Source organism: Miniopterus schreibersii (genome assembly GCF_964146895.1).
Source record: "Miniopterus schreibersii genome assembly, chromosome: 3".
NCBI lineage: Eukaryota > Metazoa > Chordata > Mammalia > Chiroptera > Miniopteridae > Miniopterus > Miniopterus schreibersii.
The window spans coordinates 86,538,064-86,826,421 of NC_138103.1; the positions used below are offsets into that span (position 1 = coordinate 86,538,064).

The 288,358-nt window shown below is 41.6% G+C and overlaps 1 protein-coding gene and 1 pseudogene across 3 annotated transcripts; one reads left to right on the top strand and one right to left on the bottom strand.

Annotated features, from left to right (window-relative positions):
* Positions 1 to 544: 544 nt before the first annotated feature.
* LOC308554327 (glyceraldehyde-3-phosphate dehydrogenase pseudogene) lies at positions 545 to 78,862 on the bottom strand (annotated as a pseudogene). 2 transcript variants are annotated; one of them, XR_014000601.1, is made up of 3 exons: positions 78,019 to 78,862; positions 4,758 to 4,986; positions 545 to 2,358 (listed from the first exon to the last, which is right to left on the bottom strand). The product of XR_014000601.1 is annotated as a glyceraldehyde-3-phosphate dehydrogenase pseudogene (transcript). The 2 variants fall into 2 exon arrangements; XR_014000602.1 differs by lacking the exons at positions 545 to 2,358; positions 78,019 to 78,862 and adding an exon at positions 5,164 to 5,270 and having other exon boundaries at positions 4,821 to 4,986.
* A 437-nt stretch (positions 78,863 to 79,299) lies between these two features.
* BASP1 (brain abundant membrane attached signal protein 1) lies at positions 79,300 to 124,615 on the top strand. Its single transcript, XM_081131809.1, has 2 exons — positions 79,300 to 79,472; positions 123,029 to 124,615. The coding sequence occupies exon 2, from the start codon at positions 123,038 to 123,040 to the stop codon at positions 123,725 to 123,727; it is 690 nt and encodes a 229-aa protein (XP_080987935.1). The 5' UTR covers positions 79,300 to 79,472; positions 123,029 to 123,037; the 3' UTR covers positions 123,728 to 124,615.
* Positions 124,616 to 288,358: the final 163,743 nt, after the last annotated feature.

Sequence of the window (288,358 nt, forward strand, 5' to 3'; positions counted from 1 at the left end):
GGGATTCATGATGAAATTGAGAGCTGGCAGACGTCTTAAGATTCTCTGAGATGCCAGTAGTTTAGTTTAATTCTATTAAAATACATTTGTAAAACACCTTTGTCAAGTAATGGGCTGACTGTGAAACATTTCAATTGCTTCCCTCAAAGAAATTATCAGAGTTCTTTTGTGGAGCAGAGAGGCATAAAAAAAAAAAAAAAAAAAAAAAAAATTTACAATCCAATGTGCTAAGTGCAACACCAGAGATGTGGATGGACAGATTCTTTGGAGTTTAGACTCTAGATTCTAGAGGATTAAGTCTACACTGATCACAGCCAGTGAATTAAGGGCTATATTTTGTTATTTCTAGAAGCTGATTTCATCTGGACTAGACATGGATTGATTCCACTGCAGATGAAATCAACATTCCAGGGCCCATCCTAAATTTAGTTTTAATCCAATGTTGACAATCTTTTTGTAAAGTCAGATAATAAATATTTTAAGCCTCATACGATGCACTTGGTTTTTGTCACATATTCTTTTTGCTTTTTTATTTTTTTATGACCCTTGAAAAATGTAAAAACCCATTCATGGCCCTTGGGTCATACAAAAGTGGGAGTGGGCTAGAATTGTCTGAGCAATAGAGTTGTTCTGTTCTTTTTTTTGGGGGGGGGGTACAGTGAACTTTATTGATGGTGCAGGGCAAGGTAGGGCTCCCTAAGCCCCCTCCCCTTCTTTAGGGGGTCTGGGATGGAAACTGTGGAGGTCAGGAGATTGTGTGTTGGGGGGTCGATTTGGGGCAAGTACTTCCCAGCAGCTGAGGGCCTCTCTTCCTCTCGCTGGGGCTGGTGGTCCAGGGGGCTCTCACTCCTTGGAGGCCATGTGGACCTTAAGGTCCACCACCCTGTTGCTGTAGCCAAATTCATTGTCATACCAGGAAACGAGCTTGACAAAGTGGTCATTGAGGGCAATGCCAGCCCCAGCATCAAAGGTGGAGGAGTGGGTGTCACTGTTAAAGTCGCAGGAGACAACCTGATCCTCAGTATAGCCCAGGATGCCCTTGAGGGGGCCCTCTGATGCCTGCTTCACTACCTTCTTGATGTCATCGTATTTGGCAGCTTTCTCCAGGCGGCATGTCAGATCCACAACTGACATGTTGGGGGTGGGGACATGGAAGGCCATGCCAGTGAGCTTCCCGTTCAGCTCAGGGATGACCTTGCCCACAGCCTTGGTAGCTCCAGTAGAAGCAAGGATAGTGTTCTGGGCAGCCCCTCAGCCATCATGCCACAGCTTCCCAGAGGGACCATCCACAGTCTTCTGGGTGGCAGTGATGGCATGGACTGTGGTCATGAGTCCCTCCACAATGCCGAAGTTGTCATGGATGACCTTGGCCAGAGGGGCCAAGCAGTTGGTGGTGCAGGAGGCATTGCTGACAATCTTGAGGTAGTTGTCATACTTGTCATGGTTCACACCCATCACAAACATAGGGGCATCCGCAGAAGGGGCAGAAATGATGACCCTCTTGGCTCCACCCTTCAAGTGAGCCCCAGCCTTCTCCATGGTAGTGAAGACGCTGGTGGACTCCACAACATACTCAGCACCAGCATCACCCCATTTGATGTTGGCGGGATCTCGCTCCTGGAAGATGGAGATGGACTTTCCATTGATGACAGGCTTCCCATTCTCAGCCTTGACTGTGCCTTTGAACTTGCCATGAGTAGAGTCATACTGGAACATGTAGACCATGTAGTTGAGGTCAATGAAGGGGTCATTGATGGCGACAATATCCACTTTGCCAGAGTTAAAAGCAGCCCTGGTGACCAGGTGCCCAATACGGCCAAATCTGTTCACTCCGACCTTCACCATCGTGTCACTGGGTTGCGGCTGGTACTGCGCGGGAAGACGCGGCTGTCTGATGAACAGGAGGAGCAGAGAGCCAAGTTGTTCTGTTCTTGAATGAATCTTAAATCCACTCCACACTGCTCTCTAAATCTTAGGGATGTCCTAGAACCATCAGAAGAGATCTCAGAGAGGAACATCATTCTTAGTTAACCAAAACTCATTGTGTTGCACTGTGTTACTGTTCTCATTGGCTGCCCTTTGTGGGAGGATGGTACGTGCCCACACCTGCCGTGTGGCTCACAGTGCTCCACCCTTGGGTGAGTGTACTTCACCACACCTGGATGGCGGGCTTGGCCACCTGGCCTGCTCCTATAAAGCATGAGTGGGAATATGATATGCCTCTTCCTGGTAGAAAATGAAGACCATCCTATGGATCGGACATTGGTTTCTCCTTTTTCCTCGAGATCAACACGACCTAGGTGGGCTTGATCCCAGAATGAAGACGCACAGAGCAGTTACAACCAACTCTCAATCGACCTGTAAAATAAGCAAGAATAAAACCTTTGTTCTTAGAAGCCCATGACATTTTTTCTTTGGTAAAAGTACATTATTGAAGAAAGCTGTCTAGTACACAAAGGCATCTGCGTCCCCACTGAAGCTATTTCCGTCTAGTCTGTCCTTCTGAGCTGAGCAGGCATGGATCAAAAGAATGGAGTATATTTTAATGCACAAATAAACTTTAAGTATATATAATTCTCACATTTCTTATTTGGCCTACAAAGTTAGTTCGTTTTAGAGAAGAAGTAAATCCTACCATAGATTGCTTAGAGTTCTAAACAAGAACATTTGTAAATGTAGAATGAGCAGGCATGTATATCAAGTTAATGTTGTCAGAAGAGCTGATTACCCAGGAAACCCAGAGAACAGTAAACTCAACAAAACAATCACTGTAAACATGATTTGTATTTATGAAGAATGCGTAGCTAAAAGTGAAATGGCAACACTGCAACTATTTCTATATAATGGTTGATAAATAATAAGCATAGTTTTAATCATTAGACCAAATGCTTAAACCCCTCTGCTGTGCTGAGCCTGTTGAATTTCAGAGCATCAGTTGCTCACAAATTACTAGCATAATTTAGTACAGATGCTATGATCTGCATCTTTGGATTCCACTGACAACTCAGGATTTTGTCCCTGCCAGTTTATGAAGAGACAAGATGAACTTTTAAGGCTGAATATTCTTTTGCAGACTGCTTTTATGTGGGCTAAACATATTTCTTAATAATAATAGCTCACATTTACTGCACAGTTTACATGTGCCTGGTATTAGGCTAAATCCTTCAGATGGCTTCTTCGTCACCCTCAACCTTGGAACAACTCTTTAAAGAAGGTACTATTACTATCCCAGGCTGAAAAATGAGAAAGCTGAGGCTCAGAGATGTGAAACAATCTACCCAAGGCAACATGGCTATTAAATGGCAGAGTCAGAATTTGAATCCAGGATGGTCTGGCCCCAGAGCTCACACTCTAGCCTGGAGGACACCTCCACTGATGTTCTGTGCTCTCTTTGTGGCTGTCAGACCATCAGAACCTTTAAGAGCCAAATGAGATCATGTCTGTGAGAGCCCTTTGAAAAATGTCTAGTGCTGTGCAGATGTAAGGTTTCCAGGTTAACATTTTTTGTAACCCCAAATTATTCAGGGGACATAACAAACAACCACATCGGAGGGTTCAAGTACGGGAGCTCTGTGGGGGTGCCTTGTGGGGTCTCTCCTTGGTACGATGAAATGAGGGGAAGGCCTGTCCAGAAGAAGCATAGAAGCTGGTGACTAAATCCTGACTGACTTTACAATGGAGACGTTGTCTTCTGCCCTCACATCTACTTCCAGAGCGAATTTGTTAACACAACATCTCCTATTTTCTAGGGTAAGCACGGTATGTGGCCTGAAAACCAACCTCTTGAGGCCAGTTCCTTGGACTCCTTACACCTGATTTATTGGATCAAATGTTTCAAGCTGATTTTAAAAATGGAAACGAATCAGGAGGCAGAGGGTTCCTCTGGGATCCGAAACTGGTTTTTGCCCTCTTTTCACAGAAGAGCAAAGTTAGGAGATTTGTGTTTAAATCCCTTCGGTGGACAGAGCTAAGATTTGTGAGTAGGAGGTGAAGGAATAAATGCATTTTCGGGGCTACGGCAGGCGGGGCTCACTGTGCCCTGTTCAGAAGAGCTTTCAGCTGGGCACCTTGGGGTGCAGGTGTAAGTTGACATGTGTCATGTACTAGTGGTCTTCCTAAGTGGGCCCTAAACCCTCGGGCTGGCCTGGAACATGGCTCTGATCTTTCATGGAGTTGGGCGTCTGTGACTTTCACAGGCCCTGGGCTGTACTAGGATGTTTAATTGTGAGAGTTGAGTCAGAAAGGGACAGGAGAGAGCAGGGAGAGGAGTGAAAGGCAGAGAAGGAACACGAAGCTTCACAGGGTTTAGAAGAATGATGAATGTGTTGCCCCAACCATCAGGGAGGAAAAAAATAAAAACCCAAAACCCAGAAACAAAGAAACACAGTGTTGAATCTTTTACCTAAGATTTTTGTCATTTAATTTTCACCTTCAAGGAATAGAATCATATAAATACAAGTCAACTGCAGCTCTTATAAAAATCACTAGGCCTCAGTCAGAAGAGAATCCGAAATTTCTCCATAACCATTTAATCATTTGAGACATAGAGAAATCCACGGGCAGTTCCTTATACCTTTTAAGAGGAGCTGTCACTAAATATATGCTGCCTCCTTATTTTGAAGAATAAACCTTAAAAAATTTAGGTCCTAGTCTATCTTTTAAAGTTTAGGGAGTCCATACTGGTACTCAATTTAGAAGTTAAATTTTTTTTTTTTAATTCTAAGGTTTTAGAATAGATTCTAATTCTGATTTAATACCTGCTTCGATACATTTCCAATTCTTTCACTTTTATTATTTGAAGACTTAACCTTGTTGAGATACTATGTATTCTGTGCCTCCTTTGGGGCAGGAGCATTTCAGTTCATTGTTTCTTCCTCCTGTTTTCCCAGGAAAGCCAGCGTGTTTTCAACACGGGCTTGTTTGAAACGCACGTCATCCACGGGGTTGTAATGAGGCAACGAACCAGCTCGCACAAGTTTGCCAGACCTGGGAGGAGACACAAACATCCTATTAAGTTCACGGAAAAGGCAGAACGAGAGCTGCGGACTTGACTTCATCGGTTTTACTTTTGTTGGGCCCCTGAGGCTGTTTCAGACGATAAGAGTTGGCTTCTAAGGTAAAAATTACAGTCACTGCCTCTATAAAAACACTGCCTCTACTTACTTGTATCACCCACGCTTTTGAAAACTGGCAGCGGGGGAGAAACTTCAGTCATTCTCTAGAATCATGCCCTAGATGGAGGGAGGTTTAGCCCAGCGGTGGGAGGGAAAGGCTTCATCAGCCCAACAGAAGGGCCGGTCTGCGCTCCGAGTGACTGTTAGGGGCTAAGAGAGAGCGAACATCAGAGACATATTTTTTCATCCATACGTATACCATACCTGAATCTAGGGGAACATGGTGATGAGACTGCTCTGTTCTGATCCCTGGCAGTTTGAGATAACAAAATGAAATGAATCTCCTGCGGTGTTCTGGCCGAGTCTAGAGAGCCACATCTAGGAACCTGGTAGGGATTCCTGTATCGGATGGGGTTTGGGCTAGATAACGCTTCTTGCCTTGAGATTTGATGAATTCCATCCAGGGCCTGCCTTCCGTCCCAGGCGTCTACAGAACTGTGTTCGTATATAGGAAGCACATTTCCTGATGTCCCTCATCCCCACCCGTGTGCTTCTGCAAACCATAATAAGCTCTAAATAAAATGTGGTTAATGAATCGGAGCTAATGTAAAAACCAATGGCCTGAAATCCAGGGCTTTCTTGCTTTTACTAGTAGAACATTTGTTGCCTTTCTGAAAACTGCATCCACCTTGGTGGTTTAAACCCAAACAAGTGACTCTGAAGAAGTGTTTCTTAAGTAGGAGAGGAGAACAAGCTAGGATAGAGGTAGCACATCTAACCCAACGCCCAAATTAGAAGCATTTGGGGGGATGCTTTGTGCAACGTTAGTGGCCATGAGCAGTGACATTTGCAAATACTCAGAGGGCTTCCAAAAGGCGTATGTTTATCATTTGAAAAAAATCTGTCACGCATAGAAAGATTTCTCTCTTTCTGCCTTTTTCTTTGTCTCCCTCTCAGTATGAAGCTACAGAGTTTGCATGTCAATGTGCATGGAGCACTGAGGATGTGGGCTACAGTGCCATCTGAACACCTCCCCTCCCCCATCAGCATGGAGGCCTCTTTCTTTCATCACAGAAGAGGGCCCTCTGCATGATTGGCAGGGCATCCGAGGGCCATAATAAGTCTCAGCAAGATCTTCCCACCTCTGCTAGACTCCAACTCCTCCCCTACTCCCTTTCTGGGAAATTCCTTTGGCACAGCTCTTCAAGGTGAGTAGCTGGGCTGGGACAGTGGAGGGGGAAGTCTGGGAGTGACCTCTGTTCCTCTTTCAGTTGGAAACTGCATCTGAAACTTGAGCCAGGAGGTGCTTGTCATAATACCTACTGCAGCTGGGGGTTACTGTTATAACCTAGAAGGCAGAAAAAAAAAAAAAAAAAAGCAATGGGAAAAGAAATCCTTGATATAAAGCCATGTAAATCATGGAGCAAGGAGCCTGAGTACCCAGCTGCATCTAACCATGTCCCTTTTCTGAGATCGCCATGGAGTTTGATCTGACAGTCATGCAGATGATCCCGAAGATCCAGGAAATGAGCTCACGGGCAGTGCTGTCCAGTGGAGCTTCCTGCGATGATGGAAATGTTCCATATCTGCGATGCGTTGATGGTAGGGACTGGTCATGTGGCTACTGAGCACTTGGAATGTGGCTAGTGTGACTGAGGAACAGAATTTCTAATTTTAATTAATTTAAATAGCCACAGGTGATTAATGGCTACAGTATTGAGACAGTACAGGTCTAGAGCTGTGTTGTGGGACAGAATTTTATGCAATGATGGCAATGCTGTATATTTCTTCTGGCCCATATGGTGGCCACTAGCCATACGCGACTATTAAGCCCTTGAAATGTGGCCAGTGTGACTGAGAAACTGAAATTTTAGTTTCATTTGCTTTTAATGAGTTTACATTTAAATTTGGAAGGCCACACGTGGTTGGTGGCTACAGTTGGTATTGGGCAGCTGAGTTTGAAGGCCTCTGTGTTCGGTGCGGTGCGGTCCGCGGCTCTCCCTGCCCCTCGGTGATGTGCACCGCTCCTCACGGGGTTGGAGAAAACTACTTGTTAGCAGCCCATCCCTTTCCCAGTTCTTCAGGATTCTCCAGGCTCCTGCTTCCGCTCACTGTTTGTGTTAACGGAAGTTTTATTCATCCCTTTTACCCTTCCTTTCACCTCCAAGTCTATAAATTTACTTGCGGTCAAACAACTGAAGGAGCGCTCTGCTTCCGTCGGATTCCTCCTGTGTCCATGACGCTGATTCATATCCCTACAAACACCACTGGGAAAGAGAAACTGAATCACCCTGAGACTACACATGGTTAATTCCTGGCTGACCTGTCCCCATCAGTGATACTGTTAGAAATCACGAGAAAAAGAAATCTGAAGGACACTCTTTTGGTCACCTTCTAGCCTCATTGCTTCATTTTATAGTTGAAAAAACTATGGCATCGGGGGTTAAAATAGCCTTCCCAAGGTCACATAGGCGCACAGGTGTTAGCAAAACCAGAACCAGGTGTTGGGACTCCCATCCAGTGCTTTTATTTATTTTTTCCATCATATCTCACTGCCTCCCCAGAGGTGCCAAACTCCGGCGGAATAAGCTGTATGTACACTAACATTATGCCCCTGCGTGACTGTAGTAATATCGCTGAAAGCACTATGTAATTTCAAGAGGCCAGGTTTCTAAAGGGTCCCCCCATTGTGTGCCATTCCCTCAGGGCTGCAGGAGGAGGCCCTATTCAGGGCTGCAGGAGGAGGCCCTGTTGCGTAACTGCCGCCAGCTCGGCCACGCTCATTGCCCCTTTGTATTGTCTGTGGCTGCTTACCTACTACAATAGCAGATTATATGGCCTCCTGGCCTACAAAACCTATAATATTTACCACCTAGCCCTTCAGAGAAAACATTTGCTGACTCCTGATGTAACTTGCAATGTGGTAATAAAGGATATTTGTTTTTTATTGCTGCTTTACAAATTATTGCAAATCCAGTGGTTCAGAACAACACAGTAGATGGTCTTACAGTTCTGGAAGTCAGAAGTCTGAAAACAGGTGTCCCTTGGCTCAGGTCAAGGCGTGAGAGGGCGGTGTCACTCCTGGCGGCTCTAAGGGAGGGTCCGGTCCTTTGCTTTGTCCGACTTCCAGAGGCCGCCTCCATTCCTGGCTTGTGGCTGCTTCCTCCGTCTCCAAAGACCGCAGGGAACATCCTCAAATCTCTCTCGCTCTCTGCTTCTCTCATCATTTATTCTTCTCTGACTCTGGCTCTCCTGCCTCCCTCTTTCATTTATAAAGACGATCATGAAGACAGGGGCCCACACAGCTAGTCCAGGATAATCCCCTCATCTCAAAGTCAGCTTATCACCACCGTAGTTTGATCTCCCTTATTTTGATTTACCTTTGTCACGTAATATAGCATATTCCCAGGTTATCCTGAGTAGGATGTGGTCCAGATTCTGCCCATCGCATGAAGACCGCTGTGGCACAGAGCCTCCCGGGGGCCTGGTGTTTGTCGTGGGTGCCGCTGTGATTTGAAGAACTTCAGTGCTGGTCTGTCAGGCCCTCACTTTATGTCCTGGGGCAGGTCGGTTAGGTTTCAGCTTAGAGTCCTCACTACCACAGTGGAGACAGTAATAGCTGATTCATACCGTTGTTTGCGGGTAACGTTCCTTGCATGTGCCCTGGCATGTAATAGCGCAGTACTCAGTAGAAGTCACTTCCCCGTCTTTCCTAGGCCGTGTGGCTGCTCCCCTCGCATGACTCTCTCTGTGACAATGTTGCCTGGCACTGGGAGCCTGCCTCCCTCTCCTACAGAGAAGGCATTTCATGGCTCCTTTGCATTCTTACCCCCAATAGCAACAAGAATCTAGTGGGACAGTGTTAGATTTTTATTATTATATAGCCTTTTATTATATTTATAATAGTATTATTACTTTTCTGTTCTTTTAACAATAACCTCTGGGTCATGATTTAACAAATTGTACAAACACATCACCTAACTTTATGCTGCGGCTTTGCGGATGTTCCCCATGGCGGTCCGTCCTGTGGCCGCTTTGACTTAATGGCATCAACATCTCCAGCTGCAGGGGTGCTCCCCTGTCCTGCTTTGCTGTCAGGAGCAAAGGCCCGAGCCCACTCATTCATCCCACTCAGGACACCTGGGGCAGGGAGAACACATCGTGGAGGAAGGGACTGAGCTCAGATCGTCCTCTAACAGGCTCTCCCAGGAAGTTGATGTATTTGCTTTATGGGCAAGGGTCTAGGCACAGAGACCCACCGCTATGAGGCCTTCAGGATGGAAACTCATGGTAGGTGAGAGGGAAAATGGAACAAGTAGGCGAACTGCAAGGAAACCGCCAAGTTCAATGGCTTTCACACTGTCTCACTCTCAGGGTTCTGAACAGAGTGCCGCCCAGCACCCACGCGATCTGGGGTGACACTCACGTCCCCTGACAAACTGGCTGCATGGAGGAGAAGCTCCCCTAGAGTGGAGCCGTCCCGGGCCCTGGAGTAGCTGGGCGGCTCTGCGCTGAGGGGGCCACGGAGCCGAAGCTAGGAGGAGAGAGTGCTGCTGTTGCTCTGTCAGTCGCACACCAAGTCCTTGACCTTATGAATGAGAGGGGAAGACATTCCAAGCTGCTGGGGACACTGGCTACCATTTACTTTCAGTCACTCTAAGTGCTTTGCATTCACTGACTCGTGTAACCCTCCCCATGCTCCTAGAAAGAAGGTACCATTGCTGATATTTCCATCGGGCAGAGAGAAGTTGAGTAACTTGCCCAGGACACGCTAGTAGGAGATAGATTTTGAAACCAGGCGAGGAGCCCCAGACGCTGTTCGAGGGAGCCCCTGAGCGGCTGGAGGTCCTGAGTGTCTTCTCCCTTCACCGTCTCTCCCCCAGGGTGGGAGGAGGTCCTAAAAGAGTAAGGCAGTCTTGCCAATGGAGGGAGCAGAAGAAGCGAGGGTGAGATCCAGAATTTTCTGGCATGCTATGAATTAAAACCATAAACCCAAGTTAGTGCTATTCTTTTCATTTCTTCCAGATTTCCCTCTTCTTTGTTATCATTCTTCCCTATCAGTTTCTTTCCATTCTTATTTGAAAGTTGTAGAGAGGGCAAGTTTGTCTTTCTCAGCATTCTTTGCCTTGACAATGGACCCCTGTCAGCCCTTTCATTCTGCTCCCTCCTTATCTTTCTCATAGAAATTTAAATTCCATATTAGCCCCTGACCTTATGCTGTGTCAATCCTTTTAAGAAGGAACAGGAAAGCAAGATACAACTCGATTCAAACACCCGGCTTCTTGGCTTTGTACCAGCAGGATCTGCCATATGTGTACAGAGAGTGCATCTTGCTGGAAGCATGTTTTACCTCTGAGCTCCAGAGCACCCACAAAATGCTGAGGCAAAATTTAAAGGGGCTGCCACCTACATGCACTGAGATTATCAAAAGTGCAAACTGGTATGCCCACTGTTATGAATGGGTGGGCCTGAGGCCTTGTGAGGTAAGGATAGTGTGTTAAGTTTGACTGAAATGCATTTTTTTAAGCTCAGCTCATGCACACATTTTGATTTACAGAGGCATTTATGAAACTAGATGATCGGTTTCCACAATTTGTGTTCTGTAGATTAATGCAGAGAGAGAGAAAAAGAGAATCAGGAAGTAGAGAGTGATACAATGTATCCCAGAATACTAGTGAAAAAGAAATGTGGAATCATGACATTGAAGAAAACAAAAAAATTTACAAAAACATTAAAAACAATAATTTGGTAGAAAGGTATTAGCAATGTGCCCCTTTGATGGGTAAATGTGCAGACTAGAAAGAGAGAACTAGTTGCTGCTGAATCCCTTAGGGAGTAGTTCTTTCAACGTTTAATAACTATTTATTGAGCATCTACTAAGTGCTTGCAGGCTCTAAGTGCCAGTGATAAAGTGGCAAACAAAGCAGGGTCTTCTTATAAATTTTGCATTTTAGTGCAAGAGCCAATACAATATGTGAGGTGTTGATATATACAGGCTAAAGAAACAAAGAGGGGTGAGAAGAAGAGTTCTATTTTATGAAGAATGGTAGAAGACGGCCTGCCTGATAAGTGACATTGAGTTGGGACCAGAAGGAAGCCAAATATCTGGCTGTGCAGATAGTTGGGGCAAAGTGCATTCCAGGTAGAGGCACAGCAGGAGCAAAGGCCCTGAGATACAAGAATACTCGGAGGTGTTCAAAAACAGGCAAGCGAGCAAAGAGGAGAGGAGAGGACCGTGAGGCAGGGGTGAGTGGAGGCTGCGTAGTGCCTGGTGAGCCATCTAAGGACTTTGGGTTTTACTCTGCGGTGAAGGCAGTGAGTGGTTTGGAACAAAGGAGTGGCACGATCTGGCTTAGATTTTAGAAGGATCACTTTTGCTCTATGTGGAGCCAGGACTTTGGGGAGGGAAAAACTGTGCAGCTATGAAAACTCCCTTCCAGATCTGCAAAATGTCAATGAGAGTAACTGTTTCAAATATTTTTATGGAAGACTTTATCCAGATAAAAGAAACAAGACGTTTGGCATGATCTTTAAATGACCCAAGGGGAGGGGGGAGTACTGGGCAAATATAAACAACATTGCATTCAAGAGGTGAAGTTGAGACATGCTTTCAGTCCAGTGTGTGCAATAGCCAAGTCATCACAGCACAATCAAAGCCAGCTGGGTCCACGGAAGATGACTCCATATCCTGTTGATGATCTGCTTGGCACAGTGTGGATGGGAGCCAATGAGGACGGGAGGCATGGAGGCCTTGTGACTGCTGCCAACCTTTGTTCAAAGCCAGCGAAAACTTCAGATTCAGTTCAACTCTTCTGCAGCTAGCAAGGGGGAAAGGACTTAAAGGGAAGGTGCTGAGGCTGCCATAATAAATGTTATGTGGGCATTCAGTGTCCCACTGGAACCATTTTTGAGCAGTTTCCATGAAAAACAAAACAAAACTGGTAGGTCTATGCTGGTAATGCTGGCTAGCTCTTAGTCAGCATTCACTCTATGCTGGGTACTGTGCTAAACTTATCATTTTCATGACCTTATTAATTTAAGTTTTCACTACAGCTCAATGTGGAAGGTGCTATTTTTATTTTAGCAGTGGGAACTCAAGTTTAGGGACTTTCGTAAGAGCTGGGATCCAAAGCCAGAGAATCAGAATCCTGTCTGTACATTGAACAATCACACACAGTCGCTGATTGTTACTTGCCAGTATCTCGCCTGAAGAATTGCCTAAATGGTGGCAGGGTTTATTCTTAATTGGCTTCTCTTTAATAGATGTTGGCATACATTTGGCATCAGTATATCTGCCCACTTCCAGTGCAGGAAAAAAAATAGTAACAAGGTATTAGACTAGTGTGAGAAAATGCATATAACCATACGCAAGCCCTATTTTTAGCAAACCTAGTTACATGAAACAATAGACTTACAAAATAGGCACTGGAAGGGCATGTTTTTAGCATAAAATTTTTGTTACTTTGCCATAGGAGTTCCCAAGAGTATTCCTTTAAGTAGTGCACTGAATGACACACCTAGTGTATGATTTATATTTATCCAAGGAAACAGTGGTTATGATAAATACGACTGATGACTACCAGTGTGGAGACAGTCACTGGTTGTTGGTGAAATGGTCTACCTGGGGTAAAGGCCAACGAGTCTGGTTGTTGACAATCAAGCATCGCAATTCCAAAGTGAAAGTTTCCTATTGAAACAGTCTTCCTGGTTGGTACCTTTTCGCTATGACTGAGAGCTACGCTTGCTACAGCCTGGCAGGGGAGCCTGTGCACTCACTGTCAGGGTTTAAGTCAATATTACTTCCATGAGGTGAGGCCTTTTCGTCTAGTCTGGCCGTTCATAAACATGTCTAGGGATTCGAGTAGTAAATATTTTATAGATGATATTTTATTAATAAGCTGGCTGGAGATAGAAAGAGGTGGGGATGGGAGGATGTCTCTTTGTTCTTTGATCCTGACTGTACAGTTGCATCCATCCGTATTTTGGGACCTAGGGACAGGCTAGCAGAGGAAAGGAGAGTACTTGAAGGCAGGGAGCTGCTTTGCCTCTCTCCAAAGTGGGGGAGTGGAGTAAACCCCAGCCAAGGCACCCGAGTGCTGTGTCAACCCATACTGGCTACACAAGCTAGGAAACAATTTTGGGGAATGTAAGCAAGAAAGGGGGAAACACGTTCAGAATTCACAGCCAAGCACCATGGAGAACTGCGGAATTAGCAAACGCAGCCCTCTGCCCCAAGGTGGGAGACAGTGGATGGAGAGGAGAATTCAGTGGATAGTTAGAACCCCATTTTTGGAAGACTATCAAATGTATCTCTGTCCACTTAATTCCAAACAGAGACTACCTATCTATTTTATAAATTTAAGTATAGTCGGATTCCAGTATTATATTAGTGATTCAATATTTATGTACCTTGTAATGTGCTCACCACACTGGGTCTAGTAATCATCTGTCACCGTGCAAACTTGTCACAATATTGTTGTTGTATTGCCCTTCCCCGGAGACCACCAGCCTAGGCTCAGATGAAGCAAGCACCATGTGTGATGTGGTTTCCATTCTAGCATGGCACATAAGTCTCCCTGCCCCTGGCCTGTGGTTCCTGAGGCCCTGATGATATTGGCTCCCGGACATTGATGATGAGCTCCGTTTTCACATTTTCTGCACTTCAACACGCCAGTCCCTCGCTCAGTATTTTTCCTTAATGGGAGTACATGTGCCGAGATGCTTTCCAGAGGGTTCTTCCCGCTAGGTAACTGCAAGTTCTTTTTCTTCCCTTTTTTTGGTTTATTTGTTTATTTTGTAGTTTTATTTGTTGATTTTTTTACAGTTTATAACCATTTCCTCAAATATTTTAAAGGAATGTTTAAAATAAAACCAGTATAACTCCCCCCGCCCCGGAAGTTCAAAAAAGAAGAATTGCACTTAGTTTATACTTTGCACAAAACTTTTTTCTTTTCACTTGGATTAGTAGAGAAATGATGACTATAAAGAATTATAAACATCTTAAAAATCTTCAGCAATCAAGTTAGTTCCAGTGTATCTTACTTATTTAGAGTCTATACTTTAATGGTACGTACACGTTGGTATGTTTTACATACTAATTTTAGAAAAACCCCCACTTCATTTTAAGTACTTTTCTTTGGAGAATCAATAATATTCTGTGCTAAATAACCAGGTAGTCGACTTATAACAAAGACACACTAATTTTATCAAAGGGAGCTATTTATGCTGATTGTCATCAGGGTGACAAAGCCTCTAGCCCCTCTGGGAAGTTTGTGTTTTGGCTACAAAAATCTCTCCTCGCTCTGTAAACTGACAGAGGGTTGTAATATTTTTTTACTTAAAGAAGAAGAGAAATGAAAGTAAGCAAGCGTTTCCCTAACAGTTAGCCCTGCCCGTGGAAGCAACTGCGGCCCGGCCCCTCGTGTTCACTCTTTCCCGTCGCTCAGGGCGCGTGTTGCTAAGAGATCAGCGGCTCACCCTGCGCTGTATTTCAGTTCTAGAAGCCCTGGCTCCTCTGATGAAGCTGCCTGCATATGCAAACAGCCACTCTGAGGCAGAAACAGCCACCCAGGCTAGTAGCTACCATGAATATATCATACGTCAGAGTTAATGCACCGTGAAGATGCCCCCAATAGCTTCTAATCATTTACATATGTTCCTTCCTGAACAGAGTCTGCATTATGATTACTCTAGTCATAAATCAGCCCGTCTGTTTAAAAGAGATTAGATGGAGGAAAAATTATTTCAAGCTTTGTTTGCCAGGGCTTTGACTTACTGCTTCCCAAATCCTGTGAATAAAAGGGGTTATTTTTCAAGGAAACAGCTTCACCAATCAGTGTGTGCAGTGTATCTTGTGCAGAAGTGAGATCCCTCCTGAAGGAAATTTCCAGAAATTTATTTCTATTTAAGAACAAAAGCTTAAGTTATAAAACACTCTAAAAGTGCATGTGTGTGTGTTACTATAAGAAACAGTATTGTAGTGAGGGTTCAAATATACAATAGTGCTGTCTGCAGACAGACCCTCTGCAGAGTTTCTGTGACAATAGGGATAGAGTCTAAATGCAGCACCAGCGACGCTGAACCAGCTCCCAGGAAGAGAGCTGCACATCGTTTAGGAGAAAACAGGCCTCTGCTTTCGGAAAGTTGAGCTAATCTGAAAATCTAAAATACAATGGTCACATCACTTCGTATTTTTCATTCACTGTTCCTGTCATAAGTTGTTAATGATGAATTACTGACCTGCTCTTTTAATTCCATCTTTAAACTCAGCCTGCAGAGTCTAAAGGGAACGTTTATCAGCTCTGTTTCTTGTAGCAAATCCATTCACGCCTGTGCATTGAGGGAGGAAGATGCGTTAACCACAGGTCTTGCCTGCAAAGGCTAACAGGAGTGATAACTACATATCATAATGTCAGCATGTGTAAAGGCCACTTGATCTATAAACATATTGAAGTGAGGAGGGAGATTCACTTTATTCCACAACTTTCAGCCTTTTCTTGTTGCAATGTAAGACGTTTATCTTATTTATGTAAATAAATGTATGATAAAATCATGTCCCACGTAAGGAAGCGGCAGCTCAGGGGTGGGAGCTGGGAGCTGGGAGCTGGGAGGGAAGGATGAAGGAGAGGGGCCCTGGCAGGCAGAAGGCCGGCAGTGGCCACCGCCTCTGGGAAACTCTGATTCTGCGTATTTCTCAAGCTTCGGGGCTGCCCTGAGGAAGTAGTTTGACCTTCGTGGGGCTGGTCAGTTTCCGAGATGGGATTCCAGCCTAGGGACTCCCCATGTGCAAAGGCTCTGAATGTTTCCTTTTTAGTTTTTGTGAAAAAGTGTCATCCGGGGCCCTTCAGAAATAAACCTCTTTACATTTTTTAAAAGTCTGTAAAATACCAGCAAATCAGAGCGATAGAGTGTCTTTGAAACTATGACCATTATTTTCTTTGCTAGTGACAAACATTTAATATCGATCCCAATATGCTGCAATGTCCTCAGTGCTCAGTGCCCTAAAAATCAATTTGCTATTTGTCTTAGAAATGATTTTCAAAAATTGTGTACATTATACTATGCTTGAATGTTTTACCAAATTTATTTGTATTTCCTGTCATTCATTGTTTTAAAAACAACAACACATAATCCCCAAATAATTCATGGAGTATAATAAAGTCAAGATTCTTGTGGTATTAAATACTGAAGCTTTATGTGAATTACCCAAATAAATATCTTTATATAATTGTAGTTTACAATACTCTTGAGTATAAACTGTGACTGACTTGTTTATCCCCAATTCTATCCACATTTTCAACCTAGACAGCTCTTAGCAAGTGTTCAATAAGTCATTGTTTAGGGAATTAATATGAGTCCAAGAGAAATAGCATTAACATGGACATGTTTGTTATAAACTGAAAGCTTATGTCCTTCCCCAATTCATATGTTGAAATCTTACCCCCAAGTGATGGTATTAAGAGATGGGGCTTTGGGGAAGTGATAAGATCCCGAGGATGGAGCCCTCATCAATGGAATTAGTGTCCTTAAAAAAGAGACCCCAGAGAGCTCCTTTGTCCCTTCCACCACCTAAGGACAAAGTGAGAAGTCTGCAGTCTATGAACCAAGAATTGGCTTCTCACTAGACACTGAATCTCTGGGTGCCTTGACCTTGGACTTCTAGCCTCCAGAACTGTGAGAAATAAGTTTCTGTTGTTTTATAAGCCACCCAGTCTACGATATTTCATATAGCAGCCTGAATGGACTAAACCATGTTTTTATACATTTAAATGCTATTTGCCTTGGATTTTCTTTTAATCTTTTTCTTGACTGTCTTAGAATTTATCCAATGGAGTTAAGAAAACATTTGAACATCTTACATGTGATATTAACAGTCTATGAAATGTTACAGTTATTAACAAATCTATGCCATGTCGGTCCTAATACACTTAATTTGCACATGGGTAGACAGAATGAACTCTATTTTATTTATATGAAGCACCTTACTTAGAATTGGAATTCAGCCTCTTATCACCACCATCCATTCCCAAGGTTCAGTGTGTGTGGACAACAGTTGGCTTTGGGGTTCGAGGCAGAGATAAACAAGAGTATATTAAGTCCCTCATTTGGCAATATGTGGCCTTGTAGAGATATATCTCTCTCTAGAAGTTTTCTTTCTTCAATGATAAGATTTAAAGAACACCAAGCCCCAGCTCATATGGTCTTGGAGAATCTTGGAAAAAATAAATTCACATTCTTTACTTTCAACTTGACCAACAACTGTGTAATTCTAAATTCCCATGAGGCCTTGGGTTTGACTTTCTGGGACTCAGCCCATGGTCTGGAACTAGGTGGTTTCTTTATTTGATAAGTTCCCTGGCTAAAGTTTCAAGGAGACTGGCAATTATTCTTGAGGAAATGCTATCTCTGTAGTTTGAGAAAAGCTTTTCATACCAAATTCTCAGTGTTCTGGTTGATCTAAAATGTTAGGGGCGGAAGTGTTTGCTGTCAGAGAGTCTGGTCCCTTTAATGGTGGAAAAGAAAAACAACCTATTTGACTCATGAGAGGGATCATAGAGATTTTCTATTCCAAAACCCCTTCATTTTTTCAGCTGAGGAAACGGAGGTCCAGAGAGGTTAACTGAAGTAATACCAAGTGCTTGCTCTGCACTTGGGGCAGGAACAGGATCCTTGGTTTAGGGAGTGAAACACGATTCCTAAACATCCTCGCCTGGTTATAAATTGCACTTAAAGTCCCTGATTATGTGCAGGGTCTGTGAGCTCGGCCGAGTGTTACTGTTCACAAGTGTATCTTTTTACTCAAGGATTAGAAAGTGTGTGCTGACTTAGCACAGGGGAGCTTTGATCTTGCCCAAGGTCACCCTCGAAAACTGCGTCTTTTATGAAAGAGCAACAGGAAAATCCAGTATGAGATTTCACATACATATTTATTCTCTTGATAAGCCTCCCGTTTCCTAATACTGTAGCTCTCACTCACCCGGTTACTGATTTGATTGTGTGGACCTCTGCAGCATGATTTGGGTTTCTCTGAAATGGTATAAGAGATGGCCTAAGTCTCAATCTGCCTCACGCAGTCTTTAGATATTTGACTAGACCCTGTGTTATCCATTTGCTGTTTAACATATAGGTCTTGGTTGCTTACTTTTTTCTCTGAGGGAGTTTCATACATGCCCTAACTGTGAGCTGCTTAAAGGCAACAGGCTTATCTTAGTGTCTTTCACATCATTAATTCTAAATAACATTCCGGAAGCGACTTGAAAACCCAAATTTCATAAGGTGAGCTACTTAAAAGTAATTATGGCAAGCATTAATTGTTTTGGCAAAGATGAATTTCCACATGTCGGAATTGCACAGAGCAAGGCATTCCTCCCGTCACACAGGTTCATCATGCCCAGGGGTTTCTGTGTGCAGGTGGAGCCTCCACAACATTCTGTCATCTCTTTCTTGGTTCCTTTTCTCCTAGAATCGGTTGTTTCGATGACCAGTTGCTTGACCATCTTCTAGTTTAGGTTAGGAAATTTCTAGCTATTCCCCTGCTCTTCATAATGGACAAGTGTGGAGATTCCAAGATAGTGGCGGATTGAGTGGAAGCCACACTGACACTCTCCCAGGACCAAACTGGAATTACAACTAAAATATAGAAAAACCATCGTGAATAATCAACGTAATGGACAAGTGCGATTTTAAAAGAAATGACCTTGAATTGGCCAGTCTTCCAAAACCCCTGTACTTTACTTGCAGATCGTGGACTGTAACTGGAGTGGGAAACACTGCCCTTGGCTTGATTTCATCCCATCTATATGGTGGTATTGCTTGGTCACTGATCCTGTGCCCAGAAAACATTTTCCCTTTGTGGGTAGGACTTTAAGACAGAAAAATAAAAGGCACAATACCACCAGGCTATTCCAGAAGGAGGGTAACTTCTTTGTTGTGCTTCTGTTGACACGTCTGTTGTCAAGGTTAATTACACATTTGGTTAATTGGTTTAATTAGTTAATTGGTTTGCTGAGTCTGCCTCCCTGGTGAGAATTGTAAGACCCAGTGAACTGCCAGTTCATGCATGGGTATCCCTTTCACTGCTTGGGGCCTATAACCAAGGCACACAGCGCTTACTTTGAAGAGTTTTTTTGGAGGGGGGGCAGAGGGGAACAGGGTAAAACCTGTTTCTTTCTCTTTAGAACACAAGTAGAGCAAATACCGGTTTACTGCCAATTCCAGAAGAAGTCTGCTTTTCTTAGGCAAGGGAGGAAGTGAGAATGGCAGTCCCCAGAAGGAGATGTGGTTGTGGGGAACAGTTGTTGGCCAGGAGATGGTGAGCATCAGCTGTGTGTCTTCTCCCCTCAGCTGAGAAAATCAGAAAAAGAAACAGGATTCACTGTGCCCATTCCGAACGTTAACATCTTCTCAATAACCGACGGAAATGAATTCTTTTCGAGATTGCTGGTGGAATAAAAGGAAACATAGTTTTTAACCACAGATGGATTTTACAGTTGCCGACAAACTCTCTGATCATTCCTAGTCCTTTGTAGTTTCAATTTGCCTAAAAGCACATTTTTCACAGGATGACTTTGTGGGTGTTGAGCATGTCTTGTTTGGCATCCTGGGACCCAGCTGCGGGGAAGGAAAGCTCCAGGATCCTTTACCTTGACGGTTGCACACAGAGAGGAGTGAGTGGAGGGCTGGTTTCGCCACGTAGCTTTGCTCACGTGGTTCTAAGATACCTGGAAAGGGCAAGGCTAAAGATTGAAAAACTGTTCGTGGATTCTTTGAACTAGAGAACGGAGCTATCCATTTTAGGGATGATGTTGTTTTGTCCTAAGCATCTCTAATTGTTGGGTTTCTTGTTTCAGTCTGAGGGATAACAAGTTTGTAGACTCCTTTGTCAGCCTCCCCGAAGAATCTTCTTTCCTTCCCTCATAATTAGAGAGCTTTTTGTAATCTTTAATCAAACTTTTCTTTGAACAAGCTTAATTGCGTCTCATTCCAGCTTTATTGACAAGTGTGGCTAATTGACACCCCCCTCCCCCGAATATTGCTCTATGCACTTTAAAGGCAATTATAGCTCTTCTCATTTTCATTCTCTGAATTGCCAAATCTTCCTTTTAAAAACTATAATTATTTTTAAAAATCACAGAAGTCATATAATAGTAGTAGTTCTATTTGGGCTTTGTTTTTCCTTCTGAATCAGCCTTTATGCTACTCCCTACAAATCATGCTTCGGATGCCATTTTTCCTTAGATTTGAGGTTTGAAAACCAAACATGAGACCAGCATCCCTTAGCCAGTGCGGAAGTCGTGGCAGAGGTTCTCATGCTTTGTGCCATGTGTGGAACCCTTGTTCATACGTCCCGATGTCAGAGGCCACTTCCTCTTTTTTTTTAGGGAGGTTTGGGGAAGAAAGGCGGGTGGCAACAGTGTCTCATTGATGACTCATGTTCCTGTGTCTGTGAGCAGCGGGTGCCCAGGGGCCAGAACGCTCCGGAACAGTGTCCTCAGGGTGGGCAGTTCTACTTAATGGACCCGACTGCTTCTTTTTTAGGCCTTTTTCCGCTGAATTCTGCCTAGGTGTTCAAATAACATCATGACCTTAGTGAGGAAACAGGAAATGAGATCAGGACGCAGGCAGATAGACCAGAGTGGGTTAAAAATAAATAAATAAATAAATAAATAAATAAATAAATAAATAAGGAAATAAATAAATAAAATGTGGAAAAGAGAGTGACTGGAGGCAAAGAGAAAAATGAGATGCAGAGAAACAACACTGAGAAAAATGTGAAGCCTACGGCATTGCATTGAACGGTGACTCTCCTGGTCATTGCTGCCGTTGCATGGATGGAAAGGAGATGGTTTGGTGCTCATCTCTAAAATGCTCTAGCTGTGAGTTTCTGGGCCCAGACATGTTTGGTGTGGAAAGCGTTTTAATCAGCTGCTGGCATCTTGGCAGAGAGTGTCTCAGAAAGCTGTGCAGGAGGGTGGGCTGCGCAGAGGAGCAAAGGAGGGGAGAGGAGCCCGCAGGAGGAGGATGTGGCTCGGCTGGCAGGTTGCCCTCCGGGGAGCCAGCGGCCTGGTGAGTCAGCAGAGGCCAGCCAGCCCTGGATCCGAGTGGATCAGATGTTGAAGAACAGTCATGGGCAGCTGGAGCAGGACGAGGTGAGGCCTGCGCTCCCTGGGGCCACAGGAAAGATGCAGTTCTGTGGCTCGGTTTCCTGCTGGCTGCACTTTATTTAACAAAACAGTTAGATGGGCAAGGATTTCATGAGAATTAGTAAATATCCCCATGCTGTGTTTTTACCCTGTGAAATGATTAACTTCAGGTATAACTCTCGTGGTTCAACCTAATCACCTCTTCCGATGAGAAGATTTTTGTTTTCTTGCCCTTATCTAATATTAAAGTAAGCTATTAGTGCCAACCATAAACTGACATTAGATATTTGCCTTGGAGGCCAGTGAAGTCAGAGATAAGACTGAAACTGGGATCACTCAGGCTCCTGGTTTCACCATCTGCGAAACTATTAGGAGAAATAATGAAGGTGATATTAATCGAAACTGGCTGCCAGACCACTTCTAGCACTGACAGTTGTTTTTATCTGATGTGCCCAGCACTCTGCTGGGCGCTAGAGATACCAATACTGCACTGAGACTACTATGTCTACTAGTAATAGAAATAATGACTGCCAGCCCTTACGTGTGCTGACTCTACACCAAACACTGTTCTAAGTACCACCTGCCACACACATGCTCAATCACTTCATCCTGTGAGCTATGGGGAATGCTGTGTTATATTATTCATAGTTTACAAAGAAGGAAACTGAGACACAGCAAGGTCATACACCATGAAGCAGCAGGGCAGGGATGCAAAGGTGGGGAATTAATGACTAAGGAGATAGACTCACACCTTGCCTTCAGAAAGCCCATCATGTAGTGAGGGAGAGATGGACCATTAAACACTCAATTGCAATTAAGTGTGTTTGGTGCCAGAGAGAAGGAACATGTAGTAGAGGCAACCAACTAAATGTGAAGGTCAGGCAAGGCTGCCCAGAAAGAATGTTATATGGGCTGCATCTGATTGGTGGGGGGCTGTAGGTGTCGCTGAGTGCAGGGTAACAGTCTGCAGAGAAAGGACATTGCTGCATATAGTTGGGATGTTAGGAACAGGGTGGGGTGGTGGTTTAAGGCGAGAGGAAGCAGCCATACTGGGGAAGGCCCCTTAAGTCACAGTCAGGGTTGACTGTCTCCACAGTGAAGGGAGACCGTCGCAGGGTGTTGAGTGGGGATGTGAACTGCTCAGATTTGGCTGCTGTGGGAGAACTGGATGGGGTTTAGATTAGAAGTGGCAAGATCTGAGAAGAAACTCTTCAGTAATTGGGATGAAGAAAAAATAGTTCCTTGGACTAGGGCAATGACCATGAAAATGGAGAGAAGGATTTGAAAGCTAATAAAGAGGTTGGGCTGATAGATTTAGTGGTTGCCTGGAAGTCAAGGATTCAGGCCTGGGCAACTGGTTTGATTGTGGTGCCATGTGCTGAGGGAAGGAATGGGTCAGACCCTCTTGTTCCCTTCCCGCTGCAGCCCTCGCAGGTCCTGTGTTGAACCTGGATGCGGGGGTTGGGTGGGCTAGAGGCTTTAACTACTGAAGACAGAAGACTGGTAAGTTTCTGTAATAAGCAGAGGACCCTGGAAGACCTGTGTCAAGGGTGATGTTGGTGCCTCGCCCAGGCCCTCCTTGTGTGGAGGTGACATCCCGAATCTGCCTAAGCATTGAGTGGCTAGAGGTTTGCAGGTGTGTGACTCTCTCTGGACTCACAGAAGCTGTCTTGCTTGGAGATGCCTGAGCAGATAATCAAACATCGCCTCCCCACCAGGCACACACTGGGGGCTGTCCAGTGAACTAACAGCTATGGTGATAGGAAGACCAGCCTCCTTACTTCAAGGTGAGGCCACTCTGTGGTGTGATTGATGGTGCCACAAGCCCCTCACCCCATGGACCAAGCTGAGACTAGGCTTTCCTGTAGACCACATCCTGTCTCCCCTCCTTCTGCTTTCTTGTCCCTCTTCTCTCACTGTTATGGACTGAATTGTGTCCCTCAAAGGTCACATATCAAAGACCTAACCCCCAGTACCTCAGAAAGGGACTGTATTTGGAGACAGGGCTTTATAGAGGTGATTAAATTAAAATGAGACAGTTAGAATGGGCCCTCATCCAATCTGACCATTGTCCTTATAAGAAGAGGAGCATCCAGGAGACTTGTGCAGAGAAGGACAACTTGTGAAGAGACAGCAAGAAGGCGGCCATCTGCAAGCCAAGAAGAGAGGCCTCAGAAGCCAACCCTGCCAACACCTTGATCTCTAGACTTCCAGCCTCCAGAATTGTGAGAAAAGAAATTTCCTTTGCTAAAGGCACCCAGTCTGTAGTCTTTTGTTACAGCAGCTTGAGCTGACATGCTTTTCCTGAAGAGGACTCCCCCAGTAAATCACAAGCCTGGATCTTGGTCTCAGGCTCCGCTTCTTGGGAACATGACCCAGGACTCCAAAGTGCTGACGGAAAAATGTTTGGATTGTATTTCAAAAGTATCAGTCATTTGTTGATTATTTTATTAACTTGTTAGTGGAGAGTTAATACCCAGGAAGCAGAAAGGTTGACCAAGGGCTCCCAAGGTCAGTCTGTTCTGGAGCTAGTCCAGGTTTTAGGGGAGGGAGTGGCTTCCTGAGTTTCATCTGGGACTAGAGCCTCTCTTTTTTTCCCTCAGTGGCTCAGTCTTTTAAAAGTTCATGACTATTTTAAGTCTAAGTTGAAATAAGCTCTAATGTACACATACATTAATTTGTTTCTGGTTAAAATCAGAAAGAAATTATTAAAACTAATTTCAGTTTATGAGAACATAACCATCATTTAAAATATCTAGTTGCCAAATGCTTTCCACCAGGTTGTGCCCTATGATTGTGTACTTGGGAGAGAAATGAAGGAACCAAGTGGCTTCAGAAACGACCCAGGGTCACGTTCTGATTCAACCAGGTGTGGGGTTTTAGGCCTTGGCTTCAGGGTTTTTTCTTTTCTTTTTCTTTACAAAACTAACCAAACAAAAGAAGTCCAAACCCTTTCTAAGTCTCCCTTCCCTCTAATTATTCTGACAATTAAATTCGGGATCTTTCTGACAAAGGTATTATTACAGATTCTCAGGCCGTCCCAATCAGAATGGTCTCACCTGCTTGCAGTGGCAGGTGTGGTCACAAGACACCCCCTGCACCAGTTTTCACCAATGAACTTCAACTCCATTTACCTTTCTGTCCTCAATTCCCCTGGCTGGCTCTGTGTGTCAAATAAACCTCTCCAAATGGACTTGGAGTCTGGCTGGCCCGCATTTATTGAAAACCCATTATGTCCTGTTTACTTATTTTGCAATCAGAGCCTGCGCATTCCTGATTCACACTAATGGGAAAGTTTTGGCCAAAGAGGGGCTGATTGTTCTTGCTCTGTCCTGTCCCGTGATATCCAACATTCATCTGTGGAACACAGCTGAACTCTTTTGTCCCCTGGTAGCTGCAGTGGTTAACCTTCAGAGAGAGAGAGAGAGAGAGGGAGAGAGAGTTGGGGGGGGGTTGATTTTATTAGCTTGGGACACGTTATGCTGTGTTTTCGAGGAACTGTTAAAATCCCAGAAGTAAGCCTTCTAGCGTGCAGTTTACTTTCTCAAGACCCGGCTGTCAGTGAACTGACCTAGAGACCAGCCAGGTCCTGAAACATTGCAGGGAAGCAGTCTGTTTGTCTTTGTCTAGCAGAGCGGGTTCCTTACACCTTTTTAAAAGCTGTCCAGTGACCCCCCCCCCATTCAAAGCGACTCATGAAAACTTATCAAAGTGTGGATTAGATGCACTAATTTTCCCCCCCATGCACGATGATATTGGAGAAAGCAATGTTGATGTGTTAAAAGCAAGGACTTGCCAGAGATCAGTAACTCCTAAAAGGTAAACTTGGTAAGAGCATCCATGCTTCGTTTATTTTTGTGTTGACTCAGTATTGAATCTACTATGCTTGGCACATAGTGGGCCTTGAATAAGTAAAGTGATGAGTAATAAAATGTGGCCACAAGATTCAAATTCTGGTTCATGCTCCAGCCAAAAGAGCGATGTTAATCCTGCATCTTGCAAATGGTAGTAGGTTAAGTGTGACACAAAACCACCTATTACCCAGGCACTGTGTGACGCTGGTGACTCTCTCCCCATTACCCTGGCTCTTCCTTCATAGCATCTACCACCCCTACAGATGATCCCTTACATTCCACTGTAGGGCATTTATTATTTGTCTTCCCAACTAGAATGTGAGCCCCAGAGGACACAACTCTGTACATCTTATTTGTGACTGGTCCTGTCCCCCAGACAGTCTCAGGCACATAGGGATGGACATTAACAAATTGCTGTTGAATGAATGAATATATAAATGAATGAACGAAAGTAGAAGATGTAAAAATATCACCTAATTAAATCAATATGGGTAGAAAAAATAATACGTGCACTGAGTTGGTAGGCCCTGTTGAAGAATCAGATCCTGTTTGCAGGGAATTTGTCATCTACTTCCTGGAGTCATAGATGTTCCTCTAGCGCTGAAAATGGATTCACGCATATGATTCCACATGTGTCAAATTCCAGAATAGGTAAAACTAAGCCATGGTGACAGAAATCAGAGCAGTGGTTTCTTCTTGGGTAAGGAGGGGGTGGGATTGACTACCAGGGCACGAGAAAACTTACTGGGGTGTTGAAAAGTTTTTTTGACTTGATTTGGGTGGTGGATTACATGTGTGTATGCGATTGTCAAACCCCATTGAGCCGTAAAGATGTGTGCATTTCACTGTGTTTAGATTACACCTCAGTTAATTAGCGAACAGTGCTTGAGCTGAGCATGATACAGCCCATTTCCATCCAAGCACACTCGCTCCTCACTGGGTCTCAATTTGTCCCCAACCAGATCCCAGTGCCCTGTTGGACTCCCCCCGCCAGAGCTGACATGGAGAGAAAACAGGTTTTGGAAACTGCTAAAACGTGCTAGGGCAGGATTGAAAGTAAATTGGAATTGGAAAAGAAAAATTAAAAAAACACACAAAAAACCATAGTAGGGCAGGAGAAATGTTATTTCTCAAAGAAAGTGGTGGACATGTATCTACCACTAAAGTTAAGGACCTTAATCTCTTAGAAAACTGAGGCCCAGATGAATCACACAATTTTTCCTAAGGCTGTACTAAGTCCATTCGGTCAACCAGTAACCGAACTGGGCTTCAGAGTCCAGCTCCCTCACGCCTCCCTTATCTGAGCCCAGCATTCTTCCCACTGTAGTATGTGGCGTAGGAGAGAGTCTTTCCTTGGACCTCGCAGGTCCCTGTCCCTGATCTATCACTTATTACCTGTATGAACTCAAAATACTTTACTTACTGTGTCCATGCCTCTGTTTCCACATCTATTAAAACGGAGGGACAATATTTACCTACAGCTGGGATTAAATGAAATAATATCTCTCAACACTGGGTGCTTAACCACTGTCAGCCCCTTCCCCTGCCCATCCTCTTCGTGACTAATTCCCCATACTTCCTCCCTAGACTAGGCCCTGGGTATATTTATTCACAAGGTTGTAATATAATGAATCAGCTTTTAAAATAAATATTTCTTTTCATGAGAATTAATAACCCTGTTTAAGTAGAGTTTTTAAAATTCCCTAAGCCTCTTTTTTCCCATCCCCAGCAGACTCTGATCCAATAAGAAAATAAATCTCATAAACATGACCAACTACAGTGTATTACTAAGAAAACAGATATCTTTTTTTTTTTTTAAAGAAAATATGTGAAAAGGTAAAAACACTTGCATTTCTAGCAGACTTTGTCATCTTTGTTTAAGAACACCTCAAAATAAAAATGGCTCTTTTTTTTTGCAAAGTTGAGAACCCCAGGAAGAAATAATTATTACTTTCTTTATGTAAATACCTTTTAGGGAAATTTTGAAGTCTTGCTTCAGACTGTCATGTGGTCCCTTGGATGACCTAGAGGACATTCCAATGCTGAGAGCCTGTTATTTGAAGGGCCAAATGGGACCCCTGCTGCTTGGACAATGATGTATTTATCTTGTGCCTGGTCCCATCAGCAGCCCCCTCTCTGTTGCTATGAGTCATTCTGTCCCTGCTTTTCTCCCCATCTATTCCAACCTGGGGACAGCTCCTCAGAGGTTGACCAGCCCACGGTGAGCACATATGACAAAAAGAAATAAAAAAAGTGGCGTTTTGGAGTTTTTTAAAAAGATGATGTAGACTTTATGGAAGGAAAACAAGCGGTCCAGAATCGAGTGACTGATGTACCAACTGCCCTCACTTCTCACCACACAAGGTCTAGGCCTCACCAAGAAGGGTTCTGTCGTCAGACCAGGCCAGGGAGGAGACAAGCCACATTCGTGGAGAAAGCCACACGAGACAGACTGTCCCCAGCATCCTCACGGCATTCTCTGCAGCCATAGAACTGGCCCACAGTGATTTAATCTTATGCATAAAGACGTGGCTCATACAGTGTTGAACATTCCTGCCACAGGCACTCAAATGGCTCCTGCTTTTTATTTCAAGATAGAGATAATAGATTCTAAGAAGGTACACACTGCACACGGGAGCACACAAACATACTTATTAATCCCCAAGAAAGTCAGGCCAAGCTGAGACACAAACTCTGACCTTTCTCACTTATGCGGGGCTGAACTTGACCAGGAAACTTGAATGTTCCCTTGGAAATATCAAATACCAACATTCAGTTCTTTCTGGGCCCATTTCTCAAGAAAGATAGGGCTGGTAGATTTATGCTAGTCATATGCTTATGCTTAAAAAAATCACATCCTGTAGATTCTAACAGAGGTTCTCAGATGAGTCTTTCACACAAACTATTCCTTTTAATCACATGGGAAGAGAATTTGGCTTAAGGGCGCTGTTTTTCCAGGAATGCCCTAATAATTGTTAGGCTATGAACATCACAAAGTGAGTCTTGGGCTGAAGTTAGTGCTGAGACAAGCTTTGGAAATTATCTGGCCACAGCAATTTTATATATTTGCCTTGTTTCACATAACAAGGAGCTGTTACATAGCAAGGAGGTCAGGTCACACAGCCACGCAATGGCCGACAAGGACCCCCAAACCTGCAGCTCAAGACTCCCTGACGAGTGTCCTTTGCACCTGCCACAGATTTTGTTTTTAGCAACTGTGCATTTTAATTGGACCATGCTTCCACCAAGCAAATCTTGGTCATGTTTCCTGACTGCCTTAATGAGCAGCCCATAGGATGGTGACACCTCCAGCCAACGCTCATCCTGGCCCAGTGTCCTCTCCTCTGGCCAACTCTCTCTTGGACTTGGGAGACAGAGCAAGGCCAGGGGCAGAGAAGGTGCCAGTTGATGCACCTTTATCACAGAGAAGGTGAATGTGGGGACAGGGACAGTTAATCCTAGACACTTGCTAAAAAAGACATAGTGCAGAATATTCTTTGATTTGGTTCTCAATTATAATTTCTAGTTAAAAAAAATAATAATTCAATGGAAACCTCTTTCAAATTTGAGGACCGATGCCTCGCAAAACAATAGGCATTCTTTGTTTCATTTGCATGCACTTTAATAGAATGCACAAACTGGGCAATGAGTCAATAAATAATGGCAACTTCTGGCTTGGCGGGGTATAGTGTTTTAGCTCTGGTAGCTGTCCCCAGTGGTCAAATGTTAGAGCAATGGGACCTTAATTTTAGGAGTGGCATGTGTGGATTTGGGGCAACCCTAATAGGGTCAAGGACAAACCAGGGAAATCTTGAAACAAGGGTATGCTGCCAAGTCTCCTGTGCCTGTGAAGAGCTCCCACTTGCAGCATTCCAGGAATCTGGCCTCTAAATCCCTTCCCCTAAGACTCTGGGTCACACCTCAGGGGGAAGATGAGTCTTTCCTCCCAAACATTTGCTTTGCAACCAAGCGGCCTGAAATCTGCAGGCAAGGGAGCAGGGGTCTACTTCGGGAACTTCTTCTTCTAGACTGACGGAATGATCTTAAATAATGAGTAAGGAGCCATGGACTGCAGCGCTCTTATTAAACCCCAGCATTATGCTGAGCTCTATATGTTACTAATAAAACTAACAAAAATAAGAACGGCACTTGGCCCTACTTCATTCGCCAACTGGGAAATGAAGTCATGAGCATGCTTTATAAGTGGCTGGCTAGTTTCCATCAGGTAGAATGCCAAATTTAAAAATAGGAAACCAACCTTTGAAGTATATATCACAGAGGTTCTGCGATGAATTCCACATTTTATAAAACTGTATGGTCAGTCCGGTGCTGGTACTTGGAGGGGGCACTCGGTTTCTAGTTCCTTTTCCCTTGTAAGATGTTTGTAAATTCCAGATTACACACTATTCCGCTGGTTTTTACAACTGGGAAAGAAAGAAGCCCTCTTGTGGTCAGAAAGTGAACAGATAAAAAAATGCAAACTTTGACTTGGGCCAAGCTTCAGGGTTTAGTTTTTAACTAGACTAATGCCTTGAGCCTCAACTCCGGTTTCCACCAACCTTTACCATTAGGAAACAGATAACATGAGTAAAAAGGCAATGTCTTGACATATAGTCAGAGAGAATAGGGTGCCTAAAAGGAAACAAATTCATTAGAAGTTGTAGCTTTAAGGAAAGCAGAAAACAACCGCATTGTATAGGCTTCATAACTGCCCCTCCCCGCCAAGACTTTGTTGTGGGTTGTAAAAATTAGATGTTGCATCATCATGTGATGAGCCCCATATAACTTGACTCACTGAGGCCATAAAACATACTTTGTGGATTTGGAAGACAGTAAACTCCTGGAGCTGGAGCTCAGGGGGCTGGGGTCAGAATCGGTTTGCTTTGCATCAAACCAATCATTTCTCTCCTGGCGTTGATTTCTGCATGTAAGAAATGGATGTTTGGGACACTGGGCTTCTGAAAAGCCAGTTCTTGGGTTGCTATCTGTTAGGGCCTGGCTTTGCCAAGCAGCTCTTGCTTTTCCTAAAGATCTTCTTTTCTATGTACTTTTTTTTTTTTTTAAAGGAACAATTGTGTTGTTTCCTGTTTTGAGATATTACACTCAATAATAATAGCCAATATATTTTGAGCACTTACCATGTTCAAGGAACTGTTCTGAGTACTTTGTGAATTAACTTGTTTATCTTTCATAGTAATCCCATGAGCAGGTACTGTTATTGTTCCTACTCTACAGAAAGAGAAATTAAGTCACTTTCCCTAAACAGGGCAGAGATAAGAGTTGAACCCAAGCAGTCTGAACACTTATTATGCTATTCTGCCCCAATGAGTCTGGTCTCTTCTAACTTCTAAATAGCTCTTACATCTGTTCACTTCTCTCCATCCCATTGCCATTGCCCAGTTCATCATTTTCTCTCTTCCAGGCCTTTCTCTTGGTCCTCTACAATTTTTCTTCCACAGTGCAATTAGGAAAATTTTATAGAATACAACATATTTATGATTTCTTAAAAAAAACTCAACAGTGAAATAATTACGAATTCATAGGCAGTTGCAAAAAAAATTTAAAAATGAGCAGGGAGATCCCATGTGCTCCTCTCCTAGCCTCCCACCATGGTTCATCTCACCTAGCCACAGTGCACTATCAAAGCCAGGAAACCGACTTTTGTACAATTTGTAGAGCTTAATTCAGCATTCTCCAGCTTTACAATCATTCATCTGTGTTCTGTGTGAAGATCTATGCAATTTTATCATGCGTATATTTGTGTAACCAACATCATAGTCAGGATAGAGAATTGTGCCATTACTGCAGGACTTTCTGATGCCGTCTCTTTGTGGCCCCACACAACTTCTTCATCAATCCCCACCCTGTGGTAATTACTAATCTGTTCTCCATCTCTGTCATTTTGTTATTTTGAATATGTTGTGTAAATGTAATCACACAATATATAATCTTTCAGGATGGGCTTTTTTTACTCAGTGTATTTCCCTTGAGACCTCTCCAGTTTTTTTGCATGTCTCAAGAGTTCCTGTTCAGTGCTGAGTTGTAGTCCATGGTGTGGCTATGCCACAGTTTGTGTAACCATTCGCCCACTGAAAAACATCTGAGTTATTTCTGGGTTTTGGCTATTCTGAATAGAGCTGCAGTGAACATTCTTGTACAGGTTTTTGCTAAATTACAAAATGCTTATGAAAGAAATAAAAGGAAAGCTAATAAGCCATTTTTAAGGAGAATCAACTCAATTTCTTCAGCTGAAAGTCACAATTGTTAATTTAATATTAGCATCCTTGAGGACTTTGTATGGGAGCCTCCTCTTAACAGAAATCTTCCTGGTCTCTGAGCTGAAATTCTTACTCTTTTATTATATGGCAATATAAAATATCATTTATTAGTGTGGTTTAAATCTTCATATATGGACCAACTGCATATAGCTTTCATCCTTACCATTGTCCTCAAACCTGAAGTTTAGTGTTAGGGTTCAGTGATTTTCTAAGAGCTACATGTGTCCTAGACCAACATGGTCCAGTAGGGTAGCTGCCAGGCACACGTGCCCATTGAGCCTGCAGCAGTCTTAATTGACATGTACTGTACGTGTAAAATATACACCAAGTTGAAGTCTTATTATGAAAAAAAGAATGTATATCATTACATTAATGTATATCATTAGTGTATTTTTATATTGATTACATGTTGAAATATTACTCTGGATATATTGGGTTAAGTAAAGTGTATTATTAAAATTAATTTTATTTCTTTTTCCTTTCTTTAATGTGACTAGTACAAAATTTAGAATTATGTACATAGCTCTTATGTTATGCCTGTTGGACAGTGAGGTCCCGTGAGGAAATGAAGGTCAAAGGCAGCTAAGTAACTTGCCTGAAGTCTCACTGTAAACACTTTGTATAACGTCAGCTGTTAATGCTTGTTTTCATTCCAATGAGTACTAAGTGGGCTGTGTGTCAAGTCATGATTTTGTGTTAAGCTTGTGAGGGCAAGAAGAGACCCTCGTGTTTCTTCTGATGGAACAGCCAGTCACTGCCTGAACACTTTAAATGATGGGCTCCATTTCAGGGTGCCACTGATGGTGGCTCTTTGTGGCTCCTGGATGCCACTGCCAAATGGCAACCTTTTCTTCATATGTTCTACTTGGTACAGATATGTTTAAGCTGCCTTCTAGCTTCCACTTTTCTCGCTTAGCTTTCATTGGTCCTGAAAACAGATACTAGATGCTGTGCTTTTAAACCCATTTCATAATTTGTATTGTGTCCTAAATATGTCTGCTTAATAATGGCTATTAATTACTCAATGTTATGCTAAATGATGTACCATGAATTGTATCTTTTAGTCCTCACAAGAACCCAGATGAGGTACATACTAGCATGGTTCCATTTCATAGATGAGAAAACAGAGGCTTAGAGAGATTACATAAACTGCCCAAGATGTGGAGGCGGAAGGGTGTATGCCAGAATTCTAGTCTTTGCTATCTGGCTCTTCAGTTCCTGCTCCTGACCACTATCATACGCTGCTCTTTCAGCAGGTGAGATGCTCTGAATAGAGGAATGAATCCACTATTTACAGGGGAAATTTTATTCAAAGACCAAGTGCTCATATTCTAAAACAACCATATAAAACTCACAGGGTTGTAACCATATATAAACTGTACAGTAATCACACAACACACACCACCTCGATGGTGTTAGAAAATTGTTCCTGGTGTCTGTGGACTTTCCTTTCCTTCAGTTCAGGAGGTATTCTCAGGGAAAGACGTCTGTGCCCATCATCTCCCAGAACAATGGTGAAGGGTTTTGCTTTGTGACTTCAAAGTCCTCAGGTTTCTTCAGTCTTATTGGTATACACGTGCTTACTGCTTAAGTGGTTTGTATTTATGGAAGACTGGTGTCCATGGTTTGCCTTTGGTGCAGTCTTGGAATATGCTGCTATATCCTGGGATGATCAAATATTAGAGCTGAAGGAGACTGATTTTCTAGTGTAGGGGTCAGCAAATGTTTTCCATAAAGCCCCAGATAGTAAATATTTTAGACTCTGCAGGCCATACAGTCTTTGTTACAACTGTTCAACTCTGCCAGTTCAACTCATTGTAGAGTGAAAGCCATCATACACAATATGTAAACAAATGGGCATGGGTGTGTCCCAGTAAAACATTATTTACAAAAACGGGGACATAATGACTTGCTCAATTTCAACTATGGGCTTTTTGCAGAATAAAATCTAGAAATCACACCTCCTGACCATCAACTTTTTTTCCTGCTGTATTATACTTATTCATATTTAATTTTCTTTCCCACTTTTTTTAAAAATTATGAAAATTTCAAAAATTCAAAATGAGATAAAATAATATAAAAATCAGCAGCATACCAAGCCTAAGAGAAAAATTACAAATATGATTGATGCTTCCTGTGTCCCCTTCCCAATCTCCACCTGTCAGGGAACCATTACTGATTTTGATGTATGTCATGCCCTTGTTAGTTACATGTATATATCCCCTGAAACAACAACAACAACAAAACCCCAATAATTTTAGAGAAACATTTCTTCCAAATAGCAAAAGGTTAGAAACCTAAATTACCATTAGCAGAAAAATGTATAATTACATTTGGTAAATGATCCAGTTTCCCTCCTAACATTCCTGTTTAGAAAGGGATTGTTTGTTTAAAAGAGATTTGGTGAGAAGACATGCATAGAATATTTTTTTGAATCTAAAGCTACCTGTAAAGATGTGGGGCTGAACTTCCAGCTGAGTGACCTTGGGCGAATTAATGACCCTCTCTGTGCCTCAGTCGGTAACATTGGAAGAAACGCTAGCACCCACCTCTTGGTGCTGTAGAGCGGTAAAGGAGTTAAGGTATGTAGCATGCCAACAGCAGTGCCTAGTGGTAGCTCTTATTGCTTTTAACATCCATAATTTAAAGTTTGAACTTTTAAGCTTCCATATTGGGAATGAAGATAGTGATAAAATATACTGACTGAAACTGCAGATGTTACTTAGGTAAATGCACTTGCTAATTCTCTAGACTGAGAGCCAGTATAAATTTGAAAATGACCTTGATAAATCAGGAGTGTTGTTGAGAGAAATATTTGCTGAGGAACAGAAGTTCAGCAAGTTGGTATAAAAAGAGATAACATGAACTACAATCCACAGATAGACACCGAGGGGTCATACAGTCTGGGCCGTACCTCAACAGTGGGGACCCGGAGCTCCAGCGGCTGGGTGACAATGCAGGCTTCACCACTCCGCCACAGGATCATCTCAGGCAAGTTCCCAAACCTCCCCAAGCCTGTGTCCTTTGCTGTATAATGTAGATAATGACAGACCTACCACTCGGGGTGGCTGTGAGCTGTTAACACAGGACAAAATTAGATGCCTCTATTACTGATGCTGTCGAGGAGATTATTGCAAGGTACAAGTTTAGTGGCAAAATGACCTGGGTGGAGCAGACTCCTCTTACTAAATGGACATTCCTCAGAAATGCAGTGGATCTGTGGGAAAAAGCCAGAATGACACTGAGATGCCAGAAGTAAGACAGGAATGGTTTAGGAAACCCCTCTCCTTTTTGTGTCACCTTCCTGTGTGTTCCTCCTTGGTCCAAACTTTGCTAGAAAACATGTTTTTTGGCTTGTCTGTTAAAAAGTGATGTGAAGAAACCAGAGGCACAAAAAGATGTTATAAAGGGTGACAATTAGTTTTATGAGAAAAGGTTCAAACATGTGGGGCTGTTTGGTCCAAAGAAGAGCAGGCTGAGGGAGGCTTAATGACAATCTTTAGATAAATGAAAGGTTTTAATGTAGGGAATGCGGGCCAGTTTTTTCATCAGTTTTGTGAAGGACCAAATTAGTGGACATGGACTTAAATTAAAGAGAAGGGACTGCACATCCATAACAAGTTCTCAGAAGTCACTGCGACCAACTGTTGCAGGGAGCTGCCAAGAGAGAATGGGAGTGGGCATCCAGAGGTCTGGAGAAAAGCAACACGAGTATGTCATTAAGATGCCCTTTCTAAAACTCTCTCTCAGGCCAATGGGTCTGTTTTTCTTTGGATCTCACTCTAGGCAAAGAATGCAAAAGTCATGCAATTTTCTTATTTTTAGCTCAAACAAACTGGTATTTTCTTCTCACTGATATCTAGGATGTCTATCAAGCTCTTCTGTTCCTGAAGCCACTTTCTTCTGGCCTCTGTTCTCTGGCTCAATTGTGAGGCTGGACTTCCTGTGAGAGCGGCCCGTGGATGTTCATACCTAGTAGACTCCTCTTTACCTCTGCCTTCCCAGGACTCATGCTCACATCTCCACTCAAAATTACTCGCCTCCTTTCTCCATTATCTAAATTCTCTAAGTTGCATGTGTTTGTCTCTATCATTTCTATTTCTAATATTTCTATTTCTAGGACTGGGAATCAGATGACTCAGTGATAGCATCAGTGGTCATCTATTGTCACATGCCTTTATGCTTCGTAATCCAGAGGCTTTATTTCCTGGGAAGCATTGTTTTCTATCTGTGAAAATGTACACATTCGATCTTTTCATAAAAATAAAATTTCCACCTGCCCTGGCTGGTGTGGCTCAGTTGGTTGGAGTGTCATTCCATACTCTGAGAGGTCTCAGGTTCAATTCCCGATCAGGGTACATACCCAGGTTGTGGGTTCGATTCTGGTTTGGGATGTGTATGGAAGGCAACCAATAAATATTCCTCTCTCTCTAAAATCAATAAAAAAATAAGATTAAAGTTCATGCTAACATTATAATACTTATAAGAATAGAGTACATGGTATGGTAAGGTATTCACAAGGGTTTGGCAAATTACTGCCCCTGGGTCAAATCTGGTCCTCCTCTTGTTTTTGTATCTTCAGTGAGCTCTCACTTTTCTTAAGTGTGAAAAAACCCTAAGTGGGAAGCAACACTTACTGTTGGTACCATGAGTTCTTTTGCTCCTTAAAGCCAGGAAACCACAAGATAAAAGTTGGACAAAAAGCATATTCAGAGGTCTAAGGAAGAAAGTCCTGCCTCATTTCTGACAAGAAATTAGCATGTCCAGAAGCAGAAATTCACATGCAGGAGCATTAGGCCATGCTCACAAGAGTGTTTATTGAATTTAATAAAGCACTTTCCCAGGATATACTTATTCTGTGTGTGTGTGTGTGTGTGTGTGTGCATTTGTGTGTGTGTCCATATTATAATGTAGGGTTTGTAAACATTTGATTTTTATAATATGGCTTAGAGAACTATACAATGGACTAGGAGCCAAGACATGAAAAGATGTTGTTACACTCTCTTCTCTCATGCTACACATTAGTATATCCCACAACATTCTATTTCCAGGACAACAGTTCTATTGAGTTCAACAAACATTTCTTGAGCACCCATTGGGTGCCAGGCATGGTGCTAGGTGCTGAGGATGCAAAGGAGAGTAAAGCCTGGTCCCTGGCTTTAGGAGCTTGTAGTCAAAAGAGCTCGTATCCTCTAAAACCTTGTATTCTGCTCTCAAGACTCTAGCCATGTGACCCAGCAATTCTACTCCCACGTGTATACTCCAAAGAATTGAAAACAGTACTGAAACAAATACCTGTACATTAGTGTTTATTGCAGTGTTATTCACAATACTGTAACAGTGAGGATTGTAACCCACCCTGCTGTTCTTTTGACACTGTTTCTGTAAATGCTGACTCTGACTAATATGTAGCTGGTAGATAAATAGCATGGTTGTATAAGAATCCTAAGAACTAACTTTAGAAGATACAGACTCCGACCTTCAGTCATCCCAGTTCTGGGAGATTTGCTGACCTTCAACCATAGAACTAGGATGACGTAGAATGAGGATGACGAAGACCAGGATGATGTAAACCAAACCATCACTTGACCAGTTTCTAGATCCTTACTGAAATGGACTGTGCTGGCCTGCATGTAGAGAACTTTTCAACCTCCTCCCCTTGATTTCTTTGTTCTGCTTTCCCTCCCTCCTTACAAAAACCTCTGCATGTACTGAGATATTGAGATGGGTTTTGGATAAGAGTTGCCCATCTTCTTGAGATGCTGGCATTTGAATAAACCTCTTTCCTTTTTAACCAGTACCTGTCTCATAAGTTTGGCTTTTGTGGTGGCAGGCAGTTGAACCTTGGTTCCAGTTTCCATACCAAAAGGTGGAAAAATTTTGCTCACCAACTATGAATAGTAAACAGAACATGGCATGTACATAGAATGCACTATTCTTCAACCATAGAAAGGAATGAAGTTCTGATACAAACTATAATATAGGTGAACCTCAAAATTATTATGCTAAGTGAAAGAAAAATGGCACAAGAGTTCATATATTACATGAAATACCCAGAAAGAGGTGGATTCATAGAGACAGAAAGCAGATTGGTGGTTGTCAGGGGCTGGGGGAGGAGAATGGAGGATGACTGCTTAATGGGTATAGTTTTCTTTGGGGCTGATGAAAATACTTTGGAACTAGATAGAGGTTATGGTTGCACAACATTGTGAATATGCAAAATGTCACTGACTTGTACACTTTAAAATGGTTAATTTTTTGTTGTATGCTGTCTTCCTGAATTTCTTCTTTTGACTTCTAGGGCATCGACTCTCTTCACATTCCTCCCTACTCGGCCCCCATTGCCAGCTTCATCTTTTTTTCTTTAACTTGTCAGATTGGAGGCACTTAGAGCCTCAACTTTGAACCTCTTTTCTTCTCTACTTGTCTCACTCTCTTGGTGAAGTCATTTAGTTTCATGACCTTCAGCCCCATCTTTAAACTGATGACTCCCAAATTTAAACTTTCTGCCTGTACTGCTCTTCTCTACCCCAGACTCACATATTCAAGGGCCTACTTGACATCTCCATGTGAATGTCTAATGGATATCTCAAACATAAGGAACTTAAACCTGAATTTCTAGCCTTCCTTAAAAGCTGCTTTGTCCACAGTCCTTCTCATCTCAGTTGATGACAGTGTCAGCCTTCCAGACACTCAGGCTAAAAACCTTAGGGTCATTCTGAACTCCTTCTTTCTCACTCTGTCCCCCAAATCTGTCAGGAAAGCCTTTGCTATGTCCAACCAAAGAAGGAATCATTTTCTGCACATACAGGCTCTGCCTGCTTAGCTACACAGGGTGGGGTCCTTTACAGGTTTGTCTGTGCAGAAGCCATGAGTGATAGCTAGCAGCAGGACTACTTCTACTTAGAGAAATTAAAGCAATAATGGGTTTCTTAACTTGCCTAAAGTCAGGTGAAACTTAATGGTTCTAACCATAGCTTCTAAGCATTCTAAGCCTTGCTGCTTCTTGTGTTCAAACAAGCAATTTGATACTGTGGTGGATTATAAAAATGGCCACTGATTCTGTGCCTTCCTGCATTTGTGCCCTTGTAATGTGATAGTGAAGATCCTCCCATCAAGAGATGGAGTCTATTTCTCCATCCTTTGAATTGAGCTGAAGTTGTGGCTTGCTTTGACTAATGGTATGCAGCAGAATCCCTCCCTCCCTCCCTCCCTCCCTCCCTCCCTCCCTCCCTCCCTCCCTCCCTCCCTCCCTCTCTCTCTCTCTCTCTCTCTCTCTCTCCCTCTCTCTCTCTCTCTTTCTCTCTCTCTCTCTCTCTCTCTCTCTCTCTCTCTAACTTGGGTTTTCAGACAACCAAGGTGCCCCAGTCGATAGCCAGCCAACTGCCAGACATGTACATGAGGCCAAGAGAAATGAGCCAGCCTCTGCAGCACTCACCAACTGACCTCAGAACCAGCAGCTGATCACAGCTAAATGAGTGACTGTAGCTGAGAACACAGAAGGATCAGAGTTGAGTTTAATCCAAGTCACTGACCTACACAATTAGGAGCTAAATAAAGAATTGGGTTTGGTATTTTAAATCACCAGAGGATATGTTTATTGATTTTAGAGAGAAGAAGAGAGAGAAACATTGATGTGAGAGAGAAAGATCAAACGGTCTCCTGTACATACTGTGACTGGGGATTGAACCTGTAACCTAGGTATGTGTCCTGACTGGGAATTGAACCCTCAACCTCTTGGGATGATGCTCCAACCAACTGAGCCATCTGGCCAGGGTTGTATGACTCTATGTTTTGAGATAATTTGCTATGCAGCAAAAATAAAAATTAAAGATAACCATCTTTAATTTATTTCTCTTTAATTTGCCTAATTAGATTTAAAAAATGTCAATGCAATGACGTGCATGTAGATTATCTTGTTTTCTAATTTGAACTTCAAGCTTTTTACCTTAATTATCTTATCTCCCAAAGCTCACAGATGGGGGCAGCTTTTGTTGTTATACTGCATTACTCTTAGGAACCACATCTAGTTACAAAAAGGCTTATATCTTCAAGAGCCTCAAACAAAGGAAACACAAAGGCAAACCCTTGAAATTCTGAAAGCCTTGAATTGACACTGTGACAGCTGGTTTTTTGAAGTCTTTTCATCTGTAGACTCTAAATGCAGGAAAAAACTCAAAGTCACCAAAAAGAAGAAATACATTTTAGCCCAGAGGGCCTCACCCACTACCTGTCCAATCATGTTACCTTAGAAATGGTTAAGTAGTTTAAAATTAAAGGTAATTCTCTCTCATTAATCTCAAAAGAAATTATTCTGCCCTGTTGGACAATAATAAAAAGGAGTATTTTAGGGTATTGTTCCTTATGTCAGGACATGAAAATTAGAACCGTCTTTCTACCAGGTACAGTAATAATGCACATGAGTGCCGCATTTATTTTATGAAATTTATAATAAATTGGGAAATCAGAAGTGCATTTCCCAAATGGTATGGGCAAAAACCATTATGAATGTCAGAAAATTTGGGGGGAAATAATATTCTTTTAGGAAAAAACCCAAAACAAAAAACAGCTGTTTTTAAACAGTAGACGTGCAGAAAACCGAATTCCACCCTAACCATTGTTTCAGAAAGTGCAAGAGCTCCCAAGGGGTTCTCTGCATTGTAAATGCTTTTGTCCCCGTTATGAAATCATAGGATCTGCTTATAAAATCTGCTTTTAATTTTCATCAAACCTGGAGGCAAAATGAGAAATATGTCACCCTTTTCTTTTGAACTTTAAAACGATTTAAGTTGGCCAGGGTAGAAAATGTTTCCACATAGGCAGTATTAATCTTCTCATCGTAAAACAACACGAAATATAATGTATTTTGAAGTGCCAACCCAAAAAATAGTTTCACAAGAAACACATGAGATACTCATGCTAACCTATTTTATGTTAATGGGGGAACAACAATAACCACGTGTGTTTGTGTGTGTGTGTATCACCTTTCAATAAATATCCCAGAGGCTTCCATTGAAAAACCATGCACCCATGCTGCCATTTAGCCAGGGAACTAAGCAAAATCTTGCAACGAATTAGGAATAGAGTCAGTCAAGCCATTAAGCATAAACTGCCGGATTAGCCTACTAATTTATGAGGTGCTTGTTTTTCTTTCGTTTTGTTCTTCTAATCCTTATTATAAGTTGGCTTATTCTTGTGAATGTATGAGTTATAACTAAGGACTTATTACTAAACCTGACATCCAGGGAATTCTATGGCTTTACAAGCACCTTGTGGGAGTAAGATTACTTTAACAAACAGCAATGGAAATCGTGGGTATTACACATCTGAGTGGAAATAAAATGAGAGCTATTCTCAGTCTATGGGAGTTTATGTCCTCCTGGCTAATGGCTGATTGCCAGCAGCCTATGGTCAGTGCATGTAAGATACAACTTATTCAAAGTCATGAGCACCCATTGTTCCCCTAAATTTGGATTTCTCACAGTTTAGACGAGTTAACCTAAGCAGATGACGGAATACTTGCAACAGATTCTGTGTCATGACTTAGTGGTCGTGTAACACACTTTCACCAATGTTCACTGTCCCCAGATACATCACTTGGAACGATGCCTCTCTCTCTTTGGGAGAAAGCCCCATGAGCACAGTGCCCAAGGCCTCCCTTACTATGACCAGTGCATGTTGCAAACCTGTGTAGGAATCTGCTCTGGCTGGTGGAATGTTCTATTTGGAGGCTTTGAGAAACAAATGAGGCTGCTGATATAATTACTCATTTGGGGAGACTTTTCACAAAGCACTTCCTCTGGGCTCCTGGGACTCCCCCTCAGCTACTGAAGAATTTCCGTTTTGGTGGGCAAACAGAACCCTGGATCCCCCAATCCAACATTCCTTTTTCATCTGTCTGCATTTCCCCCTGTTTGAATCTATTCTTGGTAGCTAGCCACAGATCATATAAACATCTATGAAGTTCATTATGACAAGCCCAAGAACAAAGTATGCAGCTATATTGATTGCAGAAAATACTTATTTGTTGCATGCCAGTGGCATGAAAGCTTTGTCCTGGGCCCTGAATGTAAAGTGAAGGTTTTGCATGTTGTGCATGGAGCCGAAGTTCTCTCTGAGTCAGTGCGTGCTTAAATGTTCACAAAGAGGCAGGCACCCAAGAGAAAGCCCTGCTGTCCTGAAAGTCACAAAATCTGCACACCAAGTTAAAAAGTCCCTACTTGGGAATGCAAGTTACAATTCAGGGACACCCTGGCTGCAGGTATTCCAACATGATAGTCCAGACATGCACCATGAAATGTACACGAGTGCTGGGGAATCGATCATCCCAGTTCATGGTGAGACACTTTCTAAAGCTAAGCAGGGGTGTAGAGGTCATCTGTGAATGAATTGAGATAGAGTTATTACCTACGTTGGTCTTTTGCTTTCTTCTAGATATTTCCATCATCATAGTAGAAATTAACTAGGGAAAGGAGGGACACTTCTGATTTAATTAACATTGATTTCTGACTCTAGCATTCTTCTTTCAGAACTTTGGGTAGGTCACAGATTTCTTGAGCTTCAGTTTCTCTGGCAGAAAAGCATGGATTTTCTTCTTATGTCAACTCATCAGTATTACACAACAGGGCAAGTATAGGCCCACCACAACCTAGTCTTACTTGTGGACTCTGGACTAAGGACCAGCCCATACAAAGAAATTGGCAGTGGGTATGGGGTAGCAGGGATGGGAGTAGCAGATTCCAGCTCTTCTCTCTCTTCAGGGGGTCAACAATCCTTGTTTCTCAATTCCAAGCACCCCCAAAGCTATTCACCTTGACCAACACCCTGGTTTGTCCAGACTGTCCCAGTTTTAGTCCTAAATGTCATGCTTCCCAGGACCACCCCCTTCCCAGACTTGCAAAAATCAGGATGGTTATCCTAGCCTTAGCTCTAAGAGTTCTGTAGTCAAAGAATTTTAGGAACTTCCCCTGAGAAAATATAAGGTGAGGATTCAATTTCAAGTTCATGTGATTTAGCATAAGCTCTTTCCCCTCTCCCATTTGATACCTGGCAAATAGCATTATATTTTGTATAAACCAATGTTGCACTATCAGATTCGATTTCTTGACGTTTTACCTTTCCAGAACTTTACAATGGAGAGTAAATAAAGGATGTTTATTAGGGAGTGTTTTTGAGATTGGCACCTATAAAAAAGAGAGGAAGGAAGTAAGATTAAGTAAGGAAAGTCTAGCTGTGACGCAGTCCTGGTAAAGGCCTCAGCGGACCCCAATAGGAGCTCTGAAACTGAGATGGCTCTTCAGAGTTGACTCATCTTGGGACAAGAGGGCTTGATCTTTATATACACTCCCCCACCCCTGTCAGATCAGTCACTGGTGCAGCATCCAGAGAACGGACGTGACCTTGAGTGGAGAAACTCCTTTGAGCCATGGCAATTTCCATGGGGGGAACACACTGAAAGTTTGGGGGCTGCAGCATTACCAGCAGCTGGGAGAAAGCCTTCATTCCTGAGGGGACTCTGAGCCACATGACTCAGCCCAGTTTTCCAGGAGTCTTGCTTTCTGCTGGGCAGGAGATTATTAGATTAGCTGGTCTGCACTAACATCTGTGGTGCATCAAAGAACACGGACTGAACCCAATTCAGAAGTTGCTATATAGCAGATTCCTTTTTGGAATGAACCCTGAACAGATAATAATAATTCTTTTAATGTCAGTCTTCTGGATGCTAATTCTGTTTACTTTGCTAGAGACTGGTGGTGAAAACAGAAGCCTGGATTTTAAAATAAGAAAGACAATGGTGCCAGAATACAGGCATGGTTATTATTAATTGTGTAATTATTTTGCGTATTTCCACACAATCATGTTTTGCACACCTTTTTTTTAAAAATTTTTTTTAAGTTTAAGCATTGCATGATATAAGTACAAATTCCTGCCCCTGCTTTTGAGGGAGGCCTTGGAGCCCTGACACCAAGGAGCAGTGCTGATGGTGGCTAGTGGTCTCGAGAGTCCCATTGCCTGGTACAGTTTCTCCAATTCTGCAACACATGGGCATGTGACTGTGGGCCTCAGGTTCCCGGATCCTGCCTCAGAAATGGGTTGGAGACCTTCATTCCAAGGCACTGATCAAAATGTACAACCTCTTGTCTTCCCCTTAACTCATACCTTCTGTATTTCATACTCTTTGATTTATCCCTTCCCTGTTGACCTCCATCCTAAACCATCTGGAACCTCCTGTAAAGACGTTCTCTGTATCTTCAACACATTCCAGATGAATCTGTTGTCCTCCCACAGGGATGCTGTTTTTCTTCAATTAGGCTCTCTGCAGTGGGGGCTGCTCTTTCTCTTTCAGTCTACATTGCCTTAATCTGAGAGAGGGGCTCAACACTGTGCTCAACCCCCTCTCCTGGGCCTAGCCATGACTCCACTTCCCTTGGTTAAAATCCTCTTTGTTTAGCATCATGCCATTCACCTAGTCCACTCTGCACCCCTGGGGATCTTTGTCATCTACGGGCTTTCTGATCTCTCTCCCACATTATGGAAAATTGGTACTTGGTTGATGGTCTTGTCACCATCTAAAACATCTGGGGTCAATTTGACATCCATGTAGATAACCCCAAACATCGTTATCTAAAGCTCCTTGATCTCAGAACTTCCACTGCATTTGAGCAGACTTCTTTCACTAGCACATCCTGCACCCTTTTTATCCCCAAACAACATCACCTCTAAAAACTTCAACAGCAATCACCTACTATTTTGGTTTGAGTCTCACAAGTAGCAGTCTCTGAAGAGAGATTCCAGTACAAGTAGTTTATTAGAAGCTGATCTCAGCAGGGGAGTGGGGAGTGGGGAGTGCGGCTGAAACAAGGCAGAGAAGGAAGCAGAACATCACTCGGAGTGCTCACCCTGGGGAGCTGGGGAGTTATCCACCGCTGTCCATCAGTCATCGTCTGAAGGGCCTCACCTAGGGGACATTAACTGTTCAGTATTTCTGGCCTGAAGAGGCAGTGAGCCAAAAGTAAGTAACAGTCTGGCCGGAGTAGGGGCATAGAAATAGGGGGCCTTCAGCAGCATCTGCTTCACCTACCATCTCGTCTTCCTTAACCCTTCATTTCTCCTAAATATGTCTTTCGTCTTTATTGAGGTCCCTAATCCCTCGACTCATTCATTTTCCGCTAAGTGATCAGGCTCCTGGGAACCACAATTCCTTCCATATGGAGCCTGGTTCCCATGGCCAATTTGAACTTGGTTCTCTGAAGCCTCTCAGCTTCATTGTCTCCTTGTTGGTTGTTTATTTCTCTCTTTTCTTTTTCCTTTTTAACCGCAATTTGGTATTTCCTAACTAAGTGCAGACTTTGATAGCTAGAAAGAATTGCCCACCCAGGCAAACTGGTGCCGCTACCAATTAATGGACGTCTGTCTTCCCAGTTCATTATCTTTTTTTGCGTGTTCTAGGCCAGTTCTCTCTTTAATAACTCGCAGCTGCCTATCTAAACTGCCCCCTCTCTCCTCAAGGCACCTTCTCAGTTTTTTCCCTTTTATTTGCAGTTGATGACTCAGGACAAATTTCTTGGTAGTATCATTTATAGTCACTATCTCCGTTTTCTCCTCCCACTCATTCCTCAACCTGCCCCAGTGTGATTTCTGACTTTATTACTCAATGAACAGAGTTTTCGCTCCATGCCAACTGAAAGGACATTTCTACTCTCATCTTTCTTCTTAGCAACACTGTTGGATATTTTCTCTTTCTGGAACTTTCTCATCTTTTATTTTCTGTGCCATGGAACTATCTTAGTTTTTTTCCCCCCTCTTATATTTCTGGCCATTTCTTGTTTTTCTTCAGTCTCACCATCTTCTATCTATCCATTGAATGTTTGAGTTCCTCAAGGGTGTGTTTTCGGCCCTGTCCTTTCCTCTATGTTCTTTTCATAAACAGTCTTACTCTAGCGATGCCTGCTCTTTGTGTCTAAAGTTCAGACTTCTCCTTTGAGATCCAGGCTCATGTGTCCAGCATTCTGCTGCATGTTCATTCTTGAATGTCTCAAACACACGTTAAGCTCATGATCCTTCCACAAACCCAGCCCACTTCCAGTGTACTTCATTTTAGCTACCTACCCGAATGTGTGCAGACTGGAAATCTAGGAGCCAACTTTAGTATTCTTTTCACCTTATCTTGTTGAATTTCACTTCATAAATAGCTTTTGAAATTATCTCTCAATTTTCACCACCACCACCTTTTCTGAGCTATCATCAGTCACTTCTTCCAGGATTACAGAAATGGGTCTATCTTGTCCTCTCCTGACTCCTCTAATCCCTTATCTGGGCTGCAGTTAAAAGCAACTTCATGAAATAGAAATGTGATCATGTGACCTCTACCCCCAGTCCTTCTTCAAATTCTTCAATGTGTTCCTAGTACTTTGAGGATTAAAGTGAGCCTTCCTGCCATGTCCTTCAAGGTCCTACCTGGTCTGGTCCCGCTGATGTCTCCAGCTTCATCTTTCACCACACTCTATCTCACTCCTTCTGCTCCATCCACATTGACTATTTTTCATCCTGGCTCGGATTTTTGCACATGCTGACCCTCCTCCTGTCTTCTCAAGTTGACTCCACATTGTAGCCTGGAGTCACATCTCTTCATCAAGTGACATGTCCTACTTGTGTTACCTCAGCAAGGAAGGCTTCAGTGATACCTTAGTAGGTCAATTCCCCTCACTGTAAACTCTTATTTTACCATGTAAATCTTCATAGCATCTATCACAGTTGCAATTTTACATTTATTTATATGATTTTTTGATTAATGCCTGCCACCCCACTGGATTTTAAGCTCCAAGAGGACAAGGATAATGCCTATTGTGATGCTAGGGTAATTGGTAGGTGCTCAGAAAATAGTTATTGAAAGAATGGCAATTAATGAATGACTACTTTCCTATTTCTTAGGGAATATAGAGTTCTTAGATGGGAAAGCCCTCATTTTCCAACCTAAATCTCAGTGAGCTTGGAGTCTCAGAAAGGTCTCTGTTCTAGATGACCCCTCAACTGTGTGCTCAATCAACACCCTCCTGATCTAGTTCCAGTTATTCTGTCTTTTCATGTTTCTTTTCTTTTTATTATTTTTTTAAAGTATGAGGTCCTATGGACAACTTTTGTGAGAACAGCAGCGTTTCTTGTTTTTTTTTTTTAATTTTTTATTTATTTATTTTTAATGTATCTTTATTGATTTCAGAGAGAGGAAGGGAGAGAGAGAGGGAGAGAGATAGGAACATCAATGATGAGAGAGAGTCATTGATCAGCTGCCTCCTGCATGCCCCCGACTAGGGATAGAGCCTGCAACCCAGGCATGTGCGCAGACCAGGAATCGATCTGCTATCTCCTGGATCCTAGGTCAATGCTCAGCTGCTGAGCCATGCCTGGCTGGGCTGTCTTCACATGTTTCAATTGCCCTCTTTTGTCTTATTCCTTTCTTGCATCCATTAATGTTTTCAAGCCCCATTAGAAAAAAATTACCCTCCTCAACCTTTCATTTATCTGTTTTTCTTTACAAAGTCCCCCAGATAATACCCCCCACTAGCAATCTCTACTCACTTTCATGTGCTGTCATCTTCTGTCGTGACTTTGAAATGAAATGCAAACCTTTCTCTTGAATTTCAGACCCAAATTACCAACTGGAGACTTGATATATTTACCTGCAGATCTCAAGGGCTCTTCTACTTGAACCTACATGAACCCTTTCAAGCCTGCTCTTCCCCTACTCCTTTAGCACTGGTCAAAAGTACTATTCTTCACTCAGTTACCAAAGCTAGGGTTCTGAAAGTTATTCTAGTCTTTTTCAACTTACTCTCCATCCCAATTAGTCAGTATGTCTTATCTAATATCTTTGTTAAGTGTTTTTGGAATCTCTGCATTAATCAGTATTGATGCTCATGTTTAGCTCTTAGATTGTAATGAAAGGCTCCAAGTGGTCTCCCAGGTTAGCTGGCCCCACAGCTATAGTAATCTTTCTAAAGCACAGATCTGACCATGTGTAACCCATACCCCTAGTTCCGAGACTGCCCCCACTTACACACACAGGCACCTTATACCCTTAGTGCATTGGCATAGCATGCAAGTCCCCATATGGTTGCATCTTCACCTTCCCCTCCAGCTGCTCCTCCCATTTCTCCTCCGCTCTAGATATTCCCCAGTCCTTGCTAATCTTGTAATGCCAGGATGTTGCACAGTTTTATGCATCTGTGTCTTTTCACATACTGCTTCTTCTCCCTACAGTACCCCCCGCGCCCCCGACTTTTGGAAGAATGGTCAATAACTACTTGTTTTTACAGCTTTCCCTGACCTTCCCAGAGAGAGCTGAGCACTCTATCTGCTGTGTTCCCAATGTGCCATGTGCACATTCTGTTAGAATGCGTGCTGGCAGAGCTGCTGCATTGGGTTGTTCTGCACAACTCTAGGGTCCTTGTTCACAAAATGGTGCACAATTAGCACAGTCATACATCGTGGCTCTGCTTGTGAGCTGTTTTTCCATCCTCTGTTCTTAAGGATCACAGGAATGGAGAAGGGATGAAAAGAAGGTTAAGAATGTAGTGTGTGGAATATACATCTGCTGGATGCTATGTTAACTCCAGAGGGATGAAGGCCGGGACATGGGTACATGCTGAGTCAGGATGCTTATGTATGTAATGCAGGGGCTTAAGAGATAAGTCCTGTTGTGCTTTGATGTATCATGCTTATGTGGCAAATTGTGCAAGAGGTATGACAAGAAGGGGCTGGCTCAGGGTGGTGAAGTTCGTGCACAACACCAGCACAGGAAGAGCTAGAAGAACATAAACACACTATTTTAAAATGACCGAAACACAATTGGCCACTAAAAGAGAAGTGAGAATGTCCGTATCTTCATGGCTCGTGTTAATAGTAGGGATCTCTCAAATAAATGCCCCCAGGTTTGAGTGCCCTGCGATGCACAGACTGAGGCAAAGCACTGAGGGAGCTTGGGTGGCTCATTTGTTGATATGTTTGCCCTCCCTCTCCCCCTTCCCTAAAAGATTGAGAATTTCATTAGCTGGGCATTGAATCTTTTGCTTTAAATCAGCAGTAACTTAGGTGGTACCTGAACCACAATGAGTATCTCCCACACCCATTCTAGCCAGAGGGAGAAAACAAAAGAAAGGCTATGGACTTTGACAAGAACATGAACAGTGGTAGGTAACAAACACTAATATAGTGTTTACTATGTGCCCAGCAGTTTCTTAAGTGCTTTATATATATTAACTCATTTTATCCTTGTATTTAGCTGCTATAATAACTTTCATTTTACAGATGAGGAAATGGAAGCTAAGAGACATTAAGTAACCTGGCCAAGGTCACATAGCTAATAAGTAGTAGAGGATCTTTAACCCCACATGTTGTGATGGCAGTTTTGATCTGAAGAGAAGTTGAAGATTTAAAATGAGGTTTCTGTGCAGTTTCATGCCATGGGCCCCCCAATCTCAGTGGTTTTATGTTATTTATTTTCTCTTTTGTCTTTCACCCTTGGAAACCCCTATTTGTGAATAGAGACAATCATCTCTGGGCCCTCATGACATTCTCTTTTCCCTGAATAGCCCTGGGGGGGGGAGGAGTCAGTGGGCAGAGAGGTGGAACATTCCACTCATGTCTCCTGGGCTTCCTATCTATGTCCTCAGGCTGGGAGAAATTAGCGGGATTTTCTCCCAACATTTTCCCCACTCATCTTTTTGGTTTTGAAACTGCTCCTGGGAATATGAGGTTCTGAGCTACCTTCCCATCTTTGGAAACACATAGGTTTTTGTGGGTAACGCTTTTCAATGATTCAATATGGGCTTTCCTTCCTCATTTGTTTAAAGAGCGTTGATACAATTCATTTTTCTCTAGCCCTGCTTTTCTTCATTGGCTTTTGTAAATTGAGCAATTTTACAATTTGGATGCATTTTGTCATCTGACCCCAGAAGTCAAACAATTGTATTTCTTCCAGAAATATTCATAATTTAATTTTCCTTTTTCCTTAGCTTATTTTTCTGACTTGTAGGAAGAATAGAAATGCAGACTTATGAGGCCTGTGAGTCTGAAAGGCAGGAAAAATTCACACCTGGCTGGCATTTGACGAGGATTCCATGTGCTTCATTATGTTCTTGGGGTCCCCAGTGGGTTTTTAAACATATAAGTTAACATTTTTGTGTAGCTCATATTAATAAATAAGAGCTTTGCCTTTTTATTCTTGCTCTAAGGGAGAAAGCAGACATTGTGTTTAATGTGCACTGTACCAACAGCTATGGCCAGATTCCAATTCATTCCTTCATTTAGATCTTAAAGAAGATTTAGTTTAAACAAAGTCCTTCCCACCCCCCAACCCCCCAACCCCCGGGTGTTTTCTAATTATGTAGTCGGTTGGCCTAAGAGTCTGCCAATGCTGGCTTGTGCTGTTCCTCTTATAGGATTTGTCCTCTTGAAGGCATTCAGGGTTCTTCGATTTCCTTTCTCCTAAAAATAGAATGGCGTGTGCTTATAGTAATTTAGCCTACACTTACATGTTAAGGAAAAAAAAAAGTCCATGGATTTCTGCCCTTAATTCTCTCTAAATTACATTTGGTTTGGTTTTTTAAATGGCGCCAAAATAATACATGGTAGTAAAACTTCAGTTTCAAAATTGGGATTTGGTACATTTCCAGTTGTGTAATAGAACCCCCTTACTAAGATTTTTTTTAAAAAAAGAATTCAATAAAAGTATTTTTCTAGGATTAAGTCAAGTCCTATTTAGAAATAAGACTATGGGCTAGGTATGGCTGGATTTCAAATATTAGGTATTTCAGTCAATTGCTCCTATAAATCACTTTTTAAGGTCATGTGTCTTAATTTTTAGTTTGGAAAATATGGTTCCGTGTGTTTTTTTTCTAGGACTGCCAAAACAAATTACCACAGGCTGGGTGGTTTGAACAACAGAAATTGATTTCCTCAGAGTTCTGGAAGCTGGAGCTCCAAGATCCAGGTGCTGGCAGGTGTGGTTTCTTCTGAAGTCTCTCTCCTTGGCTTGTAGATGGCCACCTTCTCATTGTGTCTTCACCTGGTCTTTCCTCCATGTGTGCACATATCTATGTCTTAATTTTCTTCTTTTACAAGGACACCAGTTGGATTGGATTATTAGGACCTAACCATACAACCTTATTTTACCTTAACTACCTCTTTAAAGATCCTATCTCCAAAACAGTCATAGTTTTAAATAGTCAACATACAAAATGGGGGAAGGGCACAATTCAGCCCATAACAGTCCCTATAGGACTGGTCACCTTCTGGTCCCTGGTAGGTACTTGGGACCTGAACTTCTTCAGGATATTCATTACTACACTGAAGAATGATGGTCACTTCAAGAGGCTGACACACTGCTCAATACCACCAAAAGGTACAGAATGTTGCAATGCCCCCCAAATATAATAATATGAATATAATGATATAATATATTATTCTTATGTAATAAATAGAAAAAAACCAAAGAGCCTTTAATTAAAAAATAGCTTAAGCTATCAATCACAGAATCTTAGACCACCAACTATGATAAATGACATCTCAGTACTTATCAATTAGTTAAAGTTTATAAAATGATGGACTAATCTTTCATCACCTATTACTGAAGCAGACACCTTGCTCTGCTAGGAGGAAATGAATGCCTTACCCTCCTGCCAAGGAAGAGTTCGTAGTTGAGGATCTCGAAGATGTCAGATACGACAGAGCCACATCCTGGAGTAAACTGGGTATCGGCTGGGCCACCCACCATGCCTTCTTAGACCTAGATCAGATCTGCCCAGGCCCCTCGTCCACCAGACAATAGGAAGTTCAGCGCTGTTGCCAAGACTCCTGTACATGCCTGTGTCACACCCCCAGTCACCTCTGCTTTGAGCTTCCAACTTCTACTGACTTTTTGCCCTTCGCTCTATGTCTTACAGCTGTTCCTTTTTCTTTTTCTTGGCGATAACTCAAACATAGGACATAAGCCTTGCACTTTCTAAAAATCCGCCCCATCCATCAAAATGCAGCGCACACGATGCAGCTGCATGTAGTAGATTTCCGCTGGCAATTTGATGACAAGGAAGGTTATGTCGCAGAGTCGTAGGGCGATGACTTTACAATTGAGTACTAGACCCCCTGTTCTTCTAATGTTATGGGCCTTTCCACCGATTCTAATTCCACTCCTCCGCTCTTTTGCTGAATCCCCTTCTGTTCTTTCTTCTTTCCTTCTCTCCCCTCCTGCCTCCCTGTTCTGCTCCGCATCAGCTAATGCTCTTTCATTAAACAAAGCAGAGCTGTTCAACTATCTTTCTGTAGTTGGCTTAAAAGTTACGCCCTCAGGGCCTCGCCTTCTACCCCGATGGGCATCACATATTTTCTCATGCAAGCATAGTTCCATCCCCAAAGTGAGCAGCAAGAGCTAAGTGGGAATTAGGAGTTTTCTTTTGATCTTCACTTGAGGATGTGGTTATTGACATGAGAGAGAGAGGAAGGGGGGGGAGAGAGAGAAAAAATAACATGATGGGAGAAACACTGATGGGCCTCCTCCCATGTGCCCAGACCAGGGATGGAACCCACAACCTAGGTATGCGCCATACTGGGAACCAAACCTGCAAACTTTTGGGGTATGGGATGACTCTCCAACCAACTGAGCCACTCGGCCAGGGCAGTAATGAGTTTTCTCAACCTGTTACTCATGCAAACAGATTAAATGTTAGCATCTAAGCAGCAGAGATTTGTACACATTCTGTGAAAATTTAGGAAAAAGTGTAACTAGCCTAGGCTACAAGTGTTTGAAACTTGTCACAGGAGCAGGTGACTCTTTAACGGGGGAGGGTGCCAGGGGATGAAAGGGAAGGAGGGAATTACCCCGGCCCCACCTCCACTCTACTTGGAGGGAGTAGCCTCAGGGTGAGGTGGAGACTGTTGTTGAGCAAAGGGAGCTAGAGGTAGAAGGCTGACCTACTCGAGGAAGAGGGAGGCTGGGCCCTAATTTCTAACAGCTTGTGGTAGGTCTGGAGGTCAAAGCTTTGATTAGGGTGCTATTTGTTTCCCCTAAGAACTGGCTTCTTCAAAAGTTTAAGCCCCTCCATTCCCAAACTGCAGCTCCTCCATTTACTCCTTTGCAGCCAAAAGTTCAGCAGGACTGGAGCAGGGAGCTGGATAGGAGGGCGATGAAGGTGAGGGTGAGGATGGGGGAGTGTGAGATCTGTTTATCTGAGTGGATACCTGTTTATCCTTATAGCCAGATCTGAGTCTATAATGGGCAAAAAAAAAGAGGAAATCCAGAAAGGCTTTTTGTTTATTAAAATAAGCCCAAGTAAAAGCTACAGACCATACATTGCAGAACTTTAGACAGGGTCTTAAGTATGATCCGATAGCATTTGAGAAAGATTGTTCTGGTGGCTGTTTTGAGTAATGGTCCCACAAGTTGCAGGGGAGGCTTGTACTCCAAAAAGTATGCAGGAAAGTATTAGAAGAAAATTGGATGCAGGTGTGGTCTTTAATCTGAGAGGAAAGAGACACTAAACTTTACTGATATTTAATACTCTACTTCAGAGTAGGACATGTGTATAATTTATAAATAAATGCACACACACTGGGAATGCCTGCTCAGAAATATTTTACTGATGGGGACACAATTATGATCTTTTGCTTTGACTTTAAAATAAACTCCAGGCCCTTTCAGATTTCCCTTTTTGTCCATGGTGGGTAGAGGAGAGGGGGAGATGAGGCAGCTGGAAAGAAAGAGGAAGGTGGTGAATGGCAATGGTATTTAGAATTTGGTGATGGATGGCTTGGGAGTGAACCTTTGATCAAACTCTTGCCCCTCAGTGGAGAAGGCATTGCCTTTCTAGTACTTTCACAGAACTGCCATCATTTCTCTCATGGCATTGGACTCTAACTCGTTCCTTACCAGTCATGTGCCTCTCAGTATTTGGAAGCTGTATTCCTAGCAATTTAGTGGATCCTAAATAAATGTTGCAATGGGAATATTACATTAAGTGTTTTAATAACTGTAGTTCAGAAATGAAAGAGATGCATATTTTTGAATAAGAGTGTTCCGTATAATGGTAGATGCTCTAAGCTTTTGCGTCAAGAATGAAATAAGAACCCTCCATGAATTGCTGTGGAATTAGGGTTGTTAAGACTGGCTTTATGATTCTGTATTACAGGTTGGAAATTACTGGGGTCAGTCATTTGTTGGTACCCGCTATTTGAAAAATATATGGTGATTAGGGACACTATTAAATATTCATGTTTTATAAACTACCAGAGCCCAAATGAATCATAAGACTTATTTTTTCCTTACAAACATATGAGTCAAAATCAGCCATAAAAGTTATTTTCAAAGCATTTCCTTTTGGATACCTAAGGAATGCTGACTATTCAACAAACATTAGTTGCATAAAGAAGATTTTTGGTCCCATGATCTGGCTGAAGCTTTGCACGAACAGCTGCTTATCTCATGAATGGAATTTCCTGTTAATATTCTTGCAGGCTAATTGTTCATCAGAAGTATAACAAATGTCAACAAATATCCCAAATGTGTTACATCCTAATATTTAAAGAGACAGCAGAAATAGTTCAGATGTTTAACTTGGTTGTGCTTAAAAGGCAACGGCACAACCTTTAGCTTTTGTCACAAACTACTCTTGACAGCATTAATGCTATTCAGAGAAGCCATTTGGTTTAAATGCCCTTTCCTTTAATCCACAGCAGCATATGGCTCAAGATAAGACAAGCTAAGGGAAGAAACACAATTGTAACTTCAAACATCGTTATAAAGCACCTTTTTTGGAATGGATATTATGTAGTTTTCATCCCAACTACATATGGAAATAAATTTTCTTAGAATAAAAATGCTTCAAATGGACTCAAATTTCTTGGCAGCAACCACAAAGACATTGGCTTTTTAATGTAAGTTGTTAGGGTGGAGGGCTCTGCAGTAGGAAGTAACCTCACCTGGACACCAGGGTTCAAAGCAGAAGTGGGAATTTGTGTCCTTAGAAACTTTTTGCAACCGAAGACAACAGATTTTTAGAAGGCATTTTCAGTTGTGGTTCCCGCCCCCCCCTTCTGATAAAATTAGCACTATGCGCTATGGTGCTAATTGAGGTGCAGGGTTTTTGTTTGTTTGTTTGTTTGTTTGTTTTCATTAGGAAGGTGCTGTGGGAGGGAGGAAGTTTGGCCACACCGCTCTGACCTCCTTCATGCTGTGAATCGTGACTGCTTTTCTTTCCTGAGCCCTAATAAACTCAGAGCGCCTGAGAGCTGGAAATGAACCACAGGTCTCCCCATGTTCTTCCAGATGGTATCAATCTTCATTCCTCTTTCAGATGTGGATGAGAATGGAATCAGGCTTCTAGAAACCAGGGCTCCCCTCTCATCTGGTTGGCATCTTTCCCTGGAGAGGAGGGTTGTACCTGCGCAGGCACTGGGAGCCCCTTTTGGGCTACAAGGAGGGAAGTTTAATTACTCCCACCTCTGGTATCTTGGCTGTTCCTGCACGCCTGTTAACTCTTTCTCCTGGACACTGGTGTTTAATCCCAGGAACCTCCACGTCCATGACCGCCAGCACCCACACATCGCCACCACCCTCCTCTCACCCTTGGAAGAAGGCTTGGTGAGTGACTGAACACACAGAGTGGTGTGATCTACAGGTGTAACCAATGTTCTATGTTTATACATAGTGTTTTTATAGTCTGTGTGTTTGTTTTTGCTAAAATTCTACCTAAACTTAATGAAGATATAGTTCCTGCTAGCTATTTAGAAATAAAGAGTAACTTCTAGATAAATCTAGGACAGGTCATCAAACTATAGCCCACAGCTGAACGGGGTCCAATGCCTGTTTTTGTAAACACAGTTTTACCGGGTCACAGCCACACTCATTCTGACATCCCCTGTGTGGCCGCTTTCAAACTACAATGGCAGAGTTGAGTAGCTGCAACAGCGCCTGTGTGCCCTGCAAAGCCTGAAGTGTTTACTTACTATTTTGTCCTGCAGAGGAAAAGTTCACTGACTCCTGATCCAGGTGAGTGACTTTCTCGTCAGCTGGTAGTGTGGTCCTGCACCTTCAGGATGTGGGAGGAAGGAAAGTGAGAGGAATGAAAACTTCATTTTTCTCCTAAGTCAGGAATGTCTAGTTGGGAGGAACAAATTCAAATTCCCTTTTCTGTGTATGTTCTTTGAAGGGTTTTTTGTTGTTGTTGTTGTTGTTGTTTTGAGGGAACTGTTACTAGATTTATATTTGGCAGAACTACAGTCAGGTTTCATCTGTGATTTGCTGCGTAGCGGTTAAACTCATGGGCTCTGGAGCCAGAATGCCCGTGTTCACGTCTCAGTGACACCACCTGCTCCCTGAACAACCTTGGACAAGGCATTTGACTGCTCCCTGCTTCTGTCTCAACTGTAATAAAACCTGCTGTCCAGAGCTGTTGGGAGGACGGAATGAGTTAAGGCATGGGGTGACTAGGACAGTAGCTGACGACAGGCAAGTCTGTAAACGTTAGCTCTTATTAGTATTGATTTGATATAGTCATCTACATGCGACATTCCTCGACGAGGCCACCAGCATTCTTCCTGCCAATGACGACCTATGTCCGGACAACAATCTGTCGTCCATTTCAGGGCTCTCTCTGAAAGTTTTTTCTGAGTGGTTCTCAAAGTGTGGGCCCTGGACCACCAGACTCAGCATCGCCTGGGAACTTACTAGAAATGTAAATTCTCAGGCCATATCTCAGATTTACTGAATTAGAGAATCTGAGGATGGAAACTAGTCAGAGGTGTGCTGCTGAAGGTTTAACAACCGACTCTCCAGAGTTTGCTGATTCCCGTGGTTTAAATCTCCCACTAGGACCAGTTTCAGGCTACCACTGTGAGGTCCTTGAGCAGGGAGTTGTGAAGGGACGCACACAGTCATCTCTCCCTAGCTGAGATGCAGACCCTGCTAAAGCACATTCTTGGCCCAGAGATCTGGGTTTTAACTGGCTCCCTGGATGATTCTGGTGCTGGCTGGAATTTGAGAACTATTGCTCTGACTGATCCCCAAAGAGCTTTGTCATCTAGAGTTCTGGGGAGAATGTATGGCAGAGCGCCTGGCTTTGGCAGTAAAACCTCTGGGCGTGAATCCCACTCTGCCATTTCCTGACCTTAGGCAAGTGCCTGGCATATAGTTCAGCATAAATGCACAATAGTTATTATTATGACCCCAGCTGTGTTCCTGCTGCAGTCAGTGACACCTTCTCAAACACTGAGAGGACTTTTACTGCTTTCCTAGACCCCTGGGTGAGCCAGGGATGATTCTGGTGCAGGGTTTGCAGGTAGGTTGCAGGACTTTCTTGAGGGCTCTGTTATGTTGTGTTATGCCTCATGGTGATTATGTGAAGTGGAACATGTTTTTTATTACCCCATTTTACGTGACAATCATAAAAACAGCCAACATTGTGTGGTGATTTGCAGAGCCTTGTAACATTAGGTTGGGGTCCAGGATGTCGGCAGGCTGGAGGTTCATTTTTGTGCTTTAGTAACTGAAGCTACTCACATGGGCGTCTAAAAATATCCTTCCTGATAATTCCAATTTCCACCCCAGTCAAATACCCGGGATGCTATGCATAAGGAAGCCTAGTGGGCAGAGGAGCCAGCATGGTAAACTTGAAGTCGGATGCGACTTCCTTAACTTCTCTGAGTCTCTCCCCGAGATCTCTGATCTCACCAACATCTAGGATGGTCCTCCTTCGTCTTCCTTCCTTGTTGACTACTGACCAACAGCCGCCCCCACTCTTCCTTGGGAACAGGGCCCTGATTTTGTTCAGGCACCTGGAGGAAATGTGCTCAGGGAAGGTGGGCCCCTCATGCGTGACCTCTGAGCGCTGGCTGCAGAACTTTCTGGGAGGACGGGACCAATCTACATCTGCCCTGTCTGTCATGGAGAACACAGCTCCACGTGGCTACTGAGCACGTGAAATGTGGCTCGTGTGGCTAAGCGACTGAATTTCTAATTTCAATTAATCTTTTTATTTATTATTTTTTATCCTCACTTGAGAATATGCTTGTTGACTTTAGAGAGAGAGAGAGAAAAAGAGAGAGAGAGAGAGAGAGACATTGATCAGTTGCCTCCTGTATGCTCCCTGAAGGGTTATTGAACCCAGAACCTAGGTATGTGCCCTTACCAGGAATAAAACCGGCAACATTTTGGTACACAGGACGACACTCCAACCAGCTGAGCCACCCAGCCAGGGCTCATTTTAATTAATTTTAATTATACTATAAATCACTTCATGGGGCTAGTGGCTACCATGTTAGCACGAAGACTCCAAACCATGGTGATTCTAGTCTTCTTTGCCGAGTCTTGCCAGACATTGCCTTTTGGCCCCACCCTGACCTATAGGCTCCAACATAAAGGGATGTGGCATCTGGGGAGATTTTTCTCCCGGCAAAAGGAGAGAGATGCACAAGAAGAGTCTGTGCCATTCTCACCCTCTGCCCTGGCCCCCTCCCACACTTTCCTGCCCGCCCAGCATTTTGTCATGTTCAGTGCGAAACTTGATGCCTTGGAAGCTCTCATGACAATGAGAGGCTGCTATTACTAAATAAAGATAAGAGCTAACCCTAATATAGTGCTGACTCCATGCCAGGCCCTGGCCAAGCAGTCTACACATACTAACTAATTTAATGCTCACAAGAACCCCGGGGGGAAGTGCTGTGGTTACCTCCATTTTCACAGAGGAGAGAACTGAGGCTCGGAGAGTTTAAGGAATGCCAGAGCCCCACAGCCGAGAAGCACCCAAGTGGGAGCTGAGGCCAGGGGAACTAGTGGCAGAGGCTGACTCCTCATCGCTCCACGTGCTGTCTTTCTAGAACAGAGAGAAGCGCATAGCCCTGGAACCATCTATCTTTAGATTTCTTCTTATGTGACAGGAGTACACATCCTTATGTTTAAGACCCTTTTAGGCTGAGTTCCTGTGACTTGAAACTTCAGGCATCTGAACTGCTGCGGTGTCTTTGAGCGGGCCTCTTTCATCCAGAGCCCTGACCGTGTTAGTCCACTGAGTCACTCCTCCACCAGGGGCTGATTCACAGCACTCATGGATTAGGAAACCATCCCATCATCAGAGGAAGAACAGTCTAAGGCCTGGGAATGCTGATGTTGAAATACCCAGATGGAGACACCCGCAGGGGGGGTCCACCCATGACCAGCCCGGAGCTGACAGCGAAGCCCAGCCTTCCAGCATCTGCCCGTTTTCTCTGATTCTGATAAAGTTTGTCCAGAGGTATTATGGGAATGAGAAGCTCAAAGAGATAGGGAGACTTGAAAAACATCTATGAAAGGCTGCAGTGCTTATTCTTAAGGTTTATTCATTACGGTGTCATCATGGAGCCAACGTCTGGGTTTCCCAAGTCTCCCAAGCTCTCTTTTATGACTAAGAATTCAGGCCCACATGAAGTTGTGTTTTACTGATAAGAAGGGTGTTTGTCTTTCCAGGTTTATGAATATTTGATGATACATGAATGCTGATCCCTTTGGTCAGAAGCAAACGTGGACTTAAGGGGACAATATTGCCAATTTCTTGTCCATGAAAGCATGCAACACACTGAGCTGGGACAGCACAGGCTCCCATTTGCAAGTGTTGCAGGATGTCCCCTCCCATCCCCAGAGCTGCCCTCCTTCCTTCCTTGCTGCTGGGTGGCCCTTTCTCTCTGTCCCTGACCTTCTCCATTGACCTTCCCTCACCCCCAACCCTGGTACTTCTTTTATACTACATCCTAAGTTTAAGAAGAGCCAAGGCTGCAATGGCAGAATAAATGGGGTGATCTGAGAGGTGGGGCTCATCCCTCACCACCCTCTTCATCTATCCCTTCACTCATTCGGCAAAGAATTATTGAACACCCACTACTAGAAGCACTAGAGACACAATGAAGGGAAAACTCTTCCTGGGGCGGGGGGGGGGGGGGGAATCTGCCAGAGGATCCTGCTGGGGTTTTATTTCTTTATTTTTTCTCAGTATTTGATGTAGCAAAGGCCCAATATTATCTATATGTCAAACCTGTGAGAGAAATAGGTGAGGTATTATGCTCCCATTTCACATGGGAGAACATGAAGACTGAGGTCAAGTAGGGAGCTCATGGGATGCGGGTAAGTGGTAGACCCAAGCCTCAAACCCACATCTTCTGACTCATTTCTAAGACACCTCACACCCGCTCTGGCCTGGGTAGGGCCAACCCCTGCAGGTGTTTACAGCTCGGAAGCAGACCCTTGCAAGTTCTTTCACCATGAGCCCCTCGTTGTAGGGTGAGGAGGAGCCCCTGGCAGCTGCCTGCATGGTCCTGCTGGCTAGTCTTTGAAGTAAAAAATCTTGAGATCAAAGGAAATATTTTGTTGAACTCAGTCATTTGTCCTTGATCTGCTAGAAACCTTAATTTAATTAGCAATATAAACTCTGCGAAGACTTCACTTTCCCAGCTTGGTTAACGCACACCATTTCTTTTATTTCTAAGTGACTTGGAACAACTAAGGAAAAAATATGCAAACTATCTCACATGAGACAGAGACTATGCAACACTTTGATCTCATAAGTGTTTTCCAGTAGTACTGACCTAGATTTGTATAATTTTCTTCTCCAATGAGTAATAAGTTAGATGGGAAATATTTTGGACTGAATTATCAAGTTGTGTTCCAGAAAGGCAAACTTCCCAGATTCCTTCTTGTTTGAAATCATAGCATTTTAGAAAGGAGGGGTCTAACATCATCACATATTCCATAAATCAAGAGCTTTATGTATACTTAAGGAATCCAATCCTAACCTGTGACACAGGTATTCCTCTCTTTAGTTTATAGAAAAGATGAAGTGGTGTTCCCCCAGTCACGCAGCTGAGAGGCCTGGGGCTCAGGTTTGACAGGGCAGATGCCGAGCCCTCCTGCATGCTCACAGTTTACCATAGATTTAGGGCTGCCTTTAGACCTCCAGAAATCAGAGTGCCACTAACTCTCCCAAGGGTGGTCCTGTCCCTTGTACTTGTGCAGATGGTCAAGAACAAGAAAAGTTGTCTCAGGTGGATGCAGGTCACCCCTGGGGTCCTTGAGGACAGTCTTTCATTCTAAGATGTTTGACTGGTGGCTAGGGGCTTGCCGGGGTGCTCATGCCCCAAGAAACTGGGTCTCATTTCTGTTTGTGTATGGGGTGTGTATGTGTGTGAAAGCTATGGCTCCCCCTTCTCCGTGGGGCTGCATTTCTTTTAGAAACAGATCTGCCTTGAGCATTTTGTTCCAGAGAGAAACACACGTGGAAGGGGAGATGCCTCCGCCAAGATTTCAGGCCCTGATCTATTTCATGTCAAACCTCTCATTTGCTGTGATGTACGTGGTCAGTGTTTTGGGGCAGTCCTTTGAGTTCACCAAATCCCACAATGGGAGGTTTCAAATGACTCTGGTAATAAATAATATGGCTAGATCTTGAGCTAGAACTGGTACCTACTGCTCATGTTTTTTCTTCTCACTTTTATCTGCTAACAGAAAACAGAAAATCTTGGTGAGTGACTGTATTACAGCTAATATTGATGATATAAATTCTCTTTTTCTCAATACGGCCATGCTCTCCAAAACAAAACAAACAAAACAAAACAAAACAAACAGATAAAGGAAGGAAATCACAAGCTACCTCTGAAAAACTCCCAACTGATAGGCCATCTCCTCCTGCCTGGAATGTAGTGGACTGTCTCAGTCCTTCTAGAACAGTCACCATTGACTCACTCTAAAATCACCTCCCATGGGTTATTTTTCTTTAAACAGTCTGAAACGTGCCTGATCCCCACCCCCAATCCTGCCACCACCAGTGTTTCTTTAGCTGGGAAATTTCTTAAGCTTCTTACTGGAATTTGCTCTATGTGGTTAAAATCCCCAACAAGTAAAATGTGAGCTTGGCATAAATAATCATGTTTTGTTTTAGAGTCACAGTCAGAAAAAGAACTTACGATGAGATAAATTTCTTTTTAAGGAGGCTCCTAATTCCTATAACCTGAAATTGAACTGAAATTCAGGATCCAGGAAGAGTTTGCAAAAACAAATTGTGTGTAATTTGCATTGAAAACTATTTCAATCTGGGTTCGAATGTAAGAGGAAATATGGAGGGAGGGGGGAACGTGCTCCAAATTTTGTGTAACATTTTAACATTTCTCTCTCTCTTTCTTTCTCTTTCTTTCTTTCTTTCTTTCTTTCTTTCTCTCTCTCTCTCTCTCTCTCTCTCTCTCTCTCTCTCTCTCTCTCTCTCTCTCTCTCTCTCCCTCTCCTCTCTCCTTCCTTCCTTCCTTCCTTCCTTCCTTCCTTCCTTCCTTCCTTCCTTCCTTCCTTCCTTCCTTCCTTCCTTCCTTCCTTCCTTCCTTCCTTCCTTCCTTCCTTCCTTCCTTCCTTCCTTCCTTCCCTGAGGATATTTTGTCCATTGCTTTTCAAAGAGAGTGGAAGGGGGAGAGAGCAAGAGACACATCGATTGGCTGCCCCCCATGCATTGATTGAGCCTGTAACGGAGGCACGTGCCCTTGGCTGGAATCGAACCCAGGACCCTTCAGTCCACAGGCCCATGCTCTAGCCACTGAGCCAAACCTGCTAGGGCTTTCTTTCTTTTTTTTAAGGAACATTGTCTATTGAACGTAGTGGCCAAAATGAGTTGATAATTATTGAAGCTGGGTGTGTATGTTTGAAACTTTCCATAATAAAAAACGGAAAAGGAAACAGAGGCCAAGACAAATGATCGTGGCTCTAGTATCGGACTGTTCTTTGCCTGCAAGAGCCGTTGAGCTAAACCGAAGCGGGAATGACATTTAGTCCAAACTCATTTTCCAAAAATACTTTTTTTTTTTTTTTAGTGTTTTCCTGGAACCTTAAAAACACACTCAAAAACTGTTTCAGCATGTTCCAGGCAGGCAGGGGTCAGAGATGGCAAGAGTACAAGACGGTAGAGAAAGCCTCTGACATACAGATAGTGGCTGGTTGAGATAGTTTCCAAATAGAAATCTGCCTGGAAGATTAGAAAAATAGGCTGAAACCAGTGACCTGAGATCAGTCAAGCATCCTGTCACTTATTTCAGCCTTACTTGGGGGCTGAAATATGGTGTTCAGTTTTAGGCTCTTAGTCATGATAATCACTACAAGTCTTGCTCTGTTGGGTAACTCCCTGCCCTGCCCCTTCCAGACAAGCAGAAGGTCCATGCTTAGAGCAAACCGTTCTCTGTTCCAGATTTTCCAGTGGAAAAAGGAATGTCTATTAGGCAGATTATTCACCTTCCCGCTGTCACGTCAGGGTAAGCCTCCTAGCCCAGCTAATTCTCCTGAGAGGACTGGCCGCTCTCAGCCATCAGCTGGGTGAAACCAAGCTCCTTCCTCCTTCACCATATCAGTGGCCCCAAGAGTCCCCTTCCACCTGGACAGCAACCAGCTGACCACAGGCCCCAGTGTCCCGAAGGTCAGAGGACAGGAAACAAGAGGACACTTGTGGGACTCCTGGAAGCTGGCGAGTCCCATCCTGCCTAACATTCTGTCATCTCCAGGAATCACTCAAGTTCTGGCCCCTCCGGTAATGTTTCCTTCTGACTCATGCACCTGCTGCTCCATGGGTCTTTTCTGAGGACTCCTGGGCCCTCTTCCACTGAGCTGTCTGGGGTCCTTGTTCCATGGTGGGCAATTCCTCTGTGTCCTCAGAGTCTTCCAAGGATCTAACCCTACTGAAATCTGGCTCTCTCTAGAGTATCCTGGTTTTCCACTTTTCCACATTTCATCAACTGGGTTCGGGATTCAACACTCTATCAGTGTTCCATGATCACTTGCAATCTATTACTCTTCTCCTCTTGGAAAATAGCCCCCGTCTGTTGAGTCCATGACATTTTGTGATTCCTCTCCCCATCTCTTCTTCCTTGCTGCCCCCCATGGGATCTGCTGGTGACTGCTCCCTCCCACCTCTCCAATGCAATTAAGATGTGAGTGTATGTGTGTAAATGTGTGTGTGTGTGTGTGTGTGTGTACGTGCATATATATTGTCAAGACCCTGGCTATAATATCTGATGGCTTGGATTCTAATTTCTGATTTGTACCCACTAGTTTGTGTGACTTTGGCCAAGTTATTGAATGTTTTTAATGTTGTTAGCTCTTCTATAAAATGCAAACAATAGTACTTCCTATAGCATAGGGCTGTTGTGAGGATGTTATGAGAAGACCCATATAAAGTGATTGGCACGTTTCTGTCACAACTCTATGGTTGTTAAGTACATCATGTTTGGCCTGCTTGCTTTCCTTCCCAAATCCCACCATCATTTGGGGAAACTTGAATGTTCTTTGGAACTTCATAACCTGGTCCCCACCAGAGATCCCTGCCTTCCTTAACTCAGGACATGTGTCTCCACTGCATGCCTATCCCGCTTTCTAATGACGACCTCCCGGTCTCCATGCCCCCACCCCCCCCTCCTCCCTGCAGTGTCCCTTTCTTCTTTCCCATCATATCCTTGTCTTTTTGTAGCTCTAGCCTGGGACAGCTCAACCTTGGTCAGATGGTTTATTTTTACTGCCATCTACATAAGCTATGATATGTATGTCATTTATCTTATACAAATGCCACGCTTATTCTGTGGTTATATTTTCATAATTATTCCATTATAAGGATCAATGGGAGGTTAGACAACCCCCTATTGCCCACCACAGTCCAGATCACATGTGAAGAATCTCATCATCGACCTCTCATCTGAAGACTGGGTCTCAGGCCAGTGACAAATTTGATCCAAGGGGGCAAATGGACTAGGAAACCGGCTTGGTATGGGTCTCAGAGGACACTTTTTACATGGCAATGACTGAGAGCTGGGACACCAGGAGGCCACAGGTGGTCTTTATCATCTGAATTTGGTGTATATGCTCTGATGGGGAATGATGGGGGACAAACCCCGTGAGCTGTGGGACAAACTCAGCTGTGTTTCTGTGTTTCCATGATTTTCCTTGAAAACCAATTTTTTGTTGTTGGTACTTTTGGAAATTCCAGTCTATCTCAATCCTGCTGAGTCACAGCAAGAGTAGGGATTTTGTCCTAGCATGGGCCAGACCTTGACGATGGCAGTCCTCTTTGGGAGGCAGGACGGTGATGGCAGAGGGCATCAGGCTCTCCGAGGCATTCTGAATGACCTTGGCGCTCAGAGTCAGCAAACTCATGATCTTCTTGTTGCAGGATGTCTGCAGCCAGGAAAGGTGGGGAGAAAGTTTAGCTTGGCTTGCGTCTAATCTTTCCTATCATCCCAAGAGGTGGAGTGACTCTTTCTCAGAATGGAATGGGAAGGAAGGGAGGAAAAGTTCTTGTGGTGACTGGGAAATTAGAAGATGACAATGTGTTTGTGCCATTTGGTTTGAGGTTTTATAAATTCCCAAAGTATCCAAAATATAGAAAAAGTACTCAGTTGGCAACTCTTGATTGACCATAATTTTGAAGGATTTATTCATTCTTCTCTTATAGGTGGATAATTAAGAACAAAATATAATTGTGTGATGTTTAAAAGACACATTATACGAGAAATTGGGAGATCTGTCTCTGAAATCCTGTTCTTGCACTGAAAGGCTGTGTGGCTTGGGCAATATGATTAACTAGGCTCTATATTTCCTGAGGTTTAAAATAAGTCTCCTATTTTTTTAAAAAATCTTTTCCTTTAAGATGTCATGAAGAATAAAGAACATTTAAGCCTAATATTTTGAGCACCTCAAGGGAGCGAAGTGCTTTAAAAATACCGATTGGACTGTAAAGTTTTTGGATTTTTGAGGAGACTTATAAATGATCACATTTCTAGAAATCACTAAGAGCTGTGCATTTAAAGATAAATAAAAATAGTATTTCCTTTTTAAAACATTGGAATATTGGTACTAGGTAGACGGGGGCGGGGGGGGGGAGAAGGAAAGGGGAAAAAAATCTTTAAAACCTCGTGCTTAGTCAGTTAAGTATTTCTTCATTGCCATTCCCAGAATTCCATCCTACTGTTTCTGAATTTGGTCATAATAATGAGTTTCCTAGGGATGCAGTAACAACGTACTACAAACTGGTGGCTGAAAACAGCAGAAATGGATTTTCTCACAACTTTGGATGCTGGAAGTCTGGAATCCAGGTGTGGGCAGGGCTGCTTTCTTCTGCAGGCTGAGGGAGCCTCCGATCCGCCTTGCTCCCCAAACAACGTTGACCGTTAGCAATCCTTGGCGTTCCTCGGCTGGTAGATGCCGGACCCCGATTTCTGCCTGTGTGGTCACAACGCATTCTCCGAATCTTGGTGTCAAGGCTTCCTCTTCTTATAAGGACAACGGTCATATTGGATTAGGGCCCACCCTAATGACCTCATCTTGATTACATCTGGGAAGACCTTTCCAAATAAGGTTACATTCACATGAAAGGGGGTTGGGACTTCAATATATTTTGTGGGGGATGCAATTCAACTCACAATACTGACCAAATAAAAAAAATCTTCACTTTCCCCGGGGGACCCAGGCTCTGGCAACTTCCCTGAGTGGGTAAGGCTACCTGGTGGTGGTCTTACAGGGCAGGCAGGACTTGTAGGGACCTGAACTGTGCTGTATGTGCCTTAGCTCCTTTCCTGGGTCGTCACCATAACCTCTCCTAACCCTCAGTGGTTCTTCAACTCTCAGCCCAAGAAATTTCTTTTTAGTGCTTTTAAGAAATGGACTTACTTTAATACAAAAGTCAAATGTTTTTTAAGAAAGGATCAGAACACGTGTTTCTAGCCACTCACCCTCTACCCCATTTTCCCCTCTGCATTTGCTGCTGTCGCAATGAAGACCCCTCTGGATCTTCTGGCACAGGGACCAGGCTCCTTGGAGATTAGGCCCTCACTAAGCCACAGTCAGCTGTTGACATCAGACGCATTATGAAATTCAAGGCCCTCCCCTTCTCAATCTTATTTTAAAGCTCCTGTGAGTCACCTAAATTTTCTTGTCTGTGACTACCAGCGGGGGTTGGGGGGAGGGTGGGGAAGGGTAAGGTGGGAGGGAGGACATTTTCGGCAGTGTGACATTTACAAGTCCCGGGTGTTATCTCTGACCTGCCCTGCTTGGTCCACAATCTCAAGTGGGTTCAGGTTTCCTGAACACATGTATATTGACCTTAGTACAGGGCCAGTTCTGGATGCCAAGAGTCAGCTACTTTTTAGCTTCTGCTGCCAGAAAATGGATTTTTTTCCCTTGAGCAAAAAGTGAAAATAGTGGTCTTTCATTTTGTGAAAACAATTAATTTTTGACAATATTAATGAAACAAATGACCTGAGTTTACCCGCAGTTGAGTAAAGGCTTTGAGTCCATTCTTTGTGCTTTGACTGCAGTGCCCCCTGGTGGATATTTTGATGTGTTGTACCAGTTTTCACAGACACCTAAGAAAGCATTTTAACAAACTCATTGTTTTCTAAAGTGGGTCCATATTTTGCTTCTTGTTTTTCATCCAACTAAAGTTCACGTCAACACATGACCAAATGGTGTGTATATATAATCCTCTGATTGTTCACATGAAATTTTCTACACTTCTCTTCCTCGTTTTAGAAAAGAGGGGAGAGAAGGCAGATACAATAAAATGGCACAGAAGAAAGTTACCCTAAGGGCTATCGAACTGTGGTAGGTAACGTGCCACGTGTATCTAGAAAACTAAAATGCTAAACACATGACTCTAGTGAAGTTTTCAAACTGAGATTAATATGATTCATAACATTTTAAAGCAGGATAGAGATATGAATTCATTCGGTGAGCGTCTGACATCTATTTGGTGCCAGAGGGCTTGTGACAAGTGGGTGGGGAGGAAACAACAGGTCCCCAGATAAAGGCCACTTTCTTATGGCTTTGCATAAGGATGTCCTGCCTGTAACTTTATCCCCAACTTACTCAGCGAAGACAAGGACCTCCCTGCCCCGCCTGCTCTCTCGCATTCTGGTCCACAGTGGGGGTGGAGGTGAAGGTCCTGGCCTCACTTCCTTGCTCTATAGCTTCCAGGAGACTGCAGGGCACCTGTCTGTGACTGGCTTTGGGGACAGTGTGAGAACTTTCCCTTTGAACTTTGATCTTCTCTGCATGACTTGGAGATCACCTCCTCTGTGTTTTTTCTTCCAAATCAGGACTCAGCCCCCCATCCATTGTTGTGTAAGGAGAGATGAACTCTGAGAGAGTGCTTGCCCTCCAGGGTTACAGAACTTGTTGCCTGCTGGCCTCTGCTTGCCCTGGAGGGTATGTGACAATGTCAGACCTTAGAGACACTTGGGAACACACAGGACCTAAATAAAGGGGTTGTCTGGCGAACCCTCCCACTTTAGTGCAGACCCGTGTGTGAATCACTGCTGGCAGAGGGGCCATTGCATTCCAGTGCCCAGGCATGCTACTCTCAGAAAGGAAATTCACAAAGCTTTAGAGCCTGAATGGGCCTAAAATCACATCTGTAGCTGAATTTCCCTATAATACAGTCACTAATTCACCTGAAGGAGGCAAAGGACAAGCAGAGATTCACTAAAATTGTCTCTGGAGAGTCTGACACTATCCCATACGCTCCACACAGCCCAACACTGTGGCCTGGAACAGGGACACATCTCTCAGACGGGGGCTGGCTGGCTGGGGGCCCCAGACTCATATCTCACACCTCCCCTCTACCTCTGAGCTGCTCCCTTAACCTACCAGCAACCCCGTGAGCTGAAGAAAAGCCAGTGTCAGAGTCCTTTCTTGAAAGCCTTCACCTGCTGGACTGGGATCTATTATTTTACCCTCTGAGCTTTCTCTTGGCCATGCTCAAACTGTTTATCCTTTCGTTGAAGGCCCTGTTTTACACACACAGGTTTGATTTTTTTCTTTTCTTTTCAGATTTACTTTCCTTTTCATAAGTGTTGTTCCAAATGGGCCACAATATCCTAATGTCCAATTGACACTGACATGTACTCAATTCAGTGCAGCCTCCCATTCTGTGTGTTTGAGTCTGCACACCGCATGCTCTTCCTCCTATTTTTACTTGCTGTGTATCTTTCAGTTCACCTTGGTTCGTCTCCCTAACCTTTGGATAATGGGCGGATCAGAGGCCTCCACAGAAGATATGCCCACATTCTGTTCCCCAGAACACGTGAATCTACCTTATTTGAAAATGGAGACTTCGCAGGCATATTAAGTTGCAGATCTTGAGATGGAGAGCTCGTCCTGGTTTATTCCAGTGGGCTCAACTCCAACGACAGGTGTCCTTATAAAAGACACACATGGGAGAGACACGCAGAGAAGACGAGATGACGGAGGCAGAGGCTGGAGTGTTGCAGCCAAAGGCTAGGGGATGCTGGCCGCCACCAGAAGCTGGAAGAGGCGAGGGAGGATTCTCGCCGAGAACCTCCAGGGAGAACAGCCCTGCCAACACCTTGGTTCTGAACTTCTGGCCTCCAGAACTGCGAGACAATAAATTTTTGTTGTTTTAAGCCACCAAATTTGTGGCAATTTGTTAAGGTGGCCACAGAAAAATAATACAGTCTCCAATGTCTTAAGATTATATTTAAAACATTTCCCATCAGGGGCTATTCAGTCATTATTCCCACATTTAATGTTATTTTGCGATCAACATTTTGCTGTACCTTTTAGGTCACTGATCTCAGTCATTTTGTATATTTCAATCATTGCAATTTATTTGTCAATCAATGGGCTGTGTCTAGACTCGAAACCTTCTGTTTCTCTACTAACCTACCAAAAATAAATTGGCTTCTTTCTAATTCACAAATGTGGGAGCAAAAGGCTGTGTGTGGGCAGAGCTGTGGACAAGTGGGCTTCACTATAATTGCCAAACAAAAATTTTGGCTAAGGGGACAACTGGCCTTTTCATTAGGGACCCATTTCTCCAGAGAAGCCTCCAACCTCTTGTTGGTGGGTATCTCCCTGGCTAAGGCCTTCTGGCATCAGGTTCTTGGAAATGGACTGAGTAGTCTACCATCATTAGGCCGACTTTCAGTTAATTCCCTTATTTTCAGGCCTGTGCCTCATCCTCTCTGTGCTCATCAGTAGCAATTAGACTGGCGCCCCCTGGAGTCACTTTCTCTAAGACACATTTCCAGCCAAGGGTGGGGCCAGAGAACATGGAGTTGGTGGCCTCTATTGAATGGCTGGAAGGAAATCTGGGGGCACATTCATTCTACGTAGAAACTTTCCATCAATCCCTTGCCCTCTGCCTTCAGGTATCCCCTACCTCTAAGTCCTGGGCATCTGAAAGTTCTGCAAGGAAAATTGGCTTTCAAACCCTCCTGGGAAAGAATGACAGTTTAAAACCATTTTCTTTTCCATGAAAGGAGCCAATCAAAGAGTATTGTTGTGACTTGTCTGGTGGGGTGGAATTCATGATGCTTGATCTGGGTTGAGAGGATCAGCAAGAACAACAGGTCAGAATCTCCTCCGCTCAGGAAATTGGCTGGTAGCTGGCAAATACTGAAAACTGTTAACACTGATTTGCCATCAGTTTGAAAGGAAATTTGTATTTTTTGGTACATTAGAATGCATTCTTGCAGAAACATCAAGAGGATGTAAAAATAATTCCATTTCGGTATCAAAGATGCTTGGCTTTGTTACTCTGACCTAGGACGGGAGGGGAGTGTGCACTCTCTTTCCCTTGATGCCAAGAACTCACTGTCATATTGGGAAACTATTTAATGGAATTGGAATGTAAAAATTAGAATATCTTAGGTTAAGTAATTTCTTTTTATTGGTTGTACTTAGCAGTTAAAGAAATGTATACCTTCTGTATAACAGAGGCTGCAAAAGCCAAGTAGTGGCGTCAGGGAAATTAACACTAATTGTTCAATGAATATACTTGAGTGTGTGTGTTCCAATGATGGCTCTTAATCACCCACACTTTCCGGAGCTTTCCATGCAGAAGATATCTTAGCCTCTTTATTGGACTCTAAATCTAATTTTAAACCTCTTAATAATGCCAACACCTTGTAAAGCAAATTAGATAAAGCCGAAATGTGTTTTGTCATGAATATGGCAGGTAAAATGAATGGCTGAATGACACCCAAGGACATTAACAACGCGTTGCTTAATATATACCACCCATAGGGCTAAGTATTTTATAAGTATTAGTTCACTTATTTTTACAACTACCATGTAAGATATTATATCAGTCAACCTAGACTAAGTTATGCTGCAATGAAAAAGTGGCCCCCAGGTCTCAGAGGCTGATGACAACACACACTTACTTCTCACCCCCACAGCACGTCTGTCACGGGCTGCACAACCGAGGGCCTAGAAGGTGGAGCCGCACCTGGATGGATATTCATAGTCTCACGTGAAGGGATAGGAGAGATGGTGAACCGTGAGCTGGTTCTTAAAACTTCTGTTTAGAAGGGATGCATGTCACGTCTCCATTCGATTCATGGGCAAAGCCAGTCACAAAGTCACTCCTGACCTCACTGAGCCAGAGGTTTTACTCTATTTCATCGAGGATCATCTCCAACGATGAGGCCAGCCTGGTATCCGTGGATGGGGGAGTACAATCCTCCACCAGGGAGGGCAGCACATATTTTGAATAATATGATCTACCATAAACAAAGCAAAACCAGCAAAACAAAACAAGAACATAGCATCAAGGGCTTAATTAATTCTAACATTTCTTAATTATGCAGAAATGTTAGAATCAAACTCTGTATGCCACTTTTTTAAGAGAATTAATTTTCACACGCGTGTTATCTTTCCAGGGTGTAGTTGAAAAATAAAAAGGAAACATAAAGGTATTATCCTATGAGGAATAACACAGAGAGATTGCCTTACAAAAGGGCCATTCCAATGTTATTTATACAAAGGAAATTCCAGTTCAGGTGGTCTCAAAGAGGATCCTGTTTCATTTTGGGGATTCTCTAGTGTTTTACATTCATCATGTGACTCAAACTTGACAAATGAAATAGCTTAGAGGCAGTAAGTGTGACTGTTTTAAGGTGAGATCATTTTGCCCGGCTGGGCGTGGCTCAGCGGTTGAGTGTCGACCTAGGATCCAGGCGATTGGGGTTCGATTCCCGGTCAGGGCACATGCCCGGGTTGTGGGCTCAATCAATGACTCTGTCATCATTGATGTTTCTGTCTCTCTCTCCCTCCCCTTTCCTCTCTCTGAAATCAATAAAGACATATTTTAAAAAAGAAAAAAAAAGGTGAGATAATTTTAAGAGAAAATAATTTCACATCATCAGAAGCATATCTTAAACTCATGGGTACCTAGCCAGTCTTTGCATTTTATTTTCTTTCTCATGGTTGCATAAAGTCCTTGTCTGTCACAAGACAAGTAAATACATACACATCCCAATGCTTTAGTTAATTTTTTCCCTAGTTTATTAGACTCTTCATTAAAAAGTCACTTCTCTGGGTTCAGCATTTATTGCACTACAGAAATTAGCCAGCCAGGTGTCACTGTTTTCTGGAACGAGCCTGCCACCTAGTGGTTATGTAGAAAATAAGACTTGGCAAAACCAGTTGCTCCGCAGTTTTTTCTTTGACAAATATTTTTTGAGCACCTAGTGTGTACCGAACTCTGTTCCAGCTCCAACAGTGAATGAAATGAACAAGAACCCCCAACCTTCTGGAGCTTATGTTTTATAACATAAGGACGCCTCTTGCCAATTCAAGGGCTCAAGGACTTTGCATCTGTACTGAGCCCCCCTCTTTCTCTTACATTCTCAAAGGCTTCCCCCTGCCCCTTGCCCATGCCCTTCAATATAAAGACTTGCACCAATGTCTTTCATTTAAAAACAAAAAACAAACAAAAAAACCCTTTCAAAACAACTTTCCTTAATCCCCGATTTTTTCTATCTAATGCTGCATTTTTTTTTTTTTTGCATCCCATCACAATAAAACTTCTCAAAAGTTTTTTTTTTTTTTCATCCCTTGTGCCACCAGAGCCTTATCTGCCTTGCTGGCTGCCGAATCCCCGGCCCTCAGAAGTAGCAGGTGCTCGATAAATGTGTTTAGTGTGTGTACGGATTCATATTGCAATAACGATGACACCCACCCCGGCCTGGTCTCCGGGTAATCTGGTATTTGGAAAATAGAGGTAGAAAGGGCATTAAGTGGGTGAGAATTGTGCTTAGCATTTGGGAAGATTCTTTAACCGGTGGGCTCCCGATCTGTGAATGGAGGGCTGAGCTGCTCTGGATGACAGTTACATAAGGATCTTGGGGTGAGGTCTAACTGGCAGTGGTATCTTGGGTATAATATTACAAAGAATTTTTTGGCCACAAATATGCTGTGATATTGATTGATTAGTGATGTCCACCCTGGATGAGGGAGGTGGTGTTGGCTGTGCATTCCTGGTCACATGGTCTCCTCCTGCTCTAAATGTCAGAGATTTAAAAAGACGGAGTCTCAAAATGTTGTTTCAGTTGCATTTTAGATATAAACTGGACTTAACCTCTGAACACTCCTCAACATTTAATAATAACAGAAGAGTTAAACTCAGATTCAAAGTTATGAACCGCAATCTCCAGGAATGAGCCTAAGATACATGGGAACAGATCTTCATCTATGTATTTACCCAGAGTTCATCTGATATCCTGTACCACGAAGGAAAAGTATTTTATTGTACAATATTTAAAACTGTTCCTTTCAGAAAAATGTCCTGTGCCAAGTCTGGTATCTATTGTGTTTAATGTTTCATTTTCCTCTGAGACGTGTCATCGCTCCTTCTCTTCTGATTGGCTGGCTTCACTTGCTCGCCCACCCCCCCACCTTGCCTCTCTGCCAGGGGTAATTCCAGACCAGACTGGCAGGTATTTCGAGCTAGATTTCAATTACTGGGATAACAAGTGTGAAATTATGAGGTTACAACAAAATAAACCGCAGAAGAAAGCGTACACTTCTTTAAAGGAAATCGGGATCAAGTGAAAATTTTCATCACCTTGTGTGTCAGACACTCATAAATGTTTTGAATGGATAAAAACATCTGAATGGATTTGAAGATTTGAAAGAGGGTATAGAGTTTACTTTAGTGAAAAGCGAAGATAGCAATTGGCGATTTTAGCAGGAGGAAATTCTTAATGATCTAGACTAGCGGTGGGCAAACGACAGCTCTGTGTTAAAGCTGACCTGCCACGGGTTTTTGTAAATGAAGTTATAATAGGATTGCTTCTGCAGTTTGCAGGCTGATAAAATAAATGGCCTCATGAGGAAATTTCTATATTTGCAGTAAAAAATTGTCCGTTCTGAAATTCGGTATCCTTTACACAAGAGAGTGTGGCAACACATTTCTCTTAAAGTTGATGGCTTGGAAGGTCTGTCCCTCCTGACACACTGAAAATGTTTGCTTTTATTAGAGAAATGAACAGTCCATGATATTCTAATCTTTTCTTTTGGCTGCCAGGAAGCTTACAGGTAAAAATTCCTTGTGCAAACGTAGCTATATTCTTCAGGTTTTCCATTAGAGTTACCCGAGCCCGCCTGTAATCCCCGATACCATACTTAACTCTTATTTTCTCTCTTCCTTAATGGTCCTGCTGGTGGTGCTCTACAATCAGGTTCTTTAGGACACATTTGCTGAATGAGTTTTATGAATCAACTAAGGGCTTTAAATACATTTTCTTACAGAATCCTCAGAACAACCCCGTGAGGTTGGACTTTTCTCATTTTCCAGGTGAAAAAGACTAAGGCTAAAGAACAGGAAGGACTGCGTTCAAAATCAGAAAGCTAGAAAGTGGAGGCCTGGTTAGGATTTGAAACCACTACTAGGTAAAAACCAAGCTTGTCGACTCCGCCACTAAGATGTACTATCTCCCCAGTCACAGTCCAATGGAGTTCAACAGCTGTCAGGAGAACTGATCTGTAAGAATGGAATCTGTTTTCCCAGACAAAACCCAAACAGTGAAGCAATCCTGGAAAAACAGTCAATTCTTGTCCGTGCATTAAGTATATGCAACTTAAAACCATATTGCACCTAAAAAATATTTGTGACACGTACTGGTATTGGAGCTGGGGAAACAGGCTCTCTTAAATTTTTCTGGTTACACAGAATTTTTAAATCTCAGTGGAAGACAAAACCCACACAAATCAGCACAGTGATGATTGATGGATCCCATTGCTAGAAACTTAAACTGAGGAAATATTTTAAAAGATGAGACTATGTGTTTAAAGCTGTCACAGCAGCATGATTAGAAGTAAAAAAACAGAAAGGAAGATAATTGGCCTTCAATAGAAGATAAAATGCTTAAGTGAACTGATTCAGCAGCAATGCTATGTATTAGATCATTCAGATAGACGGAGAAAGACATGAAAGCCAATGTTATATAGAAAACAGAACTTTGCGTTGATTATGGGTCCATCAGGGCAAAAAGTAAGTTAATATATGGATGATGTAGTAGGTGCTAACTACAGGCTAAAATCTCCCGGCTCCGGCCATCACCTCAAAAGCTTCTCTTGCCTTAGAAGTGGAAGAGAGTGGGACACCCCAGAGAACTGGACCAACAGCCAGAAGGGTGCCAGGGCTGGGGCCATATTCTTCGCCCAAATTGAGCGACTAATTTAAAGGTAAAGAAGCAGAAAAATGCAAGAAACAGAAGTTCAGGGTTCAAATTCAGAGTGCAGGGAAAGCTGATAAGTAGTGATTTCTCAGCCTGGAACAGGCCTCCTGAACAACACACAAAATTATATATCATTCCCAGAGTAATGAGTGGTCACTGGAAAAACACTCATTCTACACGGAATTGTATGACATGGTGTTGGAAAGCTGAGCAAGCTCCACCCCACCTCTGAAATGGCACCAGTTCTCAGCAGAGCAGCCTGGTACCAGTTTGGGCTAAAGTCCTCAAACATTTCCCCATGTACTGATGATACCATGACGGGACAAATGCCTCCTGGTCAGCAACTTGCTTTAGGCACCTAAGAAGTTGTTTTTTGACATCTTTCCTTGTGTTTGATTTTGAGCAAATAAATATTTTAATTACAATGAAAATGCTTTTATTTATTTTTTGTTCCAAGTCCTCCAGGAAGTGACAAGAACCATGATTTTTCTTGTGTCCAATACCATGGCCCGTCACTGTGACAGGCTACCTCATTTTCATAGGTCGCATTAGGTTCCCCGGAAAACTACTAATGCAATAGCTGTTTTGCTTGTTGTTGTTTTTTGTTTCTTTGTTTTTAGATACCCTCGACCATTTATGCCAGCCTTTTCCTTAACACACTTGAAGCCTGGCTCTCTCCTTTCTTACTATCTTCCTTTTTTGGTTTGGAGAGAAGTCATTCTTCCCGATATTGAGTTGAGCTTACTTGAGGAGACTCCCAGGCTGGGACACAACTGGGTTATGGCATCTGCGGTCTTTGGGAGTCTATGTATGGAGCAGAGGTAAGCAGATGTTGGCATCTGGGCAGCATTTGCACTTGGAGAAGTCAGGGAAACAGCACCCCTCATTAATTCCTAGCAAAAATGTGCATCCTTTGCATTCTGTTTGGCAACGTGCTTGTGCACTACCCAATTTATTTTGGGCACCATTCCCTGCATTGGAGTTAAATTTAAGACCTTCTGATTCTCAGTAGGGGCTGATCGAGAGAAGAATCAGGTGGTAACGAGGAAATGGGGCAAGACTGCACTATCTAGCACTGGAACCCCCACAACCACATTTATTCAGGAGGAGAGCCACATGGATAATTGTTCCACAACATTCCTTATGCCATAACTTGTTCTTTGCAGAGTTTAGTGGGTGATTATGGGGGAAGGACAGCCAAAGAATTAAGAACTGTCTTCCCAACACTGGTCCCTCTGCTCTAATCCCCGGCCCTGTGTCTGTGGGAGCAGGTAGGCCCTGCCTGGAAAGAGCCCTTGCTGCTCAGTGAGGCAAACCCCCTCCTACCATTGGTTCTGTATATTTTCTTAATAGGAAATGCTGGAGAGTAGAAAAAGTACTCTGGGACTGAAAGCCTAGTTGGGAAATTGTGGTCGATGACAGGGACCAGGGAGAACTATTTAGATAGAGGATGAGATGCTTTTTATTCACCTTTCATCTCGGGCAAAAATGTTCCTAGTGTTGGTGCCAAGGCCAGGTTGCTCCTTCCACTCCAAGTCCAGTGCTGCGTAGTAAACACACGCCTGCTCAGGTTTCCGGCTATCCTTTCACAGAACATAAAGAGCAACGTGGAACAGGGAACCGAAGTTAATCTGTTTTCTTCCAGTTGCTCAACGTGTAGTAACAGAAAGTGGAATTCAAAATCCCTGATGCTAATCTTTGGCACTGCTCTAGAAGTGACTGCCTGGATTTGTGCGACAGCCTGGGACAGTGGTCAGTGAAGGGCTCAGGGAGCATGGCAGGCCCCTGCTCAGAGGAGAGCTCTGCTCCATTTCTGTGCCTCCAAACCTGTGCCTGCCCAGGACACCTGAACCATAGCAAGAGGCGGATCCCTGTGGCACTTCACAAAAATCAGGTGTTTTCCCATTTCATGCACTTTGAAGCTAAGGTTTCTCAAACTCATTTTGACATTTTGGGCTGGATAATTTATTGACATTTTGAACTGGATGATTGTCTGTTGGGGAGTTGTTCTGTATGCATTGTAGGATGTTCAGCAGCAACCCCGATCTTTACCCATCAGATGCCAGAAATACTTGCCCTCCTTATGCTTTTCTCCGCACAAATTCCTCCAGATATTGCCAGTGCTCTCTGGGGTGCAAAAGAGCCCTTGCTTGGGAACTGCTGAGTGAAACTGAGGATGTCCTTTCTGTTGGCTATGTGATAGTGAGGTTGTAATAATGGGGGGTGGAGGGGAGGGTAGGAAGGGAGAAAGATAAAATAAAGACTATACAGATTTTGATATTTTACTTTGATTAAAAATCATAAATATATTTAGGGGAGGAAAGCTGTAGAGTTTCACATATAATACTGGCTGTCTGGCCTTGAGCTTGCAGTTTGTAGATGAGGTCTTGTGACTCAATTGAAGCAATTTGGTTCTCTAGCCTACACTTACCAGTGGGGCTCAATGTATCAAATTTTCTATGTGGGGTGATTTTTGCCTCCTGGGGAACATTTGGCAACGTCGGGAGACATTTTTGGTTGTCACAACTTTTGGAACGTATGTGGTGGTGGCGGTGTGTGTTTGTGTATGTGAGTGTATGTGTGTGTTACTCGTAACTAGTGGGTAGAGGCCAGCAATGATGCTAAACATCCCACAGTGCACAGGACAGGCCCCATCCCCCCAACAGAAAACTACCAGCTCAAAGCAGGAGGCTGAGAAACCCTGCATCTATCTAGCCTCATAGATGGTGTGCTGGAATGAGGGACACACATCCAACATATTAAATTACTGAATTAATATTTATGGTCAAAGAAATAGGATGGTTTGCAATTTGCTTTCCTGTTCTTGTACCATATTTATTTGCTATTCACTTACATGGAAAAAAGAGAAAAAACACACACGAAAAAAGCAAACCAACAAAACTACTTTTTTCTTCCCGCCCTTTGGTTAAATTGTGAACAGTTCCAGCTTGCACGCGTGAGTCGAGCCTGGCGCGGGCCCATGTAAACCGCAAGTACCTGTTGGGTTGGGTGCAAGTATGCCCCCCGCAGTGCTGGGGTGACATGGCCACCCCACTTGATTTAAATGCAGTTAAGTTCAGGAAGTCTTTTCCTGTAAGTAAAGAAACATTTGACTTACCTTTTCCCAATTGCGGATGCACTTGCCTTTGGCGTCTGTCCGCCTAAATATGGTTATGGTTTGTCGTCCGGATTTTGGAGGACGCCCCTGAGCCTGAATCAGGTCAGGAGGGCAGATCCACCCTCCCGCCTGGAGGAGACCGCAGCTCAGTGGTTCTCCGGCCGCGGCGCGGGCAGCCGAGCCGCCCGAACACCGCCAGAGGGCGCCCACACGCCGCGAAGGAAGCTCCCGAGGCGCGCTCGGCTGTTGCGGGGAAGGTGAAACTGGCTTTTGTCTAATGAAAGAGCTCCCGCCGTGAGCGAGGTCCTGTTACGCTATCCTTTGCGTTTGCTTCTTGCCAACAGATCGCGAGGCGAGCGTATCTCCCCACCCGGCGGTTATCCTGGGTCCGGGTTCCACGGGCGGCAGACCCCGGGGCTCCCCGCGCGCCGCGGTCGGCGCGGCTGCGACGCGGGCGCTTCGAGCGGTCGCCTCGGCTAACCCGGTCTTCCCGAGGGCTGGTGGCCTCCACTGAATCACAGGCACACCCACGGCGTCCCGCGGGTCCTCTCCTCGGGCTCTGGTCCTTCTCAGGTCCCGAGAGCGCTCCCGCCGGACAGGAGCTGCGCTGCCGGTGGGAACCGCCGCGCCCCGGCGCTACCCCGCGCGCCTCCCAGAAGGGCCAGCTGCTGGGGGCCCCCTCCACCCGCGGACAACCGTCCTTAGGGGTCGAGGGAATGCCACCAGGTCACTCCCAACCCCGCTGCCTGTCGGGGTTTTAGGATCTCAGCCGGCCTTGGGGTGCTGAGAAGGGTAGCAGGGGCAGGGGGCATCACTCATCACCTCGAGGCAGCCCCTTAAGTCTGAGCGAAAGTCGTAGCACTTCCAGCCAACGGTTCTGAGAGAGAGAGAGAGACCCACCCACGGACAGCCCCGCGCAGCGGGGGAGGGGGGCACCGGGGTGGGGGGCCCCCCAGAATGTGGGGTGGTGGGGAGGGGGTGGGAAACCCACACGGAGGGCCGATCAAGAGAAGCAGGGTGGGTACTGGGATGGAGGGGAGGGGGGAAAGGGGACCACCGGGATGGAGAGGGGCCGGGGGAGGGGAGGGGGCTTAGGGAGCGCGGGGGACGGAGGGGTAGAGGGGAGGCGGGCGGGGCGCCGCGCGGAGGGAGGGGGCGGGAGGCGGGCGGGTGGCGAGCGGGAGGCTGGGCCGCGGCTCGGCGGGGGAGGGCGCTGGGCAGGAAGGGGAGGGGGAGCGCGAGCGCAAGAAATGCGGAGGCTGCAGCGGCGGCGGCAGTAGCGGCGGCGGCGACGGCGACGGCGGCAGCGCTCCAGCTCGCTCCTCGCCCCGGACTCCGCCGTCGAGCGGGAGAGAGCCTCCTCGGCGGCCAGACCCCGGGCCGGGCGACGCCAGCAACCCGGGCCCTTCGGCGGCACCGCGTTCACCCAGGGGCGGCGCAGGCACCCAGAGCCGGTAAGGAGGCGCGTCCCGGTGGCCCCGTCGCCCAGGCAGACCCGCGGCGCCGGCCTCCCGGGGGCCCCGTTTCCCCCCGCGCGGTGCCCCACTCCCAGGCCCTCCGTCCCACCTCCGCGCTGCAGCTGGGGTGGCTGGGGGGGGGGCAGGGCCGCGCTAGACCGCGCCGGGCGTGGGGGCTCGCCGCGAGGGCTCCGTTGCACTTCGGGGATCTGGGGTGAAGGGGGCCCCGGAGCTGAGAGGCTGCAGCCACTCGCGTGGTGGCGAGGATTGGGGAGGGGGGTGGCGAGTCCGATAAATGGAGTTGGGGCGGGGGTGGGTAGCGGGAGAGAAGCTGCTAGGTGAAGAAATTGCCCAATGCGAAGCCCTTTAAGCGCCCCGGGTCCCGAAGCGCAGGCTTTGCGGGGCCGGAGGGAGCGCATCTGTCATCGGAACCTTCCCCGCGAGGAAGAAAGCCCTCGGTGCGAGGGGCGCAGCAGTAAAGATGGAGGTGGGGGTGGGGTGCGGCGGGAGGGAGGGGAGAGAAAATACGGGGAATCTGGTCGGATCAGAGGAAGGAGGCGGCTTTGGGCTTTATCGGGTGGGTTTCCTTGACCGGCGGGACTGCTGCCTCCTGGCGTGGAGTGGCCAAGGAGTGCGAGGCTTACGCGACAACGTGCCTCCAGGAGCACCTCCGAGTGGATCCAAGCCCCAGCCTCGGACGGGACTGAACCGCTTTCCCGCTAACCTGCGGGCCTCTCCGAGCATTTCATTTTTTGGAGTCTTCGGTTCAGAGCATTCACCGGGCGCTCCACTCGCGACCCCGGCCCGGAGGGTGTGCGCTTGAACCTGACGGCGCTCGGCCCCTACCGGCCCAGCCCCTCTGTGAGCCGAGGTTTGGGGTTTAGCAGGTTTTGCCTAAAGCACTAACTCTGAAACCTGACGCCCGGTTCCTGTCCCCCGCCCCCCCCCCCGCCCAACTCCCTTCCGAAAAATAGAAATTGCAGAATCCCGGGATCGGATCGCACACACAATGTGCGGCTAGAACACGCATTCTTTTCATGAATATTCATCGAACGCTGGGCTGAGCTCCTTATCTGCTTCCCCAGAGATATTTCCGCCCCGAGACAACTCCGTGGGCAGCCTTGGCTGGTGTAATGTTCACCCTGCTGACACCAGCACCGCGCACATGGGCGCGTTTTTAGTGCCTTGAACCGGCTGCCACACCTCGGTCTCCCGCGAGGCCAGTGGCACGTACGTGGCAGGTTAAAATCGGGCGCTGGCATCGAGGTGGTCTTCCTACCGACGGGGTGCGGACCAACACCCTCACCCCCCTTCCCCCCGGATTACAGCCCGGCTAACAGATCCCCAGGGCTGCGGGCAAAATGAATGAATCCCGGCTGTAATTACCTATTCCTTTGTCTTGGCCTCGCGCATGCGCGGGAGAGCAGGGTGTGGAGGGCCCGGCAGCCGGGTCTGAGCTCTCTCTCCATCACCCACCCACCCACCCACTCCCCGGCGAGGTGGAGGAACAAAGGCGTTTGCCTAAATGTTGCAGAAAACCCTAGGGTGAAAATGACACTCTCCCACCCCGCCCACACCCCCGTGTGTGTGTGTTTCTTGTTTATCAGGCTCTCTCTCATCTTTTGCTTTCTTAGTGATTTCAATTGACCAAAAATGAGATTAGCTTTTATAATGAGAGCAAATTGTGGATTAGGAATTTTTTAATGGAACACTGTTATCTTCCTTTCTAGTACCGTCCCTTGTTCATTTTCCTGTAGCATTGCACTGCAGTGCATGGTGACTCTCTTAATTTGCATCAATTAACTGCTTGACTTTTTTTTTTTTTTTGCTGCTGGTCATTTGATTAAGGGACATTGGTCTCACTACTTGGGAAAAATTGAGACATCATGGCTTTTATAGGAACAAGATGGCCTACAAAACCCAGAGCGGAGAAAATGGGTACCTCGTCAGGATCCTAAATCCTTTCATGTTTCTCCTGCTTCCTACCTCACTGTTCCAGTAGGGATCCCCAAAGGCAAACCCCACGGGGATGGAAACCCGCTCTTGGGGGAGGAAGAAGGCAGTCCAGCTGCTGGGGTAAATATGGTTAAGTCCATTGCGCTTCTTTCTCTTGTTTTTTTTTTTCCTTCAGTATTTAACAGGAGCCATAATATGTATACCTTTGGCTGATTTTCTCTCCAATAATGTATTGTCCAGGCTATAGCTTTTTAGATTTCTCTTTGGGCTATTTTTTTTTTACCATTCAAAAGGAGACATTGTATATATAAAATAGAGCTAACTATATTTTTGCTGTGGTACATACACTTATATGAATTTTACGCTTACATATGCTCGGTACACCCTGGTAGGACAACACGTGGCAGGAAAATGGAAATCACCTCTTTTGTTCCTTCTCATAAAAACTTGAATCTTATCTAAAAGGGCCTTTACTTGGTAGGATAACTGCCTGGTACCTGCTCTATTCCTTAGTATTGAGTGATTTATCATGATTTAGATGGCTATATGTACTTTTTATCTTTTTTCCTGTAGGTTGTGTTTTTGAGGGAAAGGGGAGTTGGAATAGAGACCAAATTTAATAGCAAATATATACCAATGTACCCCAAATTCAATGAGTTTTAGGTTTTTGAGCAAAATAATTTTAAAATAGAATTTTTAAAAAACAATTAGTTGCCTTACTCTTTTAGCTAGCTCGATTTTTGCCAAGCCTTAGCAGGCGGAGAAAGGGAGCTAGCTAATTGGGCCTTTTGGCAAAAATGCTCCAACAGTGACTATATGGACAGCGGCATTTTTGTCTTTAACTGGTGCTCATGCTTTCATTGTGGCCTGTTGAAGAGAACCCTTTCTCCCCCAAGATCACTGTACTGAAAATGTCCAATGGAAGAGCTCAGCTCAAAGGGCTTCAGCTCCCTGTTCTTGGAGGTGTCATTATGTGTGTGTGTGTGTAAATTACATTAAGAACAATTTAAAACCATTTTCATTCCATGGTCAAAATAAGTGGAGTGTGAAAAACTTACATTTGGATGAGTTTTGATTACTATAAAATAAATGTCTGTGTTTTTCATTGCAGTTTATAAAAAAAAAAATTGCAAAACCCAAAACCATTTTTAAAGCAATTAAAGGTGCCAGGTGTATATATTATATATGCACATGCTATAAAATAAATCTCTTTAGTGGTATGAAATTAAACCAGTTGGAATAGAATATCATTTTATAGTGTTTCATATTTGTCTTTGGAAAATAATTTTATCTCTAAATATGTATGTAAAAGGGAGGGAGCCCAGCTAGTCTATTAAGAAGCTCATTTCCAATTTCTACCAGTGTACCCCCAAAACAAATGGATTTCATTGAACATCTTAAATGAAGATGTTCATTTAGAGGCTTAAAAACTCACAATTAAGCCCTACTGAACTTTAAAAGCTGTAATAAACAATGCTTTCTAAATAAAGGATTTATAAAATTGTTGTCTTATTTTTGTGATCTCTTGTAAATTTTTGTTTTGAAAATGTCCAAAAAAGGCCTGTCAGTTATTACTTGTTAAAAGCACTTGCCTTTGGTGTCAGATACTTTTGAAAGACGTACTTCGGGTTGCTCAGGCTCCTGTTTCTCTACGGGTAGTTTTTACCTCCTCATTGTTGCACCTTTTTTATCAAAAGATTAACATTTCTTAATGACCGTCTCAGCTGGTAAACTGGAAACCAGGGAAAACCTTTCGTATATGGACAAGGGGAAATGATGTGGAATCTTCTTCATTTCATCAAGTTTTCTCAGCTTACTGAATCTTTTTCATTATTCTGTCTCTTAAGACTTGAGATAACCCAATGAAACATGAACTTTACTTTTTGGCTTAATTATGGTGGATAAATATACAAAAATGACTTTGAAGTTGTGAATTGTCAGAATTTTTTCAAAGAGTACACTCTTGTTGTGTTTTGGGGAGAGTTGTGTTTTTTTTACGGTTTCCTAGGGCATAGTGGATAGCAGCTGGGTTTGAAAAATCTTTAGGGACTGGCTGGGCCACTTTGGGCAAATTACTTTAAACCACTCTGGATTTTACTTTCTTCAGTTGTCAAGCTGGGATAATAATTCCTATTTTCAGGCTATACTAATGACTACACATATGTGTAAAAAGTGCATAAGTACAACAGCTAGCTCTTAGGGGTCTCTGGACCTTTCAGTCTGTGTTTTAGCACATTCAGTGTGATTGACATCACTAACTAATTTCTGTATATTGAGCTGTGTTTTTGTTTCGTGTTGATTAATCAAGATCTGAGGGCTTGGTATATTCAGTGAGAAATAGAATATCTCATTCTCAAAGATGCTGTGATATCATAGTCCCAAACTTCTGTCTTTAGGGATATACATATTTGAAATTCTGAGACTGCATAGGAGTTTGGCCAAAAGTGGATTGAATGAAGCCGGGATGGCCATTCCCATTGAATTCCCCATGCCAGCTTATGTAACTCAAGAGATGGCATTTGAGTTCTTTTGAAAAAATACAGGGGTAGTCTTAAAACCACAGAAGTTCCCAGCCTGCCAAAGGAAAGTTTTTGTTAAATGCCATACCTTCCACAGCTAATGAGACAGACATCTAGGTGTCACAACAGAAAACTTGTCCAGTGATCCTTATCAAGAGTAAAAGACAACCATAGAGCCAGATCTTACCAAGATGTAGTTAAGTTGTAATTTTGAGAAAACAAAAGCCCAAGATGCACTGTGATTAAACAGCATTCTCTCTTTCCTTCTGGAGGTCAGAAATGGGATGAAGTGGGCTGCAGAGAGTCTCATAGTGTGTTTTCTTTCTACACCTAAGGATTTAAATAACTTAAAAAAAATCAGGCTTTCCAAAGGTATTCGATTTTTTTTTTTTTTTAACAAACAGGGAAAGCAGAGATTTCTTGACTAGTCAAGGCCATCAATGAGGTTGAGACTGAGCAGGCTTCGAAGTCTAGGAATAAATTCCTGAAAACTTTAGAGATTGAGAAATAGAAACCATCTGCTAGCACCACAGGGGCACAGGGCATAAGGAAACATTTCAAGATAATATAGGAAAATGGTGTTCAGTGGGGAAGGCAAAGCATTTACACACTATTTCCCCCTTATCACTTATTTTTTGAACGTTGAACTGATTTTGTTGTGGTGGTTGTTTATTTTGGATGAGGGAGGAAGGGCTGGATTCTTGTTTTTTTTGGATTTCTCTCTGAAATGTATACTTCAGCTACTGCTCTACATTGTGAAGGGAGTCTAATATCTAGAAAGCATGGTTTGGAGGGCCAGGTGTGGTGGAGTTGGACTGGAGCCAGATTCACCGGGTTGAGAATCTTGCCTCAGCCATTTTCTATTTGGGTAAATTTTGGCCAATTGCTTAGCTTCTCTGTGCCTCAATCCCCATTTGAAAAATGGGGGTTACAATACAGAGTTATTATAAGGATTGAGTGAAATGACAGTGCCTCACACATATTATTCAGTGCATCTTAATTTAGCATATTCACCATAAAGTGGGGAGAAGCCCAGCTTTCTTTACTTGATCCCCTACGTCTGTAGCTGTTCATATGCTTGTTTCAGAGGTCATATTGCCAGACAGGCCATGGTGGTACCTTGAAGAGAGTAGTTGGTAGGGCATTAAAGTCTGTGCTTTAGAATAATCCTTTGACACCTTGAATATGTAGCCAGGACACTTGTCCCAGTTTCAAAAGTCTAAAGTGGGTAGGTTAATACAACCCCAGCCTCCACACTGAACTGGCATTAAAATGAAGAAAAAAAAGTGAAAATCCTTGGAACTTGAGAGACCTTCAGAGAAAGGCTCACTGTGTGATGCTGGGGGTAGACTTAATTCAATCAAGTTCCTGAAAGTGCTTGGCTTTGTTGTGCCTTGAATCAAGGTGCATTAATTGGCATTTGAAAGGAGTGTCTTAGTCGTTAGTACTAAGATTGACATAAACCAATTTATATATTTACAATCCCAAGGACACATGGTATCTGCTTCCACTTTCCCACATCCCCCATAACCCCCATTCCAGGAGGAAAACTGAAGCTTGTACTATGCAGAAATGTAAAGGTGTTGCACCTGTTAACAAAATTTGTGGAAGTAAGTATCTGCATGGAGACTTTGGTCACTGGGGCCTCTTCAAAACCCAAAAAAGTTTCTTTGGAATTTCAGATGTTTGGGATTGGTCAACCCTCTTCCAATCAGTTCCAGTCTTTCAGGCATATATTCCAGGGATATGCCCAAGTGGACTGTTTTTGGCTTTCCGGACACTGGCTTTTGCTGTTGAGTGAAGGTAAAGCCATTCTTTTTTTGGTTAAATCATTTAAAATAGTTTCTTTAAATATGTTTTGAATCTTATGGAATCAGGAGGGAAATTATATTTTACTTCTCTGTCAGGTGTCCACTGTAGAAAAGAGGTTTTGGGCACGGGGCTTATAGCTTTACAAAAATTTCCTCTATCAAAGGTTTTTTGTTGTTGTTGTTGTTTTTAAATCTGGAGAACTTAAGGTTTGAAACTGGACATTTGTTGGCTGTTTATTGTACATCATGTGCTCTCATTGAGTTTTATCTCTTGCAGGCCTCCCCTGAGTTTGTCAGGGTTAGTATGTGGCCCCTTTTTCGACCATAGGGGTTAAATAATGCACGTAAGATTCTAGAACTAATAAAATGTGACAGAATTCAATCCAAGTCTGATGGCCCTATTCCTCTCCACAATGCTACTCTGTACTTCATAAGCCTTGGACATTTTACCTTATGTAACATGGACAGCCTTCTAATGTATTCACATCGTCAATGTTATTTAGAGAAAGTCGTGCTAAGTTCTTCAAAGAATAATTATGTTATAGAAAAGAAGCAGTGTGGAATAAATATTTAATCAGTCAATACATTAAGTAGTGCTTCTTGCGATAGTGAACATGGGCTAATGTCCTCAAGCCATGCCTTTTCGAGTGTGATGCTGGTGCTGGCTGCTCTTAAGAAGCACTGTGGATAGATGTGCATTTGGTCTGCTCCCTTCCTGTGCCTCATTACACTTCACGGGTGGAGGTAATCGCTCAGACCCCTCTCCTGGAATCCTGACTTTGCCATACTAACCAGATACTAGCCAGCCCTCTTCCAGCTACGCAGTAGAGTTGCCTGATTAGAAATAAACCAGGTCCTAAGTGTGTTAACTAGTTTTCTTCATTCTGCCTCCATGCAGAATCCGTGCGTGCAGGATTCACTTGCAGAAACTTGGTGGCTGCTTTCAATATATCTGAACTACAACAGAAGGCCTTTGTAAAGATTCATGTCATGGTAACAAAAGGTGTGAAGGCTCATGACTAAAACACTTATTTTGGAACCGAAAAGAATCTTAGGAAAGTTAGTGGCTTTCTCAAGGTCCTGTCAGCTGGTTAGTGGCCGAGTGGAAACCCAGGTTATTTCCCAATAAAGCGTTACTCCCACCGTCCCTCCCTTCTGTCTAATTGAGTCAAACTCTTATTCATTGTCTGAAACTTAAAAGCCAGTATTCCTGCCACTTTTTTGAAAATCCCAACCTGACTCTGTGTGTCTCTACCTGCTGCTCTCTCCCATCTCCTACAGAAAGAACTTCTGCTCTTGGTACATGACTGTGCCCCTCATCTCCAGTCTCTACCTGCCACTGCTTTATCTACTCACCACCTTTCCCCTCAACTGACCTTTCTTTGCTTCTTACATCATAGGCACATGACTTCCTTCATATGCCAAAGAATTTATGGCATGTATTAAAATAACTGCTCATAAAACTAAATTTTAGTGCCATATCTTTTGTTTTCCTCCTAAAATTAACAGTGGTACAAGGTTGGGGAGCTGCGGATGGAGGGTGCATGTTTGAGAAGAAGCCAGTTGGTTGTAGACTAATTTGGGAGCTACAGAGCAAGCGGAATCGTCAAGCATCAGGTCTAGAAGCGCTCGGGAAGCTCTTGGGAAATCCAGCAAGCTGTGTTGTGGGAGGTGATGGGTGGACATGAGCTTTTACTCTGATTACTAGTGTTATCTGGCTCATTGGTTTGACAGCTGCATAATATATGAGGTTCACTCTTTTTTCTTTAGAATTATCATGTATAGTATTTGGGCTGATTTAGAGGGTTTAAAGGGCTCTAAGTTTCTGAGGCAGTCATTAAAATATGGAACTGAGGTACATGTTCAAACATTTTGCAAAGCTTAATATTTAGATGTTTGAAACTGATGTTAGCTATGTTAACTGTTTACATTTGTATTTGGTGAAACTGTAATCATTTTAGATAAGACACAATTTTAATTTCATATTTTAAAATGATCATCTGTAGATATTTCAATAAGTGGAGAATAAGCTTTGATATTTTTTTCCCAACCCCCAGGGAAACGAGCAAAAAATAACTTCACAATTTTTTATAATGCTTTAAATATTACAGTTTTTCAGGTTCAGAAAAGGATATGTCCTAAAATAAGCCCAAATTGAAACCTCTTTTTTTTTTTTAAGTCTCTGAAGAAATAGATGTTAGAGAGTTTTTCCCGGTTGCACTTTCTTCATGCCAAGTTTCCTGAATTGCTCGGCAAAATGATTTTGAAAAGACCCACATCATTTACCCGCTGACAGCCATTCAAAACACGATTACCACCTAGGTTAATGTAATAGGCAAGTTAAATAGTAACAAGATCTAATTGTGGAAAAAGTATATTAAAAGGGGAAACAATAGCAGCCGTCTAATAACTGTGAGAACATTCCTATTTCTTAAGGATGTATATAAGTTGGGTCTTCCCAGAACACTGTCTTAAGCTTCTCTGAGCTTGTCTTGGAAACAGTAAAGGCCGCCGTAGGAATATTTGCTCCCTTTGACCTTTACAAATGTTCTCAGCCGTTTCAATAGAGGATAAGCAGCTCCTATATTTGCCTTTGGCCTATTTAAGATGATGGGGGAAAAGGAAAATCTAGAGGAAATCGGTGATTTACAGGTGGGGAGATTTGAGGTGATTTTCTCCCTTTATCCTGCATTTCCCCAAGAAGGTAGGGTGAGTTATGTGACCACCGGGGTATTTACTAAATACGTTGTTATGGTTAAGCAAGGTGTTCTGGAATCTTCTATGAATGACTCGTTTTCCTAAGGAAAAAAAGAAAGACTCTCAATTAACAATTGGAGGTGACATAGTTCCTGGATCTTCTTGTGATGACCCATCCTTGGTGGATACCACCCTGTTGACAGGAGGTTTATTGTGGCAAGAGCATTTCCTCAGTAGCCCTGGTGACCTTTTGTTGAGACCTCAAGCTTTGAATTCCCAGTGCTCACTCAGCTGGACTTTAGAAACCTGCTTCCAGAAATTTCAGTGTTTGGTTTCCAGACAAATAGCAACAATTGTTTGTCCCAATGTTCTTGAAAAGGTTGTCAAGACAAGATTGATAATGGTTTCCCAGGTATAAATTTCTTCATGTAATTCACATCTGAATGTTACTCTTATCCCGAATCCGGTCCAATGGTTGACTAATGAAAAGTCTCCTTGAAGGTTTCATTGGTGTAAGGGACAAAAATTAATAGCTTGCTTTACTCACCTCTACCCTTTCCATTCAAACTGGTTTTGCTTCCACCATCCAGAGAGCTTAGCTTTCATTTCAGTTGTCCTAAAGGTTCCTGGGTGTGTGGTTGTCCCAGGGGACTGCAGCTGGCCACAGTGCAGAGAGAAGTCCCTACACAATGGAAGTATAACTCACGATGTTACTAAGGTAAGAGCTGTAGTTTTAAATATGACACACTCTCAATGAGAAAACATTCTAGGAATATTTCTAAGATATTATGTTTAATTTACTACTAACTCTGAATGTAGAGAAGTCATAAAAAAGTGAATTTAACAAAATGAACTTTCAACAGTCTTCACATCTCTTCCCCTCATCCAAACAACCATGTTAATTACTACTTTCTGCTTAAAAAATATCACTTTTTTTTGCATTTTAAATTTTAATGCTGTCGATAATCACACTTTTATTTTATTTACTTATTTTTTTGCTGTATCCTTGCTTCCAGCAACCAATATTCGACTGTTCAGGGGAGAAATGGTGGTTGGAGGGAGCAGTTGGCAAATCGGGACCAGAGCACTCGTCTAACCCCTTTCACTTGCCTTTAGACCGAGAGACACTGCTTTCGAGTCTCACTCTTGTATTGATCGCCATTGGCCAGGCAGACGACCAAAGGAGGATCCTTTGTCATTTCTGTAGTGAGAGCCAAGAACCTCAGATAAAGGGCAAAGAAGTCCAGGATGATGTCATATTGTAAGAAATGTTACTGCTGTTTCTCAGGGGAGTGAACAAACTCAGGCCAACTTTGAGTTGGGCATGATTCCTATTGGAAGCGGGGCTGAACTGGGGGGAGATATATCTAAAAAAACAAAACAACACCCAAACTCTTGGGGTATTGAACAGTTGTTAACACCTTGCTTACTGGCTAATTTCAAGCCAGAAATCGCCTGTGCAACTGGCTACTTTGGTCAGCAAGGTGCTTAAAATTATTTAAATTAATGTAAGTGCCGACACAAGTCATCTTGTGACCGGTCGGCAGTGTCCGGACATGGAAACTGGTGTATACTTGTGACCGGTCAGCAAGGTGTTGTGACATTCGCAGCAGTCAGCGTGGCAAACCAGCAGGCCCTGACACTTGGGCAATGGTGTGCACAGTTTACCTGGTAGAGAACGTATCTAACTGCTAGAACAAATGTCTTAGAGCACTAATGTGCACCGTGGTTAGTGTGAGATTTAATGGGCCAGGACGCATGTCCATTTAAATTGGATTCTGATAACACATTTAACTACCTCCCTACCTAATTAAACAGTTCAGTCTAGAGAGAGGGAGGGGCACCTGTGAGCAACAGAATTTCTTTATTAAATACTGAGGTTTTGAAAAACCCTCCTGAGGAGGAGGAAATGGCCATGCTTGAGGGAAGTTCAGCGCGGTGATTTTGCAGCCATGTGTCTGAATGGGGAGAGGGGAACATCATTCCTTTCTGTTCCCAGGAGTGTCCGTACTCCCCTTGTGTGGGCAGGGCTTCTGGTAAGTACAATATGGGAAGCAAAACTACAGTGTTCTAGGTCAGCAGTCAACATTACCTCTTATTTCTGGGCCCCATGGCTCCCTCCTCCTAGTGCTCGAAGGGGTGAAAAGAAAATACCCTGGGAGAGGAGGAAGTGAATGGATAGGAAGGGTGGAGCAGAACAGAGGTGGTGGAGGACACTGGAGCGTTGTTCCCCTTAGTCCCTTAGTGCTGCCATAACAAAGACCACAGCCTGCACAACAGAAGTTGATTTTCTCAGTTATGGAGGCTAGAAGTCCAGAATCAAGGTGTTGACAGGTGTGATTTCTTCAGGGTTCTCTCTCCTCGGCTTGCAGGTGGCTGACTGCTTGCTCTGTTCTCACAGCCTTGCATCTGTGTACTTGCATCCCTGGTGTCTCTTCCAGTGTATTCTAATCTCTTTTTTTATAAGGACACCGGTGCTATTGGATGAAAGGTTCATCCCAATAGCCTCATTTTAATTTAATCATTTCTTTCAAGGCCATATCTCCAAATAGTCACATGTTGAGGTACTGGAGGTTAGGGCTCCAACAAATGAATTTTGGGGGTTGTACCACTCAGCTCATTACAATTTATGTTTTATACCAAGGAAGGCATTTTACAGTGAAGGACAATTTCCAGCTTCTGTGCAAAATGCTGTTTCACGCGTTCCCACCCTCAAGAAGGGAGTGGGGAAAATCCGCAACACTTGAGCCCCTGGTTTGATGCTCAGAAATGCAGGTGGGGCAAAGATAGGTGTCCTTATCTTATGCTTTAGATGCAGAGAGGTTAATTTCGCTAAGATTCGCATTGCTAGAAAAACTAGAGCCTGGTGTGGGATTCAAAGCCATTTTTCTGTGGCTCCATTGTCCCCCGGGGGTAGCAAAGGTGTGTGCAGGTGCCACTCCCTCTGTTGTACTCCCGGTGGCCATGGGTGCATGGAAGAGGCCTCAGGATCCTTCTCAATACAGTGCTTTAGGCAGCCGCCACCAGTCAATGGGCATTAACACATAGTGAAGCCTGTTTTTCATTCTATCATATATTATCATGCTTTCTCTCTGCCTGAAAGCTTTTCCATTAGGTTTTTATATACCTGAATTTTACAAGACAGTGCAGAAAGAGACAAGGATGGACTTAGTGCGTCTAGTGTAAAAATAGTCTTGAGTAAATTGGAGTTATTCTGAGAAAGCCCACTTTAGAATCTCCCACCAGTAATGGCAGTGGGAAAGAGCCTTCTTACTCTAGATGAAAGGATTGACCAGATGTGTAGGCCTGTTTAAAATCCTGTTCTAGCATCCATGCTTATTGGTAGGGATTTGCCATACAGAATGTTACCAGGGGGCAAGCCTTACTGGATGGAGACTTGAACACATTAGAAGATAGATGCTGTAACAAAAGCATGTGTGGAAAGAATGGGTGAGGTTCTGCTGGGTTTCTGTACCATGGGACACTAAGTGCTGGGAAGGAAAGTATGTCAGGAATCATGTGGAATCTTTGATGACACAAAAGTCAACGCTAATGAATTTTGGGGCCTTTCCATACAATAAAACAAGTAGTGATACTTCATGGATTCTTTGAGGGGGGTTCTTTGATTTGGGTATGTCCACACTTAGCTCTTTTGAGAGGCTTTTTTAAAAAGAGCAATTTATAACCTTTGAGGGTACCCTCTCAAGTGATGCAATTATTGCTTTCTGTTTCAAATTTCAGATCATGTCACATTGTGTTAACTATGGCAATAAAAATATTACCTCATTGATCCAAGGTCTAACTGAATATAACAATTCAATTTTACTATACTAAATAAACCACTGGCCCTAAAAATAATCGAAAGTTGGTACTATTCAATATCTTTCATAAAAATTTTCACTGATAAATTACTTTCTGCATGAAACATGTGATGTGAGTTACCGTAGAATATTTTATTTTAACTCTTTAATTTATGTGTCTTTTATTTTCAAGCCAGTATCCACAGTCTTCTTTCAGTGCTCACTGTCTTGGTCAATAGCACCTTCTTCCATTCATTCCAGAGAGCAGGGCTCTTCCTGGTAACAAAGCTCTATCAATTCTACCTTGTAAGTGTCTCGCATGTATGTCCATTTCCCTTGTGGGGGAGGATAATTTTTTCTCTACCTTTCAAGGTTCTTCTGGCCCATCTAATAATCAAGTTGAGACAGAGTAAAATTAAAGTTTAATAACAAGATACCACTTTCAACTAAAGACAGAAGATATTGGGGATAGTCAGTTATGGGAGGTTACCAGGAAAAGCATCGGTAAGTAGGGCAAAATTGTTACTCAGATTTGAGTCCAGTCCATGCCTTCTCCATTGATAAGTTTATAGGGATTTAGATACCTTCCTGATACAGTGAGGGAAACACCCTTGCAAATGGAGATTTCCTCAAATGTCAAGGTCCTTTTACAAAGGATAACTTCTACTTGATTTTCAGAGCTTCTTCCATATCTGCTGTTTCTTAAAACTAACCAGCCTAAAATAATCAATATCCTGAAGAGGTACATTTTGGGATGGTGAACTTTGCTCCCCTTCACCCACTACCCAAAGCCATGAGTCTAGACAAAGCCTCCATCCCTGTCCTTGATTACTGCCCAATACTCTTCTAAATCTAAGCCTCACATTCCTGTGCCTAAGACTTTATATCATGATTTTCTGTTACCCCTAGAATAAAATATTAAAATCCTTCACTGCTCTGCAAGGTCTTGTATGTTTACCTCCTGTTTCTCTCTTCCACCCTTTCATTCTCACTCTCTCACCCATCCTCTGCTCTCCAGCCACACTGCCCGCCTTTCAGTTCTCCTAATGCTCCAAGCTCTAGTAGTAATACTATTCCTTATGCCTGGAATATTCTTTTTCCCACTGTCCAAGCACTCCTCAGCTTAAATGCCACTTTCTCAGAGATGCCTTTCCTGACTGTCCCCACACCTCTCATAACACTTGCCTTCTTTTGTCACTACATTTATCAAAACTGATGTGATTATTTAATGTCTCTAGATGAAAAGACCAGCTTGGATATGTCAGTTTTGTTGACCGTAACAGTGCTCTGTAACAGTTCTGATACATATCAAGCACTCCACATTTGTTCAGTATCACAGGCTGCCTACAGTACATCGCATTCATGGAGGGCACATGTCTTTTGAAAGTTACCTTTGGCAGTTGAGATGACTTCCATTTATGGACGGTAAATTTCACCTCATCAGTTGTGCTTACTATGAAGATGGATATCTGATGAACTCCAATTAGTGTAATTATTCTGTTTCCCGGCAGTAACCTTAGTAGTAATTGTTCTAAATCCCTGAGACATTATGAGTAATTAGTACTAATGGCTCATGCATCTAAGCTTCCTCCCAAGGTAGAGATTCAAAGGAAGAATGAAATTGTATATATTATTTGTGGGAAACAAATACTATTACACTGTGGAATCTTTTCAGAAGTAAACCACAAGGAATGAAAGCTGGGCTCATTGTCCTAACATTCCTCATCCCTTCTTCCAAGTCATTGAACACCCTGGGTCCGGGTTCATTCCAAACCAATGCATTTTTGTACCAGCCTTTGTGAAGTTGGGAGCATTCGGTCTCCAGATGACCATGTGGTTTAAAAATCTTAATTTACACATAAGTCAATTATAAACCTAACCAAATAAATGGTTAGGAATCTAGTCCTGGTTCTGTGCTGTGACCACATTGTGAGTTCCTCCAAGTCAGGATCTTGCTTCATTCATCTTTGGATGACAGTTTCCAACACAAAACCTGTGGTCCAGTACTGGGCTGAAGGTACGGAACGACATGTTCCATAGTGCCCCTTGGCATTGTGCTATACAAATAAGACATGTGTCAGGGTGTTGTCTTTTCTTTACTTTCACATCCAGGAACCAACTTGTAATAAACCTTTTGCAAACATCACAGTGTTTTTTGGGGGGAGGGAGGAACACAATTAAGACAACATTTGTGATTTACTCCCCTGCCCTCCCCCATACCTTGTCCTTATGTTCTTATATACTTCTTGATGTCAATATTCAACTTTCATTGTCTCACCCCTGAGTGTTACTGGCCTTCACAAGTCAATGTCTAGTTTTCTAAATCTAATACTTATTGATGATATTCTTATCACATTTTAAAAATGTAGTCTTTTACAATAATATAAAATTGATTTCTAAAATAACCTGTAGTTAAATAATAATTCAGCGTTCCAGTAAGCAAGTATAATTTGGCAATACAGTCGACTCATTCTAAAACATTTCTAGATATTGATACTTTATTTGTAAAATTCTTATTTTAGTAGGCTTCTTTTTTACATATTAAAACTAGTTACAGTTGAGGTGATTACAGGGTCCTTATTGTTTACATTTGTGAGCTGCGTTGGGGTATAAGACATCCCCATACCATTTGTACCATACACACTTGCTACTTTTATTGCTAAATCAATATTTGGTCTAAACATGGTCTCATTTGAAATAAAGTCAGACAAAGCCAGTGGCGTTGTCTTCAGCTGTGACTCCTTTAGCTTCTCCTTCTTCCCCTGATGCCTGTCCCCCCAACATACTGGATGACACTTCCATAAGGATCAAAAAGAGCTGGCCATCAGGACAGGGGAAGGTCATCTACTCCACAGGGTCAAGTCAGTTTGATTTAAGTTGAGTGGTAGACTAGAAAGGGCAGTGATAGCTCTTTGCAATTAGTTTTGTATTTTATGTACTATTTAGCCTCCCTAACTCGCCACACTGACTGTTGATCTCTCACATACCGAGCTTCATGTTTTGTTTTGAAGTCTTGGCCCAGGATGTAGATTGCGTCCTTGGAATATGTAATTAGCTGGAATGACATGGTATCGATGGTTGAGCAGCCATTTATGACACAAATGAATAACTGGATGACTGATGTCCTTTTTGATGTGTATTTCCAACAAGTTTACTAGAGGATATTTTCCTTTATTATTATTTTGAAACCCTCTTATGTGACTTACTAGGGCAAAGGTATCATTTTGGTTTCAAAAGTGGAGAATATAATCAGAAAAGTTGCCGTGGCAGCAGTAAGGAGCCCAGGGCATGCTTGGTGTGGATACTTAGATTCTGACATTATTTCTGCTCTATAAATTCATTATTGGGTTGGACGCTCATGATGTACACTTATTCATTTGAAGTCATAACTAAACAATTATTTTATATAGTTAAAAGGTACAAGTATTGCTTTTACGATGAGTTGGTTCTTTATTTAAACATCAGTGGCTTTTGTAAGCATATTTCTAAGACTAAGCTTTTTAAAAGCAGTTCGAATGAGCAGACAATGTAGGATTTTTTTCTATCCTGTTAAATTCAATGTGGGGAAATACAAACCACATTAAAATATTGCACAATTAATGTTTGTTTATTGAATGAGCTGGGAGCGGGATGCCAAGGCCTGTTTCCTTCCTTTTAAGGAGCTTATAGTCAGTGAAGGCAAACAAGCACACCAGTAATTACAGTGAGACAAGTGTTAGTCTGTAGATAACATGGGATAGAGGTATTAACCAGCAGATAGTCATTAAATTAACTACTTGGATCAGTCATTACCTGCCCTTTCTCTATTCTTCTGTCAGAGCCACCTCTTTGACTTGACTTTATTTAAACATCAAATGTGAGATACTCTGCGTTCAATCAGCTATTATTTAAAGAGTTTTATGTACATACCACTTTTGAGAATATAGAATTCTGGATTGATTTCATTTAATTCAAAGGTCTTAAAACTAGATAGAAAAGACATTTATATATCATAAATTTTCATCAAAAACAAAGTACTTTGGGTTTATGAATTGAAGGAAGAGCCTTCCAAGAATAGTTAGTTTTTAAAATACAGTAAGAATATGCTTTAGATTTTGAGCAGCATCCTTACAGTAACTGAGGGACCACTGGGGGAACCGTCCCCAGCAGGTGCTCCCTCCTGCCAGTCTGTTCATTCAGGCTAACTCAGCTTGAAGAACAGGGAAGAATCGTCGTTTCTCTTGTCTTCAAGATGCCAAGAAAAGCTCACAATGGTTTATAGGATCCTTCAGATCTTTATTTTAGGGAAGTTATTCTTTGATCCAAGGGATAAATGATGCTTGTCCTTTGTTCTAGAGAGATGTCTAGGGACACAAGTTGAGGATACATGGAAATGACGCTGAAATTGCACAGGACATATGACAAAGGAAGGTTTCTGTATACAAAGAAAACATTTAGTCTTCATAAAACTTGCTTTGGAAAACGTTAATTCTAGAGTTTCTTTGTAGATTGGGTAAGTTTGTAGCTAAAGTTGATAGTTCATGTTTCTGTTAATGTTTTGTGATAGGAACTGTATTTCTCTGCATATCTAGTCCTTTCTGCCATAAAATGGTGGTTTCTCTTGATTCCTGAATTGCAAATAGCTTCCAGAGGCAGCTGGGACTCTTGAACATGATTTATTTTTTGAAGTCTCTCGATAAACTTGTGGCAAGGTTGGTAACCAATCTCTTTATCATTCCTCTAGCCTTCACCTTCTAGTCTGGTTTGTGCTACCTGTCAATAGTAATGGCTGATTGACAATTGATTACTTCTCAACCCCCCTTGGACATAGGAACCCTTTCTGTTGGTTCTCCTAGAACTTCAGACAGTAGGTGGCCCAGAGTAATTGCTCAATGTGAATCAATGATTAATCTTAGAGCTTATTCTACCTTGGGGAAGAAAAGCAAAAATGATTTATTATTACAAGTATTTAAACCAGTGTATATATTTGTGGGGATCTTGGGCAAACCATTCAGAAAGCTAGTTTCCTGGTTGATCAATGAGAATTACAGTGTTCCTCCTCTATTGATGTTCTCTCCTAAGTAGTTAAATGGCTCCTGACTATATTCTGAGAGCATGTACTCAGAGTTTAGTTTTCATTTATTGTTTATAAACACAGAAATATTTTAATATTAGGAATTAAAGATTTCTATCAAGTCCTCATAGATCCCAATATCTAGAAGTTGAGTCGTTCAAGTGCGGTGGGTAATGCCCACTTTTAATTAGCTCTGTATCTTAAGAAAAGATTCTCAATAGGCAGTCTTGATGCGAAAACAGCACAACTCCGTGTATCAAAGAGCTGTTTGTGCTGCTGTGTAATTCCCCTGAAATTTTCACAAGCTGGAATTTTTCTGTATATCTTGAAAGCTTGTTAATGGAATCTCCAGCTCAGGCTGCAGTAAACAACCAAGAATTCTTCATTGAGGTGTTACAAGGATGTCAGGAAGGCTGTCTGACAGGGACACCAAGAACCCTCCTTGAGCTCATCTGGAATGCTGTTGGGATTAAAACACAGACTAAATGTCTGTTCTCATTTTTAGTGACTTGGATGGTTTTCATTTTAAAGAGGGAAGACTGCCTCAGGCCGTGGTTGAATGGACTTGCAGGCATTACAGGTGTGGACCTCTGGAAATGCACAGCATACATGAGTTTTCTGCCACCTGGCCCTTACGAGGTGTTCCCTGATGTTTTCTAAAGTTAGACTACTAATAGTGTCACCAAGGTAGTACGAACCACGATGTGTGTGTGGAGGCTGTTTAATTATGTAAATGCTTATTTGGAAGATTCTTGTCTTTTCCTGCTTGGATGGATCCAAGCAGTCTGACACTTCATGGATACTTTCTTTGGTTTGTGACTTGAAATGTTTTTTTGAATTATACCTGTCCTATTGCCCAGGTTCCTTGCTATTTCTTCTCTATTTAATTTGCTCTCTTTTTTCCAGAACAGCACTGGACTTTCTCCTCACAGTCATTCCAGGTTTGTTTGGATCTCCCCATGATCTTGGTCTTTCTTGTCCAGGAAAAGTGGTCACTATTTTCAACCCACTCAATTTCCGTAGCTGGCTAGCTGAGGTTTTATTGAAACCAAAATAAAACTTCAAAGAAACTGAAGAAGCTTGAGCCTCCCTGCTGTCCCTTTCAACTAACACCTACCGATGTTTATCTTGGAAATAATTTGATGTTTATTTGATGAAACATGTAGTTAAGTGTTAATGGAGACTAATGTGAGCCTTAGGGCCGTGTGCACAAACCTTTAATAGTCTGTGTGGAGCATTTGATACTCTGCGGTCACAGGTTTCTATAGAACCCATGGAAGCTTAGAGTAAAATGCTCGCCGGGCCCCCACATAGCCTCAGCTGAATGGACTGACGTGTAGCCACAAGCACTTTGCATCTGAACTTGACCCATCTTTTCTTCTTCGTCCCCTGCCACCTGTTCCTCTGGCATCACACTGTCTTCAGTTTGCCGCCCTACTGTCCAGCACCATGAACTGCTCCTATTCCCTGCTCCGTGTCTGGAGTGTGGAATGCTAGGACTATTTAAACATGAGTCATTATAGATTGTACTTAAATACTGATATGACAGTGCCTTTTCGAAGACTGTGGAAATTTATTTTTGAGTGTAAACTGTTAATCACCTGCTTTCTATTCAAATGTGATTATCTTCAGTAAACTTTTAAGTATCTTTCCACTCAAATGAGGACCGCCCAGCTCTCTGATAAGTGCCTGGAAAAGGAGTATTGATGTAGTGTTTGCTCCTTTTAGCCCTGTAACAAACCACTTTTGCTGGCTCATTCAATAAAATGTGTAAATGAGTTGGAGAGTAAAGCTACACGGCTCCTTACCCCTCCCTAATAATCAATCATACTTGAGTAAATAATGCACACTGCCTTTAGCGCTTTCTGAAAGAAGGTATGGTGTATATGAAAAGTCCCCCCATTCACTTTGTGTTTTCTTTGTAAACAATTTTGGAAGTCACCAAACTCAGCTTCCAAATAAAATAGGTCAGTGTTAGCACAGTAGTCATCCCGCCCCCTCCACTTCCCCATTTTCAGAGGATATGTTCAAAGACCTCCAGTAGATGCCTGAAACCTCAGAGAGTACCAAGCCCTGTTTATACAATGTTATATCCTACACAAATATACCTTTCCACATGAAGGAAGCACTTTATGACTTCTCTTTGGCATGTCCAAAGTGTACCAGCATCACTACTCTGCGCTTTGGGGCTATTAATAAGTAAAATAAGGGTTACTGGAACACAAGCACTGGATACCCAGATGGTTGACCTGATAACCTGGAGGGCTACTGACTAATGGGTGAGGGAGATGCTGGTCAAGGGGATGAATCACATCTTGGGTGGGGCTGAGCTGGACAGTGAGATTTCATTCTGCTTCTCAGAATGGCACACAATTTCAAACATGTGAATTGTTTATATCTGAAATTCTCCATTAAATACTTTTGGACGGCGATTGACTGTGGGTAAGTGAAACCCTGGATGAGTGGGGACTACCATGCTTGTAACAGAAGGCTGTATATTTGATGATGACCGTCAACCCTGCACTCCCCCTGGGATCTGGGCCTCAGTGTCCTGCAGGATGTGTTGAGATAGCCCAAGTTACCCATCTTAGTTACAGCTTCAAAATCTTCCCAGGGCTTTGCAAAGTCAGGTTGACCCTAGTTGGTGCCCACTTAGGAATTCAGATGTGTGGCATGTTTGTATCTGATGATGGCCTCTTACTGTTGAAAACTCAAGCTTCAATTAGTGAAGCAAAACTCTTCTAGTCTGGATTTCTCCCAAATCTGTGACTCTATACTATTCAAAGTCCTCTTTACTGGTGACCACCGAGGTAGTCGTCGGGTCTTTGGAAATGTCCCTCCCCACCCCCCAGTACTGTTGTGGTGTTCTTTCTTTTCCAGTGTCCAGTCCTGTAGTTGGAACTGTCAAGAGACATGCATTTCAAAGACTGCTAAGTAAAAAGCCTGCATGGTTGTGATTTTGATTCTAAGTTGAAAGCTTAAAACCATCATTACAGGGAAGGCAGAACTAGGCAAAGATTTATTTTTAAAATGACATTTCACAGCATTTTGTAATCTCTTTTAATTATAAATTGCAAAAAAACCCCACCTTGTAGTTTACTGAACACAGGCTTACCGTGTGCTAAGCAGGCAGTGTTCTGAGCTTTATAAAGATTAACATTTTCAGATGCAGCCACCTGATGAGGTAGGTGCTGCTGTTATCCCATTGTGCAAATGAGGAAGCTTTGGCACAGAAGTAAGTAACAGGTCACGTAACCTGCTGAGTGTGACTCAGCCCTTCTCGGTCCGCATTCCATTCTCTTAACTTGTTTGAATTTTCCCAGGCAATAAAAAAGAGTAATTTATTGCTTCCAATTTAGGTAACTTTTCCTCGACTGCTTTAAATGAGTGCCATGCATTAGCCACATTTGTTGGAAATGAATGAGATTCTGAAGCTTTCATAGGATCGGTCCCAGAACTGGAGCAAGCCAGGGTGCACAGCAGCCACCATTCCTGTGAGCCCCTGAGGGCCACTAGGGTCCCAGATGTCCCCTCTCTAGTCCCTTTGACTGCACTGGGTGGATGTCAGGTTTGTGGGTCAGTTCATCAAAACAAAACAAAAAAGTCTTCTGACCCCACTGACCAACCAGGAGCTGATGGATTTAAGGACAGACAAGGCTGCAAGACTAGTGCATGCAAAGCTGGGTTTTCTGAAACTCAAATTTAAGCTTTTTAAATAACGTTAAATCAGGGGACTCTTGACTGAGATATTGAATCATGCTGTATTTCCCCACACAATCGGAGGTGTGCTGCATTTTAATGCTGAGTGGTTACCTCGAAGAAAACACCTCCCTCATTCACTCACTCTCTGCTTTCTTGAGTGACGGAAAGGACGAACATCACAGTAAGGTGCTGTCTTACTGCTCTGCTCCCTGAGAGTAAGAAGGCAGCCTTTGAGGCACCGTCAATAGTTTCATCGATCACTATGAATCACAGTGTATTTGTGGTTTCTTTTTTTCTTTTAAATTTTCTTGATTACTCAGTAAAGCAGGGAGAGGGAGAAACTTGAGTGTACATCTATATCTGCAATGTATATATGAGGTGAAATGATTCTGTGGCGTTACCTCTTTCTTTTTTAATAGGCGTTTTAAAGTAGTTTTGGGTGCACAGCAAAACTGAGCAGAAGATGGAGAGATTTCCCACACACCTTCTGCCCCCACACATGCACAGTTTCCCCCACTATCAACATCCCCGGCCAGAGTGGGACATTTGTTGCAATCCACGAACCTATACTGACACATCATAATCACCCCAAGTCCATAGTTGACATTAGGGCTCACTCTTGGTATTCTACATTCTACAGGTTTGGGCAAATTTATAATGACATATTCACGATTTTAGTGTGATAACTGTGTCTCTTAATAAATGCTTAAGTCAGGGCTTCTCATTTAATTTAAAGGGGGTTAAGGGATTGTAAGTGTATTTATTATGTCTCTATGACTATCAATAAGATGTTTAAGAATCTTTAAACAGCAAAAAATGGTTAACATTATTTATAATAATACATATTTGCTCAGCTTGTTAATATCCTGTGGACTGGAACTTTAGGAAAAACAACTCAGTTAAAAAAAACAAAAGCAAGCATCTTTTTCCTTCTAAAAGAAATCTTGCTGGGGGCGGGGCATATCTTTAAATAAGTGAACATGTGCTTATAAAATGATGTTTTTATAGACCTTCCCATCCCCATAAATTTGTTCCTCTCTTAAAATTGGAGTATGAGACAGTGGATCATGGGTGTAAAGGGAGAGAGAACATTCTGGATCACCTGTAGCACACTGCTTCCACCCTTCCATGAGACAGGTGGTAAAGGATGTGGCTCCTGACTTCATATATACAGCTATGTTATGTTCCTGTGAGGTTTTCTTTTGATTTGGAGGGTAGAAAAACATAAACGTTACCATGTGTTCATTCAATATGGCAGAAATCAGCGTAATAACACACTGCCCAGTGGATGTATGTGCTGTACACTTTCAGGCTTTTGAAACTGATCTAAAGCTGTAATTCTTAACACAAATGCTGCTTCAAACAGTACCAGTGGTTGGGAATCTACTTTGATGTGGCCTATATAAAGTTCCTGGGCCAGCACCAAGCCTGCCTTTGATGGACTAACCCCTCAGTCAAACTCAAGAAACTGGATCTCTTTGAGTATAAGACAGTGGCAGGAATGACGTATGTGAGCTTGGCACCTCAGATGTCCCAGATTTAACTTAAAAGAATGGGTGGGCTTTGTGCTATGGGAATCAGGATAAATATACTGCAGAGTATTTGGAAAATAGCTGGCATTTGTATTCTCTTTAGCAGCACCCCACTGTTGCTTGGAAAAGGGGCATTAGTGAGCAGAGAAATCTCTGCACTGGGCCACCATGAAGCTGTCTTAGGCATTGATGGTCAGTAGCCCCGGGGTCTTGAGGCTTCCTCTGTCTTGCTCTTGGTTGCTTATGATGATTTCAGTTCAAACACTCAATATTTCAGATGTGGGGTGGATAGTGAACATGTGGTTTCATGCTAGTCAGTATGCTAGTAAATGTGTTTTACATGGTTGCTTGCAGTCATAGTCTCAGAATTCTCACTTCAGCTAGAAATGCAACCATCTCTCTGGCACACACTGAAGTTTAGCCACTGCTTGTAAACTATTGTAAGGAAAGGCCCAAGTTCATGTTCAGTGTCTATGACCTGGAGAAAGTGACCTATATGTGTGCCTACCAGGGCAGCCTCTCGTGTGACCTAAATCTATTGATTTGATGTGAAAATAATTATGTCATACCTTAAAATAAAAGATTGTTTTTTCATCATAAACTGTTGCTGTGTGTGATGGATAAGGATTTTGCAACTAAAAATTATTTCTGAACGTTGGTGCCTATGTGGCATTAATTCTGTAGTTGACTCTGAGGCGTAAATGGGAGGTCACTTCAGCAGAACCAATATAAAAATATCTGCTTCAGCTCGAGTTGGCATCACTCTGGGGTATGGCGGTGTCTGGTAATCATCACCATGAGGACAGTTTGATGTTTGTTCCACGATTGAACATTCTCATTGTATAAACTTGAGGATTAATAAAACCAAATTCAGCTACTGACCAAGTTCAGACCCAGAAGGAAGCAACGTGTCCACTGTGGGGTGTGACTGGTCTCTAGCCCATAGTATAGCACAACGTCCTAAACCAAGCATGTTTATGGGTGCTGGATGGCGCTTAACACCATGATACTGATAAAAATCATTAATAAAAATACATGCCACTTTATAATTGTGCTTTTTTTATAGGTTTTAAAGCATTTTTGCACACTGTTAGGTCTTTTTGTATTCTGGAGGCATTGTTTTATTTGTTCAAGATCCCAAACTTTTAGACTTTCCAGGGTCCTTCTGAGCTCAGACCCTTGCCCCAGATCTGTCAGGCCTGCGTCAGGAACCATTCCCGTTGCTGGCCTTGCATCCCTTCACCCCGGGATGGGGTCAGACCTGGGTGGAGTACAGTAAATGTCAGTCCTCCGCAAGCCAGAAAAACATTTGATCCAAGCCCAGAGGCCACCTGCTCCCCTCGTGCACACCTGTAGCAGCCAGTCCCTGTTATCTCCTGGTCAGGACCTTTCGAGTGGGACGTCCCTCCTGAGCTGTGGGGCCTGCAGGAGCCTCGAGGATGTGATTATCTGACTTAGAAGTTCAAAAGCCAGATTCAGGTACTGCTTCCATAAGACCTTTCCTCAGTCTATCAGTGTGGAGGAACTTTCGCATCGTGCATTTTTGTGACCCTACATGAAATCACCTGCTGCACACAGCCTCTTTCCCTTTCTAAAGCTCAGCGTAGACTCTGCCGTGTCCTCTGTGGACGGCTCCTTTTCCATATCCTAACAGGCCTGTATCTTTGCTCGCTTTGCGCTTCCTACTCCAGGACTTTTTCTTTAGCCCACAATTTGACCGAAGTCTTTTTTTCTTGACTATCCCTACGGCAGCTTCTCACTCAAATGTGTTTTTAGGGTTCCTTTTTGTTTTTAATTGCTAAGACTCTTGCTAGAGCTGTTTGTCCACCTATATACTAAAATACACCTCTTTTTTTAAATTGGGTTATTTGCTTTTTTATTATGGAGTTGTAAGAGTTCTTTATATAATCTAAATACAAGTCCTTTATCAGTTACATAATTTGAAAATATTTTCTCCCATTCCATAGATTGGCTTTTTCTTTATTTTATTTTAATTTTTTATTTAAAATATTACAAATGTCCCTTTATCTCCCCAATGACCCGTTCCACCCCGTCCCGCCCCCCTCCCCAGTCCCTCTCCACACCATTGTCCGCGTCCTTGGGTTGTTCATATATGCATATATATATATATATATTTTTCTATATATATATATTTTTTTAATTTTATTATTGTTTAAAATATTACAGATGTCCCTTTTTCTCCCCAATGACCCGTTCCACCCCGTTCCTTCCCCCTCCCCAGTCCCTCTCCCCACCATTGTCCATGTCCTTGGGTTGTGCATATGTGCATATAAATTCTTTGGTTACTCTCTCCCCCTCCACCCACCCGCCCTCCTCCATCCCTCTGACAATATACACCTCTTTTAATTGGACTATGTTCTATTTGACTATAAAAAGTCACTTTGTTCTTTATAAAAATGTTGCACTTTATAGAAGGTGTGTTCTTTGAACCTCTCTATTTTGTGAGATTAGCTGGATTGACCTTATAGTATTAAAAATCAACTTAATTCTTTGTTACTATTTATTTTTTACAGCATCAATAATATTTTATGTGAAAATTCACTGAGCAGACTTGGTATTTTCAAGTAGTATCACACCCCGAACACTAACAATTGAGACATGTATGTGTTTGAGAGATGGTCATGGGGCTGGGGGAATTCACAAGAATGGCTTATTGCCGGATGTGTTGAGATATTTTAACCTGAATTTTTGGTGCTTGAGGAGTGATTTTGAGAAATTTACTGTTAGAATTAGATGTTGCTGCATAGATAGAACAGAAAATCCAAAATTATAATGGCTTAAATGAGAGAGAAGTTTAATTCTGTTCTACATAAAATTCCAGAAATGGGCTCCAGGGCTGATGTGGCAGTTCCGTGGTGGTATCACGCTACCAGGCTCCTATCTTTCAGCTCTTCCATTCTCAGTGTTGATTTCTGTCCTTCTGTTTCAAAATGACTGCTGGAGCTCCAAGCCATCTTTCTTCAGAAACACACACATCACTTTACATCCTGTTTGCTTGCCAGCACCTAGCAGTGGCGTTATGAACAGATTTTAAGTGGAAGAAAGACATAAGCAATTGGATGCGCGTGGTAGTGGTGGTGGTCATGCAGGTTGGTCCACGAAAACCCCCATGTTTCTGCCCAGGCAGTGGGCCGGGTGGGATTCTGGTCTCTTGGATGGGAACACAGGAAGAAGAATGGGTTTAGGTAGATGGGAAAGGGAGCAGTGGGCGCACTTGGGAAAATGTTGAATTTGAAATGTCCAAGGGATGTCCATGTTGGGTCAGTGGTATTGTGCGCAGAAGTCTGAGGCTTAGGAAATGACTCAGAAGCTGTAGGCATTAGACAGAGGAATGATCAGCATCCCAAGAGGCTCTTAAAACTGTGCACGTGGGTACCTCTTCCAGGAAAAGCAAGATGACTGTGAAGATGTGGACCCGAGGGTGATGCCTCCATGAACTTTTGAAGGAAGTCATGGACAGAAGAATGGGCTTGGGTCGGGCCTGAAAATGAGAAAGACAGGTCTGGGGATAGTAAAAGGGAAGCAACAGCTGTGTTTTCTTTAGCTTCACTTTCACCATCAGACTCTTGTTGATATTCTGAAAATGTTGCAAAGATTTTAACTTCAGAGACGGTCAGGCAGGATATAATCTGAAGGGATCCACAAGACCACACCCTGGCTTGAGAGGAGCACTGATGTCTTTATTTTCCTATTCGATTGTTGTAAGTTTTCTCGTGTAAAGTTATCATCCCCATTTTCTGCCACCCTGGCTTGCAACCCAAGCAACTGTTTTTGGTTCTGGCCTGGATTTCATGGCATCATGTCTCCTGAGAGGTTAGGGTTTTTGATGGGGTGAGTGCTCTGTTGATCCTACAATCTAAGCCTCTTTGCTCTCAGGTAGTCAGAATACACAGAGAAGGTGATGACTGTTTAAAAAAAAAATAATGACTGTCTTGTCTCCAGCCTTGAAACATTCCTACGTGACATTCTCTTTTACTGCTACTATCGCAGACTAAAGAGCCTGATGAATCTTTGCTGCGTCATTTAGGCCTGAGTCACGTTCTCATGTGGCAGTAGGAACTGAGTCGCCGGTTGAGTACGTTCATCTAAGCTTCTAGACGGGGCCAGCAGACTTCTTGAAGGACCAGACAGAAACTATGTCAGGCTTTGCCAGCCAGACATTTCCTGTCACAAGACTCAACTCTTCAGCACGAAAGCAGCTGCATTATGTAAATGAAGGGGCCTGACTGTGTTCCAATTAAACTTTGTTTTCAAAAACTGGTGGCCCAGTTTGCTGACCCCCCTGCTCCAGAAGAAAGCGAAATTCTAAGAAACCATCTGACAAAATTGTGAAAATAGTCGATTTTTCTTTTTCATTTCCAGAACTAAAATCATCTAGCTAATTTTGTTTTTAACATTGACTTATTTGTATAATAATTTTTTATACGTGTAACGACACTTTTGGAGGACAGTTGCAAAGTATGATATTTGATTCCCCGTTTCTATTTTGTTTTCTCCCGTGTGGTCTTGATGGCATTCTGGACTGTCAAGATTCTCCCAAATGTCTCAGTCCCTATCTCTCAAATCAGCCCTGAAATTCTAGTGAGCCTTGATTTCCAAACTGAGCTGTGGGTTTGCTTTCATCACCGACAATGTGCACCCTGACGGCTGTGGGGTTCACAGACTAGAATCTGTGGCTGAGAGAAAGCTTAGATGCTCGCATCACTAGAGAGCTTTCATGCCTTTTACTCGCCAGCAGGTTCCATCTTCTTTTTAGCAGTTTTTTCTCATTTGTATTGAAAAGGCAAATTTTTGCCAAAATAATTGTAATTCCTCCTTTGTGTTCGTGTAGAAGCGGCCTTTGGGTCCCCGGGGCGCCGCAGGTGTTGCTGTAACGCATGATGCACCTTTAGCCAGTGGACGTCTCACTGCTGTCGAGTGGTATTTATCTGTTTGACCTTTTGCTCGCCTCATGACTTACAGGAAATTAAATACTTCTGCTCTCGCAAAAGGTCCTTTGAAGTTAGAGTGACTGGGGGAACTGAGAAGACCTGACTGGGTTTGGGGAATCCTGTGAATCCTATGTCGTCATCACCTACAAAAGTCAAATTTCAGGAGACTGTTTTGCCTGACTGAGAGGACGGTTCAGATTTTAGGATGGTCTACTTTCAAAGCTACGGTATAAACGGAATAAAACTATGTGTATAAGGAAGGCGAGGTCAGTTGATAAAATGTTTAATTTGCCACCGATCTTCAGGATGTAATGAAGAGCTCAGTGAGAGCTTTGAGTAACTATATTTATTTCTCGGATTTTAATTCAATATGAATTGCAGATCCCATGTTCAAGTTATCACAAACTGAATCATGTGATTTAGAATAAAGAATGTTTACTAAATACTGTGTTTGGTAGTGCTCCCTACCTCTCAGCTGATCAAAGGTATAACTTTAATTTTTCATGTTTAGGATTTGTTCTCACCAGCAACGTATCTATTTATTTGAACCCACTGTTGCAAACATGTAAATAGTTTGGGACATGCAAATTTTTTGTATTGGTATTTATTGCATTAGTATTTTAGACACATGGAATTTTCGAGATGAAATAGCTCAGTTCCTTTGTTTTATAGAAAACCCTTGTAGGTCCAGAGATGTTAGGGACAGGTGTACGGTCCTAAGAGCTAGGGGATGCTCTTCTAACAAAGGTGCTTCTGCCCTTTTGTTCAGCTTAATCTGTATTAGGACTCATGGCAGTGACACAGTAAAACAATTTACCCACTTGATACTACAATAAGTTCACTAGGATTTTCCCCGTTAAAAGAGACTCATGAGTCATAGCTTAGTATTGCCCTCCACGCTTTTATTCTGTTCTTTCCTTGCATCTCAGCGTCATATGGAATCTGTGGTCCCTTTGCCAGTCTGAGGCTGCTGTGTGTTTTGAAATCTCTTGCCCCACACTGATGCCTAGTGTCAGCCAGGAAATGTTGTAATTTGTAACAGAGTAGGAAGTGGTGGGAGTGCAAGGTGGCTGGCGGGAACGGGGAACGGAGCCCTCAGAATCTCTACTGAAGTTGAATTTTGCCAGCTTAGGTGAGTCAGATAAACTTGATCACATTAAACACACCTTTCACGTCCACCTTCTGTTTACATGGGCAATGCGTTTGCCTTCGCCTTTCTCGTTGAGACAGTGCACCTCTCCTCAGAGGCAGCTGTCACCACTCTGGGATTACTTCAGACTCACGCTGTCACTGCTGTATTCCATTTGGCAATGTCCTAGAGATCAGAGGACATTTACTGACGGTAAACTGCAGGCACCCGCGTGGTTGAGAGCACAGGGTAGGACCCTTGCTCTACTAAGCAGAGGGAATTTGCACCTGATCAAGCGAATCTTGGTGTCTGTTATTGACATCTGAGGTTCCACTTGTTCCTTATTTATCTGGCATCAGCATGACTTTCCACCCTTGCCATTCAGCACCCCATTTTTAGCAGCCCCACCTTTGGTCTTCATCTTAGAAAGTGCACAAAACATTTGCGGGACATCCAAGGAGAGCCCCAAAAGCCTCATTAGGAAACATTTGGGCCCCTGCCTATGTCTTTTGCAAAATAAAGGAACTTTCTGCTGTAGAGGACTTGTTAAAATTGTTTAAGCCACACTCAGGATCCAACCCACAGGCTAGCATTTGCTGTTACTTTTTTTTATTTTAATTTTATTTTTGTTTAAAATATTACAGATGTCCCTCTTTCTCCCCAATGACCCATTCCACCCCATCCCATCCCCCTCCCCAGTCCCTCTCCCCACCATTGTCCTGTCCTTGGGTTGTGCATATGTGCATATAAATTCTTTGGTTACTCTCTCCCCCTCCACCACCTGCCCTCCTCCATCCCTCTGACATTCGTCAGTCTCATCTATGCTTCCATGTCACTGAATCTGTTCTGTTCATCGGTTTATTAAGTTCTTTAGATTCCACGTGTAAGCGAGATCATGTGATATTTGTCTTTCGCTGCCTGGTGCTGTTACTTTTGACATGTTTAAGAGGTATTCCTGCACTCAGAGCCGGCCTTGTTTTACATTGGGTACCCTGGGTCTAACAGTGCCTGGACATTTGTGGCCCTTCTGAAATAGATGCATAAGTGAATTTGAGTGCCCAATTCAATCTACCTGAATATATACATTATTACTGCACATTTGTATGAAGACTAAAAACTATAGACCAAAGAAGTACAAGTCTAAACACTTATATAACAAGTGAAATAACCAAGCCTCGGGGAGTGAAGCCTGGCTTGTTTAACCTAAGCAGCTAACAGTGGCTATGGTGAGACTCAAGCCCAAGTTTAACAGATATTGTTTAAGATTTCAGTTCACAAAAGCAGGGACAGCAGATGGTGGTAGTTCCTTCTCCAAGGAGAGCGATTCAGTGATTGCACGGCTTGAGCACCCCGATAGAGGGATGCCGTTGGGGCATTAAATAGGTACCCTGTTTTAAGTTCCGCATGTTGGGATAGTATTTAGCACTTGGTCACCAGGCTGTGTTCCAAGGTGATATTGGTGTGGTTTAAAATGCAGTGCCACACTCCCCAGTCCTGGTTCCCTGATTCCAAGAAAAGAGCTCATGGATCTGGGCACTTGGGATTTCTTTACTTGCTTTTTTGAAGCCTATAGGAAAAAACAGGGAAGTGGCTGACTTCTCTCTAGAATTTTATGCTAAAGTTGAGGAAGGATATCTGGTAATTCTCTACTTTGTGTTTGAACATACTACTTAATAGCTGTAGGGGAAAAATAAAATATCCTCAGGGGAAAGGTCTATTGATATTTCCATTTTCAAACTGTTGAACTCCAAACAGGTGGAATGAACGGGCAAAACAGCATTGTGCCTGGTCCCTCGCCGCAACCTCTAAATTTTCCTAAAGCAAACAAGATGGAAATAGAGCCCGGCCGGGCGTGGCTCAGCGGTTGAGCGTCGACCTAGGATCCAGGCGATCAGGGTTCGATTCCCGGTCAGGGCACATGCCCGGGTTGTGGGCTCGATCAATGACTCTCTCATCATTGATGTTTCTGTCTCTCTCTCTCCCTCTCCTTTCCTCTCTCTGAGATCAATAAACATATATTTTAAAAAAAAAAAAGATGGAAATAGAGTTTGGAAAATACTCTCTTTTTCCCAAAAGGTTGCTTTCAACGTGTGTTCTCCCTTTTGATTTTTGGTGTAATGTTTTTTCATATATGCTGGGCTCACTTAGCATTTGGCGTTTCTGTTATCATTCATCGTTTCCCTAAATGAGCTCTTTGTTCACACCATTGTAAGAACTTGCCCATTTAGTAACATTTACTTCCCTTTAAAACCTACAGATTGTATAGTGGATATTACAATCTTTAATCTAATCTAGGATTTGGATACTTAGGGAAAGTGTTTTGATTATAATTGAATCAGTTTCCATTTGTTTGCCTGTTTTGAATATAGTAATTTGTTCCACCTATGTGTTTATTTAGTCTTGAAATTCAGATTTATTCTCTATTACATATTAATAGGACTGAGAAATGGTTTTAGGTAAAGAAAGGTCAATGAAAATTTACCGAAGACTGTGTCATGAGCTGGTATAGCCTTTCCTGCAAATACTCCATTTAAAGCTTCATTTAATGCTCCATTTAATGCTTCTTTTTTCTTTTATAGGTGAAATTGAGTTTGCTGGGCTAACCTCCCTGCCCAAGTTCACATAGCTGAACTTGGCCTACTGGCCCCATTGCCCATATGCTTTCTCCCACAGAGTATATTGGATCAGGGCTCAAGATTCATTGGCAAGCCATCAAAGTTCCATTTGAACTAAAAGAGAAAAACCTGTTTTCTGAAATGTGAACTCTAATTACATAAAATGGATGCTCCTGAAAACAGTATTATCTCGCAGGGCGGGCTGTAAACCTTGAATAACAATTGAAGCCTCACATTATACAAAAAGGGGGTTTACAGAGGCAAATAGCCACTGTACTGTGTTTCCCCCACCAGCAGCCCAAGTTGCCAGAGCAACAAGGTTACCTAAGGCCTGGTGTAGGCACGGGGGCTTCTCTGTAGCTGATGTAACTGCTCTTTGGTCAGGAGACTTGCTCCCCTGTTCAGCCTGCTGGTGTGGTGCCCCTTCCTTGGCTAAATAATGGCACTAGTGAGAGGGCTGGGTGGGGAAGTAGGGGGGAGGGTGGGAGAGAGGCAGTGGGGGCAGTTGGCTGCTGGAGACTGTCTGGGAGGAAGAATAAGCCCTGATAGTTCTAACATGTTTGTGATTCTGGTAGCAAAGAACTCAAAGACCAAATGGCTCAGTAGTTGATAAGATTTCACTGGGCTTCTGCCCACCTTTACCTCCAGGTCCCACACAGAAGGGTTTCTTCCATGCTTGTTTTCAGCTTTGTCACCACCAGTAACCACATGGGTTTTTAGGTGTTTTGTTTTTTTTATGCTGTTACAGATAATGCGAAAACATTAACTGACTCAATGTCCCTGCAAACTCCATGTGTTTGTATTTCTCAGAGTGGTTCCTGAGCCAATGGCCTCACCTTTACCTGGTGAACTTATTAAAAAATAGATTCTTAGGACCTGCTCTAGACTCAATAATTAATCTCTGAAAGGAAACCCCTGATCTGCAATATTAACAAGCTTTTCAGGTGATTCCTGTATACATGAATTTCACTGCTACTTTTTCACACATTATATCAAAATATTGACAAATAAGAAAGTATGACTGACTTTACTCTAGGTCGTATCATGAATAAGGGGCAGATTGGTATTACATTCCAGTTGCTTCTGTTAGAAGAGCCCCGGCCGGTGTGGCTCAGTTGGTTGGAGCATTGTCCTCTACACAGAAAGGTTTTGGGTTCAATTCCCAGACAGGGCACATACGTAGGTTGCAGGTTCGGTCCCTGGTTAGGGCACTTACGAGAGCAACCAATCGATGTTTCTCTTACATCCATGTTTCTCTCTCTCTCCCCCTCTCCCTCTATAAATCAATAGAAACATCCTTGGGTGAGAATTAAAAAATAAAAATAGTAAAGATATGTATTGAGTTTTTACCATACGGGGTCTGGAGATAAAAGACATAGTCTTTTTTCTCTAGGGAGTCCAAGGTTAGGAAGGAATACCTCTCAGTTGTGTTTTAAAATCTCATAGAGCTCTAGGATTCAAGCATTCAATGCTTCATCGTTGCTAAATGCCTCATTAATAAGCCAGATGCTTAAATTTTAAGAAACCAAAAATCTGGAGAGGAGTATGAACATGGACAGCTGGGAGTGAAGTGTTTGGTTAAGAAATTTTGAGAGATATATTTGGATTTGTAAGGAGGGGCTGACTTTCAAAGGACATTGAATGTTACACTGTGTTGCTGAAACTCAGCATTGCAGTTAAGTAATCCCCTGAAGACAGACACAGCACATACTACTCACCTGTGTATTTAATACATTCTTTCTTAATTCAGCAAATGTTTACTGAACCCCTATTTGTGTTAAGCATAACACCAAGAAAAATGCAATTTAAAAAAAAAAATCAAGGACATGTATCAAGACTTTTAGAATGGTTTTCCTTGAAAATTATTAAAATATGAAATAGCTTTAGGACTGGAAATACTATACTTGTTATTGGTGCCCCAAAAAGATACATTAAAATGTCAATATGTGACCATTTTAGGTGGTCATATAAAGTGTGAATTAGCCCTTTAGGACTGGAGATAGAAATTGCTTGAAATAAAATTGCAGTTATTTCCCGTATAGGTGGGCCCCCTCCCTTCTCCTTGGCCAATTTGTCTTTTGTCGGGTGGGCTACACTGTGCAAGTCTGTTATGGCTCCAAGGCCATGATGGTCTGTCTAGTCCATTAATGAGCAGAGAAAATATCTCAACTGCTAGAAGTTTTTCTCTGTGCTTTATTTTAATTCTGTCTTGAGACTTCTAAATTGCGGTGATAAGACACATTAGTTTCCTGGGTCTGTGGAAGAGAGAAAGGTTCAGAGGTGATCTCAGCAGCTTGCATTTCCTGAGCTGGTTGTGGTTCACTTACTAGCTTTATTGACTAAAAGACCAGATGATTCATATAAAGTCATATGTTAGACTGCTGCAGCCATGGCTTTTGAAAGGACTCCCTGTTAAGTACAAATAAATAATGATGTGAATGCACAGAAGACTCTAAAAGCATATTAGACTATTGATGAGAATGAATAATACATGTTTTCTGATAGCACTGGCTTCATGTGACAGGATATTTTAAATGGGGGGGGGACCCCTCTGCATAGGTCTGCCTGCATTCAGTCTACCTTTATAGTCAAAGACAAACTTAACTGCCATATTTAGAGCAGCAGCATCAATTCAGAGTTTTATGGTTAAAACTTGCAGAATCAATCAGGAGATATATTTTGAAAAATTGGTTTCAATAATTTGCACATAGTAACTTTAAAGAAAAATATCTTGTTAATTTGATTGTAGCGATGTCTACCTTCTCATCTTTATGTGATGGGTCCTCTGCCGTGGAATTTGCCATCTGCATGATCCCTGGAACTTGGCCATGTATCATTCAATGGAATGGAAATTTCAGCTATAATTTAGCATGCATATTTCTCCTGCTAAGTGAAAGCTGAGTTTACATAACTCAGTTTATAGTCCTGGTTGTATTGACTCTTCCAAGTTTATAATTTGGAAATTGCATGTTTCAGAGTCTTCAGTGTTTATCAAGAACTCATCGTGTACTAATAACCATGAAACGAAATCTTTGTTCTGAGGTCATCAGATATACGTTGAATAAATCTGAAGAAAGGCTTTTGGTCAGCGTTCAGGCGAGGCTAGATTTATTTTACTGCTATAATTCCCAATAGAGTACAACAGAATATAAGAGGGTTAAGCAATAAAGATAACAGATAAACAACCCGAGATGGATGGCTTATCTAGGACAAGACCAGATTGCATAATAAGGAAAGTAACAAGGAAAATAGAGGAGTTTTTAAAAAGTAAGGGTCTCTTTCTATTTACAAGGAGAACCCATGGCTAGATACCTGTGCTTTCCCTTGTCTCTTAAACCCTTTCGTAACGCAGTGAGCCTGTTTGCTTTAATTTCGCACATCCAACTGTTTCACAGTAAGACCTCTCCACGTTTAGTGGTCACTATATTAATGCTTTAACATTTTAGTTTATGAAATGTGTTCTTTTCCTCTCAGTACTTGAGAAATCTTGTGTTGTAATATGAAAGAAACTGAGAAGATAAATGACTGGACAAATAAAGACCTAAAATACTGAAAGATGAACTAGTACAAAGACACAGGATCTCACATTTACTCTAGTGAGGTCTTGTTGAGCCTTTGGTCTGGGATAATTCAGGTGTGACCATATCCACCTGGAAGAGTGATGCCGGTGTGGAGTCTGGGAACAACCCGTGGATTTGGAATTTACCCCGCTCTTTCTCTCGCTCCCCCATCTTAATTTTGATGTACTTTCCGAGTCTTCCGGAACCCTGACTTTTGCCTTCAGTTTGCCTGCACTCTTCTTTTATGTCAACCATTGTGAATGTCCTTTCTGGCTCTTCATATGCTCGTTGAGCCTTTCCAAGGACAGGCATGTCCTCGCTCCTCCATCTGAGTCCCCGTAGGGCCAGTAGTTGACAACTCATCACCAGATCAGATTGCACAATTCCTGTTCTTATCTGTCTTAGCCTTTTGCAGCAGCATATAACTTCTTCGAGCTTTCTAAAGTTCTCTCTTTTGATTTCTGAGACACATTTTTTCCCTTTTAACTCCTTTAAGACCTGTTTTTCTGCTTTCTGCCACCTGAATACATTCCATTAGGTAAACTTTATAGATGGACCTTGCATCATCTCTTCCTCCAGGTTAATGTGTCCTTGCCTATCTCCTAAATATAAACAGGATTTTCTTATAATCTTGACTAGACCCTTCCCGTTGGTTCACTCTGACATAAACACTTCCCACTTCCCCATCTTCATCTGTAGACAGCTTAGTGATCTTTTCAGGCACTTTACCTTGATGGTTAACAGACCTCACTCAAGAGCCAGAGTGCCTTGGTTCACCCCACATCTCCAGGCTACTAGTTGAATGATCTTGGGTGAGTTATTTACCTCCAACATTCTTTAGTTCCCTCACAGTGAAGTGGAGATAGTGACAATTCCTTCCTCATAGGACTGATGAGACAGTGAGCTAAACATGTGAAGACTAAATAGTAAGACAGTCCTAGGCAGAGTGAGTACTGTGCGTATTAGCACTATTGCTACCATCTCAAAACTCCACCTTCTCTAGAAAACTTTTTCCAGATCCCCTGAATCCAACTAAAGGCCATCTCTTCTGGGAAAACTCTATTGTTTTTCACTCGATTATGACACTTAACTGACTCTCATTTTAATTGTATCTGTATGTCTTATTCCTCCTGCCAGACTGGAGCAGGGTTTTTTTTGCTCAGTTACATCCCCTGTCATTGCCTATATTTAGTACCCAGTTCAAAAAAGTTCTTTTTCCACTAAGATCAAGTCTATTTTTCTAGAATAATTTGTGAGCATCTAAGTTCTTGAGGCCACTCTGCATGTTGAATTTTGATGAGAGATCCCCAAAGACACTTTGACAGTGCTTCTGGAGGCCTAACCTGGACTTCCATGAGGGAGAAAGAAGAAGGAGTCACTTCTGATTAATCTTTTACTGTATTGGAGGGCTTTCTGGCCTTGGAGATCCAAGTCATCTTAATGGAACTTTTTTGGAAAAATTGGGTTTTAGAAGTGTGAGTGTGCGTGCCCTCTTTTCCAAATATTTCTTAACACATTTCTACAGTACATTTTTTACAATGCTGAGTGAACATTCTTATTGTGACAAGGGAATACATTGTCTTGAAAATGTTTCCTCTACCATTTTACTCATGGTATTTAATAGGTGTGCTTCAAAATCTTAGACATGGATTGACAATTCTCTCCCCCAAGGACAGTCTCACCTCCTAATGTTGGTGATGTTACAGTTGCTGAGTAGAAGCTCCAACTGAATCAGACGCTGAGAACAATAAGCCTAACAATGGGAATTATCGCCAGGCATTGATAAAACCTGACAGCCAATCATTGTGACTGAGCACATCCTGGTCAGAACACCAGAAATACACATGGGCTACATTATCTTTATTTTGCTTTCCTCCTTCAGAATAAACATCTCGGCCATTTAAAAGAAAAAGCCAGACATTTGTTGAAAATAGAAATTGTTGAACATAACCAAATGTTTTAATTTTTCCTCTGTTTTATTGAAAATATTTTTAAATTTGTTGATTTTCCTCGTGAAAATAATCTGTGTAAATTCTTTTCTTAAGGTAAAAAAAGGTTCTTTTCCTTTTTCTTACCTCAACATGTGCTTCAGCTAGGTTTGATCAATAACATGGATTCTTTTGGCCTGAAAATTGTAAATCCAGCTTGTCTGGTGATGAGTTTATCTGCAGATGCAACTCATAAGTCAGTTCTAACTTTATATGTTATCTTAAATGGTCAGTATAGATTGCCTTGTCTATAAACCCATTGACCCTTTGCAGCGATGAATTTGCAGTTGCTGCAGCCACATATGTAAGTGTCAAGAAACACTGATTGGTTCTCAGCATCCTTGTGAGGCAGATACATTTTCTTCGGATTGTAAGATGGAAACAGAATCAAAAGGAGATGACTTCTTGTCTTGATCACATCATGAAGCAACAATCAAACCAGAAATAACATTCCAGTCTCTGACACACACCGTTGGATATTCATGTTGGGTTTTGCTATAAGCTTGCAGTCATCTTCTTTATGATCATCTGTCTGATATCCTTAAGAACTATGTTCTCTTAGTTCTAGATGAAATGGTTAATTAATCCAGGTTTGTATTTTCAGAGAGGAAATTTGGCGCTGAATGGGACCTTGGTGTAATTCAAACTGTCCTGCTTAGAAGTACCTAGGTATTATTAGTGAGAGACAGAAGACATAGAAATAGCACGTGAAGCCATAAACATCGTAACTTTGGGATCATATGGAGAAATTCTGTATCAATCATTTTGTTTTGTTTTATACACCAGTTAATGCACACCAATAATTTTTGTTGTCACAGAATCTTATTGTTGCTCATTGACAGTAACAGAAATGTAAAAATACACTAGTGAGAAATAGAATGTGTTATGGAGTATGTAGTAATTGTAGGCAGAACACAGCGCATATAAGCCCCCATGGTCTTGGGATCATCAATACCTGGAAACTGTCATTATGCAAGGTTGCATTTTTCTGAAGAGGGACAATGCTATAACGGAGGTTGTGTTTTTCATTCAAACACCTGGGTAACACTAACTAATGGACATAACCAACAAAGTGCTGTCAACGCACAGATTCAAAAATTATAGGTGGCGATCACCTACATATCAAAACATATAAAAGTCAATATGTGGGCTGTTAATTACCAATAATTTTGCTTGCTACCAAGATGCAGAAGGCTTCTTTAAAGCTATTTGGATGACTGAGGTCTCTGGGATGCCTGATGGCATGCTATTACTGAGCCCTGCCTCAAAGGACTGAAACCTTAAAGTTGGTGATGACAATGCTAGTGTTGTTTCTCCTACTCAAACTCCCTGTGATCCAACATTTCCCCTCTTATTCCTCACCTACACCCAGCTAGACTATCTAGTAAGTGTTATATTTCAGGGACTAAAGAAAGGAAACAGTAAATGATAGCTCCCAGGAACCTTACATTTCATTGGAAAGCCATAAAAATAGCTTCCATAATGGCTAAGATATTGATTAGACTCTCTGGGTTTGTAGGGCTGTGCCTTCCTATGTCTTAAAATACTGGCAGTTTTCATGACGGAAACCAAAGACAGTGGGGCTGAGCCATGTGTTTTCACTTGGCAGCAGTCAGAGGATTTGAGAACCCCTGTCCCTGGAATGGCCAGAACTCTCTGTCCTCTAAAGAGACTACTTAAGACCAATTCAGCTCAATGGCTCCACTTACCATAGCAACTGGTATCTGCCAAATTGGGTTCCCCTCTCAGCCTTGGGGAAAGGGAAACTATTCTGATGGGCTTCCTGATTCATAAGACAGTTGCTTTAGTTTTGGTGCAGAATGGGCTTGAAATGTCCACCCTGTACTGCTGGATACTCTCATTCTTGTGTGCCTCTGCAGATGCAGAACATGCTTATGGGATAGAATATTTGGCTTCAGTTCCTATAAGTTAAAAATGCAAAAAAAACCACACCCCAAAACAAAAAGGTGGTATCCAGTGGAGAAGTAGATTTTCTGAAGATGCAGTAGAAGGAGGGTGGGGAGACTTGACTCAGCATGAGAAGCTTTCTCTTTCTCTTTTGCTCTCACTCCTTCATGTGAGGGTAATGACTCTTTGTTCTTACTGTGTTTAAAAGTCACCATGACCTGTGCTGATATTCCCAAAGCAAATCTGTTGTCATTTAAAACCTGTAACTGGCCTGGGGCTCTTTTCCAACTTATAAACTCCTGGAAAAATCTTTTAAAATGCTACATTCCAATAGCTGGGTAAAAATGGTGATATGTCCTAGTTTGGTTATTGTATCAGCACATTGCTCAGCACATCAGCATCGGTCTGGGTTTTCTTGCTGGGGTACTCAGTGGTTAGTGAATGACCAAAATGTGGAGAAATGCAAAGGTAGTTATTTCCCTGTAGCTTAGATTTAGGTTTAAATGATATCCAGGGTGTGTTACTAGTTGCTGTGTCTTTTTAACTACGTGTTTTTTTTTTTAACTTAGAAGTTTCAACTTCTAACTTTCTACACCAACTGATTTCTTTCAAAATTAGAAGTACTAGAAATGAGAAAAATAATTAAAATGTGCCTGTCGCTTTCTCTAATTGCTTAAGGATTATGACACAAAGCTGTACCGGCAAATGGGGTGATGAAATGTTTAGGGACAGAGAGTCCCTGAAGCTCTGAATTTCATCATTATCTCGTCACTATCTTGAGTTCTGACTCACCCTAGATCTATACCGACCCTGTCACCCAGGGTGGGTAACAGCCCTGAGATGAGAGCTCAGCCCACTTGCCAGCTTCTTAGTGGAGTTCCCTTTGACCCCCGAGATGGTGCCTCCCTGTCTCACCTAATTTTGTTGGGCTCTGCCTTTTGCTTTTACTGCTCCATGAAGTCAGCTAGAATTTCCATATGGGTAATAGACGGATGCTAAGGGTATACTTACTACCTATGGTACTGTAATGTGTTTAGGGTTAGGATTGTGATATGCAGGAAATGGTTAATAGGTTTTAAAATGTAATTTTAATTTACTCACAGGAGTAGGCAAGGTTTTCACCCATATTGTCTTGGGAAAGAACCAGCTACCTTGCCTTTCCAGGGTTCTAGTGGGTTCTATAAGCCCCCCTTTGATACCTCACCATAACTATCACAAGAAAACTAGCAAAAGGCAGGAGCATTGGTTAACTTTGTGTTTGAAAAACAAACAGGAATGGAAACGCACTTTCTCACTTACAACTGGATTATGTACATCATTTCCCACCCAGAAAGGAATCATAGCTGGGTTTAAAACAAAGAATAGAAAGTGGCCCTAACTGCATTTCAGAAAACCAACTTTAGTAACTCAGATTTTGGGTTTGTGAGCCAGCATGACTTTCGGCCTCTGGGGATAGCTATATAGAATTTCATGCTGGGCATGTCAGAACTCAGCACTCCTGCGTTACATTCACAACATACACTTTGTCTTCTATTCTGTGATCTCTGCGTTGGTGTACGGGTTTCCTTTATGGAACTGGGAGGCGATCCTAAAGGCAGGCCTTTCGCGTTTTCTGTTTCTTAGGTATCTTGACATAAAAGAGCTGAAATTATTTTGACATAACGCCATTTATGGGTACTGGCTAATTAAGAACTCAATTAAAGATTTCTAACTATCATTTAAAATACCGATCTAGTTTATTTTATCTTTATATTTTGACTTATTGCCTTTGTGATTACTTATAGGATCAAGGTATATGGAATTGTATTTTTAGCACATCTGATTGCTCCCCCTTCTAAGGGAGAAATAACCAAAAATTAAGTCAGATAGAGACTGCTGGATACCTGAAGTGGATTATGACCAAAAAAATCACTCCTTTTAAAAAAAAGATATGTAAAAGAAACTCTTTCTTTGATACATAATAAAGGCCTTTCTTGAGAATAGAAACTAGTATTTTAGTCATCTTTCAGCTTGTTGCTTTATTTCCCTCCCCCAACTATTAAAGTCACTCCAGGCAGGAAATTAGCATACAGAGTGGGGAGACAAGTTTTGACTTCAGTCAAAATTCTTCAGATTAGCATTCTCCTACCCAACACCCAGCTTTTAGAATAAATGCAGGTTATTTCACTGTCATGAGTTATAATTTCAAGGAGTATAATGAATAAATAGCAAATTTTCTCTTTTAAATTGGTGATATTTTTAAAAAATGACTGGTCAAAGAGTACTGTAACGTTCTTTCAGGAGTAGACCCTGACCTGGAACCAAATCAGATGGTCCCACCTGTACTTTGTAACCTTCACTGGGGCCCAGGTTGTGGCTCTCTCTCTCTCTCTCTCTCTCGACTTATTTGTGCAGATGAGAGAAGATATTGGACTATTATTTCTGCCAAGCTTCATCAAGAAAAAGCAACCAATTTTCCTCTAAAGAGCAACATTTCAGTGGGTTCCCACTGATACATGATGCCATAAAAATGTATTCGAAGAAGAAAATGCAGTGTCTGTCTAGCCCTGGAAGTGGTTTTGGACTGAATTTATTATTTATAAATTTAAATTATTTATCTGGATTAATGTTGTGGTACCAGAGAAGAAAAATTCAGGATTCAAATACAAAACCATGTTATTATGCCCAATCAAGATGTCATCTAAGAAGCTGGAGACTTAACTTTGAGTTAACAAGGCTCATAATGACCATTGATCTTGTATATCTAGTTTGAATCCTAACCAGAAAATTGATAGTGAAGGACACTTGTATGTTGCTATAGAACTATTTCTTTTAAGCCAAAAACACTTTCAAAAGCAATGAATACAAATCTGATACAACTAACAACCTAAAGGTAACTGGGCACACTGTGCTTTTCATTTCTTGGGGGACAGTCTTCCTTTTGCTGGTCCTACTTAATGAGCAAGACCAAGTCCTGCTTGGCTTTGGTCTTTGAAGATGTATGTGCTTACATGAACATGTATATGAACAGTGGAGTTTGAAAGAAGTTTGTGGTTTGGGATTATTTTCTTGAACTTTGTGATCTGTGCTTATTAGAGCTGTGCCATTTAACACAAGGAAGTCTTGCCTTAGCCGGTTTGGCTCAGTGGTTAAAGTGTCCACTGGTGGACTGAAGGTCCCCAGGTTCGATTTCAGCCAAGGGCACGTACCTCAGTTGCTGGCTTGTCCCCGCCCTGGTGGGGTTCGTGCAGGAGGCAACCAATCTCACATCAGTGTTTCTCTCTCCCTTCCTCTCTCCCACACTCTGAAAAGCAATGGAAAAAATATCCTCTGGTGCGGATTAAAAAAATAACAAAAAATAAAAACAAAAACACCTATGAAATCTTTTGCTAGCTATGCTATGATCTGAAGTGGCTGCTCATGCCATTCAGTACACGCCTTCCATCCTGGGCATTGGAGGGCAGATGAGAAACAAAGACGCTCCCTGTCTCTTTACTATTGACAAGCTTCGTCTTCAATTGCTGAGTCTCTGATCGCAGCTTATGTCCTCAGCTTGCCTGGTTGGACACTATAACTTCGCCCTTTTCTTAAGTGATTCACCGTTTTATTTATAACTGTGGCAAAATACATGTCAAAAATTCACCGTGCTGGTCATGTGAAAGTGTATACGGTTCAGCAGGGTTCCGACCTCTTGGTCAAGTGAAGCCTTTTTTAGTTTTCAGACTTCACCAGCTTCCCCACCCACTCCAGCTGCTGTAACCAAGTCCCATGCACGAAGTGGCTTTTAGGCAGTAGAGACTTATTTCCCACAGTGCTGGAGGCTGGGGGGGCCAGAGCAAGGTGGGCAGACCCCGGCGGAGAGGACCTGCCTCCTGATGCTGGATGGCTGGCTTCTCTTCTCCCCTCCCCTCCTCTCACCCTCCCCTCCCTTCCTCGCCCTCTCCCCTCCACTCCCCCACCTGCTCCTCTCCCCTCCCCTTCTCTCCCCTCCCCCTCCCCTATCCTCTCCCCTCCCTTCCTCTCATCCTCCCCCCTCTCCCTTCCCCTCTCCCCTCCCCCTCTCCCCTCCCCTCCCCTCCCTTTCTCCCCTCCCCTCCCCTCCCTTCCCTTCCCCTCCCTTCCCCTTCTCGCCGTGCCCCCCAAGGGGGCAGTGGAGCCCTGGGGTGCCTTCCAGGGGAGCACTCATCCCCTGCACGCGGGGAGGGCCCCTCTGGGTGGCCTCGTGGCTCCCGGAGGCCCCACCTCCGAATGCCGCCCCCTGGCGGGTGGGGGTCGGGCCGGGCGCTGGGGGCGCGGAGCCGGAGCGGAGCGCGCAGTAACCGGTTCTGTGTTCTTTTTGTGCCGCGCTGCAGAGCTCCGAGATGGGCGGCAAGCTGAGCAAGAAGAAGAAGGGGTACAACGTGAACGATGAGAAGGCCAAGGACAAGGACAAGAAGGCCGAAGGGGCGGGCACAGAGGAGGAGGGAACCCCCAAGGAGACCGAGCCCCCGGCGGCCCCCGCGGTGAAGGACGCGCAGGGGGCGAAGCCGGGGCCGGACGCGCAAGACGCGGCCCGCAAGCCCGCCGACCCCGAGGGCGAGAAGGACGCGGGCGCCCCGGCCGACGCCCCGAAGGCGGAGCCCGAGCAGACGGAGGGCGCGGCCGAGGCGAAGCCCGAGCCCCCGAAGGATGCGGAGCCGGCGGCCGCCCCGGGCCCCGCTGCCGGCGACGCCCCCAAGGCCGCTGAGGCCGAGGCCCCCGCGGAACCCGCGGCCGCCAAGGTGGATGACAAGAGCAAGGAGGGAGGGGACCCCGCAAAGACTGAGGCTCCCGCAGCTCCTGCCGCGCAGGAGACGAAAAGTGACGGGGCCCCAGCTTCAGACTCAAAACCCAGCAGCGCCGAGGCGGCCCCGTCGTCCAAGGAGACCCCCGCGGCCACGGAAGCGCCCAGTTCCACGCCCAAGGCGCAGGCCCCCGCAGCCCCCGCAGCCCCCGCAGCCCCCGCAGACGAGGCGCAGCCCGCCGAGGCCCCGGCCGCCAGTTCCGAGCAAAGCTTGGCCGCGAAGGAGTAGCCGGGACAGCCGTGGGAAGATTGCGGCTCCAGCGCGGCCTGTCTCTCTCTCTGTCTCTGTCTCTCTGTCTCTCTCCTACACTAACTTTGTTTCCAATCGGAATAACCGTATGTATTGCCCAAGAGAAAAAGAAAAGAAAACAGAAAACACGTCCCATCGTGGGAGGGAGGGAGGGGGGGCGGGGCGGGGAGAATCCGAATAGTATTTTTGTGGGGAAATATCTAATATACCGTCAGCCAGCTTTACCAAGCAGCCCTGGATTTTAGAGGTCAGCGTCTGAAAGTGCAGGACCCCCTCGCACCCGCACTGCCGCGCCCGCCGCTCAGCCCCGCGCCTCGTCCGCGAGGGGGCTGGGAGCGCGGCGCGGCTCTGCGCGCGGGCGGTCCCGAGGCAATCAGATCTTGACGAAAGCAGTATTTTCTGTGTTTCCTTTTTCATTTGCAGCCTTTCTTATTTTGATATTTTTTCAATGTTTGTGGATGAATGCCAACTTTCAGACAGCCCACTTAGCCTGTCCACATGTATCTCCATGCCAGTACCCCACCCTTCCTCCCCAGGCATTTTTGGGAGTAACAGACATTCTCTCATCCGACTTAGCCTCCCTAGATTTCTCATGACGAGTTAATGCATGTCCGTGGTTGGGTGCACCTGTAGTTCTGTTTATTGGTCAGTGGAAATGAAAAAAAAAATAAAATAAAAAAATGTCTGCGTTCATTGCAGTTCCAGTCTCTCCTCCATTCTGTGTCCCAGACACCAACACGCCACTCATTGGAAAATGGAAAAAAAATAAAAATAAAAAATTACAAAAAAATGTACAATGGATGCATTGAAATTATATGTAATTGTATAAATGGTGCAACAGTAATAAAGTTAAACAATTAAAAAGAAGTAATGATGACCATTGGTTTTCTTTTGCCACCATTTCCTCCTCGGTGATTACCCTCAGTGGAGAACAGAACAGTGCATCCGGCGTTTCCTGGGCTATGTTTGGATAGAAGCATGAGGTGGTATCCTCAAATTTTTATGAACATTATCTGTTTAAGTCACTAGTTGGGTCAGTGCCAGTGAGTTATCTTGGAAGAGGCCAAGCTGAAAACTTCCTGTGCCTGTGGATATGCACCCAGTAGAAATGTGGGTGTGATTGATTTACTTCAAAAGAAATATTTTGAATAAAACAGTTGAAGGACAGTAGATTTGATCATGAAGGTTGGGAAGAAAAGTGATAAGACCTTACAGAAACGTATGTATGGAAGTGGTGACACCACTGACACTCATTTTGTCGCATCCCTTACTTGTTTGTGCTAGAGCCGGCAAAGGGCACCGCATGTTGTGAACAGGCCGTGAGGAGCAGCAGTGTGAAAGCAGGCGCAGAGCTGGCCTTCATGGTGACCAGGTTCCTGTCCAGGTTTTGCTGCTCCTGCATGGCTTCTAAGTCACTTCTAACCTCCCAGCTTCCCTGCTTTATCTACAAGAGGGCAAAGGCTCTATGATCTCTCAGGAAAGACCCCTTTCGACTTCTGAAACATTCAGTTGTTTGTATATCTGGTGGCAATTTTATATTATGATGGATGTGTATGTACCAACAGATGTGATGTCAGCTCTGCACCTGACTTCTCCCCCACACCCCTCAGTTTACTCAGGTTCCATATATTCTGTAGATGGGGAAGGGATTCTTTAAATAAAACAAGTAATCGTCACTTGGATCTTGGTAGTCATTTTGGTCTTATCCAATTGGATATTAGAAACCAAATCTCAAATAATAAACACTTAAAAATGAACTTAACCCTAGCCGCTGTAAAGATCACTCAGGCTTGAATAAGTTAAATGTCAGGTTTTTGGGGAGAGGAAGATTAGATAATAATCGCCCAGAGAGATAAATTCAAGCAATTTATACTCCAACACAGGAAATTTTCATACTCGAACATAGGGAATTTTCTATAGAATTTGAGAAGGGCCAGTATACTCAAAGGGGCCTTAGCAATACGGTAGACGAGGCTGTCCCTGAAAGTGTCCTCATGCGTTACGCTGCGCATGGTTAAATAAAGGGGAACAAAAATTCTCTCCAATTACTTTCTGAGTGGCCTGTGGTCTGCAGCATACCTAAGACGGTGCCGGTGGGTAGTAGGGGGGAGGAAGAAGTGCTGAAACAATACTAGGCAGATATACCTGTTTGGTTCATGCCTATGATCACTTTTTGGCACTTCTGGTTCTTGTTTCTATAGTGAAATAAATTTGAACTCTTAATGCTTGAAAGCACAGCACATGAGAAATATGTAAACACAAAACCACCATGCAACTGTTTTAGGTATGCAAAACAGCAGAGGACTGTCCAGGTTATCACCAATGTGGCCCAGCGTATATAAAATAGCTCAAGCGCGGGCTGGCGGTGGTGGGAGGGAGATGACAGATTCAGTGAGCCGTGGAGGACATTTATACAGTTACTAACATTAAACAGCATGTACTTCTTGCAAGTAAATGTGCTTGGTGGGAGAAATATGTTATATATCCAATGTCTTCATCCACTTCTTTTATTTATATTTATTTTTAAATTTATCTTTATTGTTGCAAGTATTACAGGTGTCCCATTTTCCCCCCCATTGACTCCCTCCACTTCACTCCCACCCCCTCTCCAGGCCCTCACCCCACTACTGTGTCCATGGTTATGCATATATGCATATAACTTCTTTGGTTAATCTCTTCCCACCCCCTTCCCTCTTCCCGCTGAGATTCGACAGTCTGTTGCATGCTTCAATGTCTCTGGGTCTATTTTGTTTGTCAGATTCTTTTGTTCATTAGCTCCTTCTTAAAGAAGACCCTTCAACATTTCATGTAATACTGGTTTGGTGGTGATGAACTCCTTTAGCTTTTTCTTATCTGTGAAGCTCTTTATCTTATCTGTCCTTCAGTTCTAAATGATAGCTTTGCTGGGTAGAGTCATCTTGGTTGTAGGTTTTTGCTTTTCATCACTTTGAATATTTCTTGCCACTCCCTTCTGGCCTGCAAAGTTTCATTTGAGAAGTCAGCTGACAGTCGTATGGGTGCTCCCTTGTAGGTACCTAACTGCTTTTCTCTTGCTGCTTTTAAGATTCTCCCTGTGTCTTTAACCTTTGGCATTTTAATGATGATGTGTCTTGCTGTGGGTCTCTTTGGGTCCCTCTTGTTTGGGACCCTCTGTGCTTCCTGGACTTGTAAGTCTATTTTCTTCACCAGGTTAGGGTAAGTTCTCAGTCATTTTTTCAAATAGGTTTTCAATTTCTTGCTCTCTTACTTCTCCTTCTGACATCCCCTTAATGCGAATGTTGGGCCCCTAGAAGTTGTCCCAGAGACTCCTTACACTGTCTTCATATTTCTGGATTCTTTTTTCTTTTTGCTCTTCTGACTGGGTGTTTTTTGCTTCCTCATGTTCCAAATTGCTGATTTGATTCTCAATGTCCTTTGCTCTACTCTTGATACCCTGTAAATTATTCTTCATTTCAGTTACTATTATGTCATTGATGACCTCACTAGTTTTCATAAAAGTCTTACTAAGATCCTTGACATTCTCATTAAGTTCCTTGTGCATCCTTATAAACATTCTGAACTCTATCTTGTAGCTTGCTTGGCTCCATTTCATTTAATTTTTTTCTGGAGATTTCTTTTGTTCTTTCCTTTGTGACATGTTTCTTTGCCTCTGCATTTTGGCTGCTTCCTGGTGTTTGTCTCTATGTACTAGGTAGAGCTGCTATGTCTCCTGGAATTTGTAGAGTGGCTCTGTGTAGTAGGTGTCCTGTAGGACCCAGTGGCTCAGCCTGCCCAGGCACCTGAGCTGGGCCTTCTAGGTGCTCCTCTGTGTGGGCTGTGTGCACTGTCCTGTTATAGTTGAGCCTTGGTTGCTATTGGCCTCCCTGGGAGGAATTGACCCCCAGGCCAATCAGCTGTGAGGACCAGCTGCAGCTACAGCTGAAGAGCTGCTGTGCTGGAGACACCCCTATGGAGCAGGATTTACTTCAGTGGGGCTTTGGTGTTCACCAAGTGTACCCCTTGAGTGTGTTACTTGTGGATGTGGTAGGGTTGTAATCCAGCATAGTCGAAGCTGACCACCGGGTGCACTGTCCCTGGGGCCTCCTGGGAGGTACAGAGTAAGCCTCTGCCTGTGCCTTGCCCAGGGCCACACAGCGTGAGCTACACAGCAAACAGTAGTTGGCTGCTACTTGTGCTGGGCTTGGAGGTGCCCAAGGAGGTCTTGCTATGACTCAATGCAGCTGCCGCTAGTGCTAGGCCTGGGGCCGCTTATGGAGAGGTATGGGGCACGCTGAGCCCAGCTGCTGCTTGTTTGAGAGATTTTAGGAAAGTCCTAAGCATGAGGCTCGAGGGGCCACTTGCACAGAAAAGCCCCTGGAAATGGCCAGGATAAGCCTGCAGGTGGGGAGGGGCGGGGACTCTGGGAATCACGGGGCGGGGCCAAAGGTGTGAGTCAGGTGCTGGCGATTCAAATATGGCGCCTGCCTGCTGGGGCCTGTGTGCAGGGAGGACTCGCCAAAGGAGCCATGGCCTCCGCCAGCCCTTCTGCCTGGGAGGAAGCTGCCCTCCAGCTCTCGCCCTGAATCCAGGCAGGTTAGTTCCTCCTCGAGTGTCCCAGGTCCTTTCAGGCTGCTGCCCGGCGCTGGGCTCAGAGGGAGCGAGTCTGAGCAAGTCCGTGCGCGGGCCCTTTAAGAGGAGCTGCTGGGGCTCCCGCAGCCTTGGCGACCCTCAGGGACAGTCCCCACTGGTTTTCACAGCCCAAAGTTGTGGGGATTTCTTCTCTCGGCCCTGGAGCCCTGGGCTGGGGGCCTGCTGTGGGACTGGGACCCCTCCCTCCTCCCTCCTCTGGGAAACCTCTGCCGCTGGCCGAGATTCCCTCTCGGTTTTCCCCTCCGCACCAGGGTGGGCCTGTGGCCGAACCTCCCTGATTCAGCCCGATCGGCCAGTGTCTCCGCCCCTCCTCCCGGTGTCGGTGCTGCTTTGGCTCCCTGGTTATGGGGCTTCTGCTCAGCCAGATCTCAGGAGGCTCTGAGTGATGGTGGTTCTGTATTTTAGTTGTAATTTTGATGATGTTGTGGGAGGCGGCGGGTACCGAAGTTACATGCGCCAGCATCTTGTTGTCTCCAATCCCCATTGGCTTCTTTTAATTAAAAAATTCACTAAGCATTTTGGTGATGAGATAGTCAAATCAGCCTCCTGGATTAGCATTTTTAATAAATCACTGTTTAGGGATAAATGAAAGTAAGACCTTTTTCTCTCATTGTATTTACACTTAGAATTGTTGAGTTGGGTATAGGAGAATTAAAATCTGAGCTATATATTTTTTTTCTCTTTTCTAACTCTATTAGAATTGTGTTCAATTAAAGAGTACAGAAATGTGGTCACCAAAATATGTAAATCACAATTTTAACCTAACCATGGCTCAAAACATTTAATTTTACCACACCTAAGAAAAACTTTAGATGTAGTCTGAAATTGTATATTCAACAGAAAATGTTATATGTGTGGGAGTGATTGGTTCAGGGAGGAAGGAAACAGTGGTGGGCGTCCAAGTTAATTTTGGATTAACCTAGGTTGTTCCCGCCCCATGAATGATCTAAAATGAAGGGAAGGCAACACACAGGCTGTGCTTAACAGGCAAGTCCGCACTATTCGGGAACTCACCACAGAGTTGGCCCACGAACGCAGGTGTGCAACATCTCTCTGAAGAAGGAAGGGGTTCCGAGGTCTAATGCTTGTTGAGAGCCTGTGAGCATACTGCAAGGAAGAAATTAATAGGAACCGAAAGGAACTTGTTCAAAGTTGCTAGGTTTGTCTTGCCACCTTGAAGGTTCTGTCCAATAGCTGACACTGGCTCTGCCTGATGGGATGGACCCAAATCCCCAAGAGCTGGGATGCACCAGCCATCCCAGGATGGCCCTACCTGGCCTCAACCCTAACAGAAGACTGTCTTCAGCTGTTCCTGGTCGTTAAGGCAGAGGTCACCCATGGCCATGGTCCAGGAATGCCATTCACCATTCTTGGAGAGTCCCTTTCTGTGGGAGCGGGTCTAGGGCACAATAGGAAATTGATCTAGACATTCGTCAGCTGCCTAAGTTGGGGAAATTATTAGGTGCCAGCAGCTACACAAAGTTTATTTTCATAAAGCATCCTGAGACTTCAATTTTCATTACATGAAACATCATGTTATATTGAAACTGTCTTCATTGAAAACATCCACTGTCGGATACGTCTCTGGTACACCCATTGTTTCTTGCCCCTTTATACATATAGGGCAAGGCAAATTTCAGTCATTTCAGTTATGGGGGGGGAAATATTTTTGTTAAATTTACTATTTTGGTGTTATCCAACATCTTGTCTCAGGATTGATGAAGTTAATCTCCATTCTTGTGATTTCTCTTTCACTTTTGAGACTAATAGTACAGTTACTTTGAGCTATATTTTTAACTGATTTGTACAATATCGAAAACTGGATGCTTGGAAGGTAATTTTAAGAAAATATCAAATAGTAGTACCACTAATAGTTATGGGATTAAGCAGATGAACTTTTATATGCATCCTTATAAAAGGAGGCAAAATTTGCTTAATTTTTCGTCTGTCAAGTACTTAATATTTTAAATACTTAGCTCAGAGATTGCTGTTTGGACAGGATGTCATTTTTCCCCCCTCTGCTAATGGAAAAGTAAAAAGAGCAATATAGGAGGTTTTTGTTGAAGGTATGTCTTTGATTTTTAAAAAAGCTCCTTCTTATCATGAGCCTGTATGCTTCATGTCTTTTTAATGATAGAAATTTTATTAGTGTACGAAATCTCAAAGTCCAGGAACCATTGGTTCCGTATGTTTCTCCAAGTTTTCTGTTTTTGTTTTAAGAGCACTTTGCATTCTGAGGCTATATACTTCACATACATATTTAAGCAAATTTCTAGAGTGAATATCTTTTTGAAAAAGACCTATGATTTTTAAAAAGAATACTCAGTTTAACTGTATGCATTGAAATAGAAAAATTAAATAGCAATACCATCTACCTCTATCTCCTGTACACTTGACCTTCATATTTTCCCAAGGTCCAAATATCACCTTTGTTCCACATTTTGTTTTCTTTAAAGGGGGTTTTGTGTTTCCTCTGAGACCAGGAAAATTCACCTTTACTATCACTCATTTATAAATTAACTGGCCTTATATAATGCATCATTTCTTTTGTTTTTCACTTTCTCAGGTCACTGTGTTAAATGGTCAAACGACAAAATGATGGAGCTACACGTACAATTTAGAATCATTTAGAGAACATTCGTATTTGCTTTGAGAACATATGCTTTTGCTTATACAGTCCAGGATTTAAGAGATTAAGGAGTCTCAACAAAAAGGCTGTTTGGGGAAATTCTCACCTAGAATGTGATTTTCTATACATTTCCCTAACTCTGAAGCAGAGTTTCACATAGTGAAAACCAAACATTATTAGGCCACAGGCTTCTCTGAAGTTGTGGGTATAGAAATGTATATGAAAGCTTAAAAAATTTATTTTTTAAAACTTAAATATTCTGATAAATTTTTTAAAAATTATCTAAAAGATGGAGTTCCACTCACTAGCAAGAAAGCCTTGTTCTAGGCAACCTCACTATCTTTTGGCTTTTCAAGCTATGCATTTATTCAAGTAGAACATGTGTTTAATACGCACCAAAAATTCTTGCTTTATAATTGAGTAAATGATTCCTTAATGGCAACTGGATTGTATTTAAGAGCCACACAACCAGAAAGTCGGGCCCATGATATTGTTACTTAGAGGAAAAAGGCACTTTTTTTTTTTTAACCTTGAGGAAATATATTCACTTATAATACACTTTTGATAACAAAACAATGGGGAAGAAACATGAAAAACAACAACAAAGCCCTCCAACCCCCTGAAAGGAAAGCAGTCCTCTGAATGGAAGGGAAAGACCACATTTCAGCCCGTTCCTGACAGAAAGAGCTCTGTTTTGAGATTTGCCATGAAAAGAAGGAGGTGACATGTGTGATTAGAAGAGCCTTTTACGCAGGGTTGGGCAATTTGATCTGACGGGTGAACCCCATTAAAAGAACCGAGGAGAAGGTCCTGCAGCAGCGAGAGCAGTTTGCCTCCTACTCTGCCTGGCACAGGCGGCTAAGAATAGAGCTGCCTCGGGCCCGCCGCCCACTGCAGGACACCGAGTCTGACTAGTATGCAAATTCCCGGGGTGTGTGTGTGTGTGTGTGTGTGTGTGTGTGTGTGTGTAGAATAGAGACTGTATTTTGCCTGCTACTTCTTCAGCTGCCTTGACTTGCAGGAGCTGAAAGTGCCTGGACTTTCAGAGCAAACTGTACCCTTTCAAAATAAAACACACACACACTAGTAAAATTACACAACCAGAGATAATAAAATTAGAAGACAAACTAATTAGGGTACCTCGGAAAAGAGCTGCTGCATTTCCGATGTTAGTGGACACTTTATTATAATGTTTTTGTCTTTTATTTTCTCCCTCCCTTATTCTGTTTCCCCTATATTTTGTCTTTCCCATCAAGTCTTTTACCTTTTTTGTCAGCTAATTAAATTTTAAAGTGGTAATGCCCCCCCCTCACTTTGGCCTCCCTCCCTCCCTCCCTCCCTCCCTCCCTCCCTCCCTCCCTCCCTCCCTCCCTCCCTCCCTCCCTCCCTCCCTTCCTTCCTTCCTTCCTTCCTTCCTTCCTTCCTTCCTTCCTTCCTTCCTTCCTTCCTTCCCCTTCTTTCCTTCCTTCTGTCACCTTCACACAGAAGCAAAAATGCTTATCCTGAGCCAGAACTATGAAAGTTATATACAACTTCACTGTGCAGTTCGTAAATACACTTTAAGTATATTGTTCTTTCTGACTTTGCATAACTCTTATTATTTATTTGTTCAGAAAGAGCAAATATAATTCACCTGGAATGTGCCTGTACTTTGCTTATGTCCGTCCCCACCCCAGCCCCATTATCTATAACAAGTGAATGATAAAGTTACCCATTCATTTCGATGAGTCAGAAACTAAGAGCAACTTTCTCAACCCTCCAGTATAACCTAGTGTTTCTCAACCTTTATTCATTATCGCTTCCCCTTCCCCCAACTCCCCGGGAGTGAGAAAAACAATCAGGACTGAGGGGAAGGTCAAGACTTTATACTTCGATATGTTCAATTTGAGGTGTTTTGGAGGCATAGTACTGACAGACTGAGTAGCCACATGGATCTCCAGGGATAGAGTTGGGCCAGAAATGGGAGGCGACATCCTTTAGAAGGTAACTGACACCATAAACCTGATTAATATCACCTATGCAGGGAGCGAGGAGAGAGGGGAATGAGAAGTGTGCCTAGGGCTGAGCCTTTTATCTGATGGGTAGAGGAAGGATCATGAGCCTGCAAAGACTGGGAAGCTGTACACAAGTGAAGGAGGAAAGCTGGGCGAGCCTTGGACGATGGAATAATAGGAACCGATGTTTCAGGGAAAGAGAATGGAAAAAAATGACAAAAGCTGCTAAGATGTCAAATAAAACGACATAAAATGCAACCTCGGGGCTCTGGCAACCTTAACAGGAGCTGTCAAATTAGAGGGATAGAGGCTGAAACCAGTTATAGGAACCTCAGGAAGGAGTTGGACGTGAGGAGACTGAGCCACTTTTTCTAGAAACTTTGAAAGTCTGGGTTTGAATGAGAGAGGAGTAATAAGACTGAGAGTCAAGAAAGGAAAGTCTTTGTTTGTTTAGATGGGAGAGATTTGACCCAGTCTATGCAGCCATGTAAAGGAATCAGTTGAGGATTAGGTGACTACCAAGGAGATAAAAGAGAGGACTGGTTATTAGAGACATCTGACGGGCAGATAGGCTGCAAGGCACAGGTAGAAGGTGACACTGTGGTTCCAGAGCACACGTGGCAGCATCTGGGAGGTGGGAGGCGAGCTCAGCCGAGTCTGGGGCAAGGAAGTAAAAGGTGCCCAATATTATGTGTTGCCTCAACATGTAGGGAGAAGGGGGAGGGGAGTCTTGGACGGCCTAACAGCATGCTTCCCTCCCCTCTCTGCTCCTGGGAGCAGGGTGCTCTATCCCTCTTCTCATGGGGACCAGGTACCGGTCCTGCTCATCTCTGAGTGGCAGCTGCAGTTCCCTGCCAGCCCGAGGACCTGTTCAAACAAGCCTGTCCTCCTGCGGGAACCACATCAGCCTCTTATTGCTACAGAGCTTACCTTCCACAGCCTCTGCTGTTCACTCTGTTTTCAAGAGCAACTCCCGTGTGGCCCTGCAGGAGCAGTGTCCCCCTCCCTGAGACACTGCTCTCGATCTCATCTGTCCATTGCTGGGTGTCATGTGTTTGGGCGTCCCCATAACGCTGGGGTGGGAATCCCTCCCCTAGCAGTGGGGTAAAGAGGGGTGATCAACGGTCCGCTGCGGCAGCAACAGTCCATCATCCCAGTGCCCTTTGCTGTGGAATAACTGGGATGGGAAAATCAATCTGAAGACACCCTGCCATTGAACTGTGAACGTGTGGCCATTTCCCCGAGTCTTCTGGGGGTGCAATGGTAGGCAGTGTGATTGGTGAATGGGAGAGACACTTTGGGAAGTGGACACGCTGCCGTCCCATTGCAGGGATGACTGTCGCCCTCGCCTGATGCTAATGATTCAGCTCATGCTTCTGGAGGAGGGAGGCTGCCGCACATAAAATGTAAGGTCTCGGAGAGAAGGCCAGACGTGTTCTTAGAAAGGTACCACACGCTGTATTTTAACATTTCAAAGTCCTTCAAAAAAAGCCACATCATCCGGGGAGAGGAAAAGACCAGCTTCTCGCGCTCGGAAAGCCGATGGTGGGTGATGTAGGGGCTGATAATAGATGCTGGGGTTCCACTCCCTGGGTTGCGGCGGAGCTGACTCTAACCGCTGATAATCCTGAGTGACTTACCCTCAGCCTCATCTGTAAAGTGGGGGTTCTTGTGGGGATGAATGGGCTTAGAGCGTCAGGCCCTTGGTAAGTGCTGTTCATATTTTTGCTTTTTTTCTTCTATATTGAAATCTCAATTTTAAGTGGATGTTTGATAGTATCCATATGTTTTTATAATGCTATTTTCTAATATCTCAAATTTCTGTGGATTTGTGGCTGGCATTTTAGTTTAAATCTGCCCTAAAATCTTACTTGTTCTTGATTAAATTGCCATTTTATTTGAAAGTATTTTTTTCCCCCTCTGGTCTGAGTTAGTGCAAGGGGAAGGCAATGCACACGGAGCGTAAACAAGCGTGGTGCGTGCTCAGCAAGCAGCCGGTAATTGAATACAGTGTTAGGCATAGTCTCTGACTTGCTAATCTGGATTTTTCCACAATATTGCCTAACTTATTTCTGCTCTCATATCTCTGTTAAAGATAGTTAGGTTTTTCCAAAGTCTGACTTCCAGAACAAGAGGAATATTACTCAATTATTGCCTTGAGGAATTATGTTTTGGTCATCAAAGGTTATATATTCACTGTTTTAACTGGAAAAAATCATAATTTAAAACAGAAAGTTATTTAGTGTGTGTTGGAAATATGGCTGGAGTTCCATGTTTTGTTTGTCTAGTTAATCAGACCTCGAAAAGGGTAACATTCCTAAAGAAGTACTAATATGGTTTGGGAGGGACTATTATTTATAGATAATGGATTCAGATAAGGGCATGGTTGATATGCCATATTTATTAGCGATAGAAAGAACAAAGAAAAATTGGACTGAGAAATTGCAGATTTAGACTCAACCTTTAGGTTATTTTGAGTATATATGTGGAAAAACAGGTGGCATTTGGTAGAGAGCATGTCTGTATATGTGTGTTTTCCTGTGCATGCAGGTGCACATAGGTCAGTGGAAAACAGACCAAAGGAATGGACAATAATCACGAAGCATCAGTGACCTTATGAAAGGGTTGGATGACAGTCTGTGCACCACAGGAAGAGTGACATCTCCTAAAAAGGCAGAGCATAAGAATTATTGCTATATTCATGGTAATTTTTGAAAGAAAGAATTTACATTTTTTCCATAAAACTAGAGTAGAACTAAGAATGGAAATAGGACTAGACCTTCCAAAGTTGTTTTTAGTATAAATCTTCTAGCCGTTGAGAAAAACATATTTGTTACCTTGGATTGCTCCTAAACTGGGGGAAACAGCCTTCAAAAGTAGATATTTGGAGTTAGAATCATAAATAGCTAAGAACTGAAACACTTTGGTAGCCACACCCATTGCACATTCCCAACAGTAAAAATTAGCTTTTTGTTTTAAAGAAATGCTTCCTTTTTTTTTTTTTTTAACTGATGAAATATTTTAAGTATATTTTGTGAAGATTGAACAATACAATTTGTGGATGCATTAGTACATGCCTCTTACCTGGGAGTGGGGTCAGAGGTGAGACCAATGAAAACTCATGAGCTGTAAACCCAGAAATGAGCCAAAGAAAACCATGAGCAGAAACTCAAGAAAATTCCTACTACCAAACCTTCTTTTCTCTGTTCAGCCTTACAGCACTGAGTTGCCTGCAGCTAGGTCTTCTTGCTGAGGAGTACTCTTTTCTTGTTACTGCTCTACAGTATCTACCTGGAGTAAACTGCTCCCTGGAGAAACATATTCCTTTTGGGCTCCTCCCATATAAAAGTTCTATGTAAAGGGCTTTTCACACTGGAGATACAGATCAGATTCATGCAGAGAACTGCTCTGAGAGCACTGCTGAATGATTGTCACGGCCCTGTACCCCAACAGGGCTGGAGGGTGGGGCAGGAGAGCCATGGGATTGCAGGGAGTCATAGCAGAGTCGATACAGCCTTTCCTCCCTTGGCTGAGATGCTCTCACCTCTGGGAGACTTGGGGGGATACTGTGCAGGTTAATATGCATCACAGTTATCTTACGCTTAACAATATATCTTGGAGATTACACCGTACATAGGTCATGTTGAGTTGTCCCATGCTTTTAAGGAATACTTGCTATAATTTATTTAATCATTCCCCTCTCGAGGAAATGATCAGACATTGCTACAGCAAATGTTCCTATATCCATGCCGTTTCATCCATGTGTCAAAAAACCTTTCTCAGAAAGGGTTCCATGAGCATCAGATCTATGGACACCCCTCCCTCCCTTCCTTTCTTCTTTAAATACATCTTTATTGATATCAGAGAGAGGAAGTGAGAGGGAGAGAGAGAGAGATGGAAACATCAATGAGAAAGTCATTGATCGGCTGCCTCCTGCACGCCCCCTACTGGGGTTCTAGTCTGAAACCAGGGCATGTGCCCTGACTGGGAATCGAACCCTGACCTCCTGGTTCATAAGTTAATGCTCAACCACTGAGCAACACTGGCCTAGTCTCCTCCCCCCGCCTCTTTCCTTCTTTCTTTCCTTCTTTCTTTCTTTCCTTCTTTCTTTCTTTCTTTCTTTCTTTCTTTCTTTCTTTCTTTCTTTCTTTCTTTCTTTCTTTCTTTCTTTCTTTCCTTCCTTCCTTCCTTCCTTCCTTCCTTCCTTCCTTCCTTCCTTCCTTCCTTCCTTCCTTCCTTCCTTCCTTCCTTCCTTCCTTCCTTCCTTCCTTCCTTCCTTCCTCTCTCTCTCTCTCTCTCTCTCTCTCTCTCTCTCTCTTTCTTTTTTCCCCAGTGTTCTTTCTACTATATAACAACTTTTGGACATTCAATCATTTATCTTCCAGAAACATAGTAACGCACCTCCAAAGGAGCTTACCCACTTCTCCCTCCCTTGTTGGGGTCCCTGGTGTGAGTAACCAAGGACCCCAAGAAGGTCCATTCTCAGTAGGTCCAGAGGGACTGGGCTTCCTTGAGGTCAGCCAGATACACTAACCTGAGAATGGCTGAAGGGGTGGATTGGTATCTGAAAACATTGCTGTAGGCAACATCCTCTGTCTCAGAAATCTTAGCCTGAAAGTGAAAGATTCCTAGCAGATCTTGCAGTTAGGGAAATGTGATTATTTTTTTTTTCAGGGAAAGCACTGGAAATCCATTGAGATACCTCAGTTCCACTGAGAAACCAGTACAGGACAACATGTCTCTGAGTTTGCACACCATAGGAACTGAACTTGAAAAAAACTTTTGGCCTTTCTAAATGAAAGTGGCTAAAATCTCCCAGGCCTTCTCCATTTCACTTACAGTAGATGGAATACTGCCTTCAACAAAAGATTCAGTAGGACCGGGGTTGCTTGTATGCAAAATTGTCAGTCAGGAAGTACTTACTTTTAGCAATGGGTTCCTAGCCCACATTACTTACTTATTTTATGATTAACCCCTTAAAGATTCAGTTTAACAATAACAGCACAGTCCTAGAAATGATTATGGAACTAGGCGCTGTGCTAGCTGGTGCCGTTATATAAATGAGTAAGACTTTTTTTTTTCCCCTGAAACAATTTATAGTTTGAACAATCAGACAGACAGTGAACAGATTTCAAATAACTGAAAATGGCTACTACTTACAAAATGACTGGTCTTTTTCCCCCAGAACAATCTATTCAATATTTGCAAATAAAGGATTAAAATATTTCCAATAGCCTTGGCAATGCTGGCAACTCTGTGTACCTTGAAGGGGAATTTATTGAACATCAGCAACTAACATGTCACCTACTAATTTCCATATGTATCCAGCATCACAACATTAATTACCAGGCACCAGAGGTACAAATCCTTGCTCTGAAAGACCTGGTTGGAAGGGGAAGATTGGGCACCCCAGACTCAGTGTCTCAGAGGCCTCCTATTTGTCTGCAGGGTATAGTTTACTGAGACAATGGCAACAAAGTTTCAAGGTTTGGAAATATTTTTCTTATAGAAAAATTTGGTTATAATGGTACCTGTTTGGTTTGGACTTTGGCCTAAGCTGTGAAGATATCTCAGTTGGGTCACTGAGCTCTAAGATAGTGAAGGACTCTTGGTGCTGTGTTTCTGTTTGAACGTTTGGAGAGAGTTTTATGAAAGCTTCCTTTGTCTGCAGTCTGATGCATTGAGAAGATAGACAGCCATACAGTTACTAAAAACAGCTAGAATTTGTTTCTGTAAGTTGAGGAGCCCTATATATATATGAACAAATATATATATGTGCAAATATATGAACAAAGTTCTAGAGGATTGTGGAAATAACTCTTTTATTTGCTTGAGGAAGACATGTCTTTCTTACAACTGGCAATTAATACTAAATTGGCATTGGCTCGGAACTGCAAATTGCAGAGTTAGTCCAGTTGTCTCTCACCAATTCTCTCTCACCAACATCATTAATATCATAATACATGAAGAAAACTTTAACTGAAATAAAAAAGGTATATTGACATTAGAAATCTAAATATGGTCTTAATTAAGCAGTTTCTTGTACAACTCATAATCCCTTTGACGAATTGGCCAGATTGAGTAAACATAAATATAGGATAAGTCTTACAACCTTTGGCGAAGTACATAGGGTCAGATAAAATAACCTTAATGTAATGGGGAAGTAGAACGATGCCAGGAGTGTGCTCTCAGAGGTCACAGAACGAGTCACAGAAAGACGAGGAATATCTCGAACTCTCCTAAGCTCTAGGTCAGTGCATCTTAAAAATCCTAACACTGCAAATGATCATCAAGGATCAAATATTTGGCTCTAGATAAAAATGAAATTTTTATTGTCATAATTCATTGAAATGGTGTTGACTTTGGGTGGCAAACAAGCTGGGGTCAGACCTGCTTGACGTTGCCTCAGGCAGTGATGTCAGCAGTTGCATGTTAAATAAATAAGTTAAAGATTCGTTTAATACCAAGCACAAAATCAGAAACCAACAATCTCTTTCCATTTGCTTTTCACAAAGTTTGTGTAACTTCAGGGCAAAACCCAGAGCAAGTCCACTGGCAGATCTGGGGACTTGTGAATATTTTATAGTGTGGCAGATAAAAGATGTGAATGCTGGGGACAGTTCCAGCCAATTTCTCCAACCCCTGGGAGGTGTGTGAGGGGCATGAACAGTTGCAGGGCAGCCTGTGAACTGCTTGGCTCTGCACAAGGACCTGGTCCCCGCTCTCTCCTGCCCTCCAGGTTGGACCAATGCTCTATGAAGTTTGCACTCAGCCGTGCGCGGTTTAGCATTGTGTTCTCTTAATTGTTTTTATTGATAATAACAACTAGCACTTGTTGAGGGCTTCTTATGTGCCAGGCACTCATTTTGGGGCTTAAGCAAATTTGGTTCTTTATCACTGTGGGGTCATTTTAAACATTTTTCAAAGTTTCAAGTCTGATTTGCGACCAAGGCTTAGAAGTGAATTAAGAGAGGGGATTAAGAAGAGTTACTTTAAAAATAGGTCCTCAAACAATTATATAAATATTCATAAGAGCACCTATTCATAATAGCCAAAAGGTGGAAACAGGCCAGTGCTGACCAATGGTTGAACTAATAAACTGTGGTTTATACAAACAATAGAATATTATTCAGCCATAAAAAGAGTGAAGTACTGATATTTGCCACAATGTAGATGAACTTTGAAAGTGAAAGAAACCCAACACAAAAGGTTTTCCAAATTGTATGGTTTCATTTACGTGAAATATTCAGAGTAGGTCAATCCATAGAAACGAAAGGCAAGTCAGGGGTTGCCAGGTGGTGATATGGTGGGAGGTAGGAATGGGGAGTGACTAGGTGTGGGGTTTTCTTTTGCTGGTGACAATTTTTCAGAAATAGATGTGGTTGCACAATAATGTAAATGTACAAAATGCCACTCAGTTGTACATGATGACATAGTTAATTCTGTGTTATATGAATTTCATCTCAGTAATAATAATTTCAAAAGACTAAACCTAGGGTACAGCCAAAGGAACCTGATTTGCTGCACCCCTTGTACTCACATCGTTTCATTCCCGACTCTCAGCACTTCTGACAGGCCCAGTGGAAATGAGCCAAGCAGTTGGGTTGGTTTCACTTACTGCAGGTCTTGGTTCAAAGGTCAAGGTCACCGTATCAGAAAGGCCTTTCTGGCCCATCGGCAACAGTGCCCCCATCATTTTTGTCCTCCTACCCTTTGTCTATATAGCACTTTTCACCAACTGACCTATATCTGTTAACTTTTCTGCTTCTCCCAAATGAATGCCATCTCTACAAGAGCAAGAAATTTATTGTTTTTATTCACTGTTGTACCTAAAACAATGCCTGGCACAGGAAAAAGAAGTCGAAATAACACATACTGGGAAAAGAAATAATACATATTTGGTGAATAAATGCATGAACTAACATCAGCAAGGAGTCCTGATTTTCTTCAACGTGGGTTCCACAAAAGCATAAAATTCCTGGGGGGAGGCTACATGTCATTTCTCTTTTACTTCCGACATCGAGGATGATGCCTAGAATAGAGATGATGCTCACTGGATAGTAGGCAAGACTAGACATAGGTAAACAAAAAGTTAAATGACAATGCAGAGCATAACATGATGTTACAGTGGAGGAAAGAGTCATCTGGGAGTCATTAAATTTCATTTCTAGTTCTGGCTCTTTTCCCCACCTCAGGAGAGAATTTTAATCTCTCTGGGCCTCAATTTTCTTGTCAGTAAATTTAGAAGGTGGGACCAGATGGCCTCCCCGACCCATTCTAAACTTTAATTATTATGCACATGTGTGTGTGGCAAAGGAAACAAGTGCTATGCATTTGAGTAAATGGAAAATTGCCCTAAAAGCGACAGTTATTACTTCAGCTACTCTCCCCCTGCACCCCTCCCCCGCCTGGTCACATGATAGTCTGAAGAAGAAAGCGGAAGAAAACCTCTTTTAAAGGTGAAATTGCATTGCTTAAGCGTAATTTTGTGAAAGGTGGGCCAGGATGAGATCCAAGACACAGTCTAAGCCTTCTGAGGCAACAGTCTTCCCCTGGAAATGTGGTGAGTTCATGAAGCTTGACTCACTGATGTAAAGTCGTCAAGGACATTTAATATTGCATGAAAAAAATCCTCAAGGTCGTTCGGATCATAAATGGATCTTTACGCCTACTCAGCAGTGAAAGATGTCACTGCGATGATTTGTCCAACTGGAGTTCTAAAGTTCCCCAAAGATTTCTCTTGTTTATAACAATGTGCAGGGCGTTTACAAACTCTAAATAAATGCAAATGTGGGACTGAAGTCCAAGGCAGAGTTCTGTTTTCCTCTGCCTCAAGTATGATAGAAATATGATGCAAATAAAAACCAGGGTTCAGCTGGCTCCTTGAGGACACTGTTTGGCTTCAAGACACTTAACATGTTTGCTGAAATCTTTGAAATTTGACAGTAGGGACCTGGCAGTTCTTTCTTACTTTCAGTTTTTAGTACAAGAGCAAAGAAGGAAGTTACAACAGATAAGAAACAAAACATAATTTTGCAAAAGAAAAACCTCGACTGGGCAGGAGTGTAGAGACATTTATGAAAGGTAGGATAAAAATCCATTTAATGATTTTTTTTTCCCCTTGGAGCGCTATGAAAAAGAAATAAACTTGCCAAACTAAAGTAATTTAAATTCAATTCAACAAACATTTATTGAGTATACACTCTGGGACACATACTGTTTTGCAGTGAAAACAAAAATGGGGTTGAATTTTTTTTTTAAAGTCTAAACATCACTGTATAAATGTAACCAGCATATGACTGATTTTTTAAAATCTTAGCTCCCCCCCCTTTGGAAACATTTTGGCCGTATTTTCATATAGAATGTAATTTCCTTCATCTTTCTGCATTTTTAAAAATATGCACCCTTATTTTTCACCATCCTTTAACTTTTTCTTACAACTTGCTTCATACTATTTATAATATATGTACTATATATATAATTTTATAATATATGTAATTTTATAATATATATAAAATTTTTCCCCTCTCTCCCCAGGACTGGAATTTTCTCCCCACTCACTTGCATCCCCCACCTATATGGACTCTGGCTGAATATTTGATATGGTTCTTCAATTTGACCAAATAAGCAGAGTGAGAGTGTGAACTGGATTATAATTCTTGCAACTATTGTTCAGTTGTGCAAATTAGTTAAATTCTCTAGGCTGCAATTTCCTTTTCTATAAAATTTATAGGCAGTAAAATATGAAAGAGTAACCTCTTAGGTTCATTGCCGGAACCCCTGGTTGAGTTGTAATTCACACGTCAGAAAAATAATGGCAACACGGCCCAGATGGCTGACAGGTGGCAGCCTATTGCACTGACCCTGTATTAGCATAAATTGAATGTTTATTTAGTTGCATGAACATGCAAAATGTATCTAAAGGATTGTAATAGAGGTCCTAGGTTAACTCTAAGTCTGAGATAGACTAAGAAAAAATGTTTAACTGGGCAGTGTTGCATATTAACCAGTAATGAAGGTGTTAGAGATGCCTGCTTGCTAGGTTGACACTTCCTACGAATAAACTGACAAATTGGACTAATCCAGAGATTTCACCACGTCTGTTTGGAGATTGACAGAGGGGATAATTTCTACTAGAGATTGAATTAGAGACCAAGCTACACCCATCGTCTATGTGACTTCTGAAACAAAACTGCCACAATACTGGAAGATCCTGAATGACACCAAACAGAAATCAAGACAGTTTAGAAAATAAGAAACTGCCAGAAAACTCCCCAAAACCCCCTAAACCCCCAAACACAACCACCTTCTTTGTGAAGTCATGTTTGTTCTAATCATGTTTCTTCGAGAAGCTTGTAAGTGGAAAGATAAGAGAGCTCTACTAAATAGCTCTTGCAGTTGAAGTGAAGGTTTAGAAGCTGAGTGGTGACAAGCAACACTTGAGGCTGACATTGCCATATGAGAGCAGTACACAAATACAGGGGAAACAGTCAGAACTGGGGTGGTTCCTTAGAGAAGGTGTCAGGTTACCCCCCAGTGAAACCAGCTCCCCTAGAACATTATAAGAGCTTATGTGGAAAGCCCGGCTGCCTGTGTAGTCCATTCCTACTGCATTGCAGTCTGCTCTCCTGTTAGATGAAGTATTTTCAACTAAGGAATTCTGCGGTTCTAAGGACTCACAGGACCTGAAGGGAGATTAACTCTTTCAGGTTAGTCTCTTTCCAGTTCACTCTTTTATGATTTAGTCCCAGCTAAATAAGTGTTACACCCAGATGGAGGGAAAGAGTTAATATACTTGACATGGAATTTTGCTACTCTTAAAATCGATATCCGGCGCCCCATCCCATGGTGTGTTTGACTAAAAGCTCATGTGTGTCTGTGCGAAGCACCATGAATATGCTATTTCATGCTTCTGTGTCAAAGTGAATCAATTCTGAAGGAAGTGCTATTAATTTGTGTTTATACAATGCAAGCTGTTTTTAATGGAATCTTTCCTTGGACTAAGGAAACAGTTCTACCTGGACCAAACAATATGAGATACTAAAAAATATAATTACTTTTTTCCTAATATCCAAGCATTCCAATACAGGATCCCTGCCATAAGTAAGATAGCAACAGCCAAAAATCCCTTCAAAATAAATTGGTTTTAATTGTACATTAGAACTTTGAGAGGTTTTTGTTTTTTCAAGAGATCCCATCAATTTCAGTGGAAGCTGATGAGTTAATAACTGAGTTAATAAAACTCTTTATCAGTTTATAAAACACATCTACTACCAACCAGAATGAATATGAAACCAAGGAAGGAAAGACAAAAGAATGGCAGAATTTGATATTACATTTCTTTGCCAATTCTTCCTTGCAGGTAATTTAAAATCTTACTGTCACCAGGGGTGGAAACATTTGTAAAAATTCAATGCGTTTGTATAAATAAAATGCAAGTCAAAAACAAAGGAGAGTACCTTTTGGGAAAGTTAATGTACCTGGTATAGTTTGGTTTTGTTCTAAATGCAACTCTAGGGTATAAAGCAACTTTGTACAATAGAAGCCTGGACCAAGTGGAACACACCTGGGTGTGTTCCTGGGGAAGGTGCAGGGAAAGGAGGAAAGATGGAGCATGGGACAGTTCAGAATCACAGTTTACTGAGAGTTTTGTAAAATTTTAAATACTCTGAAGACATTGCTTGGCATATTTTTAAATTGGGGGAGGAGTCAACTTAAGGAAATACGATATTTGGCAAAGTACAGTTTAGTTTTATTCATATGGTTACACTAGAATATATTAAATTATGCATGAACCCAAATAATGGTACTTCCATTCACAATTTTTTTACTGAACTAGGTGAGGCCCCAGGCCCTTTCTGTCACTCCTCATTTCCTTTCTTTTTTGCAAATATTTATGAAACACCCATAATGTGTAAAGTGCTATGTGCAGGAAAGAATGTCAAGTTTATCATTTGCATAAGTCACCGTCCAGGGCTGGTGTGTCTCAAAAGGCTTGGATTTTAACCTCAATCTGTTAAAAAAGTTTTTAAGTTGTTCAAGTACATTTTAAAATATTTACCACAAGTATAATTAAATGAATTAATATTTCAGCTGAATTCGCAAAGTAAGTTGATGTTTTTGGTGCTTCCTCTAAACATGGCTGGCACCTCCACAAGAGTGGGAAAGAAGAAATTTTCTTTTAGGTTTTCTGGCTGGTCTAATAATCAACTAGACATGAGACAGAGTAACAAGAGAAAATGACCAAGTTTAATTACATATGTGTGCATGGGAACCCCACCCTACACACACACATGAGAGAGTCAGAGACAGAAGGGGAAATGAGGTACCTCTGGCATTCTGAGCCAAGGGGGTGGTAAGGCACCTTGGGGCTTCAGAGGACAGGAAGGGCATTGGCGGGGTGACCAGAAGAGCAGATGTTCAGTAATTAGAAGCTTGGCCTGCCCTATGGTTAGATCATAAAAAGCAATTTCTGGTGATAATTCTTATGATGGGCAGGGTCCCTAATTTAAATTCTTTAAGGGAGAGGTGAAAGCTTCTCCTGAGCCTCCAGGGCCTCCTTTGCCTTCAGCTCAAAATAATTCACATACCAAAGTCACACATCTTGGGGAGGCCTGTTCTGGTCCCCTTCAGCAGCCACCTGCAAGCCGGGAAGAGGGTTCTGGCCTGTAACCCCACCAAGCCGGCATGCTGATCTTGGACTTCCAGCCCCCAGAACTGTGAGGAAACAAATCTCTGCTGTTTAAGCCTCCAGCCTATGGTATTTTGTTATGGTGGCCCAAGGAGATTACTAAGATAGTGGTGGTCATGAGTGAAATGCTTGAAATTAGAATTTTTAGTTGGTTTGGAGTTACAAACAGTGATAAGGTCTTTTAACTTCTATAACAAGAAGTAGTTGAATGAGAGGGTTGCCCAGGCTCTTTTGGATGCTAAATTATGATGCTTGAGACTAAACTTGCAGCTCCAGAATTATACAGTTTACAGAAGGGTGCATCTCAATTTCTTTTTGTGACTTCTGAGATGCCCTGTATCAAAGTGTCAGACTGTGTTCATATACTTTCTTATTTTAAATCCAAATAGATTGATATCACTTATATATCCATCCATTCAAGAATATGTGTTTATTAAAGTGCCAGGCACACTTCTTCATACATGTCGTCTTAGTCTGCTTGAGTTGCTACCACAAAGTACCACAGACTGTGTGGCTTCTAAACAATAGGAATTTATGTTCCCACAGTTCTGGAGACTGGCAGCCCAAGATGAGGGTGCCAGCACGGTTGGGATCTGGCTCTCACCTGATGGAGTTGCTGACTTCTTGCTATATCCTCACATGGCAGAAAGAAGGCTGGAGGACTCTCTGGGGTCTCTTTTATAAGGACACTAACCCAATTTACGAAGGCTCCACCTCATAACATAATTACCCCCAAAGGCCCCACTTCCTAATACCATCACATGGGGGATTAGGTTTCAACATGTGAATTTTGGGGGGACCCAAACATTCAGTCTATAACATACTCATCTGTTTTCCTTGCTCTAATGGAGCTTATATTCTAGGGATATAGGAACCTATGGGGAGGAGGGTTGGGAAAGACAGATAATAAATAATAAAACATAATCAAGTCAATTATCTAGTGTGTTAGAGGTGACAAGTGCTGAGAAATAAGGGAGGAGGGCTGGGGATGGATGTGGGGAGTGGGGACAGTGTTAATACACAATGTTATAGGTAATTGGGGTAATAGGCCTCTCAGAGAAGCTCTCATTTCAGCAAAGATTTGAAGGACATGAAAGTCCTGTGGACAGCTGAGTGTAGATCTTCCTAGAGATGATATTGATTGATTATTGAAATTCAATTATGTTCTTCATTTTCTGCCTCCTAATCTGTGTACAAAATTTATATAGACTTTACCTAAGTAAAATCAAAGTGCTTATGGCTGACGCATCGTGGCCAGCATGGGAAACTCTTTGTTCTTTCTCTGTCTAGTGCACCTTGTTTCTGAACTGTGGGTCTCCATGTGTGGTCTCGGCAGCTTGAGCATGACCTGGAACGTGTGAAAAATGCGCATGGTCAGGCTCAGTAGAGGTTTTGGGGATCAGAAACTCTGGGTTGCGGCCCAGGATCAGTGTTTGAATGATCCTCCAGGTGACTTAGATGCTGCTCAAGTTTGAATAGTAACGCTCTGAATTAGAAGTCTGCAAACTATGTGCAATGAGCCAAGTCTGGCCTGTGGCCTGATATTGTACAGCTGATGAGCTGACAATGGTTTATATATTTTTAAATGGTTAAAAAAGCGAATCCTATTTTGTGACATGTAAAAATTACCTAACATTTAAGTTGCAGTGTCTGCCCATAAATACAGTTTTACCCTGACGTGGCCATGCCCCTTCACTTAGATGGCCTGTGGCTGCTTTCACACTGCAAAGGCAGAGCTGGGTAGTTGCAGCAGTAGCACTGAGGCTAGCTAGTGTGACTCAGTGTCACCGATGGTCTCCTCTCTGCTGGTGGAACTCAGGGTCAGGGAGGTTTTAACTTTTTAGAAATGTATTTTTATTGATTTTTAGAGAGAAAGGAAGGGAGAAGGAGAGAGAGAGAAACACCAGGAACCAAACCAGCAATTCTTTGGTGCACGGATGGTGCCCAACCAACCGAGGCCAGGGTCGTTAACTTTTGTTTTAGCATATTGTTGTGCAAGAAAGCAAAGCCACCTAAATTTTCATATGCTAACTAGATCTACACATATCTGCTCCAGGAGAATATTACTTCCCTATAGTTTGCATTCATATTGTTGTTACAGGGTTTAGGGCATGTATTTTCTTAGAATTTGATTATGGATCTGGTTTTAAGGGAAAAGGCTGTGGGGCAGAAGAAGGGTCTGCTGCTGTTGGTTTGGTGAACGCTTTGACAAGCACGTGGTCGATTATTGCAAATTGTGGAAATGCATACCTGTGGTTTAGGAACATGGCAGTTGTCATTCTCAGTGAGGATATGTGTCTGTCAAGTTCAGACTCTCACTTCTCTTAATATTTCAGGAGTTAAAGACACACATGCATGCTGCAAGCTGACTCAAGGAGTAGGAGTCCCATTGCACTGCCTCCGGCGAACAAGATAAGTGTTCTTTCCCTCTGCCCAACAACTATTGGCTTTTCTGAGGCAGTGCTCTGGTTGCTTGATGCTGGCAAAATAATCACCAAAACTGCGATCTGTGTTAAAACGAATCTTTTAAATCCCTTAATAATGTGCTGCAGAAGCAGCCAGTTGTACACCGTCTACTTAAGGGAACTACTTTTAACATGAAGAGGAATATTTCATTTTGGTTTTAATTTAACTAAAATTTAATTGTGTGAGTATCTGAAAATGACACAATTTTACTTTACTTTTTCCTGGGGAGATGTCAATAAATCCTCAATTACTTTCAAGGATCCAGTGTCAGTGTACTTGTGTGGTTTGCTTCATCACCTCCCTGTCTGATTCTAATAGGGCCAGCTGGGCTTTGATTCAGTGTAGTGGGGGGAATGGTGTGTGTGTGTGTGTGTGCATGTGCATCCATGTGCCTGGCTGAGAGAAAGCCTGGCTGAGTCCTAGACTCAGCACTAAAGAGTAAGGGAGGAGCATTATGGGCATTCCAAATGGTAACAGATACAAAAGGAGGCCTAAATTTTAATAAAAATCATGGTTAATTATTAGTAAAAGTTTCATCATAGATAACCCGGTTCTGTTTCCCTATAAAGAGAAGCTTTCCAAAAGAGCCCACTGAGAAGTTAGGAAACTGCATTTTTCTTCCCTGCTGTCTGGGAAGAGAAGAATAGGGCAGCACTAGGTGGAAAGGAGAGAAAGCAGGGGGGATTCCAGAAGGAGAAAAGACTCCAGGACTGAGAAGCAGGCCTTTGTCTGATTTATATAGATTACTTTTTCTTGCAACTTCTGTAATGAAAAATTTCAATGTATGGAAGATTTGGAAGAATAATTCAGTGAACACCTATTTATCCACCCACCCAGGTAAATTCAACAAATTGTTAATATTTCCCTATATTTCCTTTACCCACCCATCTACTTATCCATCCATCTAGCCATCTCTTGTCCCTCTGCCCATCCATCCATCTATCTATCCATCCATTGATCTATCTTTCCATTTTTCTCTCTTCTTAGAGACTTTTGAAAATAAATTGTAGATATCATAAGCCTTGACTCATAAATACTTTAGCATGCATCTTTTCAAAAACAGGACATTCCTCTATATAATGATGATATACAGACTTGCATGCTAATATTTTCAGTTTTCTTTTTTTTTTAAATCAAAAATGTTAAACAAGCATTGACTTCATCTGACCATGTACCAAGTGGTCAGTTTTCTCTCAGCAATGGAGGTTATACATTGTCCAAAAAAGGATGCTTTGCCCATTCCAAACCAGGGAGACCAAATAATGACTTGAATAATAACCAGAAGATGTGGTTTCTTCTGTTGATCTTCCAAGCTGGAAAATGTTTCTTTAGATTCATAAAGAAGTTTCATAAGGGACATGAACAATGAAGGTGGTTTTTATGATTGTGACTTTAGGATATACTCTATAGAAAGCCCAAAATCTGGCAACTATGACTACTCAGATAAAGGAAGCCAAGGCCTACAATTTGACAGAGTGCTCATCACCATTAACCAAAAATACAATGATGTTGGAAGGGAGAAGAATAAATGTGATACATAATTTTATCTTAAAACTTTGAATTATATTACCAGATGATATAGAAAGCATTATTTTTCTTTATGTTAACTAATAAAATCCAAATCTTTGAGTTTTTATGTATGCAAAAAAATGGAATATTATGACAGACTTGCAAGTACATTTCCTCCAGAGTGATTCCATAGTGGAAACAGAAATACATTGATGGACAATTAGCTTTTTAAATTTTCTTCAAGGCATATGGATTATTGTGTCTATTTTGGTCACTTGGCTATAGCTTCCATACACATACAGACATGTAGATAACAGGATTCTGAAAATAACAACCTTGTTTCCCCCAGAGTGGCTGAAGGCAACACACTCAAGTTCAAGTCACTGGATAAAGGGCCTTGGACCTTTTAATTCTTACTTGAATTCTCCTTACAAAATTCCTCATAGTTGGGGATGGAGAGGAAGTCCTCCTTTGAGGATGGAGAGGAAGTCCCCCTTTCCAAAGTAAGATGATTTTATTTATTGCTATAAAAAAATTGATAACATGTCTTTCCATACTTTCTCTGCCTCTTTAAGAGTGCTATTGAGAAGCAATGAAGCAGGACAGGAATGGCAGATACTTTTTAGACTTAAAGAGATAAAGCAGCTCCTGGTCTTGGGCCTGCTCCAAAGTGCCCTGGGCCACACATCTAGCCCAGAGAAGCCCAGCAGAGCATTAGCTTGTAGATTCTCTTTGAGCACTTCAGTTGAACTTGTTCTCTGGCCTGGTGTTAGAGAGTTTTGGGCACCAAGATATATAAACTCCTACATCACCATCAACCATCTAGAAATTCTCACTTTCTGCTGTTGTCTTACTTCTGTTGTCATTGCGACCCTCTTAGTCTAGACCCTCGGCTCCAGCCTGTACTGGGCTGTGTATTGTGAGAATTCTAATCGCCACTTACAGCGCTGCCTCTCGTTTTTCCACACAGCTGTCCACCCTGTGTGTGGTGCTCGTTTCATTTCTCCAAAAGCCACACAGTTCAGATTGTTCTGTGCTCAAAAACATTTAGTGGCCTCCATGATGGCTACTTAGAAAGAGCCCAAACTCCATGATTTTGTATTAATGCTCTTTGGAATCAGGTCCTAAATTCCTCATCCAATTTAATCTGTCTCTCACAACTCACTAATAAGATCCCTCTGACTTGGTTGTACTCATTTTTTGTTTGTAACTTGCAGCAAGAACACATTATAAACATCAAAGCCAACAGAAATCATTATTTTTGCAATGTGAAACCTCAGGGGAAAAAATTAAGGATAAACAGCAATGGATGTAGCAAACTTATTTAAAGATTTAGTAGCTGTTATAACTCTCCATAAACCTGGCACAATCTTCCTTATACTTGACTCTTCGGCCACATAGGTGGTTAGACAGAGTGATGTGACTAAATTCATCCACCTGGAAGCAAAAGTTCACATTGTATAGAAAGTGTCCTCTTCATATGAATCCTTCCTCCAGCCCCTCCTTCTCTGTCCTGTTCTTTTGAACTCTCCTCTTAGATATTCATTATTAACAACATCTGCAGCCCTATGTTCCTGAGTATTTGCCATCCTCCAGACATCTGGGCTGATTTTGATGGATGTTCTATTGCTCATCGGCAAACACAGCATCTCCTTGGACATGATTTTCAAGTTGATGAATATTCCAAGGGTTTATTATGCATGGGTGGTCTTATCCATAACAGTCAATTTTGGCAGCTTCCTACATTACATGTTTATTGCTCTGGAATTCATTTTTTCACTAATTCTAACCCCTAGATTCTTTATTTTTACAAACCTTGGGATCAAATCAATAATTTTATATTAAAGTATTATCTGTTTATGACTTTTAAGTCTCCTTTCCTTTTTTTGGGGGGGTATATTTTATGCTTTGTATAATATACTAATACACTAGTTTATTTTATTATTTATAAATAAATAAGTACATTATATATTAAAGATGAACATTTGTATTTTTAATGAGGGGTACATGATAATGATATTAAAAGTTTGAAGACCATTTTTTAAACCATTGATTTGACATTTACCATGTTTTATAATATGTGATTATTTTGTTTTAAACAGCTTTATTGAGGTATAATTTATATTCCATAAAATTCACTCTTTTAAGTATACAATTAAATAACTTTCAGTGAATTTGCAGAGTTGTGTGACCATCAGCACAATCCAATTTTAGACCATTTCTATTATCCCTCAAAGGTGCTGGTGTCCATTTGCAGTCACTCCCTGTTCCTACCTGCAGCCCCAGGCAACTAACTAATGGTCTTTCTACTCTACAGACTTGCCTTTTCTAGACTTTGCATATAAATGGAATCATACAATACGTGGTCTTCTCTGACTGACTCCTTTCACTTAGCATGTGTTTTGAAGGTGATCCATGTTGTGGTGTGCACTACTATGTCATTTATCTTGCAGAACAGAATTCCACTGTATGGCCATTTCTCTGGCTGCCTGTCCACTTACCAGTGAGTGATCATTTGGATTGCTTCCACTCTTCTGGCTATTATTTATAAGCTGCTATGAACATTCACGTGGACACAGGCTTTGATTCTCTTGGATAATTTCCTAGGAGAGAATTGTTGGGTCATATGGTAAATTCATGTGTAACTTTTTAAGCAGCAGCCAAATTGTTTTGCAAAGTGGCTGCACTTTGCTACACCCCCCAGCATTGTGTGCCGTTCCAGCGTTTCCATGTTCTCCTCATCAATGCTTGTCATCGCCTTTCTGAGTGTAGCCATTCTAGCCATGTGAAGTGGTATTTCATTGTGGTTTTCATTTGCTTTTCCCTAATGACGAAGATGTTGAGACTCTTTTCAATGTATAACTTTATTGGCAAAAATGTCTATTCACATCTTTTGCTGTTTATCTTTCTCTACTTCTCCACAAAAGGTAAACCCTCTATGGGGATAGGAATACTATTTTATAGTTTTTGAACCCAAAATGTCTGCCTGGCACTCAATAAGGTCATTCATACAATGATGGCCGAAATACCCAAATGGATGCTGATTATTTCACAGATTAAATGTAAAAAAAGGTTCGTGCTTTATCTCATAGGTTCACAAACTCAAATGTCCACAGTTGCCATGCTGGTAACATAAATGTATAAACTGGGTTGACTTCAGGAAAATACAGAGTGAAGGTGGAGAGGACAAGTTCTACTTTACATATTGAAAATTATCACTGTTTAGGCCAAGGAAATTCATTTACCACTAGACTGAACCTGCAGGAATGTGAGATTGACACCCCTGATAGATACACACCAGACCCTTCACCGCCGAGCCTAATGCAGGAGAAGTCAACATAGTACCCTGGGTGTGTTTCCCTGTCACTCTGATGCTGTGAGGATCTTCTATGAGAGATTCCACAGTCTTCTAATAAGTCGTTTTTTTTTAAGGCTTTCCAGAGCCCATGATACTGCAGGCAGAGGTAGCTTTCCAAATGCAGCCCTGCTGATGAGGCTGGCACCCTTAAAACCCTTCCAGGACCCCATTACTCTTTGAATCAACTTGAAGAGCTCCAGCGAGGGGAACTGGCCTCTTGCGTTTGTGCCCAGGCCCCGCTCACGTTGTCATCTCTGGTTCTCTGCAGTTTCGCCCTCCTGCAGGCCCTCCTGCCCCAGCTCTCACCTCCGCCTGCTGTCTCCCACTCCCCCCCCCCACAGCGCCCCCTCTAAACTCCCACGGGACCCCCCTTACCCATGTTATTTTAACTTCTTTCCTTGTTTAATTTCTCTTCTCTCTGACAGCGAGGCCTAGCTGAGCTTATCCACTGGCGTATTCTCAGTGCCCAGAGCTTTCGGTCACATGCAGGAATCCCCAGATACGTGACACCGTGTCAGGCAAATTGATCCGGGAGGAATGACAACATCATCCTGGGGAATGGCAGTGTGGGGAAGAGTCTAAGCTTGAGTAGAAAGAATTTAGTAAAATCCCCATCTGCACACAAAGTTCATACCTGATTTTCACTCATATTCTCCTCTGAATCTGAAGCTTGGAAACATTTAGCGCTTTTTTTCTAGCATCTGGGTTTACTGGAGATATTCGATGAGGAATATATGGAGCCTGGAGATGAGAAACATTCTGTCTTATTGCTGTGCCCTTGAGGTACCCAGTTTCTTCTTTCCAATAGAATCTCGGGTGGAATATTAAGTACTTCCCTAACGCACCAGTGTCTGTGAGCTGCAGGGATGATTATCAGATCAGTTCCTCGACCTAATTCTTACCTGAGGACACTCAGGCCTGGGGTTTGTAGAGATCTGTATGTGCCAAAAATATGACTGCATATTCTCCTTTCAAAGGGCTGAGGTCATCTGCAAACTTGTAGGGTCACATAAATTGGCTTAACTTTCACTTGGAAAAGGAAGTTATGCTTAGGGCTGAAGTTTTTAAAGTGACTTTAAAACTTGACTTCGGATGACATCTGACATTGGAATACTCTCTTGATGACCTCCTCTTGGGCTCCAAGCTTTGACTGCCTCAGGAAACGAGAACTGATGAGCTAAATGCTTTTTTGTAATAAATCGGACCTCTTTTTTGGGCACATCAGACCTCTTTTACAGAGCTTGCCAGGTAAATTTTCCAAATTCTAGGATGAGGAAAATCCTGCTTGTGATGCCACTCTTTCAAATCATCTCCCGTGGGGCTGTTGGCAATACCACCAAGGACATGAGGAATTGAGGAAGTTCTTGCTTTTGGTGTTAAGGTTTCTTCAATGTTTGTGACCCTCGAGGGGGGGGTGGGGGGAAGAGTAAAAAGAGTTCTGATTTTTTAGTATTACTAATTAGCATGAAATTAATTTAATAATATTTTAACACTTCATTTATTTGACATAGTTAGGGAATTTGAGGCTTCCTATTAAGTGAAGTCTTAAGGGATCTTACTCTGTTAATTGCTAAAACATATATTCAATTATCTTTACAACTACAGAACACACTTCTCTACCTTACTGAGCATTTTATAAAAGCCACAGTAGAATGCCATGCTGATAACTCCACTCATCAGGAGAAACCCCAGAGAGTGCATTGTGATTTTACCCATTTCTGTGCCCAGAGCCTCTGCTGACGCTCTAGGTCTAGTTGATCCTTCACTAAATGGCCCTGGGCTGCTGCCGTTTTTTCCTTCCTAAATTCTGGGGTCTGTTTTTAAGAAAAGTTTTTCTGTCTCATTCATGCTGGCACATTGTGATCTCTCACTTCTTTCTGCTAAAATTAGACCTCTTTTAGCAATCCACTCTCCATACTCCCTTTCGAATCTGCAGCCTCAGATCTTACCTGGGCAAAAAAAAATAGGTCTCTAAGCTTGTTAGATCTTAGAAAGAGTGGTTAGTCACAGAGATAATCTCCTAGGGGTCAAGTAGAGGAAATGTAGTAAATGAAATGTGTTACATCTGATTTGGCTAGTTTTAAAATTCTAGGCTTTTTTTTCTGTTATAGGTAATTGAAATTAATAACCAGTGAAAGTCTATGAAAGTGTTGTGTGTTCTTTTGTTATATCTGAATGCTCAGAGTAAAGAATGCAAATCTAGAATATTTCCCTATTTTTTTGGTTGTTTTTTTTTTCTTCAAGCTGTGAGGATGCTTATGAAAAGAGAGAGAGAGAGAGAGAGAAAATGAACATCACAAGGGTTCTTCATGGGCTCAGAAATCTCATTTTTCAGAAGTCTGATTTTTTTCAGATACCTAAAACTTAGTTTACCCAGAAGTATCAGATTATAAAATAAATCACATTAACTGTATTAATTTTATTGTTGCTGCAACAAATTACCACAAATTTAGTGGCTTAAAAACATACATATTTATTATCTTACTGCCTGGAGGTCACAGGTCCAAAATCAGTCTCACTGGGCTAAAGTCAAGGTGTCTACAGGGCTGGCTCCTTCAGGAAGCTCTAGGGGAGAACCTGTTTCCTTACTTTTTCCAGCTTTCAGTGGCCACCTGGATTCCTTAGCTCATCGCCCCTTCCTCCATCTACAAAGCCAGCCTTTTAGCATCTTCAGTCTGCTATGACCATCTGACCTCTTCTTCTATCAGCCTATCTCCTTCTCTGATGTTGGCCCTTCCAGCTCCCTCTTGTAAGGACCATTGAGATTATGTTGAATCCACATAGATAATCCAGGACAATCTCTTCATCTCAAGATCTTTAATTTAACCACATCTGCAAAATTTCTTCATGTAAGGAACATATTCCCAGGTTCTTGGATTAGGAAAATGGACATCTTTGCAAGGGGAGCATTATTGAGCTGACCACACTGTCTAATGACAATTTGCAATTTATAATTTTAAGATATCGAATAGCAACTGGAATTACTTTTATATCTAGGACACTCTCTTCTGTCAGGGCATTTATCATGTGAGGATACCAAATAACAAGAGCTTGCTTGGTGAGCATAGAGTTATCCCAGTGGATATTGCCAAGAAAGTATAGTAGCTTGACAAATTTTCCTTTGTACTCTACATGTATTTCTAACCAGCTTGGCAGTATTGGCTGTTAGAAATGTTTTTTGGACTAGTTCTTGATATTGATGCCCTCACAAACTCAGATTCCTTGGTTGTTCTCTCACTAGATCCCATGGATTCTAAGATTTACTGTTATAACAATTTTTCTAGTGTGCAAATATTGTGATGCACCTGTGTTAAAATTCACTTTAGTCTACACCCTAGAGGCAGTTGGAGTGCCTTAATTAGAATCCACATCCTAGAGCAAATAGTTAACATTTGAAGTATCATAACAAGGAGCCAACTCTTCCTTTACTTACTACTTCAAATCTTTGGAAATCTATGCTAAGAGATTTTTTAATTAGCAACTGAAATGCAGGTAATAATTTTTCACTGTTGCAATGAGCAGTTTTTAAAGGTAAGTGAAACTGGCTGGGTCCCAGTGTCTTTAGTGAATAAGGCATAGGCCCCAGCAAGCCCAGTGGTCTGCCACTGTCAGTGGAGAGCTCAAGATCTAGAGCCAACTTAGTCCTGCATTATTCTGCTTTGAGGAGGATGCTGATATCTCATCAGGACCTGGATGGTTCTATTTGCAAAGTATCTTTTTATTGGCCTGGGGGTGAAACTCTCAGGTAAGGTTCTCACCAGATTGCCCGAGGGCAGGGAGGGGACTTTCCTGAACTATGAGAATAAGTCTCATGACTGCTTATCATCAATTTGCTAGTAAACATACCTACATTTATTGGGCATTGGAGTACGACTTGCTTCATCTATCACCTGGTATTGATTTGGGGGGAAGGGCATGTAGCTCTGTGTTCTAAGGATGGGTTAGTAGGTTCTTGGTTTTCTAACCCTAGTGAGCACCAGTCTCACCCAGAGAGCTGGCTAAAACACGGGTGGCTGGGCCCAACCCCTGGGTTTCCGAGTCAGTAGGTCCTGGGTGGAAGTTGAGAATTTGCATTTTTCACAGGGTTCCAGGTGATCTGCTGTTGCAGGTTGGGGACTACTCTTTGAGATCCACTGGGCTAGGTTTTGCTGTGACTTCATACAAGAAAGGTTTATTTCTGTTCACATTACATGCCCACGTGGGTTGGTGGGAGGCTCTGTTCTGCATCATGGCTGATCTCACTCCAAGACCCAGGATGATGGAGCGTGACTGCTTCCAGCATATATGTGAAAGAGCCCTGGCAGACCGGTTAGAGCTGGTCACATGATTCACCCCACCACGTGAGTGCCAGGAAGCACAATACTACCTTGAGTGTTTTTAAAATAACACTAATGATTCCCACGGTACTGCCTAACTTTAACTGGAGTAGCAGCTGAGCAGTCCAATTGATTCAAGTCAGTTCACAGCACAAGGGCGTGATATAGTGATGCCCTCATGGCTCAACTTACCGTGGTTATTGTTTAGTCTTCTCAAGCAGAATTGGAAATTATACTAACCTTGTTGGTGCCATACTTACAAAGTATCTCTAACTTGGTTCCTCTTAGGCGTATGGTTGATCCATCTCTCCCCCTCTAGTCCCTTTTTAAAATTCTTAGATTCTGCTGTAGACATGATCTTTTCTGACTTTCTCCTTAAATTTCAGAGATTGACTTGTCTTCAGAGGCCTGCTAACCTGATGTGTTGACTACAACCATATGAGAACAAAGTTTGAGAATTTGGGTCAAAGACATCCTTACTCTCCCTGTCTCTTTCCTCCCTCCCAGCCCCACTTCCCTCCCTCCCCTTCCCCCCTTCCTTCCTTCCTTCCTTCCTTCCTTCCTTCCTTCCTTCCTTCCTTCCTTCCTTCCTTCCTTCCACAACTTTTCAATCAGTTTAACCATTATGAATTATGCATCAACATAATGTATAATTTAAGCATAAACTAAAATTTTGGCTCCAAATTATTTCTCAAGACCCCTCTCTAAATTGTCACTTCAGCATGTATTCCTGCTAATCTGTGCTTTTACTGGTTCTTAATTTCTTCTAAGCCAGCCTAGGAGAGCAGTTACCTCTTCATGGAAGGACAGCTGCAGGGAAGGTAGAGCGAGGGCTGCTTGTTTTCATCCTTCAGTCCAACCTCGTCAGTTCATCAGGGAAATAAAACTGTCAGCACAGCATCTCTGGGCACAGAGCACGTGGGTGGGAAATATGACTCTAAGGACTGCCCAAGGCTAAGCCACTGCATAAGCTCTAGTTAACCAGGCCGGGCAGGAGCAGGGGCTGCGTGAGGGAACGCCATCGTTATTAACGTTAACTTTTTATGTGAATATAGAAAACTCCTGGGTGCATTTTCTCACTATTAATTTTTGTATAAGTTATGAATGTCCTAGATGTCATGAATGTCCCTAAAGGAGGAATGGAGAGATCAATTCATTTAAAGCAGTTTATTTTTGAGAGGCCCTTCTTGTAACCATATGTTTACGGATACAATTGAGTTTCACTTTCTTATGTGGCTTTCCAAAGCCTAGAATAGCTCTGCTTTTAAGATGGAAATGCTTAATGATTATTACTATGCTTTTTAGAATAGTGTGAGCTCCTTGGGTGCATTTTCAGGCTGAAAACAAGATGGACAAACATGGGATTGCTTTGGAGTTTGTTATTTTTAAATCAGTGACTATAGAAAATACACAGGTATTTGTCAATCAAATACATGTTTATTTTTTTAAAAAGTTGAGGTTATCCTGGAAATTGGATCCAATAAGTCAAAGTGTTTTGTCTTATGCAAAATATTATACGTATTATAATATTCTCTTAAAAGTTGAATTTGTTTGCCTACCTGTTGTTAACATTGATATTTTTATTGTCTCTCACCATAAATCTTTAAATGGGAACAGGTAGGGCCAAGCTGTTTGTGTTTGCCCCATGGCTTAGAAACAAGGCTGATAAGACCATTTTCAGCTCGACCAGATTTTCAGGTAGGACAGACTTGCTGGGAATTCATCAGAAGCCCAGGGCAGTGCTGAACTCACCCCTGGGGGCGAGCGGGATGGGGGAGAGTTCAGTGGTGCGAGGAAGCACCTTTCCTTAGAGAACGTACTTCCTTTTGTAAAATGAGAATAATAAGAGAATCTATTCCATAGGATTTTGAGAAGATGAAATAATATGCAAACCATAGCATGAAGAGTAAGTACCTGGCAGACAGTAAACGGTAAATATTAGCTTTTATTTTTATGTCTCTCTTTTCTATCCTTTCTTCCACAAATAAACAAATAATCAAGCAACAAGTTACACTGTTATGCTCCCAGCTGTAAGACATTGTTGGGCTCACAAAGAAATGTAGAACAGTCTTCTCTCAAAGGATTGCAAGCGATTGACAAGACAAATCCTAAATAAATGATGACTTAGAAAATATACGAGAGAAAGAAATTCTCATTTGTTGCCAGATAAGTATTGTAGAGCATGTGTGTCAGAGAAATTCAGGAGGGGAAGTGGCTCTGGAGTGAAGCGGCCTGGAAGGCTTCACGGGGAGCCATCATGTGGGTGGGTACAAGCTGTTGGCGGAGGCGTGGGACAGGGATTATTAGGGTATTAGGTAGGGGAACGATAAGACTAAAAGCGTGGAGGCAAGAAAGCGAGAGGTGTGTTTGAGGGATCGTACATAACTTAGTTTGTTGGAAGGAAAGCACTCAACTGGTGAATATTTAGTGTTAGACTCATTTTAGGGTAGAAATTTGTTAGCATATATACATTTTGTTAAAAGCATATTGGGAGGTTAAAAATATGATCACTAACATTTTAGTTGGGAGTACATATTTGATTCTCTATTATTATCATAATATGGTTGTTAATATGACCTACTCATTAATATAATCAAGACAGTATAAAGCCACAGACATGAGCTAAACTCTCCAGAGAACCCCTTGACTCCTTCACTAGTTTTTTGAACACACTCCAAGCTAGTCAGATACCATACAGTAGTTATGTTTTGATAGATTGTATATTCTTGGCATTGCCTACTTTAGGCCCATGGGACATTCTTATTGTCCTGGCAATAGAAAATACTCAGTCTTAGATCTATATATAAGTACTTATATCATATTAAATCTAATTGTCTATTAAAACAAATCTACTGTTGTCTTTAGAGGGATGCTGATGCTGAAATAGTATTGAACAACTTGAATAATTCACATATTCTCTACTTTGTCACATCTTTCATTGAACTCAAAGTACTAAAATAATTTTTTCCTTTGGTATGGAATTATTTTATGTAGATTGGCTGTTACAATAAAGCACCCAAAGCAACATATATAGCTCATGTCAAAGTTGATGTTTTGCAAGATTAAAATGTTTTCTTCATTAAATACTCAAACTCAGGTCAAGGAGACATATTCTTGATGACAAATGCTTCTTTTAAGATTGTTTTTAGTGATCAGAAAGAGTGAGAATAATAAAAGAAAGAAGGAAGGAGAAATCTAATCTAGTGGGACTAAGTTTTGGTAGGCCAGATGTTCTGAATGTGTAGGAATTTATTTTTTCAACACTTTATTATGAGTTTAAAAAATACAGTAACTAAAATAATTTTAAGTAAACATCTATATACCTATGAGCTAGAATGTAGCATTAACATTTTACTGTGCTTGCTTTATCACATATCTATCCATCCCTCAGCCCTGAATGTGTAAAAAATTTAATTCTAACTATGCAAGGAATAATCAGATTGTGTTTTTACAGTCAGTTCCAGTTGATTAGATCTATGTTCCTGTTTCTGTAGCATCTACCATCACTTCTAAACAAGACCAATGGGACAGAGTGGTCCCAGACAGTCAGTTCAGTTTATTCAAAAATTATTCTTGAGCATTTAATGATGTTCCCAGCATGATTCTGTGGAACTGTGCAGGCTTAGCTTAATATACCGAGCATCTGGGGAGCTTGATAACTTGATATTCTGGACTTCACGCATCCACATTCTTAGTCAATATATACAACATGAGGACTTGAAACCTGCATTTTTAAGGAAGCCTTTTAAAAGTCATCAAAGGTGATTTTGACATGTGATTGGATTTGGACACCAGTGACCTTGACACTACCAGAGAATTACAGGGTATCCCAAAAAATATATACATACACTTTGAATAACTGTAAAGACAGTCTTTATTAAAATACATTTCATTTTCATTTAACAGCTTTTAGCTGTTAAAATGTGTGTATATATTTTATGGGGACACCGTATATATCTTACAGTCTTGGGAAAAGGCAAAACATTGGGGGGAAAGTCAATAATACAACATGTAACCAAGCATCAAATTCTGTGTTTCACTTTTTAAATGCTAGAGACTTAAAGACCAGTGCGGGCTTGGTCAAAGTTTCATGGGCAACAAGGGGCTTAAGCCAAGTCTAAGATGATGGTGAGAATTTGAAGATGTCAGGAAAGAAGAAACTGGTGACCCAGGCCAAGAAAACACGAGAGGGAGAGTGGTGATACACTAATGGGAGTGAAGTGTCTGTGCTGAGGAGATACGGGGCTGGTGGGTTTTGGGCGGGGGGGGGGGGGGTATCAAATGCTAGAGAGGTAGGAAACGTAAATTCCTGAAAAATTTTCAAAGAATAGCCTTGACGGTCCACAGTCTCCGCCCTGCCAGTAAATGACATACACTGATCATAAGTTGTAACTTTCTGCTGTGGTTTCTGGCAGGCACAGAGTCACACATGTTTAATACAAAGTTTAATGGGGTCCAGAGCAAACTGTTCTCATTGTAGGAGGAAGCATTCTCCTATATTCTGATTGCTTGTGCCTTTTTTAGGGCCATTCTGAGCCACTAGGGATGAGTTCTTTTTCTCACTTTGGTATTGATTTATTGTTTTCAAAAACCTTGTTTGGCTCATAGCAAAAATGATATTGAGATTTATTTCCATTTGCCCTTATCTACAAAAACAAAAATAAAAAGCAGAGTCCTGGCTAAAGGTATAGCAAGGGGCAGGAGAGTTAGGAAGCACATTCGTAGGCCTGAAACAAGCCCAAGCTGAGGACCCCCGGCCTGCAAGCAGTTCTGCGCAGTAGGGGAGGTCAGTGAGATGAGGGTGAGCCTGTAGCTGTGGGGGGCAGGCTGTGCATCGTTTCTAGTCTATTTTAGAATTCTGTTCCTTTCCTCTCTCTTTTCATTCAGTTGGGTCTCCCCAGTTTTGTCTTGGCTGCTTTAAGACGCCGGTTCCTTACACAGAAGCTCTTTCCGAGGCTGTGTTCTGAGTAGCACCTAGCTTGCTGCAAAGCATTAGATTTCTAACAAGTCATAATAGTTTCTGACAGAATCTTTTTTTGAAGGAAAATGTGGGAAAGCCAGGGGGATAAAAATGTCTTTGTTTTCACTGAAGCACAGTCAGAGTGAATAATTAAGAAATTGATACTGAATTCTGCACCATTCTCTGCTCTGTTAGTCAAAAGGCGGTGGAGGAGGGTGTGGGTGTGTTTGTGTTTCCAGATGATGGGGGGAAGTTCTTGAGTCTGTGTTTCTGTTAATGATTCCATCCAGCTGGATGGCGAAGGCAAAACTCTCTTTCGGGTGATGAGACCTGTTTTTCCAAAATGCCACCCCTAGAACAAGCAAATGGTTATCAAATGGCGTGATTTCAGGAAAGAGATACGGTTCTAACTCCAAAATAACACCTTTAACTCCATGTCCAATATGAAAATGCCTTTGTCAGAGAGACAAAATGCTTTATTCTGTAGTTAAAAATATTTCTGCAAGAGTTAGGGCACTGATGTAAATTCATATTAAAATGTTAATAAATCATTTCAAATACTTTCCTGGATTTAAAAAATATTTTTGTAATTGATTTAAAAATATATATTTTTATTGATTTTTAGAGAGAGAAGGAGGGAGAGGGATAGAGAGAAATATCCACGAGAAAGAAACATCATCAATCCGCCGCCTGCACACCCCCTACTGGGGATCGGGCCTGCAACCAGGGCATGTACCATGACTGGGATGAACTGGACCCCTCCATGCATGGGACGACACCCAACCAACTGAGCCACACTGGACAGGGCTGACTTTTTAAAAAATTGGTTGAGGCATGTGCATGTGGGATGCGTGCATGTGTGTGTGAGACAGAGAGAGAGAGAGAGAGAGAGAGAAAGAGAAAAATTAGGTTAGGGACATGAACCTCAAACTCTTCCTAATACACAATTTAGCCTGGGGCTGATTATGATATTCAGTTCTAATTCTACTTCATGCCACGTACAATTTATGATTTTGAATAGGAATTCTGTCTGCAAAATAATAACATAGAGTCAGACATTAGACTCTCTCAGAATATTTATGTCTTTGGCTATTTATTTTAACAATTTGTCTGGATATTAGCATTCTATGAGGCTAGTTCTCTCAAAACTTATTTTTTTCCAACAAGCACATGAGCTAACTTTTCTCTCTCAAACATCTTGTTGAAAGAGCAGAGACACATTCCTTTCCCAATGTGATATCTGTCACTAGAGCATTATCCCCTTCAAATGACAACTTTTGGACAGAGTTCAAATCAGATAAGGCCCGTTATTTATTTAAGGCCCTTTGAGAACACGGCCAATTAGAGGCGGTTGACTAATACACATGCACCACTGAGGTTTCCTAGAAAGGCTCAGTAATGGGGTTTCAGAGCTCCCTTACAGAGCGTGGCGGGTTGCCTATTTTTAAAGGGATCTTTATTTTTGGAAATCTGTGATTCTCTTGTTAGACTCATGCTCCTTTGCTTGTAGGTGTTTCAAAGAAATCTGAGCCCTGTCAGGCTATATCTAGAAAGCCACCTACTTTTTCCCCCTCATAGGTTGTTTGTGAGGAGGAATGAAGTAAAAATGAACTTCGTAAAACTCTACTCTGCTCAATTCAGCTGGCTTCAAATAAAAAAATTCATCAAATTTCTATTAATGGATTACTTCGCATACTCAGCACCTATTTATTGAAGGCTTACTATGAGTCGAATGCCACGGCAATAGATAAGTTCTCAGCTCTTACTTGACAATGCACAAGTGGACAAACACATATGAACACGCACACACAAATGGGCATCACATGGCAGGCAAGTGCCAGGCTGAGAATTTTCCCAGGGTGATGGGCTAAATAGTGACCAGTTCAGCACCTTAGTTGAGGGGACTAGAGCTAGTCCCTTTGGGGAGGAGCCGCTTCTTTGTGGTCTATATGACCAGACAGAGTTAAGCTTGTGAAGGCCTAAGGGGCAGCATTGAGGGCAGAGTGGAGAGTTAATTCAAAGGCCCACGCTGGGAATGTGCTTGGCACGTTGGAGGAGTAAAAAGGAATTTCTTGTCACAAAGCTCAAGAGGAAGGGGTTCAGAGAAACTGGCAAGGTTTAGGTGGGTCAAGGACAGCTGTGTAGGGCAGGGGAAGAAATTAGATTTTAAGTACAATGAAAAGCCATTGGAGAGATTTAAGCAGAAGAATAGCATGACCTAATTTAATTTTTCTGTGAAAAATGGATTATAGGAAACAAGAGTGGAAATAGGGAGATCAGTTAGGCTAAGCGGCCAGTGGCTCCAATGGGAGAGCACATAGCCCAGACAGTATGCAGGACAATCTCTTAATATGGAGAAAACAAGTATTAGGGGTGCTGCATGTTTGTGTGCATGTATATATGTATATACTGTATACATATGTATGTGTGTATACGTGCGCATATAAATATATATTTTAAATCTTTTCTTTAAAACTTTCTGTTTCTATAGTATAAGATGCATAAGATATGGATACCATAGTCTATATGTGATTCATAAATACATAAACCTACATCCGTAATAGGGGGATGTGTGCTCAAAATATATTATTGGTGAATCTGTGATCCAAAAGTTTGGAAGTCACTGGTCTAGGAGCCAGGTGACGGTGACTTGGACTGGGTGGTAGTAGTGGAGATGGAGAGCAGTGGATACGCAGATACATTTGGGATGCTGTTCGAAGGTAGTATTAACAAGACCTGTTGACAAGCTGGGTTGCACTAGGTGCCCTGTGGCCATGAGAACACAGGTGGCTCACGACGCGGACAGCCCCGCCCTCAGGGAGCCTTGCAGCCCTGTAGTATTTTTTTGACTGGGGACTAAGATGGGACAATTTTCGAGTTTTCATTTACTTGCTCCTTTCACACACAATATAGCTCACATTTCCTCAAGAGAAAATAAGATGTTCATTTTTCTTCACTCCTCTTTGTACAACTCGGGGCCACCGTTAGCATCCTGGAGTTGTCCCCTGGAGTTGTGTTCTCTGACGCTGTGCCCCCGCATAAACGGTTCAGAGTTATAGTGAAGGGCGCTGTGCGTGTGTATCTTCAAGGGTCTCTTCTAGCACAGTGACTCTGGTTTAGGTTTATTCCTCCCCATCCACTTCCCCCCCTCCCTTAGCTCCCAAATGAGGGCCTTTACTTGAGATGATTAAAACAAAGGAATAGTTTGGGATTAACCAACTCGCCTGATGGCTGAGAGCTCAGGTCTCAAGGATGAGCCGCAGATTTCAGGTGGGACTTGGAGACGAAAACTGAGACTCTCATTTGTTCTTACCGAATGTGGTTATAAAAGATCATCACCCTGCAGTGTGCTGGTGTCCACATGATCTGCTTTTGCCCTTGCCAGGCTTGAAAGGGCACATAATACCTGCTATCCTGGCCCTCCCCCCCCCAATAGCTCACCCACACCAAAAACATCAGCGACCTATATTAAACTTGTGGAAAATTTTGTCCCCAGAAGATATTTGTCCTTTCCTGAGTCCACTCTGTCTCATTAGACATTAAGAGAAACTTCCTTGCACGGCCCTGACCCTGGATTCACCTCGCTCAGCCGCCTTTATCACACACACTGTTTCCTTCTTCAGGGCATGTCATACCATGTGCTATTCTAAGGATCCTCTGGACAAAGGGAATGGCTCATTGAGACAGAGCTCACGTACCAACTTCTACAAAGATAAAACTTGCTCTCTATCGACGAGATTGCAATGATTGTTGCAGGTTAACAATCATACTGTTGCTATGATAAAATGAACTCCAAATGACTGACCGACAAATAAATTTTGGAATAGAATCTGTATTTACCTTAGAGACCATCTATAGCTCTTAACTGCGGAATGTAGCCTTCAGTTAGTCGCTGAAAACACAGTGGACTCTTTTTTATTCTGGGGTGAAGAACACACTTTTTTCCCTAAGAAACAAGAAAATTATCTGTGATAATGTTACAATGTTTTAGCTTTTCATGGAAAACAAAGCACAAGGCAAGTGGTTAGAGTAGGTTTTGTTGTTTTTATTCCAATAAAGAGACATTAGGGCAGGTTAAAAACAGTTTTAATAAAGACATAAAGTTGTTATTTTCTTTTAAAAGAAAAAAAAGTATGAGAAAAACTAGTCTGCCATTTCGCCACTATTGTTCTCGGGGGGAAACTAAGGCTCGGGTTCTATGTTTTGGTCCTGAATGTTTGGAAAGCAGTAGAGACAAAACCTCTGCACTCTAACGACTGAAAATCAACCTAGGAAAACGGAACCCATCTGCACAGAGCGACTCCAGACTCTGGGCGAACTGATGGTGAGAAGCCAGGCAGGGAATTCATCACTTTACCTGACAAATACTATTTGCCTGTAGCCCGATGCTAAGAACCACAGCAATGTGTCGGTGTTGGAGGGTGAGTGCAAATGTGAGAGTGTAGGTAAAAGAGGAAAATCTTCAGGGCTTGGGCAGCTGTCATCCTGTCTGACTGCCTCCTGCGGTTTGCACACTTGTGATGTCTGGAGAACACCACCTGTGTTCATTTTCCACTGCTGTTATTTAAAAATTACCTCCAACTTAGAGGCTCGAAAAACTCACATTATTTTACAGCTCTGCGATTAGTCTCTCTAGGTTACAAATCAAGGTGCCAGCAAGGCTGCATTCCTTCTGGAGTTTCTGGAATCTGTTTCCTTGCCTTTTTTAGCTTTCAGAGACTGGACTGCCTCTATTCCTTATCTTGAGGCCCCACCCTCTATCTTCAAAGCCAGCCACACACAATCTTCAGATCTCTCTGTCCTCTGTGTCCATCGTCACATCTCCTTTCTACGCAGGCCCTCCTGCCGTCCTTCCTAAAGACTCTCGTGACTAGATAAGGCCCACCTGGAAAATCCAGGAGATTCTTGCTTACATCTGCAAAGTCCCTGTTCCTTATAAGGTACTGCATTCGCGGGTTCTGGGAGAGAATTCGGGCATCTCTGAGGGCCCTCATTCTGCGTTCCTTGTCACCTTTCAGTCCAGAGCTGCTTTCCCAGCTTCCTTTGTCGGGGCTGAGACCAAGGTGAGGAGTGTAAGGCGTTCACCTCAGGGGAAACATTTAAGGGAGCACCAAAAACCTCAGCAATCATGATAAATAACATTTTAATGCAATATTTAAAAAATAAAACAGTCAAGAATCAATGATGGACAAAATTTTAAATAAAGACAGGATCAATAGTACAGATTTTCCTTTTGCACTAGAGTGGCTCAGCATAGCAGTATCCTTTGCAGCTAAGCCAAGGATGTGCCTTGGACTACATGGTGGGATGCACTGGTGCTGGGCTTGGATTTAGAAAGGACGACCAAAGGACGGCTGTGCACGTGGTTTTCATGCTGGCTCGGTCAGGAAGCTGGCGACTGAGAGAGCAGAGGTAGAAAGCATGGCTGGCCTCAGAGGCGTGAGCTGCTGTGTGGCGGCCTCGCTCTGGGACAATGTCAGTAGCCCATGGGTCACAGGATGGTGTAACTTCGGTTTTGTGCCTGGCCTATTAGCTACCCTGACTCATCTGAAGATCCTAAGAGCTACGTGGTATCCTTGGCTAAATCCCTTTTCTGCTTACATAGCCCCTTTGCCATTGTTAGCAACTAACAAACTCGAATCATGTAACTTATCACAATAAGAACCATCTAATTTGGTTGGATGGTCAAGCCAAAGCCACAGGCATCCATGTGTAAGGAGCAGCTCAGTGGTGCCTTAATCAAGGAAATAAAGCAGGACGACCTCAGCTGAAAACCCTGCCCTGGTGTTCTCTAAGCTCTAAAATAAGACCTTTACTTGTCACTTCCTCACCTGCACACTCCCCCAGTTCCACATCAGTAGCTCATTCAAGGCTTTATTAGTAATAAGAAGATATTGACTTTTTCTCTCTCCACTGAGTAACAAGTCAATTCTTGTTGGAATTACACACGAAGGGCTAGAGGGTATCTTCTGATGTGAGCCTCTCTCCCTCCCTCTCCCTCTCCCTCCCTCTCCCTCTCCCTCCCTCTCCCTCTCCCTCCCTCTCCCTCTCCCTCCCTCTGCCTCCCTCTCTCCCTGTCTCCCTCCCACTCCGTCTCTCTCCCTCTCTCCCTCTCTCCCTCTCTCCCTCTCTCCCCCCCTCCCTCTCCTCTCCTCTCTTCTAGTACAGGGGTAGGATAGTTTATGGTTCCAGTTTTTCAGACCTTAACCTCTGGTTCTTCACTGAGCACACGTTTCTTTGGCGGGCCAAAGGGGGCATTGTGACAGGTGACTCCAGCATTCTCAAAGGCCACCTGGCTCGTGTAACCCCATTTTCTTCTTTTCAGATTTATTCCTGGTTAGCAGCTTTCTTGTCTTTTTGTCCAAACCTATTTCACTGAGTTGACTATGTCTCAGTTTTACCTCCCTAACTGGATTTTTGAAGACTGAGAACATAAATTTGTTTATTAACAAATGGTGGCCTGGGCAGGGTTCTGTGGTAAGAGAGCCCGGAGGGTCTGAGGGAGGGGGAGCCACGGGCATGTCCCCGGGAGAAGGTCCCCTGGAAGACAGAACAGCCAAGGCCAAGGCGGAACTGAGGCAGGAGCTGCGGGGCCTGTTTGAGGAACGCAAGGCGCCCAGCCCGCAGGAGAGGGGAGCGCCCGGAGGAGGTGAGAGCAGGTCGGAGAGGGCCAGGGAGGGGCGAAGGGCCTGCAGGACATGTCCCTTTAGTGTCCCGCCTGGATGAGCTTTCTTCTGGGAAGATAACACCTTCAACTGTCACGTCTGAGCCCAACACCCAGCACCCCACACACTGTCTTTTCCACTTCGTATTTCATTTTCCTGCGCTCTCTCTGACGTGGGTCGGTAGCTCACTTACTTTCCCCCTTTGTTAAGTTGCAAGGACCGCTTGCGGGAATGATGTACAGAAGGGTTGGCCATTCCTGCGGGTGGGTGATCTGATCCACGTGAGGAAGGCCTTGTCAATCAAGCTGTCTCCTGAGGCTGATGCTGGCATCACTAAGCGTAGGCTGCGCTCTTCCTCCTCTCCTCGACCCCGCAAAGCTCGGGGTGCTCGTTGGGCCAGTGCTGACTGACCGAAGGGCTCCAGGGAGAGGACACTAAGAAAGCGTCACCGCAGATGAGCCTCAGCAGTCACAGCGGACAACCCTGGGCTACCATATGGTTTGGCTTCCTAGTCGCATCCGGGAAAATCCTCACCCTTCCAGGCACAGGCATGCAGGCCCCACGGGGAACACCCGGCATCCACTTAGACGGGCCAGTGCCCATGACCTCACAAGTCCTGGGCCATGAAAAGGCAGTGTTTGGGCAGAGAAAGAGTGTATCAGGGCTTGGCCGTCACAGTCCGCGAGCAGGCAGGTATGTAGGTTCCTGAAGGGGCCAAACAAATTCAAATGAATACATCTCAAACCTTTCAGGGTAAAACTTAAGGGACCTCATACCACTGAAATAAATTATTTAATTTGTGATAAAAACAAGTATATAAACCAAGACTTTTTGTCACAGTAGTTGTATTTCTCATCAAAAATATGAGTAATTTGAGGAAGAAGCTTTGTATTCATTCAGAGAATCAGTATATATATCTATATATCTTTATACACACATATACATATTTATACACACACGCACATATATATGTACATATACATGCACGTACATTCATATTTATCTATCTATTGACTGATCTATTGACTGGAATGGGCTTACATGATTCTGGGGGTTGGCAAGTCCAGCACTGGTGGGCAGACTGGTAGGCTGGAAACTCAGGGAAAAGTTGATATCGCAGTCTTGAGTCTCAATTCCGAAGGGTGGTAGCCCAGAAGCAGGTAGGATTTCTATGCCACAGTCTTGAGAATTTCTTCCTCTACTGGAAACCTCCAACTGATTGGATGTGGCCCATTATATTATAGAGAGTAATCTCCTGCATTCCAAGTTTGTTGATTTAAATATTAATCACACCCATAACTACCTTCATGGCAACATCTAGACTGGTATTTGGCCTAACAAGTGGGCACCACAACTTAGCCAAATTGACATGTAAGATTAATTATCAAAAAGCTCGAAACAAGAGATTTGATGCTGATAGTTTTAGTTTTCTAAATTTCTTTTTTCAGATGTGAGGGAATAAAAAAGAAGTGAAACTAGGATGTAAAAGAAATATGGCAGCTAGAATAAAAGTGATCCTAATCATTCTAGCAACTTCCTTATCTTTTTTCCCCCCTCATTTCCTTAATTTTAGCACTGTTATATGGTAAAACCATGAGGGAAGCATATCCAGTAAGTTGATAAATCAGAATTTGCTTCATAATTAATTTATATTAGTGCTGTCAAGTTAAAAAATAATTTTATACTTTGACAACAGAAAACGATTACCTATCCTGCATAAAATTAACATCTGTATAATTTGAGACTTTTTCAGCTAGGATAATTAATGCCTTTTATTAATGTGGTATGGTTCACTTGAAAAAATGATGAAGGCCTTAGACAATAAAAGTGTATAAAAGCACTAAAATAAATGAATCAACCAGCATTGGGTTTTGGACCTACAGGGTGTCTTTCCGTGGCTTGTGTGGTTACTGCCTATGGATATTTATGCAATTTTCCATGATTGTCAGCTTCTATCATTAGATGATCTTTTTTGCAAAGCAGGAGCCATGACTTCCAGGTCTTGGTAACATTCTCCCCCATCTGATATAGCCTTTGCTGATACTGAAACTATTCTATTGTGGACCGGTAAGAATTGTCACATTGTGACGGTTAGTTTAATCAAATGCTGACCTAGGGGTTGCTGTGAAAGTATTTTGTAAATGTGGTTGTTATCTATGGTCAATTGACTTTAAGTAAAGGAGATTACCTTTGACCATGTGGATGGGCCTCATCCAATTAGTTGATGGCCTTAAGTACAAAAACTGAGCTTTCCTAGATGAAGAAAAAATTATGTCTCAAAACTATAACATAGAATTCCTGCCCACCCAAAACAGAAAAAAACCCAAATGTCCTTCAATTGGTGAAGGGTTTTTAAAAAACTGTGGTCAATCCATATAATTAGAACAGTACCCAACAGTGTAAAGGAATGTACCATTGACACACAACAACATACATAAAGGGATGTACCATTGACACACACAACCACATGTATATATGGAGAGAGACAGAAAGAGACAACGAGACAGAGATACAGAGACAGAGATTGAATGAGAGAGAGGTAGGTCTTTTAATTAGGAACTTAGCCCTGAATCCACTGAAATTTCAGATATTTACAAATAATAACAAAAGAGCCAGCAAAATAGGGCTATGGAGATTCTATTTGCACAAGGAACCTAAGATATTGGTAATGTAAGAGATATAACCAAAGTAGGAGTTACTACCAGGAGTCAACACAATGACTGGATTGTTGTAAGTCAGAATTAACAAAAAGGGGAGGAAAAGGCAATCATAAATCTTCATAAACTCATGGGAAACATAATCTCTTGAACCAGAAGGTGGAATTTGGGAGTGAAATTTCTCTGAATTTTCTGGCAAGAGCTTATCCAGGGAAAGCTACTTGTTTCTTTATTTGTCATTCATTCATTCATTCACTCACCTCTTCACTGAACAAAGGATTTGAAGTGGTTCTCAAGAATATCAATAAAAAATAGAAATACTATAAAAATTAAACAATTTTAAAAACTGAAACTGGAGAGTGGAGATGAGAGCATGGTTGGGGGAATAAGAATGATGATTACAATGTAATTATAAGCATACCTCTGACCTTCCCACTTGCCAAAGCGAAATGATGTTAATATTTCAGGAGAAGCAAACTGTTTTCTTGCCTTCAGAACTAGAAATAAGCTCTCGTTGAGAATAGTCACCTAAGTACTGAGTGATATAATTCATTTTATGTGTAAGTATAATCTAACACACTTAAATGGCATTGCTTGTTTCACACAGCAAGTTCTAATACCATCGCCCAGCTTAGACTAAGGGCAGAACAAAGCAAGACAATGGGAAAGGAAATCTGGGAGAGGCCACGTATGTGGTGTTAGGCCACAGTTTTCTGATATCTGGGTGTATTAGTTAAGACAAAAACAAAAACAAAAAAGAAAGAAAGAATCTTGCCTGAGTTCCCAGCCTGCCACCTGCCTTATGAATTTCAGACTTGCCAGCCTCCACAATCATGTAAGCCAATTCCTTGAAATAAGTCTCAGGAAAAAAAAATATATATATATACACACACACATGCACACACATACACATGCATATTCATATACATGTATCTCCCACTGCTTCTGTTTCTCTGGAGACGCTGAATGATATCCACACCAATATTGTTTTGTTTGACTCATCCCTTTGCTTATTAATCTTGGAAAGTATATGTTAAAAATCAGTGTCTATATTTCTGTAGACCTATTTATATGGACTAAACAGCTATTTCACTGGGAATAACTAATGACTTGGAAAATGTTTTGCAGGTTGGATTAAATGTAGAATTTATTAAACTAGACAGTATCATCTTATAAAATCAATTTGCTTGGCTATGGATTCAACCTTGAAAGTACTAATTGCCAACTATTCCTTCGAGTTAAGCTTCTAGTCACTAAAATAGGTTAATATAATGGCAATGCTTGAAATCATGACCAACTGCAGGTTGCATGGATTCCTTTACAAATGGAAGCGTCCACCAACAGGGGCCTTGAAAACATTTGTCCTGTCAGATGGATGACATTCCTAGCATGTAGTGAGAACCTTAACAAAAGGATACCAGAATCTGAGCTTAGTATAAAAACAAATACCAGCCCAGGGATGTGTCTTAGTGTTCTGATAAAGGATGCTAAGATAGAGAATAGCTGTGTGCTCAGGGTACAGACTAACTAAGGAACTGTCTCATAATTGCCGTCAGTGGATCTGTGTGAGAAGGTGCTGGTGTAAAGCCCATTCCTAGTACTATTCCAGAAATGCAGATACAAGTCTGCCCTTGGGAAACTCCGCCTGGAGCCGCGAGTGACAGAGAGCAGAACACTGGCAACCAGTGTTCTTGAAAGTGAATTTTCAGTGCACGTGTTAAAATCTGTGATTTTAAAATTATCACAAGTTCCACCAAATCCATGGTTTTATTACTCACATAAAGAGTTATTCTGCTTTCTTGAGTTAACCAATAAAAGCTGGGGAGTCTGATGTATGGTTATTTATGAGAAGCCGGGCAAGCTAGGCCAAAGAAGCCCAAGCTCAGATGGGAGGCTTTGGGGTGATTGGAATCAAGCTAGCATATCGACCTGTTTCTGCTGACACTCCTCCTTTGAAGGTCACCATCTCTCTCACTGTCAAGTCCTGTGGCTTTTCATCTGCTCTATCCCCCAGGGCCTCTGCTAAGCCACCCCTCCAGCACCTTGCTTCCTGACATTGCCTTTCTCTGACCAGTTCTCTTCCTTTGCCCTGCTGATTTCTCTCTTTCTCCCACTCTAACTTGCTCATGTGCCTTCTTCTTTACAGAGCAAAATTTGAAACCCTGAAGAAAAGCCTTAGCGAAAAAACTAAGTCATTTTAGGGAATGTTTTCATTAATGGAAAAACAAGTTTCCTGCTCCCAACATTTTGTAACCTCCTATTTATCCCCTTTGCCCTTTATAAAGAAGAGAGTATTTTAAAATCATAAGAAAGTGCCCGGCCCGGCGTGGCTCAGAGGTTAAGTGTCGACCTAGGATCCAGGCGATCAGGGTTTGATTCCTGGTTGGGGCACATGCCCGGGTTGCGGGCTCGATCAATGACTCTCTCATCATTGATGTTTCTAAGCTCTCTCTCTCCCTCTCCTTTCCTCTCTCTGAAATCAATAAAGATATATTTTTTTTAAAAATCATAATAAAGCAAGGAATTATGCTAAGAATCCTTCATTATTAGCCAGAGAAAGGCCTTTGCTTATGTTGTAACTGCCTCACACGGAAGAGTCTGGAAGACCTCTGTGTGCTCCTGTGAGAGACAGATGGGAACCTCGGCTCAGAGGAGCGGTCCTCCAAGACAGCACGAGGGACATTGGTCCCAGAGGCCTGGTCTGGAGGAAATGTTGGGACACACTGGCTGTCCCGAGTAGGTGAGAAGGGCAGAGAGTGGGAGTGAGATGGTCCCCAGAACACTTCCTGAGGCCCATGTGAGCCCCACTGTCCAGAGACTGGAGGTACCCTTGGGAAAAAGATAGAAATGCTTTCCCACATCCTGCATGTTTGTGAATATACAGTTTTTCTCCTGGGAAGGACGGTGTCCACCTGCTCTTCCTGCCAACACAAGGCTGACAGATCTCACCTGTGACCGTGTGTCACGGTATCTGGTCTGTGGGATGCACCTGAGATGTAGTGGTCGTTTTAGTCTCTCTTCTTCTGTCACTTCACCAAAGCATCACCCCCATATTTCCAACTGCCTCCCGGAGGTATAACTTAGGTATCCCCACGTACGAAGAAACCCAGCCTGCCCCAAACTTATACATCCTTCCCTGTCTCCCGTCGTGTCTCATGTTCCTGATTCTCAAAGGCATCCTTATTTTGCCAATCAAGAGGCCTGAGACTGCAGTTCTCCTTGGTGCTTCTTTATGTCTGACAGCTCACGTTTGGTCTGCTTCCTGTTCTGCAGCTTGTGGGCCTGTGTTTCACGTATCTAGACTCCCTTTTCCATGAACTTGGTGAATAAACCTAAGATTTATTTACCTTGTGCAACAGCTTTCTCATTAGCTTCTTCCTCTTTCCAAACCGAATACTATAGCTACACAGGCTTTCTTAAAAGAAATGCCTCTTCTCTTTCATTCAGAAACTCTCAGCTCTTACCCATTTGTCTGGTTTCCAGAGCTCTCAGGTCTAGCCTCAAGCTCCAGGTGTCCTGATCTCTGCGGCATAACCTCACTCAGGTTAGAATGGACATAGGGCTACAGGGGCCCACCCTGCCTCTTCTTACCTTACTGTCTCTCTTCTTCACCGCTAACTCTGCCTATGATCAAGGATGGTTGTTTTAAGTCCCTGTGGTCCTCTCTTGCTACTTTGAAACCCAGTGAGTATTACTTCCTTTGCATTTTTAATTGCTTGTATCACTTATAAATGCTTAGCACATCCTTATATGTTTTCCTCTCTAGTACTCACTGATTTTCTGTGTATGCTGAATATTGTGTTAGGCGCTGGGCACGTGGTGATGGAAGACACAGTCCACCTCCCCACAAGAGCAAGGGTTAAAAAGGCGATCTCTGGTAACTACACAGACCTGAAACAGGATACCACATTTTCTTAGAGCCACCAAAGAAAGTGCTTCGCTGAGCATTCGTGAGCAAAGTAGATTTTACTGAAGATTTCCAGGGCGATAGGAGAGGAGGTCAATGACACAGCCAGTAATCGCATTAAATTCCTGTATGGACTGAAACCAATATCACTCCCTGCCTCTGTTAAACAGTACTGGGACCAAATCTATTTTCCTGTCCTGGTGTTAACTGGGATTAGGTATACTTTCCTGTCTGTGTTAGAACAATCCAATGAAACAAAACAAACAAAACAGTAACAAGACTCTTAGCTGCTGGCTCCAGAAAATACTTGCTCTTGGAAGACAACACTGTGAACCACTAGGTAGCTTGCTCTCCAGGGGTCTCTTCAAAATCCCTCACCTCACCCCCCCATCAACCACAGCTGTTAGGTTATAAATTCTGGCCAGTCCCTACCAGTTCCCCACCTTGCAAGGTCCATATTAAAGTCACCCAGGCTTCAAAACTCCATACATATGTTTCCCCAATTTTCCCATTTTGAGACACTTGCTAAGCTCTGTCAAGTATTGCTCTCCTTTCTTCCAGGAAGTCTAGTAAATTTAGCTTTGCTTGAACAACAGGTTTTTCTGATGGCTTTTGGGGAGACTGATGAGATATTTTTGCTCTTTTTCAAAATCCTTAATCTTCCAGGCTTTTCCTAATCCTCCATCCACATGGCTCCTACCTGGCACCCTGCCCTCCTTTCCCTTTCATGGGCAGGCAATTTAGACCAACCAAACCCATAGACCCTAGAGGGCCAACTCCGAGCTGACTTACCTAAGCATTTACCCAACCAGGTGGGCCTCTGTCGAAGGAAATGAATACAATTGTCTCCATAATGTTAACAAGCATAACTCTGGATGGCGTGTAGACTTTTTATTCTTTTTTCATTTCTTGACACTCTGCCTATCTCAGGAGGCTGAAACAGCTGTCTGGCAGCTGCTTAAGAAATAGCTTAAAAGTGTAGATTCAGCAGATGGCAGGAAGAAACATTCAAAAGTCTGATTCTACCACACTTCCTCTCTTCCAAGGACAGGAGAGTGTTTGTGTGTGTGTGCATATAGACTTACAGAAGGATGACACTCCTCTCCAACCAACTTCTTTGGGTTTTAATACCATGGTGTGCATGGTGTGTCAACATCTCTGATTTTAAAAAAGAAAAGATATGAGGAAATCCAGAAATTCTTTGGGATTAACTGGCATTTTTCTGAACCTTAGGACAGACTTCTTAAAAGCATGCGTGTGCTTTTAAAAGATCCCCATAAAAAATTTTTTTAACGACTATATAACAGTCCCTTGTGGCACATTCAATAATTTTTCTATACTATTTCCCTATGGACATTTTCGTTGTTTATAATGTAAGAGTATTTTGAGCATTTCTGAAAATAAATTCTTGTCTGCATTCTTATTGTTTCCTTTCAGAATGAATTTCTGGTTGTGGAATTCCCGGATAAAAGGCCATGACCATTTTAAGGGCTTTAACTACACACTGTGCTTGGATTTCCCTTTGGAAATTTGAGATGCCCCTTGTGAGATGAATTGATTTAGGGCAGAGACAAAATATGCAGACTTAATTGTTGGCATTAGCTGGCTGAGCTTATATGGAAACCACACTTCTGAATATCAGTATGCACAGAGTTGTATCTTTGCTTTTAACAGCAAGCAGACCCAGGGGATGGCAAAGTCTGTCTGTTTAGGGAAAAGCTTTTACCATTTCAGCTGCCAGATTCAAGAAATGCTGTAATTCTGTTTCCCACAGGAGCTATAGGCCTCCGGGCCTCCTAAAGAACATGGAGGCCGAAGGGCTGAAGCCCCTTCCTGGTCTCAGACGAGGCACTCATTCCCCTTGGAAGCGTTCTCCTGCCTTGGAATAATTTTCTGTGGTTTCCTTTTATCAGAACACATTGTACTTTTTTGAAAAAAATATATTTTGTTGATCTCAGAGAGAGGAAGGAAGAGGGAGAGAGATAGAAACATCAATGATGAGAGTCATTGATCGGCTGCCTCCTGCATGCCCCTGACTCAGGATCGAGCCTGCAACCCGGGCATGTGCCCTGACGGGGAATCGAACCGCGATCTCCTGGATCCTAGGTGGATGCTCAACCGCTGAGCCATGGCAAGCCAGGCAACGCATTGTACCTTTGAAAAACCAGGCCCCCCTCCCCTTTCCCATTCCCTATGCCTGTTGGTTGAGAGTGGTGCGTTTGCCTAAATTGCCTGACCAAGCAGAGTAGGTGGTGCCCAAGGGGACAGGGGGCCGGCTGCCTTGCGGAATGACGGGAAGAGCAGTTCCAACCCTGCACCGAACAGGAAACCTGCCGGAGACCCTGCTGAACGCTGGCCCTCCTGTTGGTTTCATGGAAGTTGTTTATATTTGCCGATGCCCTAATCAACAGCTCTTTTTCATGGGGCAAATCCTTAAAATAGTTTTCTTCTGACATGAACCCCTCTCACGAGTCAAAGCTATGGCACAGAATGAGCAGAGAGTGACTGTGGATCAGTTCAGCCATCGGGAAGCCCCTGGCCCTTTACGTGCTGCACGAAGGAGATTTTCTTCAGCCATTCAGTCTTCAAATATTCATTAGTTGCCCAATGGGTGAGACCCTGTTTTGGACACTGGGGATGGAGTGATGGATGAGATAGACAACTTCCCATTTCTCATCAGGCTGACATTCTAGTGGGTGTAGTCAGACAATAAGCATGAGTAAACATGAGACACGCAGGGTGCTGATAAGGGGTGCAGAGTTAGGACCGCCCGCTGGGGTGAAGCTCTGTCCCTGTTTGGGTGGTCCAGGAAGGCGTCTCTGAGCTGAATTCTGAATTCTGAAAAATAGCTCAGGTTGGCCCGTTTAGAAGAGGGTTGAAAATGTCAGGCCAAGGGAGAATTAAGCAGAAAGCCCCAAGGCAAGACAAATATTTCTGGATTTAATAAACAGAAAACCAGAAAGCAGACCACATGGCAAGGACTTAATGAGTAAGAGGGTGTGGTATTTATAAGGTTTGATAAGTAAACAGGGGCCAGATCACAAAGGGACTTGAAAGGCAGAAGGAGGTGACTGGATTTTATTTTAAAGCCAGTAGAGTATCTCTCTCTCTCTCTCTCTCTCTTTTTAATGTTCTTTTTTTAAAAATTGATTTTGGAGAGAGAAAGGAAAGGAGAGGGAGAGAGGTAGAAACAGCAATGAGAGAGAACCATCAATCAGTTGCCTCCCGCACACCCCCTACTGGGGGTGGAGCCCGAGACCTCGGCATGAGCCCTGACTGGGAATCGAACTGCAACCTCTTGGTGCATGGGACGGTGCTCAGCCAATTAAGCCACACCAGCCAGGGCCCAATGGAGGATTTCAAGCAAGGAGTGACATACTGCGATTTATGCTTTTAAATGCTGGTTCAGTGTTAGCTGTCTTGTGGTACCAATAGAAGAGTCAAAAAGGTCAGTGAGGAGCCTGCTATGTCGGGAAGTCCAGGAGAGAGAAGATCCATCAGACTCGAGGGGCAGCAGTGGAAATGGCAAGTAATGCTGGAGCTGGAATATGGACTCGTAGTTTTGTCCCAACAACAACCAATTCTCTAATACCAACTGGGTGTCCAACAATTTGATCCAATTGTGACACTAGCTACCAGAGTCAGTGCAGACCCCACAGGCTAAGGGCTCAGTTCCACAAGACTGGCCCCGCTTCAGACAGCAGCTGCACACGGGGTCTCCAGGCTACTCACACGTCTCCTGGCTGACTACAAATCTGAGGGTCTCTGCAACACTTTCTTAGGTTCCATAATGAGCTGAAATGATGCAGAGAACTCAGGAAAGATTGCAGTTATTATAAAGGACACAGTGCCCAGCTAGATAGAGAGGTCCCTAGGGTGAGGTCTGGAAGTGTTTCCCGTGGGGTCAGGCTGCAGCAAGCCCCTGGCATGTGGATGCAGAGTGTGGTATTTATAAGGTTCGATAAGTAGACAGGGGCCAGATCACAAAGGGCCTTGAAAGCCACAAGGAAGTGACTGGGTTTTATTCTAAGTGTTACAGGAAGTGAATGGAGGATCAGATGCCATACCCTCTGCAATCCAGAAGCTTCCTTGGCTTTGTTGTTTCAGAGCTTTAACCCAAGCGTCACTGCATAGGCATGACTGATTAAACAGGTGGCCACTGGTGACTGAACTCAATCTTCAGCCTCACTTCCTCCTCAGCGGGGGTCAGGGGGGTCTGGCTGTCCCCATCATTAAGCCACATCACCCTCTGCTGGGAACACTCGTTCCCGCCTGTTTTTTGATCATTTGTTCGTTCAGATCATACTCTTTCTGACTCCTCTGTTTCTCAGTCCAGTTGGCTGCCTGGACCTACCTTTTGTCCTATTCTTTTGCTGGCACACTGGTCAGTCAAATCTCGGCTCCACCTGCTTTACTGGGACCTATCTGGGCCCTTCCAGGAATTGGATCTGGGTCCCAAACCTAAGCGTCCTCTTTGGGGATGGGAAGGAGAGGGGGGCAGGACTTAGCGTGCCTTCTCAGGTACCCGCCAGCTTCAAGTTCTCATCTCCTCTGAATCTTCCATTCTCCTTCTTCTCACCTGAGCAAACTTCATCTCATTTTGGGGATAAAAAATAAAACACCTCTGCCTGAATATTGCTTCTAAGTTTTTTAGGCTTGTACCTAGGCTTTTGAAACTCAAAAGCTGAGGCTGTCGGCCTATTTCGGGCTCTTCTGTCTTCCTTCATCCCGTTATCTGGCGTCATGGTTCTCTTTAGCACTTTCATCAGCTAGGCCTTTTCAAAACTTTGTGCATTGACCTCTGCTTATTATGTAAAGGTCTATGATAAAGAATTATTTTCAGCACTTAGGAGAGTGTTTTCACATAGATGGGTGCTCAATGAATATTTGCAAAAACAAAAATAAAGGATGAATAATGAGTGGAGCTGACCCTGGTGTCCTCTGCGTCACCCCTTCCTCAAGGCAGTGAAAGTAGAGTACCGTAGCTAAGCTGGGGGAGGGCTATGCGGCCACAGATCTCAGAAAAAAAGCTTCGATTATGTCGCAAGATGTTGTCTCATTACGCATAGACACAAGATTGTAACGATACTGCTTACAAGTTTGGTACGAGGATGGAGCTGGTAGAAATGTCTCTCTGCTTCCTCTCTGGTAGGTAGACAGCATTTCTCGATGTGTTTGCCAGAAGGAACTTGGCAGAGACTTGGATGTAGCATGATTATTCATCTTGGGATAGCTCCACAGAGATTTTTGTTCTCAGTCACATCTGTGTGCTTTAGCCAGAGTCACTGCAAAGGCCTTGTTTACACTCCTCTTGGACACTCTTGATACAGCTGGTTGCAAAACCACTGCGGAATGCAATAAAATACAAAAATGAAGACACTAGTGGGAAATGGACTTGAAGTTCATGGTGTTGTTTTCTCCTACCAAATATATGAGTAAGAAAAATACACGTATAGCCCGGCCAGGCGTGGCTCAGCGGTTGAGTATTGACCCAGGATCCAGGCGATTGCAGTTTGATTCCCAGTCAGGTCAGGGCACATGCCCAGGTTGCAGGCTCCATCCCCAGTCAGGGGCGTGCAGGAGGCAGCTGATCAATGACTCTCTCATCATTGATGTTTCTATCTCTCTCTCCCTCTCCTTTCCTCTCTCTGAAGTCAGTAAAGATATATTTAAAAAAAGAAAAAAGAAAAATACACGTATAGATAGATTCATTTTTTACAGATATAATATATTTTTTAAGGGGTTTTATTTTAAATAGAACCATAGCTCTTATTTCTTTCAAAATCTGAATCAAGTATTCAAGAATATAAATACTTTTAAAATATTTACTGATTCACTGTATCTCTAGTTGAGACAAAAGACATTAGAGGAAACCAGAGACAATTCCAAAGATCATAAATCTTCGTGAAAATTCTCCTGGATTACAGACAGGAGGAAAATTTAGTTTTCTTTGAGAGCAAGTAAAGCTTTCTCATAGATTATGAGCACCACTAAGATTAATATTTTAAATAAAATGTTTATTCTTAATACTGAATGATTACTTAAAAACACTTGCCATAACAGACCCATCAGTCACAAGTTAGATATCAGGGTTGAATATGTATGTAGCCCATGTTTGCAGATTCTGGGCTGTTTTCAGATCGATTTCTAAGAAAAGCTATCTGCTTTCCACATATTTCAAGCTCTAATCAAGTGTCTCCTTTCTGGTAACTCCTGGTTCAGATGTTTCTCATTTTATGCAGCATTGCTCCCTGGAAGATGCAACTCAACTAGATCATCTTGTAAATGGACTGGACGCCCTCCCTGGCTGTAATAAATCACGAAAGATGATCTCTTCTCCAACACGAATCACTACCTCTAATGTAGCTGACTTTAAAATCTGAATTCCCTGAGGCTCGACTTAAAGCTTGGCTCTCAGCCAAGCTGCCATTAGAAGACGAGTGCGGGTGACTCCAATACACTCTATGTAATTGCCCCCCGGGCTTGCAAATGGTCCCAACAAAAGGACCAGACACATTTTTACATAATTTTGTGGACAAAAAAGACATACTATGAAAATTTTATTACAATATCCACTGTACATTAGCTGTTATTGCTTATGTGCATTTAAGAAAAGTAATAATGTAGGTCTAGTTAAATTGGAGAGGAAAATATATTTCTACCTTTTTCATATTTTTTCCATTATAGACAAAGCATGGATATGGGATCATTTGGTCACGTGGCCACACGAATCATGACACTTTGACTATAGATACATTCTATGCCTGAAGATCACCTTCTTGCCCTCTTTCCACATTTGCTGCCAAATGAAGCAGTTTATTCATGAGATGTTCTAAGAGCTGATAGAAGGACTAGGTTACAGGGTCTCTGTGCTTTGATTCCTGTTTTATGGTTTTGTGGCTCATAAAAGAGTGAGGACTTGCTCCAAAGCCCAGCTTATGGTGGGTGCTGAGCTGCTGGTATGATTCTTAATACGTGGGGACTAGTGTTTCCTGTTCTTCTAGAATTTGCGAAAAAAGATGAGTTAAACTCTGAAATTGGCTAATAAGGGATTAGAATAATATTATACAAAAGATTCTTTGAAAATATAAAATGGCTCTTAGGACCTTTTAACCCAGTGAAAACATTCTTTCATTAGCTGTGTTACTACTGTCTGCGGGAGGTTCAATGCACTGGGAAGGTTAAATAAAGGGACAGTCACCAGGCAGACAGGGCATACCCATCTAAGCACTGTCTAGGGAAAGTGAGTTCAGCCAAGAAGCCTCAAGTGCGAAGGACCCCAAGTGATACCACTGTCCCTAGTCTGGAGGTTGTAGCCCTCTAAATAACATTAAATTTCCTATTAGTCTTACTCCCTGTGCTCTGAGTCCAGTCTTGCCAGGCCACTCAGAGAAGACAGTTCTTTCTTTCTCTTACAGGTTTGCATGGCATCTCTCAGTTTAATGAGTCAGTGGACATTGACACAGGCCAAGGGGTATTTGCGCCTCTAATACTTGGTTATTTGTAAAAATGGACCTGAAAGACAACAGATCTCGTGTCCAGCATACAGAAATGAAAAGTTTTCATTGTTCAGTGAATGTCCATGGTGCTCACTGCTGGCTAATGCCAGTCTGCAAGTCCTCCTGGGAGAGAGCCGGGAGTGCCCCACTGGCTCAGGGCCAGTTTCCACTGGAAGCATCTACCAACGCTTTCGTCTGCCCCCTCCCCACTTGAGTCTTTCTTAGTGTTTGATGTGGCACTGTTGTTGCCAGATGCTCATTCAACCCCTGAAAAGCTTTGATAATTTTCATTAGCTTCCTGGGTGGCAAAATGAGGGACCAAACTCAGCTCTGCTTTGCAGATTCGGGAAGCTTTTGAAAACTCTGAATTGCAAATCACCCTCTATTGTCCCTCCCAAGACTGTACCTTCTTTGGTGGTTAGTCCCTGGATTTTGGGAAAGGCTCCTTAGCACCCAGTAACATTTGGCTAACAGTTAATTATAAAATTCTTGTGGCCATTTTGGAGCTAGCTGGAGCCTGAGAGATTATCTGGTATAGCACTTACTTTTCTGAAAGGAAACTGAGGTCCAGAGGTTGAGTCACTTGGCCCCAAACATTCGGCCTGATTTATTTGCTTTCTTGTACTTAAGCAAGTTTCCGGCAGTTTCTTAGGGGGATATTCTGTTGATGATGTTGCTTTTAACACCAATTGTGATACTCCTCAAATTATTAAGACGCAGTTCAGGCAAACTCAATTTTACTGAAATTATACTAGAAGGCACAAAGTACAGTTTTAAAGAAGCAGAAATGGTGTATTGTAAGAAACAGCATTGTGGTCTGGCTCTGACAAATACCAGAAATCAAGGGGGCAGCCTCCTCCGGAGGAAGGGATTGGCCCTGCTGTCTTTGTGACTGTGCATTTTGTAGCATCAGCTTGTTACTGTTACTTTCCTGCTTCAGCTTCACTGCAGTCTAGTCATGACAGAGAGCCTCTAAGACGCAGCTGAGGTAGGCAGCTTGCTCAGGTGGCCCATAGTGGTCACCGCCTTCTGGTTCCATGGCCTTGTGTTCTCGCCTCTTGCTCAGCTGAGCCGAGTGACTTGCTTGCAACCAACAGTCTATGGCAAAGATGAGGGGATGTCACTTCCATGAATAGATTGCAAAGAATTGTGACTTCCACGTTGCCCGTAGACTCTCCCTGTGTCTCAGCTTGAACACGTTGATGAAGCGAGCTGCCGTGATAGAGAGGCCAGCAGCACAAGGAACAGAGCGTGGCCTCCAGCCAACAACAGGGAGGAACTGAGATCCCAAGTTCAACTGTCTGTGAGGAACCGGATCCTGAAAGCTGTTGCGTGAGCTTAGAAGCAGATGGGTTTTTTCCCCCATTTGAGCCATAACATGGCCATGGCTCAGCTCACATTTGATTGCAGCCCACAAGAGACCCCGAAGTGAGTGGATGCAGTGGAGCCATGCCTGGGTCCCTGGCCCACAGAAGGTGTGAAATAATAAATGTGTGTTGTTTTAAGTTCGTAAGTTGGGGAGTAGTTTGTTATCCAGCAGTAGGGAACTAGTACAACGGCAGAAGGGGTAAGACAAGTTTGTAAACAGAGGCTTAAATTAAATGCAGTGCTGGTCCTATTAATTTTTGCATTACACGTGACCTTATTTTGGCGATTTCAACATGAAGAGCATTTTGAATGAAAAAGCATTCAGACAAGAGCATGCAAAAGTCCTCTGCTCCTTTTAAATGTACAGCAGCAACACAGCAGCATTTGTGACTTAATAGAAAATGTGAATTGCCCCAGACTATTCAGATTAGAGCGCTTGTGAAACATGGAGAGAAGAGGAAATAATATATGCCATCATCACATTAATAATCACACAAATCATAACAGCAATTATTTATCGAGGGCTCGACATAGGCTAGGTGATGTGCTGCGTGATGATGAACCTCATTTCATGGAATTCTCTCACCAGCTCTAAGGCAGAGGTAGATTATCCCAATTTTTCAGCTGAGGAAAAGAACATTTTGGCAAGCTCCCCAACCAGCAGCACTCATTGGGATGCTGTTGGGACCCGTTGTGTCTTGCTTGAAAGCCTGTGTTCACAATTTTCAAACCTGGAAAGCTGTCTGAAGTGACACCCATTCCTCTCCTCTGCTTTGTTCAGCCAACGGGAGCACGTCATTAAAAATACTACCTTTGCTTTGTAAAGAACAAAAAACCCCCAAACTTCCTGATTCTAAAAGTGACTATTTTCCCAAGAGCATGTTTGCAATTAATCGTATTCTGCCTTGTGATTTTTTTTAATGCTTGTCCTCTCATGTTAGTTTTATTACTGTTTGACCTTTCTATCTCACTTTTTTTTCTATTCACTAATAAATTCCTTGAGGACAGGAATACATTTTTATACTTGTGTCCCCAGCCATGCCTAGAACTGTGCTACAAACAATAAGCATCCAATAAATCCTTTTTGATGGATTTGACTTCCTCTGAAATGAAAGCACTAATAGGCCGAGAGATTGTGTCTTTCTAGGCAGCGCAGTCGGCTTTGCATAAGGGGCCTGTGTTTTCAGGGAACAGCTATTGCTCTGGCTGTGCCCTAGGAATTCTCTCGGGAGCAACCTGGCTCCTGGACCACTCCTGAGAGGGTTGCAAGGTAAATTAGCATAACCAACCATCCTAGTTTCCCCAGGGCTGAGGGATTTCCCAGCATGTTCAGTCCTAAAACTAGGAAAGCCCTAGACACATGGGATGAGTTGGCCGTTTCAGAAGGAATGTTGTTAAGGAGGGAATGTTTGTGCCCCTACTGGCCCCATTTTTACGTTGCATCCCAGATCCCCAATGTGACTATATTTGGAGCAAGGAAGTAATTAGTGTTAAATGAGGTCATAAGAATGGGGACCTGATCCAATAGGATTAGTTCCCCCCCCCTTTTTTTAAGGGGCCCCCAGTCAGGCTCATAGGTCATGGGAGTAAGGCCAACTTTTTTTTTTTAATTCAAGTGGTAATTTTTTGTTTGTTTGTTTAATATATATTTATTGATTTCAGAGAGAGGACAGGAAAGAGAGAGAGAGAAACATCAGTGATGAGAGAGTTGTCATTGATCGGCTGCCTCCTGCATGCCCCCTACTGGGCATCAAGCCCACAACCCAGGCATGTGCCCTGACCTGGAATCGAACCACGATCTCCTGGATCCTAGGTGGATGGGCAACTGCTGAGCCATGCTCGGCTGGGTGGATTAGTGCCCTTTTAAGAGGAGACACCACGTTTCTCTTTCTCACTCTTCCTGCCAGGTGAGGACACAGTGAGAAGATGACTATCTGCAAACCAGGGAGAGGGCTCTTACCAGAACCTGAATATGCTGGCACCCCGATCTGGGCCTTCCAGCCTTCAAAACTTTGAGAAATAATTATCTGTTGCTTAAGCCACCCAGTCTACGGTATTTAGTTACAACAGCTCAAGCTGACTAATACAAATATGCATTTGGTGGGGAGGAGTGCTGTTTTTCTACATTTATGTGGCTTGTCTTTTCTATGAATTTAAACTCAACTAACCATTCAATTAACCAACCAACCAACCAACTAAATAACTAACTAACTAAATTCTGGGTATCTTAAAAGTGTATTAGCATCTATTATTCCATAAGTGGTATATGTTTCCTACCAGAAATGTTAGCTAGATTTAAACAGTCTTTAATTTTTAGAATTAAAGATCTAACAGTACTTTGAAGGTCATTGTCATCAATATTTGTCTGTGATATGCAGACAGGGCCCCTGGGTCTTTTCCATGTTACAGATCTCCTTTGAAGTTCTGGAGAGTTTTGCCCACTGAGCAGCTATAGAGGGTGCAGAGAAAGGAAAACCAGGGAATTACCATGCACTACAGGTCCAAGAGAGCTGTATCAAAACTCACACACCAGGCTATTTAATTTGTTGGCCTGCTTGGCAGAAAGATACCTGCTGAGCAGGGTGGGTTTGAAGAATCAGATGGAGAAATAGAAATAGTATAATTTAGACTATTATTTCTTGGCCGCACTCACACATGGATAAAAAGTTTTTTCTACCCCAGAGTTGGCATATATCTCTTGCTACTTTTTCTGAGCTAGTACCCTGGCAACTGAAAGATGGTGAAGAAAATCACACAATTGAGCTGACTACTTTTTTACTTTGAGGTTATTTTAAACTTCCAGTTGGCATTGCTTGGTAGTTTACTGTGTTTCTTTAGTTGTGTTCTTTGGCATTTGCTGAGATTGCTTTCTCATACCTTCTTCTTGCCCCCAAGCCACCATATCTTCTCCTCCAGCAGATAACCTTGCCTCATTCTACATGAAAAAAAAAATGCCATCAGACCTAAGCCTGCCACTTGTCACCACCGATGATAACAATCTACCTTCATCTGCACCCATACCTTCCTATCCTGCTCAGTGATGGAAGAAGTGGTCTTCTTCCTCCAAGACCAGTCACTGCACGTGAGCACAGTCTGCTTCTCTGTTCTATGTAAGCAGCTTTGAATTGGTTCCCAATGACACCCATCTCCTAGTGTCACCCCCTTGTGCAGTCCTCACACTTAGAGTGTTCACTGGGTTTAGTGACTTGCTTCAAACGAACGATAAAGAAGAAAAGTGACAGGTTGCTCCTTGTGGGATTAGGTTGTAAAAGGCTGTGATGTCTGTCTTGCTTGTATTCCCATTGACTTGTTCACTGTGATGACGCATAAGTGCCAGCGTTGTCATTAGGACCGTGTCTCTTTAAGTCTGGGCTCCACTGGTGTTACCCTGAGGTGCCCTCTTTACTTGGGTGGCAGTGATGTCTACCAGCATCTCCATGTTTCCATCATCTTCCCAGGCAGAGTCATAGACCGCAGAGCTTGCAGAACATAAAAGCAAGTTTGGTCTCTGAGTTAAAACCTTTTCATCCCATTTGATAAATACAACATTAGATATCTTAGTGTGCATTTTCCTATAATTGGGGGTTAGATTTACATTACCTTTTTCTTCTTACTTTGCTCCCATTTTGGGTCCTTCAACCTTACCCTAGTGTAATACTCCCATCTACTTGACATAGATGAGGAATTGATTAGGCACAACCCAGTCCCTTGGAGAGAGAAAGAGATGATTGTTTTAGAAGGAGATGCAGGATTTTCTTGCTGACCTAACATCATAATGACCTGACAGAAGAACAGGATAAAATCTGGTGGTCTTGGAAGCTGGCCACACTCTAGTCACTTTCTGCTTTGCTTGCTGTGGGCAGCCCTAATCTGGGTGACCGTGGTGTCCTGCAGCCCAAGACTGAAGTAGTGTTTAATGTTAGCCCTTTCAGAAGCAAAAGTTTCCCAAACAAACTAGAGGTATTTCCCAGATGCTAGGCTCACAAACATGTTTCTGACCTGCCCAGGGGCATGGACCTGTAACAGGTGACACAGGCTCCATCATGAAGTGGTGTGTGAGTGTTGGTTCACGTGAGACCCTGAATGCAAGTGGGGAATTCAGAAGATGGTGGAGTTATGTCCATCTGAGCAGGAAATTACTCCCTGTGCTGCTCTGGATCTTCAGTGTGTCCACAGCATATAGTAAGCACTAAATAGGTATGTATTCACTGACTTGAGTGACTGGATCCAATGTAGTTACTGGAGGTGGAAGTAAAAAAACAAAAACAACACTAGCTGAAGAGCTAGCTGCTTGCTGAATTTAATTCTTGAACTCTGAAAAGTCTCAGTAAATGTTCCTTTGTATAATCAACTGATATTCAATTAACTTGTAATAACTGCCTTATTAATGCTAGAGCAGTAATTTGAGTCTCCTGAGGAGTTGTCTAGCTTTTTCTTTTGTTAGTCTGTTCTGGGGAAAGGAGTCACAAGTATTAATTACTGAGTGGGGAGTCATTTTTTTTCTTTCTCCTTTTTAAATATGATGAGCATGTTGCACTAATATTAAATAATTCTTAAGAGTTTTCTAATAATTTGGAAGTTATTAACAATTGTGAAACAAAAAGAAGATTTTCTTTAGTTGTGCAAAAACATGGCCAAAGACAACTGGCTTAAGTTGTTGAATTTCTGCCTCTATTGAAAAGCTGTTTAAGAATGAAAGTGGAGAACATGTAATTACCCCAATGGAATGATAATGGGACATGGAAAACTTGGTCGCCCTAGGTGGTTAACTGCATGATTAAGAAACAAAAACGGCATGGACATTGTGAACCTTGTCCGGTAGCGATCTCAATTTGCATTTTGGTTCTGCAAAACACTAGTAGGTCAACTGAATATCAAAGAGCAGTGAAATGCCTATGATTTGCATCTTTACATGGTGATTAAGAAATCAAAAGATTAGAATATAATACTTATAACACTATATGGCCAAAATATCCCTTCCACTTCCTGTACTTGAGGGTACAAAGACAGAAAGGGCCCTTTCTTCACTTATGCACTGGATCAGTATTAATTTTGTAATAATTTTCCAATGATTGCTTGCTGTAGAAATGTAAAATGGTACCAGAAGCTTTTCATGTATTATTCACACTGTAATTTTGGTTTCTTTCCTTCTAGACTTTTTTTCATTGTATATTTTTGGAATAGTTATGTTGTGTTGGGAAGGAGAAGGAGGTGGAATATCTAGAACCACAACTTGCATTATTTTGGTCTGGGTCAGAAATGCCTTTTTCAGGGACCTATGTCATGTTGGCGAGGGTGTAGAAAATGGTTTTCTTTCTACTTTGTTATAGGTGTAGATGGTGATCTGGGTTGAGGAACCAACTTCAAGGTCCCAAATATGCAATTGGAGTGTGGAATTGGGGGAGGCTGAAGTGCCCATGGAAATCAGCTTAAAAGGTTTCAAAGTTTGTTCCATGGTACAGGCCACACGGTAGACTTTCCCTAGAAGAACTTTTTCTTCTCTGTATTTCTTCAACATAATTATTTTTCCCTCTGGTCTGAGCATGATGCTGGGTTAGTTTATGACACATAAACTTTAAAGTGGATGTCTGCTTTATTTCTTATTAAAATTCCATGAACCTTGAAATGAATTCTTTTTATTTGGTGTTCTTTATATATGTGTAAACAAAATGTTCTACTGAATCTAAACAACGTGAGCTTTAAATTCTGAATAACTATGAGAAAATCGAGTATCAGAGATCCAAAGGAAAACACATGCAAACTCAAATGGGGCTCCTTCCTTCCAAAGCTAACTTCAATCATATGCTAGTCCATCGAGATTGTCTTAGGATCGGGGACAGAAAACTGCACTTAAAACCCACCAGGATGTTTTTGGTTTGGTTCAGGATGAGTAACTTTGACATGTGGTAGAAGATATCTTTTGAATTATCTTGAGGATAAGACCCTTGGTTTTATGAGCAGGGAGTTTCAGTATGTTTTATGTCATGAATAATCCTACGTGACATGACTCATGACCCTTTAACATTCTGGAACACAGGGAAACTTTTAAGTCTCCATAAGGTAAACAAGTAGCAACATTCTGTCTCTCTTAGTTCAAATTTGAAGTATTATACTTCAGACTCTGTATTATATACAGGATTTTAAATATGGTTTTTATTTAGGCTTCATGAATATTGTGGGAAATAAAGCTTGGTGTTCTGCTTCATAACAACATATATCTATATATGTATATTTTCATAATGAACTTTTTATTTTGGAATAATTTTAGGCTTGCAGAAAAGTTACAAAGATAGTATAGAGAGTTCCATATATTCCTCCCCTGGCTCCAACATCCCCTCATATTATTATCTAACATTACTGTGGTACATTTGTCAAAACTGAGTAACCAACATTGCTACACTCCTAATAACCAAACTCCAGACTGTGTTTAGATTTCACTGTTCTTTCCCTAATACCCCCTTTCTGTTCCAGGATCTCATCCAGGACACCACGTGGCATTTAGCAGCTACCTCAGTCTCTGTTCTGTGATAGTTTCTCAGTCTTTTCTTGTTTTTCACTATCTTGACAGTTTTGGGAGTTTTGGTCAGATATTTTATAGAATGTTCCTCAATTTGGGTTTGTCTGATGTTTTCCTCATGATTAGACCTGGTTAAGGGTTTGGGGGCAGAAAACCACAGGGAGGAAATGCCCTTTTCATCAGAAAGTAACAGGAGCTGCATGGTGTCCATGTGACTTATCACTGGTGACGTTCACTTGATCACTTGGTTAAGATCATGCTTACCAGGTTCCTACACTGTAAAGTTACTATTTTCTCCTGTCTTTGGAAATGAGTCATTAAATCCAGCCCACACTCAACCGAGTAAAGGGATTAAGCTCTGCCTTGTGGAAGAGGGCATATATACATATACTGTTTGGAATTCAAAATCATATTTTGATGTTTTAAATCTAAGGAGTTTGCCCTCATTGAACCTGTACTTTGTGCACATGAAGGAAGGAAATACTGTACACAGAGGCCTCAGTGCAAGCTCTTGTCTCAGTCCGGAGTAAAGAACCTGTGGCCAGGGCTATGTTGACATTCTTGAATCTTTTGTCTAAAATGCCCAAACATATTGACCTATGCAGGATAATGGTGGAAGTAAGTGGAGGGAGATTTGCACATTACTTTGAATGTATTTTCATCTTTAGATGAAGTGAAGCTGAATTCTAAAATGAAATATGTTAAGCTAGTTGCTTTTAAGCCAAAGTTCTTATAAAAAGCAGCAGGTTGGTCACAGAGACAGACACACAGAGAGAACCCACCTGAAGATTAAGGCAGAGATCGGGGCAATGTTTCTACAAGCCAACACCACCAAAGACTGTCAGAACATACCAGAAGGTAGCCGAGAGGTATGGAACAGGTTCTTTGTCACAGAACCCGAGAGGAACCAACCCTACCAACACCTTGATCTTAGACTCCCAGCCTCCAGGACTGGAGATAATAAATTTCCATTGTTTTAGTCACCCAGTTTGTTGTACTTTGTTATAGTACCTCTAGAAGATCAATACAGTAGATAATCGAATGTGGACTGAAAAACCCAGATTTTGTGGCTTATGCTTTGGTTAGTTATTCAATTTTATCTTGGTCATAGACTTCAGAAGGAATCTGCAACTTCTCATTTGCTATAAGCCCTTACAACTAGAAACTTCTACTAAATGTTCACTTAAGATTGTCCCATGCTGTGGGTCCTACTGAAATTTGTATTACTTCTGGACGTATTTAAGCTATTCCCCTTCCAAAATCTCCTTCAAACCTGACAGTTTTCTATCTCCTGACCCTACTGTGATGACAAACCAATGCTGATGTTGGTAGTCAAATTTATGCCCACTTCCTCATAGATGAGCCAATGATTGATGCATCAGCTTTGCCTTCTGACTGGTCATAGGTGAGATGAGCTATATATATATATATATATATATATATATATATATATATATTATATATATTTTATTTTTTTTTCTTGATAAAGCAGCAGGACCTTCCAAGGTGGAATGCAATGTGGTTGTTCGTTTAGCAGCTGAGTTGAAAAGGTCTCCGCATTTTCCATCTGAATCAAGCCCCTGTCATTTCCCTGTCATCCAGGGCTCTAGGGACCACCTGGAGCCCCAGAGGTTGAGGGTGTGGATAATTCTGTACAGGTGGGCCAGGCACCTAGCAGGCTGTGGCAAATATTACTCAACTCATTTAGGCGCCAGAATCTATTTCCATGGAAGAACTAATTACTTGAGTGATAGACTGGGGAGTGGAGAAAAGAAGTGGTGGGTGATTGCATTCTTGAAAGGAATTTGAAAAGTAACTCCTTGAAAGGTATTATCATTTACTTGCACTTCTCCGGAACAGTTCAGCTTATTTCTTAGGCACGTCTGCTGATAGTCTAGGGAAACAGGATCGACTAAGTATCATTATGATTATTTAGCATTTAAAGGAACTGAAATGTGGAAATGAAGGAACTCATAGACCCCCCTCTCCCTCCCCTACTCTAAAGTTCTATTCAGATGTGATCGAAACTAGCATTTCCCTAGGAAGGTACCTTGGACATTTGAACAGGCAAATGGAAACTTGGCACTTTTGTCTGTTTCCACAAACTGGTGTCAGGTATAATTTTGGGAACTCGAGGGTTGTGGAGGGTGAAATGCAGGAGCTCTCAGATGTGTCTCCTTTAAAGGAAGAAATGCATATAAAGGGTGGGCAAGGTGGTGCTCCCTGCCCCAGCGGGGCCGGCTCAGTGGTTAGAGCGTCGGCTGGACGACTGAAGGGTCTCGGGTTCAATTCCGGACAAGGGCACATACCTTGGTTGCAGGCTCCGTCCCAGCCCTAGTTGGGGTGCGTGTGGCAGGCAACCAATGGATGTGTCTCTTTCACATTGATGTTTCTCTCTCTCTCTTTTCCACTCTCTCTGAAAAGCAATGGGAAAAATATCCTTGGCTGAGTATAAAATTTTAAAAGAGATGGTGCTCCCTAACTATGGATGGTAACACAGCCTGGTCCCAAAGTGAGAGACCCAGGAGAGCAGACTCTGAGCATTGCTAGTTAATTGAGGGCTACCAGTTAGGAGACCACGTGCAACTTCAGGTTTGCGTGGCATATATTCTGCTGAATCCACTTCCTATATTTTAGTTTAGCCTTTTCATTTGCAGAGCAAAAATTCTAAATCATCCTAAAAAATGCCTGTTCCATCTCTTTTTGTAGGTAGTGTATTTTTAAGGGAGAAATTCCCGCTCTGATTTCTCCAACTATCAATTTTTTTTATCTTCTATCAGGAATTTATTGCATAGTCTAGATCATCTGAAGGCAGTTTGAGGGCAACCTCCCATTCTCAGGATGGCACCAAATCTTAAATCAGGCAGTATTAATGAAAGGGAAGAGAGTATTTCCAATAGCAAATGTGAGCTAGGATAGATAGAAGATAATAGACAGATGATAGATAGATGATAGATAGATAGATGATAGATAGATAGATGATAGATAGATAGATAGATAGATAGATAGATAGATAGATAGATAGAAGATAATAGACAGATGATAGATAGATAGATAGATGATAGATAGATAGATGATAGATGATAGATAGATAGATAATAGATAGATAGATAGATAGATAGATAGATAGATAGATAGATAGATAGACAGATAGATAGATGATAGATAGATAGATTTATAGATAGATGATAGATGAAGACCTACATCCCTTGTTGTAGTGAAATTGTCCCTTATTGGAGCAGAATCGAACAGACACTTTTGTGAGAGCCAGCCTGAGAGCTGAAAAAGAGGGGAAGGGCAGCAAAAGAAGCTTACAGGAGAAGGCAGAAGTAGAACAAAATAAAGAAATATAAAATAAAATAAGGGAAGCATAGCCTGGTGGAAAGGTACAGGAGCAGTGGCCCGCCCACAGTGGAGATGGTATTTTACCCAGGCTCTCAGTGAATGGCAGGCGGCTGTGACAGTGGAAAGAGGTGCCAGGTCTGGCTGGAAGAAACCCTGAGCTGTTTAGCTGTGTAGAAACTCACCATTCGATGCATCTGGCCCCATCAGGAACTGGTTCTATTACGGCACAATAAAGTCGTTGTTCACAATTATGATCTTCAGCCGTCAGGAAAACTCTGCTTGTATATTTTACTAAGGAAGGAAAGAATTTTATAATAAATGAATGTTTAATGTAAAAGTTCAAGTCAGGAGAAAGGGTTAAATTCAGTGATCTGTGAAAGTGTCCCACTGAGCCATCAAGTCCTTGGAATGTTGGAAACTTGATGTGCAAATTATGCTGCACATTCTTATAGAGATAAAAAGGCTGGAAATGAAATTTCAAAGAAAAAAATTATTGCCTTGAAATTATTACCACTGCAGTGGGGGCAAGTTGGGAGACGTAGACGTTGAAGAATGAAAGGAATAAAAATAAAGGTGGCCTAAAACACACACACACACACACACACACACTCAGCCACACTCACTTATCAGTGCTCCCCTGTATCATTATATGTCCCCCATCCCTTGCCTTTCACAGGGAGGGCTGTATTTGTTGCTCTTTGTTTAAGGATTTCTAAGTATGAAATCTCCCCAGAAGGTGCATGTGCTAGTAAGAGAAAAAAGTTTGTGTAATAAAAATTGTTAGCCCACTGCAGCTTCCAAGAAAGCTATTTTATCAGCTACTCTGCCTCACGCGGCTTATCCGGCGCCCCCCCCCCCATTTCAAGCTGGCTCGCAGCCCACATCTGCGGGGCTCTCCGTGCTCATGTATCACTGACACACAGCCCCTCTCCCCACTCCCAGGGCACCGCGTGGATCCTGCGGAGAGCTGGCACTTTAGCAAGGGGAAGTCAGTAAGAGTCTGTTAGTTCACCATCCCGGCAGCAGGACCACTGCCTCCCTACCTGTTGTTTACGAACTAAATGGGCACCAACAAATCTCATTAGAGCAGGAAGCCCAGGATCTGGAGTCTAAGGTCCCCTCATTTCTGGTCCCTTTGGAAGGACACGTTGCTGAGCCCCAGGAGACGGTTTTGAAGGAGCAGGAAGGAGAGCCGGAGGGATCAAGGCCGTTGCAGTGGGGCTGGATGGAAATCACCTAGGAGGCCCCTGGAATGCATTGTCTGTCTTCTCACTTTTAAAATACAGGCTTCCAAGGCACATGTCTGGGACGCGCCCAACATTGAAGGGACAGGTAAACATTTAGACAGTACACAGATGAAGTCACGAGAACTGTAAATCCTTGAGCTTGGAGGGAGCTCTGTCTGCTCTCTGACATTTGTTTATTTGTGTGCACGAGGATTTTGCAAATGAGTCCCAGGGTGGGGGAATAACAGGTGATCCTTGTGCTGTGGGCGCTGGGGAAACTGTGGACAGTTTGTGGGCAAATAGGCTTTTTTGAAACGGCAGTAGTTCTGTGGGAATTCCTTTGTAAATTTTGAAACAAGTTGCAGGAGTGGCCAAGTGAAATTTTCTCTTTTATGCCCCCCCCCAACATTTAAAATGAGCCAAATTTAACACTAGTTTTGAAATCACTTTCTCACTTTGTCTTAGGGATTGAGAGTGAAGAAAATGAAATATTATCTGCACTGGATCTTTGAATGTGGGTGAGAGGAAGAGCAAAGCCCTGGGTTATTTTAATTGAGCAAGACAGAGGGGCAGAGACAGAGGTTTATGGTTTTCCTATTAACCCACGAATTATACCTTAGTGTGTTTTTATCATCCAAATATGTGGGAAGGTGATTATCTCCTGTTAATGATATGTAGTTGTATATATTTTGGTTAGAGACTAGGGTCTGTGCAGTATCTCCGTATCTGTATTATCTTTGACGTGTACTCTGTGCTGTGATCACTATTTATAAATGTTATGTGTGTGCTAGAAGACAGCAGTGGCTGAGTAAGGGTTGTATGTACGTTAGGTCAAATTCTTTACTGTGTTGTTCAAAGTTTCTATAGCTTTTAAATTGTTTTCCTATTTCATCTACCTGGGATTTCTTGAATCAAGGCCTCCTTTGGCCATTAGTCATAGTGGGAGTTTCGGGCCACAGGTTGAGGATGAGGCCGCCTGGCGCAGGGGACAGAGCAGGCAGGGGGACAGTTTGCAGGAGTTGGACAAGTGGAGGTGCAATGCAGGTAGGAAGTGAGGAATGCCTTTCAAGGAGTCAACATCACAATCAAGGAGGTGGGGACAGAGTCTTCCAAGGCCACTTCAGGACAAGTCTCCCATTGCAGTTTTTAAGTTAGAAGTCGGGAAAGTGTGGTATTTTCTACTTGGGCTAAGGTAAGTGCTCAGCTTAGCAGACCTGTCTTGGTTTCATCATTACTCACCAGACCAACAAGGACCCACCGAAATTGTTGCAAAGATCCAAAGGTCACTGTGATTTCCAACTCTCTGTCCCAGAGCTCTGGGGCATGCTTGGAGGGAGGAGAGGGAGCTGAATCTTCATCTTGCCTTTACCAGATCTGTTAAGGTTTAGACCTTCTATGCTAGGATTCCCAATAAGATTTCCTTTGGGAAAAGGAAGGGAGCCTATCCATTAACAAAATGTTTGAAAAATTACTCATCTCTTCTCATTTTACAAATGAGGAAACTGAGACCCAGAGAGGTTAATTGATTAACCTAGGATTACATGGTTAATGGCACAGATTGAGTTACAACTTTAATTTTTTGACCATCAGGGTACTGATGGTGATTTAAAACACACACACACACATACGCACAAAACAGGATACAGGGAGGACTCTAATTGTTGTCTGTACTAGCCTTAATTCTATTTTAAAGTAATCACCTGTATTTGTGTACTATCTATTTAATAACAGTATAGCCACATCTGGGTTGGATGAGATGGATAACTTTTTTAATCTTATTTTATTATTATATAATAATTCTAAAGGCCTATTTTGCTGGTTTGCTTCTTGTATGAAAATAAAACCAAGTTCAAATTTCTTGTTTTAAATAGTTTAGTTGAAAACTAAAAATTTAACCTAGTGGCAAGCCTCTTCACATTTTGCAGGACACCCCTTCAGAGACAGAAATAATTGTGTTTGCTGACTTTTTAAGTTTCTAGGGATACTTCCTTTCTTCCATTTTCCCTCTGTCTTTCAGTGTGAAAGCCTAGCCTCATTTCTTTTTTTTTTTCTTCTTCTTTTTTTTTTTTTATATATCTTTATTGATTTCAGAGAGAGGGCAGCAGAAGGAGAGAGAGATAGAAACACCAATGATGAGAGAGTCATTGGGGATCGAGCCCCCAACCCGGGCATGTGCCCTGCCCGGGAATCGAACCTCGGTCTCCTGGATCCTAGGTCGATGCTCAACTGCTGAGCCACGCCCGGCCAGGCCTAGCCTCATTTCATCGTCCTCCATTCAACTTTTAAATATTGCCCATCGCCATTGTGCAGTAGCAATATACTGTTTATCTTTAAAAAGAGAGTAAAATGCAATCACTGTCAAGGGATAAATAAGACCTAAAGTTATCAGCAAATCAATATAAAGCTATAGTAGAAAAAATTTAAACTCCAAACAATACTATTTTCCAGTTTCTCTATATTTTATGGCGATATAGTCAGTTCTCAGTATTTTCAGAAAAGTATCCGCAAGGCTTGAATTAGCTACCATCTTCCTAACATTGTTTTAGGCGTTTCAGTTACAAGGAGTGTGAGCAAAATGTGCTCCCTGCCTTAAGTAGTGTGTGCTGGGGTTATGCGAAGCATGTTCTGGGAACCAGGAGGAATAGCAAATATGCTAGATTGGGTGGGAGGTGGGGAATGGGGCATGGAAAGTCTTTGAACAGGAATAAATGCCTAGAGGCAAGCTTTGAGGGTCTGAGCTGGAGTAAACTGAGAAGGAAAGAAAGGGAAAGGGCCCATGGTGTTTGGAGCTTGAAGCTTTGTTGGTGATTGATAGAGCTGGATTATGTAGGCCTCAACACTGGGGATTTTATTTCCAGGTGGGGGAGATGTAGTTTGGAGAAGCAATAGAAAGGGAAAGGAGAGTTTCTTTCCCTCCAAATTCTGTGTACTTGGAGGTGGGGTGGGAGCCAGGTGGGAGGCCAAGTGGTCTCCTCTTGAGAGAGGGTTGAGTTAGGTCAAAGTCTGAGGAAAGAGAATCTATGAATTTTCCACCTAAATGATTCTAAAAGTATCAGGTAAGTAGTTGCTCAGTAAATTGTCATTAAATGTTGCATTAAGAGCTATGGCTGTTCTCTGGAGAAACAGATCCTAATGACTCAACATCTTTTTTTTGGTTCTTTTGCAGTGTGCTTTTATCTCTTTCACCACTTTATGTCTAATCTTAGCACTGAAAGTTTACCCCACCGATTTGCCTTCAAGTGAACTGCACTTTGGTGTTGGCGGTTTCAAGGACACTGGCTCATTTTACCAATATTGTTTACTGAGTGCTACTGTGTGTTATATGCTGGAGGTTTCAAAGGGAACAAGTTGGAAACTGCCCTTTTAATGGAGCTTGGGTTCCAGCAGGTATGGAGTGTTAGTAAGGTTTCTTAGACACTTAACTTACACCTTCCTTTAAAAATACCAACGGAGCCCTAGCCAGTTTGGCTCAGTGGTTAGAGTGTCAGCCTGCAGACTGAAGGGTCCCAGGTTCAATTCCAGCCAAGGGCATGCACCTCGGTTGCAGGCTCAATGCCCAGCCCCGGTCGGCACACAAGTGGGAGGCGACCAAGCGATGTGCCTCTCTCACATCCATGTTCCTCTCTTCCTCTCTCTCTCTCCCTCTCTCTCTCTCCACCCCCACCCCACTCTCTCTGAAAAGCAATGGAAAAATATCCTCAGGTGAAGATTAAAAAGAAGGAAAAAAAAAACCCAACGGGAAAATGAGCACCTCTTTACTGCACGTTACAGTGCATCATCCTAGAAGATCAATGTGTAGTGCAGGTGTAAATGAGTCGGTGTCTCGGTGTGACCATTAATGCTTACCCATTATAACCCTCTGCACAATCTGACCCACTTGCTTTTTCTTCTTGAGTTCTTAGAATGTCTTAGATATTTTAGAGGCACCGTCATTGTTCCCTGAGCAATATTGCATCCAAAGGCCCTGAATTACTTTCAGTTGCTGCGTTTTCTTTTCATGTATTTCTTCGATGTTTGATACAACTAACGATTTTTGTTTTTTGCCCACTTTCCTGTTTTCTCTTTTTGGGTCTCATATTTCTTTACAAGTGGCCTATAGTCACTGTTCAGGCCAGTCTCTGCACAGGTATTGGACACCCCTGTGACTCCTGCCAGATAGGCATAAGTTTTCTTTTATAAGAGGAAGAGAATTTTTTCATTCTCAGTAGAAACTGAGCTTATTAGCTATTTACTATTTTGCTAATTTGTATTGTTTTCTCCATACCAATGAACAGTCTGAGTTGGAATGAGAAAAAGTCCTTGCTACACCCCTAATTGCTTCTGTAAAAGATTATATATTTCCTCTAACAAATTATTTTAAAAGTAACAATGAAGACCACAACAAATCTTAAAAATGAAACTAATATTGGCTTTAATTACTGGTATAGTAAAACCCTAGTGTAAGAAAACCCCAGATTGTTACAAATTCTGTGAAGACCATGACTATAATTGTGATTCTTACATGTATAGTTTTATTATTTTAAGCACATGTTCAAAGTTTAAGGAACATTTAAGAGTAATTTTTTTGTTAGCAAATTAATTTTTTTCTCTCAATTTTATTTTGTATAGGTTTCAGGTGTACAGCGTGGTGGTTAGACAATCATATACTTTATCTAGTGTTCCCCTTGGTATTTCCAGTACTCACCTGGCACCATACATAATTATTACAATATTATCAACTATATTTCCTATGCTGTACTTTACTTTTCCGAGACTGTTCTGTAACTACCAATCTGTACATCTCAATCCCTTCACCTCTTTTATCCTGCCCCCCAAGCCCCTCCCCTTAGCAGACGTAGCTGGTACTTAGAAAGTACTCACTATTTTTGAACCACATAAAAATCTTAAGGAAAAAAAAAAAAAAGAGAATTAAAATGAAGGAAGAGCGAAGTCCAAAGTTAAGTAACTAAACTAGATTAAATAGACAAGTAAACAACTAAGTACTGGGTAAGGGATTTGTAATGACTTGCCCTTGTCCTGAAACTTAATAATCTGTGAATAGGTGTCTTTAGCTTTATATTAACAGTGAGAGTCCTATCTAATGTAGGAAATAAACACATTCTAGTTTTCAAGTCAATTAGTGCAATATCCTTATTTCTTTTCTAGGTTAAGGAAGCAAATCTGTTCTGATGCAATGCCAACTAAATACATGATCTGATTGTTGCAGTTTTCCTGTGCCAAAAAACAAAAAAAAAAGCAAAAACAGGCTTTCCAGGGTTCATTATGGAATAGTGAACGTGTTTGGTGCTAGAGTGCCTTAGAAACAAGCCACCATTCAGAGCTTTCTAGGCCATTTGAATCAGGTGGCTGTATTTTGAATAAATCCTACAGCTGAGTTTAGAAGACCAAAGAATTTAGAAAACATGCATACTCTGGGCTATTTGAAAAAATGCAGCATTCAAGCCAATATGAGCTATACTCAGAGCAGTGCAGATACAAATAATACGGGGATGGATTTTAAGTGAAGAGCAAGAAAGAGACACTGTCGTGGGTATTTTCAAGACAAGACAAGGATTAGCCCAGTTTATCTCAAAAAATAAAAAAAGCGCATTTTGGGGAAATTCTATAAGACAGGATCAAATCTTGGAATTTAGGGGAGGCCCAGAAAAACCCACTGGATATTAAAACCAAACATAAACCTCTGCTAGAATTGTGACAAAATAAGAGCAGTCCTGGGCTCCTTTGGCAAGTCTACCTGGACCATCAAGCCACAGCAGTTAGATGTCTGGTTTCTGGATGAAAGATCCAGAAGAAAGAATCAGGGACCCTGATCCAAAATATATGGGGGTAGGAAGTACTGGAGAAAACCTGTTGAAATTAAATGGGATCTCATCTGTGAACTGACTCAACTCTTCCTAAAGCTTCCTTTCATCCCTAAAGTACAAGAACGTGTGGAAGAAATATGATATTGTTATTTCGTAAAAGAATAATTTTATCAGCTCAAAAATTAAAAAGTACTAGCAGGATGCCTACAGGTCAGGTACTTGGGAGTGCACAGTAAACATAGTAGGCTCATTGTTCAAGTTAAATGCGTGTAATTGTCTGATAGCTATTTGTAGTTCCTGTAAAATACCTTTTCTCTGTATTCCTTGCTGCTAGGGTTTTAATCTCTCGGCCCACCATCAGCAGCTGGTGAAAAAAAAAGAAGAAAAAAAAAAAGGAAACAGAGCCATTTAGATTTGGCCTTCCTATTACTCTATTACCCTATCTGCAAACTGCACTGAGGCCAGGCAGATGGAGGGCCAGCTGCAGCGACGCAGGACCAGGGTCCCGGGGGGCCTGCACACAAAGCAGCCAGCACTGCCGGGGCCCGAAGCCAGCTTCTCTGCCTCTGAACGCCCCAGCGCAGCTCTCTCTGGGCCAGCGTCACTCAGGCCCTCCGGTGGGGACCTGACTGTTTCGTCCCAAACAGGGAGCGCTGACAGCATCCGATCCTGGGCAGCCAGCTAGGACCTTCTCACCACTGCTTCCCTCCCCACAGGGAGCCCTGCTCAGCAGCCAGGCGCGAGGAGCCGCCTGGGCAGTGCGGGGGGAGGGCTCTTCCTACCCTGGGGGAGGCCATGTCCCAAGAGGACTTGGCAAACGGAATATCCTTTGGGGAGGAGTGCCCCCTTCGGTGAATGAAGAGGACCACCTTCCCAACAGGCACCAACAAGAGGTGCCTTTTCTTTCACGACTCAAGAAAACTTATTATTCCTATTTTACAAATTAATTGCAGAAGTATTGAAACGGCTATTTCAGTAGGGTTCTCAAAGTGTGGACCAGAAGCATCAAGTCACGTGGGAACTTGCTAGAAATGCAGATTGTATAGCTGCACCCAACACCTGCATTTGAGCAAGCCCCCAGGGGATTCTACAGCGTCTCAGGACTTAGGGCCACTATTTTACGTCTTTTGTTCACGTTTCTATAACGTTGACATTTTTCAAATTCATGTTGTCAAAATTCGTATTTTCAAATTCCTATCTGCAAAATGTTCCATCCTACCAGTGGCTTATTGTGCCCTATGTGATATTTGTATATCACGGGTTTTGAAGCTTCATGGGTAGGACTTTTTGGTCCTGGGGCCCGCATTGCCTGCTTCCAGCTGTGTGTGCATTCTCTAATTCCTCTCTTTACTTGCAGAAACCTTCAGTTCCATTCCGGTTGGTCAGTTGATGGAACTTTACATTTCTTTGGTTCATAAGATCTGTAAATGGTATTTTCATTTGCTTTCTTAAGACCATTGTACTCAATGGACTCTCAAGATATTCAGAAGTATATTTTCTATTAAATAATAAAGGTCTTTTTTTCTTGATATGATTCTATATTCTTTCATAGCTTTAAAACCTTACAATTTTGATGGATATTTAAAATGAAACACAGTGGAGTTTTGGCTATCTCACTCAGCTTGGCCTGACTTACTGGCACAATTTATGAGATCATTCTAGCAACACAGACACACAAGCAAGCATTCACACATAACTGAAACATTTCAAGTTCACATGCTGCAGGGGCCTACGTTCCATTTGTCGCCCCCAAAAGTATGACTTTTGGTTAGATTAAAATGAAAGGGATTGAAACGTCTTTCATTCCTTTGGGGATTTTCTTGGAGAAGTGAATCTGCAAATAAGAAGAAAGGAAACTGTTAACATTCACAATGGATGGTATCGAAAAGGGTTTCTAACTCAGGGAATGTTTGAAAGGTTATGGTGCTTAAAGAGAAAATTCTAGCTTCCGTATCCAACTAGTCTTTCATTCAACATTCGTTAATCAAATATTTACTGAAGCCCCTGCCCATGGGCCAGGCAGGCATGGTTCCAGGTGATCTGAGAGATGTGAGTGAACCAAAGAAACAAAGACATAGATAAACAATAAACAATATAGTATAAATCAGAAGAGACTAAATGCTATGAAAAAAGGAAACAGAGGTAGACAGTGGGGAAAGGAAGAATAGAATGGGTACAACTGTAAACAGAGTGCTCAGCGAATGCCTCAGTGAAACTAGGTAATTTTAGTAAAAATTTTAAGGAGGTGGGGGATTTCACTTTGCGTACATCTGACAGGAAGGAGAGAGAGCAAGGGTGCCACTGAGGACATTCACTGTGCTGGGTCAGAAGGACGGGGGGAGAGCTCTTCTTGGGGTCAACTCAAGTAGGGCATGGTAGCCCTTTATGAGGGCTTTGGCTTTTCCCCGGTGGGTATTGGACAGAGGAGTAATGTGATCTGATGTGTTTTCAAAGGTTCATGTGTTTTGAATAGACTGGGGGGCGGGGTGCTATATTGGATCCATAAAGTGTCTCTAATCCAGGTGAGAGATTATGGCTTGGGCTCATGTTATATGCTTGGAAGTGGTGAGCACATGCTGTGGAAGGGGAGCATCTCCTGTAATCTTGCCCAACAATTTGTTGAAGAGCTGAGATGCTGTAGGGATGAAGCAGCTGCTGAAATTTCATTTCAGAAATGAAATTTCTACCTGCAGGCTTTTCATTTCGGAAGCCCCTGAGGTTTAATCATAGGGTATTGTGGGGATTGCTCTGACCACCCCCCTTCTCCACCAGACTGTGACTAGTTTGGGCTCTGGCCATGACTTGGTGGCCCAGGCTGGTGGATGTCTGAGTGCCCCGCATGAGCACGCACCTCCACCTCTGCCAGGCGAGTGCTGCGCGCAGACAGCAGAGGGGTCCTAGCCGTGGGGCTGGGCACCTCGGGGGCTTGAGCGGCTGGCTGGGGGGCTCTCCTCCAGCACCCCGGCCTCTCTGCTCCTGACGGGCAGGATTTGATACCCTTCAAAATATAGAGCATATTGACCTGCTTTCTATTCCACTAACGCTAATGTGACTTCAGGGGCTTAAATATGAATTTGGAGAGAATTTCCAGCTGCCCGCAATGTTTCCCGGGCGGTGAGGGAGGCGGGTACAGAGAAGGGGGCGGTGGGCTCTGGGTGCACCTGTGCCCCACTCCAGGCGGGCGCGGCCTCTGCTTCACTCCGTCCTCTGGACAACGTCAGCCTAGAAACAGGGAAAACCGGGAGGAAAACAGAAAGTGTCGGCCATAGGAAAACAGTCCTCACTACTTTACTTTTCTGAATTATACATTATTAACCAGTAAGCTTTTCATTCTCTCATTGTGCTCAAGAAAGTGATGGGGGGAGAGAGGAGGGAGAAGAGAGAGAGGGAGGGAGAGAGGGGGAGAAGGGGAGAGGAAGAGGGGGAGAAGGGGAGGGAGAAGAGAGAGAGGGAGGGAGAGAGGGGGAGAAGGGGAGAGGAAGAGGGGGAGAGGGGGAGGGGGAGAGAGGGAGAAGGGGAAGGGGAGAGGGAGGGAGGGAGATTGGGGGAGAGGGGAAAAAGGGGAGGAGAGAGGGAGACAGAGATAAACCCTTTGCTAGTGGGACGCAGAAATGCAGAATTTAAACTTCCTGGGGTAAAACACCAAGAATTTGGCAATATGTTCCTAAGTGACAGATTTAGAAAGTTCTTTGTCATTTGATCTTCGACTTCTTTCTCTTGACTTTTATACAGTGTGGGCAGTAAAAATAGCTCTGTTGCTTTCATTTTGAGCCTGGTTTTGTTCCTCTGTCATTTATGTGGTGGTAAGCCAGAGTACGCTTGGATTTATAGGAAACACCTCAGGGAACTCTTACTGTCTACCCTCGGGTATTTCCTTGATTTTTGTTTAATAAAATATGTGTGAATCTCAACTAAACTGATTCATACCAAAGTGTATTTTTGCTGAACATAGGCTCAGAAAACCTGCATTTGAATCTTAACTGTAATTCCTGCTGGTCATGTGATCAGAAATCACGTTACATCACTTCTCTCACTTCATACTTTTTATGTGTGTCAAGTGCTAATAATCGTGTGACCTGACCTTTCACAGTGGTGTCTGTAGTGTTCTAAGAATAATGCATGAGGTAGTGTTTTGCAAACCAAAAACTGAAAAACTCCTCCAATGGTTGGTTGTTAACATTGAAATACTTCTACATATATTTGAATACTGCCAATTTGAGAATCTTGTTTGAGAAAAAGCTCTAAGTTTGGAGCTCTCCTTGGAGAAAATGAAGGGATGGTTTTTTTGTGTTTTTGTTTATTTGTTTTTTGATTTAGGTTATTAGTCCTGGAGACAGACTGAAAAGGTAGGGGACATTTTTCTAAACAGGCATGTGGAGAAGCAGCTACCTGAGAGACGTGTCTTTGATTTTTTAGGCGGCTGTGACTGATTTATGCCTGTGTGAAGTTTGTGTGCCAATGCGATATTAGCTCATAATTACATTATAAAGGTGTGAATTATATAGGTAATTAAAGATTGTGAGACTGAAATGTGATGCTGTCCCAGAGGTACAGTTTGGCAGGATCAGGTTTCTATTATGTGTGTTAGTTTCTAGGATTAAATAAGAACAGCACCCCACACCTCATCAGCCCCACTATTAAAGTAGTACGGAGCTACTTGGAAACTTCTGCTGGTTTTCATTTTGGGGGACAAAATGAAAAATGAAAAACCACATGCTCAGATGAACATATCTAATAACATATGATGTGATACAGGCAATAGAAAGTTCTGTGGGGCACTCTGACTTACTGTAGAGGACGGGGCAGGAATAATGTTCTGAAGGTATTATGCATTCTCAACAATGGCTAATCTACCCATGACAGTGTGTACAGATTCCACCAGTTGTTTGTTTCCTGAATGAATATTCAGCTTTCATCAGATCCAGGGGACACCACACCTAGAAATCAGAAGTGTGAGGAAGCATATTTATTTTGTAGATGAATGACATTAATTGCAGATGCAGTAAGCAGAACCCAATCAAGAAGTTGTGTGTGTTTTCCCCCCCTAGCTGATGATAATTTATTTAATGTTGTGGAATGTCTGAGAGTTTAAAAATATCTCTGAATACACTGCTTTGTAGTTACAACCTGGCTCTATCACTTATGAGCTCTGACACTTTGGGAGGGTTGCTAAATCTCTCTGATCTCAGCTTCCTTCTCAAAGTGAGAGTAGGGCTGTTGTGAGGTTTTCATAAACTATCACATTTAAACCATATCAGAACATCATAAACACAATACATGGTAACTATTATTTACAAACTTTAGAAAAAATAATCGAAGCAAGGAAACCTTCGTGTACTGAAATTCTTGTAAAGCCAGAATGAAAACAATGTGTTTAAAGTCTTCCATCTGGCATTTGTGTTATGGCATCTGGCACAGTTATTGTTATGTTAGTAGAATTGCTGGAACAAAGAGTATTGGGCTAGGTGAACCCAGGCCTCATTTTCACTGCATCACGGCTTTCACTTTTATTGAAAGATGGAATATGAAATACAGCAGTGGGAAACAATGAAAATAATACCGGTTTGTAACAATTGGTCTTGAAATTTTACATGTGTGTTGAGCAAGGTAGGCAATCCTGGTGAGTGAATTCATTTTCAAGACACAACCTTTACTATTGCTCTCCTGTTACATGTACCACGGATACAACACCCGGCAGGGCAGGTCACTATGTCCCCTGGGGCCTCTCTGTAGCAGGCGGGCCATTGCTGGTGGTACCCTACTTCCTCCTGCCAGATGTACCTCTTCTTTTATTTTTCGTTTTCCTCTATATCACTCACCATTTCCTTGCATGAGACTCTTTATTTTCTTTAATTTTTTTTCTCTTTCCCTTGTGGTGTCTAAATTTTGCCAAAAGAAGCTGCATGTTCTGTGAGGTTCTGACTACCAGGGTGGTGACAGAACTAATGAGATTAGTAACCCTTTAGGAGAGTCTGTTTCACTAAATGAAGGAAGGATAGCATAACTTGGCTGCTCTAAATGTTACAGTCACTGCACATCCCTTTTGTTTGAATGAATTGTGGTTTCCAGTAATGGCTGAGATTAGAGTTCTAGTACAAATAGAACATATTTGCTTTTGTAATTATTCTTGACAGAATATTAATTTAGTGAGTGGCAGCCTGACCGAAGCAGGGGACTCCAAAAAAAAAAAATAAAGGAAGTGGCAGTGGGTTATGTTTCGGTTGCTCTGTGATTATGCATTTCTCACTGTTCTTCGGGAAAATGAGTGGAGATACCAGTAGGCCTGATTATGACAAAGCAAAGGAGGGAACAGCTGGACTTCAAAACAGTGACGCTGGCAGTGCAGGAGGGTAACACTCCTGAGTGTGCAAGTTGCTCTGAGAGGAACAGAAAGTACTGCCTTCGGCCGAGCCCCACAGTGCAGGGCAGGGCACTCGTGCCCAGGGAATATGTCGTGTGCCTAGGTACAAAAAGAGCAGCAAGGAAAGGAAGCCATCAAAGAAAGGAATGACTCAACCAGTTGTGAAAACCCATCAGCTTCTTTCCAAGTTTTGCCTTAATAGTGAAGAAAACCACAGCGACTCCCTCAACGTTGCCATGAAAGCTTGTCATGAGGAATGTCTTCCTCTGGCTTGCAGCCCTGTTATGGACCCTTCCTTCCCTAGCTGCACTGGCAGCCTAGCTGTCATGTGCTTTTTCTTCGAGCCAGACAGCTAACTGCATGTTTTCCCGATTCTTTCTTCTTTGGTCAAAGAGCGTTTAGGTGGCCTTGGTGACTTCAACCTTTTGGGCTGAGGTCAGAGTGTCTCCTACATTGGCCTCAAACTTCAACTGGCATTTCTGCCTGTTACAGAACCTAAGACTTCTGTTCTGGACAAATTCTCCAATTGTAAGTTGTCTACTTCCCATGGATCTTAAAAGGCAATGGGAATTGATCAAGATGCTGGAAGAACGCACCATCTTTGTGACCACTTTTTAGATTTGGGACGTGGTGGTTATCTACTCTGCACCTTTCTTTAAGGCCACCTCGGATGTGTGGGACCCTGGATAAACATTTTGTGTGTGGGGGGGGTCTCCTGTTTATATAATCAATTTCATTTAAAAATACTTTGCAAAATTTGTAAACACCTATGAGGCATAGTGATTTATCACAAAAGATTTAGAATGATGGGTAGAGAAGAGGTACTGATATAATTATTTATTGTCCAATCCTAGCACTTGATTCTTTCTAGTATCCAGACGCCATCTCTTTCAACTTAGATCCAGGAATCATCTCTTCATATTCTTTATTGTTGAATGTGCTGTTCCTGAGTAATTTCATTTCTCCCACTGTGAGAAAAAGGTAGCAATGCTGTTATTATTTAAGTCCTATAGCTTGTCAGAACCTGTCTGGGTTGAAACAATATAGCTCCTCTTGACTCAAAGTGCCCTAATGCCATTTGTTTCATGCTGGTTATATCATTGTTTATGATGGTGCATCCAGGACTGGGTTCTGATGGCTCTTTCAAGGTTGTTCCTGTGCTTCTTTGAAGATGACACAAATACACACAGTCTACAGAAAAAAGTAATAATAATTTATTTTAGGCTCATGTTAAATTTATCATTTGGAAATTTATTGCATAAATATAGAGAGCACAGTTTCTGGCCGTGTCTGCTCTTGAAATCTTCAGGTTGTAATCACAACATTCCAAAAATTCGATCTCTTTCCATGCTGATTGACCCCCTGGTTTCTACTCACCATCACCAGTGGGATGGATAAGGGACAGGTCTGTAAAAAACCAAGAAGAGTGACCCCATTCATGCAAGGAATCCCTGACCTTCATCTGACTTAGCTTAACCCAGGGCAGCACAGTCACCACATCAATTGGAGGGAAGAGAGGACATGGATTGGAAGGGCCCATTGATGTCGCAGAGCAACAGACTAGAAAGCCCTTGGAGAAGGTGGGTGAGGCCACCCCTGAGGACTTTATTCCATGTGGTGCAGAAACTGTGGAGGGACAAGGCGACTGCCCTGGGTGCCAGCAGCAAAGGGGTGGGGGTAATTTGCGTAGGGTAAATGACACCTGCCACTTTGGGTGCTGTCTCCCAGAGGGGTCACCACAATGGGAGTGTGATCTGTGAATGAATTTGCAGGAGACCACACATGAAGCTCAAACTCAAGGGTTGGCTGTGGGCTGTTGGGAGCCAAGGGCCCTGAATTCACTCCATGTCCAAATGAGTGAGGACCCCTCAAAATCAGAGTGTCAGCATCATCCTAGCAGCCCAGTCTCATCTCATGACTGCAATACTGGGTCTGTCTGCAGAATCGATGCTCTCACCAGGCTGCTGCAGCCCAGCTCCAGGGCCCCAGGATGACCCCACAGGCACAAGTTTTGGAGCTTTTGGGGGCATCAGGCCCACGCATACACAAGGTAGAGGGTTGGAGAGAAGGAAAAAAGGGTGAAAACAGGGACTGGATACTTGTCAGCTCCTACCCAGGCTCAGGGAACTTGCCCAGGCAGCACTTCCAGCTACAGCCAGGCCCAGGCACCAGAGGGGTGGGTGGTGGGAGGCTTAAGAAATTTCCTGGAAGGAATAGGGAAGTCTGGGGCCCCTTAAACAGGACAACCCAGGCAGGAGCCTAGCTTATCTGGGTCTAAAGTCTGCATTGTCTTCCATTTGCTTCCTGTGACAAAAAGGAGTGAAGAGACTAAAACAGAGGGTAGATATGGAAGAGATTAGGTAAAATATGAACTGTTCTGACAAGTCTGAGTGCTCAGAAGGGATGGCTGTGGGTTGAGTCCTATTGAAGATACTGAAAGTATTTTGACAAAGAATATAATTAATATAAACAACAACAACGACGACGACAAAATGAACTCTTATAATGAAGGCTCAGCAAGTTTGCACTGGGGGGAGAAAATGCTAAAAATGACACTATTAGGTCAACTGACAGAATATGATTGGTAGATTAGACAAAATGTATTGTGTCAATATGAATGTATGAAGTTGATAACTACATAGTGGTTATAGAAAACAATATTCCTTTACTTAGAAAGTATGCTCTGAAGTATTTAAGGGTAAAGAACTGTCTTCAGAAAGCATTTTCTCTGTGGCCTCTTCTTATAAGCGCACTAATCCCATGTCATGACCTAATTACTTCCCAAAGATTCCACCTCCAAATATCATCTCACCGGGATTAAGGTTTCAATATATAAATTTTAAGGGGGACGCAAATACTCATTACATTATCTATCTATCTACCTATCAGCTATTTCTCTATCATCTGTAGCAAATAACAAATAACAAACTTTGTTATGGAGTAAACTTTGTTTAGCATGAGGTAATACAGATATCTCAGTGTGCCTAGTTAACTGCCAGCAGCAGGAACACTGTGTTTCCATAAATGAATCTCCAAACAAACATGTCCAGAAAAGGAAACACTCAGGCAGATCTTGGAGACATTGGTCTTGGTTATAGTCTAATACTATCCCATGACCATGATCCAGGATGTCCTTCCACGAAGACCCGAGCTCCTTGTGTGCAGCCATTCAGCCTTGTGACCACCGCCTTGGCTAAGCACCCTCTCCCAGCATCCTTTTGAAGGAAAGCCCTACAATTCTTTCTCTCTTGGCACTTTCCTCATGGGTTACTGGCCATATATTTCTCCCAAATGGGGTACTTTTAACAGTAACAGAACCTATGAAGATTAAATGGGTGATCTTTGTCCTATTTTTATTTTTGTAACTGAAATTACTTTCAAATAGAAAGTATTAAATGTATTATAAATTAAAAGTATTAAATATAAGGTATTAAATCTGGTAAATGTTGTTAGCTACTAACAACATTTCCATCCCTCCCCCTCCTCCCTCCTCTTTTCTCTCCTGGCATCTCCCTGCTCTCCTTCCCCTTTCCCTCTCCTGTCCCTCTCTCCCCTCCCTTCCAAATCATATAGATGAATACACTTAGGGAACTTTTGATTTACCAGAATGTTCTACAGATTAAAATAATTTAAAATTAAAGAATTAAAGGAAAACATTGGCTAGATCCATGATGGATGCTTTCCCTGGGAGAAATGACAACAGAGATGCAAGGTGAGGTGAGGATACCCAGAATTTGTCTTTGGGTGTCTGTGGCTGATGAGTTGAGCTTAAGTAAAATAATCATGATAATGGCTGTATTTTTCTTTTTATTTGAGAGAAAATCTCTGCTTTATTTTGATATAAAATAACCATATTTCTAAACTAACTTCTGCCAGGAGCATAATTGTTAATAATGGGGGCTTTGGAGAAAGAGAGCGGGGTTTAAACCCAAGCTTTTCCATCTACCACCTGATGTTCTCGGGCAAATTGCTTAGCTTTTTTGTGCTTCAGATTCCTCACCTGTAAATGGGAATAATAACAGTACTTGCTAGGAATACCTTCGGCTGCAAGTGGCAAGATTGTGATGCGTAGTGGCCTAAAGAAAGAGAAGTCCAAGGAGCTGGTGCTGCTCATCAGTAGTGTCAGAGAAATGAGACGCTTTCTGTCCTTTGTCTCTGACACACTACGCGCATGGTCCCACTTTCTGTATAGAAAGAAAGGGAAAGAGTACTGGGGCGGGGGGGGGGAGGATTTTAGCTGAGTCTGCCCTTTTATCAGAAAGTGGAAGCTCTCTTCAAAGCTCCAATAAGCAGAATTTCACTTATGTTTCATGGGTCTGATTTATATCTCATGGTCACCCCTGCTTGAATTTGGGAAGAAAAGTGGATTATAGATACAGGTTGAATCATTCAACCAAGAGCGTCTGTGACCATGTGTATTAGGGTCGTTTTGAATATTAAATGAGCTAATAGCTATTATTAGTCTCATTTTTGGTAATATTAGTAGAAGGGGTGGTATTTTCGTCAGATATCATCAGTTTTGAAATGGTTTTGAGGCCTGTGGAAATGGGGAAAGGAAGTCAACAACTCATTCCCCAGCTCCGTTCTGTGATCAATCTCTCGGTAGATGAGGTGGATCTGTGAGGCATGCTTTTATTGAGATGGACTTTGCAGATTTCAAAGGGACCAATGGGATCCCTGAGTAGCAGAGGCCAGGTGGCAGCCCTTATTTGCTTATTTTTATCACAATAATATATGCGGGACGGTCAGTTTTCTCGTTATTTTTCATGCTGACAGGCTGTGTTTACTTTGTTGGAATGAGCTCAGATTGAACACAACAATCTTTGCCTTGTTAATGTTGTCAACATAAGAAATGGCCAAACCTATAAGAATTTTTATGAGTTTATTTCAGCTAAACTGATGACAATTGCTGGGAAGCAAAATCTCAAAGAACTGAGAAAATGGCAGTTTTACCACTTATTTTATACATCAGAATCAAAGGGGAAGATGTAAGGAATCTTTGGGATTGGATAAAAAGTAAAAGGAATAGACACAGACTTTTTTTTTTTTTTTATATAACCAGGTATAAGATAGTTACCAGTTAACTAATTAATGTGATAATAACAATGAGGGGATTTATGGTCTCTACACTCTGGTGGGAGACTGTGCATTGAGGGGTCTGGAAAAAGGGATTACTTAGACATTCCAAAAGTTTCTTATTTTAGATGCAAAAAGGCAATGGACAGGCTCAGTAAAGGTAAAGACTGACCTTTGTCAAGAAAGATACAGGAGGGCCTATGACTGGACTACCTGCCATGACTTGATTTTCGTTAGAAAATTTTAATTTCAGACCATCCTAAGTGGTTACTTCAGGTCTCTGAGTTGGTAAGGCTGCCATGCAGGCCTGCCCTAAGCTTGTCAGGTTTAGTACGTGGCCCTTTTTCAGTCCACAATGTCAGTGGGCAATGCTGCCACTCTTGCCCACAGTGGAGATGGTTTTTCTGTCCGGCGGGGCTCCGCATACACAAGTACAACCCAGTTTTGTTGGTGGATCTTTTCCAGGTTGCTAGCTTGGTACTTTTCAAAATGAGCTGAGTAGCTGTTTGGAACTTGTCTCTGCTGACTCCACTGGGCTCAGTTTCAAATCTCTTCTAATCCACTAATGAACCTTTATTAAAGTGGGAGAGAGGTTGAATCAGTCTTTGGACACATTATTAAAGTAAAGTTGGAGAGTCAAAAGATCAAAAGAGAACAGTAAAAGAACACTTGATCTCCTCTCCACTCCTTACTCTGTTTCTTTAAAGTGGATGGTTTTTGAGAAATGGTGATATTAGTAGGTTAATTTTCAATAGTCTTTACTTTTATTTAATTTTGTTGTGTTTTATTTTTTCTAGGGAGCCAAACGAAGAGACTCTCATTCACCAACCCCTCCCCCCTTTTTTCTTTCATGATTTAAATTTCAGGTTGAACAGGTCAAATGCCCATGAGGATTTAAATGATTAAGTGGGCAAAGACATGCCAACCTTTAGGATTTTGAAAAAGTACCTGCTGGCTCAAACAGTAATTACAAAGCACCCTGATGGTTATTACTCTCCTCCCTCCCCTTCCCCTGCCCCACAACTCTATTGCCACCCACTCAAGGACAACCTGAGTCTATAATGACTTGTGCTGAACTGCAAAGGAACCACCATGTACCTTTTAAAAAATGTCCATTCATCCTTAAAGTTCCAAATCAAGAAAGACCTGGCTTCTAGATATGCAGTTTCTGACACCAGCCAGTCTTTATCCTGAAATGTCCCTGTTTTTCTACTGCAGTTATTGACCACTTCTGCTGGTTACTTATGCACTAAAACGTTGAGCAAACATGTTCTGGTTGACCTGGAGGATATACTGATGAATGTTTAAAAATTCCTGGCCCCCAAGGAACTTGCATTCTGCCAAATAATTTATTTCATAAGAGGAAGCTATAATAATTTTCGTCACTAAGTTACAAGAGAGAACCTTAATTAAGTATAATATTCTGCATCCAACTTGTTTTCATCAGTTCCCATTTCTTCATTAACTTCTTAATTGGGGAAAAAAATGGTTATTACAAAAATCTGTTCTCAACCTTAGCTCTCAGTTCTGACTTCCCTTCCTGGCCTTCCTTGGCATGTGTGGGAAACAAGGGGCATGGACAGTGGCCTTGCTCAGCCCTGAGACACTCTGGGGTTCTACCTTGCAACCCATAACCTGGGTCTTTCATGAAAACAGTCAAAATTGAGTGTGGAGATATTTTAAGAGTAAAAAAAGAGAAGACAACTCAAACAACCTACTGAATCACTGAACTATTCAGTGTGAGAGAATTTATGGTGCACAGAAGCTAGACGCTGCACCTGTAGCTCAGGGCCTGAGCCATGCTGTGAGTGTTCATGTATCGGCTCTGTTTGGGTTTCACTTCACCTTAGCTGTTTGATTTGGTGTCTGTGAACCCCGTGTGCACATTTTTATGAGCCTTGGGACAATTTACTGCCAAGCATGCTTGAACTCTAAAATATGCTTCCAGTCTCAGAAACCACAAATTATTTACCAAATAGGCAAGGAAATGGAGGTCATTGAGCTCATTTCTTACATAATTTTAAACTTCCTTTCTGAGCACTGACATCTCCCAGCAGTCAGAGTGATGTGTTTTTTAGGCAGATCCAATAACGGGGAGGAAATCATGAAAAGTGATGAAAGCTGCTCTGTGCACTTGCTTTTGATGCTAAATGTCAAGAATCAAAGGCAGAATAGTGGAAGGAACATATAAAATAATCCCCCCTTTCCTATTTCATTGTGTTTAAAAAAAAAAACCCCACAACTCATGGAGGCAAAATTATTTAAGGCATACAGAATAAATATTTACCTAGAACAATGGAATGAACGATCATTAAAATGAGACGAGAAACTAGTATAGAAAACAAATACTTCAAACACCACCCGGTGTCAGTTTCACCCAAGATATTTTAAGGGTGACTACATATAACTAGCAAATACTTATATTCAATAGAAAAAAAGAAAATAAGTGAGAATGAAAGAGTGAATCTATAAAATATATAAGAAAATAAGTAATAACCTTAGCAAATGAAGGTAAAGAGGGAGGGAAAGATAACTCCTATGTGTCTAGCTTGGAATGGGGCCTCAGGCGGGTGAAGTGGGGAGATAGGCACGGCTGGTTTGAGAGTTAGGAACGTCAGGACTTTCTTAATAGATGGGAACTGAGATAGACTTGATAGGCTTATTTAAGACAGATGATACCTGGGTCCATCCTGAGGGGTTAGGACAGAATGTCACCTTATTAGATTTTGAGAACTTTTCTGTTCTAGATTTTATCTTTTCTTGGAGATGGATCACTTACCTTGGAGATTCCCATGTTTTGGAGAAAACTGCTTGTAGATTCGGAGCAGAGACCTCTTCTGGGGGACCTCCAAGTTGTGAATTGATCACTTGGAGCCCAGAAACACCAGATATTTTCATGACACCAGCAGGATTTAATTAATCAAAGTATAGGGCCCAGAATTCCCACTGAGCTTAGTTATAATTTCCAATGTAGGGAAAAAGAGTGTGCCAGAGAACCCTGCACCAAGAATATTATGAGTTTTTAAATTTTCATGTTTATGACTTTAATTGTCCCTGTTTCCCAAAGTGATTAGCTGAGACAATTTAGGAGGAAATGGATGTGTGAGCTAGAAGGAAGGGAAAAGTCAAGGGGCTATATCCTATTTCTCAGCCAGGCTTGTGGTTGGGCAGGGGATGGTGTAATCTGAGGAAGGGCGAGGGAAGGGTTGGAAGTTTCTGAGAGGGGAAGGGAAGAAAGAAGAGCAGTCTTGGTCCCTGAAAAAAAGATGCAGTGGGAACTGAGTTGATTCCACTCAGATCAGCATCACTCTGGCACAAATCCAGAAGCCAACAGTTAGAATGAATGTATATCTCTAAACAGAAAGAAAATGGAGTTTAATTTTTAAAATTTTATTTTTAAATTACAGTTTACATTTAATATTATTCTGTATTACTTTCAGGTGTACAGCACAGTGGTTAAACAATCATATACTTTATAAAATGTTCCCTCCGTTATTGCCAGTACCCACCTGGCACCATACATACTTATTACAATATTATTTATTATATTTCCTATGCTATATTTTATATCCCATCAAAGTACAAAATATGTACTTCTTAATCTCTTCACCTTAGGAAAAAGAAGTTTAAATGTACCTGAAGATATGGGACTGATTTAATGACATGACTTACATTAGGGAGGTTCAGGTGATGAATGAGTTCATTTTCATATCCATGTATGACCATATCCATGTGAAGTTCATTTTACTTCCTTGGTGGTCTCTGTAAAGAGTTTAGAACACGGCCTGGCACCTAGTAAGGACTCAATCAATGTTGACTCTTAACCTCAGATGCCACCCACAATTCGTACCTGACTCTGTTTTTCTGGTATAAACAGCCTCAGCCAAGTTTTCTTATGTGCACGTCTGTACTTTCTAAAGAGTTAAGACTTCACATGTTTAACTCTCCTTTGGAATTACTTTCTCAATGTTCAAAATAACTCATGTTAGTCAGGCATGGAGATTCTTCTTGAACTTGGCTTTATTTATCTTGTTTGTAAGACAGTTTGAAGCATATGGTTTCCATTATTTTTGAAAAGCAGCTAAGATCTTCAAAGAATAAATACAATTTATTCATCTTTTACTTGGTGTTGTTTTGAAGTTATGGAAGTTAATTTCCCTTTCAAAATGAGCAGTATTAAAAAATAATTTGTAGCACATTCCACTTGAGTTTAAAATAAGGACTGTGGCACAGTGGCCATCTAGACTGTTGGAATCAGGGAAAATCTTTTGTCTTCAGCAGTTTGATGGTGATGTGCTTAGTTACAGTTTTCTTTATATTTTCCTAATTTGGCTTTAGCTGAGATTATTGGATATGAGGGTTCCTCTCTTTAAGAACTTTGAATAATTCTTAATCTTGTCCTCCTCATATGTTTATCCAGCCACATTTTTCTTTGCTCTTCTTCAGTTAACTCTAAGATAAAAATGTAGAGTTATGGACTAAGAGCTGCATGTGACTTATGTGTACTCTTTTGTCTTCTCTGAGCTTTAGACAAATATTTCATACTGATTTGTCTTTGGGATCATTTAATTAATCTTCTGCTGTGCTGTTAAACTCATCCAATGAGGACTTCATTTCATACATTGTATTTTTCAGTCTTAGAATGATTTTTTTTATTTTTATGGAATCCAATTCTTTGATGAAATTCCACACCCGTTCATCACTTTTGTCCATATTTTCTTTCAACTTCTTTGACACATTAATCATTGTATCAAAGTCTTGGATGCTAACTACAATATCCACTTTTCTTGTATCTGCTAATATTGTTTGTTTCACTTGGTTATTGGTCACATTTTCCTGCTTCTTTTCATAATAGTAATTTGTTAGGTACCCAGATATTATGTATAGATCAAGTCTCAAAGCTCTGGAGAGTGCTATTTCTACTAGACAAGGTTCTATTTGTCCCCCGTGAGACAGATGAGGTGAAGAGCTGATCATCTCAACCAGAGGGACTGAGTTGGATCAGGGGTAGGAATTTTAGTAAGACTCTCTTCAGCTCCAGTTCTGCATTTCCCCCTTAGGCCTGTCTCCCCTGCACTTTTGATTGAGATTTTTGAAAGACTGTAAGAGTAGGTCTGTTCTTTAACATCTTGCCACACACTACTTCCAAATTTCATGGATGTCTTGGGGAGACCAGCCATGTTTATGAGCCAAGACCCTTTTCTCAAGTGGTACTTTTTCTGCCAGTTATTATGGGATTACCAGAGATTTGTCTACCTTGTGTTCGGCCCCAGAATTCAGCAAAGGTACTGTGGGCAAAACAGGCCAAGCATTTAGAGATTACTTCAGTTTCCAAACCATTGCGGTCCCTTGAATGAATGCCAGAAACTTTACTGGCTTATCTTTGCTCTCCTACAGTCACTCTGCATGGTCCAGATCTGATCTTCAGACTGTGCTCAGAATTGGCAGATGCCCCAGGGAAAAAACCAGCCTGTGAGAGAGCTCATCTTGGTAGAGATCTCTGCTCTTTGGAATTTTTCATTTAATTCTGCTTGTTTCCTTGGCATGAGGCTTATCCATTCATTGGGTAGAAGGAGCACACTGAGTACTAAGAGATATCTGGCCGCCTACAGAGCACACCTTGCAATCCTTAGTGCAAGAGATGATGTTGATCTGGATGTGAACCTAGAAACGTGTTGAATCTGGAGAACTTCCACAGAGTCATGGACCTGTCCAAGGAAGTAGCTGTCATTACGCTTAAGTACGGTGGCTGTATTTGCAACTCCAGTAGACTTTTCTTGTGTCCTAAATATATATTCCTTTTGGAACTGAACTTCTAGAGTCCTTTACTCTGGTCCATTCTGGTTTTCTCCTCTGGTTTTTCCACCACCATAATATCCCAACTCTGCTCCTATGTAAATGCCTCTGACCACGTTGTACCTGAGCCTTTCAAAATACTGAGCAGACTTTATTTTATTTGATCCTTACAATGAACTTACATGGCCAGGCATGGCCTAAGTGCCACTTTACAGACAAGAAAACTGGAGGCTGAGAAGTTAAGCACTGTCGGTCACGGCAGTGACAAGATTAAAAACCAGGTCATTTTACTTCTTTTTTTCTACGGTATCATGTGAATCAGTCCTAGCTCTGAGAGGACAGATGGCGCTGGAGTAAGAACACTTCTTTACATCTGGTATATAGTGGAAAGGTGACGATTCCATACAAACAAATATGGAAGAAATTTTTGCCGTCTTCTATAACTTCCTTTCCGGGACCTGGCACTCACCAGGCTTAGATGACAGAAAGGGGACTTATGTAACTTAACTCAAAGTTAAAAAATGAAAAAGTTCTAGAGACTCCCAGGATCACATAGCATGAGGTGAACACCCTTGGAAGTGTGGAAGGTCTGATGGACTTGGAGATGGCTTGAATTTCACTGATGAGGTCCAAGTTCCTTCCTGGCTCTCCCTCAATCTCAGCTTCACTCATGGGCAGGATAACACCCAGTCCCCCCCAGGTTCATCTAGAGGGAGCTGGACAGAACTGAATGACTGGATGCCTAGGCTGAGGCAAGGAGAGGGGAGACTTGGGGGAGTGGGAGGCTGCTTTCCTATGGGAGATGCTTTGATAAACTTAGAGAAAGACAATTAATGACGTGCGGACAGAGCAGGGAATGAAGGACTTCCCAGCTCCTTGAAGAGAAGGGTCAGTTGTATGGGGAGAGCAAACTTACTGGATTCAATGTTCTCATTTGAGAATTTTGTAACTTAAAACATGATAAAATATCAGCAATTTTACACGATTTGACCCAATATTTTACAACTCCTTTTCTCTTCTGAAACAATAATTTTTGACAATCTAATCGGTATACAGGCATGCTTTAAACCATACTGTGCCCTAACTCTAACATAATGAATATTTCAATAAGCAAATGCTCAGTCCCGACTTCCTCCTTATGTGAAGATGTAATACAATAATCTTCCCTCTTCTGGGGGGGGGGGATATGCTCCAAGACCCCCAGCCTGAACCTGTGGCTAGTACTGAACCCTATACAAATTATGTTTCTTTCTATCCTTACATACCTAAGACAAAGTTTAATTTATACATTAGGCACAGTAAGAGATTAACAACAATAACTAATAATAAAATAGAATAGTTATAACAATATACTGTAATAAGAGTTATGTGAATGTGGTCTCTCTCTCTCTCTCTCTCTCTCTCTCTCTCTCTGATAACTGATCTGATAACCAACATTGTTACTAAGTGACTAACAGGCAGGGAGCATATACAGCAAGGAGATGGTGGACAAGGGAATGATTTGTGACAAAGTGGAAGAACACGCAATTTCATCACACTACTCAGAATAGTACGCAATTTAAAACTTATGAATTATGTATTTCTGGAATTTTCCATTTAATATTTTCAGACTGAGATTGACCACAAGTAAATGAGACCTCAGAAAGTGAAATCGCTGATAAGGGGGCACTGCTGTATATTAGCCAGGTGCTTGCAGCTCTAGGAAGATTACCCTGGGTGCCATAACTACAAATGAAGATGTCATTAGGGGTATCGGTGACTTAAATAACACTGGTATTTTGCTATACTTGGAGCTGCCACTGGGGCAGCTCATGTGTTTTCAGGTCTGCCTTTCAATCTTTTCTACGTTTCTGGCATCTAAGTTCCCTTTCTCTCTTGGGAACTCACTTATATATTTTAAAATACATTTAGCTATGATTTAAACATGTCTTTAGCAAAAGATGTTCCTTATTGGAAAGTCTTTCATGTTGCTGGAAACAGGACATGCCAGTTTGAGGTGAAGGAAGTAGATTTCATAAATGATGACAGCTAGGTATACAATGGCTTTCCCATAAGTAAGCATTTCAAAATAGATGTGTAGAAAGTCAGTAAAGCAATAACATGCAAATCAAGTTATTTTAAACCATTATTTTCTGGGCCAAGGAAGAAATTATGAGAATAAAGTATTTAAAGAAAATTATAAGTCCTTCGGTGGTGTTTTCAGTGGAAGTAATTTAGAGATGATTGGATATTGTTATTTTTAATTTGATTTTTTGGAACAAAAGTTTAGAAAAATAGAAAGATTTGCCATTTATTTTACCCACAACTTTAAAAAGCAAGCTGTGAGCACTGGATCAGCATAATCTTTCTTTTTTAGAATCCTTTGCTTGCAAATTCACCCAGTAGTAAATTATATTGTACTTCTTCCTCTTTTGCCTACCTGGGGCAGAGCCTTTTATAAATAAATTCAAAGCCCTGTCTTTCTCTCGCCTGTTGCTCCAAGTCAATAGTAAGACATCCGATGCTCGAGGCCAATGATTTGATTTTATACAAATGGATCTTGTTGGAAAATTTCTTTATACCTGGGATATCAAGAGATTTATTTGTAACCTTCCTTGTCAAGAGAACAGTTGTGGTATTTCCTGTTTCTATAATGTGTTATAGTTTCAAAGGTTTCATTTGAATCTTGCCAAAGTGACTGAATAAAGAAGTACTTAATTGGCTGATTAAAAAAAAATCCAACTCACTTAAATCATTCAACAGTTTGGCCTATACCAGTACGTACTTGTATATGATTGTATATTTTTATTTTTTTTATTCTATTTTTTGGCAGGTGTGCAGACCTAGCTATTATTGTTAATAACATGGCCCTTTGAACTCTAGTTTGTCTATTTGTAAAACTGAATAAAAATCTATCATGGATTCTTTCAAAGACAATACTGCATGTAAATGGGTGTGTGTGTGATTTGAAATCACTTGAAGGGTGGGGCTGAGATCCCAAAGAAATGGGCTAAACTGAATGGATCCTATGACTTGCAGGACTTCTGAACAGGACACACAACCTTAGGGTAGGAACAATAGCTATGCCGTTGAGCATTCTACCAGCCATCTCTATTTTCTGCTCTTTCCCTACCTCTCCCTGGTCCCACCCATGCAATTCTCAGCCTCTTCTCTAAATAAATGTTGAAAATCCCTTTACATAATAAATGTGTGTCAGAGTATATAGCTACCTAGGTTGCTCACATATCTTGGTTTCGGCCTGGTCAGTTGAAGAAGTGATGAGAAAACACATTGCTATGGTGATTTCTGTTATTTATTTCTCTATGTATATGGGTGTTAATTGATTTTTTCCTTTTTTGATAGGTTGCAAATACTTTGGAACTCTCCCTCTTTCTTCCCTCCTCTTCTTTGTCTTCTTTCAGATTGCCACCAAGAATAAGATGAAGGTATCTATTGAAAATGCTGTGAACTGTGGTTTGTAGTGTGCTGCTGGAGGTAGGGTTGACCTCCTTGGGGAGTCAGGGACTGGATGGGAGTAGCAGTTGGGAGAGTTGGGAATGAAGACTTCCCCATCTTCTCAGTCTAGAGGAATTATGTTGCAGTCACATACTGTGAATGGGAAGATGTTTTGCATTTCCGTCATCTTTGTGCTCTGATTACTAATGTAGCCATTGTAAAGAAAAAAAGAAAAAAAGAATCATGTTCCTTACAATAAACCTGCAGAGGCTGTGTAACACAGAATAGGGGAGGAAGATTCTAGTTTTATTGTACCCATTTGAGAGGAGAGGCAGAATGCTTAGGGGAAGGTGGGTTTCAATGAAGTCAAGAAGGTGTGGTGTGCGATAACTTTAAGATAATTATGGGTTAGAATAGTGTAGAGTAAGATAAGAGACCTCCTTAAAACTCCTACTCTCAAGCCATTCATCCAAACTTTCAATTTCTTCTATAACCCTTCTCCAAAATCACAGTGAAATGCCTGCTTAAAAACTTTCAGCAACAGGTAAATCACTGTCTTCTGAGGCAGAGTATTTCATTTTGGGTGGCTCTTTATATTGAAAAACTGGTTCTGTATGTGGTAGATATTCTAATAATTCTAGCACATTCTAGATAAATGGGTAGAAAAAAGTGCTCAGAGGTGTGCAATGAGGGTGGATAGACTAAAAGATTATTTTATTCAAAATTTTCAGAATAAGAATTTGTTTACGTAATACTCATGTGGTTTAAAATACAAACACTAAATTTATATTTTTAAAAATTGCATCAAAACCTGAATGATTAAGTAAAAAACACCTTATGGTATGTGTTATGGATTAAACTTTCCCCTCAAGATTCATAGGTTGATGCCCTAACCCACCAGGTGACTGTGTTTGGAGATAGGACCTTTAGGGGATAATTTGGATTAAATGAGACATAAAAGTAGGTCCCTAATCCTATAGGATTCTTGCCTTTATTGGACTAGACACCAGAGTACTCTCTCTCCCCCGCACTGTGTCCTCACACAGCAAGCAAGAAGGCAGCTGTCTACAAGTCAGAAAGAAGGCTTTTACCTGAAACTAAATCAGCCAGCACCTTGATCTTTGACTTTCCTGCTTCCCAAACTGTAAGAAATAAATTTCTGTTGTTTGAGCTACCCAGTCTCATATTTTGTCATGGCATCCTAAGCAGAATAACACAGTATGTTTGGAATTAAGTATATAACCAGGTTTCTAAATAGTTTTCTGTTAGTTACTAATTCTAATTGTGCTTCATTTTTTTCTTATTTGAATTGTAAACACTTTACAGTTGACACTTGACAGGATGAACATTAGCACTCGAGAAGCAAATAAGCAGCACAGTTTACAATAGCTAAGATCTGGAAACTGCCCAAGTGCCCCTCAGTAGATGAGTGGATAAAAAAGCTGTGGGACATTTACACCATGGAATACTACGCAGCTGTAAAGAAGAAGGATCTCGTACCCTTTGGGACAGTATGGAGGGACCTGGAGAATATTATGCTAAGTGAAATAAGCCAGGCAGAGAAAGACAAACATCACATGATCTCACTTATATGTGGAAATTAAAGAACTTAATAAACTGATGAACAGAATAGACTCAATGACATGGAAGCATGGATCAGACTGATGAATCTCAGAGGGAAGGAGGGGGTGGGTGGGGGTGGGGTGGGGAGAGATTAACCAAATAATTCATATGCATATATACATAACCCATGGATACGGACAATAGTGTGGTGAAGGACTGGGGAGGGGGGGTGGGGGCCGGGTGGAAGGGGTCAATGGGGAGAAAAAGGGAGAAGTGTAATATTTTCAACAATAACAACAAAAACAGCAAAAAGAACAAATATAAAAAATTTATTTAAAACAAAAAGAAAGAAAAACAAGCAAATACAGTAAAATGATTTATAGATATTTTAAGTTAATTTTAAAATATAAAGTTTTGGGTTTTTTTAGATGGAATCTTGACTTACCTGTATCCTGAAAACCTTCTTGGTGTTTTTGTGCCTTAGAGTAAGCTTTGCAGTCCAAGGCAGAGTGGGAATGCCCACTGTGAAGCACTGTGGTAACTAAGGTGAATTCCGTAAGAAGAAGTTTCTTAAAGTCTTTCCTGAAATGCTCTCCCAAGTCATTTTCCCATGGGTAGCAAATACTAGTGTATCTGTATTTGAAAAAAACTATTACATACATTACATGAAAATGGTTAAATTGTCATAACATGCCTGGATCTTATCTTTTTATTGAAATTTTTTTTATTAATTTTTTAACAGGGGGAACTTGTTCCCCAGGTTCCTATTCTTTCAAAATGATGCAGAGGGTCCAATGACACGTGCCCTTTTGCATCATTTTAAAAGAACAAGGGCCTGTGGAACTGGCACCAAAAATGTTGATATGCTGGCTAATGTGATTGTTGTTTGTAGTGAACTGTCCTTTGCCTCTGACTGAGGAGGCCTGTGTCTTCTACTAGCACCCATGAGTCTTTAGGCAGACTAACTTGTTAGCTTGTAAGTAGGGCAAATTCTCAGACCCTTCATGGTTCTTGACAGTTGCTATATTTGAGATTATTATGTCCCAATCCATAGACTCTATATTCTACCACAAAACATTAAGTATTTCAATTTTTCAGCATTAATAAAACTCTAAATTTTAGATGAAATAACAAAAAATAAAAATAATAACATCCACTTTTCTTGTGATTTCAAATAAGTATTATATCTGTGATATTTCACATGTATAATTTTTAAAATATTTTTGGGAAATACTGACATATATAGTACACTCAAAGCAATAGCTTTTGTAGAAATGTGAATGCTGACAGCTGTTTACAGATCATCTATTTTCAGTACACTTAATTCATCAAAGCACCATAAATAATTGTTTTGTTTTCTTTTTGTTTTTGTGATTAACTTTATCGACATATAATTTATGCTCAGTAGACTGCACCCATTTAAAGTGTACAATGTGATGAGTATTGACAGTTGAATACACCTGTAAGGCTACGATCACAGTCAAGACATAAGACATTTTTATCCCCAAGTATTCCTTGTACTCATTTGAACCTCAATGAATTTTGATAACAGGTGACAGCCATTTACATTGGGACACTTCAGAAATAATTTCTACTGAGGAACGTTTTTCAGTTTCCAATTTTATTTTATTTTCCAATAACTTTAAACATTAATCTTTGATATTTTCCCTTAGGTATTTGCTTTTACTTGTGTTTTCTTTTTAAGGGTTCCTCTGTCTAGTCTTTCCCTCTCTTTTATATCTCTTAGAGCAGAAGGGCTAAATAATATTCTCAATAGCACATATAAGTGAGATAAATAGTATAAATTTGAAACATATAAGGATTTGGCTTTCAGAAGGAAAAAAAACACATTCAGGAAAAAGAAGAGTGTTAGTGCACTAGAGTGTGGAAACATCATCAAAGCAACAAGAAGTAGTAATTATTTGTATAATTAAGTAATGAATTATATATAAAATGTATACTTCTTTGTTTACATTAATTTGATATTTGACTTTAGGATTTTACAGGTACGACTTTCTCAACTATTTGTTTTCATCTGAGTTTTTATATGAAGTCTCAAACTCCAAGGATGGATTTTGAACAGTGTGTTTCTCTTGGCAGTGTGAAAGAGGTCACAAGGGTCGCTTTGTCCTGAGACCCTTCAAAGAATGAAATGTGAGCAGAACTTGCAAAGCAACTTTCCCACAGCAGTGGTTGTATGTGAAGAACAAGACACTTGCATGTTCTAATTCCAAATAAGAAATAGAGTTAAAGAATGTCTTTGGTTAGAGTTGTCCCAGTTGTCATATGATTCTGATTTATCAAACAAACATTTTCTCTCTTCCCTCATCCAGGGTGGAAGGTAAACTTTATTTTTAAAAATTTGGATGTAAATCAGAGTCTGCTCTACCTGAAAAGGAGGAAATGTTGCAAACAGTTTGGAAAACTATAACATTGCAAACTTGAAGTCAGTTATCTCTAATTTTTATATCACCCTTACCTCAACCTCCCACTTCTCACTGGTGAGGAATTTTTCTAGTTTGAAGGGAAAAATATACAACAACTGTGAAAATGGGAAATCAAGCAAGTCTCTCTGGTTAATCTGCAATCTATTTCTTTCTTTTCACATCTGGAAATGCTCAGGTAGACACATGTTAAAATCCACAACATGCACACTTTATCTCTGTGTGTCTGCATCTTTCATGCCATTTTGCAGCCATGCTTGTCTTCTGTTAGGAATGGGATGATCAAAACAAGAACATAAAAATTTTAAATCAATATCTCACCATTCCTTTCCAGCATTCAACTGGGACAATTATTGTGCCTTTTCTAAAAATAATTGACCACAAGGAGCAATCAGTAATCAGAATTGAAGGGAAGGGTGAGGGTCTCAGGAGGCTTGCTCCACAAACAAACATGTTCTGTAACCTGTATTGTCCTTAAGAACAACATGATTCTATTGGGTTCTGGATCTCTAGGTATCACACTAAGATTAAACTATAATTAGGCGGTTCTTGGCTTTGAGTAAGGCAGAGTAGCTGGGGCTCTGTTTGTTAGGACTGAATTAATTTTCTGGGACAGCAAATACCCAAAGTGGGTATCTTTTGTGAATCATCCAGTTGGATGGGGAATTTTTCTAATTTGCACTAAAAGTCCAGCATGTGCCAGCAGAACGTTAGGGCAGTAGGGGGCCATTATACCTGCGCGTAGATTGGGGCTCAACACTATCCTATTTCTCCTCATTTTCAGCAGAAGCATTAGCATTTTAAAAAATATCTGAGATGTCTGTTGAACTGTACTTGGCCAGTATTACCCATCAGTTCATAAGTATGGGGTGTTTCGATGTAAGGAAAAACATTTTTTGCTTGTTTACATATGTATATATGTATGTATGTCTTTGCTTGTTTGTTTTCACTGCCGTTCAGGTTCAAATTTGACAACGTTGTAGTTGGCAAATAAAGCATGCTGGTGGGGCCTAGAAAGAGCCAAATAAGTGTCTCACTAGATTGAGAAAGCAAAGCTCAGGGACGACTGATGAACTGCAGCGTAGCTGACAGACACACTGGGTTGCAGAAAGGACAAAGGCTAGCGCAGAACTAACTTCAGGGAGCTAACGTCAGCGAGTGCATGTGCCCTGGCTTTCCAGCTAGAATACCCGTGGGCATGGCAAAAGGAAACAACAGGTTGAACAGGTTGGTCTTGACATTTGGACAATGGAGGAAATACAATTAGATCATAAAGCCTGAGGTGATGGTTTGCGAACAAAATGTTGATTTGAGAATGTCTTAACGGAACCACTTAGCTATGATAATGGCAGAGCTGGGCATCTGGATGGACGTTGTGATTACTTGTGTAGTGATGAGAGAAGTTGGTCAAACCCCCTAAATTGGGTGAAAAAAATCCATTTGGCATCTTCCTCTACATTTATTATTTGAGATCATTTTAGCAGGAAATACCAGACTCAAGTATTTATTTACATTTATTTTTTTGAGATAATTTTAGTAGGAAGTAATATTATAAGGGCATTTTTTTTTTTGAGAGGGAGGGAACTGGCTCAAGTCATTTGCCAGAAATAAAGTGTAAAGGCTCTCCTTACCTCCTATTTGTGACTTGTGGTTTGTTGAGCCGGCCATTGTATTCTCCGGAAAGAATGGCTATTTTTGTTTCGTTTTGTTTTAAACACAGTGTGAGCATGCGTATGAGTGTGGATGGAAGCACAGCATGGGATGTATTGGGGTAGCAGGGAGTAAGCAAAGAACTCAGGAATGCTCCTCTATAAACTAAGCAAATATTATTTTGAGTTGAAAATTATTATTTTTTTCTTTATTATAAACAGTGCTCTGAAATTTAATGCCTGAGACCAAAACTTCATAGACATTGTGCACGAGACAGGAGTTTTAGAATATTTTCAGTACTGATCCACATTACTTTAAATTACAAATTATTTCTAGGGAAGTATTGTGCTTTTTTTCTTGACCAGACTCTTGTTATACATTATTTTAATCAGTTGAAAGCTCCCGAAAGGAAGCGAGATAGGGATTTAGAAAGAGAGATGTTTTTTGTTTGTTTGTTTTGATAAAGAGGAGGGACTCTGGGTAGCTAGCAGGCAAGATGACAGTATTGGCAATAGGGAAAAGCATAGAAAAGAGGCGAGATGATACGGTTTCAGAAAGGGAAGTGAGGAGGGTTGCCAAGCTTGCCTTGGAACCGAGTGCCACCAACACTGCCTCTTCTTCCTCAGTGAACCATCAGAACCGTTTGCATTATAAAGGCCAGTGGCCTTCAGTCCTGTCTACCCGAAGGAAGCACTTTAGCAGAGCAGTCCATTGTTCTGATGGATTTCCCTCTGTTTAAAGGCCACCGTTTCTGGGGGTCAAGAGTAAAGGAGAGAAGAAAGAAAATAAAAAACACACCACAAGAAATAGTTAGCTTTATCCTGTTTGTTGTTAATTTTCTCAATCTTTTATAAATCCATGAAGCCTTTCCTGGTTTCTAGGACCCAGTGAATGCTGTCGTTATGACAAGAATGAATTTTCTGCTGACACAACAGATTCATGTTACATAAATGTTTAAGACATGAAAATTTAACTATAATTTGAATAAGCAAAAAATAGTATAAGACGTTACATCTAGGGAGTGCTTACGGCTTTCCTGCCACTCGGTGGCTGGGAAGCCTGCCTTGGGAGTGAGGCGGGAGGCAGAGCTGCTTTCTCAGCCTCAGGGCCCGGGTGTTGATGGCAGGAGCATTGTAGAGGGAGGACATTCTGGTGCTATTTCACCAGCAGACCAACGGGCGGATCCACTGGTTGACCCTTATTTGGTCCCTTTGTGCCAATCTGTCATCTGCAATTCCAAAATCTGAGAACTGTGGGGAAACTAACAGTGTTTTTCTTCTAATTAATTTGGTGTAAAAACCTAACCTGAACGGATGTGAACGTTTTTAAAAACAGTCTTTATCCCATTTAGTTTTCTGATATCCTGGTGATCATAAATGCAAGAAAGTCTTCTTGAGTATTTTAAGTTAGTTTTATAAAAGCCAATTCATGACTAAGGGTTCTGATTGCTGTTATCTATATGAGTAATGCCATTTATAACCAATAATCCTATTTAGCCTCTAATAAACATTTTCTACTTGTTTTGCTTTTAAGAACAGGTAACTTTCCATGAACTATTTGAATATTTCTTATCTTCATTAAGCAATATAAGAAAAGCAAACAGCCAAAAATTAGAATAAAAGCTAACACTCCCATGTAATGTCACTTGTTGATGTCTTTTGACCAGTTGTAGATAGAGGATCCTAGGTCTTGATAGGGTGATAAGAAGTAGCACATTGTGGAAAATGATGGGTTTAAGTGGACAGTCCGATGACCTCAGTTCAGCTATTAGCCTGGTTTGTGTGCTCTGAGAGACTCTCTCAACTTGTTTGGCCCTCAGGTGTTTACTTTCTAAAATTTAGAATTGAGGCTCTCCTGGCTTCAAAAGTTTATGAATATCAAATTAATTTCCTGCTCCAAATACCCTTTCTTTGATTGCTGTCAAGAGAAGAAAGTAGTTACTAGAATAAGGCATATATACAACATCAAAAGTAAATTATATGTCTTGAACATGTTTTTAACTGCATCTATTTCAGTGGGTAAGTCCTGTTATAGACGGAAGGTTTGGAGGGTAAGAGAAAAAAACAGAGAGACATGGCTTGATGTAGGCAGAGAAAATGAACAGTGGTAAAATTTAATAAATATTTGATGAATCATATCTAAACCTCTGTGTCAGGAGGAAACCAAACATGTCTCTGTTGGGAAACCCCATGACACCACACCACAATTTCCCTTGGCAAGTGATGCTGGCACCAGCAGTCACCCACATTCAAGCTCTTCTTTCCAGAATGGTAACACTGTGATTTGCTTTAGTCAGGGTTGCTATTCTTCCTGGGGGAGCTATGGCTGTGATAAAAAGGTAGTTAAGCCAACAACAAAGGATGATTTTTGTTGGCTGGCTAAATCCTAGGATTTGGGAACAATGACAAAATAGTAATGTGATGTTTGGAAGGACTTTGGCTTTGACCTGGGTATCAGTCATAGGTTGAGCACAAAGCTATTTTTACTGGTAGTAAATCCAGATAAAGAGGATTTTCCAAGTTAGGAAAAGAAATCTAGATTCTACTTCTCTCATCACTATAATGCAACTCATGTCTCACATTACTAATTATTCCTTTGTTGCTTTATCTGCCCATGTTAAATTGCTGCTGAAGTCATAGATACAAACAGAGCTACAGCAAAAACTCCTCCGGCTGTTCTCCTTGTGGTTTCTAACTCAAATCTGGCTCCGAGTTTCTGATGATGATTGTGAAGTTTCGATTTTCATGCTTAGTTTTTGAACACATGTTTGCTTTGTGTGTTTTGGAAATCTCTAGCTTCAGCCTATAGGAAATACATGTGTCAGTTTTTAATTATAATGGAGGATCTTGATGTTTGCCCTCTATCATTTACTGTTCTCCAGATAATACAGAGAGGGCAGCTTCTGAAAGGCAAGATCTGGTTTTTGCTTCAAGGCAAGTGGCAGAAAATACAGAGAGTGAAGAGACACGGTGTAAGCCAAGGAAATGTCTGTGGGAGACAAATGGGGTAAGAAATCTGGAGCAGCAAGGAACTTTCTCACTGCTTTTTGCTCTCCAGGGCAGAGTGATGACTCTTTAGTTAAAGAAAGATAAGCTATCAATTGTACATCTTTTCTATTTTCCCCAAATCTATAATTTTTGAGGGTTACCCACTCTAATTATTACTATGTTCCTTTTGTCTATAAATTGATGCTAATATGGAATTTCATAAGGCTTCTTCAATACACAGGTAACTTAACGAAACTATTACATATGACAGAGATTTAGTTTATTTTGTGAAAACCTCTCCCTCTCCGTTATATATGATTATGTCACTTAGCACCGTGATTTTCCCCTCCTTCATAGAAAACATAAACCTATCCACTGATAGTTTAAACTTGTCTACTTTGTGTACATTTTATGTTTAGTTGCCACAGATCTTTAGTTTCTTTACTTGTTATGCATCATTTTACCATAATAACACCAACCAGAGACACATTTTTCTAAGAAGTCTCCACAGATATATTGAGATGTACTTGAGCATGGTAATGAAGCTCCAGGGCCAACCAATATTGTGAATGGCACACAATAAACCATTCATGAGAGCTTTCAGAGATTTCTCTTGGAACAGTACCAGATTGTGTATAGATTTCCTTTTTGAGGGCTTTGAATATTTGATATTACATAGTAAAAAGTCTTAGAATGTGTAAAAATATTGAACCTTTTCAGCCAATCCGTTTTTCCCATCTGAGAAAGCAGTGCTGAAGTTCCTGTTCCTGATCTGACCTCTGAGACCTTAATGAGAACTTCCTTCAGCCACCAGTGGTTCGGCCATACTCGGACCCCATAAAAGCACTGAGTCCTACAGGTGGACAAAAGACCGTTTCAGCTGTGTGTCCAGTGGACACCATCACTGCTGTTGGCCAGTGCTGTTCCCACTTCCACCTGCTTGGATTAGGTTCTCTTTGCCTCCATGGTTCAAAAAGCCACAGGCATGACCTATCTACCCAGAAAACATCTTCCAAAACTTTCCCGATGACCCTGGGGGTGTGGGGGGGTGTGGGGGGGGATGAGCTGAGAGCAGTATAAAGGTTGGGAGAAGTTGAATCCCTTGCATGTTATTTCTTTTCTTGCTCAATCACGTTATTTCCTGAGACAGTCCTCCCAGCTCCATGGGTTCTTCCAAGAACCTGTAACCCCCGCCTCTCTTTTTGTTTCCGGGTCTATCTCATTACAATCACTGATGTAGCAAGTTGGTAAATAACAGTGTAACAGACTATTATGGTAGTAAATATGCCGGAAGCCGGCATAAATAGAACTTGCTTACTCTTACTATAGTCTCAAAGTTTACTGTAAACAAAACACCAAAATACTTATAGATTCTATCTATATAAAGGCCCAAAGGAAATGTGAGGAGAAATAAAGTAACATTTTGTGGGAGAGTATTTTTTGGCATCAGGATGAGACAAATGGAGATTATCTATTCAGTGTTAGAGTTGCACAGTGGGCCTTATTACGCTCTTTTGCCTGTCCCGGGTGTTTCAGAGGCCACATGGCCAAGTGAAACAGACTAAAATTGCACTGTGGACACCAGAGTTGTGCTGTGAACCGTGATGACCATTTGAAAATCAATCTTAGACTTTATAATGGAGAGTTCTGTAGTACAATACGTGTCTAAGTAAAAATTGGAATATGTTTGCAAACTCCTGATAAGCCTGCTTAGTTCATATGGACAACTTCTGTCACTCTGTGCTTGACTCGGCGTTGAGGTTCTCGGGATTAGGGGTAAAATGGAAAAGCAAATGTGTTTTCAGACAGTGTTTTGAAATGAACTCTGGCGCCTGTGGAAGCCCTTGCGTACCACGCAGCATGGCAGATATGAAAGACTGCACTGGTAACGGTAACGCAGGTGTCCCGAAACATGTATACACACTTTAATATCGGATAGCTCGATTTTGAAAATGAAATACGTTTCAATAAACACGGCACTTATAATTATTCATAGCGTGTGTAGCCTTTTGGGGGGGCAGCCTATATAATGGTGGTGGTTGCCCGAGTGTGGACGGATTCGATTTTGCCTGGAGCCTCATGTGAGGCGGGAGACTGTGGCACCCCTCTCGCTGGGTCCGAGGCCACTCTGACAAAGGACACTATGCGAAGGAAAACGGAAGGAGTCGTTTCGGAGACAAAATGTATCTGTGATTTTATTTTAATGTTTGCAAGTCAAAACACGGCCTAATGGTCACTCGGGCAGAAACACAGGATCGACGTAACTACTTACAGGGACGGGCGTTTTCGCTCCTCCCGCGGTCCCCGCGTCCTTCAGGGCAGGGGGCCAGAGAGGAAACCTTCCGGCTGCTTCGTCTCCCTGAAAGCCCTGGAAGCAGCCACGACGTGTGGCCTCTCCCGGCTCCCGCGGGGGACGGGCAGGGCGGCCTGGGGGGGGGGGGTCGTCCGCTTCCCACGCAGAGCCCCCCCCGCCCCCCCGACGCCGGGCTCTTCCAGGCGCTGTGCTGAGCCAGCAACCGAGGGCAGCGCCTCGCGGTGCCCCCAGAAGTGCCCCCGTTAGCCACGGCCCAGCGCCTTCAGAGGCGGAGCCAGCGTGGGGGGTTCGAGGAAAATACCATGTCCTGGGCGAGTCCTTGGGCGGCCCGGGCCCGAGAAGCCGCGCTGCAGGGTCCTTGGGTCTGCAAAGGCCCTGTGGCCCCGCGCAGGACGACTCGCGGCGTGGCTCGGGGACTGGCCCCCTGCAGCTCAGCCCGCCGACGGCCGCCCTGAGATGCCGGGGTTGCGGCGGGGCGTCCCCCCACTTCTCCAGGCGCACGGGCGGGGCCTCTCCCGCCGCCTGCCCGACGCCCGGGTCCTGCGGCAGCCGGGGCGGCCGCGCTCTGGGCCCCGCGCCCGGCGGCTGTCCCCGGGTCCATTTCATTGCTGTCCAGCGGCTCCTCGGAAAAAGACGACACCAGGCGGCGCATCCTCCCAACGTCCCGTTTCCTCTCTCTCCTGCCCCGCGTGTCCTTCGGCCTTTCGGCCGCAGGGGCGACGACCCGGGCTCTTTCCTGGCATCTGCCCTCGGGTCCCAGCCGTCCCCACCCTGCGCCGGCCTTCGTGCTCAGAGGTGCCCTCCAGTTCCTCAGATCCGTGCCCCGGGATCCCGTGGGTGCCGCTGGCCCGGAGCCCCCGGCGGCCACAGCAGGCTGCGGGCACACACCTGTGTCCCCACCTGTGCCCCTGGGAGACGAGCGGGCCCCCCCATCCCGGGCTGGAGGCGCAGGGTCAGCGCCCTGGAGCGGGAATCTCGAGAAGCGTTAGGGTGGGGCTGCTGTCAGTTTTCTACCAATTTGTAACAAATGCCCACGAACCCCCCACTGATTTACCGGTTACAGCCCGTAGGTCAGAAATCTCGCTCTGGGTCTGGGCCCTTCCTTCTTCCAAGGCCCAGCGGAGAGCCAGCCTCCTGCGCTGTCCTCTGCGATCCGGGATCTGCGGTCGTGGAGGAGGCCCAGCCCCTTATAAAGGGGGACACACCCAGTGGGGAAATCTCGGGGGTCTCCTAGGTCGCCGGATTCCGGATCTCAGCCGGGAGAGACCGCCCACGCCCAGGGAGGGGCCCGCGCGCCCGCTGCGCGGGGCGGGGACCCGCCGCGACTCCGTCCTCCTGCGATTCCTGCGGCCAGTGCCTGCAAGTCCACGTTGCACGATAATTTCCACGGGAAACAGACGCAGAATAGAGAAGACCCGTCTCTGATGCTGCGTTTAAAGAGGCTTAATTGACTGAGACAAACCAAACCAAACAAACAAACCCACCAAACCATTTGATGCGGCGGCAATTCTTTATCCGGTTCCAGGGGAACATGCGGGACCAGGAGGCAGATGCGGACAGCCTGGATCTCCCCGGGCTTCCGATCCTGTTCAGGGTTACTGGGCGTACTGCTTTTCCTGAAGAGAAAAACGTGGAATCCTGCAGCAGGGCTTTCTGGAAAGCTTATGCTTTCCTAATGAATCATTTATTTCACGGTCACTGACCCTTTTAGGCGCTCTCTATCTCAGTAGGGATATGGCACCTGGAGTGATTCACCCCCTTTTTTTTTGCCCAGGGTTGGAGTGCCTTGAATCCTAGGAAAGGCAACCTTGACCTTGCTGAGATGCTGAACCTATGCCGAAGCTGCTGCCTCCAGACTTACTGGGTTCCGAGAAAAATAAGACTCTAAATTAATGTGCTATAATAGACTCTCTGGTATTTGTGTCTGAAATGTATGACAACTGATAAAATTAGTTTCCAGTGTCCTAAAGAACATGAAATTCCATGATATATAATTTATGAAATTAGTGAACACGATTACATTTTGTACAGAGTATGGCAAAAGTAGGCTTACAGTTGTTCATATGGAAAATAGTACAATAATTAATAAATAGCACAAGAATAAACTCTGTTTCACATACAGCTCTTCACCTACTTTTGCCTACCCTGTGTGTATTTTAACTGTAACATTTTATAATAATGATTTGATACAGAATAGTGTATTATTAAAGCTTAAATCCTATGGCCGTGCTGGGAGTGCTTTGGGAGTCTGAGCTGCCATTTTTTATTGTGCTTTGTTGTCAATGCTGCTTTAGATTTTTAAAACTGAATATACTAAAGGATAATTGAGTGTATCTACATTTAGAATGAGTAGTGAGAAATTGTTAAAAATAGGATTATTTACTTGTTTAAATGAGTGTAAAGAGCCCTGGCTGGTGAGCTCAGTGGTTAGAGCATCGGCCAGTGAACCGAAGGGACTCGGGTTCAATTCCTGGTTAAGGGCACTTACCTGAGTTGCAGGCTCCATCCCTGCCTGGGTCAGTGTGCGTCCGGGAGGCAACCAATACATGTGTCTCTCTGACACTGATGTTTCTCTCTCTCACTCTCCCCCACCCCAACCCTCTAAAAATCAATGGAAAAAACATCCTCAGGTGGGGATTAACAACAAATAAATGAGTGTAAAAATGTGAGTCTTAGACATAAGTTTATAAGAGTTATATTGTATAATCAAGAGGAATGAAATTTGGACACCAAGAAATGTTATCTCCTGATAGTAATCTTGGGTATCCAGATTGGTCAGATTTTGACTGTCATTGTGTCCTAGAAAAGACTTGGCCAATATGGGAGAATGACACACAATGGATGCCATTACAAGAAACATGGGATGGGGTATTGAGTCACAGATATATTAATAGATGATGGAACAGTTAGTTTTACTCATTTAGGATGCTCCCAGAACAAACATTAAGAGCACCAAACAGATATTAATGAACTCATTGAATAGGTCAAAATATTTCTTACTTTTTAAAGCTAAGATGGTTCAAGTACCATGTTAATGAGGTCAAGATCATATCTTAGATCTCTGGGTAACCTAGTTAATTTGCACAAAGAATATTACATTTTGTAATCATGGATTCTATGACTAACTTAGATCACTTGTCAAATATGTGTCACTGATCACAAAAGGCAAACAAGAAAAAGTACACAGATGTTTCAGGGAAAAATCCATCATTACTGAGAAACCACTTTTAACTCCTGCAAGTATAGAATGGAGAAAGTAAACGTATCTTAGAGATTTTAGAGCTTAGTGACTTTTGATGAATGTTTTTAATGGCAGAATTATTTTTTTCAAAAAATATATCTTTATTGATTTCAGAGAGAGGAAAGGAGAGGGAGAGATAGAAACATCAGTGATGAGAGAGTCATTGATCAGCTGCCTCGAGCCCGCAACCCGAGCATGTGCCTGACCAGGAATCGAACCCGGACCGCCTGGATCCTAGGTCAACGCTCAACTCCTGAGCCACACCTGGCTGGGATATTGGCAGAATTCTTTGTTCAAATGCTTCCTTGGATGCCTAAAACAAAAAACAGTCACACTGGCTGATGAGAGAATAAATGAGGGGTCTGTAAACCAACAGCCTGGTAATTCTTATGCCTTCTTCCTCTCCTGGCCCCCACTTTCCTCTTTCACTGAAAGTACCTTCTGAAATAATTTTAAAAATGTGAGAACTGGAGTCCTGTGAAGCACCGCTGTTAAAACACAGATCTAGCCAGGTGCTCCCATTTTAGGAATTAGAAAATGGCAACTGTCAGACTAGTCAGTCAGGCAGTGGCAAACCTGGGACTAAAACCGAGGTAGCAGAATTCTTTCTATATAGTATAATTCAATGATTCACGTTTATTTATCTCCCACATAACAGACTGAGTTAAGTATTCCAGATGGGTGAGAAGCTGTGCTCCACATGGTTAGTTATTCAGGGGTCCAGATCTGTTCCAATTATATTATTCCATCTTCCCCTTGGGCAATGTCATCATCTCCATGGGGAAAGTTGGTTTCAAAGAATTCTGGGTGGGGCTAAGGAGAAGACAGTGTGGCCAAGGCATGTCTAGGAATTTGAGACCCAGGCCTGGGAGTGGCACTTAAACACATGACCACCCTTTTAACTACTGGGCAGCCACAGGCAGAGAAGGACCGAGGAAAGGTTCTGAAGGACAAGGCGGAGTCTCTGTCATGGGACTCTGTTGATTCCTACAAATGGCAGAACAGAAACACATCTTTAATTCTAATAATGAAATTATCTGATACTAAGAAATCTTCAAAATTCTTTTATATCTTTTTGTCACGGAATCTTCATGGAAATGCAACAAATTTGAAAGAGCAGGACTACCATGCCCCTCTCAAAAGTGAGCTGTGGTCTTTAGGAAGCACAGAAGTAACAGACTTTTAAGAAAATCCTTCATAATATATCAGTATTCCTGCGGGCATGTTTGTCAAACTTGTAACAAAGGGAGCTTCAGAGTAGGAATGATCAGTTTGACCAGGTTATAAACACTTTTTTCTTTCTTTTTATTCTTATTTCCTTAAACATATTTCAGTCATTCTTTAGAATTTCTTCCTTTAGTGGATTATAAGCTCGGTAAAGCAAGTAGACTGTATTATCTGTTTTACGATTCCTGTGGCCCTTACTGAAATGCCTTAAACACAGATACTTATTGAATGCATCTCGTGTAAGTTTAAAAATTGATTACCGCCTAATGATTGGGCCAGAGCAGTTGTGAGGGTCTTAGATGATTTGGTTTTTGGGATTTTTTTTTATTACTTTGAAGTAGGCTATTAAGACTTGATAACAAAACTTCCAACATAGTAAATGGACATAAAATGGACAATCTAAAAATATCTCTGGGCAGACATTATGTAATAATCTAAATTATGTTAATATATAAATTATTGTAAAATAATAATCTATTATTATTTCTGTAAATAATAGAAAGTTCATACATGAAAATCAGGTACTATAATATTGTTGGTCAATAAATTGACTTATAAATTGACCTATTTTCAAAAAGATAAATGAAACGTTTGGCTGAGCTCATATTTGGTTTTCTGCTGTCAGTATACTGTGCATGGTAAAATATCAAATATGAAAACATTAACTGATAAACTGAAAACAAACAAAAACCTCTCTGTAACTCTCTAATTATGCGTTCCATTAGCTCCTAGATTCTGCTTTGTGGAATCAATTTTTGGACAACGTTTAACTGTCATGGCATTTAAAAAAAAGTGCTTTGTAGCCAAAGAAGGTTGGAAAGTGATGCGTACCTTAGCTTATTTTGGAGATTTGCAATAAACATTAGCAAATTGACAGATATAAGATGAATTGAGGTAGAAATGATCTGTTTAACTTTCTTTAATCCTGTGTTTTCCATACTGGTTTGATTATGAAGTATGTGTTCCCCTGGCCCCTACCCTCCACCCCCAGCTGCAAATACCAATTGTCATTTCACAGATTATGGATTCATATGTGCTTTTATTTTTGGAGACATTGGTAGGATTAATCTCAGACTTTAAAAAAAAGATAAAAAGCATATAAAAATGTTACAAATATTTGACTTCTATTTAGTTATTTAAATATACAAAATACATGCAATTATAAAAATTTGTCTGTGTCTGATAATTTCTTGGATTTGCACCATGATGCTGGTATTTGTTGTGTGACTTTGGAGAAGCTTAATAACCTCTCAGTGACCCAGGTTTTTTTTTTGCTTTTAAAGTGAAGTTAACATAGATGATGTGAAGATTTAATTATCCCATACTATGTGCTTAGAACAGTGTCTGGTATATAATGAATACTCAATAATGTCAGTGACTAGTATAATTATTATTATATTATTACATTTGTTGCTAGCTTACTTTTCAAAATGTGATCGTATATGCCCAATTTTCTTTATCTCACTTTCTTTTTTCAGTTATATTTTGTGGAAATCATTCCAAATCAACTGATTTACCTTACATCATTATTTTATGTTACTCTATGGTGTGAATGTACCATAAAGTAGTTAACCATTTTCCTAGTAAGGGACTGTTTTTCCAGTGTTTTGCCACTGTGAATAATGCTACAATAAACACCTGAGTATTATGTTTTCTGTATTTTTCCCTTTAAAAATTTAAAAACATTTCATTTTGGTAAAATACACATAACCATCTCAACCATTTTTAAGTGTAAATTTCAGTACTGTTCAGTACATTGTCATAAAACTGATCTCCAGAGCTTTCTTCATCTCACAAATCTGAAGCTCTGTACCCATTAAACAATAACTCTCTATTCTCCACTCCCCTCAGCCTCTGAAAACCACCTTTCTACTTCATGTCTTTAAGAATTTGACTGCTCTAGGTAACTCAGAAATGGAACCATGCAGTATTTGTCTTTGTGTAACTAGCTTATTTCAGTTAGTATGATGTCCTCTGGGCTCATCTATGTTGTAATGTTGTAGACGGCAGGAACAGCATCCGGTGCTAGACCAGGCCTGGGTTCAGCGACCTCTATACTTGGGTTCTGGCCAGGAAAGAATTCAGAGTCATGACTCAAACTATAAGAGAATGTTTATTTGGAAAATCACAGAGGTAGAAGAAGTAATTTGTAGAAGAAATGGGCTTAGAAAACAAGTTTTAGAGGCAAAGGAAGGGCCCCTGGAGCTTGGGAGTGAGCAAGGTAATGGTAAGGCATCTGAGGGGAGGGGGAAGGGAACAGGAGGGGCAAGGGCAAGGTGCAGGAGTGCTCCTAGGAGGCAGAGAGCTCTTGGTCCTCTGTCCTAAGGGTTTTAAAGGTCAAGATTTTAGCGGAGGTCCCAGGGGAAGATCTCAATAGAATATTCAGCAGTTTTCCACCTGTGTCCTTTCAGGGTCTAGGTCTCCACTAATTGGTTGGCACAGGGCAGGGGGTCATTATCCAATGTAGCTGGTCCTGAGTTCGACCATGGGGTCACTTCTCTGGTTTTGCTGCTTTTTTGGACCTGGAGCTGAAATACAACTGAGGCCTAGATGTTATCTCTATGGAGGAAGGGTCAGGAGGTCCAAACCGTGTGACCAGTGATATGTCAAAGGAGGAAAGGTCATCCTAAGGGCAAGATCACATCCTACAATTGTCCTTTAGTAGGCACCTGGAGCTTTCTGCTCTGGTGACCTTCTGTACCTGGCCTATTGTCAACCTTGCTCTGCTCATGTCTGTATAACTGCCTACCACAGTAACATGTCAGAAATTCCTCCCATTTTAAGCCTGAATAACATTTCCTTGAATGCATATACTAATTTGTTTACCCATTCATCTGTCAATTGATACTTGAGTTGCTCTCACTTTTTGGCCACTGTAAATAATGATGCTATGAGCATGAGTGTATATCTCTTAGAGAACCTGCTTTTGATTAATTGATTCCAGCAACTGAGATATGTTCCAAATAGATCCTGGCTTGAATGTGATGATTTGGAAGTTAGCATTAGGCAAGAAATTTCTTTATAAATGCTTACTGTGGACTCAGCACTCAGAAGAAGCATAGTTATAGTAGCATAAGCATTTTACACAGAAAAAAGTGTGTTAGTATAATAAAAGAATACTAACATTAGAACTTATAAAAAGTTGTGTCTAATTCTTTTTCTGAGGTATAATTGACATACATTATATTAGCTTCATGTGTACAGCACAATGATTCGGAATTTGCATATATTGCAAAATGATCACTACAATAAATCTAGTTAATATTTGTCACTTAGGACATCATTATGTGTCTCTAACTTTAACATGAAAAGATACAAATGCTCCTTGGTAAGTATAAATATAAATGATCATGGTTAATATTTTTATATTGCTATATGAGCTAAAAAATGGTGGTTAGAACCTAAACATTTCCTACTCCCTAATTATCCCATTTACAAAAGACATAAAAGCTATTTAAAGATTATATGAACATTAATTCTACCCTTTACTTTCAATATAATTTTTTTGTTTATTTTTTCCATGTATGAGACAATACAGTCATGTGAGTAACAATGGGAATATTCTGAGAAATGCACCGTTAGGCGATTTGTTGTTGTTGTGCAAACATGGGAGTATATTTACACAAACCTGGATGGTATAGCCTGTGCTTGTGTGTGCTATACTTTTATATGAATGGCATCACAGTAGCTTGGTTTACACCAGCATTACCACAAACATGTGAGGAATGTGTTGCACTATGATGTTATGATTACTATGATGTCACTAAGTGATAGGAATTTTTCAGCTCCATTGTAATCTTATGACACCACCATCAGACGTACAGTTTGTCCTATATGTGGAGCATTGACTGAAAAGTACTTATTTGGTGAATGACTGTAGGGATAAAGAAAAGAGAAAAGAGTGACAAATCCAGAACCAGACAGACGTACACATACAAATACACATATTGTGGTTTTAATTCAGAATAATTTAGTTCGCTAGGCTATCTATCTATCATCTATCTGTCTATCTATATCTATCTATCTATCTATCTATCTATCTATCTATCTATCTATCTATCTATCTATCATCTATCTATCATCTATCTATCATCTATCACCTCTCAATCATCTATCTACACCTATCTCTATATATGTGTTGGTTTTTAAATACTCAAATGTTTCTAGGAGAAGAGTCTTGAGATACTAGAATAAAAATAGCTAGAACAAACACCAATGTATTGATAATAAAATCTGCAAGTCATAAAGGAGATCAATTTTTGTGAGTTCTACTGAACATTCATGTGAAAACAAAATACGAGCTGGGCTTAACTTCTGAGAAGTTATTCATCTCTCTCTAAATTTAACATCATTCTACTACAAGAATAAATTTTTATCTAATACGTGGTATGTAAATAAGCTCAATGAGAAGCAATGCTTAAAAAGTTTTAGTTATTCCTCTCCCACATCCCTCTAAGACATTTTTTTCTAGGTCTTAGCTCATGAGTTCTTCCCTGATCTCCCATTGTAAAATAGTCCTGTCGCTCTCTATCAAATCAACTTCTAGTTCCTACATAGCTCTTGCTAGGACTTGAAATCATCTTGTTTATATATTTTCTCCCTCACAATTTATGTAATCCAGGGGTGAATCCAAGTGTTGTGGGGGGTTTGACTCTTACACAATTTTAGTGCTTCATTTAATGAAAATAATTCAAAATCATCAGTTCCAAGTTAGGTACAAATTCTCTTTGGAAAGAACCGTGCAAATGAAGGGCTCTGACATTTTGCTCCCTGAGCTTCAGGATAAACCTCTGGTCTCTCTCCTTAGATCATAAGATTCCTGAGAGCAGGAATTTTATGTCTTCCTGTTTGAATATTAGTAACTACAGGCATGGGTCTGGGCCCAGAGCTGTGCTTTTTCCATTTCTTCTCTGAAAACTGTACATTTTAAGGCTTTCATTTTACCATTCTAAGTATATTTGATTTTAAGGAATCAACTTTAAAGCATCTGCGACAATGTGGTATGATTATCTGATCAGAGTGTCAATGACATGCAATTTATCCAAGCAAGATACATCAATTTAGGTGGTGTCTACACTAAAGAGTTACACACCTGCATAGCCACTAAAGAGTACTGAAGTCAGTAGCTGGTTGACTCCCCTTTGTAAGACCCTGAGTGGATAAAAATATAGAGATGTATCTGTGGGATTAATTGTAACTAATTTAGTACTGCCTTTTCTTGTTAACATCACTCCGAATGTTCCAGGCGAACTATAACCATCACAGCACTGTGAACTCTTGGTGATATCTTAAGAGAACAATTTTAAAAAGTCTACTGTTGCCAAAACAAACCCATGAAGAGTTATGTGCTTGACTCTAAAATAAATAGAAATGACCTTGGGATTATTTATTTGATTTGAATGATTAGAGTACCCTATTAGTCTTGTCAATCACCAGTTTTTTTTAGAAATTCTAGAGTCAAACAAGGATATATGAAAAATTATAACCAGTGAATATTTACTGGGGGAATTATAAGGTAAGTGTGTGGAAAGTACTTCCAATTGCCAAGACAACAATTTTCCAACATTAATTAATCAGAATTGGATGTCAGTGAATCAAACTTTGTTTACATTCAATATTCTGGAAAGAGCTTCTAGAAGGAGTTTAAGAATTAGCACTTTGGAGTTCTGTTTCCTGACACAGTGGGCTGGGGCCTTCAGGGAGTATCAGGAGTTCACATATTGTGGAGAAGGCACTTCTCTGGAGGTTGAAATTTGTGCATGTTTTTTGTTTCTTTTCTTTTTCTTTTGAAATGTGAATGTTTGCCAGATATCTTAAAGCAACAATGGAGGATAGCAGTGGTTCTCAAACCTTAATGTACATCAAAAGCACCTGGAGGGTTTGCTGTTAAAGCACAGATCCCCTGCCCCTCCTAATACTGATGGTCCAGAATCCTCACTTTGAGAACGACTGGTAGAGGATATTGATGGACTAACAATCACTCATACGTACAGCTCAATGGTTGTAAATCTATCAGATTCATCATTTTATATGCCTTTATGCAAAATGTGAGAAGAGATGAACCCTAAAGCAGAAAAGCTTTAGACTGTTCATGTAATTTCTGCTATTGTAGAAATGTATCTGAATATGGTCATCTATGATCACTAATTAGGAAAACTAAAGGCCCTTAGGATTTAGATTTTAGTACCCATGCCTTCTTTTTTTTTTATGTTTTATCTTTATCTTTATTGTTGAAAGTATTACAAATGTCCCCTTTTTCCTTTGATTGATCCCCTTCACCCTGCACGCCCCCCCTCCCCCCCAGGCCTCCACCACAGGATTGTCTGTGTCCCTGGGTTATGCATATATGCATATAAATTCTTAGGGTAATCTCTCCCCACCCACTCCCCCATGCCTGCCTTCCCTCTAAGATTTGTCAGTCTGTTCCATGCTTCTATGTCTCTGGATCTATTTTGTTCATCCATTTATTTTGTTCATTAGATTCCACATATGAATAAGATCGTGTGACACTTGTTTTTCTCTGACTGGCTTATTTCACTTAGCATAATACTCTCCAGGGCACACTATGCTCTCTCAAAGGGTAAGGGACCTTTCTTTTTTATAGCTGCATAGTATTCGAAGGTGTAAATGTCCAAGAAGATGCTTGATATGATTTTAATCTTCTTGAACTTGTAGAGACTTGTTTTGTGTCCTAAAATGTGGTCTATCTCTAAGAATATCCCATGTGCACTTGAGGAGAATGCCTATTCTGTAGCTTTGGGGTAGAATGTTCTGCAAATGTCAATTAAATCCATCTGACCTAGTGTGTCATTTAGAGTCACTGTTTCCTGGTTGATTTTTTGTCTGGAAGATCTATTCAGTAAAGTCAGTGGGGGTGTTAAAGTCCCCTACTATGGCTGTATTGCTGTCAGTCTCTCCCTTAATGTCCTCCAGAGGTTTGTTTTTCTTTTTCTTTTTTTTCAGCCTGTGTGAGTCTTTTGTTCTGAGGTGGTTTCTTGTAGACCATCTATATTTGGGTCTTGTTTTCTTATCCATTCAGCTACCCTACAGCTTTTTATTGGAGCATTTAATCTATTTATATTTTAGGTTATTATTGATAGGTACTTATCTATTGCCATTTAATTTCTTTATGCCTATGTTTCTCATTTTCTCTATTTCAACTTCTTTTCTTTCAATTTTTAAATTTTATTTTTGTTAAAAATATTACAGATGTCCCTTTTTCTCCCCAATGACCCGTTCTACCCCGTTCCTTACCCCTCCCCAGTCCCTCTCCCCACCATTGTCGGTGTCCTTGGGTTGTACACATATGCATATACATTCTTTGGTTACTCTCTCCCCCTCCACCCACCGGCCCTCCTCCATCCCTCTGACATTCGTCAGGTCAGTCTCATCTATGCTTCCATGTCATTGAATCTATTCTGTTCATCTATATGTGGAATCTAAAGAACTTATTTCAACCTCTTATTACAGCGGCCCCTTTAACATTTCTTGCAATGCTGGTTTGGTCATGATAAACTCCTTTAGCCTTTTTTTTTTTTTTTTTGGTCTGGGAAACTCTTGTGCATTTGGAAAGGACCAAGGTGTGCACCCAGGTCTACTATTCCAAGCCCTGGGTCCAGAAGCAGATCAGGCATGGACTCAAAGCACCCAGAGGCTGAATGTTATTCAGTCTCTTAATGAGCCTCTGGCTGTAGAAACTCCACAGGGTGGGGCAGCTGATTGTTATTCAGTCTGTTAATGAGACTCACGCTGTTGAAACTCCAAGGGTGGGGTGAGAGGTTTTCCAACAGGGGGCAGCAATTGCTTCCCCCCCAGGCAAAAGCTGTGTGCCTGAGAAAGGTGTCCTCTGATGCATGGGGAATGACTCAGCACAGGAATCTGCCCTCTGAGCTCTGCTCTCCTGAGCCTGCAATCCTGGACTCTCCTCACACAGCTCTAGTCCATCCCACCCTCCCTCTGCTGAGCCTAAGGTGAGTGGTTGCACCTGAAACTTTGTGTTGGCTCTTTAAGAGGGTGCCTGCTTTTCCAGCCCTCTCTTTCTGGCAGACAGAAATCTCACTGCTTTTCACAGCCAGATGTTATGTGGGCACCTTTTTCAGTTCTGGTGCTCTGGGCTGGGAAGCCCATCTTGGGGTTTAGGCCCCAGAGTCCTCGGTGGGAACCTCTGAGCTATCCCTCGGGACCTTCAGGTGCTGCCTGCGGGAGCCTGGCCAGCTCTCTCACACCTCTGCCCTTTCTACAGTCTCTATGGGGTCTCCACTTAATGTCCTTGGTTATGAGGCTGCTCTCCACCTGGTCTTCAGTTGATTATTCATGATGGTTTTTCTATCTTTTAGTTGTAATTACAGTTTAGTCCTGGAAGAGTGTCAGTGTAGCTTCCAATTAGTCTGCCGTCATCTTGGAATCGCCCCACACCTTCTTCATTCAGTTTCCCTCATGGTAATATCTTGCATACTCTATGCAATATCAAAATTAGAAAATTGACATTAGTCCAATCCAAAGAATTTAATCCGATTTAACTAGCTATACATGAAATCAGTGGTGTGTATACAAAGTTCCATGCATATGTAGATTTGTGTAGCTACCATTACAAGACTCAGAACAGTTCCATTGTCACAAAGATTTTACCTCTTATAGCAACATCTACCCTCCTTGTTCCTGTCCCTAAACCCCTGGCCATTTATTCTTGGGAATATGTAGGGAGTATTTCTTGCTATTCAAAACTCATATCCTTCTTATGCTGGCTAAGATAAAATTTATGAGAATTGGGGGAACCTTATTCCTGATGGCCACCAGATCTGCAGTAAGCAGAATTTAGTGCCATTTAAGGTAAAGTAAAAGCATTCATTTATATGTGATGGATCTCTGGTTACATAGCACCACAAGAAGTCGGAGATTGCTAAATGTATGGCATGCATTTCCATATTTTCCCACTGATATGGGAAGAGGTATTTCTAGGTTTGAAAGGTATGGCCAGTGCTTTGAAATAATGTTTCTATCAAAGGTTTTACCTCCAGCTCTCCTACATTTATCCAAAATATTCCAGATAAAAGGCACCAGAAAATTCCGTAGGTCTTATGGGTCAGGTGGTTGTGATTACAGGAAAATTCTTGCCAGCTGTGTCTATACGATTAGGCACTCCTATGGGTTGTCATGATTGTTCTGGCACTGAAGTGAGAAGTGAGTTATTGGTGTTTGAATCTAAAAGAAAATTACATTTTAAGACTAAAAAGTTGTTAAGTGGTTGGAGTCAATGTCTTCACATAGTCCGAGGGGTAGCCCAGGGTGAGAGGACTGGATCTTGACAGCAGCATCTGTGAGCAGAAGGCCTTGGTTTGGGCTTTTTCAGAGAGGAACATAAATATCTTCTGATGAGATTTGGTACAAATCCAGTCACTGGGCTCTTTACATCAACTGATGCTATGTGAGCTGCCTCCTTTGTCACACTGCTTTAAGGCTTTGCAGTGGTGTCTCCCTGATATCTGTGTCCACATTAGAAGGCAAGGGACTGTTAATATTTTCTTTAATCTTTACCCTTCCCCCCCAATTTATTAATACCATCATGGCTTACTATCAACCCAAATGGACTAAATCTAGTAGGCAAAAGAGAACACTTAAAACTTTCCTCCCATTTTCTAGTCATTTCACAGTTTTCTTAAAAAATATAAAATGGATTGAATGCCTGAAAATCTGCATGTAGATTTTCCTTTTGTTTCTTCTTTCCGTCTGGCTTAGTGGTTCACAATATTTACTACCTAAGAATGACAGCACAGGATTTTAGGCACAAAGTCTTGTATGACAATTTAAGAGATTTCAAGGGTAAATTTTTTTTTAACCATATAGGAATTTTACCTTGCTTTTTAGGAATCAAATCCCTGCCTAAGGTAAGACTTGACTTACATATTTTCATGCATTTGTGTGTGTGTGACTATCACAACAATCCCCTGAGCAAAAAAGGCAGATGTCATCTCTGTTTTGAGGATGAGTAAATAAGGTTGGAACTTGCATACACAGGGAGATAAGCTTTTGAAATATTATCTAATAATCTTTGTGCATTTCTCTTCTGCATTTCCTTGTATGTGACTCTTCCCCTGACCAAGGAGGCTTCCACTTTGCCTCAGCTGAATTGTAATTGTTGTACCAGAAATGCAAGAGAAAGAAATAGCCAACATCTATTAACAGCAGGATTTTGCTGAGAGAAGAAATGCTCTTGAGAATCAAAAGAAAGATCCCTGAGGGAGGCAGAATATAGAGTGTATGCCATATCAATGGACTGGAAAAGAACAGAGACAATCTCAAGAGTCTGACTTGCTAGGAGACTTATAATTAAGAGAGTCCTGGCTAGAAGTAGGAAAGAGAGTTTTATGGGGTACGGCTTTGCAAGAGGTCAGTGGGTTCTTGGGTGTGAGGACACCTGGGGGACCCCTGAGAGAATCAAATCAGCATTGAGGGAGTGCCCTGCATTGTCTGTGACCAACACCAGGGCCTGAGGGTCTGGGATCCTAGCCAATGGCTGCACTCTGTTGCCATCCAAGGGAAGCCTTCATGTTAGCTGTGTTAAGGACTCACTCAGCTCCTCTTTCAAGGCTGCTTGGTATGATCTTTTCAACAAAATTGTGTGTGGCTAGAGCAGAAGGAATAAGAGAAAGTATAGTATGGACAATACGGGAAGAGGTGGTGAGGGAAGCGGATCACGTCATAGGAAACATGACAGGGCATGTTCCAGATTCTGGTCCTAAATGCAGTAGGGAAGTGTTGAAGCATTTTAAGCAGAGGAATGGCCAGATTCAGTTGAAGTTTTAAAAGATCATGTTGGCTGCTCTGGAATAGAATATGGGTGGCATGTAGAAGGACTGGTGGGGAGACTAGAAATATAATGCAGTTGACTACGTGATAAATGATGATGGTTTGGATTAGGGTCCAAGCTGTGAGGACAGAAACAAATGCATAGATTCAGGAGATATGAGTGGTCTAATTGACCAAGAATTCACAATTTTACTTTGACATTTGTTACTACATTTGCTTGGGTTTTACATCACTTCCATTGTCTCATTCTTTTTCTACCTTCCTGATTTTCTGCTATTGTTTTTGTACACAGGATGGGTTTAACATCTACACATTGGTTTATATTTTGAGGCTCTCCCTAGTGTCTCCGTCTCCTTTACCAGTATCTCCCAACATTTCTGCCAACTGCTTAAGTCATTATCTTCAGACTTTTTTTTTCTTGGACTCCGTAACTTTTATTGCTTTTACTTTTCCTATCATATATTCCCCTTTCCATGTTTATAAAATGCTATTCAAGGCCTATACCAAAGATCATATTTGCCATAAAAATTATTCCCGATTATCTTTGTAGAAAATGACCTTTTTTCCCCCTCTAAACTCCAATTGCTCTGATTTTCTATAAATTCCAAGCAAATTGGGCCAGTGATTTATTTGCCTTTATACTCTCAGATCTATATATCATGCTTTCTCTTCTTGTTTTGTGTCTCAGAGAGCTGACCAGTATGTTCCCCAATTTCCCTTGCCAAACAGCTTTCCTCCACTTGAAGCCAATAGGAGGCACTGGAGGGAGATTGTAGAGTGAGAGGAAATAGGGAGCCAATTCCAAATCCTGATATGTTTGTCTGGTCTGTTGCACTGAAAAAGATCTTACTTCTGCTAAAAGAGCTACTGCATCATCTCAAATCTGGCATCTACACTCCCAGAGAAAACAAATGGGGCACCATAACCATAATCTCGAGTATACAGCAAAGACCACTTCCTGAAAAGACCACAGTGGCTAGACCAGAGGTGATTCAATGCCTAATCAATTAGCCCTAATCAATCATCCAGTGCCTAGCACTTAGAGATTATCTGTTTTGCAGCTGTGAAAAGGGACTACCATTTTCTTCCTAAGATTTAGCTCTTAGAATGTTACTGAAACATCCAAAAATGTAGAGAATATTTATGAGTTTATTTGAGCCAAGCTGATGGCATATGCCAGAGAGTAAGATCTCAAATAGTCCACAGAATAACAGTTTTGCAACTTTTTTTAATGCATTTGAAATCGAGGAGGAGATGTAAGGAAGATTGGAGAAAGCAAGATGGGGTTTGGATTACAGAATAGTTAACAAGATTATGTGCTCTCTTGAGAGTTAATACTCTCTTCTAGGGCTATTACTCCAAGCATTTCAAAAGTGTGTGACCCTAGCTGCACCAGGACAATGGGCCGGGCTGGCTTAAAAACCTTTCACTAGAGAAGTTAGATGCCTGGGGCATGGTTACCCACCATGACCTGCCCAGTTAGGAATTTATGATCTGATCACCTGTGAGGTTAGTTTCCATAGAACCTCCCACTGCCCCCCTTCCTGGAAGTAAACTTACCAAGTGCTCATTCTTTCATTCTTTGGTTTCAGTGTCTCGCTTTCTTTTTAATCCCTCTGCAGTCTCACCCATGTGCTTCAGGTCGTGACTACTCTGGGGTTCTGGCTTCCTCCTGGACACACATCCCTCCTGGTCTCAGCCCTATTTGACCTCTCTGACATAGTTCTCCACAGGTGGTCCTAGGCTGAGCTACCTGGACTGCGGCAACATCATCACAAGTCTCCATGTCCTTCAGGACCTAGAGGCAGTGCTGGCTGTTGCTAATCTTTTTTCATGCCTTACCTTTCCCTGCTTGATCTTGAAGCACTTACACAGAGTAATTGTACTTAGTCTTCCCAAGTCAAATTCCTTCTGTGGAACTTCATGATGCTACCCAATAGAGGAATATAGTAGAAAAAAACTATATTTAGCAAAGAAAGAACTGTGGACAAAGAAAAGGAGGTTCAGAGGGTAATCTGATCATGGACTTCTGACTGGACAGGTCATGGTGGGTAGTCACTCCCGAGGCATATAACTCTTTGTTTTATTTTTAATTTTTTAAAAATTAAAAAAAATTATCTTTATTGTTGGAAGTATTATGAATATCCCCATTTTTCCCCCCTCTCCAACCCCGCACCCCCCACCCCCAGGCTTTCACCTCACTATTGTCTGTGTATGTGGGTTATGCACATAAGTTCTTCTAAAAGGTTTATCTTTGCCTTAAGCAAGCCCTGACCATTGTTCTTGTGCATCTGGGTTAACACACCTTTGAAATAAACCAAAGCCACGCTCAAGAGAGCTCATAATCTTGTTAACTCTCCTGTAAACCAATCCCTGCCTTGCTCCTCTCGCCTCCCTGCAATCTTCCTTTATTTCAGATGTATAAAAAAGATGCAAAACTGCTTTTCTCCAGAACATTTGCGATCTTGTCCCTTAGCATATGTTGTTACTTTGGCTCAAAGAAACTCTTATAAAAATTCTCTGCAGGTTTGGACATTTCTTGTATCAACAAAACTTCAAAAACAATTTCAGCTTTGCTGTTTATTAGCTATATAATTTCACCTCTCCAAACCTTAGCCTTTTCTTTTTTAATGTGGAAGTTAACGTGTGAGAACGAAATATGATAATGGATATTTAAGTGCTAAGTAGATAAAAGGCCCGGAAACCCCCTCACTTGGCATTCATGGTGTTTCTCTTTTCTTGAATTTGTCTCTTATCTTCATAAACAGATTATCAACTTTGTAAGGGCACAGATCCTATCTTGAATTCTTTGAATAACCTCCTTGTGACTTATACATTATTGTTGCTCAATGTATGGTAGTTGTATTATGTATATACAGAACAGATAATGATGTTTTCTGACAAGTAGTCCCCATACTTTTGTTGGAGGGGGCAGGAACTGCACCAGGTATTAGACCATAAGGGTCAGACAGGACCTGGGTTCAGCAACCTTGGTACTTGAGTCTGGCTAGGAAAGAATTCAGAGCCAAGACTCAAACTATAAGAGAACATTTATTTGGAAAATCATAGAGGTAGAAGTAACTTGTAGAAGAAATAGGCTTAAGAAACAAGTAATAGAGGTAAAGGAAGGGCCCCTGGAGCTTGGGAGTGAGCAAGGTAATGATAAGGTGCCTGGGGGGAGGGGGAGGAGGTAGGGAAAGGCTCCAGCTTGCTCCCAGGAGGGAGAGCACACTGGGCCCTCTGTCCTAAGGGTTTTAAGTGTGGGGATTTTAGGGGAGCTCTCAGAAGATCTCAATAGAATATTTAGCAGCTTTCCAGGTGTGTCCTTTCAGGGTCTAGGTTTCCACTGATTGATTGGTTGGCACCAGGGCAGGGGGTCATTATACAATGTAACTGGTCCTGAGGTCAACCGTGGGGTCACTTGTCTGGTTTTGCTGCTTTTCTGGGCCTGGAGCTGAAATATAACTGAGGCCTAGATATTATCTCTAGGGAAAAAACGTCAGGGAGTCTAAACTGCATGACTACCGATAATGCTAGGTGAAGAAAGGTCACCCTGGGGATGGGGTCCCACCCTACAATTGTCCTTTGCTAGGCATCCAGGGATTTTTTTCACTGGTAACTTTCCATACCTGGTCCATTGATGACCTTGCTCCGCTCATGTATGTCTAACTGTCTACTACACTTTTAAATGTTTTTCAAAGAAAATATGTTAATATGTAATCTATGCATGGTGGATGTGAAATTTAGAAACACATCCTAAGGAATAGGTTTTAACTTCAGCCACTTTGTGACTTGAGACAGGACACAATGAGAGAAGGACAGTTTTTTGACCATTAGAAAGATATCTTCTAGATTACCTCCAAAGGGTAGTATGATTATTTTTTCTGAGTTTGAAGTTATGAGAAAATACAGAATCCCTCTTTTGGCAGTCATAGCAGAAGACATTAGCAAAACACATTTGCATTCCAAGGAAGTTACTTAGGAGTGTCATCCTCCTGTGGTGCCAGCATTATACAGATTTTGTAATGGTTATAATTATAAACAGAAAGGAAAAAAAAAGGCAGAATCAAAGGGAACAGAAATAGAAAGCAAGAGCTATTGGTGGTGGAGGCAGAGAGCATATTCATTAAGAATTGAACTTTGGGCAAATTCAGACAGCTAATAACAGCATGCAGTCATTATATTGGTTTAATACAAGGAGGTGATTTGTTTGGTGTGAAAGAGGGAGGGCTGTAGAAATAGGCAACAATAGACAGATAGCAGGCAGGACCACAGCGTGGAAAGGAGCGGGTTGCACTGAGATAAGTCTCTCGTTCCAGGTGAAGACCCTGAATTTTGACCTTAGGCAAGAGGACACAAACACTAGAACCCGTCTGTAATTCTCACATATTATTTATAATTAAAAATAGCAGCATATCTTAAATAATGTGTACACAATACACTCAGTACTTTTTATTCAGTTCTCAATCATCTTGCTCTGTCTGTACAATTTCATGTTAAATAGTCCACTTGGGAATAATTTTGATTAGGATTCTGGCATGATAAATCCAGCTAATGTTGCAAGTATTGTTCTAAAGTCTCTTACGGAAACTCTATTACATTTTATATTTTTGGCCATTTCAGTTGTCGTCAACTTTTTAAAATTTCTGAGTATGTGGTTTAGTGGCTATTTATATGGTTTTTATATGTCTATATGTGAATGCACATATATCCTTTGGTACTCTCTGCAAACGCTTTCCCAAGTCAATGGCATTCATGCATGCAGTGGCTGTAAGTCATGATTTTAGGAGGTGCATGTTCCTATCTGAATGATTACTTTTTAACCAGAAAAAAATCGTGTATGTGTGTGTGATGTAACATAACATTTTTTTCTAACTTTAAATTTTTCTAGTTTAATCTTGGGTGAGGATTAACATATGTTCCTGAAATTCTGGGGGTGGGGGGTGGGGAGGGAGGGTGGGGTAAGTAAAATTTTAACATTTTCCTCTTTAGCACCAATCACTTAATAAAATTATTCTTTCCTTGTAATAGCAGAAACCAATATTTATAAATCAAAAGAGATGACATAGCACTAGGTTTATTTCTAGATTTATCATGAACATAAGTAGCTGTGGTTAGTGTTAAAAATAGGTTAAGGCTTGAAGTGTAATTAATTGAATGAAAAAATATATTTTATTTTCCAGAACCCTGTGACTAAACATGTCTTATGAGGTATATGTAAAATCACTAGTTAAAGACTTGCAAAATTAAAGTGTTTCCTGGTTATTGAGAAATCTTCATAATTTCTATTTCTTTTTTGATAAAGTTCTATTTCTTCTATTTCTATTTTGATAAAGTTTATCTGCCTAATCTCTATTTTCTACCTAAACATTTTCCCCCCATTAGGTTAAAAAATCATTACTTTGTCCTTTGGAGAAGGGGATTGCTCTTTTAAGTATATTATAAGAAACTATTATATTAACTTCTGCATAATGTTTTAAATATAAATATTTAATGATATAATGATTAAAGCAGGAATTTGAAGGTAAATTTATTTTGGATTTGGCTCTATTTCCAGCACCATGAGCTTGGAGACTCCCTAACCCTGGTTTCCTGTTGAAAATAAAACAAAAAATTTAAATAACAAAAATTTCACAGTACCTGTTGCTTCATTTACTTTGTGTTAATTGGTTTGATTAATTTATTTTAACTTAACTAACTCTTTAATAGTGCTGACTCAATATACAGTTTTATTGGTATAATGTAGCAACAGCCTCTTTCTGTTTATTCCAATTCAAACATGCACATATGTTATTTTATGTATTTTAAGGGCTCTGTTGTACAATTTATGAAGTTTTAATTTCTTAATACTCTCTGCTTAAGCCAGTGGAATCATTTGGGGACAGTCATTCTCCTTAGCTACACACTGGATTTGAATCAAGCAATATAAATCAGTGCTCATATTATTTTTTCTACTTTTAAGAGTTGGCATAGATAACTTCCTAATCTCTAAAAGTTTCATAGGGACTTTTTACTAAATTTAGGGCAGATCTGACCCAGTTCTGACATTTCCTTGCTCTGTAGACATTAAAGGTTTCTAGTTGCTATGGAAACGAGACACAATCCTCACTCAGAAATGCATTACTGTGGTCCAGAGGAAGAGCTCATCCAAAGTTAGTGGCCCTGTATCCCCGACTTCCCCAAGCTCCAGGCCAATGAGAGAGCTCCATCTTTCTCACACACTTCCTCCCTCCCTGAACCCCACTTGCCTTTAGAAATTTTACTTAAGCTTCACTGCTCCCCTCAACTTCAAGATCTTGTTAGTTTTTTTCTGATCTTCACAATGAGGTGTAACTATATTCACCTTTGAACCCAATAATGTGTTGATTAAACTTTTGGGGTCTCTTGTTCTGCCTGGAATTCATAGCTATTTATAGACAAACCTTTTAGCATCTTGAGGACCAGAGTTGAGTCTTTCTCATCCTGGTATCCTTTTTGTTTTCAGCACAATGCTTTGTACATAATAAATGGGAAGATACTGTACTTGGGACGTCAGGAAATGTGGAGGCCTATGTCAATTCTGTAACTATGCTATAGATAGATATTGTGGGGATAGAAGACAGGGTACCTATTTTTGCTTAGAAGAGTTGTGACATTCACAACAAAAGATATGAACTTTGAGCAGGGCCCTGGTGAAGAAGCATGTATTTTTCCACAAGGAACAAAGACGGCTATTTTATTCCTGGTAGACACACTAGACTGTACAGATGAAGTTATGAATGGGAAGGGAGGATCATTTTAGTTGGCTCTCAGATTTTGTGAGAAAGATGTGGATTATGGGAATGGGATCAAAATGACAAATTAGGATCAGCTGTGAAGGGTTGCATCAAGTTAGGAATTCATCCTCAAGGCAGCGGAAAGGAGATGGGGGTTTGAACAGTGGACATGTGATGATATCAAATTTGTGTTTTGATGAGATGAAAATTCTGGCAGCAGTGTGGTAGGGAAATGGGTGTCTTTGGGGTTGATTCTCCAACCAATCAACATTTCCTGGTAACATGCAGTGGCATAGCAGCTAATTAGGTTAACCTGTGATCACCTAGAAAGACTCACCCACTGACTATTAGATTTTAGAAGGCTTTTATAGAAGGGCAAACCACACTGTCTGAGTGTAGTGTGCATAGCTTGACACATTACACTTAATGTATTATTTCATATTTCTAAAATGAAGAAATGCTCTATTTGTACACAGTTCTACATTAAAAATGGATATGAGATTTTAATACTTATAAAAAGGGAGGTGTGCCTTCTGAAAGCCTGGAAGGCTGCTTTAGGTGAGGACTCATCTCAGCTCATAGAGTTCCCAGGCTGGATGCAGAAGCCAGGTCACTCTTTCTCAATCAACTTCCTCATCTCCACTGGCTAGTTCTAGGTGTTGTTTATCTAGATAATGTGAATTTTTGGTCACATCCGCTGACTCTGCTGTCTTAATCTACCATCAGCCTCTGATACCACTTCTCCTTTTTTCTGTCAACACCATAATTTTTCACCTTTCCAGTTTTTAAAATATATATGTCACATATACTTTGGGTTGAAAATGGTTTTCTCCTGCTTGAATAGCGATATTATTATTCATTTTTTATGATTCATAACTTCTTTCAGTCAAGGATGCCCCTAAATATTGTTTGACAGATCACTTATCTGAACCAGTTTTTATCTCAATAAAAATGGGTTTCAATGATTATTGCCATGGGGGAAACTGTAAATGTTCTAGAACACAGATCAGGTAGCTGTCTTATTTGGTGTGAGCTTGAAGTGACAGATGGGCCCTGGGCCAATAGAAGAAGGTGCTTTGTCATCCATAAATCCTTCATCTCACCACCTGTGGTAAGCAGGTAAACAAGAGCAGATCAAGGACAATGGGCCAGGTACAGAAAGTCGCCAGGGAAGAAAGCCCCAGGTACCTAGCAACAGACAACTGTAGGGTGGGACCTTGTTCCAGGGTGACCTTTCCTCCCCTAGCATATCCCTAGTCATATGGCTTAGACCCCTGACCTTTCCTCCTTAGAGATAACATCTAGGCCTCAGTTGTATTTCAGCTCCAGGCCCAGAAAAGCAGCAAAGCCAGACAAGTGACCCCACAGCTGACCACAGGACCAGCTGCATTGGATAATGACACCCTGCCCTGGCACCAACCAATCAGTGGAGACCTAGACCCTGAAATGAAACACCTGGAAACCTGCTGACTATTTTATTGAGATATTCTTCTGGAAGCTCCCCTAAAATCTCCACTCTTAAAACTCCTATGTCTGAGGACCCAGCTCTCTCTACCTCTTCAGAGTACACCCACGCCTTCCCTCCTTACCCCCAGGCACCTTATCATTACCTTGCTCACTCCCAAGCTCCAAGGGCCCTTCCTTTGCCTCTATAACTTGTTTCCTAAGCCCATTTCTTCTATGAATTACTTCTTCTACCTCTGTGATTTTCCAAATAAATGTTCTCTTACAGTTTGAGTCTTGGCTCTGAATTCTTTCCTAGCCAGACTCAAGTACCGAGGTTGTTGAACCCAGGTCCATTCTGACCCTTATGGTCTAACATCTAGTGCCCTTCTGGCTGCCCAAATACAACTACTAGCTAAATTGCCTTTAAATTCCCCTGACTGCATACTTATAAAATAGGTCATTTCAGATAAATAGTTAGGGGTTTTGCTCTAGGTTATAACTAAGACTTTAAACATCTCTCATCTAAAGATTAGAGAACTCAGGTTAAGTCTGATTAACAGAGGAAAAGAGGGTCCAGCTCATCTGTGGACTCACATAGAAAGAGATGCCATTTTATCACTTTCTCTTTGGGAACATTTTTATTTATAGCCATACCTTCCAGTGAAATTTCATCCTGTCTGAACATCTACATCACTGCCAAGCAAACGAGATTCAGATACAGCTCCAAGCCCTTAGTTTCTATTTTTACAACAAAATCTGCCCATAACTGCCTATTTACATTACTTTCATCCTATCTGGACTTGACAAATGCTGTAAATTAGGATAAAACAGAGAGGTAATGGGTAGCGATAGGAGGAATGAAGTATGTCTACAAATTCTAGGTCATGGGAGAATTTCAGAGGATGTATGTTTTGAAAGATCAGAGTTTCCAGAGCTCCAGAATGGTGTTCTGAAGTGCAATTCTTTTCATCTGCTTTTAAAAGTCAACTTTTTCTAAGTAATACTCAGTTTTTATTAAAATGTAAATGAGTAGGTTTTTATATGCAGGGGATTATTTCATGTGACTTTTAGTGACTTCAAATTTTATAAGAACTTTAAAGAGTTTAATTTTATGATCACATCCAAATTTTACTTTTTATTCAGAAGTTGCAGCTTTCATCTGTAGGAATTTGTGATTTGGGGGCTATAAAAAGTTAATTTTATACAATCGCAATAACTATGTGCCTTTTCTGCTGTGTGGTAATCTTTTCGAGCGCAGGTAAATGTCAAGTGACAGCAGAAGATAAAGAATTTGCTAGGTGGCAATTTTAACCGTGAAAGAAAATACATTCTCTTTGCTATAGACAATTTGGTTGTTATGTGATGAAGTCTCTGGTGTATTAATCTAGGAAGTTGGCAAGTATTGAGTCAATAATTTTATTATTTCCATTTCTGATCAGTTTATTTTTTACATTAGTCAAGAAAAATGCATATGTGCTTGTGTACACACGCACACAGTGCCTATACCATTAAATTTCCAAGCAAATAAGCTACCTGTATGTGGGAAACTGTATTGACTAGGACTGAGAAGGTAGTGTCAAAAACCAGTTTTAGGCACCAGAAACTAGGACACCAGGACCAGCCATTCTTGCCCTCAAATTTATGTATTTTCCTGGTCACCGAATGTGAATTTTCAGTCTCTTTTAAAAATTTGTTTTGTTAATCCCCACCAGACGATATTTTTTCATTGATTTAGAGAGAGTGGAAGGGAGAGATGGAGGAAGGGAGGGAGAGAGAGAAGGGGGGGAAGAGAGAGAAACATCAATGTGAGAGAGAAACATCGATCGGTTGCCTCCTGTACTCAGCCAACAGGGGATCGAACCCTAAACCTAGGTATGTGCCCTGACTAGGAATTGAACCAGTGACCTTACAGTGCACAGGACAATGCTCCAACTAACAGAGCCACCTGGCTAGGACGAATTTCCAGTCTTTTGTTTAACATTCTATATTGATGTCATATCATCAAACATTTTTTAAAAAAATTGTCTCCTAAACCCCTCAAGCTCAAGTATGACCAATCGGAGTGCGTGGCCTTGCCATCCTCCCAGTGAGTTTCACTGAGGAGAAACCTCAGCGTTGACTTCCATTTCCCCATCTTCTCTCCTTTTTACTTCCCTTGGCCACTGCTTAGTCCAGCCCTTCACACATATCTCCTACCTCGATGACGGTAATAAACTCCTAACTGGTCTAGGCACCTGTTAGAGACTAGTTTCTAGTGCTCCCCTGCCCCTCATTCACTTGTTGAAACAACCCCCAGTGTATTAGAAAGCGGGTGAGGCCTTTGGGGGGTGATTAGGTCATGAAAGTGGAGCCCACGTAAATGGGATTCATGCTCTTATAAATGAAGCCTCTGAGAGCTGCCTCACCCTGAACCAGGCCCCATGCCCTCACTAGATACTCAATCTCCAGAGTCTTGATGTTAGACTTCCCAGCCTCCAGAACTGTGAGAAATAAATTTCTGTTGTTTATAAGCCACCTAATCTGTGGTATTTTGTTACAGCATCCTAAGCGGGCTAAAACAGGACTTTTATTTTAATTCTTTTATTCTTCCAAACTGTATTCCCATTACTTCTTAAAAACAAAGCTTGGGCGCCCTGGCTAGTGTGGCTCAGTTGGTTGGGCATCATCCTGTGCACCAGGGTTTGCCGGTCTGATTCCTGGTCAAGGGCACATGCCCAGGTTGCAGGCTTGATTCCCCGGTAGGGGGCATGCAGGAGGCAGCCAGTGGATGCTTTGTTCTCATACCAATGTTTCTCTTTTTCCCTGCCCTTCCTCTCTCTCTCTCAAAATCAATTTATATATATATGTATGTATAAAAAGAATGAAATTAAAAAACTAAAAACAAAGCTTGGGTAAGATGAATCACCACAAAGCCCTTTAATGCTTCTGCAATTTTTCCAGCTTTATCAAAATATTGATAGAGAGCATGTGTAAGTTCAAGACATACAATGTGATGGTTTGATACACACATAAAGAATTGTGAAATGACTACTAGGATAATGTTAGTTATACTTTCATCCCACACATAATTACCTTTCTTTTTTGTTGTGATGATATTTAAGATCTACTTTCTTAACTTTCTTTCTTTCTTTTTTTTTTTTTTAAAATATATCTTTATTGATTTCAGAGAGAGGAAAGGAGATGGAGAGAAAGAGAGAAACATCAATGATGAGAGAGTCATTGATCAAGCCCACAAGTAGGCATGTGCCCTGACCAGGAATCGAACCCTGATCGCCTGGATCCCAGGTTGACGCTCAACCGCTGAGCCACGCCTGGCCGGGCTACTTTCTTAACTTTCAAATATAATGTATTGTTAATTATAGTCACCACGCTGTATAGTAGGTCCCCAGAACCTATTTATCTTGTGGCTGGAAGTTCTTACCCTTTGGTCAACACCTTCCCATTTCCCACATGCCCTAGTCCTGGGCAACCACCGTTCTAGTCTATGTTTCTAAGAGTTAGGCTTTTTAGATTCCACCTCTAAGTGAAATAATACAGTAATTGTCTTTCTCTGTCTGATATATTTCACATAACATAATACCCTCAAGATTCGTTCATGTTGTTGCAAAGGACAGGATTTGCTTCTGTTTTTATGGCTGAATAGTATTGTGTGTGTGTGTGTGTGTGTGTGTGTGTGTGTGTGTGTGTGTGTGTATCAGCCACATCTTATTTATTCAGTCATTCACTAATGGACACTTCAGTTGTTTCTATGTCTTGGCTTTTGTGAATAATGCTGTACAGGGAGTACAGAGATCTCTTTGAGAAAAAATTTTTATTTCCTTTGGATATATACCCAAAAGTGATATTGTTGGATCATAAGGTAGTTCTATTTTTAATTTTTGAGGAACCTTAATACTGTTTTCCATAGTGGCAGCACCAATGTACACTCCCACCAACAATGCACAAGGGTTTCCTTTTCTCCGCGTCCTTGCCAATACTTGCTGTCTCTCTTTTTTTTTTTTTTAAATATATCTTTATTGATTTCAGAGAGAGGAAAGGAGAGGGAGGGAGAGAGATAGAAACATCAATGATAAGAGAGTCATTGATCGGCTGCAGCCCTCAACCCGGGTATGTGCTCTGACTGGGAATCGAACCCTGATCGCCTGGATTCTAGGTCGAAGCTCAACCACTGAGCCACGCCCGGCCGGGCCTCTTATTTTTTTATGATAACTATTCTGATAGATGTGAGAGGTGGTATCTCATTGTGGTTTTGCTTTGTATTTCCTTAATGATTGGTGATGTTGAACATCTTTTCATGTACCTGTTCGTCATTTCTATGTTTTCTTTGGAAACATGTCTATTCAGTTCCTATGCCCATTTTAAATGGAATTGTTTAATTTTTGCTATTGAGTTGTATGAGTTCCTTTTATATTTTGGATATTAACACTTTATCAAATAGGTGGTTTGCAAATATTTCTCTCAATCTGTATCTTTTACTGTGCAGAAACTTTTTAGTTTAATGGCTTCTGCATTTTTTAAATGTCAAAATACAACTTCTAAGTATATTATTCCTGGAATTCCTAGATATGACCTCAAAAGATCTTAGCAACCTTTTAAAATTATGTTCCTGTGAAGCTGATCCTTGAACAAGTCTATTTCACACTCTTTCCAAAGAGATGACATGGCATTTCAGGACTGCATGCCCGCCGCTTCACTTTCAGCCCATTAGCTTCATCTTTCAAGACTATCTCAAGTGCTTTGTGATTTCTTTCTTGGTCTTTTCAGTTAGAATTATTGCTAAAAATCATGATGGATATATAAAAAGATATCTAAAGCTACATACGAACAGAAAGAACAAGCTGTCTTTTTGTTATAAAAAACACTTTTCAAGTCCTATTTTCCTTTTGTCTTTCCTCCTGAGAAGACTGATCTCCGTACTGGAAAGAACAGCATGGACAGGTATGAGGAAAATGTTGTCCAAGGCATCAACGATAGAGAGAATCTCAATCCTTTTCATGAAAATACCTTATTCCTCAGAAAAATGACCTTTGATAGGATAAAACAAGTCAAAGTATCATGAGGATCCATTGTTCTATCTTTATGTTGAATTATGTGAACAAGATGATATTTCTAAAGTCTTATCATGTCATTCCTTCATTAAAACCCTTCAGTGGATTTTCATCATTACTTATAGCTTCTCTGCCCATCTGCCTCTTTTTATCTTATTTAACATTACCGTCTGCCACTCTCTGTCTCCTTCTATGTCAAGTTCTTCTTCCACAGCACCTAATGTAAATCGGAATAGTAGTAATTATTATAGTTTATTTCTTACTTGGTTTATTTGTTCTCTTTGCAGAAGGTCTTTATAGCATGCATTCCTTTTTGATCTAGGGGCATAGAGCAGAGAACCCATGCTCTAGATCTATATAGGTCTAGGTTCCAGGCCTAGCTTTTCCTCTTACTAACCTTGGCAAGATGATTAGCCAGCGGGTTTTTTGGGAAGAAGAGGAAAAAATGGATGGAATGGCTGTCTAGCCAGAGACTGAAAGTATTTCCTAGCTTTGCACATGTCTGGATGTGTTTATATGATTATTGATTGTCTTTGGAAGTAATGCATATCACTTCCTCTGAGGCTTTTAAGAAGTGGGGTGCCTTCTCTAGGATTCCTTTCTCTCCCCTTGCTAGATGACAATGACTGTGAACCTGACAATTATGCAGAGGACTTTGGAGTTTGAATTATTTCAGGGAGAAGAGCTGCCTGATGAGCAGAAATCCTTCATTTCAGACTATCATTTAAGTGAGAAATAACTTGTATTATGCTTATTTCTTGCTTACACAGTATATTATTATGGACTGTTGTGGGACGGTTATTTCCAAAGACGGCTACCAATCATCTTTTCATTCTTGGTACACATCTGTCACTCCTCGCATCAAGAGGTAGAGCTCATTTACCTCCTCCTTGAATCTGCATTAGTCTTGACTGACTTTGACTAACAGAATGTGACAGAAAACATGTTGCAGCTCAGGATGCAAGAACTCTTTTACTTTCTGCTTCTTTGAACCCAGAAACCTTACTGTGAGAAGCTCATGCCTCATGAAGACTCCACAGGGAGAGGAACTGAGATTCTCTGGTTGGCAGGTCCAGATGACCTCCCATACAAGAGCCAGGGCAATTTTCCAGCATGTGAAGGAGCTGACTCAGTCAAGCCCTCAGATAGCTGCAGCCCTAGTAACGACCATGGGAAGCAGGGCCCACCAGCCATCTCATAGAATTATGAGTAAATGAAGTGGTTGTTAATATGCACCAAAGAGTGTCGACTCTTTTGCTTTTGAGCAGCGAGAACTACTATAAGTAGTATATCTGCTTTGTGACATTGGTTCAGCCACTTTACCTACCTTCAGCTCTCATTTCATGATTTGTTCAATGGGGAAAGAAACTCCTACTGACTTCATAGGTGGTTCTGATTCAATGAGACAATGATGGAGAGTCCTTATTCAGTGCTTGGCATATGGTAGTCACTCAGTTTAAGCTTATTTGAGTGAATATTAATCTTTGCTAAACTATGAAGGAATGTTCAATTAGAAAGAAAGTGATTAACTTATTTGTAATAAAAAAATGCAAAATTACCTGATAGAATACTTCTCAATTCTGTACCTTATTGCCTTGAAAGTAGACTTATATTTTGTTATTGCATTTTTAAGTTTCTTCAGCCAGCTCCTTCATCTCTGCATCCATCTCACCATATTTTTTTCCGTGAATCCCAGTCCAGGTTTAGATAACACATCTATTCTTGCCTTTTAGTGAGAACACTGAGAAGATATTCTCTAATGTTTTTTGCCTATAATACTTTTTTTCCAGATATATTCTTTTTCCATTAGATGTTGAATTATGTATCTCATACATAATTATCCTATTTATTAATTCAGCAAACATGTAGAGTGCATGCACTGTATGCTGGGCTCTAAATTAGATTTAATTTTCCTCTACACACACATAATCCCTCACTAGCCATCAGATCTATTTTTCAGATCAAGATAAATTGCAGTAGGAATATAATATATAACAAACTACAGCTTCTGGGTCAAATCTGGCCAACTATCTGTTTTTATTAATAAAGTTTTATTGGAAACTAGACACAGTCATTTGCTTATATATTACTTATATATTGTCTAGGGCTGCCTTTGTGCCACTTTGGCAGAGTTGATTAGTTGTGAGAGAGTTGACCTAGCCTGAAAAGCCAAGAATATTTACTACCTGGATCCTCATAGAAAAAATTTGCCAACATTTGAAGTTTTGATTGGCACAGTTTGAAAATATTAATACACTGGTGTGAGCTACTACGACAATAAAAAGTCTGAAAACTATGTCACATGGCAAAGGGAAAAAATGTACAGGGAATTTTTAGTCTGTAACAGAGAAGTTTTTGGGAGACTATAAAATTAAAAAATGACAGATTTTGTTTATACCCATTATTTCCATACACAACTGGCATACTACTGATTGGGGAATAGACTAGGAAGATATTTAGAAAGGCAACTTGGAATTTCTATGAGTAATGGAAACTCGAATACCTTTGGACTCAGTAATTACACTAGGAAATAAAGGCTGGAGAAACGCTTTCCTGTGTGTAAAAAGAGACACAAACAAGGATGTTGATTGGGGCTTTTGTTTATAATAGCCAGAGCTGGAACAACCTTCAACAATGGGGAATGATTAAATAAAATATGGTGTGCACATTCTATAAAGGGCGTTTTAATTGAACAGATGCAGCCATTAAAAAGAATGGCTTTATATTTCTAGCCCTGGAAAGATAGTTAATATATGTCATTACCCTGTAGTACAATATTTTGTGATACTATTTAAATATTTAAAAAACATTATGTAAATATTTATGTATACAGTTAAGGCTAAATTAAACTGCATGTGATAGAAACTTTCAAATTATGCTGGCATAAGCAAGATATAATTTATTGGCATGTCATGTAAATCCAGGCAGTTAAATCCCCACCCCACCCCCCCACCACCCAAATTCCCTGTCACATCTGTTAGGTCATTACTGCATAATTGTTTTTACCTGGATTTTTGGCTGAAGAAGAACTTGTCCCAGGAGTAGAAGAGTTGGTTTGGCCACTTTCCTATAGTATACTTGTGCTTGAATTATTGATGTTTACTCAGTTCAGTTAATTTACTAAAGTTTTTTAAACAAGGTATCTACTTTGTAAATATGAATCTAGTTAATATGATGTATTCCATAAATCCATACATTTATAATAATGGTTTCTATGGCACTTCAAAATGCCAGTGTGTTGTGATTTGCTGGTAGTAAATTTGCTGTTAGCCCCTTCATGTTAAGGAATTCTTCAGTCTTCCCTTAGGGCACCTCATGATTGAGGCTAACAAGTGACCCTCTCACATAGGGGTTAAGTGAGGACATGAGATTTCATCTGAATTATAAATATCAGTCATGCTTACTTTTCTTACTTTATCTTTCTCTTTGAGGTAAAAAATAAATAGAAGTAGATAGTCTAATATTCTATTCCCATAAACCAACTTGTTCAATATTTAGAATGTGTTTAGCCATCTATGCAGTTTTTCCAACTGCAGTTTTGAAATACAACTATGTTCTATGTTTGAGTCAGGGTTCAACCAAGAAGCAGAATCAGTAGATACATGTTTTAGGGCATTTATCATTAGGAATTGGGCTACCTAATGGTGCAGCCAGGTAAGCAAGCCCAAAGACCACAGCACAGGCAGCCAGGAAGGGAAGATCATGAGCACGTTAGAACTCCACAGACATGGGCTCAAGTTTATCATTCACAGGTAGACAGTCAGGAAAGAAGATCCATGGAAAATTGGGAACAATTGCAGACCCCAGTTCTGGTTGGAGCTCTTGGCTCAGAAAAGACTGAGACATCTTCTGAAGGACTTTCAACTGATTAAGTAAGGACCACCCAAGATAATCTCTTTTGATGAACTTGAAGTCAACTGATAAGGGTCTTTAAGCACATCTGCAAAACCCATTCACAGCAGCACCTGGATTAGTGTTTGTTTCAATACTTGGGAGTAGGTGTGTGTTACTGCTTTCTATCCCCCAACTCTCATGAGAGAATATCCCTTGTAGCTCATCCCAACCAGAAACAAACTAGAAAGGGAATTCTGGGGACTGTGGCTCAGCCTAGCTAAGATCACGTATTCTAAAGCCATCACACTATTACTTGTAACTGATAGTTACCTATCAGGTCAATGAGATGTAATCTTGAAGATGAGATTATATGTTAGCTCTGAAGTCATGCAGACTTTCCTCATGTAATACTGCTTAGCTAGTTTTCATCATAGCAATTATTATAAAGCTATACACTTCTTAGACAACTCCTTTTATTTGCTCATTATGTGACCTTTTCACCCCTAAACACACTAAATAAATATGTTGTAAGTTGTTTATACTTCACCATTAATATTTCAACTAAAAACGCAATCATTCATTCAACACAAGCTCCAATGATGTAATAACATATGAAATGCATTTGAAATATGTGCCAACTTCAGAAAAACTGACATGTTTTCTTTGTGATATGTGGTCAAACAAGGAAAGTGAAAGAGATGCACCTTTGCTGATTCTTCAGCCTGTTGTATACGTGTACTGTTCCATGAGTTTCTCAGTGTCGTGCTTAGCTTCAATTTTCCCATAACTTTGCTTTTCCATGTTATAACATTAAGTTTAACTTGAATGCAAGATAAAAATGATCCCCCCAAACTGAAAATTTTGGTGAACAAAATGGTGCAGAAAGAAGAACGCACAGTGCAGAGTAGGCCAGCTTACGCCTTGTCTCCACTGGCCGTCACCCGCCATTGTCCTTTGGCAGTTGCAGTAAAATTTTATGCTACTATGTGTCAATCATTCTTTCCATGTGTTATATACATATTAATTAACTTTTTTCTCCTTGCTTTTTTATTAGCTTAACGTAAACTTGTTCTCAATCCATGCATTCCTCTACTTACAAAATTGTTGAACTATCCTATGTTGGATGGACTATATCATAACTCTTCCCATTAAATAAATGGAACTATTTTTATCTAATTGTTTTGCACTTGGTAGTAGGGCTTTCAGGAATAAATTAAGGTTGGTTACTCAGGTATGAAAAAATTGCATTGTTATTAAATATGTAGACTCCGGAGCCAAATTTCTAGGTTTGAATCCCAGACTTTCTCTCAGAGATTTCATTTCCTGGGTCAGTTTAGTTACCCTTCCTCTGCTCCAGTTGTTTCATCTGTAAAAAATGAATGATACCTCCTAGTATCGTGACAAATACGATCATATACAAAGTGTTGGGAACGTTTAGTAGATAGTAATCATTCAACAAACAGAAGAAAACTAACTCACTTAGCTGAAAATATACCATTAGTTAAGAAAACATGATTAAACTTACAACCCAGAATAACTCATTTTTTATTATTACTTAGAAATCCTGTTGAGAGCTGAATGCTTCTGTTCTCATGGTGCCTACTTCCTCTCATTTGAGGCAAACGACTTCATAGTGCTGATGACATGTTTTGGCTCTGGCATATATAAATTTTACATTCAAAATCATAGAAACTAACCAGGTTAGCACAGGAAGAAATCTTAAAAACTGTTTAGAACACAGGCCTCATCTTAATAGACTAGGAAGTAGAGACTCCAGTTTCAGTGATTGACTAAAACTCATGGAGGTCATTTGAACCAGAACTTGGATGAAAGCATTTGTCTTTCAACTCCAAAAATCTAGCTCTAAACATTAGTTATCATGGTAACAGAGGAAATGGTAAAAAAAATATGGCACTTTCAACATGTGAGACTAAAAAAATAAACCTGAGCTTTTGACTGGAGAGAAATGTCTCTGTGACATTTTAAATCACATTTTATTTATTTCTCTATCATCTATCACATCTATCTATCTAACTATCATCTCTCATCTATCTATCTCTTTACTTATTTTCTTCTCTTGTGACTACCTAATCCATCTCTTTGGTAGGGATAAAGTAGCTAATTTTTTATTTATTTTCCCCTGCAACCTTTGCTGTCTTTCATTTCCATTCTTTGTTCTGTGCTGCTTGCTTTGTAAGGCATCCTATTAATAGAAGATATGGTTTCTAGGAGATCATTGTGGTCAGGAACTTGAAATCTAGGTGTTTAGGAAGTCAATTTTTAATCAAATGGGAACGTCAAAACACGTTTGAACTCACGAATGTTTGAGTTTCCCGACTCATTGATTTAATTTTAAGAAACTGATGAGTGGAAGATAGACTATAGTTCATTGGATTTGAGTAGAACTATTTTAATCTGCTATCTGAGATAATTTCTCTTTCGCTTAAGTTGTTTTTATCTCTAGAAAATCTACACTGGAAAGAAAGTAGTTGTAGCATCATTTGAACTAGTCTTCAAATTAACACCTGTATCTTTCAGGTTGTTTCTGGCAAATAATAATTTCCACTCCAGCTCGTTTAAGCAAAAAGGGATTTATTCTGAGGTACAGGCTGGCACTGTAATTCCCAGAAGTGCCAGATAACCAAGCTTGTATGCTACACCACGGCGTGGGGCTCTTCCAGTGCAAATTCACTGCTGCTGCTGTGGCTGCTTCTTGACATTCATGACACTGGGGGCTGAACCTCAAAAAAACCTCTGTTGCTACCACCATTGCTACCACCACAGACGAACACAGGTGAGCCTGAGGCTCTCGGTGCTGACTTCTATCTTCCAAGTCTCAGCGGCTGTATCTGCTTAGTAGATCTTGGGTCACATGCAGAATCCACTTCAAGAAAGACTATGAAATCCTCCAGGCTCTAATCTATGCAGGCAGGCATGCTGTGAAGAGGCTGGGACAGGATGAACTCAGCATGGCTGCTGAGGGGTTAGACAATACCTGCACGTGTTGTCTGGGAGGGAGAATGGGACCTAGGAATTCCCTTTGTCCATCTCTCTGAGTATGTTACTGTGGACAAATTTATTAGAATATATATTATTTTAGAAGGAGAAAGTGACTGAGAAACTATGAAAATATATTTTGTATAAAATCTACTTTGAGAATAGGAGAAAAATCTGTTAAATTCAATTATTCAGCCAATTCTATTTTAAATTCAGGAGTATTTTAAAAATATATATATCTTTATTGATTTCAGAGAGAGGAAGGGAGAGGGAGAGAGAGAGAGAAACATTGATGATGAGAGAGTCATTGATCGGCTGCCTCCTCCTGGCTGGGGATCGAGCCTGCAACTCGGACATGAGCCCTGACTGGGAATCGAACCTCGATCTCCTGGTTCCTAGGTTGATGCTCAACCGCCGAGCCACGCCCGGTTGGGCCAAAAGTAGTATTAAAAGAGAAATTAGAATGTGAGCAGACCTTCCTTTGCATAGTTCCAATATGCATGACTTTCGGTCACCACAGTATATTAACTGTGTGTAACTGCCTAAAGTATACATTTTACTACTAGCTCTTTAGTCCACAAATCAATATGTAATAACTGATGGGCATCATGATCGATGACCAGTCACATCACCTGTTTCAAAGTCTGCCCGTGTTTGGTTCGTGCGTGGCATGTAGTTGTGTTTTCTCCTTGGTTTCAGCGATAACCCACAAGACATTTCACAAAATCAGATAGCAGGAAGAGAACTCTGGCCAACAGTGATGAAAGCCCTGCAGAGAAACCGAAAGTGAGAATGTCGGGAGTAACATTCTCATCGAAAGCAAGCGGAGCTACAGCACCGCTGAGGGGGAAGCGCTGACACACCCACCCCGTGAGATGCTAGAGGTGTAGCCAGGGGAGCTCAGCGCGAGGAACTTACCAGCATCGATGAGGAACGCGGCTGTGACGAAAAGGGTGCAGCTGTCGCAGAGGAAGTGATGCTGGCGAAAACCACAGTAGAGGAACTCGGAGATATCTCATGGCAAAGGAGCGTAAAGGAAAAAGTGCTGTAAGCCAATCCAAATTTAGAAAGGAGTGTGACAATTTGCCAAGGCCTAGAAAAAAATGCTCACTTCACATTGCAAATTATATAATTAGGAGAAAGCAAACACTGTTCAAACTACACTTGGTAATATTTTTTTTTTACAAAGAAATAAAAATCATAATTCTACATGTTTTCTAATGTTTTAAGTTACAGTGTATTAAATACATATAGATTTTACTATTTTTTGCTATCATGTGCATTTATAACCAACAGTATGGAAGTTTTGAATATTTTGACAAAAAATTTAAAGGTCATGAAAAATATTGTGAGTTTCGCCATTGATTAGTAAGCTCCCATTGCCTGGCTTCAGCGTGCACAGTTATTTATGTGGATGCACTACAGTGCAGAAGGAGGACTCTCTGCTTAGGATGAGGGCTGGCAGGCATCCCGGATTTCCATCTTGAAAGAGCATTTCCTGGCCGAGAGAGGTTAGACGTGAGCTGCAGTTTAGGACTTCACCTTAAAAGTCACGGAGTCACTGCTTGTTCATAGAGCATTTTCATACAAATTAGAAAAAAGGTAAATAGCCTTCGTCTGTGATGGCTGCAATGGAAATAGTGTCCCTTTAGATACAGCGCTCTTGTGTGCTCCACACCTTGATGACGAACAGGTGGCCTGGGCTGGTTTCAGGGGATCTCAGCTCAACTTACAAAAATAACAACACGGGCGGCTGGACGGCAGGAGCTGACAAGAGAGCCACTCCTATCAAAGGTGCAGACAGGAAAAGCATCAAGGTGGACATGGGTGTTCGTCAGTGTCTTGAAGGTTAACATCCAGGGCTGGGTGTAGGGAGAGGCAGGTGGGCCCAAGTCATGAACATGCAGGATCAGAGCCTGTCTTCATTGACATTTTTGATATTTTGTTCATCATAAATTTTTTTGGCCTGAATTTTGACCTTTAGAAATACTGCCGTAAAATTCATTTAGTTTGCTGAGTTTTTTTGATATTCTCTCCTAAATTTTGTGCTCGGGCAAATGCTCGACTTATCTCACCTTATTTCTTACCCTAGAACTTCAGGAGGCATCTTTATACCTGCAATGGCTGATTCACTATAAAAAGCAATGGAACTAGCATGACCAGGTACTGGAGGGGAAAAAAATTCTGATTATTTTTTCCTAATGCTCTTTGTTGCTATGAATTTAAAATACAGGTGGTGTTTGTGGTTCAGTTTTTGCTTCAAATGCTAGGAAACTATATTTGTCTCTGAATATATGCCAGAATTTGAGCATTTGACTATAATTTTATGACACTCTAAATGATATTTTTGTTGTGTTTAGAAATTTAGATATATCTTTGACACCCAGGTAAGGTTGCTGGATTTAGCAAATAAAAATATGGGATGCCCAGTCAAATTTGAATTTCAGATAAATAGAAACCAATTTCTTAGTAAAAGTATATTCCATGAAATATTTATGATAGACTAAAAAAATCATGATTTATCTGACATTCAAAATTAACTGAATATCCTGTTTTTTATCTGACAGCCCTATACCGTGTCCACGTGCAATGGCTGAGTAAAGGTTAACTCCCACCTTTTGTCTTGGTTGACATTCTAAAATGTATAGGCCTCAGCACATTAATGAAAGTCACAGATTAATGCCTTGAGTGTTAAGTGATTTTGCATATAGTAAATTTTTTTATATGATAACTCTATGTACTTGAATAAAAAACTTCTTTTAGTTGGGTGTGCTCCTCTTTCTCTGTCCTTTTAATATTCTGACTTCTTTCCTTCTCTGGACTTTCAGTGTATCAAAAGTAGGCCAACAGGGGTCCGCCTTTGTCTTTTCATCTCATTTCGTTGACAGGTAAGAACTGAAAGAGAAGCAATGTGAGACCAGAATATGAAATCAGGCATCCAGATTGAAACTCACTGTTGCTTGTTCCCTTGTGCATGATCCATTAAAGAACTTAATTTCAAGCAAATTTTCCTTCCTTGTCCACATAATGGCATTGACACCACCATATGTTTATGTTTTGAAGTTATGGAAGATTATCTGTCTATTATCTCTATCATCTATCTATCTATCTATCTATCTATCTATCTATCTATCTATCTATCTATCTATCTATCTATCATCTATCATCTATCTATCTATCTATCATCTATCATCTATCTATCATCTATCTATCTATCATCTCTATCTATCTATCATCTATCTATCTATCTATCATCTATCTATCTATCTATCTATCTATCTATCTATCTATCTATCTATCTATCTATCATCTATCTATCCTCTATCATCTATCTATCATCTATCATCTATCTATCTATCATCTATCTATCTATCATCTATCTATCTATCTATCTATCTATCTATCTATCTATCTATCTATCTATCTATCATCTATCATCTATCTATCTATCTCTATCTATCTATCATCTATCTATCTATCTATCTATCTATCTATCTATCTATCTATCTATCTATCTATCTATCTATCTATCTATCTATCATCTATCATCTATCTATCTATCTATCTATCATCTATCTATCTATCTATCATCTATCTATCTATCATCTATCTATCTATCTATATCTATCTATCTATCTATCTATCATCTATCTATCTATCTATCTATCTATCTATCTATCTATCTATCTATCTATCTATCATCTATCTATCATCTATCATCTATCTATCTATCTATCTATCTATCTATCTATCTATCTATCTATCTATCTATCATCTATCTTCTATCTATCTATCTATCTATCTATCTATCTATCTATCTATCTATCTATCTATCTATCATCTATCTATCTATCTATCTATCTATCTATCTATCTATCTATCATCTATCTATCTATCTATCTATCTATCTATCATCTATCTATCTATCTATCTATCTATCTATCTATCTATCTATCTATCTATCATCTATCTATCATCTATCTATCTATCTACCATCTATCTATCTATCATCTATCTACCTATCTATCTATCATCTATCTACCTATCCATCTATCTATCCATCTATCATCTATCTATCATCTATCTATCTGTCTATCTATCTATCTATCTATCTATCTATCTATCTATCTATCTATCATCTATCTATCTATCATCTATCTATCTATCTATCTATCTATCTATCTATCTATCTATCTATCTATCTATCTATCATCTCTATCTATCTATCTATCTATCTATCTATCTATCTATCTATCTATCTATCATCTATCTATCTATCTATCTATCTATCTATCTATCTATCTATCTATCTATCATCATCATCTATCTATCTATCTATCTATATCTATCTATCATCATCTATCTATCTATCATCTATCTATCTATCTATCTATCTATCTATCTATCTATCTAATCATCTATCATCTATCTATCTATCATCATCTATCATCTATCTATCATCTATCTATCTATCATCTATCTATCTATCTATCTATCTATCTATCTATCTATCTATCTATCATCTATCTATCTATCATCTATCTATCTATCTATCTATCTATCTATCTATCATCTATCTATCTATCTATCTATCTATCTATCTATCTATCTATATCTATCATCTATCATCTATCTATCTATCTATCATCTATCATCTATCTATCTATCTATCTATCTATCTATCTATCTATGCTATCATCTATCATCAATCATCTTTCTGTCATCATCATCTATCACCTATCTATCATCTACTTAATTTGTAGTATTATTAATTGGATGACTAATAGCTAATGCAATATTCAAACAGTGGAAGAGTTAGGAAAATTGTCTTGTGTTAATCAAAGTTATTTACACTTTCCGTTTAGATCAAGGAAATCTTATTTTGTAAATTTTAACTCTAGTTTTTTAAAAAAATTTTTATTTCTTTCAAAATTTCCTAATGCTATCTTCATGCCAGAGCCAACACAAGGCATGGTGATGGCCTGTCTTGGTGCCATCCTCTCTCTGATTGGCCCTTTTGCCCCAAATTGCTAGGCACCTTGCATGCTTGGCAGGACACTCATGCCATTTTTTTGGTCTATCTAGGCTTGTTCTTGTCATTTAAATACAGAACAATGGAAATCGCCAACCCTTTGTCATGCCCATCTTCTCTGACAGTTAAATCACGGAGACACAAGCCACTCTTTTCCTGCTCTCATATCATTTATTACACAGCATGAATTTCATATTCTTAGGACTATGGAATGACTGAATAAATCTGTTGGACTGAGAACCTGTCTAGCAAGGGTAGCGATAGGTGCATGACATTTAAAGACCCCTCGACCCACCAAGGGTCCTGACAACATGCCAGGCACAGTGCTAAGTGCTAAGAATACAATCATGAATCCTTCGGTTTTACAGAGTTTGTACAATTTTAGGAGACAGAAGCATATACAAATAATTTGACTCCAATGTTGCTATTTAATGCTAGTGTTCTGCATAAGGAATTATGTGAGCTGAAGCACTAGATAAAGGCCATCTTTTCAAGCAAGATAGGAAAAAAGTAGTGGCAGCACAAACCAGTGGTGTGGGTCCAGGTTCGCACGGTACTGCTGGGTGATTCGTGTCTCATACCTGAATGTCAACAGTAACACTAAAACACCATGTACTTGAACGTTGATTTTGAACTCAAATTGCTTTTGCTGCTAAATGCCACAAAAAGGAGGGGAATGAAATGTCTTTTTCTTCCGACTGTGAGCTACTAGAGAAGACTTTGTCCTCAACTATGACCCTTCCCAATAGTCGGGTATAAGAAATAGAGCTCCAATTATGAAGAGGTTAGTTGTGAGATCGATCAGATCTGGCAGGAAACACTCAGGTTTGGCAGGTTTCCCAGCAGTCATGTAGTTTGGGAGCCGAACAGAAATGTCCCACCTAGCTAAACACTAAGGACCTGTCGCCGTTCTATCGTCTGCCAGCAGTAAAAGTCAATGAGCTTTGGAGAGAGGTTGTTTCAAATTCTCGAACATCCTTACAGCAAGAACTATCAAATGTGGATAGTTGGGGTGTTTTTTTTTCTTCTTTCTTTGGAAAAAAGACTTTTTTCTTCTTTTCTTGGCAGAATTCTGGCAATTTTTAAAAACATCTTTTTTTCAAGGAGCAGAGAAAAAAGTAAGCCAGAGGACATATATGACATCTGAAGCCTTATCATCATAAACAATTTGATGGCATTTTTAAAAACTGAAATCTTATTTAAAGGAAAGTCAGCCTTGAGAAAAGGACCGTCTTCATAGTCCCCCATTGGGATAATTTAGGTCCTATCTGAACCTGACTTTGGGGTGCTGGGTCCTCGGAAGTGAACTTTATCAGCAATTAATCAGGCTCCACTGTGGTGGCCGACAGCTCTGAAGTTTGAGTCTAAAGGAAAGTGAGAAGACTCTGTTCTTTCTGAGTCTACTTCATTTGATATGGTTCAATTCAATTCAGCTCAATTCAAGAAATGTTTGTTGATTGTTCCTATGTGCCATTTACAGATGGATTGTGGAGGGAAGGAGACTAATTTAGTGAACTTTAATTCACATCTCTCAGGCCAGATCTAGAACAATGTCCAGAGAATCCACAACTTGTGCTGAGTGAGTGAATGCTTGACAATGACAATAATGAATGTGGTTTATTTTGGAATACTTAGGCATAATCAATGGGATGCACACACAGACACAGTATACTCTAGGCCTTGGATCAGTTAATCAATGTTTGTAGTGCTCTAATAGAAATACACATTCCAGAAAGGACTAGTTAACATTTGAAAAGCTAACTAATTAGCTTAGCTCTTAGTCATAGCCCGATTAGTCTTCTCGGGTGGCTGGTAAATGTGTGCCAGCTAATTTTATTTCTGATCAATTCTAGAAAGTTAACAAAACTTCATAGTGGGTGTTGGTAAAACAGTTTATGTTCAAGATGTGGATTGGCTGAAAATATTTTTTTCCAGCTCTATTGAGATTAATTGATAAACACTGTGCAAGTTTAAGGTGACAAGATCTTGACTTGATAAACTAATATATACAGTATTAGGTAACACCTCCATCGTGTGACATAATTACCATTTCTTTTTTTGTGGTGGGAACATCTAAGATCTACTCTACCAGCAACTTTCAAGTATATAATGCAGTATTGTTAACTATAATCCCAATGCTGTATATTAGATCCCCAGAACTTATTTATCTTATAACTGGAAGTTTGTACTCTTTGACCAACATTTCCCCATTTCCTCCATTTCATAAGCCCTGGTGACCACCATTCTACTCTGTTTCTATGGGTTTGGCATTCTTAGAGTCTCTATATGAGTTATATCATACAATATTTGTCTTTCTCTGGCTTGTTTCACTTAGCATAATGCCCTCAAGTTCCCTCTATGTTGTCACAAATTGTAGGATGTTCTTCTTTCTCTTGATGAATAATATTTCATTATATCTATACAATATATCTTTATCCATTCATCCACTGATGGACAGTTAGTTTGTTTCCGTGTTTTAACTTCTGTAAAAAAATTCTGCAATAAGCAGGGGAGTGCAGTTATCTCAATCTTCTGTTTTCATTTCTTTTGGATATATATACCCCCAAGTGGGATTGCTGGATTATATGTAGTTCTGTTTTTAAATTTTGAGGAAACTCCATAATGTTTTCTATAGTGCCTGCATCATCTTATATTCCCACCAACTGCACAAATGTTCCCTTTCCTCTACAATCTCATCAACACTTGTTAAATCTTTTCCCTTTGATGACAGCCTTTGATGACAGTGCAAGGTGATATCTCACTGTGGTATGTGTTTATTTTGCATTTCCCTGATGATTAGTAACATTGGGCATTTTTTCATGTACCTTTTTGTCATTTGTATGTCTTCTTTGGAAAAATATCTATTCAGCTCCTCTGCCCATTTCAAGTTGGATTGTTTGTTTGCTCTTGAGTTGTATGAGTTCCTTATATGTTTTGGATATTAACTCCTTATCAGATATATGGTTTTCAAATATTTTCTCCTGTTCTATGGGTTATCTTTTTATTTTGTTGACTGTCTCATTTGCTGTGCAGAGTTTTTTAGTTTGATGTAGTCCCACACATTTATTTTTATGTTTGTTTCTCTGCTTTTTGTGTCATACCCACTAAAATATTGCCAAGACCACTGTCAAGGAGCTTTTGCCCTATGTTTTCGTCTAGGAGTTTTATAGTTTCAGATCTTATGTCTAAGTCACTAATTCATGTCAAATTAATTTTCCTGAGTGGTGTCCAATTTTAATTTTTTTGCATGTGGTTATCCAGTTTCCCAGCACCATTTATTGAAGAGACTATCCATTCCCATGAGTATTCTTGGTTCTTTTGTTAAATATCAGTTGATTGTATGTATGAGGGTTTATTTCTTGAGTCTTAATTCTGTTCCATTGGTCTATGCCTCTATTTTCATGCCAGTACCATACCATTTTGTAGTATAGTTCAAAATCAGAAAATGTGATGACTTCAGTTTTTTGTTTTATTTTGTTTCAGTATTGCTCTGCTTTCAGAGTCTTTTGTGGTTCCACACAAATTTTAGGATTTTTTTTTTTATATCTCTGACATTGGAATTTTGATAGGAGTATTTTGCAGGCATGATCCTTTTGTGTGAACAGGGTATAAGACTAGAGAGCCTGAGAGCCCTGCGGGATGGATAGTGCCGTGGGCTTAGGATTCCCACCAGTTCTGTGGCAGCTGCATGTGGGGGATTTGCTGTTTGATTCTGCCTCGCCTGTCAGCTTAATCCTGCTGCTAGGACATTGTCACATCTGCTTTGAATAAACTTATTAGGCAAAGTAGGGGGCTGTGTGCCTTCACGTGAAAAAATAAAAAGTTGATTTGGTTTCCAGAACAGGTATATGATTGTATGTGTGAATGGATATGTAACTATTTTTTCTTCTTGCATGCATGGCTAAATTTCATCAGAGGCTTCTTCATTGTAAGCTATCCTGTGGTTGTGACATTGCAGGAGAGAAACCCAGTAGCTCACATCCACCTCCTTCTGTTGGTGACCAGCAATGTCTTAAAAAAAAATTCTGATATTCATAAATGGCTTCTGGTCAGCTCCCATCAGTCTGTTTGTTGTGTCAACAAATATTTAATGGAGTTTTCTCCTTCAGTAACACTGGAAAGACTTTGCTAATGAGAAGTGGTATATCTCTAATTATTTTTTCTTTACCTTTAGAGAGAACTTCTAACAGGTATTTGGTGTTTGAAGAATTTTCAAAGGCAATTTTCTTTTTATGCTTTATCTACTATGCCCCCCCCCCCCACCGGGAGCAATGTCAGAGAAGGATATTTTTTGAAAGAAAATTCTGTTGCTGTGATTAAAAGAAACATTCACAATTTATAAAAGCAGTTACATGTGCAAGAGGCCTACTGTTGAAAGTGAGGTCAAGCAAAAAATGGAGAATAGATTTCCCCAATATATGTAAAGGACACATTAAAAAATCTTACCCTCAGAGTTCTCTGGATCTAAATACGCACAACAGACACTTATTTAGTGACAAATAAAATGATGTTTTGCAGACTTACATGAAAATATGAACATTTTGCTCATAGTTCCTCTAAGATGAACACTCTAGGAACACTAAAGGACAGATCAAGAAAAGCAAACTTAATAGTTAAGTAATAAAGACACTGAAAAAAGAACAGAAGAAAATTGCTTGGGTAAGATCTATTTGTCTTTTCAGAACACTTGCCCCTTTGCTTATATTTTGAGGGGAGACATTTTCAGTTTCTAGGAAATGGTTTACCTTACAGCAGCGATTTCAACTGGTATGCTACAAGAATTCTTAAAACATGCACTACCTGACTATTCAGTCAGGGGCACGGGCCTCTTTTCCCTTAGATTGTCAAATAATGACAACAACCAACACAACAATAACTGTCTGGTGTGTGTGAATCAAAATTATACCTATGTTTTTTTAATCAAATTGGCAAAAAAAAAAAAAATACAGTTTTGGCTGTGCCACAGAATTTTAGTAATTAGTTTATGTGTGCCATGAGATGAAAAAGGTTGAAATTGGCCCCCTGACAGCATTCCCTTTGCTTGCTTGAGTATGCCGCTCACGCTGTAATACCTGTGAAGAAGAAATGACTTATTATGTGTGCTTTCATTCCCGCCAGAAAGGGAATTTTATTAGTGCCCATAGCTTGCACAGAACACATTTGCAACCACTTCATTTGTTAGAACTAGATAAGAAAAACTAGATTTCTTTTAACAAAATGATATTCTGACATTCATAAAAATCAAGTAGTGGAACTAGTCAGCTAGCTTAGGAGAAAACCGCCTGCCAAATGATAAGAGTTTAAATAACATGAAGTACAATGTCAAAATAATTCAAGTAATAATATGTAAAATTCTACTAAAAAGGTAGGGCAATTTTACTCTAGTGTACCTTAAAGAGTCCAGATTCTATATGACAATTTGGATACAGCCAATGAAAATCAGCAGTTGGTACAATTGAGCTTGCTCTGAATAATTTGTAACAAATTGAGACTCAGAGAAAAAAAAATACTTCTACAAGAATAATTATGAAAATGGAAAATCTAGTCTTTGTTCTTTAAATGCTACAAATTTAAACAAATTATATGACCTCAAGTTAGAAGACTGCTAGACTAACAAAATATTGGTTAAATAATAAATGAGGTTAAATAAATGGATATGATTTCTATAAATTCCTTTTACTTAAATTGATGTTGCATTTATTTTTACTTTATGGTCTTGCTACTATATTTTTAGATTAAATTTGTAGGAAGTGGAAAATATATCTTTTAATACAAAGTCCTTTATCAATTGCCTTTATTTCCACTTCTGCTAATAAAATGGTAATGGTGAGAATCTTCAAGAAATAGTGGCTCACTCATAATTGAATGACATTTTTTAATCAATGCAGAATGGGAAGCATCTGAAGGTCAATGGCTCAAGATAAAGTAGTTTATAATTTATGGATCTTTGAAATGACTTATAAGAAGATTGTAATACAAATACAGTTTTAGAAATTCTTTTTAGTTTCTCTTGCTGTTTTGCCTCCAGGTCACCTTTTATCTTTTTCATTTGAACTTTGATGTAAAATTAATTTTTAAAAGGGTATAATTAAAACATAATAACTATGTATGGGGTCAGATGGATACTAGACTTACTGGGGTGATGTCTTTGTAAGTTATATGCATGTCTAATCCCTATGTTGTACACCTGAAACAATATAATATTGTATTTCAACTGTAACTGCCAAGTGAAACTAATAGGAAGTCCCTGACATAAATGACGCACACCATGACAGCCCAAACTCATTATACATGATCTTTTATCTTTGTATTTCACTACTTTCCTCCACTAACCAATATAATTGACAGTTTTCAAGTACAAATGAGTAAAAGGAAGTGATTTGTGTAGAATTGTTGAATTTAAAACCAAAAGGCGATTCACAGTTCATCTACTCCAACTTCCTTACTTAACATGTGAGAAAGTGAGGGTTGTGTGGGGTATGACTCATATGGTCACACAGGTCTCATGCTTCTATTTTATTGCTTCTTCCCCTAACATTATGTTCAGTTAGCTTATTGTATCCAACAAGCCCCAAGTCCTTTGAATGCTTTGTTTGCTGGCTGTCCCCCATTCCTCCACCTGTGTGGGCATCTGTTCTACTTGCTCTGTGCTCCTTCCCAGGGATCTGAATCCCCATTTCCCATCTGACTGACTGTCTCTAAACTGGCCAATCCACTTGCGAGGCACTGAGTCTTAAGAATCGCTTGGTTCAGGGGAGAGCAGGTTTGCAGTGGTTGTGATTTCTGCTGCTATTAATAATCTTGGCCCATGGCTCATGCACACATGAATCCACATTTGTCCTATTATTTAACAATTGAAAAAATATTTTTAAAAGATATCTAAATGATGTGTATTTTTGGTAGTTTCAGCAAAAGGGATCCCTACCATATTTATTGTTAGATTGATATAACTTTATAATTACATTAAAAAATCCAAAACAAGTCATAAATTCAAACCTTGATTTTGATAGAGTCTGCTCAAAAATATAATCTGAAAAATAAAATTAACTAGAGAGATTTTTAAATTAAGAATGTTTTGGCCTCAGATATTGAGATGAGTTTTTAATCTTTATCCTCTTAGGAAATGAAAGAAATGCAGACTTTTGAAAAAACAGGAACATACGTTATAAGATATCATCTTTGATTGATTTTAGCTTTTCAATTTCAGGGAAAACTACGTTCATTTAACCATAGGCAGCAAGCATCAGAGACGTATTTTTTTTTGTATTTCTGTATCTTTTTCTTTTTTGGGGTGTTTTATTTTCAAGATTTTGATTTTGGAGCATGCCAGCTTCATGAAATAAATTTGTACACCCTCTCTTCTACTTTAACAAGGAGAACACGGGTAAGAATGAACAACCCTGACTCTAAAAAATATACCAACTTTGAACTATTATAATACATTAACCCCTTATTATTCAAATCTATTCAGTTTCTAAGTTGGGATAGTGAGAGTTCCAATAGAAGGTTCAGAAAATAAGGAAAATTGTGAATTATCTGAATCTATTCATGTCTTGAATTTTGGATGCTAAGTAGTAAGAGTTTGGAAATTGAGGTATAATTTTTCTCCAATTAGGCCTCTATCATCAATTTTATCTAAATATATTCTATTTCTAAGTTTGGAGAGTGAGCATTTTAATAAGAAATATTACCTGTACTTTTGAGTCTATAGAGTTAGACCATTCTACTTCTGGGCTTTTCATGGACATTGAATGTCTTTGATCATTAATCATCTTGAAAGATCATTTTGGGATAAGGTCATTAAAGAGGGGTGAGGTACAAAGCACCCTTTCACTTGGGGGTTAGGACTGAGTTTGCTTCTAGATTTAAAGCATGAAGATGTTGATATTGTGAAGGGAGTGTTGGGCTTGTGGTGAGAATAATTATATAACTGCCCAAGAGGAAGTGGCTGCCAGGTGTGTGTGTCTGTGTGTGTGTGTGTGTGTGCAAGAGAGGGGGGGAGAGATTAGGGAGAGGGAGAGGGAGAGAGAGATATCCAAAAGATATGGAATGAGTCTGGGCTTATGCAAGAGCCGTAACTTATTTCTCTTACCTTACCCATGGCCTCTAACCTCCAGCACAGCATATTAAAATTTGTCACCTGATTTCACTTGTACATAGGAAATTATAAAGGATCCTGTTTTTATGTTCAGGTTGAAACCAACATGGGTGATATCCTAATTCCAGACTAGAGACAGGGGTTTCTATAGCAATCACTGGGTATAGACGGCAATGTGCGAAGAGCATGACATTATGAGAGGTATCAGCAGCAGAGGTAAAGGTCTGGCAACAGATAAGATGCCCTAAATGGGAAAAAGTAGTGCGACTATGAATGCTAATAATGCTAGTAATAATAAATGATTGAATACAATTATTAAGGTCTTTGCATTTGACATTATTCTAAGCGGTTTCATGAACCATCTCACTTAATCTTATGACAATCTTATGAGTTTACTAGTATTACCCCCGTTTTGAGGTACAGGAACTGAGATGCAGAAAATTAAGGAGAGTCCAAGGTCACACAGATTAGGAAGATGGGTAATCTTCCTGTAGAACCCCATTTCTAATTGCCATATTATTGTACATAATGGTTCCACAGAATTGGAGAATATTTACAGGAGAGTTAATATCTGCCAATAAAGCTGGCAGTCTTTATTTAAAAAAAAAAAAAATGCTCTTCAGATGCAATCTTATTTCCAAATGAATGAAGTTTGAGATATTTGAATGCCACCTTTCTTACTGTAAGTTTATTAGTATAACCACTTAATTTATTCAATAAAATCCTATGATTTACTCTCAAGAATTTCTTTAGGATATTTAAACTTATCATGTAGATATGACATCTATTATGATGTAGAAGGGTAATGAGTTAATTCTACCACACTCACCTCTGACATAGCTTCCGAATTATGCTGATGCTTACCTTGACAATTATATGATGTGGTTTTAGATTTCCAGGCAAAGAAAAAAGAATTATTTATCCCACTATGTTTCCACTGGAGATTTATGCACCTAAGGGAACTGTAAACTTATCCTAAGTGTATTCAGACACTTTTCTGGAAGTGCAGCCTTAGTACCAGCTGATTGTCTAAGTAACTGTGAGTGTGAACACAGCAAAATGGCATGCTAGGGCTGAGAGGGTCTTTGGGACCAGCCCTGTGGTTGGGGATGAAGGGAAAATTGAGGCTCAGGACCAAGGACAGCGGTAGAGTCATCAGTAGCCCACGGCGGTTCCATGCTGGACAGCAGGGTGGAGAACACGGAGTCTGTCTGAAGCCCAGTATCCTTGTGCTGCGGTCACAGTGCTGGTCACTTGGAGCTTATGCGCTGAGAGAACAAACTGGAGGTTAGATTCAGAAGGTTGCTCTTGGGTTAGGAGAGGAATCTTATTTTTGACTGAGCTCTGCTTTCTTCTCACTTGCTTTTCAGGGTAAAGTTGGAAAGTATTTTCATTCCTCTCTCTTCACCTTATTCTTTTCCATTCATCTTCGTGTCCTTATCAAATATTTTTGTGTTGTGATGTTTGAGAAAGAAAAAATAATTTTCCTGTTTGAATTTCCTTTCATTGTGCCTAATTGAAAACGGCAATCACGTAACAAGTGATTCATTGGTAGCATTTGTGTGCAGTTATCTGGGCAAGAGGCCCTGCATAAAAGCAATTGTGCTGGGTGATTCCCGATTATCCACATGCAGCTGAAAGGATATGTGTCCTTCAAAACCTCCAGATGCCATTTCAGGAAAAAGCACAAAGCAAAACAGAAATATACTGCTCTCAGCCAAAAGCCTCTTAGAGCAAAGTTCTAGATAACAATGATCTTTAACAATGGCGAAACCAGGGATTCTCAGTCTCGGCACGATTCACATCTGGGCTGGGTGATTCTTTGTTGTGAGAGCTGTCCTATGTATTCTATAATGTCCCAGCTCTCTAAAATGCAATTAGTGACATTTTATACTTGAGTCTCATCCATGCATGCATTTCTTTTAGATACCCCACTTCAACGACAATAAGCAGGATGGCATTTCAAGTTTCTAAAAGTACAGTTTAAAAAATCCAGTAACTGTTCACATGAATATCAATTTTCAAAATCTTTTAAAATTGCATCTCATTTTCCCTCATAAAAGCTTTGTAAGTTATGTTAGAGGTTTGTAAATATTATTTCCATCTTGCAGGTGAAGAAACAGTCACAATTAAGGTCACCTAGCTAGTTTATGCAACGATAGATTTAGAACTTGAGTCTCTTGCAATTGCTTGCAAAGCTCCTGTCTGAGAGACCATCATAGAGAGTGGGGAGTATGTGGCTTGGTCCCACCAGCCCACTGGACGTGGCTCAGCAGTTGAGCATCGACCTATGATCCAGGAGATCAAGGTTTGATTCCCCGTCAGGGCACGTGCCCGGGTTTTGGGCTCAATTCCCAGCAAGGGGCGTGCAGGAGGCAGCCGATCAATGACTCTCTCTCATCACTGATATTTCTCTCTCTCTCTCCCTCTCCCTTCCTCTCTCTGAAATAAAAACAAACCAACCTGGGTCCTTCCAGTTACTAGCCTTGGGAAACTGGGCCAGTAGTTTAATCTCAATATATTTTAGATTTCTCATATGTAAAATAAGGTTTTACATTATGAAGTTAGAAGGTAATTTATAAGGTATTGTGAGGAGTAGATGATCAGTGATTGTATATAGTAGGTGCATAATAAATATTAGGTATTATTATCAACAACAACAATAACAAGAGTTATACCATTCTTCCTATTATTATTGAGAATAAACAATATAAATGTAGATTGCCAGATTTGGAGCCAAGCTCCACATCTGAGCCACGTGACCCTGCAGCACTGATGTACCCTCTCTCTGCCTCAGTTTTTTACCCACAAAAGATGATAATGATGGGAAATGCCTCACCTCATAGAACTTTTGTGAGGGTTAAATGTCACATGGTAAAGGGTCACTAAATGTAAACAACGATGATGATGATGATGATAATGATAATTATTCACTGAATACCTTGGCATTTTTTCACATTCAGCTAGATTTGAGCTTGGCACGAATAGTCTCATCTGATACCACCTTTATCAGCCAGGATTTTGTTTGTAGGCCAGAGAAAGCAACAGTTGTTATCGTAAACAAAAAGGAAGTTTTTGGACAAATACTGATAGACAATCAGAGCAAGGCTGGAGGTCTGGGTCTGGAAAGTGATCAGACGCCAAGAGAAACCAGAAGTCTGGGATCAGAAGCTGTAGAGATCACCCAGCAGGAGCAGAGTGAGTGCTGTCACCATGGTCAATAGCCTCTATCTGGTCCCCACAGCCTGAGCTTCTTCCTGGAGAGTCAAGGGCCCTAGAGAGGGCTCTGCTCAGCTCCCCCGGGCTGCATAGGGTGGGGGACAGATGGCCCACCTCTTTGTCCTTTGTGGTGGGTGGGCACAGCCTCTCCCCAGAACTGCGCAGCACATGGGAGAAAGGTAATTTCTAAACAGAACTGGGTGATGTTATGAGGAGGCTTGGTGGTGTGCAGCCAAAGGGCTGTGAATGTCTCATACACTTCCTGTTAATATATTTACAGAGAGAGAGAGAAAGAGAGAGAGAATGAGAGGTTTTCCCTCTAACTCACTATGGTACTCACTATAAATAAAATTTTAATTTTAAATGATAGATTACTTTATTGAAAAAGATCAATTTTTAAATCCTCTAGGAAGCTAGTAATCTAACTAAAATATAGACATGGTAAAAATAAAACAAAACAAAAAATAGCTGTCATGTCATATAAAATATGTTTTAATAAAGGCACACACAAAGTGCTTTGGAATAACAGAGAAAAGGCATAATTATGGCGGTGATGTTAGCTCAGACCTATAGTAGCACTTGGCCAGGAAAGAAAGGGAAGAGAGCATTCTAGGCAGAGAAAAACCAAAGGTGGAAGAAATATAGTAAGAAAGAGATAAAGGTGCAAATTCGAAGCCTCTTTTAACTACTTGTTCTACCATATCTCCTTTGCTTTGCTGCCATTTTATGTCCCCTGTGATTTTTTTTTAAGAGATGACGTTGCTGTCTTGTAGTCAGATGTCCCATTAGGTCACGTTGACTGTGAAGACCACGCTTCTGGAATAGCTGCGCCCTAGTAGTATTTCTGGAAGTGCCCTCCACCGAGGACTGCAGTGGAGAAAGCCCTTATGTGGATGTGGATACTATGCAGGAAAGGGGAGAAGTGCCAGCATTCAGAGGGGAACAAAATCCTCTGCCAACCTAATTCCATTTTAACATGCCCTTAAGCTCATTTTGATAAAATTTAAATCAGGAGCTCTGGCTCTGGTGCAACTGTGGTTGTATCTGCTCTGATAAAGTGCTGCAGAGGGTGGTACATTTGGGGAATGAATTAGCAACATTAATTACCCACTAAAATTAATTAAGGTAAAGGCAGGCCTTAGAATAAATGGCCCATGTGGGCAATTAGAATAGTTCTACATACATAGATAAATCTGCCTTTCTTTCCCTGCCTAATCACAGTAAAACCAATCAGAATTTATCTGCTTTGAAAAAGTATTAAGAGTCAAGTAGACAAGTGTAGCCTGCTTTTACATAAAAGGTAGGAAATGATGATTTCAGGTTTTGGTCCTCTTAGGTCAGAGATTAGCAGACTTTTCCTGTAGATAACCAGAGAGTAAATATTTTAGGCTGGGAGGCCATAAGTCTGCGTTACAACTACCCAACTCTGCCTTTGCAGTGTGAAGCATCCATAGACAACAAGTAAAGGAATGGGCATGCTGTGCTTCAATAAAACTTTATTTGTGGACACTGAAGTTTGAATTTTACATAATTTTCACCTATCATGCCATATTATTGCTCTTTCTATTGTTTTAACCATTTAAAAATGTAAAAACCACCCTACGCTCACAGGCTGCACAAAAACAGGTAGCAAACCAGACAGCCCACGGGCTATGGTTTGTCAACTGCTGGCTTAAGTAGTGAAAAAATAATGAAATGAAATGATTAAGATCTATGGTTCCATGTGGCTCAAATATGACAAAAATAAATAATATATACACTAGCCTAGCGTCCCCAAGATAGAATGACATAGTGGAGCAAAACACATTTTTAAAAACATGTTTCATCAAGATATGTGGCTGTTCTCCAAGATGTGACTTAATTACATATCAATGAACCTTCTTCAGAAATTATTCATCCAAAAGTGTCACTCTTCTTGTCATATTATATGAGAATATGACTTGGAACACTACTTGGAGCCAACTGGGTCAAGTGTCTTTTAATGTCACTTGAAATTTCTTCTAAATCTGTCCAAATTTTTTTGAGAAGAATTGATATTTACTAGAAAATGAGATACAGATGATGGACCTAAAGGCACCAACATTAACCCCATAAGATGTGTCGAGGGGAACAATGGTGTGGTGTTCTCCACTGAGATTTCCTTTGGGGAAAAAACCCCCATCAGTGCAGAATGTTTGTTCCAAATGTATATAAATGTCCTGAGATACTGTATGGGAAGGGGTTGGTAAATGTCTTCAGTTTTGAGGGGAAAAAAAGGTTTGGTTAAAGTTTGCCTGGAAAACTTCTACCCTTATATGGAATCCTTGTCCCTTTAGCCAAGGGCCTAAAACCTTACCATCCTATATATTTATAGTCTTGTACCTATATGTATGTGTGTATATATAGTTCTCTATATAATTATAAATTCTACGCATGCATCACTGTGTACATTGCAAACACACAGGTAACAGAATTTTACAAGTCAAGAGAAAAATAAAAGTAGACCTTCTAGTGTTTTTCTCTTCCCGTCCCATAAATCACTTTGTGCGCTCTGGGGAGCATCACTCACTGTGGAGAGCAAACATCCTATTGGCTCTCAAAGCTGAGATTAAAGGCCATCTGTTTTCTGCTTCATAAGGGTTTGTTTTTCATGGCTTCACACCTACTGTGGTGCATGGCAACCTGAATCATATTGTTGCCCCTTGGGAGGGAGGACATGGAGTTAAGCTTACAGAATATTCTCTTCAGTTATGGCCTCGGATGAGCTTGATAAATCTGGCAATTTTCATGAAGAAGCAGGCTGTTCCTGGGGCTCAGTCAGGCCTCGGGGTGAGTATAACAGCCACAACATGATGTCCACTTATTTTGGCACACACTGAATTTTATATTCATCCTGAAGGCTGAATTTAGGTAAAACTGGTCAGGTTTGAGGGAGTTTACATTTTTTCTAACTGCTACTAAAAGCAGCATCTGGCCCCTTTGTGGTGGGTGCTTTTCATATGATGCTACAGTGGTGAACCGAACATGACCCATGTAAGAAAGCATCTGCTAATCTCTGTGCTGTGACTGTAAGATACTCTGATGCCCCTTTCTGGCATAGATGAATGTAAATTCTTATCTAAATGCTGAGTAAAGGCTTTTCCCTTTATTGAATCAATGGCTAACCTTTGTGATCAGATAGTGATAGAAGTGGAGGTTAGAAAGCTTCCTGGCCCCTCTAAACTCACTGTTCTGTTGACATACTCACCTATTCTCAGCCTCTAAATATGTTCTCAGTTATTTGGGAGAAGACATGGATCTGCCAAATCAGGTTTCATTTCTGAGAGAACCGTCATAAAAACTAATGACAAGTAAACCGAAGGAAGGCATGACTTCATTTGGAAGTGCTAAGGCCGTGTGGCCAGCAAAAGGGAAGGGCAGTATTGGGAGATCCATGTTTCCTTTGTTTTGGTATACAAAGGGAATTGTAACTTGGGGAGAATTATCTGCCAAACTGCATTCTCTAATCCTGACCTTGACCCTCACATTGATGTTTCATTTTAATAAAGATGTAGAAGTAAATAGAATTAGGACATTTTAAAATGGTGCCAAAATAAAGAATATTTTAAAATTAAATTAATAATAGAATGAGCAGAAATAGGCATACATAGGTGAGTAAAACAGTAATGCTCATTACAAACATACAAACAATAATACACAGATGGCCTGATATTTAATACTGGACTGAAGGTCTGCAATGAAGACAGTGTTGTTTTTTTAAAA

Bases quoted from the DNA above. Each gene is read 5' to 3' on its own strand.
- BASP1 (XM_081131809.1), top strand. From the start codon at position 123,038: ATGGGCGGCAAGCTGAGCAAGAAGAAGAAGGGGTACAACGTGAACGAT.